General features: G+C 46.7%; 8 protein-coding genes across 11 annotated transcripts; 3 read left to right on the top strand and 5 right to left on the bottom strand.

The window, feature by feature from the left end:
* Window positions 1–67,188: 67,188 nt before the first annotated feature.
* CUEDC2 (CUE domain containing 2) lies at window positions 67,189–78,136 on the top strand. Of its 2 annotated transcripts, none has more exons than XM_058810928.1 (10): window positions 67,189–67,282; window positions 68,065–68,194; window positions 71,247–71,338; window positions 72,143–72,286; window positions 72,610–72,671; window positions 74,098–74,231; window positions 75,066–75,236; window positions 75,567–75,628; window positions 77,293–77,353; window positions 77,718–78,136. In XM_058810928.1, exons 3-10 carry the CDS (start codon window positions 71,265–71,267, stop codon window positions 77,862–77,864), a joined length of 855 nt encoding a protein of 284 aa, XP_058666911.1. In that variant the 5' UTR covers window positions 67,189–67,282; window positions 68,065–68,194; window positions 71,247–71,264; the 3' UTR covers window positions 77,865–78,136. The 2 variants fall into 2 exon arrangements, with proteins under 2 accessions (XP_058666911.1, XP_058666912.1); XM_058810929.1 differs by lacking the exon at window positions 67,189–67,282 and adding an exon at window positions 67,674–67,883.
* FBXL15 (F-box and leucine rich repeat protein 15) lies at window positions 76,594–82,174 on the bottom strand. Its single transcript, XM_058810926.1, has 4 exons — window positions 82,115–82,174; window positions 81,081–81,331; window positions 79,836–80,338; window positions 76,594–79,461 (listed from the first exon to the last, which is right to left on the bottom strand). The coding sequence occupies exons 2-4, from the start codon at window positions 81,261–81,263 to the stop codon at window positions 79,272–79,274; spliced, it is 876 nt and encodes a 291-aa protein (XP_058666909.1). The 5' UTR covers window positions 81,264–81,331; window positions 82,115–82,174; the 3' UTR covers window positions 76,594–79,271.
* Window positions 82,175–93,624: 11,450 nt separating this feature from the next.
* PSD (pleckstrin and Sec7 domain containing) lies at window positions 93,625–125,907 on the top strand. The gene is made up of 16 exons (XM_058810920.1): window positions 93,625–94,392; window positions 94,492–94,594; window positions 95,233–95,701; window positions 100,473–100,916; window positions 107,372–107,566; window positions 108,048–108,128; window positions 108,686–108,798; window positions 109,631–109,689; window positions 110,239–110,328; window positions 119,772–119,815; window positions 121,031–121,209; window positions 121,967–122,037; window positions 122,594–122,751; window positions 123,073–123,217; window positions 123,823–123,966; window positions 124,221–125,907. The coding sequence occupies exons 1-16, from the start codon at window positions 93,625–93,627 to the stop codon at window positions 124,458–124,460; spliced, it is 3,303 nt and encodes a 1,100-aa protein (XP_058666903.1). The 3' UTR covers window positions 124,461–125,907.
* A 378-nt stretch (window positions 125,908–126,285) lies between these two features.
* NFKB2 (nuclear factor kappa B subunit 2) lies at window positions 126,286–136,947 on the bottom strand. 2 transcript variants are annotated; one of them, XM_058810922.1, is made up of 24 exons: window positions 136,906–136,947; window positions 133,980–134,163; window positions 132,928–132,972; window positions 132,514–132,592; window positions 132,001–132,041; window positions 131,803–131,901; window positions 131,407–131,558; window positions 130,702–130,808; window positions 130,397–130,555; window positions 130,204–130,308; window positions 129,975–130,060; window positions 129,711–129,849; window positions 129,512–129,631; window positions 129,229–129,414; window positions 128,938–129,079; window positions 128,686–128,800; window positions 128,277–128,484; window positions 128,018–128,187; window positions 127,766–127,868; window positions 127,423–127,652; window positions 127,160–127,229; window positions 126,871–127,043; window positions 126,681–126,792; window positions 126,286–126,584 (listed from the first exon to the last, which is right to left on the bottom strand). In XM_058810922.1, the coding sequence occupies exons 2-24, from the start codon at window positions 134,022–134,024 to the stop codon at window positions 126,469–126,471; spliced, it is 2,802 nt and encodes a 933-aa protein (XP_058666905.1). In that variant the 5' UTR covers window positions 134,025–134,163; window positions 136,906–136,947; the 3' UTR covers window positions 126,286–126,468. The 2 variants fall into 2 exon arrangements, with proteins under 2 accessions (XP_058666905.1, XP_058666904.1); XM_058810921.1 differs by lacking the exons at window positions 133,980–134,163; window positions 136,906–136,947 and adding an exon at window positions 133,755–133,846.
* Window positions 136,948–137,325: 378 nt separating this feature from the next.
* On the bottom strand, window positions 137,326–146,281 carry TMEM150A (transmembrane protein 150A). Its single transcript, XM_058810930.1, has 7 exons — window positions 146,146–146,281; window positions 144,381–144,428; window positions 142,158–142,229; window positions 141,965–142,032; window positions 141,696–141,823; window positions 140,669–140,846; window positions 137,326–138,894 (listed from the first exon to the last, which is right to left on the bottom strand). The coding sequence occupies exons 1-7, from the start codon at window positions 146,223–146,225 to the stop codon at window positions 138,650–138,652; spliced, it is 819 nt and encodes a 272-aa protein (XP_058666913.1). The 5' UTR covers window positions 146,226–146,281; the 3' UTR covers window positions 137,326–138,649.
* Window positions 146,282–149,868: 3,587 nt separating this feature from the next.
* Window positions 149,869–248,750, bottom strand: GBF1 (golgi brefeldin A resistant guanine nucleotide exchange factor 1). The gene is made up of 41 exons (XM_058810919.1): window positions 248,528–248,750; window positions 243,004–243,109; window positions 241,647–241,713; window positions 193,163–193,294; window positions 188,006–188,124; window positions 187,278–187,386; window positions 186,856–186,916; window positions 185,086–185,140; window positions 183,557–183,655; window positions 178,362–178,497; window positions 176,909–177,138; window positions 176,229–176,397; window positions 175,840–176,051; window positions 175,071–175,169; window positions 174,479–174,673; window positions 173,977–174,163; window positions 173,355–173,495; window positions 172,722–172,810; window positions 169,623–169,825; window positions 169,090–169,213; window positions 168,696–168,821; window positions 168,023–168,105; window positions 165,543–165,779; window positions 164,538–164,631; window positions 161,132–161,308; window positions 160,599–160,663; window positions 160,374–160,497; window positions 159,725–159,796; window positions 158,771–158,865; window positions 158,173–158,326; window positions 157,811–158,033; window positions 156,395–156,558; window positions 155,838–156,084; window positions 155,258–155,445; window positions 154,165–154,315; window positions 153,686–153,816; window positions 153,232–153,333; window positions 152,541–152,654; window positions 152,126–152,303; window positions 151,790–151,927; window positions 149,869–151,475 (listed from the first exon to the last, which is right to left on the bottom strand). Exons 1-41 carry the CDS (start codon window positions 248,533–248,535, stop codon window positions 151,189–151,191), a joined length of 5,691 nt encoding a protein of 1,896 aa, XP_058666902.1. The 5' UTR covers window positions 248,536–248,750; the 3' UTR covers window positions 149,869–151,188.
* Window positions 248,751–255,171: 6,421 nt separating this feature from the next.
* PITX3 (paired like homeodomain 3) lies at window positions 255,172–277,053 on the top strand. 2 transcript variants are annotated; one of them, XM_058810924.1, is made up of 4 exons: window positions 255,172–255,252; window positions 269,598–269,739; window positions 274,301–274,506; window positions 275,534–277,053. In XM_058810924.1, exons 2-4 carry the CDS (start codon window positions 269,631–269,633, stop codon window positions 276,095–276,097), a joined length of 879 nt encoding a protein of 292 aa, XP_058666907.1. In that variant the 5' UTR covers window positions 255,172–255,252; window positions 269,598–269,630; the 3' UTR covers window positions 276,098–277,053. The 2 variants fall into 2 exon arrangements, with proteins under 2 accessions (XP_058666907.1, XP_058666908.1); XM_058810925.1 differs by lacking the exon at window positions 255,172–255,252 and having other exon boundaries at window positions 269,543–269,739.
* A 4,567-nt stretch (window positions 277,054–281,620) lies between these two features.
* Window positions 281,621–285,400, bottom strand: ELOVL3 (ELOVL fatty acid elongase 3). The gene is made up of 4 exons (XM_058810970.1): window positions 285,297–285,400; window positions 284,467–284,598; window positions 283,103–283,254; window positions 281,621–282,503 (listed from the first exon to the last, which is right to left on the bottom strand). The coding sequence occupies exons 1-4, from the start codon at window positions 285,398–285,400 to the stop codon at window positions 282,082–282,084; spliced, it is 810 nt and encodes a 269-aa protein (XP_058666953.1). The 3' UTR covers window positions 281,621–282,081.
* Between the last annotated feature and the right edge of the window lie 282 nt (window positions 285,401–285,682).

The following is a 285,682-nucleotide window of genomic DNA, read 5'->3' as shown; positions in this document are numbered from 1 at the left end:
GTGCTGGGGCTGGCTGTACTTACTGATAGGGAGGTAAAAGGGTACACTTCAGCTGAGAGGTATTTGAGGGAGATAGACTATTAAAGATGCAGCTCCACTATGGCCCGTGACTGTGGCCTGGCTAGAGAGAGCTCCACAGCTACAGAGTACATGCAATGCCAGCTTAGCAGACAACAGAAGATTGCCTTGGTGAAAGTGTCACTACTGCAGCTCCTGTGTGGCCACTGGCCTCATCACAGGCACAAGAAGCCTCATCAAGCTGGAAAGCATGGGAATAGGGCAGGGCCACCCTTGCCCCATAAAGCTAGCCAAACAATTTCCTGACTGCTGATTAGATCTCAAAATTTGTGTTTCTTCTGCTAAGTCATATTTTCATTTTGGTAAATTTTCCTTAGTCAGAAGGGACATGGGGCTCTTCATCTAAATCAGAGCCAGGGTGAAAACTGAACTGAAAGTGGCATATCACCGCAGAGTATTTCCACTTCATCTTACTTCAAGAAAATTACATTTCAAAAACACCTGGCAGAAGAAGCCAGGACAAAACTAGCAAAACACGGAGACTGCTTCAGGTGATTAATCCATGATTGGGGTGGTGCAACCAGAAAGGTTTACAGCCACCTTTACGCTTCCATCCCGACTTTCAGCTAAGGCAGCTTGGATGCAACCCAGGATAAACGCCTATTCTCTCTCCGTCTATCTCCCTCTTTCCCCTCCCTTTCTCTCTCAGTGAATCCCAGAGGGCACATTTCCGTGCCAGAATCCGCGTCTTTGTGAGGAGCGAAGGGAATGCACAGAGACGCTAATGAGAACAAAACTGGAAAGCAAAACCTCGGGCTGAGGAGAGCCTTCCTCCCTCCCTCCTCCTCGCCGCAGCACCCTCGGCGACTCAGCCGGGGGCGGAGGGCTCGGGGCTGGGTGCCCTGACCTCTCTGGCTCTCCTACCCGTCTGCTCCAACTTCCCTGCCTTTTTAAGGCAGGCTGCAGAAAAGGCAGCAGAACAGCCTTTATCATGCAAATAACAAGAGTAAATGGGCAAATTCCCCGGTGGGCACTTGAGTGAAATGCAGAGCTTCTGGCAGCGGGGAGGGGGGGAGGGTAGGGGAGGGGGTGCTTTATTTGCAGGTCTCTGTTCTAATTTAACTGCAATGGCAGCTAAAGGAGACACCAGGGACCTGCTCTCATCCTTGGCACTTCCCGTCGCCTGCCAGGGCCACAGGCAGGGAACGCGAAAGGGGGAAGGAGGGTGAGCGACGCCGCGGTGAGTGAGGCTCCGGCACGGCGGTCTGCGGCGCTCCGACCACCGAATGATGCCCGGCTGGGTACCCCCCCTCCCCAGGGAATCCTGGAAAAAGAGCAGGGAGGAGCGTGAGCGAGGGCTCCGGAGAGAGACGCCTTCGAATCGCTCTCTCCCGAGGCTCCAGGGAGTGCTAGCTTCATCCCGTCTCTGGAAGCTTGGGAGCAGGCTGTTCTCCAGACACCCCGAGAGCCCCTGCACCCTGTGGGGAGCGGCTGCAAGGCGTGCACGGACGGATCGGGGCCACCTCCTCATGGCAGCAAACCCGACACCACAGGGTCAGCGCCCGCTGCCGGCACCATCCCTCGGCAACGCAGGCCGGGGCTTGGGTCCGATCCAGTCGAGCAGCCAGCCCGAGCACAGAGAAAATGGGCCTGGCACTCAGGGACCAAACAGCTGATAACCCACCTGCCGGTGCTGGTAACACCGCAATGAGCTTGCAGGTTCACAGGAGTGAGAATTGTGTAGAGAGTCACCACTTCTGGGCTGAGACCAGAGCAGACGAATAGACTTAGGCCATTTTGTGCCATGCTTCCTTCTGTAAAATGAGAATAGTACTCCTTAAGTGAGCAGACACAGCTTCATGAGCTGGGTGGGTAGTGAAACCCGTGCCAGTTACACAAAAAGAAAAAAAAAAACCAAAACCACAACACTTGGGGAGAACACCAGAGTACTCAGAGAACAGTGAAGGAGGGACAGGGTGAATGTAAATGAAAAGCAGCTGATGTAGTCAGAGGCAAAGGGAAGATATGGTGTCAGGAAAAATCCACAATTCCAAAGTTTTCCTGCAGATTAAAAACAAGTCCTACCATGACTGGATTTAAACCCTCAATCATCCTCAATTGTTTTCAAAAGATATTTGGGAGCTGTCCAGTCCATCAGCTGCAAAGCCCAGTGCATGAGAAGCATCCCCACTTTTCCAAAAGCTATTGATGTCTTTTTCTATCCTGGTTTTCATTGCAGTCTGCTCTGCTCAAATCAAGGATCTCAAAACATTTTGCAACAGTTCTCAGTGTGAACCTCACAGCTGCATAGGGATGGGGGGGAAAATGCTCTTCTGTCCTTCAGATAATGTGAGAAACTGAAGCAGAAGCTAACTGGGCAGAAGCTAAGTGACTGAGCCAAGACAATGGGACATACCAGTGGCAGAGGCAAACTTCAAAGGCGTTCCCTGCATGAAGCCATCTCTTAGGATCCAAGCTACAAAACTCTTAAGCTCTGGGACCTAGCCTTCCCCCTTCTCTCCCTGTATCCAAAAAGTTGAAGCAGTGGAGTCACCTGTCCTGCACACAGCACCTCCCAGTTCCAGAGGTTCTCTCTCAGGAGCAGGCGAGGATGCCCAGCTGGCTGTCTCTGAGCAGCCCCAGCAAGGCGGAGGGTCCCTTCGCTGGCCTCGGGGGGCGCGGGGGACAAGGCGGCAGCCACGACTCATTTGGCATTCTGAGAGGCTGGTGCGCAGCATCCCCATGCCGGCAGGGGGTAAATGAGAGCTCAGACATGAGTTATTGGAGCACTTACGTTCCCAGATTCTCCAAAACGTTGGGAAAAGGACAAACTGTTTAGTTGTAAAGAGCCTGGGGGATGTGAACGGGGGAGGGTGGTGGGGGGAGTAAGGGAGAAGGAGGGAGCTGTGTCAGGCTAGTTTGCAGATACTTTGAAATTGAACACATAAAACAGGGAGGGAAAGGAGGGAAACCAACCTCCAACACCCAAACCTTACCCTGGAAGTCCATAATCCTTCAATGTGGATTCTGACAGCAAATTTGGGACTTACCTAGCACCTGTCACCACAAGATCCAGTAACGCTGGGAACAACCGAGTCCACAGCCAACTGCCACTACATGGCTGTCTGCTGGACTGCATTGTTTGGGAGGCAGTTTCTGTTGTTCAGGAGAAGAAAAAAGGAAAGCTGGGCAGAAGAGGAAGCCCTAATTTTCATCAGAAAGAGATGATTTGTAGGGTGACCACAAATATGAGTCACCCTAACCTTTTGATAGACATGAGCCACATCTAGACTTAACTACAGCAAGTCTCAATCAAACAAGAAGTCTTAAACTAATCAGTACTAATTGGTCACAAGCGAACTAGTTGAACAATGGGAAAGTCCCAGCCACAGCTGCATGAAGCAAAGATCCGGAGAAATAAGAGTGAAACTGAGGGCTCAGTACACCCAGATGTGCACAGGACATCTCAGAAGAAACTTGGACAGAATTTATTTTCTGTAGCTGAATCCCCCAGTAATTAAAGATATACAACAATAGGTTAGAAGGATACAATTTTGCCATGAAGGAGCTATAAACTCCCCAGCAGCTAGCCCTCTTCAGCATCCCAAGTAGGGTGCAAACCAAATTCTGATCAACTGCTGGACCAATCAACACAGTGCAATGAGCAGAACCAGCCTGGCATTTCTCTACTGAACAGGGCTCACAAACGAATACCAAAAAAGGGGAAGAGATATTAGAGAAAGCTTGCCTAAATGGTCATAAATTTCTTGTGGTCTTTGGACTTTTTATTTGTATTGTTACTCTGAGACCGTTATCTTGCCATTATGAAATTTCCCTGGCAACATACTTCTCAGAACCACAGGAAATACATTTCTCCAAGCCTTTATTGACCAATTATTTGGATTAAGTGAGGATTTTGGTGAATGCTTTTTTTTTCATTCTGCACTATAAGCAATGAAGTGCTGATGTGCTAGGAAAAATGTCTTATCAAAAGGCACATATTCAGCTTCATTTGTCTTCTAACTTCTCAGTCTTGCCAGATCATATCACTTCCATCCTACTGAGGACTATTTCCTAGTCACTGAAGCAGCATCTTTCAAAGGGTGTCTCTTCTGTTTTCTCCTTGGCACATGCAAAAGAAAATCCCCATCACAGAGTAAATACATGAAGGCACACTGGATGTGCCTGAGGGAACTGCCCTGCTCATTGACAGACAGGCAAACTTATAGTCCTCAACATTTTGCAAGACCACACCCTGGCTGAAAAAAACATTCAAAGATCCAGCCTTCTCAAAACTTAAGAAAAAGCTAAGTGGAAGAAAGCAATTATTCAGAATACTGTAATACAAGTAATCATGCCAGATATGACCAAAGTCTTAGTGACAAAGTCATCTGCCATAGGAACTCAGTCATCACTGTTGTGTTGCCCTTCTCGCGATCTCTCTTCTCAGGAGTACCACACTGATAACAGCACAGGAAAACTAAATCTCATCAGGTACATTTCCTATTAATTTGTTCCTACGTCTTTTGAAGAGTCCAGTCAATCAATCTGTTCTCTTGGTTTTGCACTCATTTCACTTATGTTTGTAGATCAGTTTTGAATATACTTCCTAAAAGTCTGCTATTATCCCTACCTTGTCTACTTCTCTCCTTTCTTCTTGGCATCATTCTCCTTATACTTTCATGTGGGGATTTTCTCTCCACAGGTTTTCTCTCAGATTCTCCCTGATAAATTCCTCGTTTCATCTTAGATGTTCTTAAAAATAGTACATCCTGATTTCCTTTGCCCCAGCCCTCCCTTTCCCATTTCACCACCACCCCCCAATTCCATCTCCCAAGAACACTCCCCTGGCTGCACCTTCAAAACCTCCTCTTCCCACACATGTACCCCACCCTGCTTGCTCATTCATTTTCCATCTGCATCTCTCTCCTCCTGGATTCTTCTCTAAGTCTCAGTGATAAAAGTGCCAGATTGGAGTTGCTGTGTAAAGAGGGTTCATTTGCCATTTGCCACCATATGGGCCCAAAAGCAAAATCGTCAGCTAAGCGATTAAATCAAGTATGTCGAACAAAATGTTATGAACTGACATTATGGGTATATAATTTTATGCCATTTGTTGCCATCTGTTTATCTAAACAGCCACCATTCCACACAAACACACAGAAGTCTCTGCCACGCTCACAAGGCTTCGGTGCAGGGGTCACAGTGCCTCCCTTTTCCTCCTTCCCACTTTCTCTTATTCTGTCCTTCCATCCTCCCTGTCTGCATTCACCACAGACTTGGAGTTTGGCCATAGACAAATCTTCCACTGCACTTCAGCACAGATCTAAAGGAAACAATCTCACAATAATCAAGGAATTTTTCTTAGAGGGTAAGGTGTGCTCTCTTGCCAAGTTCATTTCTATACAAGAAAATGAAGTATCTGACCAGAAAGGGGAAAGAAGAGAAGGAGAGAAGTGAAATAGTGGTGGTCAGCAAACAGGTGTTATTTGTTGGTACCCATCTGGGACAGAGAAGGAAAAAGATAAGAAGAATAGGCTCTACCAGCCTTCCTTGCTCAGCTGAGCTTTTCCTCTGTTTCATTTTACATTTTCCTGTGTCTTGAAGTAGATCACAGTCTACTTCAAGGTTAGCTGGTGGCTGTGACCGACTGCATACTGACCTGGTGACCCCATAGCCATCCTGTTTTCTGTAAGAATATGAAGGCACCTACAACTCAGAAAATACTTAAGTGTAGCACAGGATGAAACCATAAGCAGCTCCCTATGGGTTGAATTTATTCCTCAGTTTTAAGACTGTTCTGAGGAAACTAGAGATAGGTATGAAAGAGATTATGTTTACATAAAGATCAACTGTTTCTTTAGAAGCTATTTATTCCACCAAAAACAGCCAGAACAGACAGAAGATCCAGCATGATAGTTTATCTCAAGTCTTTAAAAACAGAATTCACACATTTGCACCACTTTTTGAACCCAAGTTTCCATCATCCACATTACTGGTTATGCAGATGATGAAGTGGACTTTCCTGATGACCACCAAGAAGACACAGCAGTAACTATGTCTGAGGCCAAGTACATCTCAATGTATCAAGTCTGTTCTCAAGGGCTACCTCTTGAATCTAAGAGAGTTGGCAACCAAGCAAGGAAATTATCATGAACCGATTACCAGTGTGTCTGGTTAATGGTTTTAAAGAACTTTATCGCTACCTTTTTTTTTTAATGAATTGTTGTGACAGGGTGTCCTTCCTTTTCAGATGTCCTTAGTCTTTGAGGAAAGCAGTGTGTCAGTAATTGTCCCTGTAGTTCTGAATGTGACAAGGTGGCTGGGAACATTTGACTTTCTTCCTAGCTGAACAAAACCCAACTCACCATACACCCTGTAAAGCGAGCCAGCTTCTCTCTGTGAGCCCCTCTTTCTCCTCCACATAATTTCAATCAATTTGAGGGTTCTTTGGGGGAGAGTGTTGAAGAGAAAAATGGAAATCTCTCACCATTGACATCTCCCATCCTCATTCAGGGGCTACTGAGCTGAGCATATGTATCTCAGCATGGTGTAAATGGGAAGGTATTATGACTCTGTTACTAATGAAAAACAGTGGCCAGACGTTTTTCAAGTGTCTGGAGCACAGGTTTTGCTCAGAAAGCCAGCACTTGGCCTCAAAAGCGCCTGTATTTCCCAGGCAGTGGGTAGGTTTAGCTACAAAATTATTTGGCCATGAAGCATCCCTTTATCTTGGTTTTCTTCACCACTGAGAGTTCTAAATTTAACACCTCTGGGCCATCTGATCACTGTATGCTGGAGCCACCCTGGCACATAGCACAGCTCAGATCTGCAGCTGCACACTGGAACCTGGAAAGCACTGCTGTTTCTCCCCAGGGAAACTTTGCAGGCACAGGGAAAACTAAATATCTACTTTTAAAAGCTGAAGAGATTCCTACAGTTCCAGTGGATTTCAGATAAGGCCCTAAATGCTGGCAGCACACAAACGATTACACATCAAGGCCGTACTAATAAACAGGAGCTCCTTCCTTTCCAAGGCCACTGCTGATCTTCAGCTGAGGAAGTACAAACACACAGCATTACCGAGGATGTTCTCAGCACTTGGCACAGCAAGTGCTCTGTGCCAAGCTGCCCTGCTGGAAGCACAGTGCACTGCTCAGTTCAGGACAGCCCTAGTCTGAAAGCAGGCAGCTGTCTGCCTAGCTGTTAATGTAGTTTACACTGTGTGTGCATGGCTTCTGTTTCCTTCTGCTAGAAACAGTGAAACACCTCAAAGACCCCTGGAGAGCCTCAGCTAGTCCAGAGACAGAAATCACCTGCTTAGACAAGCAACCTGGAATAAGCACAGCCCACCTGTCCTCTGGGTATTGTACCAGCTTCCCATCTGCTCCCAAGTGCATCTGAAGGTGGTCATTTTAATCTAATGAGCATTTGATTACTCCTATTCTAAAAGGCCACCTCTCTGCCAGCACATGCCCAACTACTGCCTTTATCAGATAGGCCCCTTCTTACAGCTTTTGTGTCTGCTGGGTATGGCTGTCACCAAAACTGTTGTAGGTAGCTGGTGCAGGCAGCCATATTGCTCTTTGCCCTAAAGTTTGATTTCCACCAAGGCTTAGAAGGAGAGAGAAGAGTGAACGGCAAAGTAGCTGGTCACTACTGCTTCCCAGTAAAAGAAGCAAGTGTTGCTGTGCTGTGTTAGACAGGCACAACCATTCTGCTGCTGCAATGAGCTCTATCACCCCCACCTTGCTGTGGGTGATGTCCAGCCTCCCACCCAAAGCCAGGTTTCAGGCTACCTCTTGTAGCACAGAACCATTGTGTGACTCTGGATTAGTCCTTGCAGCAGATAAAGAAGTCACCAGCAACAGGCAGGGACAGGAGGGTACCACCAGAGCCCTCCAAATTCCTCCAAGGTGGTATGGGCACAAGATGTTTAAGATGAATGCTTTACCAGCTTCAGAACAATTGAGATACTTGATAGTCTTCAGCTGGATATATGAGCTTCAGCCAATATATTATCAAAAATACTATAAATAAGTCATTTTAAAGGTCAAAATAAGAGGTGGGGGGAAAGTGAAGGCAGGATCATATAGAAAAATCACAAGTTGGGAAGAATACATCTTTCAATATTCATTGCAACAACACCAAGGGAAAAAGTACACGATGATATACAAAAATATACCATCTTGGATGTTACACAGCAAATATAGTAACTGGAGTGCCAGGAAGACAAACTATCAAAGAAGAGTCAAAGATCTATTACAAGGAGTCAGAATGAGGACAGGAAGTAATACAAGTGGAAAAGCTGTGCTGTCTCAGATTCTATTGTTGCTAAATCAAAAGCTAAAAAAAACTACAAATCATAATGTAACCAGAAGAAACATCAAAATGAGGACGCTCTTTGGCTTTTGTGGGACAAGGCTGAAGAATCTTTTACTACTGTAGAGACTAATTGGTAACTAACAATGCAAAAAGGAATAGATTTTCTTGTCTGCAAGAAGAAAAGTATTGGACAAAGAAAAAAATTTGACACTCTACAGTAGATATATCAGCAGTATTCAAAAAAAACGGTGCTCTCACTTGTGCAGACTGCACATCCTTTAGAGAAATGCTGTTTGCGCAGACTGCCATTTGGGTTGTTACTAGAACAACAAACTGTTGATGGTATGGATACAGATGGCATTTTAAGCTGGGGTAAAACAGCAGAAGAAAATCATCAAAGGCTTAAGGCAATTGTGAAGAGAGCAAAAGCTGCTGGGCTGAATGAGCATGAAATATGTAAATCCCATTTAAGAGAGACAACATACCCTCCAGCAAAAGCAGAAAAGCATGCAGGTAGATCATGACAAAGTTGAAATCACCATCAATATTCATCCCTCAGCATACAAAGGGGTGCCAACAAAGGGTAAACTGCAAGGAATACATGCCCAAATGAGCTGTATGAACCAGCACCCTAGAGCACCACTCTGCAGAACTGTCCAAAGAACATAAGATGAAAATCTCAATAAAATAGCATAAAAATGAAAGAGCTAAAGACAATGCCCCTGTAGGCATTAGGACAGTAAGCATGGAATTAATCTGTCAATGGCAATTTCAAAGAGGGTAGTGACATTGTCATTTTGCAGCATAACATTTAATATTGAAAAGAGCAGCATATGCCTCTTTGGCACAACAAAAATTAGATGGATGCAACAAGATGATGATGGGACAAGGTGCACTTTTTGGTTTTTCAACCTCTTTTTTTTCTAATAGGTATTCTCTGAAGTAACCAATAATTCCGTTTTGCCATTGCTCCAAAAATGCTTAAAATAAAGACATACTTTAAATGAAGCACTATAGCAGCATTGGCTCTGCTGGCCACCGAGCCAATCTCCAGGGCATTTAACAGAAGTCCAGAGCCTAACTGTGTGTATCTCAGCTTCATTTTAAAATTAATAGCTTTGTCTCAAATTTTAGACAATGATGTCCTTAAGGAAAGGCTACATTTTGACTTATGTTATTAACAGAGTTTGGGAATGCATGCTTCCAACCACAAGCACAGTTTAAGGTGAAGCACTTCTATCACTAGAGGGGATTTGCTAAAATTGGTGCCCAAGATACTGTGCTGTCTTTGTACTATCAGAATTGTATTGTTCATTTGGGAGCTGAGAGATCTTAAAGGAATCTCAAAGTTATTTTATCTAGGCCACAGGTGAGAAGAATTCCAGCAGGGGAAAAAAAGTGCTATGACAAGCAGTAATGTGGATGATATGGAATAACATAACTGTCTTGTAAAAAAACATCATATGTTTGAAGCCAAACATTTCCTTCCTCTTCCCACACTTAGTTTTATGAGAATGTACTAAAGCTAAAAACTCATGTCATAAGTAATTTTTCTAATCCTTGTGTACCTGATGTCGTAACATCTGACAGGTAGCTGGCACTCATTGACAAGGGATTACAAGAATTCAAGCACTATGAAGTAAAGTACCAGGCAAGTAGACAGTACATAGCTCTCCTCAAGTCCAGTCCCAGGATGCTGGTTAACATCAACCTAATTAACAACCTGAAAAGAAGCAAAGTGACAGATGACTGGTAAATACTCATTTTACCACCTGATATTTTTTGCAGAAAAAAGACTTAAGAAAAGGAATGATGAAACTGATAGTACAGGACCTCAGAGTCACAGATGTGTGAAATACATACATAATTAATCTGAAACCCAGTATAATTTCCATAGAGATGGTTTTCATTAAATTAAATTTTTTATAATTTCAAAGCAATTGCAATAATAATTTCAGTCAAAATGTGAACAACAGGTCCCGCTAAGATGCTCATAGTATTGGCAATGCATTGTGAAATGCATTGGGTTTAATCAGCAAGCAGTTGAAAAATCAATAAATGGGAAGTCTGACTGACACTATCAAATGTCTTCTTCAGACAAACAGCAGATAACAATGAATACCAGCTCACACCCAGTGGATTTTTGGGATTCTAGCCCAGGCCAACAAATAAGGACAAATATCAGCTATTTCAGATCTTTGGAGAAAGCCCAGTTAACAGTAAAGCACTGAACACATACTTCAAGGGAATTTTTCCCAGACAGAGCATTTTAGAAGATCTCTGGGACTAGGCTTTTATTTTTCTTCTACACACTACTGTGCTAGGAAATTCATGGCCATGGCCATGCAAATCAATTACCCTTTCATGGGAGTGCAGGTAGGAATTGGGAGAGCATCTTCTGAAGACTCACCAAAGCCTTCTCTTCTATATACAGCATCCAAATTATACCTGCTCACTTGTAGAAGCCAAAATTCCTTTCTCCAAATGTCTCCTCTCCTTTCTGACATGAGGTGGCTCATACACCTCCACTTTACTGGTCACAACCTAACTCAAAATGCCACAGTCATATTGTAAATACTTCAAGTGAGATGGAGGCAAACTGTCAGCCATTTCCTAGGACCAGAGTAAGATCTAAACAACTTGTGAGCTCTGGAACTCTACAGAGATGGATGGATGGATGGATGGATGGATGGATGGATGGATGGATGGATGGATAAGCACTCCCATTCTACAATATCGATCAGGTATCTGATAAAATCATCAGATGCAGTAAATATCCTATCTTGCTCAATACAGTCTAGGTGTTGTGGACATTTCATCTTTACCAGGAAATAAAGGCAGAATCTTTTGGCTTCAATATCATGAACCATTTGTGAATACATACATGGATACTCTGGGCTAAACTCTTACAAGCATTTCAAAACCAAGCAAATAGCTGGTAGCTCTAAAAGTCTTCCTTCAACTTCAATCCTAGTGATAATTGCAGGGACTAAAACTCAGACTGTAAATTATAAGTGAGCATCAAATTAGAATGAAATGAGATTAAGATAGGGGCTAAGCTTAGAAACAAGGGAACAAATCATTTGCCCCTCTGTGACAGGCAAACTGTTAGAAGCCTTCAAAAGACAAGTTTGAGAGATGTTTGCCCATTCCAGAGCTGAACAGAGCCCAGAAAAAATGAGAAAGAATTGAGTAGTGAATCTAGATATTTTTTACCCCCTGGCCTCTCTTGTGAAACAATACAGGGCACAAGACACACTACAACTGATGAGCGTATTATTTCACTGCAAATAGACCTCTCAGTCTGCTTCCTGCATATTAGACTACAGTTCTGCCACTCAAAACACTCCTGATTTCAGCAAGAATTGCTTACAGCCCTATTCTTCCTTCTGTGGCATTGGCTGACACAGGGAAAACGAACCATGCTGAAAAGGACTATACATTAACCCTCTCATCAATGCTGTAGAGGTAGAACAAAGAGCTTAGGCTGACATCTCAGGGAAAGCAGGGGTCCTCTGTTCACACAGCAGCAACTGAAAAACACTTGCTGCATGTAGAGACAACAAAATAACGGAAATAAAGTCAGTACCCAGATGGCACCTAGCAACTACTATGTACAGGAATAGGCCTTAACACAGCAAGGGTAAACCGATCTAGAATGGTCTCTAGAGATGAGAGCTGCAAGCAAGACATCTTGAGGTGCCTTTGAAAGATGAAGCCTTGCTGTCCAGTTCAGCAGAAGGAAGAGTCCTATTCTTTAAGCCTTCCTCCAGATAAGCAAGCATATCCATTTTTGCTTTACAGATGTCAAATGAATCTCATGTTTTTGTCCCTCTCTCTTTCCACTAGGAACAGAATTGCACCCTAATCTGATAGGAACCCTAAGTGGAAGGAGAAAGGGTCTAGTGGGACAGATGGATGAGCAGAGATGTAATTCCAGAGAAAAGCTGCTGTCATCCCATTAAAGATGAGGTTAAAGGTAGCTGCAATGAAAGAGTGGGAGATATTTCACTGGGGGAAATGGAGTGGCACTGAGCTTTGAAATTGCCCTGCGTGAGAATATTAATAAAAAAGTTAATGACGCAATGTGCTTTTTGCTCCACATTAATTACACTTTTACATTCCAGTTTTTAATGCATTTTACACAAGACTTTATTTTACATTCCAGGAAGGGGAAAATATAATTGCTGCTTTAATTTCTATAGCCAAACCCTGATAAGATCACAGCTGTGAAAATCTCATAAAGAGCTTTAAATTAAGTTAAAAAAACAACAGTTCCCTTCCCTCCTCCCCTTACTTCTCTTCCTGCATGAGGTGCTATCAGTAGAGATGGCAAAAGTGTTGGTTCAAGGCAGTGTTGTTCCCTGGCATGGAGACCTTTTCTGAAGGCAGCACCAGCTTATGAGGCCTCGACCATGCAACACCACGTATGCTGCTGGGGCTCACGTACCTCTCTCTGCTGCCCATGGGAATAAACCCTCTGCCAAGATCATTTGCGTGTGCAGGGCCCCAGCTGTAACCCACATAGCTCTGGGTACTACCAAAGGCACAGTCCCCATCTGGGGCTGCATGTGCACAGACAAGACTGAAGAGATCACACTGCTATGAACTGTGAACTGAGGCTCAGTAAAATAACTGGTTTACATGAGATAAATGAGAAAGTATATTTGAATGACAGGAATTGAAAATTATTGTTTGGATCTTGTCAGAGATGACTCCCATCACTGCAGAAGTAGATCAAAAAAGCTATCGTGAAAGTAAAGTAGCCTGATGCAGGTTCCTTCTTTCTTTGCAAGGGACAGGTTCTGGGTCTGTCCACAGTGTGTCTTTGCAGACAGCCACACCTCTATTGCTACAGATTGTGTCAAATCCTAAGGAATCACTCCAAATATGCCCCTGCCTTGGACTCTGACTTTTCTTTCATTCAGAAATCTCATAGATCTTAGGATCCATTACAGGCATTGCAAAAAAATCACAGCAAGACTACATTCCTATATCACAACCATCCATTTCCTTTAGGGATATGAATAGAGGCCAATTCATCACTGTGCCTACAGCCCCTAGTGCAGCTAAAGCAACACAGCCACACTATGAGTGCAAGGCACTCGTAGTGTGTTGGGACAGTGGCTGTATGACAGCATATGCAAGTCTGTATGTACTCAAAGCAGTCTGCTAATATTCCACCAGAAAACTGATTTGGCTGTGGAAATGAATTGAAATTTCACTTGCCATTGGAGAAAAGCAAAGGGGAGTTAGACCTTCATCTGTTAATAGCAGTCACCTACAATTTGAAATATTCATGCAGACCCTTCCATCCATTTCCTCTTTTTTATTCATCTCGTGATCCTGCCAAGCTACTTTGATTCTCCACATCCTTATCCCAGGAACTCCAGGATAAGCCAGTGACTTGGTCATATACAAAAAGCTATTTCTTCCAATGCAAGGTCAGTGTTCCTAAACTTATGGATCCTCATCTCAAGATCTTTAACATAACTTATCATAAAAGTGAGAGATCAGATAATCCGTCCTCCTGCCCTTCAAAGGATCACTTATACAAGAATCTTCCTTCGCACATATCCCTATATGGACCTGAGTCACTTCTGTTAGAAGCCTGTGACCTTGCTGAACCACTTCTCCTTGGACTGACTTCTTTCCCTCAGAATGCCCAAACTGGATATCCCTGTTTTTTCTCTCCTGAATTCAAACCCAGTCCTCCAGTTTGACTAGTCTCTGTATTCCTATCCACCCTTGCCACCCACATCTGTTCTTGTGAATTCCATTCCAAAACCCCATGCAGACTGGACAACAGAGCTAAAGGAAGATTCACCTCTCCATAAAGATTTTGCTGATCCTTTTGAGCTCCTTCTCCTCGCTAAGTTCCCAATTTGCACCTCTGTAAACAAAAGCAGAATCCAGCACTCACATGTGTATTATTTTCTTTGATTACTCCCTACATGCAAAAAGCAGAAGAATGTGTTTTCACATGTGAAAGAGAGAGGGAGTGAAGAAAAGAAGAGGGATTGAGAGAAAGGAAGAGAGAGAGGCTCTAAAACCTCATTTTCCCGGTAATTTACTCTTCTATTCAGTTGAGTCCTGCTGCTCGTAAGCCTATTCCTGTTACAATATTAGATATAAACAAGTAAACTGTGTAATGGATCACATTAAGCAGGCCCTGCATCTTGAGGCAGGATTTAATTTGCATGGCAGATTATCTTGTCTGCAGTAGGAGAGGCACCCTGGGGCACTGACTGCATTAATAGGATCTAGTTTCTTAAAATCCATTAAGTCAATTGAGTGGACCAGTCTATAATCTCATTTCAAATCCAGCGTGAAAATGCTTAAACACTGGCCCTATGACACCAACAGCAGAGAAGTGACTAAAGGGACACTGGAGACCACACTCTGCCATATTGCTTGCCCGCTGGGAGTAGGGAAGAGAAGAGAAAGGGGTAGGGCTCATTGTCTTCTAGCAAACTCTATTCAGAAAGATGCTGACAGCAGGAGTGAGGTGAGCTGAGTCAGGATCAGTGAGAGGGAAGCCTAGACTTTCTCCCAAGTAATGACAGTGAGTTGTTAAACAATGTCAATTGCCTGATGACATTTTGGATACCTTATTCCTCTAACACAGTCAGAAATACGAGCTGGTGAAGGGGGGGTGCAATTCCAGAAGTGTTCTACTATGAGTCACAGGAATCAAGATTTTCAAACTATCCAGAAAAATAGAATGAGTCTGAGAAATGTGGTGTTGCAGTTAAAATACAGGACTAGAATATGAGAACATCAAAGCTGTGGAATTGTAGGCTTGTGACCCCTTCCACTCTGGACTGCCACCAGCAGGCAATGCTCTTGAACTCAGAGACAGTTGCACAAGGTTATTCTTGGCCTAGCTGATCTGAGTAAACTTTTGCCATTTGCCCCATACCAGAAAATTAGATAAAGGCTCAATTTATCTTTACCCTGTCAACAAAGTCCCCTAGATAATAACTCTTGGTTTGGATAGATGTAAACTATTTAACATAAAGAGTCTCCAGTTTGAGATCTGGGTACCTTGACCACATTACATTAACACAGTCACCACAAATAGCAACAATAGTAGTAGGGGATGCACAAAATATTGAAAACTGACAGATAGAAACTCAAATGGAAGAAAAAAGACATAATAACATTACCTAAAAACCAAAAGAATAAGAAACATCCAAGACCAGATGGCATTTGTGCAAACACTCTAAAAAACTCAAAGTTCATGGAAGTTACTAACAAAATCATTCAGTTTATCATTAAAAATAGCCACTCTCCCATCAGGCTGGAGTGGAGCCAAAACTCTGCACTTCTTTTAAAAGAGGTGCTAAGGGCAATCATGGGAATTATAGACCTCAGTGAGCCTTACGCCAGTCCCAGAAAAAATAGCTGAGAAAATCATTAAAGACAGAGTTATAAAGCACCCGGCTGGGTGAGCGTAATGTGGTAAAGAAGCAGCTCAGCTTCTCCAAGCTGACTTTCTGACCTGCTAGTGTTCCTTGGAAATGTCAGCAGAAGAAGCAATGATAAGCAGGAGTCACCTAGCTATTAAGGATTTAACAAAACACACATTCAAAAATTTTAGGGCTCCACTCCTGCAAATACATGTAAGCCCTGAGGGTGCGATTTTACAGCACACCACTGATTAAAAAAAAAAAAAAACAACAAACAACAGAAGTTGTATTGGGTTCTTGTAAGAATTCTATTCTCTAATTCTGGCAATGCCTCTAGAAGGCATCAAACTTGGGTTTTAGGGCCTAAGACAGGCCTTTCTCACACAAGCTACAGATGAGCTGTGGCAATGGCTCCAGGAACTTGCTGCAGTGCCTGGTTCCTGGGCCATGTGCAGAACCATGTGTCCTGTATCTGCAGTGCATGTCAGACAACCATAGCAGGTAGGTCCTCAATGCTGGAGCATGCTGGGAACAGGCTACTGCTGAAAGGGCTGCAGAAGTACTGTTCAAGGGCCCACTGTCGAGGAACATTGCCCAAAGTCATCCAGGCTGCTGTGAGTGAGGCACCTCATGAGACTACAGGATACAGAAGGTCAGAGGGAAGTCGATCAGGTTCTTAAGCATTTAGGCAAAACAAAAATGGCATCTGTGAGGAATACCTGTTCCACAGCCAATAAATCACCCAATTTTCAGTCTCAATTTGTTTGGCTTTGCCCTGTTGAATTTATAGTTTTTTGGATCTAGTTGATTTACATGTTTTCCCTTCTTATTCCTTCCCAGCTGGAGTCTCCCAGGTTGGCATGCCTGGCAGCACTCACACTGTTACAGGTCTTAGCACTAGTTCCACCCCTATCAACACAGCTTCTCCTTCTTAGCTTTCAAATGCTGCCAGACTTGCTGCCCAAGACAATTGTGTCAGGGGAGCCCAACAGACTGATATTAGTCCAGAGGTGAATACCAGTCATTGAGTCCAAAATATTTTCCATTTCAAGAAATCTCTCAGCTCTGATTCCTAGACACTATATAGCAGAGTTCACTATATATCCATCCTTATATTATTCCCTTCCTTAAATACTCACTTTGTAGGGAGACAAGATCACATGGAAGTTAGATATTTGGTTAGTCAGGTGCACCAGATTTTTGTGTTCTAAGCACTGGACTGTTGCACATAATTTTTCACAAAATTGTAGAGGCACAAGCACAGCTTCACTCTTTTCCTTCAGAGCTGTGTACTCTGAGTGCCACCCTGCCCAGATGGACACAAACATTTACACAGCAGTTCCTGTTCAAACTCAACATTTTCTCAGCAGTCCTTACCCAAATTGCTGAACAAAACCTCCAGGGTCATGACAGAAAATGGCAGTCACACTCCTCTGAACTCTAAACTTGCAGTAGGCACTGCACAGGGCCCCTGCTGGGGTAGGTGCCTATGGACAAAAATCCCTTTTACAGACAAGTCAGTGTAAGAAGGGGCAGCCCTTTTACCTGGGGTGAACAACTGCTATTATGCCCTGGAGAGATGCAGAAGGAAATTTTCAGCTCATGGGGTTTTATTGCTGGTTTTGGGCCATTCCCTGCTGCCCCTACAGGAGGCTTGTGGCTTAAAGACACAACCAACACTGTCACCTTTTCTTAAAAATATACCATGACATTTGTGAACTGCAGCTTGCAGAGCAAACCACATCTTGCTGTGTGCTCCCAATTGGTCACTCGATGTCCTGCATCATCACACACCAACACTATTTTTTTCTTTGAAGGAAAGAGAGAACCATCAGCTGTTTGCAAACCACAGCATCATCTACCTCTCCCACACAAACCACAGATCAAAGGTCTCTATTTTCTAAACCACAGGGGGATCCCAGGGGGTCCAAGGAGCAGATGTCTAGCATTATACTTTCTGCTAGACACCAAGACTGTGCAGCTTCTGCAATACATGGTAGAAGGGAAAACATTTCCCATTAGATATCCTACATACATATCCAAAAGATACAAAAACACCCAATCACTAATATCTGCCTGTAGGAAGCACAGCAAAAACTGAGGAGAGCAGGTGAAGATTGTTACACAGCTCCAGTGTGGAGCACTGGCTCATAAATTTGGTCAAAAAACACCACAGCAAGGAGGAGAAATGTACCTCGATTTTACAGCAGGATACACCAGGATACTCAACTTGACACCCATCCTTCTGCTCCTCAGCTTTCATGTTACAATGAAGCAGCTCAGCTCTATCTTGAACATATATGAAAGACTGAATATGTACCCTTCCTGAAGCCATTGGTATCTGCTCAAGCCTGACAAGATATTGAAACAACAATTCCAAGAAGCACAAACTACCCCATTCATCTCCCTGAGTGGCTCACTTGCCTCCTGATGACAATCTGCTAAATATCTTCACTTAATTAGTCCGCTGTTCTTTGAAGCAAGTAAAAATGCAATGTGACGATTGTGCTAGGAGTATCTTTATATAAGCCACTCAAAAGAGACAGTTCATTTTGCTGAAAAGACCTGGCAGTTTTGTGGGATGCCTCAACTTATCTCTCCCTCATCAAGAATGACTCAGATTCAACAGGCTCAAAAAAAAAAAAAAAAACCACCAAAAGAGACAAACCAAAGGAAATTATAAGGTTCTTCAAGGTGCCCTCCAGAGCCCACATTGTGACTCAGTGGATGCTGTGGGCTGCTGGTGTGCTTCAGAAAATGGTGTGCCAGCATTTGGCTGGGAGAAAGATAATGAGTTGTATTTATGTGAGGATGCAGGGGAAACACACAGTTTTAGGAAACTAATATGAACATTAGCAAGGTCTCTGGTTTGAAGAATTGAGGAAGAGAAATTAAAGCAAGGCAGTCTCTCTTGTCAATTTAAGTGTGTATATATATATGTCTATATATAGATATAGCTAAACAGAAAGAAACACAAGAATTTGTCAAATATGTCAGCACAACAACTTTATCCAGGAGTGACAGTATGGTACAAGTGTGTGTGCAGTGAAGAATGTGAGAACAGACAGCAGGATTTGGCATCCATGGTGGGAGCTTTATTTAACGTGAAAAGAAAGATGGGTTTCCATGAACCTCACCAAGTCAGAGATGAAAGAAGAGCTTCCATCCCATAACACATTCATTAATTTTTCTTATCAAATATGCTGAGCCAAGTCATATTCCCCTACTGGGAAAAACTAGGACCTGCCATCTCCTGGAGTGTCACTGTACACTGGGTGAGCTGCAGACAAATCACTAAAGCCTGACAAGGGTATATCTGCTGAAGACTAATGACTGAATGATCAGAAACCAAATCCTCTCTTTGGCAGCCCACTGTACTGCCAAAAAACTGATAGGAAAGCTGAAGAGTATGGGCCAGGCTCATCCCTTGGTAGCTCCACAGAATTTAACTGCCTTATCAGTAATGGCTTTTGTCCAACACGTCTGTGACAGTCAGAAGTAGGCATGGTCCACAACAAACTTTGGCTTAAACACTGAATGAAGATCATCTAGAGTGCCTGCAACTAAAATTAAACAAGGAGACTATCAGCTTCAGTGAGTGCGAAAAAAAAATACCTCAGCCACAAGGAGAAAGGAAAAGTGTTAGGAAAAGTCACTTGCAAGTCATCCTTCAGGTTTTTAGTTTAACCACAGCATTGGTTCTTTCCAAATCTGTGCTACTGCAGTAGTAACAGAGTTGCTTGCTCCCATGTATACATTTCTTTGCATCCCATCACACAGAGTAAAGTCTCCATATTTTCCCAAGCATATGGAAAACTAGCTTTACATAGTGGATATTTTAAAGAGAAAGTTCTGCTTGAACCTTCTCCTTCTATGCAGTGTGGCCTAAAAAGATAGTATAAAAGCAACTTAGAGATTGGTTTTATTTGCTTTGTTATGCAGGCATTTTTGCATGTACTAACCTCTTTACATACTCCAAGCTCATGCAGTGGAGTCTAAGAGAACATCCTGCTGTAGACTGAGAGGTGCTCATCCAAGACTACCAGCTCTTCTGGGTCTGCATCTAGGAAAGGCAAAGGGCCTGTTTGCACTAAGGGATCCAGGCACCAGGCTATAAGCTGAGGAAAAAGAAAGCAAACATTTCTTAGCAGCTGGTGAGAAAACCCCACTTATTCCTTCCCCTCGGAGCTATGTTGACATATCCTATTCTATGTTTTCTGCAGCACATGCATGGAAGTCTGAAGTCTTCACTCTTCCCTGCCCACAGACTTATAGACCCTGGAGGTCACAGATTCAGAGGAATAAGGACTCTCAGTATGTGGCAAGGCAGCAGCTGAAGGTGGTTAAGCTTCTCAGTCTGCAGTAAGCTTCTCAGTGCTGCAGTAATTTCCCAACTGATTTCTGAACTCCAGAAGAAATGACAAGGATGGAGAGGAGGAGGGGAATTAGAGGGAACCACAACTTCATCATTCAACAAGAGTTTGTGAGAAAGCAGGTTATGTTGGGGGACCACCAAACGCGACGTCTTTCATTGCCCCACCTCCCACAATGCAAAGGTGCAGTGTTACCTCTTCTCCCACCCCCATCTCATCTACTCCCAGACAAAGTACTCCCGAGCTCACCATATAATGTAGTTTTTCATGGCATGCCTGCTTATCAGGACTCTGAAACTATGTGAGACATGCATGCAGACAATGGGCCTGTCTCTGAGCCACGGAGGGCTCTGAAGGGATCCCTTTCAGCGCTCACAGATTGCTCTGTGTTCCCTTAATTGACAGACCCGGCCAAGTCTGACAGCAGCGGCATGCAGCTGGTGCAGGCTGCTCTGTCTCAGGTAGGCCACCTTTCAGCAGGGAAATTGCTTTTGATTGGCTTTATTGGAAGTAGCTTCTCCTATTCTGCTGGCAAAATACTCTTGTATTTAATGGCTGACAATTTAGGACCAAATAATCCTTCCCAGAAGGTTGCTTCTTTTCCCCATAGGCCTAAATAAGCTATCTTGAACAGGACTGGACCTCAGCCATAAGGTACAACCTTATTTGATCAGAACTGCTAAGGCTCTGAGATTTTCTGGAGCTTAGTTTCTTTTATCTCTCAAATCTCCAAGATTTGGCTATGGCCTGAAAAAGTTAAGATCCCAAAGCAAGATCAGAAGAGCTGACAAATACTAAGAGGAAGTCCTTGACTTTAGTGCATGCTCTAGACCTCCTGAGTGTCTAGGCTGCCACTTTCAAGAAGGCTTGCAGAAGCTGGTCTCCACCTTTTCTAAGTAGTTGGTGAAGGATAGATATGAAGTTCCACTCAGACTATTTTCAGCCTTGAGTATCTGTGACATCAATTATTTACAAAAAGTCATTAGCGTACAAATGAGCATTTCTTGGGAGGGTGGGGGGGAAGGGGGGGAAAATAAATTTTAAAAAGAGAGTGATGAGACTGGTATGCTCTCCTGTAACTTGTTAGCCTGAATCTGGCTATCCTGTCCTTCACTCTCTGGTATGCTAGATGAGGCTGTACAGACTAAGCCAATACTTCATGGGCTGCCAAATGCAGCCCTAGTTCTTTTCTGCATTCAGAGAGAATTGAATTAGGCTTCAGCTTTATCAGAGGAAAGTGTAAAAATAATCTCCAGTGCCTTCCATTGCTTTTCTTTTCCAAAGATCTGTTTGCCTAAAGATTTTTTTATTATTGTTTCTATTTTTTTACACACTTGCACTCAGCTTTCCATTGCATTTTATGATAGCACTTCTGACAGGCTTTGCTTAACAACAGATAGAATCAGATTCAATCTTCAGGGATCATTAGTAAAGATCACTTTGAGAACCCACTCAGAAACCTGGAAAAATTAAAACTGAACTACTTTGGCACTCAATGAGCTATGCTTCTCCAGAAATTATTACTTCAATGACGTAACCAACCAGTTCTTCAATGAAAGGAAAAACGAAAAAGAAATTGAGAGAAAAAAAAATTACCAACTGCACCTTTCTCAAAGTATAGCAAGAAGAATTTAAACCTGTCCTCTCAGATTGCCTGCTGCAGAACAGCTGGGACAAGTGAGCAGCTTCCTACTCCCTGTGGTAACATACAATCCAGCATGTCTGTGCCAAGTCCATTCCTGTTCTTTTGGGCTCCATCCTTCCATCTCCTTCTAGGAAACATTTCTTCTCCTCCTCAGGTATCAAGCTACTAGAAATGGGATCTCTCAGTTCCTGCCTGTTCAAGAGGTGGAGGGGCTCCAGAGGAAGGTACTAATGCTGTTGCTGTAGACTCCTTGCTTAAGAGTAATTTCCCACTTTTGCCAGCTGTGCCTTAGCTGAAGCCTCTACAAGAAGTAAGCACAGGTGAGGAGTGAGGGACTGACACACACCAAAAAATACCATGACTGCAGGTTTATTGGCCTCACCCTGTCCAGTTCTTAGCCTAAACACCAAGCAAAAGGGAAGCTTCTTATGTGATAAAAGCGCTGAGCCAGATGTGGGGGAACCTGCATTCTCTTTTAATAGTGCCATAAGATGCTCTAATTTATGTTTTCAAGAATTCCAGACATTTCCCTGAGAAGTACAGACATTTCCTACACGACTTAAAGTTTCTGGTGCTGCTTCTCAGTTACGTAGGTTATTTCAAAACAGTGGTGTTTAATCCTTTATATATTATTGATACAAAGAGAACAGAAATCTCTAGCAGAAGGTCCAAAGATTAACTCTAAGAAATATCCCTGTGTTATGCAAATCATCATCACAAGTTGTTCCTATAAACATCACCTATCAACACCTCATATTATAGGATCTGGGCATTTTCTATGTGACACCAGTGAAATCCTTCTCTCTTTCTCTTCTGCATACATCTGTAGGAGATACTGCTTCCTATTGCTTGCTGATTTGTATTATGCTGGTCTGTACTTTCCCGTCTTTAATGTTATCTGAAGTGTTTGCTTGAACAGAAGGAGATATAAAGTCACAGAGAGGTATTTTTCACATAAGACTGTACCGTAGGATTTCCTAAAGATGCTCAGAACCTGAATTTGTTTGCTTCCTGAAATCTATTCACCTTCTCAAGGAAAGATCTGCTGCATTCCCACCTCTACCATGTTATGTTCCCAAAAGCTACAGTATGTAGATTGCCAGCTGAAATATCTGACCGTTAAAGTAGGTAAGTCTTCTACCTTAGGAACAAATCACTATGACTGAGACCCTCTTGTCTGAAGACAGTGTCAATTAGGCACTGGCAGGGCAGGCTACAGGCTCTACTGCACACTGTCGAAGCACAAGGCAAATGGTAGGGCTCCCACCCTCAGCTCCAGGGAATCCAGCTTGGTGTACACTACATGATACAGGAGGACACAGAGTTTCTGCTAGGCATAAACTGTTGAGTTTGATTTTCCATTTTTTCAAGTAGAGAAGAATTTAGACTTTTTGCTAGGTGGACTGACATGCAGTGGGCTAGGACAGACAACACAGACTCCTACGCTATCACAGACCTTATCCTGATACCTAACATCACCCCTTTGGCAAACATAGGCTTTTATTTTGATTTATAAACTAGTGATCTTTTCCACAGTTTATAACTCTTTCAGTACATGACAACACATGCAGTCCAACTAAAGCCCTTTCTCTAGGGCTTTTGGGACAAACTGAAAAAGAGAGGCCAGAAAAGCACTGAGAAAGACATAACAGTGGCACAAATTCCCATTGAAGACGGGTCAATCTGCAAGGCTTTTTTGCTCCATGTGAAAGCTCTTCTGGGGAAGTCTCCAAGCCAAAGGGGAGAGGCCCAGAGGGAGAGAAGAGTAAGAGACCCTGAAGGCAGCCAGCAAAAAAAGTTTCTGACACCTGGATAAATAGAAAACACTCTTGTTCCTAATGCTACCTGGGTTAGGGAGGTGACCAACCACTAAGCAACTGAAAGGCCTTCAAGTTTCTGTACTGGCAAGTCCAACATTGTCATCATGACCACTCCAGTGGGAGTCTGGAGTAACTATTCAAGCTACTGACATCTCAGGTACCTATGCTCATAGCCTGATGTAAGGTTTTGCTAAGCTCCCAGTGCTGGCTAGCCCAGACAGGGGCATGAGGTCCAGGGGACATGGCTCATGAGCAGAGGCTCCAGGCCTCTCCCAGTCACTGGAAGCAGAGAAAGGCTATGAAGGAACACAAGGGGTGGCAGGGAAGAAAGATGTTGCAGGGCTACATGTAATGACAGCCACGGGGACAAGCACATAGTCAGGGCTCCAAAGCAACCCTTACGAGGTAACGTCAGTCATTTTCACTGGTGGGGGAGGCGAGCAAGAGAAGCAGGGGAGTAGCTCAGCTGCAGCAAAGCCACACAAAGTTGGTCTGTTCGGCCGCCTTTGTGGCACTGTTGTATTTATTGAAGGCAGCAGCAGTTTGTTCTGTCCTTTCAGTTACTGTACGGGACCCGATCAGGGTGCAGATGGGACTACAAAGCAGCCCTTGTTGTCAGTAATGTGACTCACATGTCAGGCTCTTATTTGCTGTCAGTGGCTTTATTAAAGTCTACAGTTTCAGACCCTAGACCCTTGCCTATTGTATGCCCTGGCCCCAGAGATTCTCTTAGGGAGCGCTCACAATTACCAACTCTCTCACAAGAGCACACAAACACACTGAGCTGGCAGAGCAACTGCGCACTCAGGGCTGCTGCCAGGCTAAAGCCAAGCTGGGGCACTTTTTATCTTTGAAGCTAACACATGTACAGAAATAGAAGAGAGAAGAGGCCATGCCTGGCACAGGATCTCTCCATCTAAGATCATCTGGTAATATACACATTTCAGTTACATACATTTATTTATATGTTCTGCACTTAGAAATATACTAATACTTGCACCCATGCTCGTATATGCGTTCATGGCTTTGCTCTCCCTGCGTTCACATACACATTCACATCTGTGCTTCACTCACATGATTGTGCAATCACACTTGAGCACCAATATCAATACACAGATGGGCTGAACCTTTGCACAGTGCACACCACACATGGTCACATCATCAAGTCCCCCACAGGTACTCACAGCCTCAGTGTCACACAGACAGGTACACTTACTCTCACCATTGCAGTCTCACACTCAGAGTGTAGTTTCACACACACAACCCACAGATCATAGTCTCACCCTGATGTATACATTTTCACAGACTCAGCACTAGTGTGGCTGCACAGTCACTGCTACACACAGATGAGAATTCCCACAAAGGCACTCGCATCCCTTCACTTTGAGTAGAACAAAATTCCAATATCAGAAAATCAGCTGAAATTAAAGGCTTATTTCCTAGGCAAGGATTCCTGTGAAGACTCAAGCTCTTACCTCTATATAAATGTAGAACAACTTCTCTGACTTTATAATACACTAGTGTTGCTGAGCTTAGAATTCTCACTTCCTTCTGACACAAAGGTATCCTTCAATGTCATGGTTGTTCCTTACCACCAAAGAGCTCTCTTTCTCTAGAAAGCAGGATACTTGCCACCAGCCCTGCTGCAGTGCACAAAATCTGTCCCCCTGAATCAGCTAGCTACAGAAGAAATCAAGAAACAGACTATCAAGATTACTAAAAACTGTTAGAGTAAGAATGGAATAAAAAAAGGATATAAACAGCCAAGAAAAGATCTTTCATAAAGAGAAAAATACAGCAAACCAGAAATTTGTAACTAAAACCACACAAGTTTGAGAATGAGAATGCAAATGCTATGATAACAAAGGAGGACTGGCTTGAACACTCTGTGGTGTCAGCGAGAGTCCTTACACAGACTTCTCTAGGACACAGTGTCTCACTGTTTCTTTTCAAGAATCACTTCAACAGCAACAAATAATCATTACAGATAGACATACTATTCACTCCAAGTCAGAAAACTCATATAAACCCAAGCTTATTCTGATTTCTTTTAAAAAAGAGCTTATACCTATGCATAGCAGTAAGAGCAAGCTAACTTCAGTGAGAACCAATTCCACGATTCCCTGCATAAACCCCTATATTATAAAATGACCATGAGAGAAATACATTTTTCTCCAGGTCACAGAACAGTCCTACTGAGTCCTCTCTGAGTACTTAAGCATAAACACAGCCTCCATTCTACACAAGCTTCAATTTCACATAACCATGACAAAACTTGTGAGGTCTGATCTGCAATGGCAAACCTGACCATCTGTGGGCTTTACAGACCTTGGACACCACACAAGGATGGTGATGTTGGAGCATTGGATCCTTCACACTCCAGCACAAACCCCAATAGCCAGCCACTTAAGCAGCTCTGAATGATTCAGTAGGCTTTGGTACTTTTTAGTGCCTGCTGTTAAAATTCTCTGTTGTTTGTGTAGTGGTGCATGCTGATGCATATAGCTGTCCCAAAGAGAGGTGAAGCTGAATGATCAGGTGATGTCAGAAATGCTTTAGATTTGAACCACAGAATATGCTGAGTTGGAAGTGACCCACAAGGATCATCAAGTCCAAATATTAGGCCTTCACAGGACATCCTTGAGAGTCACACCACATTTCTGAAAGCATTGTCAAAATGCTTCTTGAACTCCATCTGACTGGTGTTGTCATCACTTCCCTGGGGAGCCTGTTCCAGTGCCTGACCACCCTCTGGGTAAAAAACCCTCTCCTGATATTCAGCCTAAATATCCCCTGATTCATCTTTGTGCTGTTTGCTTGAGTCCAGTCACTGGTCACGAGAGTGCAAAGATCAATATCTGCCCTCCACTTCCCCTCATGAGGACTACAATGAGGTGTCCCCTCAATCTCCTCTTCTCCAGGCTGATTCAGCCAAGTGGCCTCAACTGCTCCTCATACATCTTCCCTTACAGACCCTTCAGCATTCTCATGGCCCTCCTTTGGACACTCTAGAGGCTTAATGGCTTTTTTCTATTGTGGTGCCCAAAACTGCCCCCAGCATTCAAGGAGAGGAGGCCCCAGAGCAGAGCAGGACAATCCCCTCCCTTGCCCAGCTGCCCATGCTATGCCTGATGCCCCCCAGGACAGATTTGGCTCTCCTGGCTGCCAGGGCATGGCTGGCTCATGTTCAGCTTGCCATCACCCAGGACCCCCAGGTCAGATTTCAGAGTGCTGCTGTCCAGCCTGTCCTTCCCCAGCCTGTGCACACAACCAGGGGAATGCACTGATGTAGGTGCAGAATCTGGCACTTGCTCTTGTTACACTTCATTGATTGGTGATTGCCCCAGTTAGTGACTATCAAGGTGCCTCTGCAGGGCTTCTCTGCCCCCGAGTGAGTCAATGGTTCCTCTCAATTTAGTGTTGGCCAGCTTACTTAGTATTCCTTCAAGTTCCTGTGTCCAAGTTGTAGGTGAAGATGCTGAAGAGCACAGGGCCTGAGATGGAGCCATGTGGAACTCCACTAGTGACAGGTCACCAGCCTAATGTCACCCCATTAACTATAACTCTGTGCCCAACCTATCACATAAAATAATTTTTCAGCTGTATGCTGGACATTTTCTCCAGAAGGATACTTAAAATTCACCCATTAACACTGCAATTGTCATTATTGTTTCAACTTTCATCTCATAAAAGAAATCCCTTAACTGCAGAAGTCACATAGGGTATTTCAAACCAAAATACCTGTATTTACAACTCTGGAAATAGATATGAAGAAAACAAGTCCAGAAGAACAACATATATTGATTAGTAAGGCCTCTGGATCCACACAGATTTATTTCTGCAATTTATTTTATATGTCCAGGCAATTATTTTGAAATCAAACTAAACACATTAAAAAAAAAAATCTTTTTAGGATTGGAGGCAATAAATATATAGCAGGGACTTGATTTTTCAGAAAAGGTCTGCTTCCTAAAGAATCCAAGTCTGAGTTTCTAAACAATAAAAATCTTGTTCCAGAAATAAAAGCTGAAACAAGAAATACAGAGAAAACAAAACTGTACAAAAATACAAGATGATCAACTTTTGGGTGCTACAAGCCTATTTTTGCTATTTAATATCAGGCAGAGTGAACCATACATCACATTATTATAAAACACAAGGATACTTTAAATCATCTAAATAAAGAAATGCATCTATATAGCTGACTCATTTATTTGTACTTATTTGCTTTCGTTCTGACAATACAAAGGCTGGTATTTCTGTTTCTTTGTGGAATTCTGCATACTTCAGCCCCACTTGTCACAGGGAAAGCTGCATGGGAGCGAGTCTGGACTAGTAGGAATGCCTCTGTATGTGTGATGGCATTGAGGAAAGTGCTTGTACATGAAAAATGTTTATAACAGGAGACCAAGGCTGGCAATAAGTGCAAAATATCAATTAAAGTAATGCAGATGTACTGCAAACACAGTGCAATTACACTTTTTCTATCAGAGGGTTTCAATATGCTTTACAAATTATTATTGTTCTGTGTTTGTTGCATGCAATGGTAGCCCCAGTGGACTTGATCAGTATCTCCTCAAACTGGGCATAACAACAATGCTTCCCCTACCCTCTATGTCCTAGAGCCTATAATCTGATCATGCTGGAAAGCCACTTAAAAACTGTAGTTTATTTAAACATAGCAGATCCTGAGATGCTGCACGTTTGCTCCCTACCTGGCATGCTTTTATCCCCAGTTAAATAATTTGATTACATGCTTCTTTGGAAGGGCTTTCAGGATCACTTCAACCCTGCTTAGCTGACTTTCATTGTAGTTTGGTTGCAATTTCAAGCTCTTGACTATGCAGATCTCAGGTAATACTAAATTATAAGAGAAGCTAAAAACAGTGTGAAGGCAGAGTCTCTAGATGATCCAAGACATAGATATAAGTATGCAGTCCACATAACCACTAGGTTTCTCAACCATCATGTCTCTGACCTGGAAACTTGCTGCTCCTTTCTGCTATGCTACTGCACAGCCGACCTTCCCAGCCTACCTGTTAGTAGAGTTGCCCTCCTTCCTACCTCTCCACTGCTTTTTCTTTCTTTAAGGCAGCAATCAGAAGGTGCTTGTATTCCCTCTCAAGAACCTTCACTGGTACCTGTTCTCAATATCTCTTATTTTAGGCAAGAAAAGAGAGCCCCACATCTTAACCACCTCTATTCCCACACCCACTGTTAATTGCTGGATCTCCAAATCTGTGTCCTTGTGCCCCTCACAGGTTTTATGAAGGAATGGAGCTCCTTATAAATGTCCCTTGCTTGTTTCATTGGTCTTCATCACAAGCCCATCTGCAAAATCCCTTATAATGATATTTTCAAAAATAGCTTTATCCCATTTGTTTATGCTGCTACTGCTACTTCAGACAAATCTCCATACTTTCCCTAAGCCACCTCTAATTCTCATCCCCTGTTGCCTTTTATCTTGCAGTTCCTCTCGCAGTCTATAGAGCAAAGACTGCCTTTTCTTCTGTTTTCAGCAGCTATTCAAGCAAAACACCAAGAGCTTAGGAAATCACCTTAGAAATAAGGATCTTAGCATTGGTTTCTTACTCTATTCTTTTACTTGGTAACCTTTGCCTTTGCTTCCCTCTCTAGTAATTGGTCTGCTTACCTCCACAAGCATTTATCACACATGCAAAGTATTACAAACTAAAGATCAGGTCCCACAGGTCTGATCCAGTTTACACTCGAGCAAAATTCCTGCCACCATCAGAGAACACCCCGGTGTGTGATTGAGCCCCAACAATTACACACAGATTATTACTCTAGAAAATCAGGTTGCTTATTTGGATTCTCATACCTCCACTATCACCACACAGACAAACCAGACCAGCAGACTACAGATGCTGGTGTACTTCAAAGCCCCTTGGGGTAACTATCTGACCATCTCTGGTGGTAAATGAGCAAAACACTAAAGGTCATCAGCCAGTTACAACCTCTAGTAAAAAGCTCCCTCCATCTTCTAACTCAGGAATTAAAATTTCCAAGACTCAACACTGGCAGCTGACAAAACATCCTCAGCATAGCACTCTATCAGCCGCATTAAATTGTGTTTGTGGAAGTGCAGGAACTGCGGGATATTGAAGTGACTGGGAAAATGTAACAGCATTTCCCTTAATTCAGGCACATGGCCCAATCCTGTAGATATTTTGCCTTAAGGGTTTTTATCAACTGACATGGCTTAGAACTGTGCTGGCTCTCTCTTCAACTTTCTATCGGCTGGCCCTGCTTGCTAGATAAATAGCTATGCTCATATAGAAAAACCTGCACTAATAAAAATATAGACAGCCAGAAATCTGCTGCCAACAAGCGAAATATCCTATATTTCACTGCACTGCCATGGGAGAGTCATATCTCACTGAACAAATATTCATTCCTAAACACTGTGCTAATGCATAAAAGAGTCTCCAACATATCTTGGAAAATTTATGGAAAAACAAGGCAGACCAAGCTTCAGATTCTCTGGGCTTTGTTTTGCCTCTCTTCTTTCTTCCCCATACACTTGAAGAGAAGATAATTTTAGATTTTTCCATGTGCTTTTGTTCTTTAACTCTTCCCTCTCTATAAATAGGTCAAGTGGATCAGTGTTTTGGCCTGGGGTTTTTATTGTTGTCATTGGGGAATTTTGCTGCTTTTGTGTTGTTGGGGTTTTTTGTTTTGTTGGTTTGGGGTTTTTTTAGCCAAGTTGAAGCAGAAGCACTGGCTTCTCTGGTGTCAATTATAATGATTTGACCATGTCACGATCTTCTGTCTTAGATTGCTGGAGTTCTAAAGCATGAAATCATCTTTCATTTGTTCTGCATTCATATGATATCTAGCATAGGAATATCTTCATAGGTAATATGGATCCTTGGCATTCTAGCAGTACAAATATATAATAGCAAGTGAGGCTTGCAGCAGTAAATGTGTGGGTTCCCTGATTTAAATCAGCAAAATCAGAACTAAGTTATTTGTCTACAAGTCACACTTGGACTTAAAGCTCTCTGGGACCGTATTTTGTGACTGTCAGGCCCTTAAGCACAAGCACATCCCTCAGAATAAATGAAGACTTGGAAACAATTCAACTTGTGGATTGTCAAGAATCAAGAGGCTATCTCTATGAAATCAAGAAAGAAGCCATACCCTTACATAATTTTTATAGCTTTGGGCAAGCAAAAACTTTGTCTCTAGAATGATCATGTTGCAAGGCAACCTTCTTCCTAAATTCTTTCCTGATCTATACCAATGGGGTATTCTCCCCTCCTTGCTCACAAAAACGTTTGTGTAGTGCTATTGCAAACTGTAACGCAAGTTCCACCTTCTAGGCCAACAGAAGGTGGAAGCTTAATTTCTTAAGGAGAGTCTCACAGTATTTACTGACAACACAGGATTTTCATTTGCTCTCATAATTCGGATAACTGTGTGCTTTGAGATCCTTCAGAATGAGAGGCACAACTGGTAATGCAATTAGTTATATATGACAGCATTTTTGGAAAGATACTGATTCAAACATTGCTTGTTTTGGCTTCACTATCTGGAAAGCATAAGCAAAGAAAGCAAGTAAAGCTTTTCTTAAAAAGCAAGTATCACTGTTCTATCACTTTCAAAACTCAAGCTCCTGGCTGTGTAGAGCTTTGGTAGGTGTCATTATAATAAATAAAAAGTATGAACAGGATTGCCTGGTATCTAAGAGAAAAGAAGGAATAATACACTGCCAGGAGTGGAAAAGAACACACACTGCTTACCTGAACCTCACAGGGGCCCCACAGACCTCAAACTCTCAGCTGAACATGGCAGTTTGGGACAGCAGAGTAACACAGCTTCTCTGGAACACAACCTCAGCTCACCCCAGCCTCTGCATGCAGCTGACATTTATATACTTTGGCAACATTAAGAGGGTTGATTCTAGCTTCATTAGCCATGTGCATAATAAATAGGCTAGACATTGATCTTGGATACATTAAAAGTAATATCAAAAATCACTGGGAATGAATGAAAAAGTTTGTTTTCATTATTCAGGTTTCCTAGTTGGAGTTAAAGATGAAAATAAAGTTCTATTCCAGTCCCAAACACAATTCCACTAAGAAACACGTTTCACATCAACAAATGCTAATAGAAAATGTTCCCCACTGCTCACATGAAACTGTTATGCAGATGAAACATGTTTCCTGCCAGTAACAATGAGTTACCTGCAGTTAAAACAGCAGCTAATCAGCTTTACTCACCATTAATGTGAAATGAACATGATGCTAAGTCTACAAAATGTTGGCTCAAAGCAGCCATGGTGGTAAGCTGGCTACACCAAGTGAGAGGTCCTTACCACGTTCTCTCAGCTCTGCCTAAATACAAGGCTTTAAGATTGCTTTGTTACACACAGACATCACTGGTGGAAGATGCTTATTCATAGTATCAGAGAGGAAAAGAATTATCTGTGGTTTTCACTTGCTCTCCAACTTAATGTGCATATTATTTTATCAGCTGCTCACAGGGTTGCCCTATACAGAACATGCTGGTGACCAACAGCCTCTCCCACTTAATCCCGACTGCCTACTTGAAAACAAAGTGGAAAAGTTAACAAACAAATTAATGTCCAGTTCAGTTTCTCAACTCAGCATTGTGATCCAAAACTAATTTACATCAGGTGGCATTTTTCCAAGAAAGATGACATTTAATCACACAAATTCACATAAAAGGCATCCTCTGTAAAATCTAACTCCAGTGCCCCAAGTTCCTTCCTATGACCATTCATGTCACAAATGTAATCAGCAGTACTGGAACAGGTCAGGATCTAAAAAGCCAATAGCACTGTATTCAATACTGAATTAAAAACAGGGAGACTCGCAGCTGTTCCTCCCAGCACCATGACTCCCACCACGTTCTCCAGCTGTTATTCCCACGTCCTAGTTCACACCCTCTGGCCAGAATAAAGCACATACAAGAGAGGCACAGGATACAGCCAACAGCACTTACTGTTTAGATACCATTCTTGATTTTTACTCAGCAACACTCTATACACATTTTGTTATAAAAGCATAAGGATTCTTTAAGCACAAAGCAGCATCAGGTACTTTCTATTGCAAAGAACTCTATGTACCAGACCAGAACTATCAGCTAGCATAAATCAGCCTCATCTCCCTTTGAATACATAGAAATTAAATTATTTATTCACCACTCAAGGTGTGAAATCACTTATTTTTAGAAAACAGAATTTTCAGTTCTCTATAGCCAAATTACTGAATACACAGATTATCCATACCAGAGCACTCTAGTGCCAATAGATTCAAATGTCTTATTCCTGATCTTGAAGAAAGAACAAATGTTTGGTCTGTGGTAAAGACTGGTGGTTTATTTTTAGGAACAAAATTAAAGAGATATAGACAGAGAGCTGGATATTTGCTGAATTCTGCAAAATCAAATAAGGCTAGAACAAGTAGATTCAAGTCTGGTGACAATGAGAGGAGAGTGTATGATGCTGGTAGGTTGGGATTTGAGTTATGCTTAGGGACAGCAGGATCTGTAAAAAACCAAATTTAATACTGACCGCTGTCAGACCTGTAGAGAAAAGCCAAGGTCTGATACCACTAGATGAGAATGCCAAATTCTGGGTTTCTAAGCTGTCATCAAAAATAGGATTAGAGTTGGGGATAGAGTCTGGAAGAAGAGAGATTAGAAGGATAAATTAATTGTTGAAATCTTTAAGACTCACAAAACTGGATGAAAGTTAATGTTGCTATACTCAAATATTTATTCTTTATTTTTCACTGATAGCAAGTATCTGGGCAGAGGTCAAAGCAGGGTTAGGATTACAATCAGGCTCTAGCTTAGCATTCCAGAAACGAGGCTCTGCTAAATAATTTTTGTTGCTCAATTCTGCCAAACCTGCTCAGGGATAAGTAGATTAAAATGTATCATTTTTAATTGTCAGACAGAATGGGGTTACTGAGCCATGATCAACGCTGGAACCGGAATGGCATCATTGCTTGAGGTAAGATAAGTGGTAAAATCAGTATCAGCATATTTAAACATCTTCTGATTAACTTTTGGACATAGCTGGATTTCTAGGTCATCACTCGTGCCAGGAATAAAGTGAGGACTTAAACTAAGATTTAGTGCAGATTTACTGATGAGTTCTGTCCAGCCTGCAACAGGATTGCAGCCTGCCTCAGTGGATTTGAATTTTTCATAGCTAATGTTCACAAATCAACAGGTTCTTTAGCCATAAATGACACTGCAAGTAGCTCACATTTAGGGCAGGAAACAAGAGGCTCTGCAGCATCATATCTCCATTGCAGAACTCTCCCAGGTCCTCCTGGGTAAAATAAGAGGCTCATAGTTGCAAACACCTTTAATTTCTCAGCAATATTATGTCCTTATGTTACAATGATCAGTAATGTCAAGGCTTGGATTTGTTGCAGGATTCACAATGGGAGAATTTGGTGCTTATTTGTCTGGTCATTGAAGAAAAGTTCAGGGTAGCTGTCAGAATGTTTAAATATGTTACGCTGAATTATAAGGGAGCCATGGATACCTTAGCTCTGGACAACACTAGGGTTAGAGATAGCATTTGGGTTTGGATCTGGAGTTAAAGGCCATGCAGAAAAGTTTATTGCAACATTTTCCTAGATTTATAGGTAAAAAAGAAGAGCCAGTATCAGTAAATTCATACACTTCATCCCTAAATTTCAGATGCAACTGAATTCCCACACTAACACAGAATTATTTCAGTTGGAGAAGACCTTTGAAATCAAGTCCTTCCTACCCTATCAGTGTTTGGGAAAGCTTCCATAGAGGACTTTGGACAGACAGCTGTGCAAAACAAGCCTTGTGACAGGAGCATCAGTGGTCTACTGCTTCTGTATATTTAGCATAAGAAAGTGAGTGTTGATGTCATAAGATTTCATTATTTAAGCTTGATTCCAAGCTATGAAAACCACTTCAGCAGGTTTCACATGGATTGCTGTTTGGGATAGGGTGCTCAGCAGTGCACGGGAAAATGTCAAATCCTGCCCTGCCTGATGTAACAATTTCAACTGAAATACAGAAATCTGTCTTAAAAACATGAACAAAACAAATCCCTGTCTTTTCCTGCTCCCCATGCCAATCATTTTGTTGTATTTGCTGAAATTTCTGCCATTTTCTTTGGAGATGCATTTGTTTACCCATTTCATCTCCACCTTCGCAATCACTTCACAAAGCCACGGCTCTTTACAACATAAGCATATGCTCATGCCTCTGTATTCTCTTCTTCAGGGTACAGTTGTTGCACTTGACACTTTGTGAAGGTCTTGTGAAGGTTTCAGCATTTCACTCTGATGAGGATTAGGGGACAGATCTATGCAGGGATCTGTAAGAGTCCAGCTTACCGCTAGTGTAGACCTTGTGTCGGTGAGACACAGAACCCATTTTTACCTTGCATCCTAAGCTGTGCTGATTTTCAGCTTGGCTTTTCTTCCTGAGCAACTTGGAAGTGATGCAGTGTGCCATGGGATCGCGAGTTAGTGCGGGTTTCGGGTCTGGGCCGAGCACCGGCACTCCGCCGGCTGAGCCGCCCTGGGCACATCGCACCTGTGAGGGGGAACCCCCGATGGGCAGCGGCCGGGCTGCCTCCGAGCGGGCAGCGTGCCCGGCGGCCGCACCATCCTTCCATCCCGTCCGTCCGTCCGTCCCTGGCGCCGGGACCGCAGGCCGCTGCCGGGCCCGGCCGGAGCCCCCGCCTCAAAACGCGGCCTGCGGCGCCCCCTGGTGGCCGCGCGCGGCGCTGCCCGCCCGGCCCGAGAGGGGCGCGGAGCCCCCGGGCCGCACCGCCCCCGCCCCGCTAAAACAGCGAGTTGGTATGCAAACCCCAGCTGGCCCCATCGCACCAGATGCACATTCATTTCTATTCCTTTTCATTCTTCACAGAACATGTTATAATCTTTGATCATCATTTGTTTAAATTGTATAAGTAATCTGCCCGGTTTTAATAGGATTTTTCTATGAATCGGCAACAAACCATGAAATGTGATATTTTCACCATGACCGACCCAGGAAATTAGTCAACTTTGTCCTTGATTTGCATGGGACCTGGCCAACTCCTCACGCATCGCAGCAGCAGCCGCTCACTGCCTGCTCCCCCTACATTTCATATTGCAATTCTTTTCTCTTTTTCCTTCCTCTTCATAAGGGGTTCTATATACAACAGAGATCATCATCCATAAGCAGGGCCTGAATTTAGCAATGCCACCATGGCTGCCTAAGTAGCCCAGGTTAACAAGCAAGACCCCACAAAACAGAGACTGGAAAAAAGCACCCGAGACTTGTTATTATTAAATGCAATACATGTGGGAGATCTTGTTTTCAGCTTCTCATTCTGATCCTTTTGAGGGCAGTAACATCATTTCTTCAAGTTTTCCATAGCAAGTATAAGAGCAAGCTTCCTCAAAAGAAAGCTGAAATTGTCAGTTACAGGAATCCATCCTATGAGCTGGGGCTTACAGGAAAAAATAATTGCTGTAGAACTCAAAATAAAATGGCCAGACTTGGATATGTTGAGACATTCAAGGGGAAGACACAAAAATAGCTGTTTGAGCCAATCTTTCCATCCATTTCACTTTATTCTAAATCATGTGCAATTTCTAACCCAGCCCATATGAAAACCACTTTTATTTCATTATAATTTCAGGAGTTTGACTTGTTTTTCCATCCTATTGTTTGACAGTGTGCATACATGCAAGCTTTGGACAGAAAGTGAAGTTGCAAGCTAGTAATTTGGCACCAAGATTGCAATGAAAAACACCCAGCATGATTCTTGCATGGGTAACAAGTTCCTGTTCAGTCGTGCTCTGCTGGAGACTATGGCTGTATGGAGGAATGTGGTGTTCCAAAAGCTCAAGCCTCATGAGCTACTTTCCAGAGATTGCGAAGACACTGGAAGGCAGAGTGGACAAACACAGCACAGCCTGCAAGAGCCTGCTGCTAACTGTTTAACTAGGTGAGAGAAAGAGGACAGCAGTCCTTCAGCTGCGTCCCTGCAGCCACAGGACAGACAGCACAGCTGTATGGCGAAAACACAGGGACACATTGCTCCTTGGGCTCAGGGGTGCTCAGTCTCTGCAATCCCGCCCCAACAGGCATCCACTGTGAACAGGCAAATGCTGAGCATGTCAGCAGCTGCAACAGGTAAAGTTTGCCACCTTGCAGAACATACCACAGTTAAATTCAGTTTTATCCTGTCTCCCCACACAGGCAGAGTCTTTGAATGCATGTTTGCATACAGCATTTGTTCTGGATTCCCCAGTGCCATGTCTCTAAGCTATTATAGCAGCTACATCTGTGGTCTGGTAAGCAGCTCACGCAGCACTGAGGGAGTCACATTTCTGGACCACACTTTGTTCCAAAACCACCTTCTGATATCAAATGATCCATTTCCCTCTCTATTTCAGGTTAAAATCTCTCGCAGACAGGAGCTGTCTCTCACTGCATGCACATTTATTACACAGCAGGGTAAGGACTGGCCATCAGCTGGCTCTTGGGGTGCTTCTCTTGTCTCACCCAAAAAAGCCATCATATTCCTCATCGTCACACTAAACCAGGAGAGCTGCTGCCCCTTCCTTCCCTTGCTTGGCCTCAGCTCTTCAGGGCAGCTAGATTTTCTGTCCTGGAGCCATTTACACCCAACTTTCCAATCCAGGCCTCCCTGCCCCCACATCCCATGCCTCCCCAGTACGTCGCCCCTCTCAACTCCCCAGCCTCTGAACAGCCCCTAAGGTTAGGTTTTATATTTCTTACCCACTGGCCCCTCCACTCCCACCAAGTCAAACTTCAACCAAACAAAAAAGAAAACAGAGGGAGAGAAAGGAAGAAAGAAAGGCCCCAAGAGGCTCCCGGTCGTTCCAATCAGGTCACTGTTTCCATACCAATTAGGACAGATGCAAAGCACATTATTAAAAATAGGTCTGCAGACCCATCTATGTTGATTATTGTCCTCCATTTCCGTCCCCAGCCAACTCCGTTAATTAATAAAGAAACTGCCAGAGAAGGAGGGGGGGAATGGGTGGCAGGGATTCCCCTGACTGGAGCCTCCTGTTCAGAGAGTTCAAGAGAGAAATTGGACACTTGAGCCTCTCTGCCATTTTCCATTGTGTGTGTTTTTCCTAATGAACTGTTTAGTGATGCAGGGCTGGAAGTCAGCTTCACCCCACCCCCACTAACTACCATCCATCATTAAGTGACCCAGTAAGAGGTATTTAGTACTTAACCCTCTCTAGAAGAAGTCAGATTGTTGTGTGGCTGGTTTTTCCATCTCCAACCATCCCTTCACTTCACATCACTTTGCCTCTGAAAACATCTCTGCGATTTTTTGGAGAGGATTGCTCTTCCTTAGAGGAGCCCTAGAAAGAGACCCCATAGCCAGCCTTTGTGCAGAAGAGGAAGACTCATGGAGTGGAAAACCAGGGATGAGTTTGTTGACATTGTCGAGGCCAGGATTTCATTCCCACAACTGTAAAGCCATCTGCCTCTGAGAAGGCAAAGAATTTGATGGAGAGATGGCCCTGTAATCTGTGCAAGGAATACTGCTGATCAATATACACATTGGTGATTTGCAAGAGGAGAAAGAATGTAGTCAGTAAAAGTCAAGGAGGGCTGTGAGAAACATAAGTGATAGATAATACTTGCAACAGAGTGCATGCTTGTCTCCTTCCAATTCTGCTAGCCCTGCAGGACTCTTCTTCAGCCAAAACTAATTTATCTTCATAACCCTTCCTCAAAAAGCAGGACAGTGTTATTAGTGCCATTTTGACAGTGGGGAAACTGAGTCAAGGACAAACTAACCTGACCAAATCATTAAATGAGTCAGACAGAGCTAAAAATGGAACTGTGCAGTCCAAGGTTTCTCAGCCAGTGCACCTTTGCTTTAAAGCCAAAGTTAGGGGGAGGCAGAGAGGTTAAATGAACCATTATCATAATTAGACTTGATGAAAGCAAATCTGGGGTTTGGCCCAAGATGGCAGATCACGTTTACCTTAAATGAATGTATGTCAGTGCACCTCCTAAAGTTTCTCTATTAAAATGCCCTCGTGAGCTCTCAGCCTGTGAGGTGGAAGTCCCAGATATAATTTAGAGTGCAAAAGGCCCTGCATGATCTTGGTCACATCACTTATCTCTAATGACCTCTAAAGGCACTCTCCATCTCTAAAACAAGGGCTGTCACACCCATTTGTACTGTAAGGTATTTTTTGCAGGGTCTTTCTTACTAACACAGTTTTACAACACTTGTGATATTGGGAACTGCTGATACTTCTGGAAAAAGAGCAGCCACAAATTGCAGCCATGTCTGCACCTCTGAGCTGACAGGCAAAACACATTCACAAGCACAAGCAGGAAGGAGAACTGTAAAGCATAAGCAAAACACCCACCTGCAGATGCCAGCAAGGCTGTTTCATCTGCAGACTGACTGCAATTTCCAATTAAATGCCAAGTTACTTTCACACAGTCTGTTCATTCGTTAGACTGAAGGGTTTTGTTTTCTTTTTCCTGAGTCACTCTTTACTAGAGACTTTCCACATCACATGTTTTATTTTTCACAAGGGCTCTAATGCACCACATAATAAAAACTCATGTCACAAGTCCAGAAAATCCACTGCAGGCTTCAAAAATACACACAGGAGGGGAAAAAAAAAAAAAAAAAAAACAAAAGAGAAAAAAGACCCAAACAACAAGGCTTCGATAGAAAAGATGTTTAGATTTCTTTCAGCCCAATCATTTTTATGACATCCCCTACCCTGCAAATTGAATTGCTGGGAACATCAAATGATTGATCTAACACTGAGATTTGATAACACGCTTTCCTACACAACAGGACTGAACTCCTACTGTAGTAGCAGGTCTACTATCATGGAAGAAAGAGACCACAAACATAGAACCACTTAGTTTGCTATCCCCACTTCTGTAAGGATCACTAATAACTCAGGATGCCAATAATCAACAGCCAGCATAGATACATTTCAAGTTCACCAGAGCAAAAACATTATGGGAAATAAGGCAGTCCTAGAAATACAGAGAACCACCAAGATGCCTACAGAGGCAAAGGAGGTCTGGGAACTGACAGCTGCAATGGACTGTATACTGAAGTGAAATCCCCTTATGTATGATGAGACACTTCTGTATACAGAGACAAGAAATTAAACAAAAGCTACAGGAGGTGGGTATGTGGCAAGGAGTGGTCTTTTCTTCCTGCTGTACTAGAAATACTGTATTTTCAAAATTTTGGTTTCTGCAGAGTACATAATACATAAAATACATGTGAGGCTGGGTACTACATCTTCAATAAGTACATTGTAAACGTGCCAGCTTGGCCTGCACTCTTGTAACTGAACCAGAGATACCTAAAATTAAAAATAGGACCTATATTTTTCATAGGTCCAGTACAAAGAGTAAAAAAAAAAAACCTCTAACACAGCAAGGCTGGAGAAACATGGACTCAGAAACACTGTCCCACCTGAAGCATCCCAGCATTCAGCAAGGATGAATGCTGGGATGCTTCTCCAAGCCTTTGAATGTGGACATTGGGAACAAAGAATGTACCTGACCTCCTCCCATCCTCATGGCTTGCTTTATCAGGCCAGTGGAGAGAATATCCTTTTCCTCGCTCTCCTTCCCATGAGCAGAGCCCTTGCACTGTGATTACAAGGGACACACACACATTGACTTTTTGTTGGCTGTCTACAAGGAGCAGGACTATCAGAATCTTTTTTCCTTGGGAAAACTTTGTCTTTCATGTCATTTTTCCTGATGCTGAGGCTCTGAGTAACCAAAATATTTCCTCAAATGAGTCAATGGAACACCCCATCAGCTGGGGAAATGGCATCATCCTGTCTCACATTTACCTCGTGGAGCCAATTTCAGAGGCACTTCATTTCTGAAGCACTTTTAGGTCCTAGTAGAATTTACGTAGGGCACACTCTGCTCTCCAGCTAAGCAAACATTGCTTTGTTTTCTTTAGCCCTTGAGAGCTCTTGCCTCCAGCATCCCCCAAGGGGAAAGGAGCAGAGCCTCTTGTGTCGGATGAATGCTCTCATGAGAGGCTGGTAAAGCAAGTGGTCCCTCTTGGCTCATACACAGAGGAAACACAACCCATGGCTCAGGATCCAGTGCTGTACCCAGACCTGACCACTGTCTGCTTGCTCCCCTCCTCCTTTACCAATTTGTGAGCAAGTCCCTGACCCAATTGAACAAACCCTCCAGGAGAAGCTTCCCTGACTTCCTGAGAGGCATGTTGGTGGCTCCTTGCTGGAGAGCCCTTAGATCAGGCTGAGAGCATCCAAGTGAGTCTAAAGCATACAGGAGGGCCCTTCAACCACAGAGAGCCCAGTCATCCTCCCGCTGCTAAATAAATATAACCAGCAGTGACAAAATCAGCACTCCACAAAACTGTTTGTGGGATTTGCCAGAAAAAGTTAATATCAGCAAGAGCAATGTAGTACTGACTGGGAAGGAGACTTGATAAAGTACAAGGGAATGCTGGGAGTGAGCAATGGCATAACCAAGAGGAAAAACTGAAAAAAAGGACAAAACCTGGCATGAGCAGAGATTTGATAATATTGAATTTGCCTCTTCTGTGTCAGCAATTTGTACACCAGCCACTAAGAAATACTGATGATAGAAAATAGTGAGAGAGGCAAAACACAAATAAAATCAAAGCCAACACAGAGACCATTCTGACTTCACCTAAGATAGATCTGATTAGTGCAGCATTCCAGAGAAAGAAAACGCAGGAGTAAAACCAAGCTGGAGAACTAAGTCAGCATGTAAACCAGTAACTAGCATCACAACAACAAAAATAAACAGCTTCAGGTCCAGCTCTAAGAGGGTACATTCAGTGAGCCATAGACAGGAGCTGAACATGCCTTCATTCCAAAGATGCTCCTGGCTCAGCACATGGAAGAGATGAGACAGCCCATTGTATGCTCTATAGCATGTAAATAACTATACATTAGCAATTCCTGCTCTTCTGCAAGTTTGCCCTCCCTTCAGCCTTTGTGAAGTGCTAATCTACTGCTTTCTCATCAGAATATTTGATTATTTATAAATGGAACACCATCACCAGAAGTAATTTAGGAAGCCACACCATGGAAATATTCAAAGGCTGAGCATTTATGGCCAATATCCAGTTTTAAATCCTGCATCCATACAGCCAGAGCACACCTCAATAAGAACATATGCACAGCAATGAGCCAATTTAAAGACAGGTGTCTCTCTCCAGGCAAGAGAGAAGTGCCTACCTGCCAGACTAGATGTCCCATCCTGCTCTCCAGCACTTCTCACCCACCAGCTTACACAGCTCCCCAGTCCCATGTACTTACAGGGTGCCCATATTTAACACAGGGTGCCCATATTTAACACAGATACTTGGATTTCACTGCAAACAAGCTGCCTAGAAACCAAGTGTGCAAGGTCTAAACTCTTTTGTGGACTCCACTCCAAAGCTTTATGTTTTGCTTCCCAACCTTCAAAATGCAAACAGCAGCCAAGAAATGTGGTGAAGTCTTCAGGTACTGTTATAATGCAACAAAGCTGAGTAAATACAGGTACCAAATGTAAGGAGGGGGAAAAAATCAAAATCTTTATTGAAGCTGTTTGAGGAAAAATATTCCCTGATTATTCAGCCACACGACAGACTTTGCAGTTTACAGTCAAATCCCAGTTACATTCTCTCCAGCATTGCCTCTGCTGTATACAAAGAACCACATAGCTCTCTAAACTACTCTAGTGAAATTCCAATGATAGGACAAAATAGGTGGGAAGCCAGAAGCCTTAGTGAATTAAATACTATGTCATTGACTCATTACTCATTTCAGTACTCCAATCCATAGAAATCTCAAAAGGCAGCTGCTTTCCCAACATATTCATGTTTTCACAGAATCCAATGCTCCTAATAAGGAAACTGGTTGAGAAACCTGTGGCCCCAGCACATGATGTCCTGCATGTCAAGAATATTCATCTCTGATTTCCTATTATACTTGGAAAAATCCAGTCCCTTTCTCTTCATAGTATATACGAACAAAATTGACCTTGTAGTTATGTCCTGGACAGGATTTGACTTCAGAGCCCTGATTCAGACACCCTGTGTAATAGCAGGCAAATGATCAAGTTTCAAAGCTCCTCAGAATTAACAGAGATCCTACTATTGTTTCAGTGGTCTTTGAATAAGACTCTTAAGTGTTTTTTTCCACTCAATCTGCACTGTGTATTTACACTGTAAGCTCCCCAAGGCAGAGATTGTTTCTCATTTAACGGTGCCTTTTGTCACAACTAAGATTTAAGTGACACTCTAACAATTATGCCCTGGTCCTGCTCCAGCATACTGACTTAGGGATTGGAAGGGACCAAAAGGGAACCCTCATGGTCAGTGTATTTCCTGCCTTGAGGTGTAGAGCCTTTTGTTTTATTTTTTGGTAACAGATTAAACAGATCCACCAGAGAAGTAAGTTTCAGAGAGAGAAAAATCTAATGCTCTAAGATCCAATTCCTGTGCTCTGAGCATTAAATCCATAACTTCCAAAAAAGATCCAGGCTCGGCATTGCTGCTCAGAAACTTCAGGAAAGACCTTGAATTGTCTCATGTCAAAACTTGCAAAACACAGGAATACAGTGGCTCCCAATTACTGTTGATTACAATGCTGATTTGCTACTCAAACCACAGTCCAGCCCTTGGAGGAAAACAGATTTTGACCTGTATCTGCATCTTTCCTATATACTAATGCCAAAAGCATGTGCAATACCCAAGGAGAATTAGCTCCAGCACACACCAACACCAAGTTTATTTACAGTAAACAAGAGTGTTTCTTCCTGTCTCAGCATTATGCCTTTTCCTTCAGACTTTTCCCTTTATTTTTGTTGTTCTTCCCCTAAAGGTCCCCACAGGCACAGCTCCTAAGGTACTGCCAGGAGACAAGAGGCACAGCAAAGCCCCAGAATGACTCCTAGGCTTCATGCCACCAGCACCTGCCCCTGTGGCCCTAGCAAAGTTGGTGACATAAAAGCTGGAACATCCCCTAAATCTTCACTAATTATCCCTACAGACTTCAATGTCCTCCAGAACCATGTGAAGGATCTTCCTAATTACCAGCCAGACAATGGAGAGTGGAGTCAGGTCCCTGGGATCCTCAAGCCTGCCAGCCCCAGCCATGCATGTTCCTGTTGGGGCTGACTGCTCCATATGGAGACCTCCACCCCACACTTCCTCTCTTCCATTTCCACCCAGCTCCCTCCCTGCCCCCATCACCACCACCCCCAGCATGTGGATTTTATGAATGAAACTTTCTGACAGTTATGAGATTGGCAGAAGTCTATTCAGCAAGCTGGGGAATGTGTGAACATCAGGCTTCATTAGAGACTTCTCCCAGTCAGCTGATAGCTCATTAACTTAAAGTGGCCTCTTGTTTTAAAACCTCAGAGACCAGGAGGTGGGGTGTGGAGAAGGGGGGATGGTTCTTATTGTTCCTCTTGCCTCTCTCCCCCTCTGCCCCCTGTGAGATTAGGCGCCCTTGGAGGGGAGAGAGAGAGAGGCTAAAACAACTTTAATTAGTTATTTTCAAAGATTTTCTCCCCCTTTCTTCCTTTTTTTGTGTGTGTGTGGAGCCGGGGGGGTCTCTCAGCTGGGTTTTTCTGCATGGAGGAGCTCACGTCATTATGCTTAAATCCAGCTCCTCCATCCTTTGTTTCCTGGCCAACAATAGAAGAAGGCTTTTTAAAAGCTCCTTCCAAAACTCCTGGAGACTGTCTGAAAAGGAAGATGGGGTGAAGACTCCTCTCTTTCCTCCCTCGGTCACAAAAGTGACAGTCTGGTGCCTGTGCCAACAGCGTTCCTGTGTGAGTACTGGGGGTAAGTAGGGCAAACAGAGTGCTGATTCCTAAACTGCTGCTCTGGCAGATGAAAAGTGCAGCCCAGACTCACTTCACAAAGTGTCTGCTAACTGTTCTCTGTGTGGCTTTAAGGTCAGGCTGGAGCTCTGGACACCAAGGTCAGTCTTAGGACTTCATCCCAAGTCCTAATCCTTTTCTTTCTTTTAAAGAGATCATAAAATAAGCGCAGCAATAGGGCAAACTCCCCTGTCATGATTTCACTTCGTAAGAACCTGAAATAAACAACGAAATTGCCATTATTGTCACCCATATGGAAGCTGGTTGAGAGCAGCACATTCATTTCTTCCAGGCAACCAAACTACAAACCACAATGGCTTTCAGCAACTTGTGCTGGATGGAGTTTGCCAGAATAGAGAAGGTGTCATCCCCTCAGTTGTGGCACAAAGAGCAATAACAAGAACAAAACAAACAAAAAGGACAACCTAAACATAAAAAAAAAAAACCCCTAACAACTGCAAAGAAAAGCACCTTTGTTCCTTGCTATCACCAAAGCCCAGAGCAGTACCCTAGAGTAGCAGTTACTATAGAGCCAACCTCCAGCTCCGCTTATAATTCTTCTTTCAGTACTGCAAAGATATGTTTCTTTCCATAAATTCTCTTTGGGGCCATCCACAAAAGAGGTGTGTCTCTGAGGAAGATATAAGTTAATGTTTCAGTGACTAAATGAGTTCATGTATGAGGCAGAAAAGTTTACCATGAACTATGGTTTAAGCAGTACATTTGTAAATCACATTTAATAGCATCTCCTTTGCCTCTTCAAATCAGAAGTCCCCAAGAATTTGGACTAACAAACTGATAGCTCTCAAACTTTATTCCTGGATTGCAGCCCAGACACAAGACCTGAGGTGCTGGTGGATGTTGCAGTTGAAGGCTAGACCAAGGAGTAGGTGAATCAGATTCAAAAGCAACAGTTTGGACAACAGGCTTTCCGGGATAAGGATTTCTACCGCAGTTTAAGCATTTGGTATCCAATTTGGTAAGCTTTCTTTCATGAAACTAAGCAACTTCTGCAAGTTTTTAGAAACAAGGACCTTCACTCCCTTGTGCCTTCTTCAAAATCAGAACATAAACCTATTTCCTCTCAAGTCAATGGCATTCACCCATGGCCTGAGGAACCAGAAGACAGGATTTTGACCCTATTTAAACACTGACAGGCCAAGCAGAGTGGTTGGAAGTAATTTGTGCTGCTAAAGCCCTGCACTGCTGCTGCCAGGCAGGTGTCAGAGGCAGCCCCTGACAGGACTCCAACATTCCCCACAAAGGCTGTAAGCCAGAGTTTGTTACAGACATCACAAGAATGTTCTTTTTGGCAATGGTTTTAAGGAGGATGAGTCTTTCCCTCCATTGTGTACCTTCTTTTCTATTTTTCCTGCCTTAACCTTATGTCCATGGTTTGTGGAGATTTTTTAAAGTTAAACATCTCCAATATCCCTTCCTAGAAGTGACTGTATTTTCAAAGTGGTAAACATGATTCTTATGTACCAGTAAGAGGCAGAATCATGTTCTAATCCAGTTGCCTAATGAGCCTAGCATCTCTGAATTAAATAAACTCTGCAAGTATTACTTTTTATTGTGCTTTCATTAAAGCAAAGAAGTTTCTTCCCTTGCTGATTGCAAGGATTTTAAAACATTGATTCATTTGCATTTGTGTGAGTTTCAATTCTCTGCCCTCAGCATCAAAGAATGTACTACATTCTGTAATGAGTCACACCAACTTTCCCTTGCCATGAACTGGTAGGTCTCAATGATTCCAGGAAAGGTCACTCCTCAGATTTCATTACATCACTCTTGAATTAAAAAAAAAAAAAAATCAAAAGTCTTCAAGCTCTTTTCTACAGTTACCACCAGAAACAGCTGTATTCATCAAAATATTGGGGTTTCCCTCCAGGAAAGCTTAAAGATGACTCACAGGACACTCACCAAATGTTCCAGAAGAAGAAAATAAAGATATATAAAGGTATAGAAAAAGACATAGCTAAAGAAATATAAAGGTAAAGAAAAAGGAGAGAGTGCTATAATTCTGTTTTGTTTATCCCTCAGTGAAACAGAAGCATACCAACATCAGGACACACCAGGTACTACCCAACTGCAGGTAAAAGATAAGCTATAGAGATGCTTGAATATGGGTTGATTTCCATCCTTTGGATCCAAAGCCAGAAGCCCACAAAGCCTGCACAGAAAAACCCAAGAGAGAGAAGAGTGGCTCACTGACCAGAGACAGACACTGAGCCAGGCAAGTCTGGCTTAGACAAGACAGAAAAGAAGGCAAGAAAGAGTTGTTGTTTTCCTCACTTTACAAATGGATAATGCAAACACAGACTGTGCTATCCCAAGATAAAAATGCAAATTTTGAATAGAACCAGAAGTAAATACTGCATTGCCTGACTACCACTCACAGACTTCATTTTAATAAATAAAATCTTTTTACTGCACAAAGTAGGAAAAGAGCTTGGTTTTCAGACCAATGGATGTACTCTTATTATTTTAACTAACAATCTTTACCTACTCCAAATCTTTGGAGTGTCATGAGTGCAATGACATACTGTTTCACTGAAAAACTGCATTCACCACCTCTTTTTGAGCATTTTCTGTGGCAAAATAGAAGCTGGGCAGAATCTGCATAGCAGTATGACAGCTCCTATGAGTCCAGCAGTTAGAAAAGACTGAGCAAAAAATGGGTCAGAGCATACAATCAGTGAGCAGCAGCAGCTTTGTGCATAGCACTGGCATTCAAGTACAAATTTTCCAAAGACATACAGCACTGACATTTTAAACTTCTTTCCCAGCATGAAGGCTGCATCAAGACATGATCCAAATTTAACCTCCATGGGCTCTGTGCTGCCACAGCTGGGATGCTCCCTGTACCCAAGGCAGCTAACGCAGGCTTTACTGAATTTATTTCTTGGCACCAGTCAGAAGTCTAAAGCATCTTTTACTTCTCAGTCTAATGCACAATTCCTGCCATATGGAGGCATAGATTGTTATATTACTGTAGAGTGACTTCAGCCAAAATTTTGACCAACTCTCTAGCTGGATGCACCCATAGGAAGAAAATTCTTTCTCAAGAAGTTTGTGATAGGAACATTCTGAACAGGAAAAGTCTCGATACACAAAGAGATTGAACAACTTGCCAAGGTCACTGGGCAGGACAATGTTAGATCTTGCATAGGGCTTATCTTCCTGCCTCTCTATTAAGGTACCCTCTGGAAAGGAACAGCTTGATGTGCACAAATTACTTACCTGAAGATCCTTTTCATTTCTTCTTGTACGGGACAATGTGATGTGATCATTTTTTGCCCCAAGGTTTCCCTTTCAAATCCTCAATCACAGAATACAAGGAAGGGAAAGCAAACTTAATGTCTAAACCAAAGCGAGTGGTCTTGTGTGAGCTGTTGACTGTCCTGGCACTTATTAGGGCTACAGGTATTCGATTTTTAGTTCTCTGCTTTCACTGGAGCTCTGAAAGTGCTCCAGCAGATGCTGGCCTTAGATTTACAGATACTCCCCAACTCATCTAAACAGGAATTTTAGGGCACTGAGTATCCCAGCTGCTTTTTTTCTTTTGTACCAAGATATAACAATCTCTACCTGATTTTTCCCCTTCCCCCTTATTCAGTGATGCCCAAAAAATAAGCATGGTACAAACCAGCATGAATCTTTCTACATCAGATAGTGCAATGCATTAATATACCCTGAAGATAAGAAGTGTCTCCCCTCCCAGCACTGGCCAGAGGTAGAAGATGTTCTGTTCAGTGGAGCATCTCCTGGCTCATGGGAAATGACATGCATTCTCTGTACCCAAAACTACATAAGGATGAACTTTTGACTTCAACCCCTGCCAGGGCTGAAGAATTTAAAACTTCTTTGTCTTCTCCTTGGAAAACAATCCCTTTTACTGTGATGTCTGTGTGGAGGTGGCAAATAAGGCTCAGCCTTCTGTCATGGCCAATATCATTTCAGATTTAGCCTGACATCATCAAAGTTCATGCTGAACTGCCAACATCCCTCCTTGTTTTCATCAATTTAATGCCTTTTTTTTAGAAACATATCCATATGTCACAACTCCGACAGCATGCCTTTCCTAGCTGTCTTTTCCTTCTTCACTGTCACTATTTCATTTATGTATATAAAGATTCATAGATCAAATACAGATCACTCAACATCCTGACATTCTCAAGAGCTAGCTATGAACTCTGATTATCACAGAATTTTTTCCTAAAACAAGTATCACACAGAGTCTGTTTTCTCTTCTTGGTGAAACCTCAGCCAGCATAATCCTGACATGAGGAACTTCCACATGCTCAGCCACTAGACAATGCTATGAAATAAGGAGATGGTGAGTCATTGCTCAGAGCTTCAAGTTTCTGCAGGTGCGCTACACTGGCAAGGAAAGTTGAAGTCAGAGCTAAGAAAATGATACATCACCAAAAATGATAATCAATTGTGATAGAAGACAATGGCAAAGCATTACAAAACCTGGCCTGATAGTAAAACGCAAAGCACTGGTATGTTCTCACTCCTAAAAAGTGATTCAGGGAAGCTGAGAACATTTCAGAAGACAGGGCACCCAACAGCACAGTCTTTCAAGAACAGATCTAGTGGCAACTGCCACTAGAACAACAGTAACAGCAGCTGGATAATGAAAGACTTATACTCTGCCTGCTAATATTAAGGTAGAGTGGAACACTTTATTTTTATGGTCCAGCCCAGGCAGGTTCACATAACATTTGGATAGTTATGAAATTCTATTAGACAAGAGGAATAACAAGTCTGTCATCAAAAACAGCATAAGAACAAAAAGGCTACCATGAGGGGGCACTGAAAGAAGGCACTAGTCCTGCAACTAGGGAAAGGATTCTTGAAGAAATATCATTTTGAGGGATCGGGGAAAAAAAGGCCATCTAGTTGATGTCTGTTCTCAAGGATGCAAAGTCGCCAAAGGATAAAGCAGAAAAGGAAAGAAAGGAATAATCAATATGGAGTTCCTTCAGGAATGCAGTGAGCACGAGGGGTGCCTCTGTTTGGCAGCCCCAGGACGCTTGCAGCTCTGGCTCAGATTGCGTGGATATGTTTTTGACTTGTCCCAGTCAGCAGATTAATGGCATTAACGAAGTTTCCATTAGCATGGGAGATTGGGGAGGAGGGTGAAGAGACAGAGGCGTCCAAGCGGAAAGCCACATGACTGCAGAATTGATAAGGCTAAAGATGAAACGGAGCTTCATTGGCATAAGAGAGGCCAGGAAATGCCACTACAAATTAGCCCCAGGCCTCATTTCTTTTCCCTTCATTATCCAAACCCCTTCAGGAGAAGAATGGAGGAGGTTATGACCCTCTCCCAACACACACATACACAGATATTGAGTGAGTCTCTCTCAATGAACATAGACATGGGTATATCTGTGTGTGTCTAAGGGTCTGTGTGTGTGGCATATTTGTGTCTAGGCAAACCTCTATTAATACACTGAGTAAAAAAAATATGTGCCAGTATTCACATCAAAATAGATCTACCTATTCATATGTGTAAGGGCACGTGTTCTCATATCTATAAGCTTTGCAGTTAAACTGTGTAAATTTTTGCCATATAATTGAGCTTTTCCTAAAAGTAACAGTATTGAATGCAGAAATCTTGCACAATTCAGTGAGAGTTCCAGCACCTGAACATGCTGTCTGTGTCCACAGCAACTTTATATATAACTTTCAGAGTTAACTGGGCATCAGTTTGTACATACAGCTTTTCCTGCAGACTTATCCTTGTGCCTGCTTTTGAAGGTCTACATGCAAGGTGTGTTCTGAGGGCAGCTACACCCTTCCACATGGTTTGTTTTTTTCTTTTGTGTGTGCATATCCTGTGTGTCTCTGTATTCCACCAATTATGTGGAATTCCTTGTGTCTGTCCCAGCTGTCTCTTTTCTGTGCATGAGTGCCTTTTGTAGAAGTCTGCATACCTCAAATAAGTTCTGGACTGCATACACACTTCTGTGTATCTTTCTGTTTGTGTATCTTTGAATATATGTGCTGCAGAATACACATCAGTATTTGTGAAAATTTTTCTTCAAATGACACAAACTATTCTGTTTAACACTATGGACAAGTTTCAGTGTCTGTTGCTACATGTATCATGCTGGAGCATATATGAAAAATTCTACTTATTGCCCCTGAAACTTAATGAATACAGGTAAATGCAACAGTGAATAATAAGTATTTGTCATAAGAAACACAAATTCCATTATACATCTATGAGAACTAGTTAAGGAAAACGAACAGAAGATCTGTTTCAGCTAGTCAGATCCAGAAGACTATTTCTTACCTAGATTAAAAAAATAACATTTCTGCAAGTCTAATGACATCTGTGTGTTAGTAAGAAAGGTGGGTTCTCTTCAAAGAAACTGTTAGCCATAGGCTACTAACATGAGAGACAACTTTGCCTAGGGGTAAACAAGAAAACAACCTCCTTCTGCGTTTGGAAAACAAAAAGAGGAGAGGAAAAGAGCCGGGAAGGATGTGTAAATGGAGCTTTGTGCAATGGTGCTCTGTCATGTGAGCTGTATGTGACAATAGCCCTGAAACCCTATGCGAGCAAACTCATAAAAGAGGTCACTGTCTCTTTAATTAAAGCTCCCTGGTTTGAGGTTAAAAACAAACCCAGTGTTTTATGGCCAGGTGTGCGTGTGAAAGAGATGGGAACACGATCCCCAGCCCACTGGCACAGCAGCAGAGAGGAGATAAGGGAGGAAAGCTTTTTATTAAGGTGTTGCTTGAATGCTGCACCAGGCAAGGCAAACACTGGTGAGGCAGGACACACAAGCCCCCGGGGACCAAGGCTGCAGCAGGGCAGCACCAGGCGAGGGAAATGATGGAGAGGCATGATGAACTGCCAGGACCAAGCCTTCCAAAGGATCAGGAACAGGAGAGGGGCTTCCAGGAGTGTCAGCTGAAGAAAGACCAGAAAAAGCACCAAGAAAATAGGGAGAAAACAGCAACCACTACCAGTCCCTAAGGCCTAGAGAGGCAAAGACAACAGTGATTCTGTAGTAACATTCAGCTGGCAAATAACAGGCAAAGAGCAGCTACAGAGCCCTCCTTGGTAGGGCTTGAGAGGGGCCAACCCTTCCTAAAGCAGTCTGCAGACAAGAGCCTCATATTGTTTGTGAAAACAATAGGGACAAGACTGATCCTAGCATCTAATAAAATGCAAAACCAAGATAAGAAGCCAAGAAGTTGCACCCTCTTCCTCAGCCTTTCCTGTCAGTGATGTGTACATTGCTCAGGACATTCATGTCCCTGACACCATTACTAACAGCAAATCACACTTGTAAACGGGGGCTTCCTTTTGCCCTATAATCTAATCTCTGGATCTCGCTCCTAAGGTACCTGCCACTGTAATATTGAACTCCAATGAAGTGCCTGCATCCCGTGGGTCCATTTGGTTATGGATCCTTTCTTTACAAAGACTCCAGCTGTCAGTCCCTGCTCCTAAAACTTAGAAACAAGGAAAATATCAGTCATTTCTCTTTTATATTCACATGGAGAGACACAAGTGCTCAACTGGAATCAGGAGACAATCCAGTTGTCCTGGGATGCAGGACAGTTTCTGCTGGGCAGGAACATAACACAAGCACTAAACACCACTGTCTCTGGGCACTTGAAACCACGTGTTTTGAGACACAAGTTGGAATTCCAACCTCAGCATGGCACGAATACTCCAGAGGCTGGAATGACACAACTATGAGATACTCAGACAGATTTGCTACAGTAATTACTAAAAGAAAGCTGAAATGCAACACAAAACAAAAAATCCTCATGAAGCGCCCATCTTGTTACACAGCTATGTAAATAACAGCAACAGCACACACTCTTGAAGTGCTGTATTATGAACAAATGAAAAGCTAGCTTAGCATTTTGTGAGTTTGAATGCATGAGATTTTAGAGAAATTTGTCTTGATTTGTACTTCTCTTTAAGAAAACATAGATAAAACTTTAATAGGTAGTACTAAAGGCAGTAGAAGGTCAGCACATCATTTACCGCACTCAGTAAAAATATCACAGATCTGCAGATGAGAAAAGCAAAATGAGAAATGCAGAAGAACAAAAGGGATAGAGGAGAGAGCTGACCACAGTCACAGAGTGATGTTTTACTTACATTTATCAGTCTTCTGCTATGGAATTTAAATCTATTTCCAGATGAGATTAACTATCCTATCTTTCAGCTATAGGCACAGAAATTAGAGCACAGAGAGATAGTTTGACTGCCACAGAATTAGGAACAGAATCAAGGTCTCAGCCTTGTGTAAAAAAAAAAAAACCACACTTGATCATTCCAGCAATTTCCAACAGCATTTCCTTGAGATTTTTCCCTGCAGAAAGATACTTTTTTTTCAAAACATACCAGTTACAGGTTTGATGCTGAATAACAATATGAAATTCTGCAGCCTGTTCTGTGTGGCAGACCACAGTATGCAAGCTAATAGTCCTTCTGGGCTTGAAAACTAGCAAAACTGAAGATTAATTTAATCCCTTGTGTAAATCCACTGGAATCAACTAAATTATGCCAATAAAGGGTTGAAATCAGTTATGGTAACCTGTTTGCTAACAGAAAACAGTCAAGGCCCAGAACTACAATTCCATGATGTTTATTTCCCTGCAATGAACACAATTATCCCACGTAGTGTTTCCACAGTCATGACTGCCACTCTTCTTTTTACACCCACTACTAAGTCTGACTTCTAATTTCCAAAGTAATCGGGCAAAACCCTTGGAGGTGTAACTCTCTTACTCTCCATCAAGAGAGGCTACAACTGAATTTCCCCTTCCCAGTTTCACAATCTGGCTTTATTCAACAGTCTGTGCATACTCATCCACACAAGCATTCTGTGTATGTAACAGCTCAGAAATAAGAACATAGATGATGTAAAACAAAGATTTGTTTGTCTAAGGTGGAATGATTGAGCAAGCTTTTAAAATGCAGATTTACACTGACTGCACATTTCTTTCAGATTTGTTTAGCTATTCCAGCCTAGGCAAACTCTTTGAAAATCCAGATCATTCAGTTTGATATTCTGAATGTGAAATGTACACCCTTTAAACTCAAATCTGCAATACTTTCTTAAAATTCAGTTCCATTTTACTTTTTCTTTTAACAAAAAGAAAATCACACTAAATGAAAGTATTTCAGGCAGGCCCAAGGGAAAAAAAATCTGGTTTTAAACTAATAGAATTATCCTCCAATTTGCTCCATATGTCCCATCTTTTTGGTATTGCAAACAAAGCAGCATATCGGTTATTAGAAATATCCAACTTCAGCAGCCAATAATCTACTTCATTTTCCTTGGGCTGAGTTTTCCCAGTTTTGTTCACTCCTGCCCTGCTGCCCCGACACCGAAGCAAAGCAAACAGAGCAGCAATGAGTACCAGCTAACAGGGACAGTCCCCTCCACCTCCTCTGTGCTTGTGTCAATAGTCACAAACTGGGCACCTGGCACACATGTTTATAGTGGCCTGCTGAGCAGGTACATTGCCAGCATCTGCTTTGTGACTGATGCTGGGTCTCCGAAAACAAGATTTTAGTGGTAGGGCAAGTAACTTCTCAGTTGGGTTTCTTTTTCCATGTCTCTCAGCTTTGCTTCTTGTCTCTTCCACTGTGCTTCCCAGACTTGAGGAAAATACCATCTCCTGTCACTAAAGCACATTAGCTTACATATAATATCTGTGCTTTAATTTTTTTTCTGAAACACAATAAGAGTAGTTTTGTGGCACAGTTAGGAGCAGACTGACAGCCAGACCTCACTGCAGCTATCCTGATTTACACCAGCAGGTTATCAAACTCTTTGAAAAGCTATGGACAAGTCTTAACGTTTACCTCCTACACTAGCAAAACACCTATCTTCAAAAAAACCTGTGGCTTCCCTCTATTTTCTGTGCCAGGCACTATAGCTAGTTGGATTTTTTTACATGTTTTTCAGGATGAACATGTAGATTCATCAAACCAATACTTCCTTTCTCATAGATCAAGCACTTTTGACAAACTACATGAATTAAAACACTTGATAAATACATATTTTTAAATCTGTATGAAAAATTCAATTTTTCACATTCTACATTATTCCCAATACTAAACTGTCTTTTAAAAGAAGCTATTCATCTCCTTTTCACAGTAGGATCATCAAAATCTTAAATTCTCTCTGTAGACCCAAAGTAATGCTTGAGGTTTTCTCTCATTGTAATTCATAAAAAGCACTCACAATTTAATTTCTCATCCTTACACTACAAGGAAAAGTGTCTTAGAATTTAGGGTTTTTCCTTGAACAAGGCAGATATTTTTCCATCCAGAATTACCATAATTTTGTTGTACTACTCCCCAAATATCAGTCTTTTGTCTCAGTTCATTATCTGTACAACTGAAATAACACTGTCCCTCACCAAGGCCTCCATAACCATAAATGTTTTTTGAGATATTTGGGTATGGGAGGCTTGCAAGCACAAAACTACTGTAAAGATGTCTCCAAAGTCATAGTTAGCCAAGTTTGTATCAAGGGGTACAAAAATGTGTACAAATTCACTAACTGAATCATAGGGTCCCAGCACAGTAATAGAGTGAAGCTGAAGTTTGGAAACTACAGACTGCCTGCCGGAAACTTCAAAAACTTCTTGATTATCATAATCTTAACTTTTCATTATTCATTTCAGCATTAGCCTGAAATAGAGAGGTCTTACTCATTTTTTCCTTAGTCTCCAAGAAGGGAAGACATAGCCTTGGAATTAAAAGTATTTATATGAGACTATGCAATGAAAATTCACTTTCCATCTAAGCCACAGTTCTTTGGCAGTAAAGAAACCATTTGCTTAGTTCCTTAATTTCCCTTACTTATCTCAGTTTATCAGTCCTACTCAATCATTTTCAATTCTTATGAAGATCTTGTCATGTGCTTCTCAAATCCAGCAGTCTGTATTTGTATGGATCATTCTAGATACCTCCATAAAGTAACTAAGAACAATAATAGCAGTAATTTTTAGAAAGCCACACATACAGATCTTCCTGAACCAGAAATAGTCATAAAGTTATGTAGTGGGGGTGGGGGGAAAGAGGGGCAGCCCCCACACACTGGAAAGGTTTAAGAGGAAGAAAAGATAAAAGCTGCAAAGGAAACTAACAATCTCTCACATATAATTACACAGAAGTGGAGCTCTGCTGACTGACACTACGCACCAAAAGAGATGCAGTGAAAGAATTCCTGCAGGAACCCCACACTCTCTGGAGAGGAGAGCTAGAATGTGAGACTGGCTGCATTTCCTCAGAGCAAGGGGTCCCTGCTGCAGTGCCCCCCAGGCTCTGCCCTCCTGTCAGCCAGCTCCCTCACCACTGCAGAGAGGCTCAGGAGAGCTGCTGAGTCCTCAGGCCTGCCCCATGGGACAGGGATACAAATGAGACACTTGGAAGAGGGGGCATTCCTGGCTTCTCCAGAAATACTGAGCATATTCATAGCAGCCAAAAGTGAGCTGTAAGGAGTGGCTCAGAGGCAGTTCTGAGAGAAACTAGCAAAGAAACCAACTTATTCTTAAATGGTTCACAAAAAGATGCCTTTCAAAATACCATTATCCCTTTGTTCTAGGAAAGTGTCTGTCAACTTCAGCCAGAGACTACCAGCCCTGAACTCACCAAGTTCCCTTCTTCATTGTTTTTCCCTTACAAAACAAACTTAATATAGTCCCGCACAGACTCTGTTCCAAAAGCCAGACAGAACATCTTTCTTCCACAAACCTTTTACCCTAGAAATAGCATAGGAAAAAAGTTCCCCTCTACATTTTGTCCATAGAAGTTAAATAAGATTAATGTAAAAGCAGAGCAGTCTGAAGAGTTAGAGTGAATGCCTGTGAAATGTCACACTAGAGCTATGACAACACTGACACCCTGAAACTCTTCTGAACTAGATAATGACTTAGAGAAGTCACTGTAGAGATGATCTCATCCTGCCCACTAGGGAAAAATGGCTGATCTAGTACCCCCTTTTACATCTCTCATTCCCCACTCCTCGCTGCATTCCATTTTTCCTCTGTTCTTTCAATTATTTGATCTCACAAACTTTATGAAATAGGAAAAAAAAAATAGAAATTAAAGGTACGACTGCATGAAACTTCAAGAGAGCCAGGCTTTCATTCCCAGTGTCCACCACTGGATTTTTGACAGTACTTTGAAGAGAGTAGAGGCTGACAGTTCTTACCCATACTAGTACAAGTCCTAACGAGCCAGGATCTCTATATATCCAAGTCCCCTCTTACCCAACTCCTACAGATTTCAAAAAAGAGGAAGGAATGCTTTTATTCTCCACTCTGGCTTTTGCTAATTCCTCTGCTTCTGTTTCCCCTCTCCCCCATTTCCATTCCAAAAGTTTGCAGTTAAAAGCATTGCCTGAAGCAAGATCACATCTCCAATAAGAGAGGCAACTTCATTACAGTTTAACATAAAAAGATCAGCTGATATCGATCCATAATTTGAACAAGTGCCATGCTATTGACAGGAAGACAAAATAAGTTAGAATGGCCATGTTTCAAAAATTCTGTATGTACACTCAATCACTAGAGCAGAAATTGCAGTCAGGTATATAATAACACAGCTGTGTTCTCTATTTCCCCTGTAGATCAATGCTAACACGAGGAGGGTGCAGAAGATGGATGTTGCCAACAGAGAACCTTGAAATCCCACATTAGGACTTAGGGTGGCTTCATGGATAAAATGTGTGTGTGCAATGGTTGTGTAGTTCACGTGCAAAAGACCAAACTCCTTCCTCAATATCTGAGAATGCTCTACTTCAAAGTAGTCACTCCTACAATTAAATTCAAGTTAGAGAAAACAGAAACTGACCCAACATCCTGCTTTACCTAAGTATCCAGGCTTCAGTCTCACATCCAAGGGAGCCCAGATGAATTACTCAGCAGACTCAGACAACCACAGGACAATACACCTTCACACACTTACAGGTACACAGGACAAATACACATGGACTTTCTGTACATTACTGGACAGTCACTCTTCAGAAGATATTTTTTCCACAAGGTGGGTGGTGGCAGGAAAGACAGAATGTTTCTTTCTGATACTTTTTACAAGAAACTGGCTCCTGAAGTGCCGCTCAATTTCTAGGGCATGCTGGCTATGTTGCATAGTAGGATTTATGATCCCAATGAAACAGATGTTTAAACTGGACAGCAAAGAGCAAGTACAGGAACTCGAACACCAAATACACAATCTTCTACCATTTGAGCTCACATAAAACCTGTTAGAGTAAATATCTGTTTATTCTCTGTACAGACCAATTAGCGCAGAGAATTAAACAGCCAGACAATGCATTATACTTGCACTTTGCCAAGAGCAGTTATTTTTGAGTACTTAGCTCTGTAAAGGTCAAACTCGCACACATCTCTACCACAACAGGGTTGGATCCAATCACAGTTCACGTGGGAGGGGTGCACTAGAGTACAGGCCACAAGAGCAAGGCTAGTGTTCTTAGGAAGTTAGCGCTCCAAAAAAACTCAGCTGTGAGACACGTACCTCCACCATTTCTACCTAAAAAACTCTTGGAGCTAATAGCAGGGAAAATCTTATTTTCTCTATAAGCCTGCTATTTGAGACCAACATAACTCACTTAGCAATGCATAGCACACTATTCCTGATTATGTAGGAATACCAAGTAACTGAAGAGAAATAACATGCATCGGTGCCTAGGACTTTTACCAGGATTCATCCCTTCCTCCAGATTAACATGTATTCATCCTTAAGGCTGAGTACTACAAGCCACAGAGTTCACTCAAAACTATGATGTTGCTTTGGTAAATTCCTCCACATAAAAGGAAATAGATCTATGTTTCCCTGCTTTCACTGCCCTTTTAGTAGTTCACAGCTTCTTCAGTACTTTGAAGCAACATGTTTGTTTTACTAATATTACATTACATGAACAGGGAGTACTTTTTAGAAAATGTATAGTATGGGTCACTCACAGAAAGTGATCCATTCCAAGTTGTTCAGTAAAGCAGACTCACTTCCCAGAAAAGATGCTGCCCCATCAAAACTTCATTCCACATTCCAGCCTTGATCTGAATCCAAATTGCACAACTAGCCTTTATCCTGACAACAAGCCAAACCTTTCTTCAGATACCCCTGCATTTTTCTGAGCCACACAATACCCACACTGAGGTTTGTGACTCATGCCCATTATTAGTTTAGTCAGATTATACAGTTTTGAGGCCTGGTTCTCAGCACAATGCTGCAATGTTTAGGAGGTGTATGGGAATAGTGAAGGAGGGGCTTGTTAGCTATACTTCTATTGATCCCAAACTTTTAAAGACATACCTGTAGGGCAACTGTACCAGCAGAAACACAGTAAGAGCCACGGGTCTTCAGTTCATCCTTAAACTCTCCTGAAACCCCATCCAGCGAGCTATAACTGCCCTTTCACCCTGCTCTTCCACCCTCCTTTTGAGCCCATCTGGCTAATAGGTCAGAAGTGGGGACACCTGTGCACAAAGCCATTGAAGTCGGGAGATTATTTGCTAGCTCTGGATGGAGGTTTAGTTCCCATCCGAAGCACCTGCTGCTGGCCTGGCTCACGTGGGGCCCAAACGCAGCACCGGTGGCCCCTGATTCACCTTTTCGCTGTTTGTTCTCTGAGCGTCACCGGAGGGGCATGCGAGGAGCTCGGCCTGTCTCGCTCCCCGGGGAGTTTCCAAGCGCTCTCCTTCCCAGCTTTCTGTGCCGGGATGCTGCCGAGCGGCCAGGCTCCTTCTGCGGCCTCAGAGTGGCATCTAGTGCTCGGCTGTGGCACTGCTCCTGCCGGCACCCCGGGAGCCCTTCCCGGCCGCACTGCTCCTGCCGGCACCCCCGGCGCCTTTCCCGGCCGCACTGCTCCTGCCGGCACCCCCGGCGCCTTTCCCGGCCGCACTGCTCCTGCCGGCACCCCCGGAGCCTTTCCCTGCTCCTGCCGGCACCCCCGGGGCCTTTCCCTGCTCCTGCCGGCACCCCCGGGGCCTTTCCCGGCCGCACTGCTCCTGCCGGCACCCCCGGAGCCTTTCCGTGCTCCTGCCGGCACCCCCGGGGCCTTTCCCTGCTCCTGCCGGCACCCCCGGAGCCTTTCCCTGCTCCTGCCGGCACCCCCGGAGCCTTTCCCGGCCGCACTGCTCCTGCCGGCACCCCCGGAGCCTTTCTCGGCACCCCCGGAGCCTTTCCCGGCTCCTGCCGGCACCCCCGGCGCCTTTCCCGGCCGCACTGCTCCTGCCGGCACCCCCGGAGCCTTTCCCCGCTCCTGCCGGCACCCCCGGAGCCTTTCCCCGCTCCTGCCGGCACCCCCGGGGCCTTTCCCGGCCCTGCCTCGCCCTTCCCACACACCGGGACAAGGACTTGCTGCTCTGGGACAGCAGGCCAAGCCACCGGGCTGCCTCCAATGACATGAGTGCGCTTCTCTCACACCCTGCAGGGTGAGCTGATGGCACGGGAAGCAATGTATAGCACAGTAAAACAAGAAAGGGAGTAAATTTATCCTCCTGGTTATCCACACTGTGCTGTATGAAGCGGATAATTTCTACACGGCCCAACTAGAGTACGGCAAGTTCTATTTAACAGCATTCACCCTCCACTGCACACTTGGTACGGTGGTTTTACAGATACCTATGGAAATTTACAAATTACCTATGGAAATTTACAAATTACCTATGGAAATCCACTTGTAATTACTAAGCCTTTCTTCAAAGGCCATGCTTGTTCTCAGGTACTGACCGCACTGCTTGTTCATTGCTGCTCACAATAAATTTCTCTTATAACCCTAATTTTTCAAACTCATTTTTTCTTCTTCTTTTATGTGCCAGTCAAAACTGAAATACAGAACTCTCCAACAGCAGGACATCAAAAGGAGACAAGGAACTGAATGCACTTCCAGGGAGTATTTTCCATATATCTGAAATAACAGCTATCAGAATTTTAAAAACCACAAATTATCGGGAGCTCTTGAGGGAGCTCCTGAAGGCAGCATCCTATTTATTATTATTATTATTGTTATTATTATTCTTTTTACTATATGACCTGCTCAAGTATAATTTTATGTGTATAATTTAATCAGAATGCTCTGCAGGCAGGTACATTATCCCAGCTAAATATGTTTCCTATTTTCAGTTTGCCTGAGATGAAGTAGCTGGATATGTTAAAGAAAAGCTACATAACTGTATAAGAAGTGTGTAGCTTTTTCATATGTTTCTCAGTAGCAGATCTCCAAGTGCTTTAAGAAAAAAAAGTCACATGTTGCTTGCCTTACTTTGTCCATCTGTGAAGTGAGGATAATACCTAAAGACAGTGGAAGGTGAGGATCAAAGACCATGTCCTGAGCTTTTTCCAGTACTGAAATAGTTAGATTTTTTTTTCCCATTACATCTGAACAAAAGAAACACATCAGAATAAAAGAAATTAGAGATAGCAGTAAGACAGAGTGCTTAAATAGTGTTCTGATCCTCTCCATATTTTAGTTCTGCTAACTGCAAAAGTCAGGCATTTATTATGTAAATTCATAGACGTGTTCAAATATAGCTAGTTACGTAGCATAATTTTCCAGTTCTTAAAATTCCTCTAAATTAGGAAAAGCTTTCACACTTGAATTCTGGCTGAATTAGCTGCTACAAAAAATAGAAGACAAAAATTACTTTCACATATGAATGCAACAGAAGAACAGACCCTGTCAATACTTTTGTTGATAATATGCATGACAAACTAACAAGCTTCCAATAAATTAAATTTCAAACAGTTTGGCCTTAACCTGGCAAACTGTCCAATATCTACTTTGGCAGATGGCTGAGAAGTATTATGGGTGAGAAAGTTCATCTTGGCAGCAGGGCCTGCATTCACAGGCAAAATGCAAGAAATCACAGCAGTATCGATGCTGCAAATGTCAGTTTCTTCAGAACGACACAACATCCTTTGATCAGGGCTAGAGATAAGTACTGAGAAAGCCCTTTATCATACGTGCCAAGAAGAGAAGTGAGCATTGTGAGGGCTGTACACAATGACGAAGGCCCAGCCTACCATGGAGCCCTAATGGCAGCACCCACAGGAAGCTGGGAAGAGCTGCCCATCATGGAGCACATGGTGCTCAGGAGATCTGCACGGCACAGCATCTCCACATACTTGGTGGCCTAAAAGCTCCTCCCAGCCGTGAGACCATCTGACACTGTCAGCTGGAAAGTTACTTGCTACAATACCACCCACTTTAGAGTTACATCACCATCCTATGTTAGAGCCTTTTGCAGATGAAAAGCCTCTTCAGTGCTCCTCAATATCATCTTCTTACTGCTCCTTTAGAGTTGGCCAAACTGGAGCAGCTCCAGACATCCCAGCCTGTTACAGACTACCTTTGCTCAGTGTATTATAATATGAGACTGAAAAATACCTTTGTTTACTGATTATTTTATTATTTCACATCCTCAAAAATGCCCGTAAGTAACACACTTCCAACTGGGTGAGTCAGTGAACACAAATTCCTGGTTCCTTTTTCTGGTTCTCATGAAAGACTCGTACTGGGACTTTTGGAAATACATCTCATCACTCCGTGCTTCAGCCTTCTGTATATAAAACTGTGCAGAGCACAATGAGTTCCGTGACAGAAAGATGACAAATTATTCATTTACTTATTATTCACATACTTCACTGTTTATTTTTAGGCAGATTGCTCATTTCGCTGTCACAAAAAAATATTCTTCATACCTGCAAGTTAACCAATCACAATACAGGAACGAAACAGATTCATTTGTCATACACAACCACAGAATTGTCTCTTATTTGACTACAAGACCTTTGTAACTATGACAAGATGTACATGAGAGGAGGCAAAGTGACAAAAAAACCAAGGAAATATTCACTTAGAACTCCATGTTACCAAGAAAGTGTAAAGACTTATACGCTCTAATAAACCCAGCTGTAACCTAGAGGTGCCGATTACTCTACCTGCCAGACTCTCTGAAATTGCAACATGAGTTTTGCCAGGATCAAGGAAAGGAAACACCTCCTGGGGCGCCAAAAAAGGCGCGTTCGTAACGGGCCGAACGAGCGGAGCGCTCGGGAGCGCGGGAGCAGCGCTCGGGGTGAACGCCCGGCGTTCCGCGGCGCGCCCGCCAGAGGGCGCCAGGCCCCGCCGCCCCGGAGAGCCGCCTGCCCGAGCGCCGGGACACGGCGGCTGCCAAACCGGGATATCCCGCGGCTGAAAACCGGGATACCCCGCGGCTGAAAACCGGGACATCCCGCGGCTGAAAACTGGGATACCCCGCGGCTGAAAACCGGGACATCCCGCGGCTGCAAAACCGGGACATCCCGCGGCTGCAAAACCGGGATACCCCGCGGCTGCAAAACCGGGATACCCCGCGGCTGAAAACCGGGATACCCCGCGGCTGAAAACTGGGATACCCCGCGGCTGAAAACCGGGACATCCCGCGGCTGCAAAACCGGGATACCCCGCGGCTGCAAAACCGGGATACCCCGCGCCTGCAGCGGGAAATGCGGGAGCCGTGGGCGCCTTCAAAAGGGTGCTCACACGTTGTTTGAATTTTTGTAGAGCTCTGAATTTGAACACTCATTGCTACTTAAAAAAAAAAAAAAAATGGGACTTCTCAAAATACCCCTTCTCTAAATTGCAAAAATGGGAGTCTGTAGAGGACTGAAGATAAACCACAATTAAAATGCAGTTTGGGATAGTATAAATAAAAGCACTGGACAAAACTTAAAGCTGTGTACTGATATTCTAGGCTTAGCAGCAGGAAAGGATTTTAAGCAGTCTCGAGGACACATGAATGTATGACAAGATTAACTGAAAACAAAGGGAAATAAAGCCTAAATATCAGGAAACACATCCCAGTAAAGCGTGCTTTCCTTCAGATTAAGCCCCATCACCACAGCATTTCAAAGCTAGAGTATACAGAAACAGCATAATACCCACTGTAGGGAACACTGTCTGCACTAAGCAGGGGGTAAAACCAGGTTTTTTAAAAAGGGTTTTTTGTTCTCTAATTTCAAGTCAAATATAAAGAGAAGCACATGTAAAAGTAAAATTTCTCACATACAAGAATCATTCATCCACACATTATAATGTCACAGAATAAACCCATTTGGGGTGGTATCCCTGACCATAGTGGGGAGCTGATCTTTAAGGTCCCTTCTAACCCAAACTATTCTATGATTTCAAGTACATTATACAACAAGGAGTTAATAAAAGGCTGAGGAAGGAACAATTTTCCTCTGGCTTGATTCAACACACTTGGATTATTCATCACATTTGTGAAGGAATATGAATCCTATCAAATAATTAGATGGTGTGTTAACTTTTCTGGTTTGCAACAGCCTGTGACTGACAAGTAGAAGGGTTCTATGTGGGATCTCAGCACCTCAGGATGGAGGTGCAGAGTGGCCGAGACCACCCTTGGGGGGCTCGGGAGTCCTGGAATGTTGCCAGAAGTGTCTGGTGGCAGGGCTTTGATCCTACACAGGAGATGAGACCTGTATGAGGACTGGGAGGAATTCACTGGGTGAACGGTGAAGGGATAAGTTAGTTAAAGTGTAAAACACAGGGTTTAGGATTTTGGTACAGGGGGGTCTAAAGAAGTAAGATGGAGGAATTGGGGCGTGTCCTGTCCTTCTTCTTCTTCTTCTTGGCCTCCATCTTCTGTGGTGATGGTGGCACTTTGGGATTGGTTATTACTAGAAGTGCACCGGTTAATAAGGGTAGAAGGTATTGGGGAAAAATGATAAATATTGTACACGTAACTTCGGGTATAAAGATAAGTGACTGCCCAGGGGTTTGTGGAGTGTGCCCATGGCTGACTTGCTGTGCAGACCTCTGTCGGGCTGAAAGAAAATCTTTTAGATAAACAATTAATAAACACCAAGACCGAGACAAGATCAGAAGTCTCTCCTCGTCCTTTGAAGCGCCGGGCTCTTCAAGGCCATCCCTGGGCCTTTCCAGGCCACCTAAACAGCGCAGAAAACTTACAAGTGGCGTCCCTGAGCAATCTCCGGTCATAAATCAGCAAAGAGAAACACTGAAATCTACAGTTCTCCAAGAACAATTTCCTGTGCTGTTGTTTCTTTCTGCCTGGACTCTCAATGAAGGGTGTATTTTGTGTGCTTGTGTACAGAATCCCTGTGGAGGTTTTGTTGAGCTTTAGATTTAGATTTCTGTGAATTTAACTTAAAATTGGGGAGCTATTAGATGCCATATTTTTTCTGGTATCTATTACCAGTACTACAAGACCAGTCCTCTTCCATTACTGTAATTTAAAAAATCCCACTTTCAGTTTGGTTTAGAATGAGGTGGGAAGGTGAAATATCAAATTGCAAAAAAGTACACTAAATGAAGCCTCTGCTTCCTAGTACTCAATGTACACAACTAAGAAGATTAAATAGTTATAGGAGAATCTCAGTGGTATTGTAACTTAGATTTTCTAAGACCTCTGCTTTAAAGTCCAGGGTGGTTTTCTCCTCCCATCATCATCCCAGCTGATGGTCACCTTCAAAGTCTTGGCTGTAGAAAAAAACAACAAACAGCAGTCCAGTCTGTTGTTGTTCTGAAATCTGTGATACAAACATCATGGGATTTGTAAAATTTTTTAATTGTCCGAACTGACAGTATCTGAGAATTCTCAAATTTCTTATGGGCCTCAAGGTTTCCAAGCAAGCCAAGGAAACTACAAAGCAGATTGAGGCTAAATAAATCTAACACAAATCCTTACATTCTGCTGATGAATAGGATGCCATGAACTACCTGGAAAACACTGGTAAAACCTCTTAACATAACATAGTTTAGGAATGTCTGTTCTAATTCAGTTAAGAGTTGGTAAGGGAAGTTAGGCCAAACAGGGTAACTGCAATTGTTTGTCATAGATTTAAAAATTGTTAATTTCTAAGGGCTTTTCCTGGTTTAGGGTGAATTTGGGAAGAAACTTCTGAATGGGATCCCTCTAGAAAACAGATTCAAGCTGCCCCTCTTGGTCACCAGTACAGGAAAGATTTCCTTGGAGAAAAGTGGAAAAAATTGTTTATTTAACAAGCCAAGTACTTACAAACATAAAAATAATAATATTAAACAATGGAATTCCTTGTTGTCCTGAAGAGAGGCAAATTCAGAGAGAGCCCAGAGTTCTTTTCGTGGTATGTGGCTCAGCTCACTCAGTCTCTTTTCGGTCCCTCCTGCGTTGGAAAAGGCAGTCCTGGGCCCTGGTGGGGCACAGGCTGAGCTCCCGGTGCTTTTCTGTGTTTTTGGTCCAAAGCAAGGCTGATCAGTTCCAAGGAAAAGAAAAGCAACTGTCCGGGGAACTTCTCTGCCTCAGCTAGCTTTAAAAACGTTAACTAGAAACAAAGGAGAGCTCTCTCCTGCTGTCTGTGCTGCAGACAACACAGCCCGTGAGAAAGAATGCGGGGGAGAGAGTGCAGTTTCTGCAAACAAACTGCGCGCTTCTTCTCCTCCCCTTCGCTCTCTGAACCAGATTTAAAGGCACAAAACATATTTCTGGGCTAAACAGACAAATGGGGATTAAATTCAGCATCATAAAGTCACCCCAGGACTGGGCTTTACATGTGCTACTTCATTTTCTTCAAAAATTCTCCTTCCACTTCACTGTGAGGAAGCCTGTTCCAGAAGCAGCTTCACTCTCAGCATGTTCTTCACACAATGAGTCACACAATTTGAAACCTAGAAATAGTAGACTTGGTAGAAGATTTCAAACTGTTTACCAAACTAAGGCAAAAACACAGATGGAAGGAAAGATAATAGAGCGCAGTTCATTACTTCCCGTTAAAGTGTGGATAAGTGCAGCTAAAAAGTCAAAAGCAGCAGAAATTAAAAGCAGTGGTACTCTTACAATGAGGGGCATTCATACAGTGTCAGTGGATGAATTTTATTTCAAGAGAAATAAACAACGAAAACAAATAAACTCTGCTCATAGTAACACTGGAGTGAGTGTGATGTTCCCTACCCAGATGGCATTACTCTGGAATTTTTTTTTTAAATAATTGCCAAAGGCAGAATCAGGCTCATTCGCTGGATATTTGAAACACATGACTGAGGAGCATGAGTCGGAGAACAACTATGCCTTGCTGCTTTAGGGTTTTTCTGAAGAAGCACCTGGCATAACAGAGTTATTTCTCCAAAGGTGCTCTAGGGAGCACTGCGTTGTCAGACCAGGCAGAGCAGCGAGCAGCGAGCCTGACTGGGGACTGGAGGCAGCGAGCAGGGAAAGAGCCGCGCTCCTGTCCTGCATCCTGTTCTGCTCCTGTCCCCATCCCGCTGTGTCCCCATCCCGCTGTGTCCCCACTCCGCTCTGCTCCCGTCCCCACCCCGCTCGTCGAGCCTGGGTGTGCTGGGTGAGTCTTTAGCCAGGAGACTGCACTGGGCGGCAGCTTGGGGAGCATCCCCTGACGGAGCGCTGGCGGAACGAATGGCTGGGCAACCTGGCCCAAACACCCGTGGTTTCCTGCTACTCTCAGCAGGAAACGCGTCTCTGGCACTTGGCAGCGAGAAGAGCTGCTGGGAGCCTTTCCCGGGGTGGCTCCGCCAAGCGCCCCCATCCCGCCCGCCCGCCCGCGCCGCTGCCCACAGCAAAGATGGCGGCGCGGGGAGCGGCAGTGCGCAGCCGCCCTGCCCTGCCGGGCCGCGCGCGCCTGGGCGGCTGGCGCGGCCACGTGACGCGTTCAAGCGCGCCGCGCGGGCCCCGCGCGCAGGGAGGACGGCGCGGCGGGGGCGCGCGGGCGATCAGGTGACCGCTAACCCCCGGCGGCGGCGGCGCGCGCCCGTTACCGCCCCGCTCGCGGGGACTCGCGATGTGGGACACGGGACACGGGATACGGGACTGGGGACGCAGGACACAGCGCCGGGGAACCCGCAGTGGGGCTCTCCGGGGTCCGCAGCGCGGGAGGCGGTAGACGGGCCAGGGGGCCGGGCTGGGTAAGGCGCAGCCTCCGCGGTGCGGGGACCGACGCACGGTGCGGGCGGCGCGGCGGGGCACCCGGCCCGTGGCCCGCGTGTTCGGGACGCTCTGCGGCCTCGCTGTCAGCCCGCGGCAGGGAGTGTGGCCCGCCGGTGGCGGGGAGCAGCCCGAGCGCGCTGAAAGCCGCCCGGGCCGTGTCGCCGCTCCCGCCTGGGACTCCGGCCGCGGCCACCCGCGCTGCAGAACACCGGTGCTCGCTCTCCGGTGTCTCCTCGGAGCCTCGAGAGACAGCTCCTGCTCGGCCGTGGCGATGAGGCCGGCAGTGCCTTCGCAGTATGTTGGTGATGTGCGGGACCACTGCTGGCCTTGCTGCATGAACCGTGGATGTTGAAAAACATTGCGGCATCGCAGTGAATTTGAAGGGTGACAGGTACACCGTTCTCACAGCCACGTTATCCTTTCACAAAATACATTTTATCCCAAAGAATAAAGCTGCACCCTCTGTGTTAGGGGAAATGGTCACAAGTGATGTAAAGCATAAAGACACCAGTATACAGAATTATTCTCTTGTGCTCCTGCTTCAGCTAATTCAGCTTTCCTTTCCCATAAAGGGGTTCCCTCATTCATGGCTTGAGCCTGGCAGGCATAGGATGGACTGTCAACTCCTCTGCAGGCACTGAAGTGACTTCACAAACAGCGGCCGTGAGCCGAAGACCTCGCGCAGGTGACACGTCTGCTCCGGTAAGGGCCCTGTGCCAGCAGAGTATCCAAGTGCAGCTCTCCAGGGTAGATCTAGAGGGGAGGGCCGGGCCTGGCCACTGGCATTATTATCTTCTATCACTGTAGTTTACTGGGACTAAGCTATGAACAAAAGTCTTATGTTAATTTTAGAGCATTAAGCAGTTAATTGTGTTAACACTCACAGTGACCTCAGTCTGCTTTCCCATAGCAGCCACACTGTGTAAGCACTTTCCGGGACTTCTTTAGTGAGAAAAACAAAAAATATAGAAGCACTGAAATTGTCTGTAAACTGTCATTTAGCCTGGAAAGTTTTCTTTTAAGCCAGCAAAGTTTGAGTCTAATAGTTCAGTGGAGTATAGCCACAGCTCATTTTCTGTCCTGCACATGTGTTTTGAGAAGTTCCCTCTGGGCCTGTATGTCACAGGCTGCACTGAGGGGGCCTTATATCCCAGAGCAATGCACTTCCCCAAGCATAGACACACCAAACAGCATAAGACATGCTCTGTGCTTTTTCAGAAAAAAAATTCAGAGAGCTCAGTGAACCATCCCTGTCCCATTATTCACTCACTGACACTTGAGCTAAATGAACCTTCTCAGATCAGATTTACATAAACTTGCTCTAACTTGTTCTGAGAAACATCCAAGGATACAACACCCACCTCCTTCCACTTGCAGATACCTCTAGTCATCGGTAGGCAAATTTATGATCCCATTAAAGTTGATATACAGTTCCTTAGTTCAGAAACATTCTTCTAAATTGTTTGAGTCTGTCTTGTTAGTAAGAAGTCCAAGGCTCACAGTCATTCCCACTCCATCACACTGACCATTTAAGAATGATTACTGAACTTGGAGTTTAAAGAGCCTTCCAAAACAATCTAGCTGTATGCAAACAGTTCAGATTCTTGCCTTTTTTTTTTTTTGAGGAAGACAGATTCATACCAACTTTTCTTCAATATACCATAAGTACCTATTTCATACACCACAAGAGCAATGGTACTTTTAGAGGGATATTATTTCTACATTTGTTTTACAAAAAGCCCCACCAAGCCAACAAAATAAATTTGACATTAACATGTTGGGAAGGAGAATACAAGGGGATGGAGATTGTTGAGATTGCTAGGTTCTCAGGACTGACAATAGGGTGGGAAACTGGCCAAAGCATCTAATACAGAAAATGAATAATTTTCACATTCACTGTTTGAGAACTGATACCACTTTTCTCTGCCTGAGGTGAGGAAATATGTATGCCGTGCGATGTTATGTGATTCAAATAAGCACTGCTGGCATTTCAAACTAAGCCTGACTTAATGAGATGACATACAGTGCTCCACTGCTCACTCCTTGATAAAAAACCTCAGTGTTTAAAGACTGGAGTTTGTCAGAAAATGACAGGGATTTCCAGGAGCTGAAGCTCTCATGTTCTGACAGTGCAAAACTGTAAGGCTGTGAGCAGAGCAATAGGAGTATCATTTCATCATATGCTTTTAAAAATAGATTCTGTGCAACATGTTACACAGAAACCCATATTGCAACAAGAAATGCAGAAGGACTTTCACAAATTTATTTGAATCAGTGACAACTAGTGAAGTGATCTTAAAACTCACATTGCAATTATGACTGGAAGTTTAGAAGTATGGTAACATCTTTTCAGGAAAACTGAGCTCTCAGGAGAGTGATTTCTCTTGTCTTTGGGTTGTAGATAATTTTGTGCATTGTAAATCACTCACACAAAACTGAGCACATAGGAAAGCTCTCCTAGTGAATCTTCCCCTTAACTATTGCAGATCATCACTAGAAGAACTGTAGCATTTGAAAGTTTAATGCAGAAGGAGTTTTGATGTCCCGAGTTACGTAATTCTAAATTTGGCTGAGTGTCATGGGGTGGTTTTGTTTATAGGCTGCTAACTCTGGAACACTCCTCTAGTTCGGAAATGCCAAACCTTTCTGATTCCCATGGGACACCAGAATTGTCTGTTAGTAAGCTCTACGACTGTTCCATGAGTTCTGTGTCAAACAGGCCTGGCCAGGTCCTAGTGTGGTTGAAATGAGAGAGCTGCACTGATGGGAGCATGATGACCCTTGGAACCTCTCTGGCCAATGACCATACCAGTTTCTCTAAATGCAAGGCTGGTTTCCTTCCTGGGAAGAACTTGGAAGGAAATTCCAAGAAGGCTCACCAAGAATTTGTCCACTCAGAAGCTCTGTAGACCCCAAGGGGAAGGAATGGTTAAGAAACAGCTTTTTTCCACCCTGTTCAGTCCAGGCTCAGTACTGATAGCCAAAGCAGGGCTGTGGGCAGCCCCCTTCTGCCACTGCTTCTGTAGGAGCTCTGTGATTCTTAGAACTCCCCTGAGTTTTGGGTTATCAAGTGCCCCTTGTTGCAGCTGCATCAGCTCTAGAATGGTTCATTTACTGAGCACAACAACAGGCTCCTGTTTGGGCAGGATTCCATTGGCAGTCCATGCCTGACCTGGAGACCTTTGATATTTTGGCTGGCAGACTACTTGTCTGTGCCCTGCTTGGTATTTCCCTGTAAAATATACTCTAGGATGTCCTTTCTTTAGGAGACATTACCCTTCCTCCCACTCATTCCTGAGTCAAGTCCAAGCATCACTGCATATGCTCTTGGCTGGAAGGTCCACCCCTTTCTGCAGGGAGTGTACAAGCCCAGTCCCTGTTTCTTCCTCACTGGACAGCACAGTCTTCCAGCTCAGAAGGGGTCCCTGGTTCCTGCAGCTGGACACATCTGCACTTCCAGCTTTGCTTCCCAGAGGGGACTTGCTAAATGTAGGTACAGCTGCATACTGACAGCATCAACACAGTCAGGAGAGGCCCAAGATACTGGGCTCCTTTTTCCAGTAGATCCTCATACTGCAGTTTTTTATGGATATCTTTGCCTGCTGTTACCCAGAGATGACAAGACATTGGAGAAGTTTGTGCATTGTTCTCATGGGAAGAGCACACTTGCCTATACCATACCTGCATTTTAATCTTGATATTTTTATTTTATTAAAATTACATGGAATTTTTCCTTCTTTTTTTTTTTTTAAAGGAAAAGGCTTAGAGAGATATGGAGATTGAAAGAATCATTCAAGACACACTGACATGCTTCATCCAGTCCCACATCCCTGCAGCAGATCTCAGGTATGTTGAGATAGGCAGTTCCAGTATCATGCTCCTGCATTGTCACTCTGTGCATTATACTGAATTCTGTAGTTTTCCTGTACTTTGTGTTGCTCCCTCTCAAGTCAGATCCAGGATGTAGGTAATTTGTACAGGCTCTGATGGGAATGCTGGAATAACTATAGTTTAGCATTGCAATCTAGCAATGGCATTTCTTTGACGACCAAGATGATTAATTTCCTGTCCAGTAATACCCATTAGGATATGGGATTTCCTTCATTCCACAGTGCTCCCAAATGGCTTTCTGAGCAGGATCATCTCTTTCAGGCCTCTCTCTGTTTTGAGCTCTGCCTGCATGCAGAGATACAGCCACCTTGAGGCTGGAACACAGCAGTGAGTTTTGCAGCTGGTGGCAGCAGTGACACCAGCGTGGAGTGCAGCAAGCAGAGAACACTGTATCCCACAGAAAGGGTAACTCACCTGAAATACCAGTCCATATAGAACAGCCAAGGCCTTGAACACCTGGAATATTTTGGTTAGCTCCGCTGAAGCACCCGCAGGAGCACAGCCTCTGGAACACACACTGGGACTTTCATTCAGTGCTGCCCAGGAAGCAGGACCACATGCACTATTTATCTGTTAATGCTTCCCTCTCAACCACTGACCACCTGCTACTTGGCCTTAGGGGTGGTATCTCCTCGTAATGTACAGTCACATAGCTCCTGCTGCTGTATTAGAAAGACACAAGGTTAGGCAGAATGGGGATGGAGAGAAAGGAAAAAATGGGCCTGTTGACTTTGCTGTCTGTGTTGTCTTTGTCTCCAGTGGGATGGATGATGTTTTCTTCTCTTACATCACGGGTGTCCTGGAAGAGCTGGGCTCACCAGAGTCCTCTGAAGAGACTTTTGACATGGACACCTTTGTGGAAATGATGGAGGCATATATCCCTGGTTTTGCAGAAATCCACAGGTATGTGAATGTTACTGGTTTGTATGTGTATGCCATGCATCAAGAGCCTGGCCCCAAGACCCCCAATACTACAAATTCTTTTGTTATACCCAGATGAAAATGTATTAGTACTAAACCTGAGCCATCATGATAAGTCACTCTTTGCCTGAATACACAGATGCCAATCCTAATATAGTTTGCAACTAGGTCCTTTGTAATCTGAAATACCAGTTGATTTTACTGGGCTTCCCATCAAGCCTTGTCTTTCTATAAAATGGTAGCCAAGTAGGAGAGGCTAGTGCTTTTATTCCTCATGCTTATTATACAGCTTCTGTCTCTTGCAGTGGGGATGTTTGTGAAATGATGTTCTCCCTGTCAGAAAGGCTTTGTGAAGCTCGCAACAAAGGTGAGTTACACAAACAATGTCAGCACAAGATCTGTACATGTTTTTTAGCCTTAATATTTGGAGTTGAACAATGTCACAGAAAAAGTACAAACTTGTTTGCCACAGTTAGGAACTCATAAGGTAGCCCAAATTGATTGACAGGTTTGGGGTTTTTTTTTCCAGCAGTCAGGTTTTTCACATCAACAAATGGGAGATGGGAGGTTAGAGTCATAGGGAATACTATCCAAGACATACTGAAGTGAAAAACACTTGATTAATTCTCCAAATACCTTTACTGAGATCAAAGCCAGAGTAATAAGAAAGAAATAACTAGTTCAGGGCTGCTTGTTGAAATTCTGCTGTAAGTTAATTCTGAAAGAGGATTTCTGCCTGCCTCTGATAGCCATCTGCCTAAGTGGCACTACCACTGGGCAGCCTTTATCAGGTACATCATCAAATAGGGTATCCAGCTGAGTGCATGTATCACATCTAACTTTGAGCATCCTCAAAGCTCACTTCCTGTTCATCCATGAACCCTGGCACAGATGCAAAATCAGTGATGTGCTCTGACCTGCATTGTGCAGGACTGCTGAAGACTACGCTGTGACAATGGCCCTTTCTAACCTCAGCATTCACAGGCCAGCTGGATTGCTGTATCAATTAACTCTGTGGATACTTTCCACTAAAGAACAGACAGGTTGCAGTGCCTGGATATCAAATCTTTCAGGACATAACCAGTCTGAGTTTTGCTGGTCTAGCAACATCACTGCTGCCTTGCCAGAAGGCTATACAATGTAGAATAGACAGTCCTGTCTTTTATCTTTCTTGCTGCTTTCTTGAACTTGACAAAATCTTCTGCTCTGCTCCCCTGCATCCTACCCTTTGAGGATCCTGATGTAGCCAGAGTGTGGAAGGAAAGCACCATTCCAGTCTTAGGACAGAACAAAAGTGAAATGGTTCTTCCTACCGTGGGAGAAAGAGCCTGTAAAAAAAGAGACGCATCAGAGTAACCCGATCACAGGATGTGCTGGCCTGCATGCAGCCTGAGGACTACCACAGTGTATTCCCAAGTTTAAAAATCAAAACTACACCTTAGTTCAAAGAGCAAATACCAGGGAATTCTTAGAAGTATCCACAACCGAAGCACTAGTGGACTGAGAATTGAAAAGTATAATTGAATTTGCAAGCAGCCCATGCCCTTTACAGCCTGGAAGTGCAGAACTCAGGCACTCCAGCATGTGCTAGCACTGGCTTCCTGCAGATCAGTGGGAGCAGAGCTGCAGCTGTCCCTGCTGAGGGCAGGAGAAACAGTAGTCCTTCCAAGTATTGTCACTTAAGAAGAGATTTGCTTTGGCACACAATGCACTAGCAATCTAATGCCAACAGAAAGCACAGAGCTCTAGCCTTAGTGGGACTGTTCCTCAGGAGATATCACTGTGTCTTTAAGAAAAACTTGGCCAAAAGGCTGTGGAAAGCAGGAGTGAAGCATCCTCTGAAGATCTCACCAAGGGCCAGGAGGCTGGAGCTGGAGCCTGCAACGGGGAAAGACTGTGCACTGTAACAGACGGAGCCGGGGCCCAGGTATGAGTACCCGCAGAGGAGCAGGAGCACTGGGACAGGCACACAGCACTAGGCTACCAGCACCACCTGAGGGCATTTTCCAGCTCTGGACAGCATAGGCTGTGACACAGCATCACTTGTGTCCATGATCTTCTCCACTGTATGGCCTGAGCGAGACTGTCAGAAAATTATATCCTGACAGACTGTGAGCCAATGCTCTGGCTCATCCTTTTCAGTGGCTGGAAAGGGTAAGCAAGAGCAATGGCTGAGAGAGCCTGTCCCAGTGCCTTCAGAAATCCCACAGCAGCTACAGGTACTGCAGTACCTTCTACATCAACCCCAGCTTCCTCCCCCACACCCTGCTTGCTGTTGCTCCAGTACTGATCTATTCCTGCTCTGCAGTACAAGCATTCTGTGTCCACAGCGTTCTAGCAAATGCTGCTATGGTGATGCCTTCTGATGTAGCATCAGGTCAGTGTTTAGCAGCCCCTTTCCTTTCTAATCAAAGTACATATAACTTACAAGGTGGGCAGGAGTCAGGCATTCGCACCACAGGGTCCAGGAAACTCACTCACTCTTAAGCATGGCCACACAGATGAGTCAGGTTATGGGAGCCCTGCTTTAAAGCAAGGTGAAATACAGAGAGAGGAGATCAAAGGAGAGTGAGAGGAGTTGGTGCTTCCAAAGATACAGTCCCCTGTTAGCTTCAAGAATCAGATTTAGTAATGATGGTAAGGAGAGCTTTCAGCAAAAGGCAAGCTGAATTTCCTGACTCTGAAAAAACAGAGGCCCTTTTCAGTAGCCCTCTTCTCACTGCTGCATCCCCAACTTATCTCTGTCTCTTTCTCCAACTAGGAAGGTGCTGACTTGAAGGATGGGGTGGAGCTGCTCCTGGAGATGTTCCCAGCCTGTACTGTGAGCCAGGCAGAGAAGGCTCTTGCCATGACCTTGGGGAACTTGGAAGAGGCAGTGCAGTTAATTGTGGAGGAGAAGGTGGAAATTGGCCCAGCAGGTGCGAGTGTGAAGGTACTGTACTCTGACCAGGGTGGCAGTGGGCCAAGGAGCAGGGCAGAACTCAGGGACATACAGGTGCCACAGATCTCTGCTACAAGCAGAAATTTTGACTGCAGAAACTTAATGCACAGTAAGCCAGGAGGATCATGCAGAGTGACAGCTCCTCTCCTTCCCCTGGCTCTATTGGTATAGGCTGTGCCCACCAAGGCAGGCCCCCATGGAGCTGTGGCTGGCACCCCTTTCCCCCTGGAGTGCTCCACCAGCAGCTGGGTTCACTGAGCTAGCAGGTAAGCTGTATGCCCTGTTGTTGTGCTATTCACACACCAGCTTGTCTCCTCCCAGGAACTGGCACGGCCCCGCAGAGCACCCAACCACGAGGAGCTAAAACAGGTCATCCTACAGAAGTAAGTACCCAGCAGCAAAGACCCCTTGTTTTGCTCCAAATCAATGAAGAGGTAGCAGTTTGGGGAACAGTGTGGTCTGTAAAGAACTAGGGGTGGGTATTTGCTGAACACATCTAAGCACAAATACAATCATCAGCTGGGAAGAAGAAAAATAAAAATGAAAAAACCAACTAACCAAACACATACACGCAAAAAACCCAAACAACCCACAAAACCTAAACAACAGAACAGGTTTGGTTTCTTTTAGAGCTCTGGCACAGGAACACATGACCTGTACCAGCTGGGTCACAGCACTGGCTGCATGCAAGGTTTCAGCCTCCTACAGATGCAGTGTAAGTCACAGTGCTCTTAGCTGAGGTCCTGGTTAAAGGTTCAAGGCACAAACATCATGCTGCAGCTCAGGTAACAAACACATGGTGACCTGTAGAACTACAGTAACTCATTCATACCTCCATTCTTGGAGACAGTCCAAACAAGGTTAAAGATACCTTCAAGAGACTGCCTGTACAACAGCACTGGGAAGATTAAGTCTCAATTGCTGAAGGTGTGAATTCAATGCATTTAAAGAAACCTCTCTGAAGTCCTATGGACTTCTTGGGAATGAAAGTAGCTTAAGATTAGTTTACCTATATTCATTTCTAAAAGCATTCAAACAGAATTCTCAATGGGAGAACCCACACTGTGGTTTCATCTATCTGCTTTCAGATCACATCTTTCATGAGTATCCTCATGCAGGCATACAGCTTCCACACGTCCATCCAACCACATCTTTTCCACTTTACATTCTCCCCAGGGACAAAATAAACAGTCAATACGCTAGGAAAGATAAAGCAAGGCAGAACAGCATCCAGGCAGAAGTAGTAATCCTTGTCCTTGCCCATCTCCTGTGCAGGCTCATTTCAGAGGGACAGGCAAGGGAACAAAATCACCAGCTTCTTGTTAATGTTTCTGAGAACTTCACTTTAATGACATTTTGGCAACATCCTGTACTTTAAACATCACTCAAGCACAGGTACAGAAAGCAGATCGCCATAGCTGAAGATACACAAGAGTAACTATACTAACTACTGAGGGAGAAGTCATGGTCACCTGTGCTGAACCAGCACCAAAATCTCAGAGTAGCAACTCAGCAGTACAGCAAGCAAATGCTTGGACCCTGATGTTTCAGTTACATAGGAAATGAGGTGATGCTCTTATCAAGTTGCTTCCAGCACAGACCTGTTTCACAGTCAAGTAGTAGGAGGAGTGTGAAAGGAACACCATCATTCAGGGCAAAAGCAGACAGATTGGTCTTGTAATCTCACCTATTTCTCATTTGGCTGCCATCACTAGCACTGAGAAGGAACAAAGCTGCCCCAATGGCAGATCACAGCAGACCTCAGTACCTCTCTCAGTTCTGCAGTGGCTGTCAGCATTCTCAACCACCTGAGTTTTCAATACCCTTCACATACAGCTAAGGATGCCACTCCAGGAGAACTCCACTAGATTCTCACCAGAAGGGTGACATACTTCTTGCCCATTTCATCCAGAGGGGAACATCAAGTTTTCCTAGCTGCAATGTAGGCAAGTAGGACACAAACCAGCCAGGGGAGAAAGGACATAGGCTGGGAGTAGCCCCCAGCAATGTATGTTAGAGTGTTCACTGAATGCTTCTTGTGTTTCAGATACATGATGGTGGATAGTGCAGACGACCAGAAAACACATCGGCCAGCTCCACCCAAAGAGGTAAGCAGGCCCAGCTCACCAGCAGTTTAAATGTCGCAAAGGTTAAAATAAAACCAGACTGCAAGTTCAAAAAACACAACAGGGCAGGCCAAAGGCAGGTCTCTTCATAGAACCTGTCAGTCAAAGAGGGAAGATTAGCTCAGCTAAGGTGCTGCAGGAAATGTCAGTTCTTATCTTTGCTGACTACCATGGCTCTTGCTCCCTCCCATCAGATAGCACCCTTCCCAGTTTTGGCCAAGATTCCCAACACAGACAATGGTAAAGCAGCCCACCCACCTCCCATAGTGCAGCTCTGCTTTTGCTTGCCCCCTCCATTTCTCTAGCAGCGTGGCTGTCCATCCACTTGGTACTGATATTTTTCCAGGCTCCCAAGAAGTTGATCCGCTATATTGATAACCAGGTGGTGAGCACAAAAGGAGAGAGGTACAAAGACATCAAGAAGCCTGAGAGTGAGGAGATGAAGAGAACCTACATCAGCCTAAAACCAGCCAGGAAGTATAAGTTCCACTGACAGCCAGGTCCTCCAGCTCTTCAACCTTCCACCTCACTGCCAGGCATGGCAGGATGGATGTGTGGTGCTAGGAATGAGGTCGACTCCACCTGCCACTAACTTGAACTAACCTGGAAGCCAGGACACTGCTTTCAGCTTCCTCAACTAACCTGGCTGAGCAGACTTCTCTCCTTGTGTAGCTATCCCTCTGCCCCCAGGGGCACACTGCAGTTGCTCTCCAGGACCTGGGCATTCTCTGCTATTCCTTGCATGGGACATTTTTAGATCTGAGATGTGGCATGTGCTTTTGCAGCCTTTTTAACAAGTCTTTGTGCACTGTTGCTTTGAGTGCCAGTATTAATAAAGATGATGTGAGTTGGTGTGTAGTTCAGCCAGAGCGTGCACATGCTTTAAAACACTGCCTCCAAAGACAGGAGCAGGGTCATCCTCTCTTCCTCTAATTACTCTCTTCACGTTCTCAAGATGCAGCTGCTGTTTGATTAATTGCCTAGCAGATAAAAGGGCTTAGGCTCAACTCCAGCACTAGGCTCCCCCTGCCAACACAATCTGCAGCTCTTTCCATAAACTCCAGCTGATAGCAGAGTCAGTGCTCCTGCCATTTCTCACCACTGTTGAGAGCCAAAGCTCCAGCCACACAACAGGGAGCAAAATACAGTAGCAGGCCTGGGCACTACTAAAATAGTCAGATGCTGGAAGAAACAAATGACAATGACCAACTGCTTTCAGTGACAGCACAGCTAGGTTTGGCATTTTTCTGTCAGTCAAACTGCCATTTGGAGCACAATTCCCACCTTGTTCCAGCCTAAACCAGCACACTAGGCCTGGGCAGACACACTGCCTGTACTGGGGCCATGCTAGTCCTTTGGTGCCAGGCTAGCCAGTGGCTGTGGGCTGGAGCTTAGGCTCACTGCCCTCCTCCCAGAGCCCAGAGGGGCCTGCCCTCTCTCAAGAGGAGGGTTGGTAGCTATTTCTGCTCCAGCTGGTCTGTTTTGTTCCACAGCTCCACTGGCATGCCCTGCACACCCATCCCAGGGGACAGTCCCCATCAAACACTCCCCTGCTTTCTGGACAGCTGCCACTTAAAGATTTAAAATACAACAAATAACAAGTTCTATCTATCAGCTGGCCTGACCAAGCACCTGTTCAGCACCATGGTGTTCCTGCAAATCACTCGCTCTTTCCACACCACTGCAGAGGGAGTTACTTTCCCCAGAGGCACCAATGAAGTCCACTTATGAGCACTCAGGTGGCTGCTACACAGCTGCAGAGGAAAGAGTGAGCCCCACTCAGGCCAGCCTTGCCAATGGGACTGACCTCTCCCTCTGCACATCCCTACAGCAGCCAGTTCCGGCATCCTTCTGGGATCCCAGCATTGTGCCAGTCCCCCCCTCCCCAGCAGCAGCAGTTCTAGATCTGAAGGTTGATGAAAGGGGCAAAGCCAACCACATCCTGCAGCAGAACAAGAGCCCTCTGCAGCGGAGGCTCCACATCCAGCTCCACCCCACGGCTCCGGAGGATGCTCAGGCTGGATTCAGCCACGTTGTGGCAATGCTTGACCTTCAGCGAGCGCAGCTTGGGACAGTACTCAGCCAGGACCCTGCCAAGAAAGACAGCACAGGCAAGTTGCAAGTCAGGACTCCTAAGTTCACCACTCACACTCTTCTTTACTCCCAGCAGCCCAGTGCTTGTGACTGTGCCACACATGCACCAACCTCTGGGGACAGCACCACGGTGGTATGAGATAAAGTCAAGGGACATCCGGATCCCAGACCTATCCTCCATGATATGCTGAGAAATTTGCTGTCAATAGCACATAGTGCTTCCCCTGAAGGGCCTGCTAGTGGCTTCTCTCCCAGGCTAAGCTCTCACTGCTTTCAGCATGAAGAAACATGATTTTCCTCTCTGGTTCTGTCCCTCTCCCCATGCCAGACACCTGCCATCCCCACCCTGGCCCCCCATGTTGCTCAGTACCTGATGGAGTCATTCTTGACTCGTAGACACCCCGTGAGGTCCAAGTGCTCCAGCTCTGGGCAGCACTTGGCAGTCTCCTCAACTGCCACGTCGCCCACGTTGGCATTGACAGCCAGTGACAGAGACTTGAGCCTGCCACACTTCTGCACCAGGTAGCAGATGGCCTCGTCCTTCAGCTGGCGACAGGCCGTCAGGTCCACGGCCTCCAGGGCCTTGCAGTGGTCAGCCAGGCTGCGCAGGGACAGGCTGTCCACCCACTCACAGTGAGCCAGGGAGAGCTGGCGCAGCTGGGGGCAGCTCAGCGAGATGGCCACCAGCGCGTGGCGGCTGAGCTGGGCGCAGCCCTTCAGCTGGATCTGGTGCAGGTGGTGGTTCTGCCCAATGACTGGGAGCAGCTCCCGGTCCGTCAGCCACTCGGAGCAGTTCTGGAGTGCCAGCTGCTGCAGAACTTCGTTGTCCTTCAACAGGTTAACAAAAGCGGCCCGAGGGATGGCAGGTCCGATCTGCGTGGGGAACCCAGGAAGAATGAGGCATCCTCCCAGGGTTTGAGATAAGCCTGGTCCCCACCAAATACTCTCTCCCCTTCTCTCTTCTTCTGTGACAATAGTGACCAAAGCCATCCCCTGTCCTCATCCCAAGGCAAACTCTACCATCAGACTGCTCACCTCATGCCGATGCTACTGCCACAAGCTAGACGATACTCTGGCTTCTCCATCCCACATTATCACTCCTGCATTTATATCCTCGTGATGAGCTCCACACCTCCGCTCTGCAAATATCCCTTTGCTAGACCACTCTGTGTCCTCACAGAATAGCAGCTACTCCAGTCTGTCCCAGGCAGTGGCTCCCAGGAACAGCACAAACTTTCCAATAGCACAAACTTTCCCTAAAGACCAAGCAGAGTTATCTCCCATCAGACCCAACCTACTGCACAACTTTCGTGACAACATGCCACTCCAAAACTCCAAACTGCCAGCCACTGCCCCATAATGGCCTGGGTGGAGTTTCCAAGCTTACTCCTCCCAGGGCCTCTTACTCAAGACACTGGCATTGCTGGGCCCTGAATCACTGCCTCTCCTTCCTAAGCCCATCTGTCCAGTTTGACACCTGGACTATTAACCCAAGCTTCTGACCAGAAACTACCCTCCTTGCCTACCCTTTCTTCTCCCCACAGAGATGCTCCCCTGTTAGTTCCAGAGCAGTAGAACATCTGTGTCCTCCCCCAGCCTCAGAGCCATCCAATACCTGGCTTGAGTCAAAGCAGCGCATGTTGGCCAGGTACAGCTGGATGAGAGACTGGAATGACTTGCTGACCCTCTGCAAGCTCAGGAGTTGCTGCAATGGCAGATGACAGAGGATATGTGGAACCAAGATGTCTTCCCAGGGCAGGTCCAGGAGGCATCCCCTGGTCGGGGTCACACTCATCATCAGACACCAGAGAGCCAGGCTACTGCAGGAGCCAGGCAAGATCAGCTCACACCTACTGCCGGGTGCCTCTAGAACAGCCAAAAAGAAAGACTCAGACTCGGCAACGATTCCCTCAATCAGCCCACAGGGAACAGCCCCTTGGCTAGCCATCAGCAGGGCACGTGCCTGCCGCCTGCATCACCACCTCCCCAGCCTGGGACGTTCACTGCTCAGGCATCCGAGTCTACCTGCCCACAGTGCCCTCCAGGAGAGCTTGGGTGGGGCTTTCCACCAGCTGCTGAAGGAGGCCCTGTCCCTCAGCGAAGCAGCAAGAAGCTGCTGCAGCGTTACCGCGGCAGTCGCACAGTAGCTGTGCCCAGCATTCGTGTCCGAGCATCGCTCTACCTGTCAGCAATCCCCGCATCCAGTGCCGGGCCGCTCGGGCACCCTGCCAGGGGGAGAGACCAGGCGCTTGCTCCTTCCCGCGGGAGAAACAAGGCTCCGGGCTCCCCGCAGGGAATCTCCCTCCGAGGAGCGGCCGTTCAGCGAAGATGAGGCCTCGGGCCGCGAAGGGAAGGAGCAGAGGGGTCCCGGCAGCCCAAAGCCCACCGAGCTGCGGCAGGAGGCCGCGGTTACACTCGGCCCCAGCACAGTCCGCACTTGAGGGGGTCCTCACCCGAGGCCATTCCCGTCCCGCCGTCCCAAGGGGCCTCGCTCGGTCCCAGAGCCGCCCCCGGGCAGCCCCACCGCCGCAGCGGGGCGGCCACCGGGACCAGGACACCCTCCCGCTGCCCGCCGCAGCGCGCCCAGCCCAGCCTTGCTTTGCTTTGCCTTGTAATGCCCTGCCCTGCTTTTCCCCGGCTCCCCGGTACCTGCGGCCCCGGCGGGGCTCTCCCGGCCGCTCCATCCGGCGCCGCACCCGCCCTGGACACCGGCGGCCGGCCCGTGACGTCACGGCGGCGGGCGGAAGTGCGCGCGCCCCACCACCCCACCTTCGGCTCCGCCCCTGGCCGCGCCCCGGCGGCGGAGCGCGCTACCGGGAGCGGACTGAGGCACCGGACCGCGGCGGGGAGTGCCGGGCGGCACAGAGGGACACGGTGGTCACAGGTCCCACTGGTGTCGCAGCGACTCCCACAAGTTGCTCCCGGCGGCGCGGCGCGCACACCGGCTCTGGTGGCCCAGCTCACGGGGCGCAGCCGCTCCCCCGCGCACAGCGCCTGTCCCAGTTCCTTCAGTTATTCCAGATCGCCAGGGCACACCAGATTCCCATGGCCCCAGTTCCCCGGCGTACTCCGGTAGCTGCAGCCCCGCAGCTACCCCGGCTCCCCAGAGCACACCGCCTGTCCCAGTTCCTCGGCTGTCCCGTTTCCCCAGCGCACGCGAGATCCCACCGCACACCAGCCACTTCAGTTCCCCACGGCCTCAATTCCCCCGCGCACACCGGTTGCTCAGCCCCGCAGCTGCCCAGGTTCCCGGGCGCACACCGGCTGGCCCCATTCCCCACGGCCCCTGTTCCCGGCGCACACCAGCTGCTCCCATTCCCCACGGCTCCGGTTCCCGGGGCACACCGGCTGCCCCCATTCCCCACGGCTCCGGTTCCCGGCGCACCCCGGCTGCCCCCATTCCCCACGGCCCCGGTTCCCGGCGCACACCGGCTGCCCCCATTCCCCACGGCCCCGGTTCCCGGCGCACACCGGCTGCCCCCATTCCCCACGGCCCCGGTTCCCGGCGCACACCGGTTGCCCCCATTCCCGCTCCCAGCGCGCGCCCCAGCCCCGGCGGGAGGCCGCGCATGCGCAGCGCGGCGCCGCTGTCCGTTCAGCACTACGCGGAGCCGGGACCCGCTGCTGCCGGTGAGCGACGGCCCCGCCAGACCCCCCCGGCCACCGGCCCGGCTCCGCGGCTCTTCCAGCGGGCTGTGCCGCCCTTGTCCGCCCGCAGTAGCGGACGGATCCCTGGAGCTCACAGTTCTCATAACACTCTCGACCGGCAGCCACTGGGCCCCGCTCCTCCGCCGGTACCGGGCTGTCCCCGCCTCGGGGCTGCCCGCGGCCCGCCGCTCGCAGCCCGCATCCTCCCACGCTGCCAACCGGCTCCTCGCGCTCCGCTCCCCCGCCGGTGCCCCACCTGCCTCCGCAGCCCCGGGCACAGGGCGGGGTCCCTCCCTTTGCCCGCAGCCCCCGCGGAGAAGCGGCCCGCGCTCCTGCCCGCGCAGTTGCCATAACGACCCCGTAGGAACGGACGCGGCTCCTTCCTGCCCGCTGTCGGTTTGGAGCGGGCACCGGCGGGCACCCGGTCCGCGTCGGTGCGGCACTCGCACACCACACCTCCGAGCCGGCACAGGGCTGTGACTCCGTCTCTGTCTCGGGACTGAGACCTGCTGACTTGTGCAGCATCGAGCTGCTGATTACTGCGGGGATAGAAACTATAAATAAATCCACCTGGCAAAAGAGCAGGGCCCACAGACAGTAAACAAATCCCAAATCCCTGCTCCCAAGTTTCCTGGAAAGCAAGGATCTGTCTGTGCACCCTGCTCTGCTCATTTCCTCAAAACATAGAAGCTGGTTTGTGGAAAGGTCTTCTTTCCTCTGGGGGAAACTACCCACCCTGTCTGCCCTAGGACACGTAGCACCTGCTTCTCGAGGATTCCAGTGGCTCTGTGAGTTAGCACAGTGCATTTCTCATTTAAAGGACAAGTGATGCAGGGTTTTAAATTTTCTGTTGTAGTTAAGAATGCCCTTGGCCATGTCCTGGGATGGCTCTTTCTTTCCCTGTGGTGATAGCACTCTGTTCTTGGCTTCCCGCTGTGAAATGGAAAAGTGCCACCTGGCAGAGTCCCTTAATGTATGGAATCACTGGGCCTATGGGCAGGAGTGGTAGAGGCTGGACATGAGGCTGGTTAGGGCCACTAAGGTTTATAAGTGCCCCAGGGGCCTGAGAGCTCTTGGCCTGTGAGGGATTTGGCCAGTTGGCTGGCTGCAGCTATTGAGATGTATATGTGACATACTACGAATTACGGATACTTTCCAGCTGTGAAATGTTCATATTGTTCTGGTTTTTTGTCCACAGGTAGTTTGCAGATGCAGAAGGAGCATCAGAGACTGTTAATATGTTGTAGAGGTGTGTGCTGACACACAGCTTTACACCATCAGGATGTTCAGTGAACTCAGCAACCCAGGTCTACACCAATGGTAAGGATCCCAAACCAGTACTGGTTTTGTGCTCATGTCTATCAAGTTTTCCTGCATGCAGAGAAGTGGTGAAATGACTGTACAGCACTGCAGTACAGAGCTTGGGTGGTGTTATCCACTGTAGCTGTGCAGGGAAGGGACAGCTCTAAGCAGACAAGCTTGAAGAACCAGAGCTTTGCTCTGTTCAGTCAAGATTTGCAGCAAGCTTCTGGCTTTCTGTTGGAATATATTCTGCCAAATTTGGGTGTGCATTTCTCTTGAGAGGTATCTGTGAGTCTCCTTTTTAAGCTTCAGTTGGATGCCCATTTTTAGTTGATTCATAATACCTCAAACAGGTCTGCCAGAGCAGCTTTCTGCCTTGGCCCTGGTGAATGCTGGGCTATGGCACCTGCAGTTCTTGCAGGACAGCTGGGGGAGTGTATTGCACAGGTACCTTCAGCACGCAGGGGACGCTGCTCAGCCCCCTGGCACTCCTGTTATCCCAGTGGCCACCGATGTCCTGTGGGGGAAAGCAGGGCTACTGCGACAGACCATGAGCTGCCCTACAGTAATGAGTGACCAAGCTGAGCACCAGGGGGAGGAAGCAGATTAGCTCACAACAACTGCTGCAGCTTTCTGGTATATTCCTTGGTGCTGGCAGCTTGCAGAGCCAGGGCATGGCATCTTTAACCTTGTGAACATCCCCTGAAGTGAACAGAGACTTCAGCCAGCTCCACTGCTGCAAGGTGGTGCTGGTGCACAGCTATACTTCTGAAGAGTCTTGAGAAGCAGTTTGGTCATCACTTCACCCTTTAGGAAGTGGAGATGAGATTTAGGAAACTGGGCCCTGAAGGATGGGAAGTTTTGTCGTTAGAAGAGCTAGCCTCAAGCCCGGAACACAAGGGATTTTTTCCCAGAGATGCTCCTGATTTTCTAGCTATAATGGGCAAGTCTCCTCCACTTACGCCTTTTGACTTTTCCCTTGCATTGAAAATTCAGTTATTTCCATGTCAGAGGTGTATTCAGAGATTGGCTGGGTTTCTGAAAGCCTGCTGGGGTTTCCAGAAGCTAGTGCTGTCCAAGGGTAGAATTTATTTTTAGGAGATCAATATGATGCCAAGCCAACACTATCCCGATGTTCTAGGATCTGTCAGCCCGTATGATGGCTTGGCACCTTGCTGGCTAAACACTTTTAGCCTTGCAAAGACTTTGGGGCCATTTTCTTTGCAGTTTCCTACTAGTCTCAAGTGGGAGAAGAACCTTGTCAAGATCTTGCAAAGGACACCAGTAGTGCTGCAGTATTCATTCTTCTTAGATGTGAGAGCTAGGTGAATGCAGTACCACAAAAGTTCAGTAAAGCCCCTCAACACTGTTTTTTCTTGGACTCTCACCAGGTTCTTTCAAAGGATCTGGTTTCATCTTTTCTCTAGCTACAGGATAAGTCTGACAGCCCCCATCACTCTCAGGGTTGGAGTGGACCACAGCTGGACTTCTTGGTTGCATGGGAGAAGGTATTGAGCTCATAGGGTAAGCTCTGCTGTCAGCCAGTGCTGAGATTGCACAGTGTAACCAGACACCATTTCTAAGCTGGTGAAACAAGAACACATGGTGACTTCTGTTCAACTCTTCCCTGTACATGCCACCTTCCTACTTCTTATTCAGAAAATAATTTGACTATACAGTCAGGACTAAAAAAAAATAAATAAAAAGAAGTAAAAAGCAAGACCAAGTTCTACAAGTCGAGGTTGAGAGAGGATTATGCATGGGAAGCTCCCAGCTAAACAGAAATACAAGGCTGTTCTGCAGCATCCCACTCATGAATCCCCTGCATTCAAGCTTTGAATTTGTCTCAACACATTTTCACAACAGCCATTTTGCTCAGTTTTCTGGCTATATTTGTAATTACTCCTCTATAGCTGACCTTCATGGCCTTTTACACAATCCTGGATGTGACTGTGTTCTTCCTGTTCTGGGTCAGACTGTGTGCCTTGGGCTTACTGTCTCTTGTCTGCATAAAATACTCTGTTTTCATTGCTCTCATTTCCCTTTACACCCTTCCACGTTTCCCCATGTGAATCTTGAGTCTGAAGGTATGGGGAAGGGATCACATCTCATTGCTGCATACATTAGCTGGAGAGCAGTCTGGAGATCTGTGCTGCAGCACAAGCCTGTCCTGGGAGGCTACACCAGAGTTCAGGTGATTTGGGCTGTTTCAGACTAAATTTGTCTCTTTAGTGCAGTGACTCACCATGGTGAGGCAGGTCTGGTGAATGACCTGCTGGCACCCAGGAAGCTCTGTCTTCACTGGAGAGCTCACCCTGCCACTCAGAAATCCCTTGCTTTCCTTCAAGACCATCTTTGCCTGAGCATCTTTTTACCAAGAGATACTCCCACACAATTGTTCCCCTAACTGCTGTGTAGGGAGATTATTTATGGCTCAAGCTGTGCTGAGGCCCCACCTCCCACATCCCCAGGACAGGTTTTATCATGCTGTCATTTCTGCCTTCATCTTGACAGAGCAATGCTGGTGCAGGAGGAAGCCTGCTCCCGGTGCGGGTGCTGCCTAGGGCTGGGACAGAGTCTGAGAGGATTGCTGTGACAGCAGGTGTGCCTGGGGCATGACAGAAATATGTTGTTACAGCTCATTCTGAGGCCCAGCATACAGTGTTTGCTACAGCCTCTTTACAGCCTCTCTACTCTTCCGAGCCCGCGTTCCTCCTGCAAGAGGGAGCAGCACAAGGCAGGGAGCTGGGACACTGGATAGGGCACTGGCAGATGGGCAGGCAGCTGCCATCCCTCATGTAGAGTCTGCATGGACTCTTCTCTCTGGTAAGACATTTTGCAGTCTGTACCCTCTTCTAGAATGTCTTTCACCCTGAAAAATCCCACCACAGTCCCACATGAGTGTCCCGTGCAGGGGAGCTGCCAAGAGGTACAGGTTTGCTCTCCCCTGTTCCAGATCTGGGTGGGAGGGGCTTCAGGAAGGATCTCAGGTACTGTCTTTTTGCCCTGACAAAGCCACAGAACAGCGTTTGTACAGGACTATCCAAGGGAGGGTGTTTTCACCATTTACCTTTAACCACAAGTCTAATGCAATACAGATAAGTGCATCGACCCATTAGAGACTTGGCTTGTGCTGCAATGGCTTTTGTAATATATGGCTAGGTTGTGGTTGGGTGTTGGCACTGGAGGTAGAAGGCATTAATTAGAGACATATAGTTATGGCTAGGCCCTGAGGGAACACATGCAACTTAATTGGTTGCCCTGGAGCCCTCTGTGTGGAGGTGAGGGGAGTTCAGCTTCCCTTGCTTTCACTGGGACCCATCACCTGTGTGGCTGGAGTTGCTATTTCCACAATGCTTCCAGTCAGTTGGGTTGAGAAGAGCCCATCTGCTGATGGAGTGACTGTCCCCACTTGCAGGCCTACTCTGTGCCCTGAGGCTACTGTGCAGCCCCAGTGATTTTGACAGCCATGAGGCAGAATATGCCCTTGCACCGTTTGCAATGCCTTTAGCTCAAAGCACATCAGAGAGGAAATGGCTCTGAAAGCCCCCCTAGGCTCAGAGAAGCAGCCCTGGGGTGCAGCTGCAGCACCTTTCTAGAGACTGATCCATGTGCCTTAGGGCAAGCTGAGCATGAGCATCTCCTGGAGCCAGTTACAGGAAAGGGCTCTTGTCTAACCCCTCTTCACCCAGATTTCATCTATATCTGTACAATTGTTTGGACATTATGATATGTCAGGTTGATCTCTTCCAAGCTGGAAGTTCATTGTTGTGCTGCCCTGATGATATCCAGACCCTCCTGCCTTTGGGAGGGAAAACTCTATTGCTTATGAAGATGACCAAGGACAGTGCTGGCAATATTTATTTAGAAAACCCCTGGAAGCTCCCTTTTGCAGGACCTGGGAGCTGAAAGGGATGCCATGGAGTGGATTGTACTCTAATACAGGAAGGACGTGGTGCCTGCAGGCAAGGACTTCAGGAGGTCCTGAAGTACCCAAATGATAGTAAAGAGGGTTCCCAGTGCACTGCACTCCTATTTCTCTAGCTAAGCCCACTGGATTGGAGCTGGGAGCTGAGGTGTGGGGAACATCTTGTCCCCTTCTGTCATCTGCCAGAGGGGTTTTCTGCTCCTCCTGTCCTGCATCAGCTGTGGAGGGATTCACAGCAGGAGGGATCAGGAGAGCCAGGGCTAAATCCTGAAAAATCCTGATCCAAGTGAGGCTTATGTCAGTGCTAGCCAGACCCATGTATGTGGACACCTCTTTCATGAGTTTTAGGGCTGTGGGAAGGTGAGTGGGATATGGAGCAGGACACTGTGGGAAGAGCAACAGCTACTGCACCAGCAGGGAAAACACATGCTCTGGACAGAAATGTGTTTTCTGTGAATGATCTGGATCTCCAGTCACGGTGTCTGGAAAAGACCTCTCTTACCTTCTGCAGCTCTCAGCAGGGCTGCCTGCAGGTGCTGGGAAGGCACAGACATGCTTTGTCCTGGTATGGACACACTGGGGAAGCTCTGAGCTCTTCCACTTGGTTAAATTTGTCACTCTGGCTGTGGCTTAGAGAAAAGCCTTCCCCCTCCCCGCCCTTCTGCCATCAAGAAGCTGCTGAAGGAATCAGGTCGTTGATCCTTCAGCAGTGAGGCCCCTAATTAGCCCAGCTTCTTGGAGTCTGCCAGAAAAGCCGGCTGTGTCTAAGGCAGCTGAGTCCCACAGTCCTCAGTGGGGGCGAGAGGCCCCTCACAGGCAGAACCCTGGAGAGGGAAGGAGAAAATGGCAGCACTTTGATGCATTAAATATAAGGAAAGCCTACCCTGCCTGATGCTTTTCCTCCATGCCTGGGAGGGCAGAAGGAGACACACTTTCTGGGTGGCTGTGGGGGCAGGTGAGCTTGGAATTGGACTAGCTGCCAGCCTGGAAAGCAGCAAGGAGAGGCAGCTCTTCCCGAATTGTCTTGTAGATACGATGCGCACATGAAGCCCCAGCTCCCCTGGGCTTCTTGTCTCACATACATTTAATAATGGTTGTTGGGCTGGGTAATAAAGTGCTGTTTAATAGCAAATCGATCTGGCAACCTCTGAGGGCACAAAGTGCTGGCTGCCAGTCCAGGTGGCTGCCACAAGCAGACCCAGTGCACTGGCAGCATAGGGTCCTGCAGCCCTGCCACAGCCCCCCTCACCTTGGTACCCAGCTGTCCCATATGACCTCTGCTCACACGTGCCACTGGTGCCAGTGGAGTCCCTGTGCCAAGGCAGGAGACAAAGGATAGGTGACTTTCCCCCCTTGTATCTAGAAGTGGTTTCCTGAGATTCGTGCAGCATTTACCATCCTTGGGGTGCCTAGTGACACTGTGATATCAAGTTCCTGGTGGCCTGAGACACCTTGGCACCCCTGCTGTAGTGTGCTTCAGGTGATGACCTTTGGAGATATAAGTGCCTGGCACAGAACCTGTACTCTGGGGCAAGGACTCGCTGATGTTGGTTGGTAGCCTGGACCATATAGCAGCTTTTGTCTTCTCATCCTCCTGGTTCTTAAGCCATGGTGGGGCACGGGGGAGCCTGTACCCTTTGGCGTAGGGCACAAGGCACAGGCCGTGCATGCCACGTGCCAGTGGCAGGCCGTTCATCTTCATGTGCACGCTGCTGAACGGAGAAATGGACACCAGGACACGGGGACGTGAGTGGTGCGGCGTTGGAACAGGCACACCGGCATCCGGGGTCGCGCTGCCCGTGCATGAGACCCGGTTGGCACTGGCACGAGGGGTGTGCACACCGGAACCTGAGCGTGTGGAGGCTGCTGCACGGGCTGGGGACCCGCCGGCCTGCCCGCACACGGGGACAGGCGCCCCGGTGTGAATCCGGCCGCTCCTCGTGCGCGGTGCCACCGGGTGGGGCGGGGCTTGGCGCCCGGCGGGGGTTTCCCATTGGCTGCTGTGGCTGTCAGCGGGGTGGAGTGACAGCCCCGGGCCGGGATTAGCGCGGCAGGGAGCGGCGGGTTGCGGCCGGTGGCACCGTGCGGCACCGTATCGTACCGAACTGCACTGTACTGTCTCGTACTGTACCGCAGCGTGCCCGCCGGGCCGAGCCGTGCCGTGCCGTGTCGTGCCGTGCCGGCAGCAGCGCGGAGGAGCGGCGCGGAGGATGCGGTGGCGGCGGCGGCACTGCCGGTGAGACGTGGGGAGCGGAGCGGAGCGGAGCGGGGCGGGGCGCGGCGGGGACCGGAGGCCGAAACGGGGCGTCTGGGGAGCGGGGAAAGTTGCAGCAGTTGTTGCAGAGACCGGGGCGTCTCTGCGCCCTCCCGGCGGCGGTGACCGGCGGGCGGCGGCGCGGGGCTGCGGTGGCACCCGGCGGGGCCGAGACCCACTCCGGCCCCCGAGTGCCGGTGCGACGGGAAGGGCGCCGGACCGATGCCCAGGCATGGGGAGATCGCGGCGGGCAGCTCCGCCAGCCCCCCTGGCCGGGGGTGCTCCCTCTTCATCCGGATGGATGTCACATCCACTCAGGGCTGATCCCGCCAAACGGGAGGTGCCGGGCGAGGGAAGCCGGGCAGGGGGGGCCGGGGAGTGAAGAGCATGTTCAGCCTCAGCTCCAAGGCGGGGACACGTCTCCTGCCTGGACAACACAGCTGAAAGAGGTCACCTGTTTGCACCACAGCCTTAGGGCCTCCAGACATCCCGCTTCGGTCACCAGTTCCTCCCCTCAAACTGCTCTGTGTCCCTCCGGAGGGCAGACTCATCTCCCAGGGGCCCCAGCCCCTCAGGTAGCCCGGCAGCCACAGCCTGGTTTCCCCCATCCCCTGCCATGGCTTCCATGTCCAGCACGCAAATACGGCCCATCGTGTGAATTTAACCCCCAGCCCTGCACCTCTTGCCTCTCTCCCATCGCTGTGCCGTTCTCCACCCAATCTCTTCTCATCCTCCTCCAGTTCCTACGCCTTGTCCCCGCACTCCCGCGGCGTGGGTGTGTGCTTCCCCCGGAGTGTAAGCAGTGCCTGCTGCCTTCGCTCCGCATCGCCCCATTCCGCCAGGCAAGCGCTTGCATGGGGAGCAGCCGGCCCCTGTTGCACTGGGTATGGCTCAAAGCAATGGCCAGTAAGCATCCCTGGACATTCCTTTGTCCCTTAAGAAGGGACAGCCAGGAGGAACAAGTTTCTTGTGAGATGTTTTCTTGAACCAATTTAATCCCCCAATGATGTGCAGCCCCTGGCTATCACACTGCAGCTCCTGAGTTTTTCTCTTTGAATGTGTGCCCGGGGTTGCCCAGGCAGACACTCTGTGAGATTTTCTTTGCAGAACTTCTCCTGCCTTTAGGCAGCAGGACCAGCAACGCTTTCTCCAGCCCACCAGTGCTTAACAGCTCAACCCATTCATCACAGTGATTTAAGGAGCATCCTTTTGATTCACAATTGATATCAGCAACCAGGAAGTTGTAGCTCATTCATTCCATCATTGGTTTTTCATCTCAGTTGCATTTGTGCATTTTACCTTTCATTATTAAAGAAAAGCTCACTCCACTGCAGGGTGTAGCCATCCAGCTTTGGTGGGTCAAAGGTAGGCATGGCCTTTACTCTAAATTTGATAATTCTGTTTTGATAACCAGGAGGACATTCTGCTTATCCCTGTTATTCTAGTAATAACTCACATGTTTTGAGATAGCCTGGTTCTTGTAGATTTGTTATGGTACAGAGAAAACAAACTATTCCTAGAGATAAATTTTTTCCTTGGCATATGTGTTAGTCGTATTGAGATAAAAAGTAGGATTTCATTTGCAATATATAAACCCCACATCATTATTTAGCAGTTAACTTCAGCAACCTTGAATGTGAACACAACCATAACAGGAGAAAAATATTGTAAAAATAGTACATAATAAATTAATCAGGAGAATTAAATTTTCAGTGAGTGAATTAGAGATTGCTGTTGCTCAGCAGGACAGATTTTTTCATCAGTGTGATAGTGCAGATAAATGGGTGCCTACCCCACAGGTGTGGTTTGAGTTATTTCATTAATAGTTTTGTCTGTGCATCTCTGGAGCCTAAACACTTGAAAATTCAGCCCTACATCCTTTAGGAATTTAATTCTGTCTGGTTTGATCTCAGAAACAGGGAGAAGAAAATCATGCTTTCCTGTTTGCAGCTGGCATATGGTTTCTCACTTTCAAATGATGAAAGCAAGGGACTTAGTATCTTGGCATCTGTCAGAAGGCACAAGCAGCCAAGGCAGAATCTTCCCTGCAGGTTAGGAATTCGAAGAAACTCAGGGAAGAATAAGTACAAGTTTTAGCTCCACTGGGAGAAAGAAAAATGTCAGCAGTCCTGCCAGTGGGGTTGATGGGGGCTCCGGGTCCCGCCTTTCCCTGCAGCCACCCCCCTGCTGCTGTGGGGTGGCTGGTCTCATGTCTGGGTATATGGTCTCTGGGCAGAGACAGGCAGGCGAGTGAGCTGTGTGCAGGGCAGGCTTGCTGTGTTCCCCCAGGCTGGGATTGTCTGTTAGCACTGCTTTTTGAATTTACTGGTGTTGGCAGCTCTGTCTGCACCATCAGCAGTGGCTGTGACATGTGTTGGTGTGACACAGTTTAAACCCAGGCTGACCTCCAAAGACAGAGGCTCCTTGCCCTTGCTGCTCATATTAAACTCCTTGAGCAAGTATAATTGGAGGATGTCTCAGCAATGCAGTAGATACTTTTTCCCCCTTACTTTAGTAGGCTGTAGGCTGTGAGTAGTAAATATATTCAGCCTAAAGCAGAATGAATGAAATCCATTTTATAGTGCATTCTATCGCAGTGTCTGGGGTATGGGACTGTGGGGAAAGTGCCTGAGCATTCTGGCATCCTGGGGAGAATGCAAACACTCTGGGTGCCTGGCGACCAAACAAAGGGCTGCCAGCATCCCTGCAGTGGTGCTGCTGTGATACCCTTGATGAGCCTTGCCTGCCTCTTGCAGCAGGAGGGGATTTACTGGGGGCTGTCTCACCTGGCACATATCTTTCTCCTGCCACGAGGACAGGACACCTTTGGCCTGTCCTCCCCATGGCCCCAGACTCTTTTCCATTCCTTCCCTTCCCTAACCAGCCCCTTGCCCTTGTTTCAGAGCTGCCTGAGGATGCATCACCTCTTGTCTCAGACATCTCAGGGGTGCTGGGAACCTGCCTTGCTGTGCCTGTGCCACCCTGCTGGGCTCCGGACTTGACACCTCTGTGCCCTCTTCTGGCAGGATGGCCCAAGCAGGGGCACCTGTCCGCTTCCACCCCGAGGAGAGCTGCACTGCCTCCCCGCCGCCCTTAGCCCACAGGGTGAACCGGCGGCCCTGGCTGGCGGGGGGCAGCCCCGAGGCCGGGTGGTGCAGCCCCCCGCCCTGCCTCAGCCCCAGCCTCAACGCCGGCCGCCTCCACCTGCTGCGCAAGGGCCTGGCGCCCGATGCCCGCCGCTGCCCGCTCGGCCTCTACAACAGCACCGGCTCCTTGGCCCGCAGGCCGGCTGAGGCGGTGCCCTTTGGCGGCGGGAGCTGCCCGGGCACGGGCCGGCTGACTGCCCCCTGCACCCCGCGGTGGGGCCGGCCCAGCCTGGCTGCCGCCTCCCTGGGCAGCCGCAGTCCGCCAGCCCCAGAGGGACACAGCTCTGTGGTCACCTTCCGCTTCATTGAGAAGGCCAGTGTGCGGACGGTGGGCTGCCCGACAACCCCCCATCTCCGCTGGGAGAATGGCCCCTACAGCCTCAGCCGCAGCCTGGAGCTCAGTGGGGACGTGGGATCCCTCCAGCCCCAGCCCCTGCCTCAGGAGCGGCTCCTGCAGACACTGAAGCTGGAGGCCTCCGCGTCTGACCCGCTTCTGGCCGGGGGCAGGACTCCAGGGGGGACACGTCCCTGTGGGAAGGAGTTCTGTGCCCTTGACACCAGCTGCCTCTGCCGATCCCTGACCAATGGGCTGCCAGAGGAGTTCCCCACCTTCGCCAGGAGTCCCCTGAAGCCAGAGCCCCGACATCAGGTAGGTACCAGGGTCTCCACACTGGGCATGGCTCTGCCCTAGGGATGCATGGCTCTGCCCTAGGGATGCATTGTCCATTCATTGCTCTTCTCTCTGCAGGGCAGTGCCGGGCTGTATCCCCGACAGAGCTCTGCCCATGCCCAGCGCGTTGCCAAGGCCAAGTGGGAATTCTTCTATGGCTCCTCAGATACCCCAAAGAAAGGTAAGAAGTTGCCAGTGGATGCCATTGGGTGGGCTCACCCCTCCTTTTAAGTCTGTATTGTTGGCAGGACAGTGCCCAACAAAGAGCTGAGATTTCCCCCAAGATTGGCCAGCCTATGTCCTCCTGGGGTCAGATGATGTGTGTACCAACCTCCTTGCAAAATCCCCTGTGGCCATGCAAAAGAGGTGCCAAAGAGCCCCTGGCTCTGGCTGCCTCTGCAGAAGAGCTTTTGGGTTTAGATGGGGTCTCTGGGCTGGTGGAAGATGCACTAGCACTGACAGCCTGTCTCTGCCTCTCGCACTCTTTCTCCTTCTGCCACCTCTTCACTGTTTCCCTGTGTCCCTCAACACTCTAGAGTCACTGTTCCTGGAGGTGTTCAAGAAACAACTGGAATGGCACTTACTGCTATGGTTTTGTTGACATGGCAGTGTTTGGTCAAAGGTTGGATTTGATGATCTTGGAGGTCTTTTCCAAGCTTAACGATTCCATGACATGTGACCACACTCTCAGTGGGGTGGGTGTGTGTGTGTGGGGGTGTGTGTGTGTGGGTGTGTGTGTGAGTGATGCTGCAGGAGTTGCTCCTCAGAGCTCCCCATTGCAGCTCCCCATAGCTCTTAATGCTTGGGCCTTCCTTGCAGGCTCCTCTGCCCCCGACTCCACTCCCCTGGCTGAGCTCCCCCAGAAGTCTGTCTCCCCACTGCCAGCCAAGCCACCAGAGCTGGTACCTGAGCACAGCCTGAGCCATGTGGAGGTGGAGATAGAAGTGTCTCCTTTGAGCAGCCAGAAGCCTGGCTCCTGTGAAACTGGCATTATAAGGAGGACAGTGAAGTACTCTGAAACAGACCTGGACACTGTGCCACTGAGGTGCTATCGTGAAACCAACATCGATGATATCCTGGCTGAGAAGGAGGAGGTGGATTCAGCAATTGAGAGCCAGAAGGACAGTGAGAGCAACCCAAGTTTTGTGGGCACGCCAGGCAGGAGGAACAGCACACCAGAGGAGCCACCTGCTCCAGGTACCAGCTGCTCCAAGGATGGGCTGCAAGACAGGGACGTGGACGAGGACGATGAGGTCTTTGAGGCGATGAGGAAGGAAAACAGGGAAAGGTGAGGCTCTGTGTGCAAAGGCCAAAAGCTCCTGTCACCCTCGTTATTGTACCCTGCATGGCAAAACAAGCTCTGCTGAAGTGTCTGTGCCAAAATCCTAGTAGCAACATGCTGGCTGTGTGTGAGGGTGGGATGGGGTCCTGGATCACCCAGGGACTGGTGCTGCCCTCACTGCCCCGTGGAAGAGTAAGTCAGCACAGGGGATCCAGCTCTGGATGCTGTGCCATGGACCTCACTCACCCAGGGTGAGCCCTGCAGCTCAGGTTGCTCACCTGAGCCGAGGCTTCCCAGCATGAGTCCTGCCAGGTCAGTTACATCCTGCCATGGTGCTGCCAGGTGTTGGGGTGACAGTGTCAGGACACCAGAGGACAGGTTGTGTCCTAGAGCTACTCTGGACTGCCAGGTGCTGCTGGGATGTCCTCCCCACAGATGTGCTTCAGCAGCAGGAGCAGTTCCATTTGCTCAACCTCATTAAGTATTTGCCATTTTCAGAAAAGCGCAGGGGATACGTTGGGATCAAAAAAGCATTTTGTTGCCTTCTATGTCATTTTTCACATGTGTGGCAAAACACCCTGTGCTGGGAGGCTGATGAAGTGGGTGGCATGAAGGTTATCATTCAGCTGCCTACCCATGGGCAGCAAGTGTGCTCCCAGCTGCTGTCTGCCCCATCCAGACACTGGCAATGAGCACATATGGGAGATAGCATTCGTGCCACAAATGGTGGCATGAAACTCTGCCCATGGAGTTTCTGCTGGAGTGGTAGTTTGACCATGAGAAGTGATGGGCATCATCAGGTCCAGAGCACTGTGTGACAGCCATCTGAACGGGAAAGGCCCTGTGCAGGAATGTTCTGACATGTGCATTGTCAAGTGAATCAATTGAGTGAGGTGAGGAGGTTCAGCATCATCAGCAAGTGCTCCATAGGAGTAGGGACAAGTCTCATCTGGGAAGCAGAAAACTAGGGTGATGCCTGGAATGCCACATGGCAGCATGAGCTTACCTAGCTGTGCAGAAGGTAGGTGGGGAGCATTTAGGTGGAAGGAAGGGAAAAGGGAGGTTTTGATGTCAGCAGAAGTTAAAAATAATTAAATACATACATTAATAATACGTTAATACAGAAGTGCCCCTGCCCTGGGAAGAAAAAGAGTGAAAGTGCTGAGCTAACAAGGAGGGAAGGTGTGTATCTCAAGGGGAGCTGAACTGTCAGTTTGTCCAGCCCTTGCATCTCTATTGGAGGGGACAAATACATGCCAGCGACTCTGTCCTCAAAAATTTGGGTTCTAGAGAAAAGCTGAAAATAAGCCATTTTTAATGTGGGGTTTTTTTTCCAAATAGATGTTTTAGTGAGGTATAAAGTTATTGCAAGTTCTTCAATTTGCTGTAACAGTGTTATTTTGTTTCCAGATATCTTTGAGGCCACTGTGAGTTTTATGAGCTGTAAGCCTAGACCAGTTTTTTTGTCCTCTGAGACACCCTACTGTAGCTCCCCAGCCAGTGCTGAAATCTTGGATGTGTCCTTAACAACCACTGTTTCTCCTAAAAGATGGTGCTGCCAGTATAGTTACCAATGTGTGTATGGGGGTGTCATGTTCATTTGGCACAGCTTCTTTGTAGACCAGTTGTTTTTTTCCCCTGCAGTCCCCTGAATATTCCCCTGGTAAGTGCAGACCCTGTAGACAGTGTCTTGAAAATCACGAGGCCCAAATTGCAAGCTTGTTCAGTCCCTGCATCACAGCCCTGGGTTTTTGCTTACACACTGCTTTGAGCTCTGCAGCTGCAGTCCTTATCCCTGTTTACCAGTCGCCAGTATTGATGTTTTCTTCTTCAAGCTTTCTGCTTTGCCTGCTCACAGGAGGGGTGAAGTTGGGGGGATGAAGAAGCCACCCTGGCTTCCTGGACCTGCTGGCACCATTCTGCTGCTGCAGGAGCTGCTGAACCCCACGCCAGTCCTGGTTGCTGGGAAGGACCAGCCATACAAAACCACTGAAGTGCTTTTTGATGCTGATTTTCAGCTTTTAGACATGTACATCCCTTTTAAAATCTAGCTTTAAGGGTTAGGTACTACCCTTTGGCTTGGTACTACCTTGTTGTACTTTATGTTCTGGCCGAAGTTCAGAATCTTCTTTTGTGATTTAACTTCCCAAAATAAGAGAGCATGCTAACAGAAAAAAAAAAATCTACCCCAAACAAGACATGAAAAGTGACAGAAGAAATGTTGTCTTCTTCCAGCAAATCTGCTTCCTGAATGTATTCAGAGTTATGTCAACTGACTCTAATGACTAGTCTAAGCCTTTACTGTCTTTGTTCCTATTAGTTCAAGAGAGCCAAGACCTGTCAGTGAGAGCAGGCTCAATTCCCTTCCTCCCTGAGCATCAGCAGACATGCTGGCTAAGCTATAGGAAGAGCCTGCTTTGGCCCTCAGCATGGGTGCCTTGGGCTGATGAGAGAGAAGAGGCTTTGCTAGGGAATGCTCTGCTCCCCTGAGAGCACAGAGGGCTGATGGGAGGCAGTGATGCCTTTTCTCCCTGCAAGCCTTGCCTAGAAAAGCCCTAAGACATGCTGCTTGGGAAGCCTTTCCAGAGCCTTTGTGCTTGCTGCTTGTTGGCAAGAGAATAGCCAAGCCTTGTTGGGGATTAGAAAAATGGTTATGGTCTCAATTTCATCAAATTCTTAAGCATGTGCTTAACCTGCATCAAGCCTCTGATGTGTTGTCTAAGAGCCCAGAGTGGCCACAGAGGCACAACTCAGGTGATCCTCCTGGATGGAGCGCGGGGCTCAGGCTGCAGAGGGGATGCCCAGGGTGATCCTCCTGGATGGAGCACGGGGCTCAGGCTGCAGAGGGGATGCCCAGGGTGATCCTCCTGGATGGAGATTGGGGCTTGGGCTGCAGAGGGGATGCCCAGGGTGATGCTCCTGGATGGAGCACGGGGCTCAGGCTGCAGAGGGGATGCTCAGGGTGATGCTGGCAGGGGCCTGTCAATAAGCAGGGGAGGTGCCTGCAGCTCTTGTGGGTGAGCAGGGGACAGCATGATGGCGTGAGGTGGCAGGGGAGTGTGGACAGTCAGGGGAGACTGCAGTGCCTGTGGTCAGTAGCCTGTGCCTAAGCATGGGACAGAGCGAGGACACTGAGCCCTAGGAGCAGGGTGCTGCCACGCTGCAGGAGTAGTGCAAAGGAGCCTGGGGGGACTGCAAGGAGCTGCTGTGGCTTGGTGGCGATATGCTTGATCACAAAAGTGAGCCCACCTACCTCTCCTGGAAACAAGATACTTTCCAATCTGCTGGTATTGTCCTCCCTGGCGCAGTTTTCGCCCTGCTCATGCTGTTCAACAGCATTAACTTGGTTTAGTCGCATGGGGCTGGGCAGGAAGGATGGAGAATGCACATTTGCATCTGTAAAGCACATCTGCAGATATTAAAGAGGTCTCTTCTGCCTTGTCCTCACCAAAAACCACTTCAGAAGTGGCTGCTCCTGGGGCTTCTACAGGAATTATAAGTGTCCCTGGTGCTGCACAGCCAGGGAAACACTGGTGGATAGGTGAGATCAGCCTGCACCCTGCCTTCCTTACCTGAGTCTGGCTTCACTGCACTCCCCTTGAAGCCAGCTGGCACTCTGGCGGAGTCAAGCTGCCAGCTTTTGGTCTACTGAAGTAATTGGGGTGAGATTTTTGAGTGGCATGTGAAGGCTAATGAATGGAAATAATTTGGTGTGTGTTACAGCAACGCATCTTCTGATCCCTCTGTAGGAAGATGTTTTTTCATAACAAATGTTATGACAGGCTGGAGCAGTTCCTCTGCTTTAATCAGAGGAGAGACTGGCATAAGAAGTGCTTTTCTGATGCTTTAATAAAATGATAGCAGCTTATGAGTAAAGTAGGCTTTTAGGGCTGTGTTTGTGCCTGTACTGCTGAAGCACTGATGTTCCCTGGGCTGAAAACATCCATGTTGTCACGGGCTTAGGCAGGTGGGCAGGCTGTACTTCACCTCATTTACATGGCAAAACACTCAGGGCTCCAGGGTTTAGAAACTTCTGTGTTAGGCTGGACCTAGATCAGCACTGGAGACAGGCTGGACCTTTCTGTGGGGCTGATCCCTGACAAGATGATGAGCTAGGACCAGTCATGGTCTCCAGGGCCTGGGTGAGCTCAGATCCCCAAGCCCAGAGATGGGTGTGAGGCTCCCTGTGTGCTGCCTGGGGAAGCCTGGCGCTCACTGGGACTCAACATCACTTTATGGAAACAGCCAGCAGACCTTGCAGGTGAGTGTTGGTCATGCTCTGAACACAGTACTCTGTAACCACAGAGCAGTGTTCATGGAGGAAGATGTCATGCTGTCCTGAGCAGCTTCAGTAGGAGCCTTCTTGGTGATAAAAGGTTCATGAAAGCTCATGAAAAATTCATCCACTTCCAGATTTGGTTGGAAATGGAGCTGAACCACATCCTGCTTCTAGTACTTGAGCCCTTTATTGGATCTTAGCTCAAGTCAAGTGATTGGGAGCAGTAGCCATCTCATAAGCTTCTTATGAGGATGAGCCACTAAAGGAACAAAAGTCTGTGGTGCATTAAAGGAGAAGCATATGTCTGGAGGGAGGCCAGCACAGTCCTGCTTCCCATGGTGCTTGGGCAGGCAAGGCATTTCCTTGGTGGTCTACAGATGTCCAGAAGAGATTTCTACCCTTCTCAGTTTCCTTCTGAAGCAGTGTGTGGGCTTTTGTTTTGGGGTTTTGATCCCTTGCTCTTCAATGATCAGTTCTTCTCACTTTCTTTCCCTCTAGGATCATGGACCGAGACACACAGGGTATGCTCAAGTCTCCAGTGCCCTTCCTTCTAGGGCACAGCCTCTCCAAGGATGGCATGGACTCTTTCAGCAAACATTTTGAGACCATCATGGAGTCCCATCGAGCCAAGGGCACATCTTACACCAGTCTGGACTCCATTGACATCCTTTCCTCCCCAGCCCGTACCCATGGGACCTTTTTCACTTTTGACCTCCCAACCCTCACCCCAGAAATACAGGGAAAAATCCGAGACAGCGCCAAGGTGATTGAGGAGAGCTTTGCTCCTCTGGCTCACTTAGAGCCAGACTCTGGGACCAGTTCAGCCACAGATGCCCCCTGGACAGAGAGGGAGGAGGAACAGGGGAGACGAAGGAAGGGCACTCGGCACAGCCCTTGCCACTCGGAGGACAGCTTTGGCACTCCCTTGGCCTCCAACACGAGGTGAGTGACCAAAGTTGCTTGCTGTCCAGCTGGGCCACTAAGGCTTGATGTGGAATCTGATGCTGTGAGATCTGGTTTGCAGCCAGAGCCTAACTCATGTTGCTGGGGAAGGGTCAGGACTGCGTGTGCTAGATTTTCTAGGCAGTGGCTGATCAGGCCAGTGATCACATGGTATTGTGGTAGGTGTGTTGATGGGAGCACAACTCCTTTTTCCATCTTTACCAGCTTTGTAGGTACTGGAGGACTGTGAGATTTTCTTCAGCCAGTCAAGCAGGGAATGCCAGAACTTCAATCCTGTGGGTCTAGGCCTGTATGTGCTGCCCTGTGGCTGTCCTCCTTGTGGCCCCAAAAGCTTTGCTGCTAACTGTGGCAATAGTTGGGATTGGGATCTGGGTTGGAGACAGCCTTGCAGCCTGTGACTTCCCACCTCCCTCAGTGGCAGGAATGGCCAATCAGTGATGCCCTGCATTGCTGGGGAGATGTGGTGTCCCCCACAGCCAGCGGCCTTGGGTCATACAGCCTTGTTGCTTATGCCAAGGCTCTGGTATACCTCAGCACATAATAGCTGAGACCATGCTTTTATCTTGACCTTGTATGTGGGAAGTATGTCTAAGTGCAGACCTACAAAGACCTCCCCTGGGATGCCTGCACCTACTCCAGAAGGCTTAGTTGAAAGGGGTGGAGCAGAGACTGAACCCCCTCCCTGCCCTGCCCACAGTGGGGCACCCAGCAGTGACATCTCCAGCACAGGCTCTGTGAGTATTTTATCACCTGATTTGGGCAGGTGAAAGCGTGCAAGTCCCTTGCTCTCACTGGGCAGAGCTGCAGTTAAAGCAGGTTGTCCCTGTGGCTATGACAGTTCTCTGCAGAGCATGTGTGGAGGCAGAGCTCCCCGGGGCTAGGGAGTCCTTCAGACCCAGGGAGGCCAGCAGTGCTGGCAGGATGGTGGGGCAGGAGCTCGGGCAGCCCTGGGAGATTACAGGGACGTTACTTCAGTGGCAACAGCCAGAGTTCTGCAGCTGCAGGTCAAATTGCAGGACTTGGCCAAGCTGCTGGTGCAAGCAGGTGTCCAGAGGGTCACTTGGCTTGCCCAGTCCCTACCAGTACAGGTAGGCACTGTGGGCTGTGGGGCATCAGCCCCGGAGGAATGTAAATGGGCAGCCTGCATCTCTCCGGAGTTGCAAGACCCCTGAAATCCAGCTGCCCAGCTTCCCCGCAATCCTACTCTTCTGGAGCCAGCCTTGGCCTCGGGCACAGTCGTGCCGGTCCCTGAGGTTTGTCCGCGGAGGGAAGAGACGAGACTCGCCCCCCGAGCGAGGCAGGGTCTGCTGGGAGCTCATCGGGGCTTGCCTGCGGTGGGACAGAGAGAAGGGTAGGCGGGCGAGGCAACATCAAAGGTGAGGCTGCAAACCGAGGTGAAAATGGCCAGACAGCAGGGCGAGGGCAGCGCGCCGGGAGCCTCGCTAGAGGGAGAGCTCGGCCCTGGAGCCGCGGCGGTGTGGGAGGAGCGGGGAGCCCGCGGCGCTGGCAGCCGCCCCGGCGGAGGATGCGCCGGGAGTCTGAGCCGCGTCCCTGCCGAAACACGGGGCCCGCCAGCCAGCGCCGCTGCCTCTCTTTATAAGGCTCCTTTTGTTACTGCAGCGGTCGGGGAGCCGCTGCCCCTCCCCTCCCGGGGCCAGCGCAGGTAGCACTGGGCAAACTGGTGAGGATGCCGTGAAGGGCTGTGCCCAGTGTGGGGCCCCGTGGGGTGGGTTCGGGGTGTGATGCCGGAGATTGAGGCTGCGAGCTGAGCAGAGGAAGGTGGACCTTGAGGAAAGGATGAAGATAGGGTAAGAGAGGTATGGGGTGATAGCACAGTAGGGAGACGAGGCTGGAGTGCAGGATGAAGAGGTCTCCTCACAGGCATTGGCACAGCAAGAAATAAAGGACAAGCCTGGGGGGAATTATCCCCTTTGCAAGCTATGTCAGGCCATGAAGAGCAGCAGAAGCCAGGACACAGAACACATCACCCCACCACGGCATAAAAGACAGTGGATCCCAGGGATGGCAGGTCTGCCTGCAGAGGCATGAGCAGCAGCACATACCTGTGGGATACAGCCCTGTGTGTCAGGTATTAATTCCAGCTCTCAGATCTGACCCAGAGCCCCTAGGCTGGTCTTGGCCCGAGGGTCCAAGACACCCAGGTTTTCCTGTGCTGGCTCTATGGCATCTGTGTCTTTGAAGGACAAGACCACCCTCCATCCAGCAGGTGAGTAACTGGACATTTAAGGCTCTTGACTCACACCAGAAATTGTTTGGTGGGATTTTAGTGTCAGTGCCTGTCCTCCACAGGAGCAGTTGTGTTCCTCACAGGAAGAGCTGGTGGGATGGGGTGATGGAGGACAAATAGACGTCTCCAGAGAATGCTGGTGCTGCAGGGGAGGTTCTGGAAGTCTGCAGAGAAAAAAGACTGAGGAGGGGCACAGCTGCCCAAAGTTCAGTCCTATCTGGATCTGTCAGCAGTAACACTGGTGGGTGCTGCTGTGGCTGGGTGATTGTTGGACTCCAGAGCTGCCAGAAAGCACAACCAGCCGTGCCTGTGGTTGGAGGCTGGTCTAGCTGACCTTCAAGTGTCCTCCCAGCCCTAACTTCAATTCTGTGAGGAATGAACTGGCCCAGATTTTTGCTGTCATAAATCAAAGTCATTCCACTGAGACCGATGGAGGGAGCTGCGTTTATTTAGCTCAGCCAAAGATCCGGTCTGGTACATTCTTAGCAGCAACATTAGGCAGGCTTGGTTTGCTTGGCAGAGGCAATCTAGCTATGCACATGGCTTCCTCTTCCAGAACTGAGGGGAGTGCTGCTTTGCCCCATGCACCTGTCCCTTGTGGATCTGCACCAGGCTCCTTACCATGGTTTAGGATGAAACCAGCCTCATGTGGGGAGCAAGAGGTACTCAAATTGTGTCTAAAGGTCTGGAGTTTCCTGCAGCAGGTGTCTTGCCTGGAGCTGTGTCAGGACAGACCTGGACAGCCCAGAAGCTCAGCTGAGCACACCCCAGCTCCTGGGGAACAGGTTGTTGCTGCAGGAAGGGTCCCACCATGCAGATGTGTCTCTGCTGGCATCTGGGAGGTGGAGGTCAGCCCCTTGGGCTTTCTTGCTGCTCCACATTCCAGAGAGAAGATTTGCTCCTGGTTGCTGGAAAACCAAGTGGACATGGTGCCAAGTAAGCTTGGTTGATGGTGACAAGGTGGATACGATGTCAGGATTCCTGCAGTGACACACTGCATTGCAGCCAGGGATAGTGCTGTGGTCTCTGCTTCTGGGCTCCAGGCAGCCGGCTAGAGGAGGAATATTGGGGTGAGATGATGATCCAGCTACAGAAAATGAGTGTTTGGCCCTGAGAAAGAACATTTGGGCCCTGAAAGAAGCAGTGTGCTTGGTATGATGGCCCTGAGTAGGACCATGATTCTGCAGCAGCTTTCCAGGGCAGGGATCACAAGTCCTTCTGCTGAGCTGGGCTGGGAGGTGGTCAGTGAAGAGCCTGTGTGTCAGGGTGAGCCCTGAGCCCTGTGCTGGATGACATGTCTTCCTTGCAGAGACCCCCAGATGTGCCTCACTGCAGCACTCTGGGCTCCAGGAAACGCCTCTGAGGTGGCAGGGGGAACTGTGCTCCCAGTGACATGAGTGGTGCAGCAGGGAGAGGGATGAGCTAGCACTCTGTCTGCTCAGGAGTGAATTATTTCATGCACACTGAGGATACTTGCACAGTATCAAATTTGATCTTTATTCCTTAAGTGTGTATTTAATGTAAAAAATATTATCTTAGTGTTTCTTCAAGCCAAACTAAAATGTCACTTTACTAAACACACTAAAAAAACCTTTACCCAGAGACCTGCAATTAGCTCATCGGTGAGAAAATTAGCATAACCTCAATTACCTCAGACATGGACACGTCTCTTGCTCTGCTCTCCATTTGCTTGAGAATTGGGCTCTTGTTTTTCTGTCTTTAAGCTGCATGTTCTCCAAGCCAGTTGTGGCTTTGAGTGGTGGCAGACAGGTACCACAAAGGGGGCATACTGAGCCTACAGAGGCTGACTGTCCATATTTAACTGCATGAGAGTGGCTTGAGTGCTAGAATAAAACCCATTTCACTGCATGGTTGAATAGAGCCTCATCCTGAGAGCAAGGTTATGCTTTGCTGTAAAACACCAAATCAGTGCTGGAACTTGGTGAGGGAGGGAGCAGCAAATTTCACTGGTAGAGCTACTTTGAGACTCAAGGTTTGAGATCCCTGCATGCCCATTGCAAGAAGCAAGGCAGAAATTTTAGTCACAGGTTGGGACCCTGCAGGGAGATACAGGTATTGAAGGACAAGAGAAATTTTGTAAGTTGCCCCACACCTGGATGATCAGCACTAGGTAGGAAAGATGAGGACAATAGAATAGGAAGAGAGGTTATGGGGGGAGATTTGGAGCTCTAGGTTTTTCCCTGGATGCTGCAGGAACTGGCCCTGTGAGGGAGGACAACCTCTCATCTAGGCAGGATAGATGAGACCCAGAAGGATATCAGGAGTGTTAGGGATGGTGCAAAGATTTAAAATATATTGAGAGGGTGACTGAGCAGCAACTTGCTCTGGAGATGCTCTTGGACCATGGAGAGTGTTAGAAGGTGGCTTTGCATTTTGTAGCTTTGCATTTTGTACCTGGAAGAGCACCCTTGGAACTTCTGGGCAACAAAGGGGACAGTGTCTGTGCCCTTGTGATAACAGATAAAGATTTTAGCAAAAAAATGCAGTCACCACAACCCATGGCTGGCAGGTGCCAGCTGCTGGGATGGATTAATGTCCTCTGCCTCTGGGAATCAAAGAGCATGTGACCTCTGTCCTTGGTTGAAGCAGTGACTGCTGCCACAAGGAGCTGAAGTGGGGCCCAGGTGTGTGCCCAGCAGCACCCAGCCTGTTCTGCTGTCAGGCACCCCTCAGAGCAGCTTTGACCATGCCAAACAGTGAGGGCGCAGTCAGGCACCAGGGCACATGCCAGCAGCACCTTTGGATGTGGCTGTTTTGGGAGGAGAAGAGCTTTTAGGCAGGTAGGAGATTTGCCCACAGGATGGGGTGTACTCATGATGCAGACAGTGATGCTGGAAGCTGCCTGCCCAGCTCCCAGAGCTGGTGGATTCAGATCTGGTGAGCTCAGGGTGACCTTGTGACCACTCTTGTGGCTGCTTCCACCAGGGTGCACTGGAGTGATGGATAGTGTCCCTGGGGAGGACTGGAGCCAAGTGGGCACAAATCTGCCTTGAGCACCCATCCAGGTCTCACCACAATTACCCACTGGTACCACTGAGTTCAGCAGTGGTACAAGCAAAGCACATCTCTCCAAGGACTTGCACCAGGGAAGTGTCTGACCCACAGGTTTGAGTGCAGAGCAGCTTCTCCTGCTGCATGCTGGCTGGGGATGGCAGGAAGGTGGAGAGGATGGCCCCTGAGAGCCCCCCAAGGTGTGAGGCAGCCTGCCAGTGTTGTACAGGGCTCCCCTGGGACAGGCAGCGCTGAGCAGGAGGAGGCTGGTCCTTCTTGAAAAAAGCAGAGCCTCAAGGAGATTGGCCTGTGTAATAGGCTCAGGAGAGCAGGCCTCTTAAAACTCAATTAGAGACTTTTAAAAATAAATCAGACTGGAACATTGTAAGGGCTGCCAGAAAATTTGGGCAAGGTCAGAGTTGCTTAACATTTGTTGTTGATTAGATTCAACCAGCTTTTGGTCGGGATAACTTCTGCGCAGCTGAGTCAGATTGCTTTGGGGGCCAAGCCAAGAGTGTCTCCTAACATGGCCATTTAAGGCGTGGTGGGCTGAGAGCTGATGGGCAGCCTGGGGAAGCCTGCACTCCACTGTGAGCTGGGAGGGTTTTCCTTTGTTCTCTGCCTCATCTCTGCCATCTGGGTAATGCTTTGAAATCAGTGGGTGGGCAAAGGTGAAGGAAGGAATTGGAGTTGTCTTGTCTTGGATAGAAACTGCACTTGAGAGCAGCACGAGGAGTTTGTCCAGATTAAAAAACTGAGTACAGAGCTGTAGGACAGCATGTGATGTTGCACATGTTTCTGCTCCAAGTCTCTGCTACAGCTGAGCTTGGCAGAGCCTAAGCCCACACATACAGTTTCACAAGTTCAAAGTGGGGGACTTTGGAGTAGTTGTCCTTTCCTTCCACATCCAGTATGAATGTTGGTTTGAGTGCCTTGGTCCAGTCAGTCACTGGTGTTGTCCCATCACCCCACCCCTCCTCCCAAACCTGCATTCCTACACCTTCCCTAGCTCCCTTAGCTGACCTCAGAGTGTCTCTGACCAGGGCAGTCATCCTGGCTCCCAGCAGTGAGCAGCTAGTCTCCAAAGCAGGGTGAGGAGCATGCATTTCCTGGGAAGCTGAACAAGGGGGGGATCTGTAGGCAGGCTGACGTGGAGTGTCCCTTCCCATTGCAGCGAGCGCCCCCAGAGCCAGCTGGTTTCAGACTCGGAGTTGGAGATGGACAGCGTGGAGCAGCTGGCCCTGGGCAGCACGGACACCCTTTCCAATGGACACAAGGCTGATCTGGAGGCTGCCAAACGCCTGGCCAAGAGGCTCTACAACCTGGATGGCTTTAAAAAAGCAGATGTGGCTCGCCACCTGGGGAAGAAGTACGTGTGGGTGTTTGGAAGGAATGTTCCATTCTGCAAGGAGCTCACTTGCGCCCGCAGTGCACCTGCAGCTGCTGCCCTTGTGGGGCACCAGGCTGGCAGGACCACAAAACCCACTCCTCATGACTGGTACATTTGCACCAGGTGTTCCCTCTAAGGATCTTAAAACCTAGGAGACATCCAGATTTTCATACCTTCCTACCATGACTGAATCTTGGATGCTTCAGTAAGGTGTTGGGGTATGGGGATGGCTAGCTGACCTCTCGGGGGCCCTTCCCTCTATACCTGCCCAGTATTCCCAGTGAATTTGTGGGTGACTTCTCGGAGTTCCATGGGAGCATGGAATATCTCTGTCCCTGGCACACTTCATGCAACCCTGGGGAGCTCCCAGCCTCCTGGAACCCACCCAACCCCTGTGTGCCTTTAGCAGTCCCCACAGCTTGGTCAATTCCATTCTCATCCTCCCCCTTTTCTATTTCAGCAACGAGTTCAGCAGGATGGTGGCAGGGGAATATCTGAAGTTCTTCGTGTTCACAGGGATGAGTCTGGATCAGGCTCTCAGGTCAGAGCTGAGTGTGTGTACATGTGTGTGTGTGGTGGCCACCAGTGTGGGGTCCCAAAAGACTGTGCCCTCTGCAGCTCTGCAAACACACAGAGATCTGCACAGGAGCAAGCAGACCCCTTGACTGCCACCTGGAGATCCTCTTACCTCTTAAATATGAGAGGGTGATTTCCAAAATGGTCTCTCAGCCACGCAACCAAGAAAAAAGCATTCCTGGTCTTAACTCAATGGTCAGTGCAGTTAAATGACAGTCCGGTTCACCTAGAATTGACTTTCCAGGTCTTGAACTCAAATCCTTCTGTTGTTACACCTACCTCCTTTCCCAGTATAGCTCCTGGTTGTAGGTCTCTGTGATGTGCCAGCAGGATTTGGTGCTGTGGACTTGGAGGAGAGTCCCACAGTGGGTTTGGAGGGAGGGAAGGTTGTACAAAACAGGGCTTCATCCAGCATACGGGAAGGTCTCGAAACCAGAAAGCACAGCTCCATTCCTGCTCAGGGTGAGTTGAAGAAACTGCAGTGGGCTTCATGTGTGACCAACCCTGCTCCTGCTTTTTCAGGTCCTTTCTGAAAGAGCTTGCCTTGATGGGAGAGACACAAGAGCGAGAGCGAGTGCTGGCTCATTTTTCCCAGCGCTACTACGAGTGTAATCCCAATGCCATCTCTTCAGAAGGTAAGAATCTGCATGTCTGTGGGGAGTGTGTGTCTGTGTGTGCATGTGTGTGAGTTTCAGAGGAGCTTATGTGTTTGTCAGCTCAGTGAATGTGCTCAAACTGAAACTAGAGAGCAGGCAGAGAGCCTATACTGATGCCTTAGAGGACAGTCCCAGTATGTCATTTCCCTCAAATGACAGATGCTTCAGATTTATTTTTTTTAAGCCTGGTGTGGTTGGATGATGCATAATTAGGGCTCAACCCATTCTTAATTTTGACCTTGAGTGGATTAGCACAAGAGACACACTTAGCACACTCCTCACCAAATAGACCCCAGCTCTCAGACCCTCAGCTCAGGGAATATCTAAGTGAGGAACCTAGCCTAGCATTTCAGGAGCACAGACACCTGCTTTGTACTATTTCATGTCTTTGCACCACTTCTGTGTGGGTTCACACAGAATGGGCCTGCTCTGGGCTGGCTGTGGCACTGGTGAGGTTTGGGCTGCCTGGCTGGCAGAGACTGTGTGAGTCCTACCTTGCCATGCTAGGAGCTCTGCAGGATTAGCTACAGCATCACTGCCTGGCTACAGGGGCAGCAGGCTTGGAAGGGAATTTGTATGCTCAGGTTCGGAACCAGCAGCCTCTTACCTATTTACCTGCAGGCTGTGTGACTTACCTATTTACCTCAGCAGTGCAGTGACTGCTGTGTCTCCTTGTGTCCAGGGTGGGAGGAGGGGGCTCAGCACTGTCTTGGAGGCTCAGAGACCCCATAGCTTTCCTAGGATGCTGAGGCACTGGAGCACCAGCTGCAGGGCCGGGGGCTCTAATTCCTGTCCTGTGCTTGTGCTGCAGACGGAGCCCACACCCTCACGTGCGCCCTGATGCTGCTAAACACAGATCTGCATGGACATGTAAGTCACCACTGCCACTGTTCCAGTCTGTCCCCTGTCTGTCCTCTCCACTCTGAAACTGTAGGCGCTCAGGGAAGAGTGAGAACAGTGCCACACGAGCAGGAGGCATGGGACCTGGGCCCATAAGAGCTTGTCACCCTTAATGTGTTCGGTGAGGAGAGGTGAGAAAGGCTAAATTAGAGAAGGGGCTAATGAAGGAGAGAGCGGGGCTTTGAAGGAGACTGGCTGAGCTGAAAGATGTAGAGGTGGAACAAGGACAGAAAAGAAAACTGAACAGGAAAAGAAGGTGGGAACAAGACTCCAAAACCAGCTGCCTTTGGGAGCAGGGAGCACACAATTTTGAAAAAGGAGGGTATTTAAAACTCCTAGAGTCTCTGCAAAGCCAGCAGCTTCCCCGTACCTGCAAGCAGCCTTGCAGAGACCAGGCTGGTCCCTCACCCCTCTGCAGAGATTGGTGTGTTTGTTCCTGGGCTGTGGGACCTGCTTCAGCCAGCAGTGACCTCTGTCCCAAAGGAAATCCTGATGTTTCTCTCCCCCTGACTCCCTCAGAACATTGGGAAGAGAATGTCCTGCTCCGAATTCATTGGCAACTTGGAGGGACTCAATGGAGGCACTGATTTCCCCAAGGAGCTGCTCAAGGTAAATTTGGTTGTTCTCCATGGCTGGCCAAGCAGCAGGAGCAGAAGTGAGAGCTTTGAGCTGGATCACATGGAGGGCTACCTGAGATGCTATGAATGCAAGATGCATTTACATGCAAGAACAGTGGTGATCCCTGAGCCTGCAGTTGTGCTTCAGCCTTGCTTAGGGGAACATGGGCTGCTCCATTCCCCCTGCAGGACAGTGGAACTTTGCCTGGGGTTCTGATTCCCTCATTGCTCTTGCTGTGCCTGTATTGCAGGCAAGGGAGCACACATAGGGCAGCTTACTAGGGCTGGTTTGCTCAGCTGCAGCCAGAGGCTTCCTGCCATCAGTCCTGTAGTACTGAGCCCTTTCTGACTCCCTGAAGCACTGGAGCCCAAAACCTTGGCCAGGCCCTGGGACTGGAGCCACCTCTGGGGCAGAGGTGACATGGGCAAGGCATCGCAATGGGGAGAGTGGGTTGGAGGTTAAAAGCTCGGAGCTGGGAACTCACCACACTGGTGGGACTGGGGAACTTCTGCCTTCTCCCTGCCTGACCCAGCTCCTAGAGGGGAGGCAGTGTTCAGCAAGCTCCTCTGGCCTTGCACTGCTGCGCTTCTGTGGCACTGCCTGCATGCAGGAGGATTTTCTGAGCTGCTGTCTCCCTGTCTCAGACCCTGGGAATAGGCTTAGCTCCCATGGGCTCTGCCAGGCAGAAACTGCTGCTGTTGGTGAAGCGCTGCAGTTGGCAAATACTCATGATGTGGAAGATGGGTTCCCACAGGGTGCTGGAGCCACAACGGGGCGGGAGGTGGTTGATGAAAAAAGGCAACAGAGGATGAAAAGCTGAGCTCCCTTTTCAGCCTTTGTGGGTCTATTCCTGGTTGTGTCTCACCCCATCATTAAGGGGTTACCAGCAGTTCTCAATAGGGCTGTCCTCCCTCTCAGCCCACACTTCGCCAGTAAAAGGAGTTACTCAGGAAAAATTCTCCTCTAATTTTAAACCCAGCTCCAGAAAAGGCTTTAAGCACACAAAATGGATGGAAACCTATGAAATGTGAACTCTGGCCCTTCAGTGCTGCTACACCTTGGAGTATCTAAGCTCCAAAGACTTCTTGGTGTGCCCCCTTTGCATCCTTCACTACCCCATGGTTGGGTGCCCACCCTTGAGGCATTGCCCTATTAAACTCAGTCCCTCAGAACACCAGCAGTTCAAACACATGAGATGAAGTTACCACATGAGCTCCCAGACAGAGGGAAATAGGCCAGCGAGGTAGTGCCATGAAGCCACAGGCTTTTCCTCGCAGGCAGGGACCAAGACCTTGGCTGGGTGTAAGGAGATGGAGGAAGGCTGCAGTGCTGCAGCACAGCCCTGCACAGCTCAGCCCAGCAGCTGGGAGGCTGCTCTGCTAAAAATGGCCTGTTCCCTCTGCAGCTGCGGTGCTTCCCACCGCTGCGTTCCAGCCGCCTCTGTACAGGAGCCATGCTGGGGAGGGGGAGTGGAAGACACTGTGAGGAACTCAGGCAGGGCAGGCTGCAGCTCTTCTGAAGAACCTGAAGCACCGTTCTGCTTTGGAAACCCCCTGCCCATGCAAGGGGGAGTAGTTTTCTGGGGCAGGTGAGATGGAGAAAGTGCTGTTGGCTTGTGCTGGCAGAAGAACTGGCAAGGGGATCTTGGGCAGCCTCAGCCAGCTCATCCAGAGAAGACACTCTTTCCCTTCTGCCCACTGCTTTTGGCTGCTTATGCTTTGTGGTCCCTGCACAGGCTCAGGGGCAGACAAACGGGGAAAGGCTCTCCTGCTGCTGTGTCAGCCTGCATTGGCCCTGTTACCCCGAGCAGGATGCTGCCTCCTTGGCAGACCTGGCGGGCTGTGCCTGGGGACTGAGGCTCCTGTGCAAGTGTGCCGCACAGCTGGCTGGCTAATTTTAGCATTCCAGGAGCACATGCGTTTCCTAAGGGTAAGGGGAGGGGAAGGCAGGCTTCACAGGAGCTTCCCAAAGCTGTAGGGCAGGTCTTGGGCAGCTCCAGCACCACAGAAGAAAGGTCCTGGGGCTCTTCTGAGCCTGCCTGGGTAGATAGCACAGGCTGCTACCCCATGGACTTCAGAGCTGGAGGGCTGGAGGTGGCTCTCACCCAAAGCACTCACTGCCAGGGAACTGGGGCAGCAGGGCAGGACCTAGGTAGCTGCAGGGGCACAAGGCCACCATCCCCTGCGCCTCTGAGGACAGCATCAGGAATAGACCCACAGGGAGCCAGAGCACTCCCCTCATCTCTGGCTGCAGGGAGTCCCAAGATAAACGCAGCATGATGCCTGAGAGCATGTGGCAGCTTGAGTCAGACAAGAACTTTATCTGCTACTAGATAATACGTGTAAACAGTCCCATTTTTATGCAGAAGCAATGAAAACACTTGAAGAGCTTTCATAGCTGAGCATCACATCCCCCTCACTGCCAGTGCCTCACTATGCCCTGCACAGCACTGCTGCTGGAACTAAGGCAGTGCTGCCTTACCAGCAGTGCTGCTGGAAACCCTTTGTCTCTGAAAGCTCCCCTGGAGAACTATACTCTGCAGGCAGGGCTGCCCAGCTCTCCAGCTGAGATGTCCCCCTGATCAGGCATGGAGCCATGCCAGGGATATAAGAACCCATGTAATGCTGTGCCCAAAGATGCCCACACCTGCAGGCTTGGGCCTGAACTCCTGTGGCTATATGACAGCAGCTGCCCATGCAGCAAGGAAGGAGGTGGAAGCAGGACATCCTGGAGCTGGTGATATTTTGTTGAGATGTTGCTTTTCTCTTGACAGTGTGATTCCAGCCCAGGCCCCCTGGGATTTCGCTCACCATTGCTGATTGTCTGTTACATTTCAGATGTGGATTTGACCTTTATGTGATTGATCACTTTGTGGAGCCTTAGCTCATCCCCATCTTCTTTACTCATTTAATCTTGTGCTTCACTGGTTGGCAGAAACAACAGTAGGGCCAAATTGGGCCCCATTTCTCACCAGCACTGCTTAGCAATTGCAGGAGTGAGCCAAATCTGTGCTGCCTGCCAGCCTAGGAGCCCAGAGCACGTCACAGATGTTAATGAATTAAGCCTGACAATGCAGTCGGGTCCTCGGGGGAGGAAGGTAGGATGGGCCCCCACCTTCCAGCTTGGAGGCACAACAGCAGGGCTCAGACGCTCAGAGTGCTGGGTAAGTGATTAGCAATGTGGGAAGAAAGCCCTAGCTCCCACCTCTGAGCTATAATCACAGGAACGCTTGCTCAGTCTAATCCCCTGGGCTATTTTTTTTTTTGCCTGTTTCCCCTGGGAACAATGGGCTGCCCTGCCTCTGTCTCCCATGGCTCCCCCGGGCTTCAGGGGCAGCCCAGTACATCTGATGAGCCAGACATACATGCCCCTTCCCTCACAAGTTGTGTCAAATGATCACTATGCCAAACAGTTAGGGCAGAGTGGAAAATTTCCCCTCTCCACTGGCTGCATCTCCTGCTCAGTCAAGCCTAACTAAATTACGTATCGATCCTTGTGCTTTCTGCAAGGATGCCCAGCTCTTTGCTTCTTCACGGAAGCAACTGCCTGAAGCATCTTTGTCCTGCCCATAACCAGCTGGGTGACTGTAGATACTGCTGTTTCCTGCTGACCTGGGAGGGACAGGCAAAAGTCTTAAGTGTGGGGTGGGCACTGTAGATGGAAAGTGAGCACATCTCCGCTGGGCCCATCTCCTAAAGGTTTTTTAGGTCCCTGGTGTGGGCTAAGCTGCAGCAGCAGCTCTGAAGCCTGCCCAGCGGGAACCGGGTGGAGGTGCCACCTGGCCCCTGGAAGCCCGGAGTCGCCACGGCGGCCCCCGCAGGAAGGCACAGCCACCTGCTCCCACTCTCCGCGGAAAGGAGGCAGGGACGGCGAGGGGGTGCACGGGAGGCAGCTCGGGCAACTCGTGCGGCATCACCATGAGGGATGCAGTCCCGCGGGCGGGATGCCCACCGCCGGGCCGCCATTGGCTGCGGCGGGCGGGGCGGGGCGGCCCCGCCTCTGCCGGGAGCCGCCGCCGAGCCCGGCCCGGCCCGGCCCCGCTTCAACAGGCGGCGGCGGCGGCAGAGCGGCCGCGGCGGGCAGGGCAGGGCACGGCAGGGAGGGCAGGGCAGGGCGGCCGGGCTCCGCGCCGGGCACCCCGCCGCCCCCCCGCCGCCGGCGGCAGGATGATCGGCGTCAACAGCATCAACAGCAGCGCGGGGCGCATGCGGTCCCGCTCCATGTGCTCGGTGCGCTACGGGCGCAACTACCGCGGCGTGGAGACCTTCTGCTACGGCTGGCCCCAGCGCTCCCGCACGCTCAAGCCGGTGCTGTACACCGACCTGGTGGTCAGCCGCATCCAGAGCCGCCGTAAGAAGAAGCCGGTAAGCGGCGGGTCGGGGGAGCGGGGAGCGCCGCGGGGGGATGCTCAGCGCCCTGCGCCCCGGCGGCGACATGGGCGGGTGAACGTGCCCGGACAGCCGCTGTCCCGCCCGCTGCAAGAGCCTCAGCTCTGGTACGGATGTAGCGAACAGCAGCCCCATCTCCGTCTCCTGCCTGCTTTCTGCAGAGCCGGGTCTCCACCATGCCCCCTCCGCCCGAGGGTCCCCGTCCCCAAGCCTGGATTTCTCCCCACTGCCATCCCACCCCGATCACGGGAGTGGCGGGAGCGCGGCAAGACCTGGGTGACATTGCGCCGCTTACAGTGGTCTGGCAGCAGTGCCTGCTCGAAAACATCGCTGCGAGAGGAATCCAGGACAGAGCGGTTCCGCTGGGACCTGCCCTACGGCTTAGCATAAGTGACAGGCTCTGCGGGCTCCGTGCCAAGGGCTGCTCTGCACCGTGCCCTGGCCAGCCCAGCCAGGGCAGACTGGCACCCACCTGAGCGTCAGGGAGAGCCGCAAGGCAAGGCGGAGGGGTGACGCCGCAGCCCCGGCTCCCAGCCGAGCAGAGTTTGAGAGGAAGGAGTGGCTGGACAAAAAAGGGCTTTTTACTGCCAGGAGCTTGCTCGCTGGGAGCCGTCATCCGTTTGGAGGTGTTAGGCTGGTGCGCATCGGTCCTCGGTGGGAAGAAGCGAACAGGCTGTCTCTGGGCGGGTCGTGCCTCGGTCGGGTGCCTGCCTCGGGTGTAGTAGCTGGAGAAAAACGTTCAGCAGCCCCCTCCTCGCAGACAGGCTGGGGCAGAGCAGTCAGGGTTACCCCAGAGCTGCTTGGGCTGCCCCGGTGGCCAAAAGCAGCCCGGCGGGGCCATCGGGGCCGTGCCAAGCCGCGGTGCTGTCATAGCGCAGTACGGTCTGGGGGCAGCATTAAGTTGTGACGCACTCGGATGGAAACATGCAGTTGGGAGACGCTCGGTCGCTGCTTCCCGCGCTGTGGGGCTGCTCTGGCAAGGGTCTGCTGTCCTGAGGGTGATAGTTGCCTGGGCAAGGAGTGGCTTAAATATTTTGAAAGAGGCTGATGCAGCTTACAATGTTACTGAGTCAAAAGTGCGGGGCCGGGATGGGTAGCTGTCACCTGCTGCCACCCATGACTGCAGCAGGGTGGAAGGTGATGCACAGGACGTTGTCCCCGTGACAGCCCCTTCTACGGGAAAAAAAGTCTGTCCCCAAGTCAGTCTGCTCTGTGTGCACACAAGAACCCTTCTGCAGCAGAGGGGGGGAGGAAGGAACGTGATGGTGTATGCAGTAGGGCTGGTATGTGCCAGGTGATGAGTTGTTTTGAGCATGGGTTGTGCATGCTGTGGAGGTGTGGGGTGGGGTGGGGTGAGGGGGACCTGCCAAGATGAATTAGATACCCAGCATAGGTACAGTTCTGTCGGACATACAGCTCTGATCTGACCCTACTGTTTGGATCAGTGCAGCTGGGATATCTGCGTGCCTGGGGGACCTCACAGAGCTTTGTGGCTGGGTGTAGCAAAGATATTTTGCTAAGATAAAGTTGGGGACAGCCAGCAATTGAGCTTTCATATTTAAATGCTGTCAGTCAGAGAGAGAGGTAGAATGACTCTAGGGGTAGAATGACACAAGGAGGGTGCTTGGTGGCTGTGAAGTCTGTCTTGAATTTCCTGAATCCCTGGCTGGTCACAGGGCTGACAAAGAGGAGGGGGAGTCTTGATACGCACCTTGCTGCATGAAGAGCTGAGCTCTGTGTTTAGCAGAGGAACTAGCAGACTGGAAAGGGGATATATCCATAAGAGTTATGATGCAAAAAGAAGCACTCCAGAAAGGGTTAAAACCCTCATCTGGATGCTGAAATTCCTGCCTCAACCTTCATCTGTTACTTGAGTGCTGGGCTAAGCCCTCAGTGCAGCCCCATGCCAAAGCTGTGTTCAGGCCAGCTTGTTGCTCAGCTCCACAGACCATTGCTGGATCTTGCCTCTGGTCTGGTCTGATCTGAGCTGAGGAGCTGAAGGTGGGTGTCTTCTCCCTATCCTGCTTACATAGGCTGTCCCCAGCATGGCTGGGCTAGAACATCAGAGCCGCCTGCCTCTTGCCAGTGCAGCCCCTCAGCTGTCCTTGAGACATTCGGTAGAGGAGGACACACAGACAGCCTCTCAGCCTGCTTTTGGGAGGGAAAGCACCAAAGAAAGATGTTGATTCAGTTAGAAATCCCACTGGGACAGTACATTCCTGGTTTAGGGCAGAGCTGGCTGATTGGCCAGGCATGCTGCAACAGTGAGCTCATAACCCAGCGATGGCAAAAAACCCCAACCATGCTTGGGGTCATCATCCATAGTGGCATGTGGCCAGTGCCCAGCTTTCTCTTGGGGAGTACTTGCAAGCTCAGAGATGCCAAAGAGTTGCTGTACTTTCAGCCCAAGGGAAATGAACCCATGGAGCAAAGAGAGTCTGGAGAGAGGGACGTGCTGAGTGATGAATCTGGTGTCTGTGGTCTCTGCTGACGTGGTTGTGAGTTGGGCTTCAGGAACCTGCGTCACCTACGTTTCCCCAGCAGAAACAATCTATGCACCAGAGTTTTGTGGGCTGACAGGCAGTGGCTCTGCTGCAGGACCAGAGCAGCAGGGTGGGCTTTGTGGCTGGAATGCATCTCCTCAGCTAGGACTTGGACTGAGTCCACCAGCTTTGTACCTGAGATTGGTTTTGTTTGGGGCTGGTGTTTAGCCAAGCAGAATTTTGGCAGGTTTTAATTGTAGATGTAAACCTTCATGATGTCTTCTCAATTGCACAGTTTTCCTGTTTGCCTCTCACTGTCCCCTCACACAGGAGTGTTGAGCAGCCCCTGCTTCCCGTCTCTCAGGTGGTACTTGGCAGCTCCTGCTGGTAATGGGCTTGGGGGGATGCTCTCGGGGCTTGTAGCAGGGCAGCTGGAGCCTTTTGAAGCCATAAGGCAGTTCAGCCTTTGAAGTATTCAGCCAGAGTCCCAGGGCCCAGGTTTTTGTGACACAGTATTCTGCCAGGCTGTTATCCAGCACTGTGCCATCCCAAATTACTCCTCGAGCATCTTCTATTGGCTCATTCATTCATTCATCAGCAGCAATCCTTCTGCAAGCCCTGCACGGGGCTGGGGTCTTCTCCAGCCCTCCAAAATCCCTGCTCAGCTGGCTCACATCTCCCTTCCTTGGGGCAGGGAGCTGGCACTTCTATGTATCACCAATGAGCCAGATGGAAGCCAAGCCATGTGTGCCATTCTGCCTGCTCTTTCCGAGATGCTTTTCTGCTGTTTCCAGTGCCCACTACTCTGTGCCATTTCTTTAATCTCCTTTTTGTGCCTGTTGGTTCTCAGTATTTTTCAGCTGCATCCCTGGCAGTAAGATCCCTTCTGTTTCCCATAGTGACTCCTTATTATCTACATTGCTCTGAGATCCTGCTTATCCCCCTGCTCTGCTCCTAGATTATGTTCTGCAGGGCTTTGGATTGCTTTTTTCCTCCCAGATTCTTCTCTAAGTCTCTTTGCTCCTCTGGCTGCCTTGCTGCCAGCGCACTGTTTGGTACCTCCTGCTCACAAGTTAGCATCCTGCCCCTCTGGCACTGGGACTGCATGAATGGGTATGGGATCAAATCTTCTCTCAGGCTCTGGGGCTATTACCTCTTTATAGGTCTCCTGTCTTCCCAGGAGAGAACTGAACCCTACTTTCTGCCTGCTAGATTGAGACGATGCTTTCCTCCTCTGAGAAACAAGCTGGTGCCATGCCAGCATTTCCCAACGGGAAAGCGTGGAAGGAGCTGGGTTCCTGCTCCATCCTGGCTGCTGTGCCTCCGGGGAGTGATGGATGTCCCTACCCCAGACACCGCTGGGGCCTGTCTGCTGGCCAACATTCCCAGGCCCCTGCACGCCTCCAGCTGCACATTCTCAGCCACCAGCAAGATTTCTCAGCAGCAGTCTCTGGCCCAGTGATGGATGTTGACAGCTGCATGAACAGCCTGTGCGAGACTCGATTATTTTCCTTCAAGGATGATGCCTTCCAGATCTTGCTTTGAAGGCCTCTGTGAGCTCTGTATTGAAACCCTCTCTGGAGCCTCCCTGACTGCAGAGCTGTGCTGAGCACTGCTGGCTTGCACCCAGCTCAAACTGGACAAACACTTGGGAGTGGTGCCCTGGAGTATCCTGCTGCAGGCAGGCTTAGCTTGTTCCTGTGCAGCAATACAGGCAGCTGACCCTGCCTTGCTCAGATGGCTGTTGTTTGGGTCTCCGAGGAGGGAGAAGTGTTTGGAAGTGTTGGGGAGGGAGTAGAGGCAGGCCACAGCCACTCCAAGCTCCTGCCTTGACCAGCCAAGAGGACAAGGTCCTCTGAGGGCCTTGTGAAGGACAACATGCTAAGGTCTCTGCCAGTGCAGGGCCATCAGTGCTGAAGTCTCTCACAAAGTGTGCTCCTGTAGGAGCAGTGCATTGCCAGGGAGTGCTGGGTGCTTCCATGAGCTGGTCTCTGCCAGCCCAGGGTGGGTGCCTGACTGCAGTGTAGTTGTTGGCTGTGGTCTCTTGTGGCATGCAGCTTCTGGAGGCCCTGGAGCAGCCTGAGGTTCCACTGAGCGGGGTGAAGGCATGCACTAATGAAGTCTGTCCCAAAAGCTTGCTCTACTTGGGCTCAGGCCTCCTAAAGGATGTCATTTTTACCAGCCTGGAACACCTTGGAATAGGAAGAAACAGCTTTCTCAAACACTTGGGAATGTTGGGTATGTCTCACTATTATGCTGTGGCACTGTCACGGGCAGGTAGAGACAAAGGGTAGGAGAGGCCAAAATGCCAGGGCTATCCCCAGCATTTCTTTGGGATGGGGGGGTTTGCAGATCCCGTGGTGCCCAGGATGAGGTGTCTGTAACTTTAAATGGGGGTCAACTGGCTAGCCTAGCTGGGACAGATCTGCACTGGAACAAACTGACATGGGGTTATCTTAACCTCCAGAGTCCCTGAGCCAGTCTGGCGTGCCTCCTCTGTTCCCTGGAGCAGACCTCCAGCCTGGCACCGCTGACCTGCTGACCCCCACTCTTCTCTCTGCAGGCGCTGTACGGCTCCATCAAGAACGAGAAGCTGCAGTGGGCCATGTAAGTACCTCTGCAGGGGATGCTGCTGTGTGCCACTGGGTGGGCAGGGAGTCCACCTAGCCCCAGAGGCTGCACACACCATGATGCTGCAAGGCAGCTGCTCCTGTGAGGATGAGGGAAGAAGAGGGAGCTTAGGATGGGCTGGGGTGCAGGCAAGGTACCCCTAACTGCCCTCAGCACTGCCATGGGGCCCCTTCTCCAGCGTGCTGGGAGAAAGCCACCTGAGGTTTGCTTCTTGCAGCTTCGGCCTGGGCTTGTGCCTCGGTGGCTGTGCCAGAGTGGGAACAGACAGGCTCTGGAGGTGCTGTGGCTGTGCCGGGGCCCCACAGGGTGCCTGCACCCTCGCCCACAGCTGCCATCTCCAGCAGCAGGAGCAGCAGCGCCTGCGCTGCAGGGATTAATCAGCCCGGTGCTACCCAGCGCTGAGCGATGCACTCAACCGCTGCCATGGCGACGCCGGCAGATGCTGAGGGGTTTAATTAGCAGCGAGCGGCTGAGGGAGTGGGGAGGCAGCAGCTCCGGGATCCCACATCTTCCTGCGGACTGGGGAGCGGCACCAGTGCGGCCCGCCCATAGTGAGGGCCTGTGACCCGGGGGCACTGCCTACACCCTGCCCACACCTGATCCTGCCCTTGGATGGCACTGCCCAAGGCCTTCCTGCCAGTCTCGCTGCACCCCTTTGCCTCTGGCTCTGGGCCTTCTAGTCTGGCTGCCACCCTTAAAATGTGGGGAACAGAGCTTGGGTCTCTCCTTGTGGGGGCAGTCCATTCTATACCCTTCTTCCTACCAGCTGGAGACCTGTGAGCCTGTATGTCGTGGGCTGGAGGGCTGTGGTAGTGCCAAGCCTTGGGGTACTGCTCCTGCATCACTCCTGGCTCATCAGCCTGGCTGGCCTCTGTTGCACTCTTGCCCAAAAAAGGCTTCTCACTCGCTGGGGCCGGCAGGGGTCCCACCCTGAATCAGCAGCAAAAGCTCAATGCCTTGTCTTTCAAGGGACCAGGTAGTACCTCAGCTGTCTAGAGAGACAGGGGCACACAGGCATGGCTAGTTTGGGATGCTCACCAGTGCTGATGAACAGCTGCTCATCCTGGCCTGCTGCTGCTGGCTTCCCTTTCAGAAGCCAGGCCTAAAAGTGGCACTGACCAGGGGGGAACTTGGTATTTACTGTCCCCAGAAAGGTAACAAACTCTTTCCCCATCCAAATCTGATTGGCAGAGATGAAGAGGAGCTGAGAAAGTCCCTCTCAGAGCTGGCAGATCCTAACCCAAAGTCCATCAAGCGCATCAGCAGCTGCAGTAACCCCTTTCTGGACTTTTCCCAGGACACCAGCATTGCCACTTACAAGCACGGGCTGTTAGTCCGCAAGATCCACGCCGATCCTGACTGCAAGAAAAGTAGGTGCCTGGGGAGCCCATGGGGGGCCTTGGGGCAAGAGGGCACCAGTGAACTCCAGAACCAAATGGGAAGCAGGGTGGGAGTCACTATGTGATGTCCATCTGTAGCTTTATGCCAGCCTCCAGCATCAGTGCCCCGTCTGTCTGGCTGTGCCAGGCATAATTCAGCCCTCAGGCTGGGGAGCTGGAAAGCCTCTCCCTGCTCACAGCACTGGGAAGGGGGCAGGCAGGGTGGTGGAGTGGGGTTTCTGGGGGTTTGAACCCTGCGACAGGATTGTGTGAATGAAGGGATGTGTCCTGTGGTGTGATAGACAAGGCACACAGCAGGCTGCAGCTGGTTGGACACTGCCAGGCACGTTCACCGTATTCCCCACAAAATCCCTCCTAAGCCCTGGCCATCTAATGCTGCCTAGAAGTGATTAGATGCAGCTGCCCTTCAAAGCCAGCATTACCTGGCAGGCAGCACTGCCTTGTCCCCATGCCCGAGCATGGAGGCATTAGTGGAGCTGAGCACAAGCAGCGAGGCGGGAGCACAGCGCTGGCCCCGGGAGGCAGCGGGGCCCCCCTGCCAGCAGCACCATCTGCCAGCCACGTGCTGCACGGGCTCAGGTGCGCAGGGACAGCCCTGGCGTGCTGCCCGTCCCGGGGGTGGGTGACGTGCAGCGTGGCAGGGCTGGCTGGAGGAGGCTGGGGGGTGGCTTTTCCCCCCCGCTCCATTCTGACGCTGATGTCTGAGCTGCTCTCTCCTCCCTGGCAGCACCCCGAGGGAAGCGCGGCTGGAAGCCCTTCCACGCCATCCTGAAGGGAATGATTCTCTACCTGCAGAAGGTAGGCAGCATGCCACCCACACCAGGGACAGGGATTGTCCCCAGTCCAGAGAGACGGCAGTGAGAGAGGACCTGCTGCACACAGCATGGCAAAGCCTCGCCTAAGCAGACTCAGCATCCTCTATGCCTGAGCTGTTGCTTGGGGACCTCGTGGCACCCCCGTTTCCAGGGTGCTTGGGTACAGCTTGGGCAGTGAAAGGCGCTGCTAACTGAGAGTGCTGCGTGCAGGAGGCTTGGCTGGGAGGAGAAGGGCACCAGGGTCTTTCCCCTGAGTGGAGGGTTGGGCTGCACATGCAGTTCCCTGCAAGCACGCACATGGGGAACTGAGGGCAGTGAGGAACAGCCCCCTGTGCTGTTGCCAAGCCAGTGTGCCTGGGTTGTGTAGCTTCTCTCCAGGGGTGTAGCATGAGCTGGAAGTAGAATCTGAAGCTGCCTGGTAAAGGGTGATCTCCAAGCCCTGCCACAGCCAGCACTAGTCTGCAGTTCCTGAAACCTCAGAGCTGACTCATGGTGGGGCGCATCCCTGAGCTGGCTCTGAAACACCCCATGCTTTGCAGGAGGAGTATAAGCCAGGGAAGGCACTGGCAGAAGAGGAACTGAAGAATGCTATTAGCATCCACCATTCGCTTGCCACACGGGCATCTGACTACAGCAAGCGACCCAATGTCTTCTACCTCAGGACAGCTGACTGGAGGGTCTTCCTTTTCCAAGCACAGTGAGTCCTTCAGGATCCTGGGCTGGGCCCCGCGCTGGGGCACAGGAGCTCCCCTGACTTGAGTCTAGGGTGGGATAGGGCTTAGGGCCACCTTGTTCTCTCCTGTCCTGGCCCTTTCTGAGAGGAGAGGGACCTGGTGTCAGTGCTGAGCTTTGCCCAGCTCCTCTTTTTCCTACACTGCCGGGCTCAGGTCCGCTGTGGGTAGAGTCCCAGGTGCCATGGCTGGCCAGGAGCAGGCCTGGGGGACTCAGACCTTGTCTGTGGAGCAGATCCCTCTGTCTTTGACAGATAGCCCATGTGTATTTTGGCCTTTTTTCTCAGGAACCCCGAACAGATGCACTCTTGGATCACGCGCATCAATGTGGTGGCAGCCATGTTCTCTGCGCCCCCCTTCCCCGCAGCCATTGGCTCCCAGAAGAAGTTCAGCCGCCCGCTGCTGCCCAGCTCCTGCACCAGGCTGTCTCAGGTGGGCCACAGTGTGGGGCAATGCTGAGCCTGGGACAGAGCCCCGGATCTGCCAGTGGCACATTCCCCTGTGGGGGGATCTGTGTGGTGCCATGCACCCAGCTGCCTCCCCAGTGAGGTGACGGGCCAAGGGGGAGACAGAGAAGAGGGGTACCGAGACTGGGGGCAGACTGTGAGGTCTTGTTCCTTGCAGTGGGGCTGGAGTCAGGTGATGGTCAGACCATGGAGGAGAAAGTGGTCCCACATCACGGCTTGCAAGGTCCTGCCAGGGACCTTGAAAGGCAACTGACTGGGGGGATTAGCTGGCACTTGTGCATACCAGGGCAGTTATTCATAGAGCAGAAAGGATTATAAAAAAACACCAGCCTAGTTTCAGAGGGATTAAATTCTGCTTTAAGACTGCAGTCAGCCCCCCTATGAAGTGAGAGCAGATTGCCCCCAAGAGCCTGTGATTTTGCCTGTCATTAAAAAAAAAAACCAACCCAGCAGCAGCAACACCTGAGATCCTGGCTGCTTCTAGAAGGGGAAAAACCTGTTCTGTCCCTGGCCATCTCACACTACCAGGGGGACAGAGCAGGGCACTGACATGGTGCCACCCTTCCCCAGGAGGAGCAGGTGAAGAACCATGAGACCAAGTTCAAGACAATGTCAGCAGAGCTGCTGGAGCATCGTTCCTCACTGCCTGAGAAGAAGGTGAAAGGCAAGGAATATGAGGAGCTAAAGCAGAAGGAAGAGTACCTGGAATTTGAGGTAAGCTGGAAGATGTCCCCCTCTGCCCTCAGGCCCTCTGCCCCTATCTGTTTGGCCATCCTCAGTGATGGGACCAATCCATCCCATCGGCTGAATTACACTGCCACTGCCATGGTCTAGGACCATGAGCATTCCTCTGCCCCGGGATGCTGGCTGGGTTGGAGGGACCATGAGCATCCCTCCCTGCAGGGATGCTGGCCATAGGACAGTACCCAGCTTGCCAACCTCTGTCTCTGCTGCACTGTGCTCCTCAGAAATCCCGCTATGGCACCTATGCCATGCTGCTGCGGGCCAAGCTGAAGGCTGGCTCCGAGGACCTGGCAGCATTTGAGTCCACCCTCTTTGACACAGTGGGTGGGGAGGACGATGCCCTGAAAAAGTCCCGCTCCAGCCCCTCACTCAACGCAGAGCCCTCCAGCACGACCACCAAGGTGAAGCGCAACGTCTCAGAGCGCAGCGGCCGCCAGCCCCCTGGCCACCCCCACAAGTCCTAAGTGTGGGGTCTCAGCTGCCTGCACTGCAGCTCTGTTCCTGCTCCCCCGGCATGGGGGGCGGAGGCCGTGTGCCTGCCGAGACCCTGCATGTGTCCTTCTGTCTGCGGCACGAGCCGGAGGGGGCGACAGCCCTTCTGCAGCCGCCAGCACCAGCCATGCAGGGCCATGGCCCCTCCGCCGGAGACAGTGGCAGAGCAGGACGGTCCCCAGTCCTTGCCTGCAGGAGCTGCCTGGCCCCAAGTCCTGCCCCTCCTTGTCCTGCACTTGGCTGCAGGACCTACTCTTGCTGCCCTGGGGAGAGGGAGCAACTGAAACCTACCTGCTGGGCTCAATTCTTCAATGGCTTAAAAAAAAAAACTACAAACGCAGCAAAACAAAGCCAGCAGCTGCTTCTCCAGCTCCATTGTGCCATGGGGGTAGATGGGAGGGGGCCAGCCCTAGACTGTCCCCTCTCCTAGGGCTGGTGGCCAGGGAAGCCAGGCAACAGCACCTGGTTCCTTCCCTGCCACCTCAGTCACCTCTGCACCCTCCCCGCTTTCTTACAACTTTTGAACAGTTTTTGTGATACAGTTTTGCACTTTTTAGTACCAGATCAAGCTGACCACCAGGAAGGTTTTTTTTGGGGGGCTACTTTTGATGCTTTTTGGGAACTGTTTAAAAAAAAATCACAAACCCAGCCATATCTTGTAGGCAGTGCACTCTGAGGGAAAAGGGTTTTTAAAAGGACTCAGGGGGCGATCCAGCTCCCCACGCCCTTGCCCTACAGGAAGCTGAGTGTGGGCTACTGTGTGTACTGCTGCTGCCTGCTCCCCAGCTCCACTTCAGCACCAGCAACCCTTTGAGGAGACAGCCCTGTGGCTGCCAGTTCCAAGGAGGCAGCCTTGCAGCCTTGACATGGCAGCACCCATTGCTGCATGTGTGGCTGCGTGGGAGGCTGATGCACCGGTGCTTCATGACCCCCATTTTCCACCACCCACTGCTGGCAGCTTGGACTGGCCCTGTTTGCAGAAGCTGGGTGTGAGCATCGTACCCAGGGCGTGGTGGGCAGCAGTGTGTAAGTACTCGCTGTGGAGTGGTGACCCCTGGAGCCAGGGTTGATAGGGGAGGGTTCCTCTGCCGTATGGGTCCAGTACAGGCTGGAGCCAGCTTCTCTTGCCATCTCTTTTCCAATGCATGGTTGGGGCCTCAGAGGCTACCAGCAAAGCCTGGTCTGTAGTGCTGCAGTTCTCATGCTGCAGCAGCACTGGTGCAGCCCCGTCCTCAGAACCAGGTTCCCTCCTAGCCAAGGCAAGGGGCAGGCTGGGGCAGCCCTCACCACTCCAGAGTGGGCTGAAGGATGCTTGCTTGTCTAGAGCAAGGTGCAAGTGATGGAGCATGGCTGCAGGATTGTCCAAAAAGGGGTCCAGGCACAGTGAAGGGCTGTGACCAGGGGCTGGCACACACACAGTTCTCAGCCGCCTGGCACCTGGCTGGTTTCAGCACTGACTTTGCGAATGTGTCAAAACTTTTTATTCTGCTCTTTTGAGTCTATTGCAAAAAAAAAAAAAAAAAAAAAAAATCCACCCTTGCCCCAGGTGGCTTGGGGGGTGGTGGGGAAAAAAAACCTTTGTACAGCTTCTTCTCTCAGTTACTGAAGTAAAACTCGCTCTTCAATTCTTGGGTGCGCTGTGTTTCTTCTCCATGGCTGGGGGCAGCCCCAGCACCGAGGGATGCTGAGGTGGGGCTGGCAGCCGTCTCCTCACTGCCAGACTTCAGACCCAGGCAGGGTTCAGGGGGGTTAGCACCCAGCTCACTGCTGGGGCTGGAGAGAGGGAGGGCAAAGAACTCCAACGAACTTGTGTCCTTTTATTCAGTTTAAAAACCATTAAATAAGAGCAGAGACGGGCAGGAGCCAGCTGCATCCCATCCCCCTGAGTCCAGGCAGCTGGATCCCCTAGTCCAGGAGGCACTTGTGTGGGTAAGGCAGAGGGCAGTGCAGCTCCCTGTGTGATCACTGCTGGATGGCTCCTCAGTGCACCTGTGGCTGCTGGCTGGAGGGCAGCTCACCCCCTGGCTTCAGGGCTAGTGTGGGTGCCTGCTCCTCCTCCACCGACTCACTGCCGTAGGCACTGTCTTCCTTCAGCTCTGCAAAGCAATCCCCAGGTGCTTTTAGTGATGGGGCAACGGGAGGGGCAGCAGAGACAGCCCCTGCCCACCAGCCCTAGCCCTCACTCTCTGTACCTGTGCTTTGCAGCTTCTCCAGTGCCTCAGTTTTGTGAAGCATCCTCACGGCATTGTGGAGCCCCATGGAGTCCAGGGCCTCCAGCAGTCCCCCCAGGCTGCCACCTGCCAGCTGCAGAGAGAGAGAGCACTGAGTAGGGCTGATGGCCAGACAGGCAGGGGGACAGAGGCACCCCAGCCAGGCACTGACCTCGTAGCTGCGCAGGAGGCTGGCACTGGGCGAGGGCGTGTCCTTGTAGGTCTCCACGAGGCTGCACAGCCCCAGGCGCTTGGCCAGCTCGATCCAGTCTGACCCACTGCAGTCCTGGTTCAGCAGCTGCTCCAGCCCCTGCAGTGCCTCACTGTCCAGTGACAGGACCTTCCCTGTGTGAAAGAGGTGCCTCCATTACAGGCTGCCCATCCTTGCTGCTGGGAGGGTGTTACCTTGCCTAGGTGTGGTGCTTCTGAGTCGGGGGGTGGGGCACAGAGGGGCTGCTCACCTGGCTGGGGGGCAGTGGGCAGTTCTGCCTTGGGCCCCTGCTGGGAGGCCTGCAGCAGGATCTCCCGCACCTGCAGACAGACATGGATGTCAGCCTTCCAAAGCACTGCCCAGATCCTCCATTGCCCCCTCACACCTTGGATCTCTGCAGGACACGGAGGAGCACAGGCATCCTCACAGGAGCATCTCCTGGAACTCTGCTCCATCCATGCCGTGGCCTGCACAGAAGCTTTCCCAGAGAGTTTGTCCCGCTGTGCCACACACCTTCTGGCTCCGAGTCAGGTCCAGGGATGTGTGGCAGCGGCGCTGCCGGTGCCCTGCCTGCCAGTGCCCCTGCGTGGAGAGCTTGGAGCTGGTGCTGTGCTCTGCAGCCAGGGCTGGCTCCCCCAGATCCATGGCCAGCTCCTGCTCCTCAGGGTCAGTGTCTGTGTCACTACTGGCCTCTGATGAAGACAGGCTCATGGGCTCATCATTCTCACACAAAACATCTGCCCCTGTTGGGAAAGGTTGGCATGAGCCAAGCCCACAGGTCTGACCTTGTGCCTGGCACCACCCAGTACAGGCAGCCAGAGTTAAGGAGAGGGAAAGTGGAAGGGCAGTGCCTTACCAGCTTTAAGGAGCAGTTTAGTGAGGGTGGGAGAGCCCAGGCCAGCAGCCAAGTGCAGGGGGGTGTTCCCGGCGAAATCCCGGCTGTTGATGTCGGCTCCCAGCTAAGAGAGGTGTGAGACCGTGAGGATGGGCTGCCTGGGCACTGCTCCTCCTACACCCCAAGGCCACAGGGGAGCCCCCACTTCTGCCAGGAGCCTGTAGGAGACCCCATCCCTGTCCCACAGCCACCACTACATCAGCCACTCCATACCTTCTTCACCAGGTGGGTGGCCATGTTCAGGTTCTCCATCTCCACAGCCAGGTGCAGTGGGGTCCTCCCACTTTGCCTCTCCACTGCATTCACATCTGCTCCCGTCCTGACCAGCAGGTCCAGGCAAGCCAAACTCTTTTCCTTCACAGCCAAATGCACAGGCAGGAGGCCTGCAAGATGGGGATAGGCTCAGCAGCCTTCTGGCCAAGCCCATGATGGCGCACCGGGGTTCTGCCCATCACCCCTGAGCCACACTCACCACGGAAACTGGGCAGGCGGAGCAGATAAGGGGCAGCTGAGCCCAGGTGAGCCAGCAGCGTCCTCAGCATCTCTTCATTGCCAGTCTGGAGTGCCAGGTGCAGCAGGGAATTGCCATAGCGGTCCAGCAAGGTTGGGTCGGCGCGGGCTTGCAGCAGGAGCTGGACCACTTGGGGCTGCTTGGTGATGACTGCCAGATGCAGTGGCGTCTGCAGGACAGCAGCACATCCTCAGCAGCGCTCACAAGAGGAGCCAAATCCTGCACCACCATTCTTTCCAGTAGCTGCAACTTGTTCAGATCTGCAGCCTCCCCTTAGCAGGAGCAGCTACAGGAGCTCCCAGGGTTGGAAAATAGGAGTGAGGAACTACTCCCAGGTAGAGGAGAACTGGCTGCTTTGAAAAACACGTACCTGTTGCAGGTTATTGGAGATGTTGATGATCTGCTGGCTGGGGATGCTAACAATGATGTCGATCAGCTGCTTGATCACAGCTGTTTGTTCATGGATAATAGCGAGGTGCAAAGGCCTGAAGAGAGAGTGGGATGGCCCCTAGCTCAACGCCATGCTCCTTCAGATACTCCCTGCTGCCCTCAGAGCCCCCATAACAGCTCTGACAGACAACAAGACCACCATGCTCTCCCTTCCAACCCTTCGTGTGCTCACGTGTCTCCGTTCTCATCCTGTGACGCGGCCAGGTGCCTCTGGACCGCCAGCAGCATGCGGGGGTCGGCGGTGACCGAGTAGTCGAGCAGGGCACGAGCATTGCAACGGGCTAATGCCAGCATCCGCAGCTGGCACAGCTGGGCTGGGGGGCAAAGCAGGATGTCACCTCCAGGGCGGCAGCCCCATCCACCAGGGTATGGAGAGCAGCAAACAACCCCAAAAGGTCCCCCGTCCGTGCCTCCCCTCCCGTGCAATGTGCCCCAGCCCTTCCTCAAGCTCAGCTCCTCCTACCGTGCTTCTGCAGCTCCTTGCAGTACGTGCTCTCTTCTGCAGGTGCCTGCCTGTCACTCTCAGGCCCCTCTGCCTCAGGGCCCTTCATCTGCACACCCCCCTGGTAGCTCCCCACTGGGTGGGGGCCAGGCGAGTAGATGCTGTTGTAAGTCAGCCCAGAGGAGTATGGGAAGCTGAGGTTCCCACCTGTGGGGCAAGGCAGAGGATGGGTGAGCAGAAGGGAGCCCCCAGGGCCAGAGCTCAGCCATTTGAGAGAGGAGGATGAAGAGGCATCGCCACTCACCTCCTCCAGAGCCAAAGCCCCCGGCCCCTCCACCGGCCCCCCCCATGTGCGAGCCACCGCCAAAGTGCTGAGGAAACTGAGGCAGGACTTTCTTGCGCTTCCTCTCCACTTCTTCCTTGTCTGTGGGGAGAGAGGGGCAGCAGGGTCAGAGGCAGCCCTAGCAGCAGGGGACATGCCAGCCTGCCTGGGTGGTGCTCACCTTCCACCACTGGGTAGTAGGTGAACTGCTTGGAGTCACTCACGTCGCCTCCCCGCTTCCGCTTCAGCTGCAGGAAGACGGTGACAGGACGGTCGATCTTGGGCTTGTGGTAGGGGGGTGTGCGGAAGACAATGGCATACTGTGGGCAGGACATGATGGACATAAGGTTCTGCTCATCCCTGAAGCTGGGGACAGGGCTGCCTCACCCCACAAGGCAGTCATCTGCCTTGAAGCAGAGCAGGACACTCCCCACCTCCCCTGTACCTGCTTGTGCACATCTGTAGGAGAAAAGTCCCCGAAGGCCTGCCAGCCGTTCTCATCATCCTCGTAGAAACGCACCTCAATGTCATCTGGGGAGACAAGTGGCACTGGCACCGCCTGTCTCCTTGCCCCAAACAGGCTCCAAGGACAAAGACTCCTGACCACCCAGGGGCCCCGGATCTCTCCTGCTACAGCCCCTCCAGGTGGTTTCAAATGAAGAGAATGGCTTTACCTTTCTGAACTTTATCACACAGCAAGTAGACTTCGTCTCCTCCCCGCACGGAGCCTGCTGTCTTATCCATCCGTGAGATCTTCAGGTTGGAAGCTCCGGGGGACTCTGCAAATCAAGAGGGGTTGGGAGTCTCTGTGCAGAAGTCCTTACCCCCTCCTGCCCCATCCCCTTCCTGGACTGGCCCCACACTCACTGCTGTCATGGATGGGGTCTGAGATGACAGGCTGGAGAGCCAGCGTGAAGTTGCCACTGCTGTCACGGAGGTAGGCGGTGAAACGCAACCGCACAATGCTCAGGTCCATCACCTTCTTCAGCTCCTTTGCCTCCAGCTCGATCTCACGCAGCTCCACTTCTGCCAGGGCAGGGCGACAAACTGTCAGGCTGTTTGGGGGGACAGTGCTCCAGGTCCCCTTCCTACCCCCCAAGCCCCACGCTAAGCCCAGCCCCAGTTGTCAGCCCACGGTGCCAAGGCCCACTGAGTCCCCAGGCTGCCCTCACCTGTCAGCAGACGGCTCCTGTTACGCATCTTCTGCTGCTTCAGCTTTTCCTTCATGATCTCCATCATATTCTTCTTGGTGACATGGAGCACACCCAGGTTGCTGAACCTGGAGAAGAGGGAACCTGCTGGGATCTGGGAGCATCAGGAGCAGCAAGCCCAAAGGGGCACACATTCCTGCAGCTGGGAAGGTCCCGAGCACAGAGTGGTGCCACTCAGGCAGCAGGGAATCAGCGTGTGTGCAGCCAAAGAGAAGCAACTGCAGAGGAGAGAAAAGGAGCCCCAGAAAGTCTGGGCTCCCACAGGTGATGAGTCCAGAGGGCTGTCAAAGACAAGACCAGGAGAACTGAAGGCCAGAGGGATGCAAATGGTATGAGTTGACCCAGAGATGGAAATGTAAGAGCAACTGCAGCAGTGGCAGAATAACCCTGTGACTCAGGCTGGCTTCAAAAGTCATCTGCAAAGCTGGGGAGCTGCAACCTCAAGGACAGAAGCTCAAAATAAGCTCCATATGTCAAAACCCAGAGACAGGCAAAACGCTCAGGGGACAGAGTTGTAACAATGAACTACACCTGCCTGACCTCATCCAGCAAACCCAGCTCTAGAGTGCACTAACCCCTATCTTCTCCCCATCTCAAAAGCTGCAGGCAGCACCCACAGCCACCTCACACGGGCAAGAGGCCACCCTGGCTCCTCCTTGCACATACTGAGCAGTCATGTCCTTGGGTCCCACGATCGTGACACAGTTGCCAGCCTCGTTGCACTGCTTGCCCACCAGGCTGTGGGCATGGACACGGGGAGGGTCACTGTGCGTCACCAGGTCTACCTCAATCCGGGCCATCCCTGTGTAGTTACAGATCTGCAGGGAAGAAGGAGATGGAGGTCAGGTACAACAAGCCAGGAGTCTGAAGGATTCTTTACAAATCCCTGTTATACCTCCCCATGGCCACAGCCCTTCCTCTGTAGCTCTCCCATCTCTCCAGCACCAGGACACACACAAGAGCTTGTTATAAATTTCCTGTCCTTCCTTCATGGCTCCCTGGTGATGCTCAAGCACTACTGGCTGAGGACACTGCTCCATCCCCTCCCATGGCAGCGCTCACCTTGACAGTGGGATAGGTCTTGCGCCCCTTCTCGCTGGATGCTCCAGGCAGGCCCCCATGGGAAGGGCCCTCGCAGCCATACCGAAATCGGAAACCCCGCTGTGGAGGCAGAGAATGGGTCAGCCAAGGGTGGCCAAAGCCTGATGCCATGAGAGCACGAGACAGTTGCACCTGTCTTTAGCTGGGTGACATCCTTACCTGCTTTGGCTGCTCAATAATGACAAGGTAGGGACCTTCCGCTGGAGGAGAGAAAGGAGAGGTACCAATGAGAAACATGGGATAACCAAAGTGTATGTTCTCACTAAGGATGCTGGAGATACAGGGACAGCACTGAAGGTGATGTGACTCCTGTCTGTCCCATGGGGGTCCTCAGAGCCCCCAAACCCTGTGCTGTCACAGCCCAGCTGAGAACAGCAGTCAGAGTAGCAGCAAGAGGAGGGAAGGGCCAGAGGATGCTCTGCCACTTGGGAAACAGGGACCCCCAGAAGGTCACAGCCCAACGTGGCAGTCCCTGGTAGACTGAGCAGTAGGGACAGATGGAAGAAGCCCCATTCTGGTGTCACGAGTCAGGAATTTCCAGCCAGCCCACAGTGGGGCCAGTAAGGACAAAGCCTGCGGTGCTTCTGGAAACTTAAAGGTGTGAGTCAACCTGCTGGGAAACTCCACTGCAGCTGGGGACCCCTGGAAGGGTGCAACCAGAGGGGCCCTTACCTGTCTCCATCAGCGGCTCCTTCTGCTCCATCATGTGGGAGTCAAAACTGAAGTCATCATAGTCAATCCCATCCAGGCACTAGGTGACGGGAGGGAAGGGGAGCGTGATGAGTGTGTTGGGCCGGAATCCCCCAACTACCCTGGGCGGGTGACGGCAGCTTGGCACAGCACCCCGTTCGGGCAGGCACAGATCCCTGTCCCTCCTCGAGAAGAGAGGAGGGCAGGTGCAGACCCCTCAGTGCCCACCCCGGGAGGCTGACACAGACCCTCCCGCCTCCCAGCCCGGAAGCAGGCGCGGACCCCCACCTCCCACCCCCCCCGTGGGGTCGGGCACTGCCCCGTGCCCAGCTCCCGGGCCGGGAGCAGGCAGGACACCCGCCCGGCCCGCTCCGCTCCGATCCGTGCCGCACTCACGGGCTGGAACTGCTCGTCCATGTCGGCGCGGGGCCGGCCGCCGGCCTGCGGGGAGAGGGGGGGGTTGAGCGGGGAGCGGGGCTGCAGGAAGGCACCGCCGCTCCGGAAAGTCCCTAGAAACCCCGCCGAGCCGGGAAATGACGGGACCGCGCGTCACCGCCCCGCCCCGCCCGGGACACGGCCCGGGCCGGCCCGGGGCACGGCGCGGGGGCCGCGGGACGCCAGGGCCGGCCCGGCACGGCCCGGAGCGCGGCTCTGCTCGGCCCGGCCGCTCCCGCGCCCGCCGGCGGCCGCTCGGGGCAGCGGGACGGGCTGTCCCCTCCTCGCCTGGGAATTTCGGACTCGGAGCCCCGGGCGGGCTGGAAATCCCGGAGCACTCCCGCCCGCCTCCCCCGGGCGTTCTCGCCCGGGCACTGCCTGGCAGCTCCGGGGCGCCAGATGTGCCGTATTTTCCCCTCGGGAGTACGGAGGGATTTGCCCCACGCCGTCCCCAGCCGCCTGTCCCGCTACGGGTGCCAGTCCCGCCGCGCTGCCATGAGCCCTTGCCCGGCCAGACCTGCAGTGCAGCACGGCTGAAACCACCCGCAGAAACCCCCGGGTTCCCCAAGATCCCCACCCCACATCATCCATCCTGCACAGGGATGTGTCTCCCACACCGGGATGTCGTCTCCAAGCCCCTATGGACTCAAACAGGAGTCGCCCCGAAGTGCTGTCCCCAAGCCCACTGGCTCCCCCCTGGACATGGGAATCTCTCCAGGACTGCAGAGTCAGCAGCCCCTTGCCAGGCACCCAAAAGGGTGCTTTCCCTCTCCCCCGTTTCAACTTACACAGCAGCCCCGGCATCCTTCCCCCGGAGGTGGCCAGAGAGGGGCATTCGCTATCCGTGTTCCCATTGCCTCCTTCCCACTGGCTTCAGAGTGGAAGGGGCAGCCCCAGAGCTCCCTGTGGGAGCATCTCCCACCACCCCAGCACACAGCACTGGATGCTTCCCGCCGACCCCAGCAAGGCACTGCCAGCAGCAGGGCCCACAGCGCTCACACCCTCCTACTCACCGAGGAGGAAGAGGTTGGTCTCAGCAACCCGTTCAGCCCCAGCATGGCCAAAGGGACTGCCAGTACCACACACAGGAGTTCCGCTGGGGCCAAGGTCTGCCTGACCACACAAAACCACTGGCGACTTCTAGCAAAGGGGCAGGATCAGGGGAGAGCCTACGGGCACGCTCCGCATTTCTTCTCACTAACCAATGAAAAGAAAAAAAAAATCCCATATCTGACTCCATTTCTGAATCAGTGGTTGCTGCAGGTCTCACTCAGGGGATTTTGAGTGTGTGGGAGAAGAGGGGAAGGAAGGGGATTGTTCAATCCGTGCGTGACTCATATTCTTCAGAAGCTGAACAGAGCCTTTTCAAGGAGATTTTTCAGCCTCTCAAGTCTTCCAAAGGGACTGTCCTGTGACCTCAAGCCTGAGGTTTTTCCCGGTTGGCCTGCCACCTAAGCACAGAGATGCATCCCAGGCAACTGTGCAGCCTGGGACATGGGGTCAGTGGGACCTGCAAGTGCAGGGGAGGGTGCAAGGAGAAGGTAGACATCCAGCACTGAAAAATGAGGTGGGGACCTTCCTCCTATCATTCTGTAGGGGCTTCTGAAACCTAGGAACATGGACACAACCCCCTGGTGGTCTGTGGGAAGCAGCACAGACTTCCTGCTGTTCGGGTCCCATTGACCATCCCACCTGGACAGCTTCAGCCTGCCACCACCAGTCACCCGCCCCACCTGCTGGGCACAGATCTTGCAGAGAGGTGAACAAAGGGACAAGCAACCTTCCTCAGTGGGCTGGGAATAGCCACCTACCCTACCCACTGAGCCTGGTGGGAGAGCCCAGGCCTGAAGCTGCTGGATAAGAGCAGACTGTGCCCCTGGAATAGCACAACTCCCCTTCTCCAGGGGCATCAGCTCCATCTCCTGTTGAAGGGTTTTCACAGCTCACTCACTGCTGCCCAGGACACTTCCACTTGCTGCAGCAAACAGCATGACTAAAGAATGTCACGAACTTCTACCTGTGTATCCCCATCCCACACAGCTCTGGGTCTCTCTGGAGGTTGCCAGCCATATCCCTGCATCCTTGTGCAGTGTGTGCTGGAGGAAGCCCACCTTGCTTGCTGAGCAGAGATGGTGTCACCACCTGCTTCCTTGTTCCTGGAAAAGCAACCTCAGGCAACCTCAGAGCTGCTCTCCAGGTGAAGTCCTGCCTCCTGTGCCAAGCAGCATGCCTTTCTGGCCTCCAGGACTGGGGTTTCCCCTAGGAGTGCAGCATATGCAGCTTTTGTCCCCCACACATGCCGGAAAGGAATGCATCTCTCCTTTCTCCATCAGTAGCATTCCCTGCTCCCTCTTACCAACACATCTGCCCTGGATCATGGGCTTGAACTGCAGACCCCATTTACTTGGCTAATTCCTCCCCATCTTCACACACTCCTAGGGTTCAGGCAGTATTCTCTGGGCATTGCTGGGAATGGGGGAAAAGAGCAGCAATCCAGCTACAAGGCACTGCCCAGAGCAGCATCAGCTCTCTGCCCTGGAGTGCAGCACTGCCACAGCACCCTTGCTAGATGGCACAGCCTCCCTGTGCCAGCCAGAGCACTTCAGTTAAGGGCTAGGCTTCGGCAAACAGTGCAAGTTAAAGCCAATCTTCCATGCCTGCAGCTCCTTGAACGTGACCTAGTAATGCAGGTGCTATTTTCTTTCCTCCCATGACAGTCGGCTGACTTGCAGAGCTGATGCCCTGCAGGCAGGAGGGAAACACACGTCAGCCTATCAGAGGCAGGAGAGTTTAGTAGCCATGGGAAAGGCTGCTCCAGAAATGCAGGAGGCAGCAGCAGCACAGCCCTGCTCTGAACTGTGCTGCTGTACAGCTGACATGTTCCAGCCACTCAGCTGACTGCTCCCCTAACATACTCTTCCCTTTGCATTTTGATTTTCCTTGGGTCTGCTAACACCTGTGAACAACAGCCCTAAATACCTGGCCTTGCTTTCTGCAGGAATCCTGTGCTCTGCTCCATCCCTGGAGTCCCAGCAGCTACTGCTGAGTCTCTCTCATATTGCGTTCACAGTGACTTTGCTCTGAGACCCTTCCTGGAAACCAAGTCCTTGACCAGCAAGCATGGCAGAGAGAAATCCCCTCTTCCTGAAAGCTTTCTAAGCCTTCTTCTCCTGACAGCCTGCTTCTGACCACTGAAGCCATTTGTGTATCTCTGCATAAAATGCCTTTACTCCCATTGTGGCTATCAAGTTGGTTTTGGCAAACCCCAGCCACCCACTGATCTTCTGGTTTTCTCCTCTGAGGGCCTGTAAATCAGCTCTGCTGCTATGACCGATTAACCCAGCTGTATGCCCTTAGAGAAGCCCTGCCAGCGTCAGCCCGGCGCTCGCTGTCTGTCACTCTCTCCAGTTTGCACTCTGCCCGCAGTACCACCGCCGCGTTGGTGCTCGCAGCTCCATTGGGGCTATGGCTTGCCGAGCCTGCGAGCACGGATCTGACTCCCCTCGGAGCGGGGAGCAGGCCAGCCCTGCTCCAGCGCAGGAGGGCTCAGAACGCGAGAGGGAGAGCTGCAGGATGGGGCAGAACCCAATGGCAACACAGAAAATAGGGAACTTCCCACCGGCAGGGAAAAGGTGCCAGAGCTGGGACTGGCTGCCTCCTCTCCCCTCCAAGAGAGCAAATGTCTCTCCAACCTGGATCTTCCCAACACCCCCACCCCAGCCGGCCGCATGGCCGGCCAGAGGCGACCCGGGACCGGCTGCAGCGAGAGAGAGCCCAGGACCCTTCCGCTGGGACGGGCAGCCCGAGCACAGGAGTTTTAGCCTCGGGACCGCTCAGCTCCCTTTCCCTGGGAAGCGTTCTCCCTCTGGCGCGGGGAGCCCTGCCCGCCGCTGCTCGGGCGCGGCCCCCTGGCACCCCCAGGACCCGCACCCCGCTCACCTTCAGCCCCGCCGCAGGCTGGCCGCCGCGCCCCGGCCCGGCACCGGGAAAGTCCCGACCCGGCTCCGCCTCCCGGGGCTTCCCGGACCCGGCTCCGCCCGGCGGGAACAGCGGGAGGGCGGGCCCGGGGACCCCCGAAGGGACGGGCAACTCCGGGCTGCTGCGTCCCGGCGACATCGCCTGTCCGTCGCACTCGGGTGAGGGAACCGAGCCCCGGGCTCATGGCTGTCCCCCGAGGGGACAGTACTCTTCACCCCATTCCCAAGGCCATTCCCAAGGCCTGCTGCTACTCCAGCGGGGAAGGACCGTCTGCCTCGCCCATGGATGATTTTCACTTTTATTATTGTAAATTCACTGTTGTCCTTATATATACTTTTTAAAAATATATTAGATACAAAAGTCAGAAAGGCTCCTCTTTGAACTACATATACTGGTGGATTTACAGGCCGGTTTGGAAAAAGTGGGCAAATAGGAAAGCCCAACTTGATCAATGCGCGCAGCAGCAGCAGCAGCAGTAAATGCCCCTCTCCAGGGACAAGGGGACTATATATATATATATATATATATATATATATATATATATATATATATATATATTTGTAGATCTATGCATACACACACATGCACACACACACAGCACTCACAGCCCTCGACACCTCAGCCCCCTGCCCAGGACACACCAAGGATGCTGCGGCTGAGCGGGATGAGCTCCCACCAGGCAGGCATCGGCCACGCACCAGAGGACGGATTTGGGAGTCCCAGAAGAAAGGGGCACACGTTTCTTCTGTTCCTACAGAAGTGCTCCCCCTTTCCATGGCTGCATTCCCTGGGACAGCTTGGGCTGGCAGCAGCACAGAGCAGAAGTCCCCTGGCCAGCAGGCATGGTGCCTGCAGGACATCCCCTGTATGATGGTAAATTTGAAGACTCATTTCCCAAATTAGCTGGAAGCAGGGAAATGCTGTGACCAGGGAGGTGAAACCTGCCTCAGCAATTCTCAAAGCTGAAAAAATGCAGGAAAAGCCATTGACTGATGGCATAGAAGGCCTGAGCAGTGAGAGCCCAGGCATGGGGCACAGGGGTCAGCACAGTCCAGCTGGGGCTGCTGGTGCCATCCTGCAACAGAGTGAGACACCACCCCCACCTGGGAAGGCAGGAGGGAGAGAGCCCCTGCTGCCATCCTCACTGGGGTTCAAACAGACTGACAGTGCAGTCACTTCCCAAGGGAAAAGGCACTCTGTGTTTTTGGCTCCTCTGACAGTCACAGTAGCCAGATGGAAGACTTGCTTACCCCTATGGAGGTGGAAAGAACACAGATCTTGTCCCCTTCCAGCCCACCATGTCCCTTGCAGGAGGAAGCTTCAGTATGATTGCCTTCAGCAGCCTGACTCACACCAGGCTACCCCAGAGGCTCAGGGGCAGATCCTGGCTCGGCTGATACCAGGATGGCAGCCCCACAGCCCAGCAGTGACCCCAAACCCTGTGGGCAGGGAGGGGACAGCTCCTGCAGGGGCAGCAGCTGCCAGAGGAGCACTGGACACAGCTCCTGCTGAGAGTGGAGGGCACTGCAGGCCCACATGCACACACACAAAAAAACACATAAACACAAACACACACACAAACACATACACAAACACACACACACACACACACACAAAGCAGCAGGGTTTTCAGAAATATTCAAGGTGGGGAGTCACTGTCAGAGCCCAATTTGGGGTCTCCACTGTGGGCTGCCTCCTGTGGGGGTCAGGCCATAGCCAGGCCCTCCACGTGGTTGTGGATGTGGGCTGTACTGGACAGGCTGCTCTCGCCTTTGTAACTTTTGGGGGCCCGGCTGGCTTTCAGCAGGACCAGGAAGGTGTCTGTGGAGATGGCCCCAAACTCAAAGGTGAACGTGCCGTAGAAAACCAGGACATCAATGATGAATATCCACTCACACAAGGCAGCCACGTGCTGTAGCACAAAGCTCTCCTGGATGAAGAACACACCACCTGAGGGTATCCCAGTCAAGGATAATACAGTGAACCTCATCCACCCCAGAGAGCCATGTCCCACTGTTACTGCATGCTGGGATGGACATGAGTACCCATCCTCTGCAGGACAGCTACACCACCACCACTCCTAACACTGAGAAACCCCCACATGCTTCTCCCAGCACCAGAAAGGCCCTGGCACAGGTGAAGCGGTGGCATACATGCCCAAACCAGCCTTGATAAATCACTGATGCCAGGCTGGGATTATCTGAAGAGGCCAGGGCAGGATGAGCTCAGGCTGCAGGTCTCCGTGCAAGCCAGGTGCCCAGATCCTCAACTTCCCCACACTCCTTGTCTCTTCCTCAAGCCAGGCTGGTGTTCTCCATCCTGTCATAGGATGCAGTCAAAGATGATAAAACTCAACCTTTGAAACATGGTTTGGACTGTTGCATCCCAGTCCTGCAGCACCTCCTGTCCTCCTGTGCTGCAGGCTGGCCCACCCCAAAGACGGGGACTGCTCCCACTCCTCCAGATCCTACCACTACCAGAATTTTCTTATCCTTCTCTCATCCCCACCAAAAATCTGCAGGGAAACCTGCTGCAAGAGCTACTGTGGGTGAGGGGAGGAGGTACATTCCCCAGCCCTCCAGGCAAAGCCTCCAGCAGTACCATCTCTTCTGCAAGGGAGACCAAGATCTGGGAGAGCTGCAGAAGCAGGGACCTGACCTGTACAGTGCAGAGCCCTCTGCTCACTCCTCCCATGCCAGAAATATCCCAGCCCTCTCCCCACACTGTCCACACCACAGCTCGCTGCTTGCCCACTGCCAGTCCCAGAGCTTAGAGAGCAGAATGGCCACAGCAGATGGGCACCACTCCTGTCTTCCTTGTCCTTACATGCCCTTCCTGTCCCTCGCAGCTGGCATGGCCCTGCAGCAGTCCTGCCTCTCCCAGCTCCCAGCCTGCCTGCTCTGATGACAGAGCAGGACCCTCTGATATGTGACAGGCCTGCCAGCACCCCCAGGCTCCTCTTGTGCAGCTGATCTCAACCAGACCCCAGCCAGCCTCTTTGGGATCCATGGACACTGCATGCTTTTTCCCCTTCCTGCCCAATAACCACTACCTTGTTTCCCAATTTATCCTCAACCTCAGTCCCAAATAAAGTCCTCACTCCTCAGCCATGCACTTGGGACCATTCTTTGAGCTCCAGCCCACCTGATGCCATGACCTCTCTCCCTGGTAAAGTGTTCGCAGCCCCGTTACCTCACCAACCCCTTCCTTGTCCCATGGGCAGGTTGGCTAGCAAGTGCCCAGAAGTTCTGGCAGGCAGAGTGCCAGCCAGAAGTGCCACCTGGCACCTTCACACAGTACTTTTGTACTCAGCTTCGCTCAGAGAGGTAACCCTGCTGGACTTTGCATTGCCAAGGGTTCAAAATACCTTTGTCCCATTAAAAAAGCCCAACAATTAACCAGACCTGAGTGGTGTGTGACTGGAGCCTGCAGCAGTGGCTGGGCTGCAGCAGCCAGGGCACGGCTGGTTTGGGGCATGCCAGCACCCCAAGGACACCCACCAGCATCCCTTCCCCTCCTCAGCCCCTGCCCAGCCCTAGTACTGCTGCTCCTCTAGCCTACACCTGCAGGGAGCTGCCCACGCTCAGTGCCCTGCCCAGCTCCTCTCCTGGCACCATGCCTCATTACCAGACCAAAGGATAGAGAATTTGGGGCATATACCCCACTGTGAGGACCACCTTTCACCAGCCAGTTCCCAATGTTCTTCCCACACCCTTCAGGATACTGAAGACGAGGGTGAAGAAGGCCACGGTGGTGAGGATGCTCCGCAAGTGGCCGGTCCAGTACTGCCCTCGGGTTTTAGCCATGCGGTAGGTGAGGATGGACTGCAGGAGCAGGAACAGCATGCTGGTGGGAAAGGCCACCCCTGCCCCAATGTAGTGTAGCACCTTGGCGTGATCCACCTGTGGGGAAGAAGCCATCAGTGCCAACTCCCTGGGACACTGCCTATCACAGCGTGACTCTGCTCCAGTAGTTGCACTCCTGCCCAGGAAGGGGTGCAGACAGTGCTGGGAGCAGGTCCAGGCAGCTCACCCTGTGCCTGACTCCTGGCTGAAGAGCAGACTTGGATCCACCATCTACTGCTGGGATCTCAAAGAGCTCTGTTTCATTTATCCATGGGCCAGCAGCCCTGCTGTGCCCAGGGGCAGGGGCTGCCCTCTGCCCTGAGCAGCACCAGGGACTGCCTGCACTCCTCCCGAGGGTCACAGCTCAGCGCCGCTCACCACGGCAGGGCCGCAAGGGGGATCAGGGCCTGCAGAGCTCCTCCCGGGGCTGGTGTGGGCAGCAGCCTCCTGCCAAGGGGAGGGACTGGCTGCCGGGAGCCCGGGGCCTGGCAGAGCAGGCAGGGGCTGAGCACCGCCGTGCGCTGCCAAGCTGGGCCCGCTCCGCTCCCTGTGAGCACAGGCTCTGCCCCGACAGCTTCCTGGCATCACCCTCTGAGCAGGATCAGGAGCAGCCTGAACAGCATGTCCCTGCACAGGTCCATGGAGAGGACAGTGCAGAAGGGGCTCAGGTAAGGGTTTAATGAAACCCAGCAGCTTAATCTGCACTTGAACTATGAATACACAAAGAGGACACCCAGTACCCTGGGAAGCACGGCACTGACTCAGGGGAAGGGAAGGATTGCATGGATGGGACGCTGGACCAAACTGACAGCCTCAGACCCTTCCCTGCTGAGCACAGCCACTGCCCCCCCAGCCAAGGCCCTCTCCTGCCCCCCTACCCCAGGGGCTCCCAAGGAGATGCCTTACCTGAAAGTTGCCCACCATGGTGAGGCCAGCAGCGCAGACCCAGCCAGTGGCCAGCCCCAGGGTGTTGAGGAGGGACGGCCCCAGGCGCTCCAGGAGGTGGGCATAGCGCAGCAGCCCCACCAGGATGACTGCGGGAGGGAAACACAGCCCTGTCACAACACGCCACTGCCTGCAGCCCCCTCATCCACTGCTGCCCCATGCCCCATGCTGCTGGGGGGTGCAGGACAGCCTCTCCCAGCCCTGCTTCCCCAGCAGCAGAAGGCACTCACCCATGAAGGAGCCCAGGCTGCAGATGAGGCTGAAGAAGCAGCTCTCGGGAGGCAGGGTGCCACACTTGCTGTGGGGACAAACAAGACCCACAGAGCACTCAGACAGGGGGCACTGGGCTGTGTGCTTGGCTCCCTCCTGGGCTGCCCTGGAGGGGTCTCAGAGCAGCTCTGCCCCCACGCTGAGGCTGCTCACCTGACCAGGGGGATGTGATCCAGCGTGCAGCAGGAGCTGGGGCCGTCCATGTCACAGGACTGGTTGTAACTCCTGCCAGCAGCAAAGGAACAGGGTTAGGAGAGCCCAGATGCTGCCCAGGACCCTCCTGTCTCCTGCCCTGCAAGGGCAGCCAAGTTGCTGTGCAGTGAGTTCAGCCCAAACCCAGGGATGTGCCCACAACCTCCAGGGAGTGACCCACTGCCCAACAGGCAGAGTCGTGCCTGTGTTTCCACAGCTTGTTTGTTCCCTGCCTGCTGGCTCTGCTGCTCACCCAGAGCCCCCTTCTGTGAGGGAGAGGCCGTGGCAGGGCAGAGGCTGTGCGGGCTGGGTGTGGGCTCAGGGGCCTCTGGCAGCCCCACACCCAGACAGGAGCAGGAGCAGGGGCCTCTGGCAGCCCCACACCCAGCCAGCCCCCCCACATATTCCCGGCATGGAAGCGCCAGAGAAGCTGGGCACGCAGCCACTGACAGCTCCAGGTTTGCAGATGGGTTGGAATGCTGAGCTATGCAGGGAATGGCCCCCACAGCCACAGGCACCCCCGGGGCAGTGCCACTGCACCTGAGAGGGCGGGAGCTGGGAGGCACTGTCTGAGGGACAGCATGACCAGAGCCAGCCCCAGGCTGCCCTGGAGCCAGGCACACCAGCAGTGCACCCGGGCTGGGCAGGGCTCTCTCTGCTGCCTGCACCCACCACAGTGCGCTGGGAGCACCTCCTGCACCCACAGAGCCCGTGAGTCCAGCACCCCGAGCTCTTATCAGCCTTCCTGTACCACAGCTGCTGCCTGCAACCCTAACCAAATTCCACCACGCGGTTCGTGTGCCCTCAGCCTCACAGCTCTCCCAGGAGCTGGCACACACTGGACTGGAGTTTTGTGTCTCTTTGCTGCAGCATCACCCATGCATCCAGCACCTCTGCCTGGCATGGCTAGTGGAACCCCTGTTCACACCACAGGCAGTGAGTGCAAAGTTCTCTGCCCCAAAGGGCCTCTTCAGGCACCCCAAGTCCCACGTGGCAGTGGGACTGAGGGGGGACAGCGCTGTGGGGGGAGCTGTGGGGGGACAGTGCTGCCCTGTCCCTCACCCAGGCTGTCCATCCACCACTTCCAGCCATGCAGCAAGCACATGGTTAAAAAAACCTTTTTGGAAAGGGCTGGGCTGAGCTCTGATGTTTTTTCAGTCTCCTCAGTTTACTGGTGGCTTTGTTTTCCAACCACTAAACCGAGGCGTGGAGCCCCAGGCCTCCTCAAAGGCTGCTCTTGGGGCTGTGTTTGGTTTGGGAGGGTTTTTTTATTATTATTTTGTTTAAAGCAAGCAGCCCCAGGCCGGGAAGCATTATTCGTCATTAAGGGCTGGCTGTTCGGCAGAGACAACCCGACACACACATTCTTCCCAGGCAGAATCAGCCATCAGGCAGGAAATGGCAGCAGGATTTTTTTTTTTCACTTCTTCAAACACTCCAGCAAGAATTAAACTAACATGGATCTTCCTGGGCAGATTTTTAAGGCGACACTACAAGCCAAAAACCCTGCAGAAGGAGTTGCCAAGAGACCAAGCAGTGTTTCTTTTCCCAGCCCTTGTCTCTTCCACGCCTCATCCCCCATCTGGGGGTGTTGCAGGCAGTTCTGTCCATGGGGTGTCTGGGTGCTGCAGGACCATCCCATCCCCCTGGCACTGCCAGATTTAGCCTCAAGCAAGCAAGTCACAACCTTTTCCATGGAGACACACAGCCCTCTGTAATTCCCTGACCACTTATTTTCATACTTTCTCCATGCTGTGTTTTTTGAAAGGCCTCCTTCTCCCCTGCCTGGTTTGCAGCAAGGCTGGACTGTTCAGCAGAGTAGCTGTTACCACAGAGAGCCTGAGCAGGGGAGGGAGGGCAGCCCAGCCCTGACTGCAGCTTGACCCCAAGCTGTTCTGCTCCCAACAGCCACTGGGCTGGGCAGGAGGCATGTGCCCTGTGGCATTTGCACCCCATCACCACGAAGTCTGTTGGGGAAGAAGGCAGCTCTGTGCCCCTTTACTGCTCCCACCATCCCCAACCCCCCTTCAGCACAGTCAGGGTGCAGGGAGTGCCTCAGCTACCCAGTGGTCTAGCACAGCTTGGCATACTTTAAGTGGGACAGGTATGGAGGGACTTGGCATTATGAGGTCTTTAATCAAGCCAGGATGTGCCAAAATGCCCCTGCTTCCCTGCAGGCCTTACCAGTTGTGGACAGGGCAGATGTGGTTGTTGGACAGTGCCATGGCATATCTGGAGGAGAGACAACAACAGGGTTACCACAGCCAACCACCTCCCTGCACCCCCTTTCCCTGCCAGTATCCAGAGCAGCCCCAGGGACAAGCTGCCAGAGGAGAGGATACAGGCCCTCAGCGCCTGCCAGGGCCAGCACTCATCCTGTGGCACCTCCCAGCTTTACAAAGCAGGAAAAAGAAAAACAAGTGCATGAGCATGTACTCCACGGAACTGCCACTGCTGGGACCAGGTTCCCCTGCCTTGTACCCCTATCCCTGCTAGGAGCCACCTCCTGCTCCAGTTCAGTGCAGCTGCTTCTGTGGGGCCTCCTCCATCGTGCTGCTGTGCTCCACGGGCTCTGGGGGACTGCTCTGTCACAGAGCCTCCCTGGCATGCCCCTGCCATCGGGGCTCTACACCAGCCTGCAGCTGTGCCAGGTGATACCCAATGGTGCTGGCCCTGCTGTGCTTCCCCCAGCCCCTGGCTGGCCAGCAGTGAGCTAAAGGAAGTCTGGAAAAGCAGCCAGTGCACTGGGAGGGCATCGTGGGGACAGCAGCCCCATCAAGCATGTGGCTGTGGAGTCACCCTTGTGCCGTAGTCAGTGTAACAGGGGGTTCATGACATGCATCCTGCTCCACTGCAAGGGCTCTCAGCCCTATGGCCCCCACCTCAGCTATCGAGGAGCCCTCCTGCCCAGCAGCCACAGCAGTGGGCAGCACCTTGTTAGTTCAAATCACTGGCGGTTGTGAACAGCTCAGGTTAAAAATAGGCCCCAACACCAGTATGAAAACTCCTCTCCAGCTCAAGCTGGCCGTGTAACAGCTGGGCTGCAAAAGGATGATCCCAGAACAGAGGCAAAGAGCAAGACAGGTGGGGGAAACTAAGGAACAGCATTCCCAGCCACCAAGGAGCAGAGCCCTCACTGAGCCATCTCCCAGCACAGGTCTCCAAAAGAGCCACTCCCAGGGCAGCTCAGGCTGTGAGGATCGTGAGCAGCAACTCCCACCTGTGCTGCTTCGGTCTGGAGGCCATCTGCCCCCAGGGTCACTCACGGGAGACAGCCCCTGCTTTGCAAGGTGTCCGAGGGAAAAACTTGCAGCATAAGTCCCTAGCACCAGGAACAATCGGCTTTGTCGTGAAGACCTGCATGCATGTGGGGTGCATTTGCTCCATCCCATACCCCAGGAAGTCCCACCACCTATACTGAACCTCTTGATGCCTTTGAGAAAAGTTCTTCATCCACTGTTTACCTGTGTTAAGGCCCGAGAAATGGACTGCTGGAGTGGACTAGTACTGTTCACCCAAGTGACACAGCGTCTACTCCTAGCACAAGGCCCATCCATCCATCCATCCATCCATCCATCACATGGGATGGGTGCCCACACACGGACCGCATTCCTGGTGCTGCAGTACCTGGGCTAGTGGCGTGGCTCCCAGTGCCGTCCCCGGGCCACCTGAGCACTCAGGCCGGGACGGGGGTGCGCAATTCCGCAGGGTGTCAGGGATTTAAGGACAGGGAGGCACATGCCAGCGCTGCTGCAGGGACGCGGGGACCACGCAGGGAGGCTGTGGGAGCCCCTGAGTGTCCAGAAGTCTCCCCGCAATCTCCAGCCCGCTGCATCCCACCCTAAAGCATCCTCCAACCCCCGGCCCTCAGTCATCCCGCAGCACCCGGCCCGGGCCTCGGCCCCAACGCCCGTGGGTGGGGGGCTGGCGGCGACCCCGCGGCACTCACACGATCCACATGCCGGTGATGGTGAAGGCGGGCAGCGTGACGGGCAGGATCCCCCAGGCCGGCATCCTGGGGCCTGGCATGCCCCGCCGGGCTACGGGCGAGCGGGGCCGCCGGGCCGCCGCCGGGCCGCGCTCCCCATGGGCGACGGGGCCGGGCCGGGGCCGGGCTGGCGGGCGGAGCGGGTCCGGCCGTGCGGAGCGGCGCCGGGACAGCCCAGGCCGGCCCCGCCCCGGGGCAGCGCGGGTCCCGCTCGGCGGCAGGGCCGGGCCCGCCCCGTCCGGCGGCAGCAGGGAGCTGGACGGGCCGGCGCGGCCCCGGCGCCACGTGGCGGCCGCGCGGCCGGCTCGGGGAGCAGGTCGGTGCTGGGGAGGGCAGCCGGGAGCAGCACAGAGCGGAGCCGGGCTCCGCGGGGCGGGCGGCCCCACAGCGCGCTCGGCTGAGCCGCAGCGAGGGACAGGCTCCCCTAGAGCGCAGGGGAGGGCAGGCTCAGCTCAGCGGCGAACGCTCCTCCCGGGAGCTGGGGACCCGAACAGCTTTGGCCAAGGCTGACCCGGGCATCGACAGCCGGCTGCAGGGCTGGGGGCCTCAACCCCCTCAGCTCCAGGTGATGCTGTCTCTGCCCGAACGCTTTAGTTCACTCTTCTTCCATGGGGCTCAGCATTCTGTCCTGAGGACAAGGCTCTGTTTGCACGCCAGGAGTGACTGTCCTTGTGCTCTCACTAAATGGCTGCAGCCACACTGCCAGCCAGTGCCTGCACACTCTCCTGACCCGGTTACCCTGACCTCTCTCTTTCCAGACGCTTTCTACAACTCGGGATTAAGTTTAGCAGCCAGCCCTGCTGCCCAAAGAAATTTCCATTTTTCTCACACAGAAAACGTGAGGAAAGGAAGCACAACTTCCCCTGGCAGAGGAGCAGGGCTGTAGTAAGGCCACGGGCGCCCCATTTCCCTATTGGGAACTCAGCAGGAACTTGCCCTCTTGGCCCCTGGCTGCTTGTGGGGATGTGCTTTCAAGTCCCAACACATCCTCCATCGCCAAGCGGTGTGCACACCCCTTGAGAAGGGAGCATTTGTGCTCATAAAGGCTGCACTTTCTCTCTGCCTTCTGCAGAGAGGAGCTGCCCGGGGACAGCTCTGACCCTGGCCGGTGTGGGAGAGGAGCGCTGGCTGCCCACCACCTCTCCCGGGCCAGGGCGCTGGTTACACAACCGCGGGAGCAGTACTGCACACTGGGAATTGTAGTCGTGGGGGCATCGCATCGTCCCCTGCAGCCTCGTCACGGGCCCAGGGTCTCTCCTCACTGTTCAGCCCATCAGTTCGGGGCAAGAGCTGCACTCCAGAGCTTTGCTCCCGAGCCGGCTGTGCTCCCAAAGCTGCCCCGCGCATTGCTGTCCTCCCGCCGGGAGCAGGCCTGGCCCTCCCTCTCCCGGCAGCCTCCACAGCTCACGGACAGCGGAACCGTGCCCGCTGTGCCGGGCTGCCGCCTCCAGCAGCCTTGGCAGCGCTCGGATCACTCCGGGGCCACAGGCGAGAAGCACAAGCCCCGCCGGGCTGCCTTCTGCACGGCTGGGCCGAAAATGCCAGGCACAGTGGCTTCAGAACACATCACCCTCTGTAACAGGCACACATTTTTCCACAGGAGTTCAACAGCTGGCATTTATAGAGCTGAGAGTAACTTCTAAAAAAGCCAGTTCCCTGTTGATACGTCCTGGAAATCTTTCTTACAGACCTTTTGAGTATGCTCAGACCCAGTTTTTAAATTGAAATTGAAAGCAGCAGTGCTTCTGTTTCCCAAGTTTCAGTGCCAAATGTATGTTTTATAGTCAGGGCTTATCATTCCATAGGACTTCTCACACAAGTAACATCATACCAATGAGGAAGACACCACCTCCACAGTAAAGTGTTCTACAGACATCTGCTAAATCCCAGTACATATTTCTATTCTGTTTTAGCAGTGGAAGTCCTTGATATAAATGGGAACAGAAGAGGCAGGTAAATCCAACACACAGTGATGTCTGTTCAGCCTCCTCTGGAAAATACTTAGTCAGACCCTGAGTAAAAATGAGAAAAAAGTCCAAGACTAGAAGAAGTATATGCTAGGACAAATCTAAAGGGTACTGTTGTGAACACCACTCCTCACCAGCAGCCATTAGTAGTATGACTGACTTTTATGCAATTTAACTTACAAATAGAGTTCAAGAGATATAGTGGTTAACATATCAGGCAGCACATGCTATCTGACAGTTGATTCTGATTTCCTTTCAGTTCAGTACTTTCCCTGATTTTTTTCCCTGTAACATTAAACTTCACTCTTGCAAAATCCAAACAACATCCAAAAAGTTCTTTTTCTGGTTTTCCAGTCCACTCTTATTTACAGCCTAGTGAAAACTGTTTAAAGTGCAATTTTGTCTTTCCAGTCACCATTCCTTCCATTCTAGTCCCACTTCCTGCGGTTCTCTCAGGTGGCATTTGCTTTGCACCATAATTGTCTGAGTTGAGACGTAATGCTCTCAGTAGAAGCTGGGTTTGCAAACTCAGCATGTGTTAAAACACAGCATGTGCCCAAAACAGCTATCAGAAGGCAGCTGGCAAAATGGGGCTTTGCTGTCAGCTGACACCACCCCAAAAAGTCAGAGGACCACCTGGGCCTGGAGATCAAAGCCGCAGTCCTGACATCGAGGCACCTGACAAAGAGTTAATAATCTAAAGCTTTCAACAAGCAGAAAAACAGAGCTGCAAATAGAAGTGAAGGCTCAGAAAGACAAGACAGAGGGGGGGCTGGATACAGAAGCACTCCATGAGCAGCACAAGGACTCAAATGCATTAATGAAAACATCTGAGGGCTGGAAAGACATAATCTAGAGGCAGTGGAGGGTGAGGAAGAGGGCTGCAGCAGCAAAAATATTCCAGGAATGGTAAAAATGGGGTTAGGGAACCAGGATTTATAACCAGGATTTTTCTAGTATGCACATTACTCTTCCATTATGCAATATTCAGACCTTTTCTCATGCAATTTAAACGAACTCCTAAGTTTTTACCCACTTACCAAGTCTGTAAGAGTCTCTTGGAATAGAGAAGGCACTGGTGCTTCACACAGCTCTGAGGACACTGTGGCACTGCATGGATCTTGCCATGAAACAAAGTAGAAAATATCAGGAGAGAAGTGCAGTTGTTCAAATCCATGACAAGCACTACCCCTGGCAGAGGCCAGCATCTCTCACACCCTCTCCAACAAGTCCTGTCCATGGAAACAAGGATTTCTTCTTCATCAGAGAAAAACCAATGTCAGCTGAGCTGTCACCAAGGTCTGTGTTCTGGCACCATGACCAGATGAGTAGAGCACCTGCTCCTCAGTCCTCATCTCTGCTCCCAGTCCTGGTGGTGCATGAGCATACACCAATGTAACACTAGAAATTTTACAGCCCGTGTGAAACTATTGCCATCTGAAAGAGCCAATCTCACTATTACAGCTCTGCTTTGTCCATGATGGGAACCATTCCTGATTAGTCCCTTGATGGCTAACCTCCACGGCAGCCCCCCACCCCAAGCTGACAAGTCCCCCTGTGCTCCCTGCAGACAGAGCACTGGTATATGAAGCCAGGGCACAACACCTTCACAAGCAAAATCCCCCTTTCCCAAGGCTCTGAGCCAAAGTTGGATGACAGAAAAGGAGTCTAACACCAGAACAGTCATTTACAGGATGTATTTATTACACTGTAAAAAGTCCATTGGATTTTAGCCATTTACTCTGTATGTACACTGGTTGTATTCCCACACCAACTGCAGGTTCCTCTCCTTACAGGACACACTGGGTTGGAGTCCCATCCATGCCCCTCCCAGTCACCAGGGGGATTTCCAAGATTGAAATTACTGAGAATTTAGCCAACTAGTTGAGGGAGGAGGAGGAGGATGAGCGATGCAGCACTTGGCAGGCAGCCAGCTCTGCTCTGGACATGAGCGGGGAAAGAGTGGGATGTCCTTGCATCCAGATGGAAGCACAAGAATCACTGACAGGGCCTCAGCTGCAGAGGCCTTCGGGGGGTAGAAGGACATGGGATCCCAACAAGAAGATGCAGAAGGTGTGTTCTCTTCAGAGCCTTCAAGAGAAACCACTGCAGACCTGCTGAGCATCGGTCAGCAGGTGCCACAGATCTCCACATCTGTAGGTGAAGGGGATGTTCTCCTTTCTCCTAAGGAAGGGGCTGGTCAGCTAGAGACCAATGTGTAGCGAGTGGCACAAAACACATGATTGCCCCACAAGTGCTGTGTGAGGCACAGCCATTGTGCTCTGCTCTCAGCATTTCCTTCTCATCTACTCAGCTACGCAGAGCCTTCTGGATTTGCCTTCTCCAACCAGAAAGCCTGATTACATTTACAGGAACAGGGATGAAAGCCCCTATCAGACTTGCCTGCTACTTAATCTCTATTTGGCTTGGGGACTGCTGTCATCCATGTTGCAGGAAGGAAAGCATGTACCAGCAGGCAAGAAGTCCTATGCAGCAATCTGAGAGCTGCACTGTAAGCAATCCACATTTCTAATAAAATACTCTACCTGCTGAACCCAGGCGTGCTTACATCCCAAACAAAGCAGTACAACCAGAAGAGTCAGCAGGAAAGCTAGGGAATGGCTGGGGAATTGCCCAGGGATTAGACTGAGTAATCTTGAGAGGCAGTCCTGTACTGCAGCCCCTCTCTGGTGTGACATCAATAAGTTTTCCCTCTTTACCAGATGAACTGGTGGCAGCTTGGTCCCAGGCTGCTGGGCACAGGCATTGCCTGGCCCCTGAGATTGCACAGGCAGGAAGGAGACTGGTCAGTGGAACTGGGCACTCCTCCACGGAGACAGGGATTTTTGGGCAGATTTTTAGGTGATGCCACAAGAAGGGAGCAGGATGGGACATGCTCCAGAGGACTGTGGAAACAGCCCTTCTGCTCAGGTTAGCATCATCTTTTAAAACAAACATGCCCACTACCAGAGAACATTTGGCCAGCATCCTCCACCCACAGAGCCTCCTCAGCAGACAGTTCTCCAACACCCTCCAACTAATTGACTTCAGAGCTTGTCATAGGGTCAGTGGGCCGTGGAGTAGCTAAGAGGGGAACAGGAGAGGTGGCTTCAATTAGAGCTGGGTTGAGAATGATTGGAAGAGTCATAGGTGGCACCCCAACCTGCAGGGGAGAGGCAAGAGGCTGCAGGATGAGCGGTGGCTGTGCTGTCGTAGGAGGTATGTCTGTAACGGGGCTTGACTTTGCTGAAGCTGATGCTGGGAAGGAAGGAGAGGCAGAGGTGCTGATGGTGGGTGAGGCAGGTGCAGTGGCTCTCTCAGACTCTGGAAGAAGAAACAGACAAAATAGATCCTTACACAGCTCCTGACAAAGTCACCTATTAGCTCAAAACTAAGCAGGGCTAAAAATCAACTCAGGGGCCTTTTCAGACTTGCCCCTTCATACAAGGCCCTGAAGAGCAGGGGTCAATCACAGGCATTCTGCCCACCCCAACAGCCTCAGCAACAACTTATCCATATGGAAGCACGTTTCACAACACTACAGGCCTGGTCACCAGAGATCATGCTAAAGCAAGGAAAAGCAGATCTATGCCACCATGCTGGGAAAGTGATTCCAGAAAAAAGAAAACAGGACTCACCACTGACACCTGGTTCACATGGCTTCTCCAAAGGAGCCACATGGGTGGATGGTCTCACATCCCCTACAGGAGAAGAGGGCACTGCAGACACTATTGTTTTCTGATGCTGCTGCTCCACTGGTATGTTGGGGACAGGATCTAGGAAGATAAAACATGCAGTGAGATCACACACCAGTTTACTCACTCCTTTCACCCTCCCTCAATTTGCCCTTGTGCCAAGTTCCCACAGCCTCCTACAACTCATTTCATCAGCATCCAGGCATTCGGGCAGCTGGGTGCTGGACAAGGGGCAAGTACTGTCCAAAACCTGTGTTGAGGTTTCCCAGCCTCTGGTACCTTGGATGACTGTCTGTTTGAAGAGCTCATCCCGCAGCCGAGGTAAGAAACAGTCAATGCGCTCCCAGGTGATCTCCCAGAGATCTGAATATCCCGTCCGTGAGTCGGCACTGTGGAATATGCCAGCCGTATCCATGACGAGCAGCATATTCTTCAGAGACTCTGGAATGGCCTCCAGCTATGATCAGAGACAGGACAAAGAATGGACAGGTAGCAATGAACCAAAGCTCAAAACAGCCAATGGGCTGCCTTGGAAACTGTGGCCAGGCCAAGAAACCATGGAAGAAAATGGTTTGGAAAGGAATAAAAAGTTAAAAAAAAACCCCAAAACCCACACCAAATTGAAACACTTTCCAAGTTTAGAAGGTTAAAATGCGATAAATGGTTGTCCAAAGGACGGCATACAGCACCTTACCAGTAAGTCACTGGAGCCAGCATGCATGTACTTGTCCATAAAATCCAGGATTGTGAGCCACAGGGCAGCAAAGGTGGTCAGTGAGAGCAGTGGGGAGAGATGCTGTAGGAATACCTGGGAAAAAACACAACTACTGTCAACAAGTAGTATAGGGGCTGCCGCTCACCAACAAGCCAGTCTTACAAATCTGGATTCCCCCTCCTTGTGGCAGGCTGGTAACATGCACAGGACTGGCCTGAGGATGCCACAGGCCTCCACTCTTCTGAGCTGTGTAGTGAAGGAGTGGATCTTGTCTCCTTTGTGGAAGGCCACTGCAGTCTGCATCACCCTGTCTTCTAGCCCTTCCAGACCTCTGCCTCAGGTCACAACTATCAGCTTGTGATGTGCATCATTTCACCTCAAGAACAGACTGTCTTCAACTAATGTTGAGTGAAATCCTTCTCTCTATCATAAAGTCACAAACCTCTTCCTGACAACTTTTTCAAGGACTAGAATAATGGAGACAGTTCTGGAAAGAAGGCATGTCACAGCAGCTGAAGCTGGTGGAGAAGCCCAGCACCGAACAGTCAAACTAGCAACCCTGACACCTGTCTGGATCAGAGATGCTGAGAAGTGAACACAGCAAACAGTTTGGTTTTCTTGAGGAACACGGTTTCCCCTAAGTTTCCCTAGGCAGCAGAGGTGTGCTCACCTTAGAGAGTAGTGTTGAGGCTCTCATCCTAGTTTCTTCCATCCCACCAACATCAGCTGGGCTGATGTTCTCAAGTAGCTTGGTTAGCAGAGGAAACAGCACCTGTTGGATCCAACAGATGTATATTTCAGAGCTGAAAAATGACTGATGAGATTTTAACAGACAGCCTTACAGAAAGGCACTGGCTTTAGGGACTGGTGGCTTCTAGACAGAGGACATGATGGTGGCAACGAGATGTGCATGAGTGGATTCACTTCAATACTCCAAAAGGCCCTGTCAGAAGCCTAAGCAGGGAGGAACTTTTCACAGGACCAGAATAGGAAACATCTTGTCTGTTGCAGTGAACAAGCTTCTCAAGGAGACAGTGCTGAAGTAGGACAACTCTCCTGCACACAGCTTTGCTCTTCATGACAATGTTGCCCTGCTCACATGGCCATGCCAGGCAGGTGGTTACCTTGTTGAAGCAGGACTCCCATTCCAGAGCATCCAGGGCCTGCAGGTCATGTACCAGGAGGGCCCGCTGCAAGTAAGTGAGTGCTTGCATCCGGATCTGGCGTCGGGCATCACAGCACAGCCAGGCAATACCTGCAAGAGAGGGACTCAGGGCAAAGGCCACAGGGAGAGTGTCACACCCCTACTTCCCCAGTCTAGAGTAAAAAGTCTAGTGAAGATCAAAAACTCTCTGTGGAATAAAAAGGATCATACTTGTTCCAGGCCACAGACTGGCAATCTACTACCAGATGCAGAAACATGCTGGCAGCTAACTCATCATAAAGATGTTTTTCCAAATCTGATCCAAGTTCTTTTTCAATTAAAACAGACCCTAAAAACAACCTATGCCTGCTTTCTGCAGTTAGTTCTTGGCTCCTCAACTTTCCTGCCATTACTTTGGAAGAGTGTCTGCTCACTGTCATCACCAGGGGATGGCTTTACCCTGTAGCAAAGGACACCAGCAGTTGGACCACAGTGTTCGGGAATCCGCTGTGATTTTCCTGGCTGCTGTCTCCAGGTGTCGCTGCTCCTCTGCCCAGGAGCTATAGATGCCAGCAGCTCGCGTGTGCAGCGTGTGCATGAGGTCCAGGAGCTGCAAGTACACGGCACAGTAAGAAACACACAGGACTTTAAATCTTGAAGCAACTCTGATCTCTGCTGTTCTCCAAACAAGGCTAAAAGGCTCAAGCTACTAGAGCATGCTTTATGTATATACACAGCCACACACAGTTATAGAGATGGTGTCAGGCCCTGCTGTCTGTGCCCTCCCTAAGTGGTCAAGTGCCAGGTATCTTCAACAAGGTTGATGTCGGTTCAGCAGTCACGTCAATCCCATCTCTGAGGAACACCATTCAGTCCTGTCTAAAGGAAGAATGAGCTCTTTCCTGGCACAGAGCATTGACTCTGCCAGGCAGAGGGATAAACCCATTGATTCACCTGTGCAGTCCAGAACAACTCTGCAACTTTTTTCCTCAAAAAAAGGTATATGAAGCACATGCAAAGTTCCCTTGACTGTATGGGCATATGACAGCACTTTAGTCAGTTCACTACTGAACTGAGACCCAACATCCTGGCAGTCAGCAGGCCTATGCCTTCACACCTTTGAAGTACCAGCTGGGGAGAAATTACTCCCTTAGCCCAGTCCTCTGTGCTTGAAATTCCAGAGCCTCAGCCCCTTTCCTCAAGCTCAGATGCCTTGTCAGACTCCTTGCTAATCCTACAGGAACCTCATGTCTCCAAATGACCTTAATCCATCTTACCTACTACAGTGACTCACAGCTTCAGACCTCCTCCTTGCTTTTCAGAGGACCTCTCTCTCCATTGCTAGTCTGCTTTTGCCAGTACAAATTGCAACCTTCCTCTTTCACTGCAGAATCACATATTGCCCCCACAGACACCCTCTGCCATCCAGTGCCTACTTATCCAGGATGCAGCCCTCCCTTTCCCCACAAAGAATTCCAGTGATTACCTAGCCAGACCCTAAGAATGGGAAAGGAGAGGAGGAAATCCTTGCTATACTTACGTCCTGACTAACCTGTAAAGACACAGTGTGGTAGCTGGCAGGGATGCTCTCATCCTCATCCTCATCACTGTGTGTGTGTGCCTGGTGCTGGCTCAGGACCCGGGATCGCCGTGTGGAGCTGTCTTTGGGCTTTTTTTTTAACCGACTGGATTTACTGTCATACCTGTGGCTCTTCCCCCTCTTCTCCTGGGACTTGTAGCCTAGAACATAAAAGGCAACAACATTGCATATACAACAGTCCACTACAAAATGTTCTGCTTTTCAACACACAGGGCAGCCACCTTTTGATATCCCCAGCAAAGAGTCCTGTCATTTGAAATGACCACTACCTGCTTGAAGGGGAGCCAGTGCCCCATAGGAACAACTTCCTGCAAGAGCTGATACTGCTGCCTCCACATCAACTCCAGACCTCCCCTCCATCCCAGGGAGGGGGATAAGAACAAGGTCCCTGCTGCTTGCAGACAGGACACTTTTCTCCTGGTAGACCATTTTCTTTGGGTTGGGGGCTCATTTCATGACCGTATACTTCACACTGCTTGCCAACTGGCCACCCCAAGCTGAATCCTGGTTGACAAGTGCAGGGCCATCTTACCCCCATTCAAGCTGGCCTCCACGAAGATACGTATTGTTTTGACACAGAGTTCAAAGTTCTCAGGTGTAACATGGGCAGCATCTCGCACGATGAAGGACAGGGACTCCACACATTTCATGAGAGACTTTGTGTCATGTGGGCCCAAATCCAGCCCCACCGTCAGGCTGTACTGGTTGACGAGAGGTGATGGACCCAGCCTGCTGAGCCCAGCAGTGGATCTGGAGTTGTCGATGTCATCTTTCCCCACCTGTAGGTCACAGCGAGCAGGTAAGCAGGAGAGGGTAGCATAACGAGAAGCATCTTGTGCTTACACTGAAAAGGCCTTTCTTCAGAAGCCCACAGGTAATGTTTCTGTACGGTCCATTTCCCTTTCTTCCTCATTTGCCTCAAAGCTTTCTCTTTTCCATCTGTGTCTCTCCCTATCCTGCCTTTACATTATCAGCTCATCTTAACTCTCTTTTCTACAGTCTTATTCTTTCTCTCAATACCACACCCTCTGCTCACAACCATGGTAGGAGTAGTCCCCTTTGGTCACCAGAAGCCCACTGGCTACTCACCACTAGCCAGCCACTGTTCATGACGTCCACATCCGTGACGGAGCGATGCATCTTGCCTGGCTTCCCGTGGTCTGTGTACACCTCGGAGTCAGAGGTGTAGCCACGGTCCAGGCTCGTGTCACTTGGGTGATAGGAGGAGGACACCTCGCTGTCTGATTGAGCACCTTTAAGACAAAAGACATGGGGTTTAGATCAAAGCCAAATCAAGAACTTGCAAGGGTAGCTGTGGATAAGGGAGTAACAATCCAGATCAGCATCGATCAGGAATCACAAGTGGTTATTAGTATGTTCTACACTTGTCAGATCTACCTGCCCTGACATTTAGGATAACCTTAAATTTCACATGTCTCAAGAGAGAAGTCCTTGCAAGGGACAAAATTAAGTTACCGATATGTTATTAAAAGTAAAAACTTGTCCTCTCCATTGTTCAACACCATCTAGAAACTCATCAGCAGATAGACGGACTTTCTGTGAACAGAGGGCACTAAACATTTTCAGGAGGTAGAGAACTAATGTTTTGACTTGTAAGGTGCCAAGTCAAGCAGTTTGCTCTATCAGCAAAGACAGAAACGGTTAAAAAAAAAAAAGAAAAAAGAAAAAAATAAAGGAGAGAGAAGAGGAGACAGGTCTGTATTAATCCAGGGAGCAAAGTCCATAAGTATTTTTAAAATCATGCTTCTCCCATCTGTCTAGCACAAAGCATCAGGACCTATTAAAGAAGTTCTAGAAAAGCAAAGAGGAAAAAATAACCTTCTAGAAAATTCCTTTATTGCTCTTTGCTTTAGAAGTCTGAAGACATCACCTTCAAATATCCTGACAGCTGGCTAAAGCAAAACTGGTCAATTTGCTAAAAGGACCTCCTTTCTAACACAGTCAAGAGAACTGAGAAATACTGCATTGGTCTTGTGGGAATGGTTCTGGGGACTATTAATGCAAATGGATCTGGAAATATAATTTTAAAGAACAACTCATTTTATGAGAACCTTAAAAATGGACAGAAAAGAGTCAGTCCCACAAAAGAAGCAAATATGACAGGAACAGCAGCTGGGTTTACATTACATGCCCAGATAAGAGATTACGGTACCCAAGGCACCAAACCACAATCAGCAGAAAATGCTCCTTGGGTAGAGCAAAGACCTCCTACAGCTGCCAGAACTGATATCAGTTTTCCTCCCACCACCCCCCCAGGGACTAGCACCTGGATTGCTGCTCACTGAGTAGGAAGAGATGGCAGAATAGGGACAGGAACAGACCATGAGGAGTGAACAGCAGGTGCTGGTCTTTAATCTTGCTAATCTAGTTTAATATCAGCTTTGTTTTCTTGCAGTCCCCTTTGCTAATTGAAAAGCTTGAGGAAGCAGCTGCTTATCTGGCAGGCGGGCATCAGATTTCCTAGCAAAAGCTGGCCTGTCTTACCTGTGTCGTTATCTGCCCTTGCTGTAACCTGCAGGGCTGTGGGTGGCTTCACCCCAGACCCGATGCACTCCAGGAGGGTGAAGAGCGTGTACCAGTCATCCCCAGAGTGAATGTTGGCAGCATTGGTCTTCAGGAGCTCATGGAGGCCGTAGGCAACCTCATGGCTAACTCTGGACAGCACATTTGGCTTCATCATTAGTAAGATACGTAATGAGAGGAGAACCTGGCCACAGAAGGAGACAAGAATAACAGACCCTATTACTTACACTCCATTCTCTAACAATGTACTCCTTCAACTGGTTTCCTGTGTCACAGGGTATAGCCACAAAACCCCAGTAACTGCCTTTTGACAAATCCCTTACCTGTGCACTGATCTCATCTCGACGCAGCAGTCGAATGGCCAGCCTCAGCAGCCCCACCACTGCCCTCTCCACCAAGAAGCAGAACTCCATTGCATGGATACAGAGGTGATAAAGGTGGTCTCGGACAGTTTGCCAGACACAGGTAACACGGTCCCTAGCCACAACAAGGAGGAGGGAAAGGGTAGAACGAAAGGACATGAGACAAGCAGAACCCAGCAACCTCTCCCACAACTCCATACAATCCACCATTTCTTAACTTCAGTAAAAATTCCAGGTGGGAGGTACAAGAACAGACACACTGAAACAACAAAATGATCAAACTTCTTACTCATGACTTGCAAAGCAATCAGCTGGGAGAATTCTCCCTCTGGAGTTTAGTTTACATTCTCCAAATTTCAGGATATCAAGCACTAATTCATGAGCTAATAGCCTTTCTGTTTGCACATGCTACAGAGGAATTGTTAAGCCCTGAAATTACAGCCACATGCTGCTTCAGCTGGTGAATCACAGACATAAGGAATTCATTCCCTGGACCCAGGCAGCAGCTGCAGTAAATCAGGGACATTACAGTGAATGTGCATTTATTTCAAGGTCATACCTATTCTCTAGAACAATCCGCAGAAGCATCTCCAAGCAGAAGGCTGCATCTTCTTCATCATATGTCTCCTCATCAGGAGTCACAGAGATTAGAGCCTGGAATAGCCATGGTATTTTTATGAATCACAAGCTCCCAAAAATGGAGAACCAAGAGAATGCTTTGATTCTGGCCAAAACTGTACTCCACTGCCTAGTGAAGTCATGCATAGTCAAAGGCAGTGGATAAAGGTGAAGTTAAATATATGGGAAAATAATTTTTTTTTATTATGCAAAATGTAATATGAACTTAAAAGATGTTAAACTCTGACCAAGTGTCTCAGATTAAGAGGAACTGATATCCAGCAGTTTCTTGCTAATAAATATGTGAAGTACAGAAAAAGCAGGCATACCTAAGAATGGCTACAAATACTGGAGTTATGCTCTCAAGCCATCGGCCTGTATACGAAGGGAGAATTCCTGACAATCGGAGTAGCAGCACAATGTTCCCCCAGAACTGAGATGACACTCCCCCAGGGAGATGAGCTTCTCTAGCCCAAAGGCTAATGTGTCCAGCCTTATTTTATCTCCCACAGCAGGCAGGTACCATACTACTTAGGGACACACTGTCAAATATTTCTCTAGAGCTCTTGCCTTTTCAAATTCTCTTATTTGGTACACAGCACACCTGAAAATCTTTAAGCTTTGGCACAGAACTACAAATACTCACTAAGAGTTCTCAAGGCTTTTAGAATGCATTCTACAATTTAATGTTTTCTTCTACTGCCAGAGCAATTTGTGTCTGCCAGCACAGAAGTTACTTTTAACAGGTGAACTAAAAGCTAGTTTCACATCCCAAATAGTTCCAAGACCTCCTCTGAGGACAGAGGAGTTAAGTGAGTCCACAGCACATATCCACTATCATGCATGGCACATTTGTTCCACTGCCACCCAGTCCCTTGCCCAATATCTCTCTCACCTTCATGAGCTCCTGGAGGGATTCAAGTTGGAGGAATTTGCTTTCTGTGATCAACTTCTCAGGATCACATTGCTGCAAAATACAGAAAAGACAACTGTGTGTCTGGGGGTTGTGGAAGGCATACAAACAGATCTTCCAGAAACACATCATGTTCACAGGAAAGACACAGGTTGTTGTTATTATCTGGAGGAAAACTCCTTCCAACTAGTTTGCTCTTTAACATCAGTTGCTTTTAACAGACCTCATCTTTGCTAGACAGATTTTATCAGATGACTCCTCTGGCCACACAGTGGTCAAACCCCAGGTTCAGATTTTGTTGGCACCATATACCTTTACACTGTCTTGGAAAAGATCAGTTGTTTGAGAATTCATTAACTTCTCTTCAAATATAGGACTGTGACGCCCAGGGCAGATCCCAGCCTAAGGAATCATTCCTGTTCTGATGTGTTAGTACCTTTGTGCACAGCAGCACAAAAGACCATTTAGCTGTCAATCCAGATATGCTCCTTTGTAGATTCTTTCAGTTCTTAAGTGTCCTGTTACCGGCAATACTGCCAAGCAGCATGCATATTTATACTTCTGTTACCTGTTACCCACATAGTACTGTCACCAAGAAAAAAACCAGATTCTTCTACAGTCTATAGGTTACCTTTATGCATTCCAAAGCTGCTCGCTTTGCCTCCTGTGTTTCCGTAGACGGCCCTCTCATACCAGATTGCTCTGTCCCACTGAGGGTGAGCCAACTAACAAAACTCAGTACTGTTGATTCACCACTGCAATTCAGAAGACACTAGCATCAGTAAGTAAACAAGAAATCATGTTATTTTCCAACCTTGGTACAAGAAAGACTGCCTGGGACATCTATGCCACTCACCGGTTGGATGGTGTCTCCTCACGCTGAAGATAGATTTTGCCATTAGGATCCACAAAGTCTTCAACCTAGAACAGACCAGGACATGCATATGACCTCCCCAACCCCATTATATTTCTCTTAGTGATGAAACACAATACCAAACAGCCCCTACATGTGCAGTCAAACCCAGCTCTTCACCCCATTACCCTGTCAGTAAAGTGCTGCTCTCATCTGGTAACACCAATGGAGGGCTCTAGCACTTCATGCCCATAAGCATGTTCCCCTTCTGCACAACATTCAAAATCTGTTCAAGTAAAATAAATGCTGGCATTCCTCAAATCTAACAAGAAATAAAATGAGAAAAAAAGAAACAAACTTCAAAAGAAGCTGCACACAACTTGAACACCATACCCTTCACAGGCTGCCAAGTTCTGTACATTACCAAAGCCAGGCCTTCACAAGAGAGCTCTCCTACTTTTGGAACTGGCTCTATGAAAAGCCAGCTTCCCACTCTCCTAGTTCTTCAGTTATCCAGCCAGCCAGCTAATTATTACCTCCACCATGGCCTTGGGCAGCAGCTCTGCTCGGAAAAGCTGCAGCATGGCCTCCATGATGTTTTTCCAGCCCTCTCGCAGAATGTCACCATGGCGATGGGCCAAGTGAAACACTGTCTTTGCTGCAATATGGGCCTTGGGATTACTTCCAAAAACAGTGGGCAGGTTCTCAATAGACTGCAGGAAAGAAGAGGCGGTGGCAATCAGTCAGAAAGAGATGTTTTCTTTTCAACAGAAATTAGGGCAGATGCTTCAGAACTGGTTATGGGAAAGATAACAATTCAACAATTCTCTGTATGATGCTTGGATAACTCCTCAGCTCACATTCACTTTGCACATAAACAAGGACAAGGTAGCTTACCAGATACACGTTAAATCACTGAACAACCTAGTTATAAACTCCTCAAGAATGACAACTCAGAACATTTTGAAAGCGCTTGCTGAAAACCCACTAATTTATCCTGCTATAGGAACTCAGCTCAAGATCAAAGCCTGCTACTAAAAGTACCACATCTCCTCTGGAAGCAGCAATTACTCTGCTGTGCTGTTAGAGAAGAAAATTGTGGCCAAAACCATTACTGACTTGCAAAATTACTCCTACCACGACCTAACAGCAAGATTAAAAGTAATTCAATCCTAACGGGGAGTCTCTGCCAATGATTGCTGCATCTCAAATCCTCACAACTTGTTCAATGCACTCACAGCTTTTCACAACACAAAAAGCCTGCTAAGTCATTGAAACCAACCATACACTGCCAAAGCAAGGAACAAACCAGCTACCATGTCAGCTAATATCAAACAGTGTAATATGCTTCATGATTCTGCAGTTACTTAAAATCATTGCAATCTTCCTTTTCAGAAGAGATGGGCTTTACCATTCTCTTGTTTATGTGGACAAAAGCCAGTTATCTCCTCACCAAGAATGGAAGAGAAAACAAGGGACTGAAGGAGTCAGTGTATCTTATCTCAGATTTGAAGTTCAGAAAAACTCTCTTGCTTCATTCAAACTGATGGAAAAACTGTTATCAAAATAGGTCTTTGATTTAGAAGCAAACTCCATTAGAAGTGCCAATCTGAAATCTGGCAGAAATGTAACAACCAATTTGGATTTTTTCCATCGTTGCTAAGGGGAAACTACATGAATACAAGTATCTCTGCAGTGTCAGGGTGCAAACAGCAATACGCCTGATTTTGCTCTCTGGCAAGAAGCCACATCACTGAGAACCACACACACAGGTTTTGCTACTACTTACATACCGAGTCAGTATGAGTCTTAATTATGGATCATGAAGTGGGGCACTCATTCCTCCTAATCACTTAAAGACCTTCCATGTTCCTTTCCATTTCCTTTCTTTCAATCAAAGTGGCCATGCATAGCAACTGCAGTGCATGGAGAGGATGCCTGCTTTGACTCTTCAGTCCTCTGAAGATGGCTCCTCCTTCTCTCCTTCCTCCAGACTCTTAAATATTTATTCAGTTATCCTATTCCACTACTGTCCCCAAGCCTTACAGGTATTTGGGACAGCAGAAATAGTCTATGTAATTAGAATCTGGCCAAAGATAAGAACTCAGCCTTCTTCAAATCCAGAAGTTCCTGATTCTATGTCATCATCAAAAGACATGCTTACTTGATTAAGTCAGACCTCAGACTGCTCAAGATTCCAGTCTCTCAACTAGACAGGATGCAGCTGGCAATAGCTGGTGCATCTGAGGGCTCAGCCTAGTCTAGTTGCTTCTGCTGTGTAAATCTGTGTCAAACTGTTTCATGGCAGACATTCTTCTGCTTGTGTTACCTATTGGTAGTCTCAAGGTCTGGTGTGCCTGAGGATGATCAAATACTGCATCTTTACTGTTGTGAGCTGTGCAGGAAGAGGGAATCTAAAGCAAACCCTCAGCTTGGGATTTCTTTGTCTTTCAAAAAATTCACCTGTCTTGGCCTTTTTACTCCAATGTTTTCAGTCTTTAATTATCTTGTTTCCCTTTCCTATACGTGTGGCAATTCTGTTCTGCTCACTGAGGGTCTTGCACTGGTTCTGAGAGCAATACTCTAAGATCCTTTGGGAGTTCTGACCCTTTACAGGAATTGCTGTCAACTACTCCTTAGCAGACAGCATGGTTTTTCCCCACACTGTCTATTAAACACTCTGGGGAAAAACAGGTGGATACTGTAACACACAAATAAATTAGAGCAATAAAGCTTACACTAACCACAGCACCTTGAATTTATTCTCTTGGTACAGCCCAAAGGAAGAGTCTTCAGGGCTTGCCAAATGTGGGGCTAACAGCTAATCTGATTACCACAGTCCACACCCCAACTGACAATTCAAAGCATTTGTTTTCTAACCCCTTTATGGTTATGCTGTGCATCTACATAGCTCCTACACTTTGGAAGTACATCTCACAAAACAGTCCCCCCAGGGCACAGCATAAACCCTGTCATTGAATAGTCAATATCTGAAATGTATGAACTTGCTTGGGATCACAGGGAGACCTAAGTCTCTTCAGGTCAAATAGGTGAATACACAATTCTACATCTGTCCCGTTCTCGGCTGTTTTTGATGGCCTGGAAAGGCTCAGGATGGCCTTGGACAGCCCGCGCTCCAAAGGACGAAAAGAGTCTTCAGGCTTTTTCTCGGTCTTCAGTGTTTATTAGTTTTTATCTACAAGATTTTCTCTCGGCCCGACAGAGGTCTGCACAGCAGCCAGCCATGAGCACGCTGCGAGCCCTCGGGCCAGTCACTTATCTTTATACCCAAAACTACGTATAAGATATTTACCTATTTTCCCCAATACCTTTCACCCTTATTGACAAGTGCACTTTTAGTAAGAACCAATCCCAAAGTGCCACCACCACCACCACAGAAGATGGAGGCCAAGAAGAAGAAGAAGAAGGACAGGACACGCCCCAATTCCTCCATCTTACTTCTCTAGACCCCCCCTGCACTGAAATTCTAAAACTTGTGTTTGACACTATAATTAACCTATCCCTTCACCATTCATCCTCGTGAGATCCTCCCATCCTCATACAGGTGTCGTCTCCTGTGCAGGATCAAAGTCCAGCCACCAGACACTTCTGGCAACATTCCAGGACCTCCGAGCCCCCCAAGGGTTATCTCGGTGTCTCTGCACATCAGGACTGATGTGCTGAGATCCCACATACATCAAGGCATTCTGCTCTGCACAAACTGATACTTGTGAGTAAAAGAAAATTTGCATATTTGAACCTGGCCTATGGAAGTCCCACTTCACTACACATCTCCCTTTACTTCCTCCAGAAAACTCTGGGCAGGGGCTGACAGATACCTACAGATACAATAACTAAAAAAAGCAAATATTGCTGCTTAACAGAGGAAGAGAGCTCCAGTGTAGTAGAAGTCATGCTTTTTTCTCCTCTTTGCAAACTTACCTCACTGCTGAGAGCTGTAAACTTGCAGAGAGAAATTATGAGATTGTCAAACACATCACTAAGGCCATAATGAGCAGAAATCATTGCACATTTCCTGGGGAAAAAAGAAAATGATAAATAATGTACTAAGTCAGCACAGACAAGTCTGTCTACAAGACAGCAAATCTGAGACCCTCTCTGTTGACATTTTAGACCTTCCTCTCCACCCATTCATAATGAATGCTTACGTATAGAAGTCTACTATTATTGCTTAAATAAGCTCAATCCTTATCCATACATACTGATACTTGTCTATGCTGATGCAAGAATCAATTTAAACTGAGTCTAAACAGACAGCCCACTTGCACCTGAGCATTATATCCAACCTCTTGTCCTAATATAAGAGAGTGGCTGAAATTGGTGGTAGTGTTGAAGTCCAGTTTCCAAGATGTCATGACTACAGCAGTGTATTGACAAAGCATTACAATTATGCTTAAAGCATCCTTTGGTCTGATCTAAGCATGACCAAAGATCATTCCAATAGAGTTGCTCACAGATGACAAGTTTTTGAGTACTGGTCATCTTGGAAGGAAAAAAAGAATTCCCACATCCCATTCAGCCACAGCTATGGGATCATACAGTAGAAAGGTTTTGTTCCTATATGGAGATTTTGTCAGCATCACTGTGCCAGTTGAGTGACTTCTCCCTCTCACTTCTAAACAGCCTAGCTGTGTCAGTAGGTCCCTTAAATGTAACCAGGCTGGAGTTTAAAAAGATGTACCCGGGGTACTTTAATTTATTACAACACAGCAGTCAAGCTAAACAGTGACTGGCAAGCCAGAGAGGCCAAGATGTGATGAACTGACACAAATGACAGAACACTGGAGGATCACAGGTCATAAAAAGTGTTTTTCAATTGCTAGGAAAAGCAACATTTGATTTTCACTGTGATGTCTCTCCAGCAGATAAACAGGAGCCAATGGTCCCACTTTTACTCTTCTGGGTCTTTATGAAGGTAAGAGTCACCTGAAACCAGAGATAGCCTTCTGGATTATTGTTTCCTCTAAGCTCTTGTCAAAAACATAAGAAAGTGCTGCAATGGTGGGCCCCCATGTCATGGTGAACAGGTCATGGTCATAGCTTCCAGGAGGCACGTGGAGAAATATTCCCTCATCAGTGGCACCACGATGCAGCAGGACATTCCAGATATAGTTTTCCTTCACCAGACCCGTCTGCTCTTCTGGCATCACTATCTCATCATTTCTACAAGGGAGGAAAGCAGAAAGATTGAATTTTTCATTCTGAGCCAAACCTAACATTTACACAGTGTCTTTCATTACGTAGTCCCAGGGCTAAGCAATACCTGTTCTGGAATGATTTGCCAGCTCCTGAAATAGTCTGTTTTCCTATGCCTCCCTGCTTCTCCCGCCCTTCCTAGATATCCTGAATATAAAGTCTAATGGTTCTCAGAATCACACAGCAGCAACTGTGCAAGGTCAGTATTGAAGAAGCAGGTATCTACTGCTACAAGTGCAAAACACACCATAAACTGCCATTAAATGATGGGAAATTCTGGACAGCACAGTGGCAAAGCTTCAACCTCCATCCAACTCTCACTCTGTTAGAGTGTGTTCTTTCTATCATTATTCCCAGTTAAAATGAAATAGTTACATTGCTGCAGTCACCAGTAGGCAAGAGTATCTTTGCATAAGAATAATGGAAATATTCATATTATGCCAAAATCAAATATTAGAAAGGAAAGTAGTATAAAATTAAAAATTAAACAAGAAACAAAAAGTATGATGGGGGATTTATAACCAGGATACCACAGCTCCTTACTCTAACTAGAACGAAGCTATACAGTAATAAAACAATTATGATTAATGCCAAATACTGCTTGCAATCCTAGACTAAAAAACCTAAAGCCTAAATACATACTCTCTAGACTTGGTTATCAATGCACAAGAGAAAATCCTCTGCAAATGACCAACTAAGTGAACAAGAGTCTCAAAGCCACTAAGAATAGCAGATTACAGCCAATCTGAAGAGTTCTTTCTGCAACAACCAAAAAATAACATACTTCAATTGCCAAAGAGGCAATTTTCATGTGCTAACAACAACTATAAAACTGCTCCTGATTTACGCATAAGAAATAAGCTCTTCTCAGCTTCAGGTGCTGGCATATTTTGACAAGAGCTGTTATTACTGGGATAATATAGGGAAGAAGTTTGCAGTAAACAGTGCATTATTTCTAAAATTTCATATATGATTGAAATAACCAGAAACAAGTGAATGAGTTTACTTGGAAAATTTCAGGAAATGAAAATGTGGTCAAAAGTGAAATGGTAAGACCCTGAAGAGATCACACACTACTTCATACAGATGGCAGTGTTATTTTTTCCCCTAATAATACAAATAAATATTCCTCAGTCTCAACTATGACACTGAGGCAATCTGAGATGGAGCAATACTGAAATGATACATGAATTATTCCAATCATAGAACATACTGGAAAAGTTGAAATATCTGGTGAAGGGGGGATTAAAGGGAAACAGACTGGGATAGAGGCACTGGGTAACAAACGTATGTGTATATGCTCAGTTTACTATTCAAAACATTAAGAACATCCTCAGGGGAGAGAGGCCAATCAAAATTAGAGCACTGTTTGAAAGATAGAGCTTTGTCTTGAAGAACTTCCAGATATTCAGCAGAGGCATCACCCCACCTTCCTGGAGAAGGCTCAAAGGGAAGGGTCAGCGCAGGCACGCTGCCCTGCTCCCAGCACCAGCTACTGCCTGCCCCTGCAGATAGAAATCAGCTGAGACTCAATCACATCCCGTCTCCTCAAAGATGTAATCCTCTCAGCTTCAAATTGGCTGGGCTTGGATTTATCAATTTACTATTTTTTGAGCTATTATTAAAGCTTCCCAGCCACAGCCAGCTTGTGCACTAAAGGGCCTCACCCACCAGGAACTCTCCTCAAATACTGCTCTGTGTGCCAAGAGCTTCAGGGGTAGCAGAAGAGGCTGGTGCAGAGAGCAGCCTCATATGAAGAGCTCAAAAGCAGAATATGTTAAACAGAGACATGGACACATTGTGTCAGGGCACAAGTGCTGCCCTGGGGATGAGATTATCTCTTGAATAGCATAAAAAAGTTCTAAAAACCTCTAAAGGCCTGATCTAGAGAACAGAGCTTTCTTATATACAGCATTTCACATGTGCTGGTCTTGCTCAGCCATTATTTCCCATATTCACAGAAGTAACATATTTTTTTAATTTATTTTAAGATCTGGATTAAACTACTATGGCAAAAATCCAAGGTACAAATCCATGTGTAATTGCTGTGACAAGCTTGTTTACCACAACCCCACAAAGAGCTGGAATTTGGTCTGAGCCAAACAGGCACATGAGTGGTGAGTCTCTCTCCATACTCTCCAGGTGTCTCACTGACCCAACAACTCTGCTTTGCTCTCTGAATACATGGAGATGGGCAGGTTGAGTCTTACTTGATGGCATGATACATGTCTTCCAGGATGTCCTGTTCAAAGTCTTTGCCTCCATTCACACCTTTCAGGTTCTTCCGAAACTCCTGGAAAAAGTTACACCAGTATTAATTCCTGGTATCTCCAACTTTAACTGTTTGGCTAGGATCAGTACTCCACTTGTTTTTCACAGGGCCAGGAAATTTTCCTGCATTCTTCAATATACAGACTCAAAATTCAAAGGTCAATTGCTATTCTTAGTGGGAGTAGTGTGCAGCATCTCCTGTCTATGCTCACAAGGAAAGAGCAGAGACACAACATGTGCTTAGCTGAGGCTGGACATCAGAATGGCAGGCCTGTACCACTGCACTGGCACTCACATGACTTGAGCTCTGTAGAAGCCCACAGCAGTAGAACAATATTCTCTATGTTACTATGTCTGAGGATACAGATTGCTCCCAGAAACACAAGCCTCTTGAAGAATTTGTTAAGTTTTCTGGGAAGCTCCTATTTCTTCAGGCTCCCTCTTGCCTACAGCTGCTCTCTCATATTGTACTCAGCTGTGGCGCTGCACTCCAGCTTACTGTGTACATGAATGAAGGAGGCCAAAGAAAAGAGACAATGCCACTGAGATAAAAAGAGGTACTACACTGTTTTCAAACCAGAGAAGACAGATGCCTGCACTGGCAACACCCACCTCCAGAGTCATTGGGACATTCTGCTTGCGGACGTTGTGGTTGTGCTGATCAGTGTTCAGCATAATAACTGCATAGGCCAGGGCAAAGCAGGCATCACTATTGGCAAACGGAGACCCGTTTGATTTCTGAAAGGCAAGAGTGACAGCAGTGACTAAAACAGCCATTTTCCTAACCACAGTACTGAATCATCTCTGGGACAAACAAAAATCCCAGGTTCTGGCTCCAGCTTCTAAAAAGCAGCCCAGGAATCTATTTACCCCTGCCAGCTCCTACAAAACAACAGCTGCTGCTTGCAGAGCAGTTATATAGGCCATTTGATATGACATGTCCACCATGGCAAGCAGATGGACAAGAAAGCTCAAAACTGTGTTCTTTCTGCCACCAAGTACACACCCTCCAATGCTCTGTGAAGGCTTCTAACAGTCTCTGAATTACAGGTGCCTCTCCTGGTAATCTAAAGGCCTCTAGATAAAGTCGTAAAGCTTCATCCAGCCTTAAGCCTTGGAAGCTGAAAGTCCTGCAAAAACAATGAAATGCAATGAGAAGCTGAAACAGGATAGGAAAGGTAAGATAAACTTAATAACTACAATCTTGTTTGCTTAGACAGTAGAGAGGAGGGTGAGAAGAAAAGAAATGTACCATGAACAGCCAAAAACAATAAAGGAGAGTCAACAATCTTACAAGTGATTATGCAATTGTCTCTCCAGTCTTCATGGAAACTGGCCCAGCTGAAAGGCACTTGAATATCATACATATTTAGGGTGTTAACATATGCAAGAGACACACAGAATTAAGGCATGGCAATACAAAGAGAAGCAAGTGATAGAAATCCAATGCCTCCAGGAACTACCATTCTACTGCTTTTTTATTATTAAACTCTTAACTCTCACTGTTTCCTGGCTGAAGAGATTCAGAAGCACACTCACCCCACAAAGCTTTCCAGCAAGTCTATGTTCTTACGGTCACTCACAAATTCCCCAATCATCTTTTTGTCCAGGCGAGGATTTTCCCGTAACCACCTGGCCACTTCATTGTTGTCAATAGGGGTGGCAAGAAGGTTTTTCTCCTGCAGAAACTGTATCCCTTTCTTTGGTTTTTGGTTGAACTGCTCTGTGCCGGTTATCAGGAGCTGCAGGAAACATTCTGATAATTAGAGCTTGAAGTGCATTTCTTATTTTAGATCGTTCTTGGCATTTGAACCAAAAACAAAACAGAGGAAAAATCAGCCTTAGCATGATCAAGTTTACTGTACTGTGTAATCCAGGAAAAAGGCTAATGAAGGACAGAAAACCTGCATTCATCACAAAGTTTTACCATCAAATAGTACTGGACAGAGTAAGCATGAGCTGCCATCGTCGAAAACCTTTAACGTCTAACCGAGCAATAAGTTCTGCTGCTTCAAATGGCTCACCTGCTCTCATTTGTAAACACAGCAGATAAACCCCAGACGTGGCAAGATCAGCCCTACCCGGTTACAACAGCAGCACTGCTCTATTGTCCTCTCCTGTCCCTTTGGCTCCAGGTTCTCATAACTACCTCACCATTAGGAGTCAGGCAGCAAGAATCCTCAGCACTTATTCAATATGTGCCAGAGATGGTCCCAGGAACATCTGGTATTCCAGCCTGACAAGGTTATTTGTAGGCTGGGAAGAGCAGATACATTATTTGGTTCTGAAAGAAAGTCACCTCATCTGCCCTCCTAGGAAACTAGACTGTACCATAGTCACAATGTAATAAAACAACTAAGAAAGGGTTAACTGAATGTTCTTGGTGCTGTTCAGAAAAACCAAAAGCACAAACAATGGTATGAACTTTACTAAGGAACCAGAATAAATGTCAGTTCCCTGTTAGCTCCTATCATGATCAGACTGCTAGCAATGACCTAGTGAACTAAATTCGTGACCACCATGATTACTACCTCCCCTGGGTTTATCAGTACCTCAGAAGCCACCAACCCTCTGGTCTCTGCTTCCCCTGCCTGTGTGAGCATCCTCAAAACTGCAATGAAACACGGACCCTGAAATAGCATGCAGTGCACAAAGACCCAGTGAGGCCATAATGAAAGAATAACCATGCACTGCCCTAGTCTAACAGGCCTGAAGGGACTGTGTAACATAGGCAGCATTTCTATTCAGCTGTAAATCCTGAAATCCAAGACCAGAGATATTCTATGGACTGGTTGAGACTTCTTAAAACCACTTGAAAGGAGAATGGACTGCTGGCAATTTGCAGTGCATTTACAATTATGTTACTCTTGTGCTTCTGAGCTTCTGGTCACTACCTTTGGAAACATCAAAGAAAATTTTCTGTTTGATGCACAATTTATTTTCTGCTTTTATTTAGCTTTTTTCTTCCTTCCAACTGTGGTAATGTTTATTACTTCAGAGGTTAAAGGAGGTAGTAGAACATGCTGGTGCCAGGTCTAAAAACTAAAGCTGAGTGTTTGGTGTGCCCTGTGTATGTGCTTAGGATGAAACCACTTGGAGATTTAGAGTCAGAGAACAATTTTCCCTAGGCAAACTTGGAGATTTATGAACATCTTCCTGCCCCCCACTCTTGATTTCTTTTAAACTTGTTTTCCAGCAGAGCAAAGCCAGAGTATTACCGAAGGTTTTCAGTTAGAACAGAGGAAGCACTATGCAAGCTCCCTTCTCAAAAATGGACTTTCACAGAGTCCATCAAGCAGAGCTGCTATGAAAGCAAGATTTAAGGTAAAATTCGGTGGTTCCTTTGAATACTGTGCTGATGACCACTTCTCCCCACTGTCCTTGTGGCTGGGGAAACCAGTTACCATTACCCCACTGCAGCACTGTGCTACAGGTAAAAAAAAGATTTCCAAGTACTGCAGTAAATTTCCTAGAGAGAAACCAATGCTTTAAATTACACTCAGATCCAGAGACTGCCAGAGTGGATCACAAAGCACAGATTAATATGGCAGCAGAAGAAAGATGTATTGTATTTTCTTCTATTTCTGATTAAATAAGTTTAAACAAATATGACCATCAATCCCTTGTAAAAATGTAAAATAAAACCACCTATGCTGGAGAGAGAAGCCAGAAGCCTTTTAGTCAGATACAAATAAAAACCGTGTCTCTTTTACCACCAGTGAATACTTCAAAGACAATAATTTCTTTTCTATTATATCATCTCCTTACCCACAACTAGTATGGCCACTCATGTTTCATCCAGGACATGCATTATTTTCATATGCAAATTTCACACCTGAAATGAACCTATCTCATGCATATGTTGTGCAAAGAGAACAAAATATGTCCAAAGAACATAGGTGAATGAAAAAACCTCAAGAAATGCACAACAAAAAAACCTGAACAGTCCCATGTAATCCCTGGGGATTTAAGATATATTCATCCACTGTCTCTGGAGGTGAAAGAGCAGGCCAGTACCAGGTATTTGACACAGGACAGCAGATAAATACAAAGCCATTAGCATGGAGTACCTTTATCAACACTAGGCCTAGCCCAGACCCACTCAGGGAATGGAAAAGTTGTATAAGGTTTAGGCTATAACTTGGACTAATGAGGTTCAAGCAAACAGATTCTGAAAACAAAGAATGGTGCTACCACAATCAGAACAATATTTTTGGTCATCCTTATGACAAAGCAAACATAGGAATTACCAAACCAGAATGGCAGACCAGTTAATTTCCAGTACAGGCCCCTTGGCACGCTCCGCATTTACATCATTGATAAGAGTAGTGAAGCTGCCCTTTTTGATCAAAGTACCTGATTATCTCCATATAATAAAGACTAAATCCAGAGACTTTCCCACCCAGAAATCAGATGGATCTAGCTTACAAACTGTGCCACAAAATTTCCCAACAACTCCTGCAATCTTCAGCACAACTAAACCAGAACAGGTAATAATCACTGCTGTCTCTAGAGTGTAGCAGGATTTTCAGTGGCTGACTCTTTAATTCTGATCAGCAGAACTCAAAATTTCTGAGGTATGACCAGTCATGCAAAGCTCATATGGGATGGGAAATGAGAACACTCAAAGATCCATACCTTCTTTTTGTTCTTAATCTGCATAAGTTCCTGAGGACTTGGAAGGATACAAGAAAATCGAGTAGGTTTCCTGGGGATACTCTTCTCAGCTAGAATGACAAAGCATCATTACAGTCAAATCTATCCCCAGAGTAGCACCCAGGCATAAGAGTGTCCCATAATAACTTTCAGTCATGGAACCTTTGCTGCAATATTGCTGCTGTCCTGCAAAGGGCAGTCACACTTCAATTTAATTACTACATTCCTCCCACCCACATTTTATTCAGCATAATTGCATAGTAGCTCCTTGCCCCAGACAATTTCACACAGCCACGAGATTTAATTTTCTGGCTATTCTGGCTACCTACATTACTGATTCCCTGGAGAGCCCCTACCTTCCTTCAAAACTCTAAGCTCTGCTACGAATTCACACCCTTTTGACCCAAAGTGACCCATTAGATCTAATGCCTCCCAGAAGACATGCAACACCTAGCTGGCATAAACAGCACACATATAATAAACATACATTCACCATATACCTCCTTCCAATTCTGAGCACAATAGCTACAACGATCCACACTATAGCAGGACCTGTCAGCAAATGTCAGGACCATTCTAGGATACAAACCCCCAGGGTACTGCCAAGGCTATTACCTGCTTCACTTCCTCCTTCCAGCTCCATGCAGCTCTCCTTCATCTGGTCAGCCATAAGGCACCCACTGGTGGGAGGACATGCCCCAGCTGCCTCTGAGACTGCACTGGAAGATTTTCCCTCACTGAATACCCTCTCAATATCTGTAGAAGTTAAGACAAACAAATAAGCAAGCAAACAAACAAAACTCACAAAAAAATCCCAAACCAAACATACACACAGAAACAAACCCATAAGCCAAGGAAAAAAGCTATCAACAGAAAAATAATGAGCTGATCACTCTAAATTGAAAATGTACTTATTCAGAGGAAGGAACCTTCTAGTAACCATGACTTTGCAGTATCCTCAGTACTTTGTGTACATGAATTCCATGGCAAGCCCTCATTCTGGTGTGATTGCCAGTCTTGACATGGCCTTTATATAAAGCTTTGTGAAAGACAAATTTTAATAACTGCAAATTTTACAAACAGTAAGGTTATTAACATCAGTGTGTAGTTATAAAATGTGTGAAAGGAAGACTGAAGACGTATTTAAGGAGTTTACTATGTCAGCAAGCAAAATGAGATCTCCGAGTTTAGCACAAGACTAAGCTTAATATTAAAATATCAAAGAAAGGGTTCTTACTATTGCTTGTTTCTTTGGTGCTGTTGATGGTTTCTGGGCTGGGTTTGACAACTTCCTTCTCTTGTTGATGTATGTTACTCAGCACTTTGGCCTGGCAATGTGCCTCAGTGCTATCTATCACTGTCAGCAATGCTTCCAGAGACAGCAGATGGACAGTATACAGCTGTCCAGAAACTGGAAAGGCATTCTGGGAAATAACATGTAAGTATTAGTCAACTTTCACGTCTCTCTCACCATAACAGGGCAAGTAAGTTTTCCCCCACAACTTGGGGAAGGCAAAAAACTAGAACAGAACACCCTAAGCTGTCTAGCTTGTATTTAATAGTTTATTTGCTCCGATATTATTAAAGAATCATGACTGTTCTTTTTCTCTTTTGCTTCCCAATGCTCAATGCCCTTCCCCATCTCACACCCCCAGACCCTTGGAGCACTCCCACTGTTCAGCTGTGCCCATAGTCACCGGCTGCCCCTCCCTGCCCCTGCCCCTGCCCGGGTTCAGCACCTTGGAGAGCAGCTTGGTGAGCTCCTCGAACAGGTTGGCACAGTAGTAGTCGCAGTCATAGTTAATGTACAGCTCAGTCACAAAGCTGGGAATCCTCCACAGCTGAACAATGGCTTCCAAAGCCATCTCCTTCATTTCATAGGGCATCTTTGGGTTTTCCACAGCGATTATTTCCATCAGCTTCTTGATATACATCTGGCAGAAACACAGGGCAGCTCAGTTTAAGGGAAGAAAAAAAAGCAGGACAGTGAACAGCTTTGAGGACTGCAGAGGGAGATTTAAGCTTCACCTTCCCCCATAACATTCCATCTTTAATGATGGCTCATTCTGAAGGAGGCTGTAAAAAGGTTTCAAACAGTTCTACTGGATCTACAGTTCTAAAAATACAGTCTGAAGGCAGGCAGCATAGTACACCAGTCTCCAAGAGATTTGATTTTCCAACAGAAAAAGGCCTACACAGCCTACCCATAACACTGAGTAATTTATACAAACATAATTTGACACTTAGACTCTATTTTACTGTTCAGATGTATGCATTTAACTGAAGGCCAGCAAGCTATTATGAGGCACCCAGTGATATCAAAAAACTCACCTCCAGCTGGAATTTCAGATGTTCTCTCATGCTCTCAAAGAGAAGAAAGCACACCCTGAGGGAGGCTGCATACAGATTGAGCCGTTCAACACTCAGTAGCTGAAGAAGAAACAAAAAAGAATTACAAAGGCAAGTCATTATGTGCTGTAAGTAGCAGTACTAGGGCATGGCAGGCATCACCTTCAACCAGCCAAAGCTTCACACACTGCCCCCCATATCAATGACATTTTAAAAAACAATCCCTTGTTCAACCTCCTGGTCCCACTTTTTCTAGTGAGGATGAATATACTTAATTCTTATTTGTGTGTGGTAACATTTTACCTACTACAACTTAGTTCTTTTATCAAGTCCACAGAGACTCTTAGTGGTGAAGGAACTTGGGAGAAGACCTGCCTCTGAGATGATCCCACTGCAATTAATAGCTTGCTATCCCCTAAAAGTTCTGCCTACTACTAAGCTGGTAACTTGCATTCATAATTATCACAAAACCAATTATGTCAAAACACAGTGTTATCCCACAGTAACAGTTTATTCAAATTACACTCATCCTTCTTGGCCCTGGTCTGCAGAAAAAGAAAATAGCATGACAATCTTTCTGGCTCTGCAACAGCACCATTTGGTGCAATTCAGAACTCTCATTGCAGTGCAGGAGAGAGCTTGCTTGCAGACCTGCCAAAGTTCATCATACTGAATTTCAATACACTCTCTGATGGACATTCCTATCTGACTCCCCAGTGCCACGTTCCATGGGAGCACAAGCCAGACTCACTTGAAAGAGGTGCCGGCACAGCTCCTCCTTGACGAGCCCCAGCAGGGACTGGCAGTTTGCGATGGGTGCAGACTCCAGGGCCACGGTCAGCAGCTGCAGCCCCATGTGGATCATCACCTCCGAGTTGTGGCGGTCATGAGGGTTGGTGAGCGAGATGAGGAAGCGGAACAGTTCTCTGATACATGGCAACCCATATGGGACCAGAGCCGCTCCTGAAGAAAAAGGAGAGATTAGCAATCTAAATTTGCTTTTTGCAGGTGCCTAGCAAGTGTTAAAAATTTAATTGGTACAGACCCACTAAGGAACAGGAGCTTATCAGCCTCTTAGCAGGAAGTGAAATAGAACAGTGGAAATGAAGCAGGGCTTCAGCAGCACTGCCCACCTCTCACCTTCTTTTTGGGAAGACTGAGTAAAACGCACTCCCCGGGGGTTTACATAGTCCATGTCGTGAACTGAGGCAGAGTCAGAATGTTCTGCTACAGATGTGCACTCCTCTAGGACCTCAGGGATAGACTCGACAGAAGCTGACTGGACCTTCTCCTCCCTCAGACTTTCACTCTTCATTGAAATGTCATTTGAGAATGAAAGAAGCAAAAGAAGAGTTAAGCACTAGACAAGTGAAAAAAAGGTCTCATTTGTTTGCAGGTAATCTGTAACTATTAAAATAACACAGGCCACTAATGGAAGAGTACCATAAAAACAAAATTTAAGAGAAAAGAGAGCCTCTACTTAAGCTGCAATCCTCTTTACCCTTCCACTTACATCAAGTTCTTATCTGCTTTATATAACTCTGGGTTGTGAGACTATGGACTTTACCTCAAAAATACTTCCATAACCTATCAGTTTTTACTCCCTCTGAGGTGAAAAATTTTGCTCATTTTTTTAAAATGCTACACAACTTCATCACACTACTTTTGTTTAAGTCTTCCTAGCATTTTTACCATTCAAAACATCTGCAGCTCTGAAAGGTCCTCTGTGGCTCTATGATCCTCTCAATATCATTACTGTTGTGGGGAGAAGTGATCATGCTGGTAGTTGGAACTTTTCTTTGCAAATTATATTAATGTACCTGGAGTTCAGGCTGGTTTTGACTTTCAGTGACTTTGGCCTCATTTGAAGGTGTTCCTGCATTAAGTCCCAAAGAAGCGACTTGGTCCAAATCTGTCAGGTCTTCCTTGGATGTTGTCTGTGAGGACAATTCCAGCCCACTGTCTGTAACAGGGCTGACCGCTGATGAAACATTTTCTGAGCTCCCAGAGGAGCTGGGAGAAGGCCCATCTATGAAAGCAACTCCGCTTGCTGATGAGAAACAGAAGCAAAATGGTTATTGCTCTGTCCCTCAACACAAATTCATACATTAAAAACATAGCAACAACAAATTCTCTCATTGCTACTTCATACTACAAATAATCTCAGCAACACACTAATGTGAGAACATAGATAAACTAAGACATCTCTTGCTAGGTATTAATGAATTAAATAGATGAACATTGGAGGTACGAGCAGCTCTCCAAATTTAACACAATAGTTGGGGTGTAACCGACTCAGCAAATTAGCTAACTTAGATACTTAGATAAAGGGTGCAAAGCATTTACATAAGAAGGAATCTGGAAAGTCTAAAAGGTGTACTTTACTCTTTAATACAATGACACAACCACTTTAAACACTTGCATCAAGGATTAATCATTCCTTCAGAACGAGAATTTTGACTTGATTCTAAAGCAGGACCAATATCTTTAATTCTTCCTAAACAAATGAAGTTGCATTACAATTCAAATGGATCTGAAATACGAGCAGTGAAGAATTTCTACCAAATTCTGTCTCTAAATATGAGACAGTGCTCCAAGAATCTAAGTGTTCCTTATGGAATCACAGAATCAATTAGGTAAGAAAAGACCTCTGAGATCATCGATTCCAACCTATGACCCACCACCACCATGTCAGCTAAACCATGGCACTGAGTGCCACATCCAGTCTTTCCTTAAACACCTCTAGGTGACTGCATCACCTCCCTGGGCAATCCATTTCAATGTTTAATCACCCTTTCTGTGAAGAAATTCTTCCTAATGTCCAAGCTAGGCCTCCCCTGGAGCAGCTTAGGACTATGCCCCCTTGTGCTGTCACTAGTTGCCCTTGGCTCTCCTCTTGTCAGTGTTCCTGTTCTCAGTCTCTTCTATCTGCTGCATCCTTCAACTCCTCTGCACCACACGGCTGTCCTTAACCTCAGCCACTTCTCCAGGTGTCCATTCTCTTTTGTCCAAACTACCCCTACGAGGCATGCTGAAGGCACAGAAATGCTGTTATGTGCAGGGCCATGCCTTTCTCATCAATATGTATTCCATTTCCTGAAAACTTTCTCCTGGACCTGAAAAGCTATGATATGTCTTACTGCTACAGTAACTGAGAATTATTTTTAAAAGAATTAATGCAAAATAATATATTAGGAGAAATTAAATAAAGATACATTCAAAAAAGCTCTAGCATAGATGCTGTCTGGTCTCTTGAAAAAAATTTCAACTTACCTGTAGTATTAGTAGCATTGCCTGCTGATGGCTCTGTCCCAGGAGAGACCTTAGTTACATGTCGAGGAGGCCTAGGTGATCTCTTCTGCTTTTTCCATTTTGATGATTCACTCATTCCTCCAGCTCTCATTTTCAACTGAAAACCAATAATCGTTAGTATCAGTGCTGCAAAAACCACATAGCATAATGGATTACACAAGCCAACTCACAAAGGCTACCTCAAAAACTTTAAAGTCTGGCAGTAGCACTTAAATATATCACACAAATTAATCAGCACCTCAAAATCATGCAAACTACCCCTTGACTCCCCACATATTAGCCAACACTCCACACCTAAATCAACGGACAATTAACTCAGTGACTCTGCTATAATATATACTTAACAGTTCAATTATCACAACACTCCCTATTCCCTATCAATACCTCCAAACTTTAAATTAGAAAAAAGAATTCTCTTGGACCTACACATTTCAAAGCTCCTAGACTTCTAAAGGGCATCGATTAAAGTATCTAAGAAAGCATTAGTCAAGTTTGACATGAAGCTAAAATGTCACCACGTATATATCAAGCTGGAAATGCAGCATGAGCATGCTGCAGCTCTGTCACTGACCTCTTGCCTTGATTCACTCTTCATCTTTGTAGCAATGCCATGCTCACATTCCTCCGTGCTCACTATTAAAAGTATTTCTAACACTTCACTTGCTACTGGTGCATGTTACATTTCAAATGCTACCTTAGCAATTTAGAAACAAACCTCATTCTCCTTTCACCTGCCTTCTGTCATTACTTCTCTTCTAAACCTAACCTTAACTCTTGATATCTTTGTTGACCAAGATTATTCTTCTAGTTTGTACACAGAACTTTGATTGGGAAAAGAAGAACAAAACCAGGAGTAGGGCAGACTGTGTGGCACTTGCTGCACAGCACTGCTATTTCAGGCATGCAGAAATGCTCTAGAACTCCAGAAAAACAGTATGATACTTAGTCACATGGCCAATGGCCCTGGCCAGCATGAAAACCAGTTCCTTACGACACAAGTTCCTCCAAGTGCAGGACTGCATGTACTCTTGCATTTAGTAGCTGCAGGCAGCTTTTCTGATGCTGCCACCCCCTCAGTCTGAGTGCAAATTAAGCACTGAACAGGTATCTTGCATGTTGTGGAAACCATTCAGCAAGTTTCAGTACCAGGCCCTATTCAGTATTCCTCTTTGTAAATTAATGACAATTAAATTTTATTTTGGGCTAAAATATTCCTTATTTCTTATATCTCTAGCATCGGATTTAGCTTATGTAGAAGACAGCTATATTCTTTAGTCTCTTCCATTTTCTGCAACTTAACTCCATCTAGCTACTACTACTCTTAAAAGCCAATAAATCTTCTAGGTTCTACTACTGTTCTTCCTTCTCTTTCCATTTTCCAGGTAGAATTCTAACTCCCTGTATATGGCCTCAGCCTGTATTTCTTCCCATTTAAACAAAGCTTGTCAAAATGTTATATCCCACTGCAGTAAACCATTTGTCTAACTTTTCTTCACACCACAAGTTTTATTTGTTTGATGACTAATCCCCAGGTTTTAGCTATGCTACAGTTTCCTTGAGTGTGCTGATTAATAGGTTCAGAATTATTTTGCTCCTTGTTATTTCTTTCAAAGATTGCAGCAACAATCTTCTAAATCACAGCTTCTGGCAAATACTTACATGACAAGCACACAGCTAAAACCAAATTTTGCAGATGTCAAAACGTTTTACAATGCTTATGGATCACAAACCTTTCATATCAAAACTATCAGATTTCTCACCTTTCCTATTTATTCCTGCTTCATAGGGCTATATAAAATAGGTGTTATTTTTGATTCTGGCCAATTTCTAAAATCTGAGCCTTAAACACTACCAATAGCTGCAATTATTAAAGGCTTAAGCTACAAATTAGACCATATATTTTTACCTACCAACTATTATAGAAACAGCTGTATTTTTTTCTCATTTTTCAGTAACTTATACTGTAAGATCTGAAGACTAGTGGTTCACTGTACCAAACTACTTTCATTAGTTAGGAAATCTGGAAGCATTATGTGTTAAACCAAAAAAAGTCTGTTTCACACAATTTCAAACAGACATTGTTTCTAGCCACTAAAGCCAGTTATCATTATTTGCCAGGTTAAAGTTACTTGCAGCAGGATGCAAAATTGAATCAGCAAAACAGAGCTGAGATACTGATACAGGCTAAGCATGTACCACTCCTGAGAAACACCTAACATTTTAAACATTCTATCAGACAATGCAACCTCACAACTTAATTACTGCTTCTAATCTCCCCTTTCATACAACACCAAATACCACCTCAATTCAACACTAGCCCTTTCAAAAAGCATTTTTCCCCAGACACAAAATCTGCCCTCTGTGATTGTCCTATGTTCTGTTCTAACTTCCAAGGTTGCATCTTGAGGGCCGTAAGATACAGGCCCATCTGTAATCATTTCCATGAGCCTGTGCCATCCTTCAGAGACTGAGTCACAACAGCTTCACACGGATGGGAAACAGTGTAGTCAGGCAAGCAAGAAGACTTACTTGATTTTTAAAGATTCCAAAACATTTAATCAGACTATAAATCATTTAGACCAGAATCTAAGTTTATTTTATCGTTTTAGGTGGGGTTTTTTTGTTATGGTGTTTTTTTGGGATTTTGGTTGGTGTGGTTTTTTGTGGGTTTCATTTTTTTGTGGTTTTTGTTTCGTTTTTTTTTAAGTTTTTTTTTTTGTTTTTTTGGGTTTTTTTTTCAGGGAATGGAGAGATGGGTGGGGTGAGATGAGACTACCCAGCAGGTCTTTTTCATCTCATACTATCTAATCTCCACATTCTACAAAAACAGGTATCCTTTTATTAGAATTACCTAGAAAGACTACATAGGACTATTTCCAATGTAATTTTGCCCTCTCTCCTTTATATTTTGCTATCTCCTTTTGTTTCAATGCAGTGAATTATTGCACAGCTTTAAAAATTTGCAGAAGCAAACAGAAAAGCTTAATAAAAACATTTCACCAGTGTCAGGAGGCTAAATGCTGTTTTAACAAACAAACACTGACTTTGGGAATTCTAAAACAATACATGTATCAAAGGACAGCAAGTAACATCATTCCTTCTGGATTTTCTTTGAATTAAAGGTAACAATCTCACATCTCTTTGCTTTTAATGTTAGTATAAAAAATGTAAAAACACTGGTACAGTTTGCCTTTAACTAAAGGAACTATTTCTAAATTTTGTTTTTACCTTCAATTTCAAGACATTTGCCAGTTTCTCTAGAAAGCTTCATGGTATGTTAACACACTAATATTTTAAACCTAACATTGCCTTTTTGATTAAATGCAGCAGTTAAATGGCATTTAATAGATCATTAACATATCCTGAATCTTACAAATTATCTAAAACTCTCATTCCCTCTTCCATGCTCAGTGATATTAGAGTTACATTAGTTTTCTAATCATCAACATCCTTGAGATCACATTAAGCTTGTATTTTTTGACAGTAAAAACCATTTGGTGTTGGTATTTAAAAAATACTCTTTAGAAATGAGAGAGGGAGCTCAGAGGTACTGTTTGTTCATCTTGAAATTCTGTACAGATTCAATTACATTTTTCTGAGTTACCTTTGAATAAAGAAATGTCCACAAAATTACAGAAGAAAAAAAATACAAGACTCCAAATGCTTCCTTTGATAGATGAGGTTTTAGAAATAAAACCCTAACTAAGGTTCAGGAAGGTGAAGAAAAATGTAAGACTACAAGATTCTTTTTAAAGGGTCCACAAGATCTCATTTTTCTACAAGCCACCTTACCTGTACTCGTTTGTTTTTCCATAAGATACTGTAAGCCTCAAGAGAAAAGGGCAGGGGCCAATGATTAGTAATTAAAGTGATTACACTGAAACATGAGCTCATTCTAATGCAGCATGGAACTGGTCAGCACACCAAGTAGCGTTCAAGACACAGAAGCATGCAGAGAGAACGCAGTCCACGGTCTGAGTCCTGGAGACACCAAGGCAATCCAGTCAGCTCATTTTCATACCTGCCTGTACTGCAACAGCTAATGAAGGTTAATGCATTTGGTGAATGCATTTATGCATCTTAGGCAACTATGAACAAAAGCCACGCCAAAAATCTGTGAAGATTAAGATTTATGTTCCTCCTCGCTCCCACAACAGAACCCTGTTTACCTAGAATGCTTTCTACTGCAAAGGGAAACATTTCTTAGTCTTTTTTTTTTCTGTGTAACTCTGCACAAATCTGCAAGTCTTGAGCCTCAGACTATCCTGTTCATATAACTATTTTTGTCTTAGACACAGGGCAAGAGTGGCATTTCTAAATGTTCTGTTCAGCTCTGTCTGGACTAAGTAACATCAAGAGAAAACAAAAATTAAAGCTACGTTAAGTTTATGAACCAACATGGAAAACTGAGAACTGCCCTAAGTTAGTTTTTCAGGGTTACTATGATTGATCCAAACCAAATAATCTGCATGCCTACAGTATTTCTTTAGAAGTATTATCTAGGGGAATTAGCAGGGACGAACACATTTTGTAAATCTGTTTGGCCCTACTGATCCCCCATTAGCATATACTGTGCTGGGACACATATTTTCAGTAGAAACATGAACAAAAGATGTTGAAAATACACAGCAATCTCCTTCAAAAAATCTTCAGAAAGCATTGAACTCTGTGGCCCTGTACCAAGTACCAAAGCTCAGAGATTCACCTTGACTAAAAAAATATTATGGCGTGCTGGGTCAAAAGACTCCTCAGGTATATGGAGGAGCTATGTCTATAATAAAGATCAACAGGCAAGACACACAACACTTCAGAGACAAATCTACACTTTTTAAGTTTCCTTTTTTCAAGTTTTCACAGTGAAGTCTTAGCCAGGCCCTCCCACTCCCTTCCCCCAGAGGATGCTGTGATGGTGTCTGAGGTGGCACTCACCAAGACAGTGAATGCTGCAGTAAAACAAGGGTCTCTGCCTCCCAAGCCTGCCCCATCTGCAGCCACAACACTGCAAAGCAACCATGGCATGCACTGTCTCCAAAAGCCATGCTGTGTCAAATGAGTGGAGGGAGATTTGCTGCACACACCGTAACTATTCTCTCAGGTGGTGTTTACAAGAGAAGGAAGAGGGGAGTAAGGTAAGAAGGGAGAAGGGAGAGAGCAACCTTCAGGTTCTTAAAGATCAATACCCTCTCTAACTGGTTCAGGGCTTTGGGCTGTTCCCCACTACTTAGCTCCAGTTTGTTGAGGAGACCTGAAGAAATCTGTGAAAGATAGGCAAATGCATGGTTTAAACAAAGCAAAATAAACCCAAAGAGAAGAATAACCTGGCAGAGTGCAAGGCTGCAGGGCACACTCCTGGCATGCACAGCAAAGAGACAGTACAGGGTAACTGCACAGAGCAGACACAAGACAGAGCATCACTTAACCGAGCTGAGAGCAACCATCACTTGGGAAGGGCAGCCTTCCTCAATTCAGTCACCCTCCCTTCACACCTGTACACAGACCAACAAAGCCTGGCTCCTGCAGGACGTGAGCCTGATCTCTTTTAGCTTTCTGTGCACCAGCCTACCATCATCACAAATCCTGTTACTTCTCCACAGCAAGGGAAACAAGCACTCATTGGTTTACCATACAAGAAGTAAAGCCCTAAGTTTTACTAGGTTTCAGACTCCTACAAACAAGCATTCAGTCTCTCAAAACACTTCTATAATGGCTCTGAAATGTATGCTTACACTATGCTGCCCCTTTTCTCAACTTACTGAAATACAGAGTGGAAGCTATAAGCTGAATATTCAGTGTTAAGTTGAAAGGTGGTTATTTCTTCTCTAGCACTTTTCCCCATCCTGTTGCTCTCAACAGCAGAATCAAACAACCTTTATTGACATTCTTCATATGGAATATAAAGAATATAGAAGTATATATGGAGTTCCTCAATAGGCCCTCTCCTCAATAAGAAATTACTACATTAATCATCATATAAGTTCACATAATGTTATTTGAAATACAGATTCCAGCTACTAAAAACTTCACTATATTTATCAAGATGGTGGTGTTGAACAAATCCAGAACTTCTACCCTCAGAAAACTGTACATTTAGGAAAAGGGAGATAAAGAAAATTCTACTGTGTTTTGACTGCTAATAAAGATGGCACTGATCACGTGAACTAAGGTGCTCACCACAGAATGCTGTCCCTTCTATAAGTCACCAAAGTTTTTTCTACAAAAGCCCATTTCATGCTTTCATGCTGTTTCACCAGCCTCAAAAAGTTTCCCTTCCACACAGGAGGAACTGGACAAAAATATATCCCAAGAGCTCAGTATTGGACCTGTAGTGAATGAAGAATGATTAAAAGAAGCTGGAGAGAGAGCAGAAGACAGCAGATAACCAGACAATGACACCATCAGGTCCCAGAACTTGCTGGGGTTTTCTAGCCCACAGCACTGATGGCTGTTCCCAGAATCCAGACTGTCTCACTTGGGCAGCAGTATCATTAAAAAGACTTGTCACTGGGCTATCTGGACTTAATCCCATAGAATTAACGAACCTATGTCCATTTATGTGGTTAAACATGCTCTTTCAGTGAACTGGGACTTGTGGAAACGAAGAAATACAAGTGTGAAAACAAACAAAATAGAAATGAGCGCAAGCCAAAGACAGGAGCAGAACAGTCAACACAGAGCTGGGTCTTACCTTCTTCATGTTCGTTCCCATGTAGCTTTTAGGCTCTTCTTTAAACTGAGGCAACCTGAAATACAAAGAGCAAGCCAAAATACATAAGCTTATACGGATTAACAAGAAGGGGAAAGAAACAGGCTGGTCTTTCCAGTTATGCTGCAGATACTAACTCTCACAGGTTTACCACAGCTATATGAGCCTCTTTGTGAAGAAACCCAAATTAGGTTTTTTTCACAAAGAGAGACTACTAACTTCTTTTCCTGCCAAATTCTGCCAAGGGAAAGAACTCACACAAGTATAGATAAGAGGTGCTTTGCACACTATTACTGCTAATGGCTGTTTTTCTATATTGATTTTCCGGCCATGTAAAGACCATTTATTTTCCTTCAGTGTATGCTTTCAGCAGTGGACTATTTACATTTGTTCAAAACAGGTTTCTGTGATGCTGCTAGAAACAGCTGCTGAATCAGTGTCATCCACACCACAACTCTAGCAGTGTACATTTTATTTATTACTAGTCATGGCAATTTGAATTTGTAGAAACCCCAGCAGTTATCCTGTGTTCAGCATCATATAAACACAACTGTGGAGGGCAGCAGATGTACATTAAGCTGAATCTTTGGAGATAAGCAGTTCTCATCTCAGAACGAGAAAGGCTGCTCTCACCTGTGCTACCAAACGACAGCATGTACAGCTCCACAATTCCACACACCCTGCTCTCTCTTGTTTACTGCTTCTTTACTACAGTTCTGTCTTTATGTGATGAGAATGTAAAAGCCTTAGAGCACAGCTTTGCCTGTTTCGTTTTTGGGAAAGCAAGACGGCCAAATCACGCCTGCAGTTGCTGCCTCTGCTTTGCATCTCTATCCCAATGCCCACAGGCACAGATGGTGATGGTGTCTCTGAGCCTTACCAAGAAGGACAGAGGAGACGATTACAGAGTAAGTAATGAAAAAGCACCAAATAAAATTCACATATGCATTTGGAGAAAAAGTAATGTGGTTTCTCCTCTTTGAGGAGACTGATTCTGCCTTTGCCCAACATTTATCTAGTGCATGATGCAGGACAAACAGAGGAGAAGAAAACTGAGATCTCATTGGAACTGTGTGACAATGGGAAAAAAAATATGATGCAACTGTGTTTCATAAGCTGTCAGTTTCACCAAAATATTTTTCTACTAAAAGTATATATGTACCTGTAAAAGTTTCCTTTTTACAATACCCAGGGAAAGTCTATGATTACATCACTATTTGAAGAAACAGTTTTTAAGTTAATTAACTTACTTGAGTTTTAAAGAAGTCATCTTAATTACCTGAAGGGTGCTGAAAAGGGCAGAATGTTTGTGCAAGACACACGATTTCAAGTGTTATAAATGTTCTTTGATGTGTGAGGTCAAAGCTCTCAGCTAGAAATCAGTGTGTGGGTATTCAACACCATTTCTATTCTCTCTGCTAAAGAGAGCTATATTTTTTTAGAGCACATTTTTTCCAGTGAAGTTTGCATTCTCTGTCCTGAAACTGGTTCTCTATCCTAAAGCTCTTCATTACTTGGCTGTCCATCTCTCCTCAAAGGACACCCTAAACCAGGCAACCTTCCCTACCTCTGTCTCCCTGCAGTCTGACAGGGTCAGCCCTAGAGAAAAGTGCCAAATCCTTCATCCCCTTCCACCTCTAAATAATGACCATTTTGGATGATTTTTCTGAGGGCCCTTAAGTGGAAGTGTGGAATCTTTCTGTCCTTAGAGGGCCATCTCGGCAATGCTGAGGCAAACACAAGCAGGTTTACCTTGTGAAGAGCAGCTGCACCATGTCGACCAGAGTGTGCTCTGCAGATTTTCTCAATAACTCTGCGAAGACAAAAACAAATAACACAGGTGTCATTACTCAGTGTGATATTATCAAGAGGCTTCTTCAAGCAGACTCCCCTCCGAGTCTTGTTTACAGAGATTACGGCAAATTTATTAAAACCAGCTCCAACCCCACATTACTGCAAATGGTCACGGCATCACACGGTGGCGCTACACAGCTGGGGAACAGAGCAGTCCAAACTCGTACAGCGAACACCCAGCAAATCTTCCATGAAGTTGTAGAAAGACACAATAATATAAAGCTCAGCAGCTTTCCATGGATGCATGCTCTACAACAGCACTAGTTAATGCTGAGGAAACCTGATCAGTTTCTTGGCGGCAGAAGGATGAGCAAACCTACCACTGAGCCTCATTTCGAAGCATATGCGGAAACAGGATTGCATGATCTCACACACCGACTCATTGGTGAGGTGGGCTCCCACTGGGGTGAGCAGCAACGTCCTCAACACCTGCGAAGAACAGCACCCACATGTACCACTCTGCAATGATACTTGCATGCATTCCCAAGAGGAGGCTGGTCTCCTCAAGAAAGACTGCCATGAGCAGAAAACCTAAGAAGGCTTCTCCTGGAGTAATTTCAAACTGAATACTGTGCTCAAGAAGCCAGTCAGGAGACAAGAATGATCTGACCCACTTCTAAAAGGGGTCTGATACACTGCATGCTACCCAATACTTAAATTCAGGAACCAGATATCTACTCAGAAGTACACAGACCAAAGAGGTATACAGTCCATAGTTTTGACTCCACAAAAAACTTTTCTCAAAAATAAGTCTGAGAGCTCCATATTCTTAATTAACTCCCCCAACACAGACCATGCAGAAGGTAGGATTACCAACACTACCACATTATCAAGTCCATAATTTTAAAATAATTTAATTTAAGCTTTTAACTATTTTCATTTGGAAAGCTTTTACCACAGGTATATGAGCCATTTGTTTAAAAATAAAGTCTGTCACTAAGCTCCTGCAGAGTCAAAACATTGCTTCCTCCTCTTCATTTCTATGTAACAGGATATGTTCCACAACAGGCAGCAACTATTATGGTAATTACCATTTCTCTCATCTTACCTGTAGGATTTTCATCAAGACAACCTCATCGCTTGCATGATCTGTGCCCACAAATCGAGCATGGGTGACAGCATCTGCCATGTTCTCCATCCCCTCTGCTGTGCCCTCATGGCTGGGATCTGAGTAACAGAATAAGAGACGTGTCACAGAACAGCCATCTACAGTCTACCACCTCTGTGGGGAGACATCTACACAGAGATATTGTGTATTCAGCTTTCTCAATTTATGTGACTTGCACTGAGTTGACCTGACAAGTACATAACTCACCTCCCACTAATAGAAAGGCTTTATAACTGGGAGCTTTCAGAAAGATGTATCAAGAATACACTTACATTTGAAAAAAAAAAAAATATAACTTAACAAAGAAAATAATTACAATTCCGTTGTTACCGGTTCTCTGTGTTTTACAAGTTAACTTCTAAGACTGTGTCTTGTTCCCTACAATACAGCACAATCAGCTATTAAATGCATTCAGATTCTCCTTGGGAATAAAGAAAAAAAAGCTCTTAAACATAGGGGACCTAAAATTTACTCTCATGAGAAGAAAATGCCAAACAGGTTCCACTAAATTGAGGAAGGAAAATTGTCTCTTGTTCTACATCCTTCTCAAGGAACGAGAGCTGGGAAGGAACAGACCAGCAGCTTTCCCCAGAGAAAACAGCAGACAGACACAATCACAGTTTAGATATCAGAGTTGCAGGCCTCCCACTCCAATCATTCATCAAGGCTCCTTCTCTCCATTTCAGTCTTTTGCAGCTACAAACAATGGTGCAGTTGAGAGAATGTTTAGGATGAGATTGTTGCCAGTAACTGTATCTCATGCTACATTACAGTGGCTTCAGAAAAGCTGCCTCTGGCTTTGATTTCATTCTCACTTAGACAATATGGCACTGGCAAGAATCTTGATACCCTTCTACCTAAACAGTCATTAGGAAAGAAAGGAGACAACCTAAACATTGCTTAATACCTCATTAATTGGCAATGGGGCCTCTTGAACTCCAGCAACAATGATGCTGACAGAGCAACCAAGCAAGACCTTGTAAGCTTTGCAGAGAAGCTTTGCCGATTCCCTCTCTGACTCCAGTAACGTTCACATCTAGGAAGGGCTATAAGCCCTTGGCATTAAAGAAAGCTGCCCTTATTGTGGTCCAGAGACGACAGCCCTCTACCACACTCCTATCCTGAGTGGCTGCAGGGTAAGAAATTTCTCATAGTTGCATAAAACTGAAATGGCACCAGTGTACTTTAGAAGCACATAAATCAGCATAGGAGCAGCACTTTGCCATTGCCGTCTCTTACACATAGCTTTTAAGAACAGAGCTGGCTTACTTTTGACATTGTTCACACACACAGACAGAAATCTTGCACAGTTTAGAGCGAGTTCCTCTCCTGGTTTGCCAAACAAAGTTCACTGAGCTTTTAAGAAGCCTGTTCTAAAATCAATCGGTGACTTTTCACTCAGTTTAGCAGCAGCACACAACAGGATACAAAACTGGAAGCATTAGGTAAGAAAGAGGTCTGGCTGTCAAAAGCAGTCCTCTGCATACCTCCAATAATGGCTTATAACCCAATGAGAAGCTACTACTCTTCCACCAGAGGCAATAAAATCAGTCACAGGTTGGTCAGTCATGCACTCTTATTCATGGAGGTAATAGCATAGATCACCAAAGGTGATGTAGGCTCATTCTGAATTGTCTTAATTAAATTAGGCAAAGACCAGTCGTGTTACAATGCCAGCACCTACATGAGCATTACTGTTAACCAACCTCAACAACCACAGTGGAAAGCAGCCCAGTGGGAATCAAGACAAAAAAGCAACTTGCAGCAGAAAAGTCTCCCACAAGCAGCACACGGAGATTCACTTCATTGTCACCTTTTCCAGGAGATGTGAGTTACTCTGGTCTTAGTGATCTATTTAATCACAGTTATGGATAAACAGTCTGTGTGAAAAGGAAATGCAAGCAAGTTGTGCACATGCTTCTTTAACAGATCTGTGAGTACTGCTTCGCTGTTCTAGCCCCTACCTTCAACACCTCTCTCCCAACACACATCACGCCTGACTACTTCAGTTTTGGCTCCCTGGAACAGCACTACAAATTCAGGTCAATTTATAAAGCCTCTTGAGTTCAATTAAAAGCACAGATACTTCTACTTTGCAGAAACAAGATACAGACAAAAATCTTTGTTCCCTTGTGAGAAAACAGTACAGAAAGATGTATCGATGCCTGCTCAGAATCACTAACAAGAAGTTTGAGTGAGCACAATAACAGTTTGAAAATTGCCATCTACAATGCAAAGATCTAGACACCCCATCTAGATACACACATTTCATACCAGGTGCAGTCTTACAACAGGTGGGCAAAAGAACAAAGAGAAATCAGAAAATCCAGGCTCTGAACCAGAGGGAATTCAGGAAAGCCAGAAGCCTGCTCAGTAACACCTTTAATGGAACTAAAATAAATCACCAAGGAGACAGAAAAAGTGGAGAGGAGAACAAGCCTTAAACTACTTAAACAGCAAATCCTCTCACTGGAAGCTGAGCAACAGCTACTTTCTTACAGATATGTAGTTTCCAGGAACATCAGGGAAAACTAACTTTAGAAATGGAGTCAAAAGCTGCTGTGGACAATAAAAAGAGCACATACTTTTTCTGAGGGAAATACAGAAAAACCTAATTCTGAAATTTAGCCACTAGTCTTCCTATAGCTAAGGTTTAAGCTCATCCAGCAGGCTGACAGCTCACTAGCTACTGCAAAACTGCTGAGCAAGGAAAAAACTAATCTGAGGGATACAAATCAATAGGAGTTTAGTATTACCACACAGTTTTCTAGTACTTCAAAAGTTATTGTGTAATTTATCAACTAAAACTCTTGTAGAAGAAGTACTTAGAGCAGAAGATAATCACTGTAATGCTAACTATTCCTGCTAAAACACACACATGGTGAATATCGAGTAATTTTATCTAACTGAGCTGTGATTGCACACTATATCATTAATGAATTTGCAATTCAAACTACCAGAGATCAGAAGTCTTAAACTCTACTCAGGAATTATTCTTTTCTAACTGGTTTTAAAATGTAGCCCTGAGAAACACTGGCCTAGAAAGGAGACAGGTAACCACCTGACACATGAAAGAATAAAAAACCAATAAAGACTGCACAAAGATTAGCAATGAAATACTTTGAAAATGGGAAGAGAAAGCCATTTTAAACAAAGATATTTATCAGAGGAATTTGGCCCTTTCACTGCACCCTGGTTTTCAACCCAGTGTGAACAGCAAAAACCAGCCACTCAGAGAACAGACATAGCTAATGTCACTTTTTAAAAAGTGCTGGCTTCACCTGTCATTATGCAGCCCCAAAACACACTATATTATCTGCCACACCGCAATTTGCCTACCATGGTTATGCTAGCTTTCTTCACTCTTGCTCTGTATAGTTTGAGACAGATTTGTACATCAAGAACAGTTTTAAGCATTTCCTATGTTTAGGCAAGCAGTCTTTAGACTACTTTTAGTCTCATATTACAAAAAGAAATTATAATACCAAAAAGCTTTCATTTAACAACACAACCTAGCCAGATGTTCAGCCAGCACCACTAATCCCAGCCTAACTGGTATCTGGAGCAGCACAAAGGACAAGGCTGCTCTGAATGTCACCTGAAGCAACAACGAAGGTCTTGAATTACAGGTTCTGCCCCAGAAAAAAAGCCAGGCAGAGAGTCTTCCACTGCCTACTACAAAGACACACAATCACCAACAGCTACAGGGATGCACTCTTGTTGGAGTGACCCAATTAATATTCTAAACAACAGGCAGCTAGAGAAAGGCTATAAATTCTAAACTCCATTTTTTTCCTGTTTCTGTCTCAAATCAAGGATTTGTAGCCAGTTGCCTGCGCAGACATTGCCTGGACATGTGATATAGATCATAAAAGCCCAGAAGAAGAGTCCATCCCTAACTGTAATGCTGAAAGTCATATATTTTGCATTATTGTTTAATTCTTCAGGGGGACATGTTTTACAGGCTTATTTTTTAAAATTTTTTATTGTCCTAAAAACTTCTGTCATTATTGCATCATTCTAGTTATATTATTGTACTTAATTCTATCAAACACTACCCACTAACTGAAGTCTTCATACACTAGATTTTCATCCAACACCTCAATCTTTTTTCCTGCAAGTCTCTATTTTTGCTCATTTTAGTTTTGTATCTTTCCTGCAAAAGTGATTTGCATGGACATTTGCATGCCCCTTTCTTTCCCTAACTGCCTTCAGACCATCTCTAAAGAACTAAATATTTAAAACAACCAAAAATTCAAAGTGCTCCTTTACAATGTAAAGGAGAAAAAGAACTGAGAAATCTGAACTGAGGGGGAAGGAAGACTAATAAAATTGTTTTCCTTAAGTGAGAGTATATATAAACAAACATGGATAACAGGTTTTGCAATTCACAGAGGTATGATCACAAAGTACTAGCAGAACTTACAGAGAAAAATCGAGTACCACTAACAACAGGGTGACACATTGATGGCAGACAGAAAGCCAGCTAGTGAGATACAAGCCAACTGAGCCACGGGAACTGACCACATGCACATTATTAGTCTTTCACAGCTACAAAGAAAAATGTGCAAATTTGAAAGTTTGATCAGCAGCAAAATACAGTCTCTGCAATGACAATTGTGGAAAGTGAAGAGTACTGGCACACCACTGGACAAGGTCTGGGACTGGGCAAAAAATCATCCTCACTCTAGAGCAGAAATATTAGTCCACAAAACTAAATAAATCCTACTGTGTTTCTACATGTTACAACATTGTAATCTAAGCTGGTATTCTTCCCTCCCTAGCCCTTTTGCCTGGAGAGCATTAAAGAGCAGCTGGTGACCAGCACAGTCCTGCAGCAGGCCCTAAGCACACACAGCAGTCAGGGCAGAGCAGAGGCTTTGGCTCTGTCTCCAGACACAGCTGTAGGACCATGAAAGATCAGCCAGTAAGATATTAAGAAACTGCAGATGCTGATTTCCCCAGTGTTAATGACAATTTTCTTATTTCCCTAATCTCCATATTAAGACTGCAAGCATGTATCCTGGCCAAAGACACAGCTCACAGAGATGCATTTGGCTGGCATTTTGGTAAATCCCACCAAGTCACATAACATACCTATTAGTGCATATGAGAGGAACTTATTCACAGAGGTGAGTGCCAATCCAGTTATGGGGCCTGTAGTGTCTTCAGAACGGATTACTTCCAGAAAAGGCCGAAGAAAGACATTCGGTTCAATTTCAGATAGCTCTGTAAAATAAAAATAATTTTTAAAAGACAATTAGACTTGATTTATTAGGATTCATTTTCTCTTTAAGAATACACATTTTTCATCTCAGAGGGAAAGAAGCCTGCTCTAGGTTAGTTTCAGAAGGCTGGCAGGAAGGTCAGGGTTGCTTTTACATGTACACACACACAAACACACACGTAGGTGTATGTGTATATTTTAAATGCAATGCTTTGTAAAGTTCATTTTCTTGCAATCTTCAAAACAGCTTTCTGGAGCCTTCTAAAATCTGATTGTAGGAACACTCTGTAAACACCACAGAGGCCACTGCTGCCTAAATTTATGCTTTAACTCATTGGCAGATGTAGCTTAATTTCCCTATTACCCTTGGAACTGTGTGAACCCTTGAACTCTATAGACTCTGTCCCACCTTCTGCCGCCCCTGTAACATCCTACTACAGATAAAACTCCACACTAATCACATGCAAAGTACAAATGTACAGCCAGGTTCACTGGACCTCTTGCAGCTCCTTGCCTGAATACAAACTGCATTTCTACAACACTAAATGTTTGCTTGGCAAAGACAGGAAAACCTCACAAGATACCCTAACTTAAAAACTCTTCTGTCTTGCTCTCAAAATAACTGTATAAGCCTCTCAACCAAACAATTGAAAAGGGCACTCCTCTCCTTGCTGTTTCGGCCAGCAAGGACCCACTCTAAAGCTACAGTACAAGAAGGCACTGAGCTATTGAGCTGGAGAAAAAACAACTAACAAGCTTCCTGAACTTTCCAAGATGATCAAGAGATGCTTTGGGAATGGAAAAGAAATGCAGAAGAAAATAACCAGAACTAGGGAAATTGACCAAGAAAAACAAACAAAAAACCAAACCAATACAAAAACCAAGCCCAACCAAATAAAGCAGAAGGAATCAAGATAAGAGGAGCCCTGAGGGGGATTTAGGAGAAAAAGCATTGAAAACAGGTGAAGGTAACCACAAGACAGCTAGTACATAGGCACAGAGGAATGTATTAAAAGTAACTTGAATAATTTTGAGACTAGAAATATTTGAGTACAACACTTGGCTCAATTTGCTGAAACATACTTTTTATTCCTAATAAAAGATACAAGTCTAATGGCTAATCGTGTCACAGGATCACTGGCATTTATACCCTTAATAAAATAATCAAATATTGAACTTATCTGTCATATGAGCTTCTTTGAGACAGGGAGAAAAAAAGACTGCAATTCCTGAATCCTTCGACAAGCTGCTGATTTCCTCTCTACCAATTTTCTAGCAAGAGACATTTCTCAGTGTTTTAACTAGAAAATACAGGATGGTTCTCTACTTAAGTAAGCAGTTTCAGCTCTGGGGGGAAAAAACAACCAAACAAAAAACCCATCTGAAAACCCACCAAATCTGCAAGCATGACTTCAGCCAAGGGTATTACAAGAGGAAACACTGAATAACTATCCACAAAGAGAAAAAAATTTCACAAGGGACTCCTTAAAGCAGGCTTCCTTTGAAATCTACTCAAAGCCAGGAAAAAATTATATTAAAACCTTACTTAGACTTAAATGAAGAGCCTGGTCTGCTTTGGGGAACCAGCTGGAAAGCACTTCCCATTCTTTTCACACAGGTCCTTTCAACAAAATTTCAGAGAAGCAAGTGGAGACCAGCATCAGCACAACACTCGGTAATGCTCAGCTAGCTTAAAGCAGTGCATGGAAATGGAGAAGACAGGAAAGAGTATCTTAAGTAATGTATCAAAAAGCCAACTCTTCAGGCTGGCAATTTTAATGAGGACACAATTCCTTTGAGACCACAGTGCTTTCCTTCATTCTTCCCATGGATTATTTGCACTTAGACACACATGTCTATAATGATATTTAATCAACTAATTCATGTTTAAGCACCCAACTCCCATTTCAGCAATCCCATCCAGCCATTCTGGCACTTCAGCAAACAAACTGCATCAGACCTCTGGCGTCCATTTTCTCCTGAAGTGCAGGAGCAGGTCCCTCTCGGACGAGTTTTCTTATTGTTAGCAAACTGTTGGCACATTCCTGATCTAAAACGCTCACATAAGCTGCTTTCTCTGGCAGTTCAACTCTTCACTCCTGAATGACTCTTATCAGGATCGGCTATGCGTTCCGAATCAGAGTAAATGAACAAGAAAAAATTGTTTATGACAAGTTATTTCAACATCATTTGTCCCGAGGACAGGCAACTGCAACCCAAACCACATGACCTGGACTCCTCTTATGCAGCAGCTGTTGGCCTTTGACGCCCAGCCTTCAGAAAGGCTGTCTGAGCTCTATCCCACGCACTCTGCAGCGAGGCGAGCCCAGACAACAGCAATGCTTTGAGCATGCAGCACTGTGTTCCCTGCTTGCAAACTGAGCTGCACAATGAACAGACATTCTCTTTTCTTAAGGTGAGAGAAAGACAAAGATAACAGTGTAACAGAGCAGAATTCCAGCTTTCCGGACTCTTGCCTTGGGGCTCAATCAGTTCACGCCACAGAAAACTGAAGTATCAGCAAGTGCTTCCTGGGTCATCCTCAAAACCACTTTCTGCAAACACTGCCATTCTGGCCTACATGACATGTACTTTATTCTCAGTTCACTCAACAAACACCAAAAACATTTTGTCTTTTCACTCAAAGGATGAGAAGCCCCTGCAATCTGGACCAGCAAGTCAGATTGAATATGTCCCAAGAAAAAAGGACAAAAAGGTACTTGCCTTTTAAAACAATCATAAAGCATGGAGTGGTCACACTTTCTGGATTTTCATAAACATTTTAACTGCTGAAATAAGTACTGGCTTAATTTCAGCTAGGTCAAAATGCAGGATTGCAGGGAAATGAGAAGTTATTTTGAGTTAGTCCTGTGATTATCAGCTGTTTAATTTAAAAGTTAACAAATCTAGCAAACAGAATTATAGTAACTTTTTCCTCTAAAAATCTTCAGAGCTTGAATTTGCTTTACATAGAGTCCCTAGGTAACAGGCACAGAACAGTATATACATACTGGTTCTAGGTGCCCTGGCAAAAGTGCAACCACAGCAGCTCTACAGCTGATAAACAGAGGAGCACGTTTTTTACCACTCCAAAAACAAATTCTCCAGACTGACTGGAACACATGCCACTCTGCACCTGAGCTAAAAGACATCCTGACTTCCAGCTAGCAAATTTACTCCAACTCTGACATTTAACCCCAAACAATAACAGCCAATTAATGTTGGATGACAAGTGCAAAAAAGCTACATTATAAATGAACCACACTCATTTGTTCCTGAGTTTATGTTCTGCTCCACACAGCCCTGGTACAGGCAGTGTTTCAAGTGAAAAGAATCCTCTGCCACCTCTCCCCCACAAGGGGGTCTTAGTTGCTCTCATTTTGTTTTTCTTGCAATACCTAGACCAGCCCTTGCAACATAGTGCAGTTGGTAGCACATTTGTACATATTTTCTGATCTGAAAGGAGAACAGATTGCCACCTATACAGTCTGTATAGTGCAGCTAGTGTTATGAGAGAAAGCTTTAGTTTTCCTTCCTGAAAATAATGCCAATGTCCACTAAACTTCATAAACAAGAGGTCATCAAAAGACACCAAATATTCTCTCCAGGTTCCCCACAGTATCATTGTCTTATCCTATTCTAAGCTCTTAATAGATAAAGAAAACAAGATTCTGCCAGCTAAGGAGCCAGAAGCTTACATCCTAGTTTCTAAACACATAAATACTGTGGGGATTGTGCAACACAGTATACATACCCTAGGGATGTGTGGAAGCAAGCTTTGTGCATCTCTGAAATCAATACTTCATTATAATAAATGGTAACAAAAGCTTTGCAAACAATAAACATAAACACAGTCTGAAAATCAAGGATATTCCAGCCAATGAAAGAGAAGTATGAATTAACTACAATCCTTTTCTAAGGATGTCTGTAAAATATACTCTTCAAAGCTAATGCCCTGTGAATTAAAGTGGTCATTCAGGGGCCCCAACCCACCAAACCAAGAGAGAAACAGTGCCATTCACAGCCACACATGAATGCAAAGCTGGAATTACAAATGCAGTTTGACAAGGGGAACCCAGAGATGTCAAGCCTGTTCTGTTTGCCTAATTTCATTACAATGGCACAAATGCTTTCATTTGTCACACTCCAGCTTCGTGTGTTTATCTCCCTTTCATTAAACATGACTTTAACAAATGATTGTTCCACAGTGCCAAGATCTCAAGCACCCCTCAGAACTGAGATTTTTATTTTGGGGAAGCATGACATAATGCATACTGAGCATTTGACTCTTCACATCTTTTAGTTAGGGCAACATAAACTCAACTAAAATACTGTCTTTGATGGAATTACTTATTATATTTCCCTACCAGTGAAGCAGAAGCACTGACAATGCCACCAGTGTGTGCCATTAGTTATAAGGAGTTTCAACTGATGCTGTGCTTCAAATTCAGCTGCTCTGACTGATCATTAAAATTTCCTGGGCATTTTTTCATAAGCAGGAACTTGCTAAAGTATCTTCAGCCAAAACTTCACTGTAAACTCCAGCTGTGTCTCCACTGTTCCCAAAGTGCTTTTCACCCAGCTGTAGTATTCTGTTCTAGAGTGGTATTACAAGCAGAAGCTACTCATTTCAATCACAAGGAAAGCAAATGCCATCATTAGAAGTATGGAACTACACAGGAGGCAAAGTCCCACGGTTTCTATTTGGATGGACTTAAAAGTACAGACATGAGTACTTGCTCCACCTTGAATTTCTAACACCAGTCATGAAGACTGCTGAGTGTCTGGATATGACGTTATTTCAAAGGCTGAAGTTGTTTAATTCTGTTTTTATTCCTTAGCACTGAGGAGATAGCAGAGACAAACATCTTGACAAACTTTTTTCTGAGCTATGGTTGACACATACTGGTCAGAGGTTGCAATCAAAAGACTGCTTCAAAATAAGAACAGCTCTTAAAAGTGAGCTGAGGGGTAATTTAGCACAGTAAGGTTGAAGGTCATCAGGAGCAGACCTTGCTTCAAATCCTAGACTATTTCCTCCCATCCCATGACCTGAACAACTCTAAGACATGACTAATTCTGATGAAAGGCAAAATATCAAGTAACTATATAGCAAAATCCTCCCATCTCCAAACTGCTCTCTCATGAGTGAATCTTTTGCCCGTGTGAAGAGTAATAAGGGTAATTTCAATGTTAATCCATCCTTGTTTTCATGAAAACCTTTCTCCTACTTCACAGTAGAGGATAAACATTAGAGCACCACTTGATTTTGCCAGCACATTTCACAGTAAGATTATTTACATATGCTAGAAATAAGCAAATTCAGAACTGCTTGAATACTTTTTTATCTCCCTTACAGGAAGGCTGATTGCTCTGAGGGAAAGGAGATAGGGTAATACAGCTGATCGAAGTCTCTGATAGGTTTTGGAATATACCACTGGTTTTGTGGCTTTTACAAACAGACAAAAGCTCTAAACTGTTAATGATAATTGGAATGGCATTAATTCTACTCCAGAAAACTGAACTCTCCAATGACTCTACAAAAACTGACTTGAGATTTTACCCATTCTTGAAGCATTTTTCTCCCATGGGTGGAAGTTACTTAGCCTGAAGCTCAGTAAGCTAAACTGCTTAAAAGTTTCACAGGTAACTGAAACTTAACATCCACTTAAAAACTCCAACAAAACAAAACTATCCCATTAAAAAAAGGCAAATAAAATGGAGGCAAGCTTCACTTTTTGTCTGTTCAGAACCAGATGAAGCTGTTTCAAAAGATTCTTGCAGAAAATCACCATGCCTATGACAACAGCCAGTTTTTGTGACAGACCTGCACCAGGTCTGAAGTTCAGAACCCACAGGCATTCCTCCAAGCCAATGACACTCAACTCTAAATGAAATTACTAAACCAAAATAAACCAAATCAAAAAGCAGCCATCCCATGACAAACTCATCTGCCCTTGACCAAATGCTGATAGTTATTGATCTTGCTGCATTGTGAATTAGAGCCAGGTTTCCCAAGGTTCCCTCCTAATACGGGAAAGAGAGCGTGGCCAGTCTAACAAGACAGACCAGGCTAAATGAAACCTGTGGGGAATTGCACACTGCCAAGTCCAAAGGATGGACTTAGCTGCTCATCTTACTGACAGTACAAGTTTGATGTATGTCAAGTTTAAGCACTCTTTCTCCTCTCTAAAAGAAATTGGTATATGTTGAAGAAAGAGCAATTAGATTGTGACACTCTACAGAACCCAATTCAGTCACTGGACTTGCTTCACTCTGATATTTTACACATCTTGCACAGTACCAGGCCCAAGCTAAGTAGGCAATTTAAAAGCCCAGGAGAAATTAAAACTCCTTCCCTGGTATTTTAAAGCACAGTAATTCTTCACAGCTTTGTGTGTCTACCACGCTATGAATAGAGCTCTCATTGCAAATTCACCGTGTTGTGAAAAGGAAACCTTCACTATTTCTAGGAGGCTGGAGAAAAAGATTACAGTTTTATCATCAATTAGCTGTCTGGATGTTACTCCATTCTGTTTACCCTTTCCTCAAGGGAGGCCAATGAGTGTCAAGGGGAAAAATTAAAAGGAAATTGAAGAACAACAAATCCCAAACAAGCCAAGACATTTCTTGTGTTGCCAGAGAATCAAAAATGCATCAGTGAGACAGACAAAATCCAAAGAATGAAATGAAGAAAAGCCTGATGACCTAAGAGGAAAGAATCTTTTAATGACAAAAATCTCTCTCAAAGATTCAATGTACCTTGCTGTTATGATTTACACAAATTCTTCTATTCGACCTGAACTAATCTAGGAGACATTGTGCTTTGCCATATTAACCAAAAACGCCCAGGTGCTACTGGCAAAATATGATGGCCCAGAGCTCAAGAGCCCACATACCAGGTGACCACAGAACAAAATGGGAGACTTGAGGAAAGCAGAATGCAAAACATCACAGGGATATCAGTTTTCAACCTAGAGGAGTGGAACAGAAGCAAAAGGAAGAAGAGCCCAGTGTGCTGGCAGTCAACACAACCACTACCTTAAGACATACAAACAGTAAAAATAAAAACATTAAGCAACCTTCCCCCCCCTCACCCCTACCCCACCAATAACTGAAGCAATCAGTAATCCTTGCATACACACATGTGCCAAAATTTTGATGCTACCTGCATTAAACAGCAGCTTGATTCCTATAATAATGACAACAAGTGAGCATTATGTTCCTCCAAATGGACTAGGGAAAGAAATTAATTTCTGCATACTGTAATGTGCTTGAGCAAACCACTGATACAAGGTCCTGATGATACATGAAAAGAAATAAAATCCTGAGTTTCCACACTTTTGACTTTTTTTTGTTAGTTTTTGCATGTAAAGAGATCTGTGAATGGTATTCAACTTCAATGATCACCAAGTAGGATGTATCTTAAGACAGGCATCATGGAAACAATGTTATATCAATCCCCAACTCCATTAAATTCATTTTTTTCCATGCTCTGGAATCATTTATCTGCTCTAAAACAATAAAATGTCTATGAAGAATCAAAATGGCCTAAAATCCATGTAAAGAAACAGAATACAGGTTACAGGTTACAGTCTCTAAGAAAGTGTCAAATTGATCTACTTTAGTCTACTACTAATGTTTTTGATCTAGCACATGCCCATGACACAAGAAACCACTTCTGAGTGGCTCAGAAGTTCAGCTGAGTGATCCTGCTACAGGCCATCACTGACTCCATGCTGCCCAGCAGGACCGAGGTAAAAGCGACAGCGCAGCGCAAACTTCAACCCCTTCAGACAAACAGGGCTGCTGGCTCAAGCCAGCCCCCAGCTCCTCACTCCCTCTGTTCTTCCCCTAGGCACAACACAGCCTGGCTCTCCAACTGGAATACACAACACACACTGAACGGGTCACCACACACAACCCTGCTTTAACCACTCACCCTTGCATTTCTGCTGCCATGACCTCTGGGATGGAACCATTATACTCCAACAGCACTTATTCCCAAAACTCAGTAAAAAGCCAAAGACAGAAGAATTTCCTTTTGATTTTCAATCCTAGACCTAGACCTACAGAATTTGCTCTGACAGGATGTAAGCACATATACAAATAAACTGACCATGAAGGGGCAGCAAGGCCCTTGATCATAGACAGGCAAATCAGCCTCCCCAGCCTCTCCCACTCATCTCCCCTTCATGCCCTTGGGCAAGTCACTTCATCTCTGCTTCAACTCCTCATATAAAAAGGGAACATATTTGGCCTTAAGTGCTGTGCCATAGGATTACCTGGAAATATTGTCAAAAAAATCAGCAACACCAATCCAATAAAAGCTTCCCACTCTATCCCCCCAAAATCAAAAGTTAACTAAGACTCTTAGTTAAAACAGCTATTTTCCGACTTATTATTTAAGTTAGGGAAATATGATATGCACTGTATAACACAAGTTGAAGTCAAAATTATATTTACGGTTTATCACACAGAAGAACAGCAGCTGAGCTTATGAAATATCAAGGAGATTCACAGTGACAAACTGGACAAAAAACTCTGCAGCGTTTAGCCACTCACTTTTGGGTGTCAAAGAAGTTGATTTTTAAAAAAGCTACCTAATTTTCAGAAGAGCTAAGGAATGAGGGGAAGAAAATATATCTCTTTTTCAAAAGAGCAGCAGCTAAACTTGCTAGTAAATTCTCACGGCCTTGTCAGAATGAAATCACTTGACACACACCAGCATTTTCAGCTTTGAGAGCACTGCTCAAAACCAAAAAGTGACTCTAGGTAACAGTAGGAGTTTAAGGGCCCTTCCAAACACTTGGGATGAAATCCCAAAGCCCTGGGAGAGCAAGGCGAGCACCTGTTTTCCTGAACAGTCGATTTTTTTATGCTGCATACTTTACACAGAAGCTGCATTATTCTGGAGAAGCTGCATTCCAGCCAAAAGTGCACAGTTAATGTTTTTTGCAGCCCCCAGCTTCCAGTGATGGATGACCATTTTATAATGAAATACTTTATGCTCAATCAACTTACAAATAACGGATGTTTTATCACACTGAATTAAAAAGAATGTTTTTAACAAAAAAAAAAGATAAAAAAAAGAAACAAAAAAGAAACAAAAAAGAAAGAAAGCAGCAGGACTGGATCAGTCATAAGCAGAGGGAAAAGTTATTCCTCTTAAGGGTGGGTAAAACCATCCAGATAATGGTTCACTTTAACATTTTCATGGCTCTCCAATAACATGTGGAAATGATGCACAAGATAGTATTTACCCTGAAAACACCTACACATAAGCTCTGCTCCAGACCATTGAGACATCAGACTTTTCGGCTTCTACAAAAATTATTTGATTGCAAAATGCCTCAATTAGGTTTCCAAAAACCTAAGGCTAATTAATAAGCACTGTTTAAAGAGAAACCTTTTACAATACTCTAATCTCTCATGCTCAGTCAGCATTACCAAACTCATTTCTTGTGGGAACACCGGGCTTTCCCCTCCTGCACTCCCACCTGTCAATGCTCAGCAATAACCAGAGAAGTCAATGCCCTTTACTCAAAAGACTATGGCAATTCCTAAATCAAGTTTTGGAATCAAACATCCAAACTCAACTGATAATAATGAGTCAGTGTTATACTGTTGTACCACAACTGTTACTGTTTTTACACACTACAAGTCAGGAAACCCCAGACCTGCAGGGCCATATGTGAATCAACACAAGTTCTTTAAAATGCCAGCAGCAGAAGCATTCCTTGTCCCTTTTCTCCCAAATAGCATATGAAAAAGTCTCTAAGCTAGTCCAAACATGCCAAATCACATGAGAACGGAAAGACAACCTTATAGTATTAAGAAAAAAAATCTCTTCTAATAGGAATAAACTAATGCAAGAGTGCAGAATAATATGAGCTGCAGTGACAGAAGCTACATGGGGAACACCAATTAGGTATTGGAAAGATTTTTTCTAAAGAAGGGTGGTCAAACACCACAACGGTTTGCTCAGAGAAGGTGTAGAAGCTCTATCCCTTCAAACAGTGAGAATTCAGCAGGTTTTAACCCTGCACACAATCTCACAAGTTGGTCCTGCATTCAGCAGGGTATCAGAGCAGATGAATTCCAGAGGTCTCTTCCTACTTAAACTATTTAAATTCTGACTTGTGCTTACCAGGAACAAAAAGTCCCCTCTGTAATTGTACATGTAGGCTCCCTAATATCCACTGAGTGAAGAGAGTTTCCCTCCCCAGATCTTCTATTGGTTAGCAGCAGCAATCAATAAATACCAAGCAGAAGCTCACTCCAGAACTATGCCTAGAAAACATTCTTGATTTTCTAAATCAGTTTTTCAAGTAGAAGCTGCAAACTCAGGCCTGTAGCTGAACTGGAAAAAGGAAACCAAACCAAAACACAAACAGAAAACCACCAAAACCACCAAACCAAACCCTCCATAGTTTACCAAATTTGGAAACTTTAGGAAAACTAGCAGAAATAGAGCATGTTCTTCCTGTGGTCTCTTAAAAAACCATCACATCTGCTGCAGATATTAATGTTAACAAAAAACCAAAAAAACAGCACCTTAGCCCACAGTCATAACTTCAGATCTAAAACAAGTATCATTGCAACCACCTGAAGCTCCACTAAACTCAGATTTAATTTATGGCATTTTCACATACAATTTGAAGAAATGCAAATATTAATCAGGCAGAGATTTTAATCACAAAATCAATTCTCCTCCCTTTCCCATTCCTCAGCTGAAGGCTGGCACTCAATGAACCAGACTAAAGGGAGAATAGTTCCAGCACCTGCTTCAGCTTTTAAGTTTCCAATTTAAACTGCTCTGATCTGGCAGCAGGCAGTCTGGAGATGTCATTTTGCTGCTCTGTGAACGACTGAATCTCAGTACAAAAAGAATCCAAATAGAGAAATGAGTGAAGAGAGCAGCAGCGGGCAAAGGAAGGCACAACATAACTTATTCTGGCCAGGGAGAAAGAGCAGCTGAATGCAGCGTGCTACAAACACCGTGTCCTCTTCGTGCTCCCCTGTCTGCCTCCTGACAGGCACTGCTGAGCAGGCAGCGCCTCCACACCTGGGACAACGCTCCTTCAAACAGTGGTGTCAAATATGACTCAGCACTGATGTATGATTTGGGAATCACTTCATTACTAGACATTACAGACTATGGTTGTTTACCACAGTAACATTCTAAAATTTACTGTAAATTTAAGTTTACTGGGGTTGTTTACCACAGTAACATTTTTAAATTTCTAGATTTAAACTCTAGAAATACATATATATATTCCTGCTGAAAGAAAGTTTCCCTTCTTTTACAGAAGGACACACATAGATAACTCAAAATATAAATCCAAATATGCTTTTCTAGTGTATAGAAAGAATGTCAAACACATTTCTTCCTCACTATAATAGGCTTCAGGAAGTGGTAACAATATACCTGCAAGCAGATTCCTTCCACAAAGAGGAAATGCTCTCACTCTTAGCATGTCTGCTTGAAAAAAAAAAAAGAAAAAAAAAAAAAGAAGAAGAAAAAAAAAAGGCACTCCCTCTAGTCCTGGTCAACACAGCATCTGTACCACCTACTTTAAAAATCCAATTTAAGCCTATGAGTTAGAATAGCAAAACTCCTAAAATGAATGCAGTTTACTGGGGTCAGAACCTTTACAACAGCATGGCAGCACTCTAGTGCTTAAGCAGCACCTTAAGACTGATGGCAGCAATGTAACTTCAATTTAGTTTTGTCATAGCATAGGACAAAAACTGAGGGGTGCAATAATACAGTTGTTTCAATTGTTTTAAAGAAACTAAAAAAAAACCCAAATCAAATCTCCTACACACATTCAATGAACACCCAGTTTTAATCTTATTCCTTTCTCCAACAGAAGCACTGAGAACTAATTCTTTTTCCAGCTCTCAAGGCTTCCTTGATCACAGAAACTGCTCACTGAAATTTCCCAAAAGTTGGAGAAGCAGAAAGAAGAGTGGAAAAAGGGTTAACCCACAGCTGGGAGAAAGTTTCTCTGGAAAATCAGAACACATGCTGTGGCTGTGACTAAATTTCACACTGGTTCTGTTGAGTACAAACATCCACAACTGTGTGCATTTGAGAGAGTAGGAGAAAATGAAATGCTCCTTATATATCAGCTTCACCTGCTAGGTTCCTTCAAATGGATAATGACATACTCAAGGGACCAGCAGAATCCTTCACTCACTTCACATTTCAAGCAGAGAAGAGGCACTGGGGGAAATGGAAGGAAATAGTCCTTCCCTATCCTGCTCCCACATATTTTGGAACATACTGGAGAGCCAAGCCCATAATCTGGCAGAGATAATTCTGCTGTTTAAGACTAGATGTTTCAGCATGGAAATCACCTGAGTTGACACTTAAGACATCTGTGCCATCCAAGTGCACAAAAAGAGGAACTGTACAGAGTGAACAGGGAAAAGTATGTGCACTTTAAAGATCATCTGATTATGTTTTAAACAAACAGGCAGCACTTGTCTGATCAGACAAAGTGGAGATTAAGAATTACTAAAACAACCAGCACAGAACCACAGGTTTGGATTGGAAGAGTCTCTGGAGGTCACCTACTTCAACCAGCATTCAATGACTGCTCTGGAGCTTGGGTTGCCTCAAGGCCTTGTTCAGTCAAACTGTAAAAATCTCCATGGATGAAGAGTCCACTCTCTCTTCCCATGTCCCAGTATTGAACTCTCTCTCAACATTTTCCTCCCAAGTACAACTGGAATAATCCATTTCATGGCAATGGATCTCTGGCCCATGTAAGTGGCTCTGCCTTTTTTGTTATCCTCCTTTAGGTAGAAGAAGACCACTATTAGGTCCCACTCATCAATGACTGCTTTATAACAGAATGGCAGTAAATGAAAAAAAAATTAAATTAAAAAATGAAATGAAAAAGGGGAAAAAAAGTATCTTCACTGAGTTTAGAGATCTCAAGAGGGGTTATCAATACAAAAAGGCACAGAGCTAGCACTTATACCTATTATGCCTAGATAATTAATAAATAGCAATAGATTAAATATAGAAAAACACTTCCTTCTCCTCAAAACATTTTTTCACCAAACTACACAGAAAACTGGCAGACAAAGTATCTAGAAAGGGAAGGAGACATGATTACTCCAAGATACTCAACACTCTGTAGGGACAGAAAACTTTGCTCTGCCACTTTCTATAATGCATTCATATTTAAAAAGGTGGAAAGTAGGGAAGACTTGGATGAACTATACTTGTCTTTATCTGGTTTAGTGCCTTTATTTTCTAAATGCCTGCAAAGTTCTGTTCAAATATATAAGGACTGTTTTGTAGCCATCGCTCCTTGACAGGAACTAGCAAATGCAGCAAATTTACTGTAGATTACAGTAAATCACTCACTATCCATTTCACGGCATAAACTAACTTAAAAGGTTAGAAGACTCTCAAAGCAAGGTATTCATCACTTGCTCTCACCATGACTTTGTAAAAAAATGTCCCATCTGACTATTAAAAGAAAACAAAAATTTGTATTTTTAGATTTCTTTTTAATTCTAAATACTTCTATTCAAAACAACTACACATCATTTATTAACTGAATTTAGAGGCATTTATTTGCTTTAGAAAGTCATTGGTGAGGAACACTTACAAAATATCAGACCCTTTACATTTTACTTGTTACTATACAAATTAATGTATGACTGCATTCTAACAGGATTCAGCTGAGTTACACCTGCTGTAACTGTACTAACAGTCACTAAGCCATGCTGTTACTCCTTGCATAGTCAATGCTCCTTTTCACACACAAAACAACCCCAACTCTTCTTCCTTGCTGCATTCTAAATAATTCTTGCAGCCACTGAACAAACATCACTATATACAAATGTGAACTATTTCAATAGTAAGTAGTGAGGATAAAGTAAACTACTTTTCACAGACAAACAGAAATAACAACTGCAGCCTATTCAAATTGGAAATCTCTGAGTTAAGCAACTAGCTCAGAAATAATCTGGCTAGTGTATGAACAGCCAGGATGTAAACTAACAGAAAAACCTCCCTGCCTCCCCATTAGGCTTTTTAGAAGCAAGAACTATATCTTGTTCTGCTCTACATTGAAATTTTAATTTCTAGTAAGTCCTAGTAATTTCTTAGCTTTCTAGTATGTTTTCGGAGTAACAAATCAACTCAGCAACGCAGAACACATGGGAGGATCCACACATCCTCTGACAGCCTGGAATTTCACCATCTTTAAAACAAATCTTATCTGTCCTTTTACAGCCACTGAAGAACTGTAGCAGTGCTAGGGAGGTGTCTTGAGATGAGGGTACCTCATAGGCAGAGAGGAAAAAAAAAAAGAATCAATCTTACTATAACTCAGTAAAATCCAAAATCTAGATAAAATAACATTTATTTGATAAATCATTAACAGGACAACAATTATTTTGACAATTTTATCATTTTGTATCAGACAATGTTATTTCAGAACCAATGACAACCTATAACTAAAACCCCCAAATGTAAAAGATCAAAACACACATTTCAGCCAGATTCATATTTAGCATACTTTGAATTTCCTTAGCTACAACCAGATTTATTCCATCAGAAATTGTATATGGTCTCTGAAGAGTTAGTGCATGACCTTGCATCCCTTATGAGAAGTCACAGCTGTATTCCCACATTGACTGATAAAGACAACTGAACAGGCAAGCAGAGTCCCGTCCCCTCTTTGAAACAAGCCAGACATTTAAACTCATCTCACTAAAAAATTATTTGCTACTATCAGAATTAAACATTTCTGCCTTTCTATTACATGGTTCAAAACAAAACGAATCACACTTAAAGCATCAGACAACCTCATACTCGGATCCCAAGTTCCAAAAGGTAAGAAAAAAGCTATGAGGTGCCCTATGTCCCCTTTTAAAGGCTAACAACTGAGCAACACAGATCTCAGTCTGGTCTGGTTACATCTCAATGAAAATTCAATTCAAAAGCAGAAGTCTTCCAAATAGAGCAGAAATGACAAGTATAGACTTTAAAAAAAAAAAAAAGGTAAGAGTATGTAAGAGTTGTGGAAGCAGCACAGCTGGTTTAAAAAGGTTTGGTTAATAAAGCTCAGGAGGAGGAAGAAGCAATCTTAAAAAAATTACAATTAACATGAGCAATGTATCAGACTTGTACTTGGAACAACAGGCTGGCTCACACTTGGTCAATAGTATCTATCCTCTTGCACAGAACAACTCATCTCTCCAACACTAGTGTGATCCTAAATAGGATCGTCCAAATCTCTGCCTAGGTAAGCATTTCAACTTGAAATGCAACATTCTGTTCTTACTAATATTGAGGAAGTTGGTAGGACAAACTGCAAGTCCTCCTTCCACAGAGATAATTTTTCTCCGGTTCAAGTAGCCTTCAAACATAAAACTTTGTTTCTTTTTCTGAAAATTTAAATGAAAAATAAAATATACTAATAAATAATTTCTGAATTTGTGTCAGGTACAGCTCAGCAAGCTCTGCCTCTCACACTTGTCTCTACCTCTCCTGCCTGCAGCTCTGGTTTAAAAAAAATCTGCCCTTCAGCACCACATTCTGGAAAGGATAATCTGGCCACAACCAAGTTTACTTCCCAAGCTGTTCAGAGCTACTGGTTCAGTCATACTGAATCTGTGTTTTAATCCTTTCTCCATGAGTGAGCTAGTAAAAGCATCTCAAAAGAAGCAATCTCAAGAAAAGCTCCCTATTTTGTGGCTTTAACTAAAAAGATTTGAAGTGCAAAGAGCAAATGATAGGCATAAAGAGCTTAAAATCTTTGCATACAGATTTTAATCTTTCCTTGCCAGCTCTTACATGGCTAATTCAGCTCACACAAAGGTTTCTTAGACGATATGCAAAGAAACTTGTGCTGCTCACAGTGCAGTGTTTTGTAGCCTGTCAGCTTTAATAGTCACTGTTTGGACTGAACTTAAATAATTTCCTAAACTCTCACAATCTTCTACCTCCAGCATCTAGAAATGGATCAACTTTAGCTTTGATCTCTCCTCCCTACCATGTCAAACTGGGTATGTCACCAGGGCTGAGGTCAGGAAGTCATCCCTTCAGAGCTATATACACAGACACTACTTACCCAGACCACTGTTTTCTGCTCAGTTGCTTTAAACAATCCTTTCTTAATCAAAACCAGTAAATAGCCCATCAAAAACAATTCCACTGAGACCTCTATCATGCCCATAAGGAAAAAAAACAGCTATTTTTCCAAACTGTTGCAAGAGAAGCCTCTGTTATTTTGAAATAGCAGGTTAATGCTCATTAGCTTAGTACTAATTAACTGTCTTCCTATTCTATACCTCGAATATTTGCAGAGGGAATGTTAACTGGAGCCCTGCATTGAGAGGATCAGGCAGACAATGAAGACAATCTGCTGTCTCCTCAGAGGACAGGAAGGAAAGTGAGCAATTTCTGCTGCTGAGTGCAGCATATAAATGTATTCGTGCTTCCTCCATTCTATTAATTCTATTTTTTAAGCCTCATTTCGGCTGAGGTTACCTCTTGGCACATGCTGTGTCCAGCCAGAAAAATCATTACTACTAATCAAAAAAAGGTAAACTCCACTGAACCGTGTGATAAGTATCCCTTGCACTCCTGTTTCTTCCTAGGCTGTCCTGCAATTGTGTCCCAATCTGCCAGCATTAACACAGATACACAGCGGTATTTATTTGATGCCTATTCCACCACGCTGTATTCACACTAAATCCTCCATGTGTATTTAATAAATCACACTAGTTAGGTGGGCAGGATTAGTTCCAAGTCACCTAATGACTATATCATGAGCTGCAGTATTAAAGGGATTAATATTAATCTTAGCCATTTCAATTCACTGTGAGAGGCCAGTGCCCGCTCCAACAGAAGCCGCAGCAGGCAGCACAAGAAATTCTAAACAAGAGCATGAAGATTAATGAGGGCTTCCTCATTCTGCCTGTGAGTCTTCTCTACCAGGATACAGGGCAGCGAATCCCCAGCAAAGACAGGCTCATAAATAAACACACAACACCACAAATACTTTGAGCAGCTGAGCCCAGCATAGAGTTGTTTTCACTTGCTATCTGCTTCTCCTGTAACCCACATCTCCAAGCACACTCAGGAATTTGAAAGGCTTGCACAGCAGCCAATTTGTTTTCTTTCACTTAAAAGCACACACCTCATTACTCATAATAAATTACTCGTTTTAAACGAGCTTGTGGAACTAACAGCTAAAATGAGCTGTGTTCAGAGAGGATGAGAGCAGCAGGGGAATTTGAAAGGATAACTCACTGCACCGAGGTTAAAAAGGATGTCAGACTCCAACAGATTTGACTGCTTTATTCTTGGCAAGAATAATCATTACAAGCAGAAAGAGTTGTTAAAAATGGAGAGAAAGCCCTTCTCTAAAGCATTCATGTTAAACTAAAGCATAAAAATGGACTGATACAAACTGATTTTCTAACAAAGTGCTGCACTCCATAGCATCAGCAAAAACCCCATGTAAGGGTCCTGGCCTTGACTTCTCTGATATTAAAGAATATAAACCCCAATCCTTGGCATAAAATTCCAGAAGTTCAGTTTTAGTCTACTGCAGATTTAGATGCAGTTAAGTGTTGAAAAAGGATCAGCCTTTTACAGCTTACAGTTAATTCAGAGCACCACAGAACAAGTAAGAGTCAGTGAAACAGCTGCAGTCTGGAGACTAGTTGGTAAAAACGTCAGATGAAAAAGGGGAGTTGAGTCAGCAGTATTTTCTGCCTTCACTGAAAAACTCTAGACCCTCAAAAAAAAAGACAGATCAGTTTAAACTGGAGCACAGGCCTGTCACAATCTATTAACAGCTCAGCAGGTCCTCCAGGCGCAACAGCAGCCTCAAACTCAGGGCAGATACAGCGCAGAACTGAATACAGTACAACCACTCAGAAGCACATGGCTCTCAAGCCATGGAAACGAAAAGGATCACTATATTAAACATGACAGAGAAAAAGCCTTGAATTTGTGTTACATTAATGCATAAGTGATGCAAGGGACTGATGCCAGTTTATATCCAAGTTTATAAACTAAACACAAGGAAACAGACAAAGTGGAGTTGCATCACATGCGGCTGAGCAGACGAGAAGGGCTCCATTAAATGCACTGTCCAACCTTTCCAGAGGCAGAATGGACCAGGGATGGAGTTAACATTCTCTGTATTTGTAAACAATCTGCTGCTTGTTCATGTGAGAAATATATGGCAGCACAGAAGTGCTCAGTTCACACTCTTAGACCTGCTTTTCTTGTTTGGTTTGGGGAGTTGTTTGTTTTTAAGAAAAGGACAAAGAAAATTCAAGACTTAACAAGATGCAATGTTCACAGGTTTTATACTCCACTAGCCCTCAGCAGTCAAAGAGATGAAGTCCCAAAGCATGTTTTAAAATGTCAAGGAATGCTACAGGCCATGCAACTAAAACCATTTCAGATGCTCAAGGAAGGGTTTTGTGTGGTGGGCCAGCTGTTTTGGAATGGATGAAACATTTTACATTCCAAATGCTCATTCAGATATAGGCAGAGCACTGAATGTATTTTTTTTGACAAGTAACCAGACAGACAATACAGCCACATAAACGTTTAGCTGTTTTCAGCTCTAAACATTTAGCTGAATTAAAAACTGACATATATTACGTTTGGTACTTAAAATTCCGCATAACTGTACTCTAAATCTCACAATTCAAAATTATTATTAAAAACCGCAAAAGAAAAAAGCCTGAAGATTTTAAGCTATTTACAAACACCATCATGGTTTGTCCAACAACAAAGTAATATCTGCCAAACTTTTAACACTGCAAGAGGCTAGAGCACTTGACACGTTTTAATCTATGGACACCCTAAATACTGAATGTGCAACCTCAAGTATCAGCCAAAAGAAACAAAGTAGCAAACCTTACAGTCTTGTGACCAAGTGGAAGTCATTAGTCATCTTTTAAAATTCACTCTACTCCAATCTGAAATAGGTACTCAAAATCTGTAGTAGCTAGCTCACTTACAAATTTTATTTCTGATTCTCTTAACCAAGGTAGTCTTCATCAAATTTACTTTTAGCAGGCAGGTTTCAGTGGAGGTCAGCCATCCAGCCTGCAGCTTGCTGTTTGACCTGTGAAAGTTCTAACTGGTAACTTAGCTGACACAATGTTGTGAGAAAAAAATCTACTCTTTTTCTACCTCACAAGTTTCCTTTCCAGGAGTGTTTGGTCTATCATAAACAAAAAACAACTGAATATTATTAAGCATGAAACACCTTTTCAGTTTATTTGTTTTCTGAGTTTCTGGGGTTTGGGGTAGAGGTACCTTCTAAACACAGAAAGGCAGACATGGAAAATACAGCTTTCTATACCCAAGCTCCACTTATTGCTGTTGAGAACATCATTTGTTACTTCTGCAATATTTTACAAAACCAATAAAAGTAAACTCTGCTTACAGCTTCAGAGAGGGGATAGATGGAAGGGTATTTTTAGTGCTTTGGCAGGGACAAAGACAGTCCCAGTACCAGACATTCTTGTAGTGCTAACAGGCTGCAAAACCCTCACACGAAAGATGCTATTCAGACCTGTGGACACTGTATAAATATAAGCGTATGTGAGAACTATTTCTGTGCACGATAGCAAATTTTTCCTCCCCATGAAGTCCTCTATAGATGAAGCCATTCTGCCTGCTGCTGTGTCCACAGTCCATTCTGCACACAAGGTCAGGCCCATCCAGTGGAGCTGCATCAGTCTCCTGGAATGCTGAAGTCCACATATTTGCCATTCAACATGAAAACTGCTTTTCAAGTTCAATCAGCTATAAATGTTGCTTTGTTTTAATTTTCCACTGAACTTCCTGGAACCCATTATCAGACTGTCAGGGATGTATATTTAGCAATGGCAACACGGCCTCTTTGCCGCTGCCCCACTGCTCATGTCACCTCCAATAAACAGAAAAACAATCCACCAGCAAATGACATTTTTTGCAGACTATTTACCGCCAGCATGAGGTAGTGGGTGAAACTGGAAGTGCATGGGGAAGCCTTTAGCCATTTAATAATAATAAAAAAAAGTTTAAAAAAATCATCAAGGGATCTGTAAGTAGAGAGACAAAAGGGAACATTTAATTTATCATTTACACATTAATTCTCATCTACTGCCCCAAGGTAGTACTCACAAGGCTTAGTCTAAGTGAAAAATGTTTGCAGAGAAAACCTTACTCAGTGGAAATATTTGCCTCCAATACCTCTAATAGTTTAAGTTTCAGAGCACTTTTAAATAGTCATGTACTAAATGATTGCATTTGTATACATGACTATTTTTATACAGTATGGCTCAAGTACTACAGCTTGAAAAAAAGAAATTCATAGAATAATTCAGGTTGGAAGAGACTGAAAGATCGTCTAGTTCCAATCCCTCTGCCATGGGTAGGAACCCTGTCAACTAGACCAGGTTGCTCAAAGCCCCATCCAACCTGACCTTGAACACTTCCAGGGACTGGGCATCTGCAAGTTCTCTGGGCAACTTGTACCAGTGCCTTACCATCCTAAGATTGAAGAATTTCTTCCTTTTATCTAATCTAAACCTTTCCTCTTCTGGTTAAATGCCATTCCCCCTTGTCCTACAGCTACACATCTTTGTCAAAAGCCCCTCTGCAGCTCTCTTGCAGCCCCTTTAGGTAGTGGAAGGAGCTGTAAGGTCTCCCCAGAGTTTTCTCTTGTCCAGGCTGAACAACTCCAACTCTCCCAGCCTGTCTTCACAGGAGAGCCCTGTGCTCATGTGCTCCAGCCCTCTGACCATCTTTATGGCCTCCCCTTTAAATTGCTCCAAGAGGTCCATGTGCATCCTATGCTGGGGACTGCAGAGCTGCATGCAGCACTCCAGGTGGGGTCTCACAGAGCAGTGGGACAGAATCCTCTCCCTCAACCTGATGGCCACACTGCCTTTGGTACAGCCCAGGACAGGCCTTCTGGGCTGCAGGTGCACATTCTCCAGGTCATGTCGAGCTTCCCATCAACCAATACCCCAAGACCTTCTCCTCAAGGCTGCTCTCTATCCACTCTCCTCCCAGCCTGTATTTGTGTTTGGATTGCCCTAATCCAGGTGCAGGACCTTGACCCTAGCTTTGTTGAACTTCATGAGCCTCACATCAGCCCACACCTGAAGGCCTGTCAAGGTCCCTTTGGATGGCATTCCTTCCCTTCAGTGTGTTGACTACATCACAGAGTTTGGTGTCATCAATAAACTCGATCCCACCATCCACGCTGACAAAAAAATGTTAAACAGCACTAGTCCCAGTATCAACCCCTGAGGGATTTGTACTGACAGCTGAGTCACCTGTCACCAGGCTCCACTGGACAGCGAGCTGTTGACCACAACTCCTTGAGTGCAACCATTCAGCCAATTCCTTATCCACTGAGTGGTCCATCCACCAAATCCATGTTTTTTCAGATGAGAGACAAGGAGGTCATGTGGGACAGTGTCAAACACTTTGCACAAATACAGGCAGATGACATCAGTTGCTCTTTCCTTATCCTTAACACTGTAAATCCCTTGTAGAAGCACACTAAATTTGTCAAGCATGATTTGCCCTTAGTACAGCCATACTGTAACCAATCACATCCTTTTTTTTTCCATGAGCCTCAGTTTAGGTTCCAGGAGGATCTGCTCCATGATCTTGCTGGGCACAGAGGTAGGACTGACTGGCTTGTAGCTCTCTGGGTCTTCCTTTTTTAACTTTTTTTAAATGGAGTGAGTTCAAGACCATCTAAGGAAGATGGTACAGTCCAGTTCACCTCACTGTTGAGACATGGCCTTAGAGAGAAGGGTTCTCACTCCTGTTTCGCAAAATAAATTTAACAACATCAACTTCTCTCAAAAAAAAAATGAAGACATAATCAACTGAGAAAGAAACATAGATAAAAATCTCAAGCAGCTAATGGGCTACAGTACACCTTTAGCATCCTTTATGATAGATGTCAATTTACATGAGTAAAAAAGAAAAATAACAGCAATTCAAAGAACTTCATATGAAAAAGAAGTATTCTTCAAGAACTCAAAATCACCCAGATAAAGTATTGAAAACCCTTGATACAACTAACAGCTGCTTATAGCCAGCTCTAGAGCATGAATCATTATCTGAGCCTTCCATTCTTCTATTTATGGCAATTTTTGCATGAGACTTGAAAGCAAATACTGCTTTAAGCCTGTAGAGATGCATAATGCCAAGCTCTGAGATTTTACCTGTCTGTAGATCTAACCATCAGGTTCTGCACTGAAATAATATATAGGGCATACACATGCTGGTCATTTCTAACTTCTGCTCTGTCTAAACAACTAAAGGTTTGGATAACAAATAACTGAAAAGCACCAAATGAAAACTTTTAATGTTTTTCAAAAATGTGGAGTACTTTGAATACCATTTTAGTCAGAAATGTATCAAAAATCTCTCTAAAATTTGGTACATCAGCACCAGAATTACAACTGTTGCATGCTGAAACATGCCAATTTTTAAACTGGTTTATTAGAAGACTATTCACCAGTACTGTGAGCACAGATAAATCAAATACATAGAGCAAGGAAGTGAGGAAGTGCCACCTGTCTACTGTAAGCACAGGCAGCCTCTTCTCCTTTCCCTCCTATTCAGTTGCTCCATCAGACTTCTCAAGCATCCTCATTCAAACTAATGGGCATCCTTCAAAATGCACACATGAAATTAAAACTATATGAAATATGGTATGAAAAAGGGCAAGAAAGAGTTGCAACAAAAGAGAGATATGTAAAAGAAAAACAACTTTCCAGCCACCCCAAAGTGAGTGAGTGACAGTGAGACAGTGACCATCAAAACCTGTTTTTTTCAGCCACAAAACCTTTGTAACATAAAAGGCCAGCCAAAGTTTGCAGAGCAGTACACTAAATTCCTTCTCCTAAGGACAACTTTAAACAGGAATTGTGGCTGCACAATTACTGAACAATTGAGCCATATTACAAACAAAGCAGCCATATACAACAGCTTAAAGCAAAATTTGCATAACATTTTAATACAACATACTAAGCTTCCTGCCACAAACAGCAATAGGTAGAAATCAACTAAGAAAACACATTTTTATTAAAGCTAATAAAAAGTTATCTTATATTTACTCCCCATTCCTCAGAGATTACAGTATTTCTCCATTATCTTCTATCAGATCTAATCACAGACAAATCAACAGAACTAAAAATTTTATTATTTGAGGTCATTAAAAAAAAACTTATTAGACAAGGAAAAAAACCCCTAAACTTGTGAATTGCATAAAGGTGGACTAAGAGGCAAAAGTCTACTTATAACTGGACAAAGAAAGTTGCAGTCCTCTAGGGATTGTGACAAATATCTCCCTGAAAGCAAGTTCTTGTGACACCTAGATATTAGCTCTGCTATACTTGCTTTACATACTTCATCCAAGAAGAATAAGTAGTGACTGACTTCTGCTAAGAAAGGAGGCTGAGTATTAGGAATAAAACTCCCCATGACTCAAACTGAGGTCTCAGAGCCTGGTAATTTCATTAACAGGTAACGAATGGCTCAGTGCTTAAAAGAAGTTTTTACAAGCAGGTATCAGACACTGGAGAGGTGTACACAGCACCAATGGCTATCTATCTTCCCTTCAGAGAGCTGAGCATGGCAGACTGTTTTCCACCTCTGAAAAACTACCAAAGAATGACTCTAATAATTGCGTGGCTGCAAATACTTTAAAGACAGAAAAATTAGATAAAACAGCCGTTAAACATCAAAGTATTAATAAAAAACTCCACAACCCTAGACAAGAATACCTAACAACCTAATTTTAAGCAAATACTTGGCTGCTCTCAGAACAAAGGTAATATAACGTAAGCTTCTCAGAACTTATATTTATTACTTTACACAGCACCTGATGTGCCCAGGTCTGATTTTTAACTGGGCTCTTTGAATATTGTAACAAATTAAGTACTGAGAACATCCATCAAAAACATATACAACATGGTAAAGAATGACCCTTATAAATATTCAGACTCAGTGCAGCCAGATTAGTAAATGGAAATTCTACATGAACTCTGAGTGGAATTTCTTTCCACCTTTCAGATAATTTATAGCTTAATGTCAGCTAAACATAGTAACTAATCCCATTTGTCCACTGAAAGTAAATTCTTGGCTGCTCTTCCAACGTCATTGCAGACATTGCTGTCAATCCCCAAACTGTGGCCTGACCAATCAAAGTGTCAGCACTTACCTGCTGCTCAACACTTCAGACACGTGGGCTGTCATATCAGTCAGTGACTGATCAGGCGCAGAAATCAGAGAGCTTTCCCTTGACAAGCAGATATGACCAGAGCCCGAGTTCCCCATCAGCCTCCCAAGCCTAACCAACACGAACCCGGGTCAGCAGGAGGCAGCTCTACTGTTCATGACAGAGCTGCCATCATCTCTGCAAATCCTTAGGGAGAACAGGCCAGGGAGAACAGCAATAGGTGCAGAACAACAACCCCCTCCTCCTTTTCTGTGTGTAAGTGATTAAACTTAAAAAAGCCAAACAACTAGTCCAAGGAGCAAAAGTCCTCTCTAGACACATAGAAGCAGCAAAAAAACTCCAAGAAACAATGACCACCTTGAGCCTGAATTCCCACTACCAAGTCTAAACCCAGCAGTGAAGAAAGGAGGCATTCTTGAAATAAGACTGGTCTCTCTCCAAACACACTTTGATTTTTTAATTGTGCAATATATCATTTGAAAAGTGATAGCAGAAACAAAATTATATAATTAAGGCTACGGAGTAGCTGAGAAAGAATTTTAGTTTATACCTGTGCTTCTAGATGTTCAGAAGTTAGGCCTGAAATTTAAATCCTGCATGTGCATCTTTTTTTCAGCCACTTCTTTCTCTGACCATGGCTGCACACGAATCGATGAATGAAAAGTATTTTAGAATTTATATTTACAATTTTAGATGCTTCCAGCTTTCTGTCTTTGTGAGGTAGGACTCCATACAAGTCATCTGGCACATTCATCTATCAGGAAGAAGGCACAGTCATCTCACCAAGACGCCATTCCCTCAGTGAATGCACAGCCCCAAGGCAGCAGACAGCAAATGCTGGTGAGGTGTGACACTGTGCTATTTGTAGCTCACACCAATCACTTCAACACAAGCAACCCAGCCCCAGAAAAACAGGTCCAGCCGTTCCACTATTAAGTTTATCAGTAATAATGTCGAAATGCCACAAAACTTTTCTTCCCATCACAAGTGCAAAAAGCCTATGCCAGGATGACCTTAGATTGTTTTTAGCTCATGAGTCAAGTTTGCCCAGTGCTGTCATCTTCTAATACAGAGCATGAGCCAGACAGCAGGAAATTACTGCAGAAGCCACAGCTGTTGCAGAGTCCAGTCTTCATCTTCCAGCCATGAGAACTGCTCTATTTCCTTCTTTGATCAACATGCCCAATGACTAAAGACAAATGGTGCCCCAAACCTGCTACTAGGAAACAAATTTCCACCATTCACATCTCTACTTTGCTCAAAGGCTAAGAAGGTCTGTGAAAAAACTCTTACTTCTCCACCATCTGCTCAGGAGCTCAAGTACTTAAGAGACTTGCTTCTCTAGCACTGTGCATTCACAGCACTACACAAACAGACCATGTTCAAAAGGCTCAGAAAAACTCAGTACAGGCTAACAGAATATCATACAGAATAACAACTGTCCATTAGAAACACTTCAGAATAGACATGACTGACTGCAAATCCACACTGCCACAAAGACTTGACACCTTTAAGAATAATAATATTGTTAAAGGCTCTCTAGAGAATATTCCAAAACAAAAAAAAAGGTACTAAATTCCTCTGCCCAGAACTCGGTTCCAGTTTCTTCCTAAATACAAAGAATCTTAGAGTCTCAGAGAACGAGGGGAGTGGAGAAGCACAGGTGTCTGAATTTAATTTTCACCTCCTATTTTTAGTCCTCTATTTGGCAAAGTTAAAACACTGAAAAGTAAAAACTGTCAGTAAGGAAATCTTTCATTTCAATGTACTTCAACAAGCCACATAGAAAAAGCCAGCTTTGCACATTAGCTCTAAAAGAAACACAGATATAAATCTTCAAGGTATGTACAACAGAGTTCCTAAGAAACCCTGGAAAATTAATTCTGTGCTTCAGTACCCCTACCTGTAAAGTAGCAGCAATGTTCCCTCTCTCTGCTCTGTGTCACTTTAAACTAAAACACTTATGCATGCTCAGTGCTTCAAAACCACTGGCATAACCATACGTGGAGCTTCTGAGAGCCATCAAAGTATGGATAATATTATTAACATGATTTAATAAGTAGAGTACAACTACTCACCAGATTCCTATGAACTATTTTCATTGAAATCACTATTGAATACAGTTCTGCATTTATTACAAAGCTGAAACTGTTGCTTTTGAAATTCCCAATGTACTATAACCAAAAATTTGAGAATAAATGGACTCCACTATATTGGAGCTGATTGTAACTCCATAACTTGAATAGCCTAAGGGAGGACTTTTGCCCAACAGATGAACTCCTTTTCTGTATAGTTCCTTTCTTCAAATGCATAAATGGAGGAATCACTGTTTTGATAAGGAAAACAACTGCCTCACAGTTTAAGTAATTACTTTAAAAGGCTAGGGAAAAAAATCCCCTGCCCACTCCACATGCATTATTTTTATCCAAGTATACTTCACTGTAACAGGAAATAGGGACTGTCAAAATTCTTCCTAATTATTCTGCTCCCATTAGCCTATAAAAATCTGCAGCTGAACCATGGTATGAGTGATAATTACTCCTGAAAATCAAAACAATACTACTTCATGATTCAGAAGCAGAATTGCTTGGATGTACGCTGAAGAAGTAGAATATCTGTTTCCCAGTTCCAGTTAAATCCCTCTAGTATTCAAGAGGAGGAGGCATTCAGTCCTCTTTGCAAACACAAAGGACATCAGAGGAAAGCATTAATGTACAATTTGATGACCCACCAGTACCTACTCAATCGCCCCTTTTCTAAGCCAGAGGAAGGGATACAACCTAATGAATAAGAATGAGACATTCATTAGGGTTTTGTTTACACATTACTATTCAATACTAACTTTCAAAATGAACTATGATAAACAGAAGAAAGATAATCTATACATGGTATTATGCAGAAAAGCTGCTGTGCTTTAAAATCACCTTCTCCCTTAAAACAAATTAACATTTAAAGGATGGATAAATTTTTAGTGGGGAGTAAAGTGATTGCTTACAGAAGGGGCTCAGGGTGGGGGGAATTACTTGCACACAATACAACAATAGTGCAAAGATAACAGAAAACTGGGTATTTTCATGCATAAATAAACATATTATTGTAGAACCCTCTGCATGACTTGCATTTGAACATCTAATTTAACAATCATCTTTAGAAACTCTAGGAAGAGTGGAAAAAACACCACCTGTAGAATTCTAATTTGAGGGCAAAAGTACATAGTCATCTTTACTTTTACACATTGTCCTTCATCTCACACTTTTCCTTTCATTACTTAGTCTGCCTACCAATACATGCCCAGTGCTACAAAACACCTTACTGACACTCAGGACTAGAATGAAAACTGATTTCTATTGCCTGCAGGCTGTACACACACAAACCACTGATTCTGTCAAGAAAAAAAAAATGAAATTAGGAAGGTACCCTTAATCAGTACCAGGACTGCTGGCCTCAGTCTCTCTTCTCTCTCCTCCACTTGATAATGCCTATTATCTAACTGAAAAGGAAAACTTTGATCCTAATGGTTTCCGACACCTGCTGAGAATAAAGCAACACAAAGGGACCTGGTGATGTGTTATTTAACGCATGACTGTTTTAATAGAGCTGTCTAATTTTTAGAGGCACAGGGCCCATATCCAATGCCCCTCACAGCAACCCATCAGCTATTTGCCACATTCCATTCACCACATCACATGATGGCGTTATTGGCAGTTCCTGAAGGTTAGTTTAATCAACTTTCATATACTATGATAATTTCCTGGGTTAGAAAAGGTTAATGAGAGGCAGAGCTAAGAGCAGAACAATTTTTTGTATTTCAACATGGTGAAATTTTTACTGTTCAGAAAAATCTAAGCTATGTACAAATTACAACCAATTACACAGTATTACTGTATTTTTCAACCTTGTACCTCTCAATGTGTTACACACTGCTGTCCTTAGCTTTATATTCTCAAATGTGACATTTAAGACACACACTGACAAGGTGATTTTTCCAGCTTCCATTTCTTTAAAGATGAATTTACCTAAATATCCTGTGGGTATATCCAGGTCCTTCAAAAGAACATGAAATTTCTGCATAGAAGTTGGCTGCTCAGGCAGAGCAACTGTTACATCCTGTAACAGGTTACCTCCAGGTATCTATCTACAGCTCGCTCTGCAGAAGCTTCAGGTCACTAAAGACAACTTCTTTTTTAAAGTCTTTATGTCTATGCTAGTTAGATTTCCTATTACCAAGTTTGAAAAAGTAATCTTCCATTAAAACCCAATTCAGCTCAAGACAAAACCCCTACATCTCCATTTTTAATCAACTCCAGTGTAAAGAAGCTTACTGATAAATTCTTAGAAATCTATTCTATACTTGTGACCCCACATATTCACAGAGAACATGTGACAAGTGAATCACTTGTCACTAAGGAAAACAATTAAATCCTAGTCTTCATTTTTTAAATTTAGCCTTAAGGAAGAAATGGCAGTTAGTATTTGTCCTGACAAAGCTGGCATGCTACATTTTTTTGGGGTTGAAGAGGAAAGAAGCACTACTAGATCAGACATTTTTTTTACTTGTAATGGGAAGGTAGTAAAGTAAGTTCTCTTCTGACACAAACTGATCCCATATTTCAGTCTTTAGACAGAATTTTTCTATGAAGAAAAAGTTCCTCACATCACTTCTCCCTCCTCAAGGTAGTTCTTATACAATATTCAAAATTTTAAATGCCAGACTGCAAACAAGAAACTCCCTGTTGTGTAAAAGAACAGGCAGCCAGTAGAGTACTTCTGCTTACCACCAAGTCTAACTCCATCATATCATGATAAAAATCAAAATCTATCACCAAGCAATTTCCCTGATAAATTCCATGCCTGCTATTTCAAATATTGACTGTTCAGATACCACCAACCACTCTAAACACAAGTAATGAAACTAAAAATTGTGACAAAAGACCCTCAGCATGAACAAAGAATGCGGAAGCCAGATTTGGTTATTGTAGAAATTATTAGGCTCCACGAATGCTAGAATTTGTTTACTATAACTAAGAGCAGATGAAATACAAGTGCCATCCAGAACCAGGGGACACACAGCACAGCAAAGAATCACATCTCCTTTCTGATGGAGGAAAGTAGCCAGCTAAGGTTAGAACGTGTTACAGAAGAACCAAGTTCCTGTTTCACCACTGCTCCACCCACCACAATCAGAATTACTACCACTCTGATTGATGCTACCACCAAAGGCAGTACCCATCATTTCAAAGCCCCACACTGCAGTCCAGCTGCCAACCAATTGCATTCAGCCTCCTGCAAGCCCTACAGGTCGGAGTTAATCCAGCTCTCCAGCGGCTGCAGTTCAGAAGCTGGTTTTGTATCCTACACAATGCTTCTGTCAACACTCCAGAGACCCCAAACCTGATTAATTACATTTGCCTGGGACCCTCCATCCACCCAGCATATTGTTGAAAGCTATTGAAGCAGGGCAACAGTTGCAACCTTCTTCACACCAGGCATAAGCCAAACTTGTCATTCCCTGTTTAAAGTGCCATTAACTGGCCAGATTTACAGCTCCTAACCAGCAGCTCAGAAGCACAGCATTGCAATGACTTCTACTAATCATTACTACTTGCCTCAAGTCTCCTGGAAACTTGGGAATCGTTTGCTCCTTCCAGTCTGGGTTACGCAGATAAAAACATTTCATCCCAAAAGACTACCTCTTTGCTTCCAGACACAAGTACTTCAAAGCCCACAGACATATCAGAATTGTACATTTGTCTCTGATCCAGGTAATGTGAGCTACAGCAAAATTATGCTATCATTTCAATAGTTTGATTTATCTACAGAAATCAAATGCTCATTTATTAAAAAGCATAATCCAAAAAAAAAAAAAAAAAACAGAAAAACAAAACAAACAAACCCACCAACAGGCCCCCAAAACAAACAAAAAAACCCCACCACAATAAATCCCAAACCTTTAAAATTTAAACCTTCAGTGTTATCTGATTGGCTGAAAGAAAATTTACTACTATCCTTTCTAAAGCTGGTCATTTATGAGTCCATGAATCCTGAAACAACATCCTTTAAAAAACACACCACATTTTTTTTTTACAGACATCTATTACTAACAATTGAAGGGATTCATTAATGTGATTCAACATTCAAAAAAGAAGAGAAAATTACAAGATGTTCTTTAAATGCCTTCATGAGATGCAAGACATTGCCAAACAGGTAAGATGGTATCAGAAGAAAGGTAGTAAGTCACATCAGGCAGCCTCTGAATTTTACTTAAACACCAAGGAAACCTTCCCCTCCATTTCAGAGAGCAGTGGATGGGGAGTGTCATCCCAAACATCTTTCAAGAAAGGAAACAGGAAAAAGTTGCTCAAGGGAGGTAAATTTTGTATCTCATTGAAATGAATTGCATCTTCCTTTCTAACACATCAACAGATTAATCTTTTATGCTTCCAGACAGCTCATTATCCATGTAGAAATCAGCTTCTCTCCCATGGCTTGTTTCAAGTCACATCTGGCCTATATTATCAGCATAATCCAGTCTCTGCAGGCCAGGTTATCTATACAAAAGACAATTACCTCTTGTTTTGTTTTAATTTTATTCATGCCATTTTAGTCAGCTTTTACCTTAATGCCTGCCAAATGGACTTCCCCATCATTTTTCTGAGGCTCCAGAAAGTTGGGTGTACTGCATTCACATTGATCATTGAAAAGAAAAAAGGAAAAGTCTCTGAGATACCAAAGGATCTTAATGCAATCACCAAGGACGACAGACTTTATGCACTTTCCTTCCCTTCCCTCTCATTCTGACTGATTAACCGTGACCTTATGTTTAAAATTGCTACCCAGGTCAAACCCTTCTGAAGGCCTGGCTCGCCTATAAAGCACCAAGGTTAATCTGCAACAGATTCCATTACAGACCCTTCAGCTATTCTAGCAATGTTGTTTGAACATGCTTCCTCCACAGACCAGGTCTTTTTCCAAGGTGGTGTTAGCTGTCTTGTTATTTTGAGAAAGCAGACTATGTCCTTTTCTTCACCCCCCATACACAACCCTTCTCATCCTGGACAGTGTGGAACGCCACGCAGGCCTTGCCCACTCTAAGAACGAGGGCACAAACACAGCCCTGCAGTCACTAAGCACAGGGACAAGCAGGCTTGGCCTGGTGTCCATCTTCAGTCATCCTTGCCTCCTGCATCTTTCCACTTAGCAGCTAAATGCCATCTGCACAGGAGAGGTGATAACACATTATTTAAGTAGTTGCCAAAATGCTTCTTCCTTAGCCAGCCTTGAAGCATTCTCACTTGGCTAGCAGACAGCATAATAAAATACTTTTGACCATCACCCTTCAACTTCAGAACACCAAGCTCAAGGATGAAATAGAATTCTAGCATTGAGGTCAGTCAGCATCAAGACCTTTTTTCTAAACAGTAGCAACAGGCACAGGCTCAGAGATCAATCCCTAGGGCTCCAAAACAACTGTTTGCCACACTCATCATGAAACTGAGAACTTTGCAAGAAGCAAGCAGGTAAGTCTGCATCTAGTAGACAATTTATATTTAACCCAGTGCGGAAACTCTAGGCTAGCTGCAGAAGATATCCAGAGAAAAAATTTTACTGTAGCTTAAAAAATAGACATTAATATTAAAGCAAGTTGACTGTGGTCTGTGCTAAAATATTTTATGCTTTTCTTTATTCCTCCCCAGAACCAGATCCCAGCCTAACTATTTCTGCTGTCTCAGGCATGTTAAATCCAGTAAACATGCCAAGTCATGAAAACATCTCCGTAAACTCTCCTCCCCATCCTAGACTTTTGCATCTATACACAAAAAGCACAAAGGAAAACCATCCTTGAAGTAATCTAGACTGTGTCACTAGCTGTGAGAGATACAGATTGTGAAGACAGTGCATGTCTGCACCGTGTGCAGCTGGATATTGTATCGGCACATTTCAGCATGAGCGGAGCCAACAAAACCACTTTGTGCATAACTCTACACAAAATGTGCCATGGGAGCTGAACGACTGCTGGGCACCCAGCAACAGATACATACATGTACATAAATCCAGGGACAGTAGTTAGGGTCACAGCTCCTATTCCCCACTAGCACAGATGTGCTGACAGATGTAAAACGCACAGGTAAAACTCAGGAGCAGATGGATTCACTCTGGAGAATCCTGCTGTGATGAAACAAGCACTAAAATTCTGCCCAGTCTAGACTTTGCAGCTGTCTGTTCCATCTTCCTCAAAAATCATCAACTGCTACTAGACACTTAAAGCAAACATACAGCCACACCCCAGCCACCTCAGTCTGAAATTCAACAGATGATAAAAAGGTACAACTCCTGACTATTGTCCCAGTGTTGAGAGATTTTTTTTAATGGGTGATTTAAACACAATAACTCCACCCTGCCATCTTAACAATTTGCTTATTGGAATGATTTCCAATATTGTATGAAACACCACTCTATGATCTAACATATCTCATCTGTCAACTGCTTTAGTCTACATTACCTGGGTAAGAAAAGGAACTTCCCACTCCTAAACCTCTTCTTTTCATCCACACTGAAGAAAGGTAAGGGTTGGGACTTCAGAGCTACTGATGACACTATGACTAGCTCTCCAAGAAGCAAACCACTGTCAGTCATCCTTATACAAAGGGGATACAATACCTAGTCCTCATTCACATCCCAAAGATCAACAGCCCATCATATAGCTTTTTCAAAGCTGAGTTGCATGTAAAATCAATAAACAGCTTCAAGAGGATTTCACACTGGGGACTCAGTTACTTCATTGACTGGATCAGAACAAAGGCTCAAAAATTTTGCTGTTTCACCAGAAAGGACTAGTGCTAGATGAGCATGACCAGAGACACAGCTCCTCAGCCCTGAGCCCCACGCCTAGGAGCACCCAGGACAAGATGCAGGACACTGCCCTGCAGCTCAGGGGACACCTGTGAAGCCTGCCCACTAAGTGACACAAAGAGATGAAATTTCCACCATGCATTCCCTGTGCAGTGCCAAGGGTTAATATTCAGATGGCAAATTCAGTTTCAAGAGATGCATCTCTGAATTGAATTTAGGTTCAGAAGGCTTGTACTGAGCTTTATGTGCTTCTGAATTCTGGGGTAACTCTTGCTCACCAAACACTGGTATTTGTATGAATAAAAATGAAGGGATTTAACAAATCTTGTTCCTGCACACAGTTGTCAAAAAAATCTGACCTTTAGAACAGGAAAAATATGGGGGATTTAAAGGTTTAAAGAGGAGGCAGTGGCTGCCTGATGTATAACAAACCTCTGAAAAATTATGAACCAGTGAAAATCCCCTACAGGTCCCAACAAAATGTGTCCAATTTGCATTCCTGCAAGTCCTCCATACGGACCACTCTTTGCCTGTGTGTACACAGGCAAATAAATCCCTAGGAATAATACAACTGGGACCCGAATCTGATCTCGGATATATTATTGCTCCAGAGCTCCATTCCAACCTTCACAAATGGCTTTTTTTGTTCCAGATAACTAAATCAAAGCAGTCCTGATAAGCTTTCAAAGCAGGGAATGTGAGGAATGGTTTAATGAATGTTACAACTCAACCTATTACAGACTACAGAGCATTACAGAAGACAGGGGAGAAAAAAAAGCACATATGACACTCATGTCTGGAAGTCTCATAAATTCAAATCCATAAGCACCTGCCTTTCTAAGTCCCTTTATATTAAGCCCAGCAAAAACTGAAAGCTGACTGTCCAAAGGAACATAAAGAATGGGAAGTGAGAAGAACTGTGTCAGACAAATGCAGAGGGCTTCTTATTGTAAAGTTACATTAGTTATAAGTTTGAAACAGAAAACTCTTACACAGGAACAGACAGGAAAAAAAATGCCTGAACAGAAAGTAAAAGCACAAGAGAAAAAGGGATCAGGAGTCATGGAAGACAAAGCTAAAAAAATTTTGGAAAATTTTGTTTTTGCAAAGCAGCTTCTGTGGCATTTACATGGGCCCTAATGCTGTTTGCTCCCTACAAGAACCTCCGGCAATTTCTTCACATATCAAACTTCAACTATGCATACATAAGATACACGTGAAAGGTCTGTATGCTGGTCCCAAGTTCTGCCTTGTTTTCACTGCTTTTTCTATTTCTAAGCATTAAATGATTCTTTTGAACCAAAAATAAGGTTGCAGCGTAAGTATTTCACAACAGTCTGTTGTAGCTAATAAGGTTCCATGCAGCTAAAGGTCATGGGCTCGGACTGGAAGAGTAAGCTAAGCTAATACTTCAGGTGGTTTTCATGAAGAGAAATTTCTGCTCAGAACACACCAGACAGGTTATCACATGAAAGAAATTATCAACTCCCTTCCTACAAACTTGCCACCTAAAAGGTGTTCTTGAGGACATCAAGAACAAAGTAACTACACTCCTATTTAGCTTCTATATACCTTCATTTTCCTGTTTACTCCTTTCTCCATGTAATGACGTGCATTCTTGTCCCAGAAGTAGTAGATGCAACAGTAAAACGGTTTAAAGGTGTCAAATGAAAAAACTATCTTCTTCATACAGTTAAACAGCTGAGATTATGAGAACAGGTTAGCAATTCAGTATTTACTACCACAAAAAAGTCTTAAATACCATATGCTTTAGTATTACCTAGACAGTTGCAAATTAACTGTAGAATGCAGAACAGTTACCCTTACAGGGATTAAATGCTTCCTGTTTACATGACAACACCTAACAAAACAGACAGATCACAGTTAAAAGTAATTTTACAGCCACCCTGCAGACATGCAGGATATATCCAGAGCACAGGCATTCTTATCGTGGAACAATGGTCCCAGAAGAAATCCCTGCAGAAAAAGCTCCAAGGGAAGAGTTTTAAGTATTCTACTCACTTTCCTCAAAATAGCAGGTCCAAAACTTTCTCTCATATATCTCCCAATACTACTCCAATAGTTCTTGCACACTTCAAAGCCCTTTACAAATAATTAACTCGTGCTTTGGTTCTTCTAGATTTCTTTCAGATTTAAGTAACTGCAGTTCTTTTTAATACCGCGGTCTGATTCTTTGAAAACACTTACACTGTAGACTATTTCAGCTTCTTGCCTTCAGTTCAGGAAAGAATTCTACTATTTTAAAACAAGATGCAAATGTCGAGGGAAGGAACAACAGATAATATATTCTGAACATAAGTTATGCTTGATTTAATTCCTGCTGCTAGATACCTGATTAAAAGGTCTTTGGCTGTCATACAAATTGACAGCTGAGGCAGTAAAACAAACAACAGTGTACTGGTACCCAATGATCACAGAACACAGGTGTCTTTTGATGTGAAATTTCACCTGAAATATTAAGTTTAGCCCTTTCACTTTTATTCCAGGGTGAGACTGGCAAAGGAAAAATAAAATGGAATAAAGAACTAGATTTAAAGGGCATTGAAGAACAGCACTGAAGAGAAACAGAGAAACAGTTCTACAGAGTAGACTTCAAATCTCAATTGCTGGAAGCTGGAACACCTGGAATAAGAGGCATGCAGGCAGATAATAGTGTAGCAATAAATTAAACACTGATGATTTGTTTTTTCATAATGAACTGTTCCTGCTGCTGAAGTTTACAGAGCAAAAGGCCTAGGCAAGCCAGGGATGCTATGTAGCACAGCTAGTAAATTGTAACAAGTCTTGAGTGGCACTATGAATGAGAAATGGCAAGGTTTTATTCCTGCCTATATCATGACATGCAGTATTTGGATCAGGTGCAATCAGAAGAAATAACAAATTAATCCTGGGGACTTACAAATATTTTTGAAGAACACTGTATACTGACAAAATTGTTAACTTAAGCAGGTTTTACTCAAAAAATATCAAATTCCATCTGTTATCCTACTGCTTGTAATTACAGAAAGCTTTTGGACAACCTCTAGTCTGATTCAGTTGCATCCTTCAGCAAAATAACCATTTCTTCCTAAAAGCCAAAGAAAATTCAACACCAATTAAGGTCTTCAAACTTCTGAGCATAGGAATTGAAGCTTATTATATGGAAGTTTGTGAGCCAGTTTTCGGAACAGACTTACTGTTCAGTGAAAATGTTAGCATTCATGTAATACTTTTTACAACTACAGTTATTTACCCCCAATGCCCTTGGACACAAATTCCCTGCCTCCACATTTGCGTGGTATGCTGCGCACCTGTTGGCTGCTCACCCCACCCCAGACACAGCCACATCACAGGGCACCAGACTGAGCTCACTACGGTGGGAAGCAGCATGCAACCTCTCAGGAAAGGCAACAGAATCAGCAACCAACTACAGACAACTACTGCACACAAAATTGTCAGGGCTCCTATCTTCGATATGTTCTTGAGCAAGCTGATGAAAAAAACAGCCTACTACGCTAGGAAAGTGCCACAAATGGTACCAACTCTAACCTGTAGTCATCTCCAACTTCCCTTGATAAACTGCAGAAAGTCTGTAATTTACTGTTACATTTGATACTGCCTGCATCTGTTACAATTGTAATTGTCATTGCTCATGTTTATGCCTTTCTGTGCAAAATACAGTCTATACTGATATGCCTGCATAGACTTCTGTAGACCACCCTCTAACACAGTTGGTTCTATTTTCTCACCAGACAGTATGATTTGTGTTGAGACTTTAACTAATACCACAATACTTCAGGAAGTTTCAATCAGCTTTTGCTGGAGAAAAGCCTTATGATTGGCTTTTTCTATCCCTGCTCATTACCTATGTGTCAACTGCCAATAAAGACAGGTATTTAGAATACTGGCCCTCAGCCCATTATCAAGGAAGAGATTGTGGGGGTTTTTTTTCATTGCTCCCTTGCTTACCATGTGGCCTAGAAACAATTTTGCATCCAAGCAGAAGTCAGGTTTCTTCAATATAATCACGTCCTGAAACCCTGGGTGTTACTTTTCACATTTTATGTCCTTGCCTCTTTGCAAAGGGAATTTAAACTAGAAGAAAGTGGGTGGTGCTACTATTTAAACACCATAGAAAATATTGGTATCAGTTCTCTACACATGTTCCTACCAATTTTACCATTTCTGATAGCACTTCCACCATAAGAACATACAACAGCAGAACACAGCAAGTATGTCAGAGCCTGCTGTTACCTTAGTTACACTGAAAGAAACAGGTATGTCTCAGAAATATAGGAAATTGTTACTAGACAACAGACAGACAGCACTTCCTTTCCCAGAACAATCTGTCTCCTGCCCTGACAACCCATTCCTGCTATATTTACCCGACCAAATTTCGCCAGTGATATATTTCCAGATGCACTTGAGCCACATGTGCCTGTCAGTCAGACCAAGCACAGAGGAATCTGAGCTCCTAGAAATCACTAGATGTTAATCCATGCTTCCTCTCTTGCTTGCCTGTAGAGTTAAAGGAGACAAAATGTGTAAAGCATTATTCCCAGTTTATTTTGGAAGCAGGGACAAGAGGTACTTCATTTGATACTGCTATTTACTTCAACTGCTGTCTTTATAGCTTGCAGAGACACCTGTACAGTTAAAAAAAATTTCATATGTGAAACATGAAATTAAATATAACTGGCTGTTTCAACCAATTAATACTGGGTGTACAGCAAGAAACTGTAAGACTCTCTTAAAAATTCTTGATGCTTAACAAAGAGCTTACTGTCTAATCTGCCATGGGAGAGCCAATTCCTCATCCTGTGCCATCTTTGCTGGAGAAAAGCAACACACATCGGTTCTAGATTGTGGATAGTTCAATTTAAGAATGCTGACCAGGTAAAATTAGTTGAGTTTTGGAGCAATAAGAACAAGGTCTAATGAATTATCTGAGCTAAGTCACTTCACTATATTAGCACTTATATTCTTCCTATATTCTACCATACACTTCTGATCCCATGCTATCTTCTTCCAACTCAGCTAGTTTCTCTTCTTTGCATAATTTTATAAAACACTAACACCCAAATTCTGATCCTTATCTTTACTCTTGCTGAATTTCTTCCAGAGATCCTCTGAGCAAAAAGGACCAAAAATACTCTCTTCCCACCTCCACACTGCTTAAATATGATCTTCACAGCTCCTACATCAATACTACTTTCATTCCAAAGTGCATTTTTTGAGGTTACAGCCATGGGAGGAAAACAAACCAACCCATCCCATCTCATCCCAAAAATCTAACCAACAAAAAAAACACCTCAAAAAAACTTCAAAAAACCCACCTCAAACCCACAAACCGAACTCCACAACAAAATCAAGGGAGAAAGAAACCCACTAAAAAATTCACTTTAAAAATCACCACAAAACAACAAAGTCACCTCTCAGAATCTCATTGGCAAGAAGAGATTGGTAGCCACTCAGTGGAACCAAGGTATTTTTCAGTTCTAGGTACCATGACTCCTCCAGAGAGGGTAATGGGAGGCTAAAACACTGATGCAAGAGTAATAAGTGAAGAAAAGAGCTGAGAGGGCTTAAAATGGTAAATATCTTTCCTTTGGCTCCCTCCACCCCTGGAAAATCTGGAAAGCACAGACAGGCAGTTTCAACTTTTTCACCCTTTATTTAATAGGCTTAACAGAGGGTCCTAACAAACAAGCTTTTTTACATAAAAAGCACAAGTTGAAATTAATTGTGGCTATATTAAAACTCACTGCCAGGCCAATTTTATTACTCAAAGTGGAATTAAAAACCCCTGTAGCCTTCTTTTAATAGCAGATTTACATACAAGACCTCTTCAACTAGCTGCATGCAGGTAGATTCTTCAGAACAAAAGTACTTTTGATCCATTCTTCTCAAGCAAACAAACACACACACCTAAGTTTGTACCCAAAAGTATTCTGTTTAAGGACAAGAACATCCTTTAGAACAGTCTAGATTATTTTTATTACAGCATTAAGCCTTTAAAGTTTTAAAATGCTTTAATTGTTCCTACTTCCTTAAATTGCGTACAGTTTGCATGTTTTCAGGTACCCTTTCCTTTTCAAATCTGCAGCACTGGAACCCTCTTCAAACATCTGACTAACACATAATACAAGAGGAAACAAGCACAAGGAAGAAAAGGACCACCTTATAGGTGGAATTGAAAGTTGTTAAAAAAGGTACTGGCCAGGGCTGAGTACAATCAAGCGAAATGTGGGCAAGATATGAGCTGTACTACATGTAAGAGTTTATTAGCAGCCTCATACAGCTGCTCAAATTCAGGCATCTAATACAAGGATGTGAACAGCTGGTACCATCAGCTGCTGCTGCTGCAGAATGAAAGGGAGTGTGTGATCTTCTGCTGCAGCACCCGGGCCTCGTGCATGTGAACAAGCACCGGTACGCGCTGCCAAAGTCTAGAGCGTTCAGAAACTACAGGAAGGAAAAACTACAATTTAAAGGCAGCTGAACAAGAATGAACTGCCCTTTTAGATTTTTAATGTATTGTTCATAAAAGTGAAGGGAGAAACTGTGTGCAAAATTTAACCTGATGTTGTCTGTGACACATGCTTAAATAGTCAATAGTCAGTTACCAAACAACCATTTAGGTAAGCATTTCAGGATGCCTATGGTGGTCTTCCTCCTCCTCATTAATGAATGAAACATTTCTTCAGTAATTTATTTTCTCTGAAATTTCTTAATTTTTTCCAAATCTTGTACTACAACTCAGCTGCAGATAAGAGTCCTATTGCTTTTTATAATGTCTGAGTATTTTTATTTCTCCTTCTCCTATGTTTCCAACCTGCATTTTCTTTCACAACACACTGAATACAACAGTGGTTTGAACTGACAAGTTTTAACTTCACAACTGCACCATGCAAAAAGCACAGACATATTAACTTCAGAAAGCCTAACAGACGAGGATTCTATGTCTATCTATGTCCTTCAACTAAAGAAGAAATATCTACCAATTAGGAGTTTAAAGCAAGAGTAGGTTGCTTTAACACTTGCAGTGACATTTCCAAGTCACACAGATACAGTACATCACACAATACCAGTGTATATCTATCCATTTTCTACAATCACCACTTGATGTGGTGATTGTAGAAAATGGATAAATGTAAATGTTCCTTCTCAAAAAACATTTTTTTATCTCCTATAATTTTGTGATGACATGTACTGATTCACCGTCCCTAAAATATTAACATATATTTAATTGCTCATTCTTTTAATAAAACAACAGATTTTCATTCACTCACAAAGTTCTTCCCCAGAAAGTATCTGTTGATATCAACAAAAGCTCACCCATGACACTTCCATCCCTCACCTCAGAATCCATCACATCACAAAACCTCACAGCCTATCTTCAAGCCACTGTATTGCAGACTTTATACATATAATTTTGTCTTTTTTTGTAGCTTTGAAAAGTGATGAAAAGCAAGTTAAAATTCTGCTGTCTATGAGACGACCAGAATTTCCCTAGGACTGTATGCATCAGTTTTATGTCTTTCCTGGACATATCTGCTGTCTTGTATCATTTTCTAAAGACAAATTACAAAAGCAAGATGGCAGATCACAGAATATTCTGAATTGAAAGGGATCCACAAGAAGCATCAAGTCCAGCTCTTGAGTGAATGGCCCTGTGGGCCCACAACCTTGGTGTTATAGCACCGTGCTCTGACCAACTGAGCTAATACCATATTGACTGTCCATCCAACATTTTTAAGAACTTACCATGACAAGATCCATAACATATTGGAAGATTAATATTTTTTCTGATTGCAAAGAAAACCTCCCAAACCAAGCACAAACAAAAAAAACCCTTCAGCAATAGTCTATTCTGTAACACTCAGCTAAAAAGCTAGATAGTTATCTTAAACAGAAAAAGCTCCTGCAAGTTTACTTCAAATGGGCAAGCCACCAAGTACACATCCCTCACTATCAACGTTCCTTAACCAATCAATCTGCTATTTTAATAACAATGTTCTCCATTAGTCTGCTACTTTTACACTTACCTTTTAATCCCTGCCATTCTACTTCTTCTCATCCTGACTTTTTTATTCCACACTAATCATTGAGAGAAGCAGCACTTTTTCACAGATCCCTGCACTACTCCTGAAGAAAAGGACACTTTGCCCAATTGTATCTGCTTTCAAACCTCTCCTTCCAACTCAAATCTTGGTATAAACCATATTAGAGACCAGCCAACAACAGCCTGTTTGAAGGACAAATTGAGGTAATGATTAGGAAAAACCCTCAAGCGTTTAACAACTTTGTATACTTAATGATTCCTCTCTGTTGCTACCCTCTTAAGCTACACACTCTTTGAGATGAGGAATACTTCAGTATGCTTCTTGGGTATGCATAATCAACACTTCTTGGCAGTCCTGTTACATACTATGCAACTATATAAATATGCACCTGCACTTTCTGACACAAGTTATTGCTTCTTGGAAGTTAATCACTTTTGGGACAATATTTTTAACAGGTTAGATGGCAACCATTAAGTGAGGAAAGAAGACAGGTAAAAGAAGGAAGGAAGAAGAGCTATATGCTTAGTAAACTACTAGTAGAATTAAGCAACTTCATGTATACTCCTACTTCCAGAGGGTTTTTACTATAATGCAAATGGGCACAATTCCTTTTCACTAATCTTGACCACCAAACAAAAACATCATCAAAAAAACTTGATATAAAACCTAAATGGCTGACTTAAGAGGAACCTTAGCTTCTATGCAGCATCTGGTACTGCCTGTCCACCAAATCAAACTGCAATTTATTGCCCCCTAATGTACATCCATTAAGCCATTTCCTTCATGGCTCCACTTCACACAGAAGCAGTAACTGAAGGAAATAATGGAGTGCCCAACAAGTGGGGAAGTAATTGCTCAACAAGCGTGGAACAAGAGAGAGTCAGTTGCACACCATGCACATGTGGCAGCTCTTCAGAGCCCAGCCCTGCAGTGGTAACAGAAGGCTGGTGTTACAGAACAAACCCACTGTGGGAACTCTTCCAAGCAACAGCCAGGAGTGCTTGTCCATCTAAATCCTTGGGTCCTTAAGGATTAGAGGTCAGGAAACAATTCCTCCCAACAGCACCACCTCCTGCCTGTACCTGCCAGTCATTAGCCATCCATAGAAGGAAGACTTCAGCTCCAAGTTCTAGTCTTAAACTGTACTCAGACAACTGTGTTGAAAGGATGCTTAAGTGGTATCACAAAGGTTGTGGGGCTGAACTGCATAAGGGACTCCAGGAGACATGCAGAAATACCCAGTGTGAAGACCACCTTACTGGGTTTGTTAGGTTTTTTTGCTCTAAATACTCTGAGATTCACTCCACTTCTTTCAATTTCTTTCATTAAATTTCTTACTACACAGAAACACAAAACAGAAGATAATCACAACATCTAAAACGTTATCAAATTAAAGATTCTACACAGAGTTTCTCCCTTTCTGTATGTCAGTATTAGTTACAAAAATATCTCAATTATAAGTTTCTCCTCAGGAATTTTAATTTCATTCATTAACCCATGTTGAAGGGCTCAATGTACAATCCAACAGAATCAATTAGAGCTCAGAGTGATACCATCCATACCTGACTCCTCACTCATTCTGCATAAATGCTGTCCTGCACACAACAAAAAAAGCCATGAAAAAGGTCATGGTGCTTGTCTTGGTGTATCTTAAATCATTCTTCATCAAGGACATTCTTCCTCCTTCTTTCATACAGAAAGTAAACAAAATCTTAAGTGAAATTTTGACAATTCTTGTGCTCACTTTGGGCTGGAGAAGCTCCCATCCCAGTTGTAGTGCAGCTACCATTCTTAGAGCACATCAGTGCTTAGAGCACATCACTGTGGGAAAATCACTTAGAAAATAAAGCACAAGGTTAGCAAGCACCTGGGAAAAGTCCATTGCCAAAATACCAATATCTATGCTAAAAATATCCTCGAGGAAGATTAAAAGACCTCAGCCATAAGACAGTAATTTGATTAATTTGAGGCTAAAATGACATTAAAAAGATTAATCTCACTCAGAGTATTTGGAACTATCTGCAGCTTCAAAACAAAAATACTGCACTGAAATATATTCTCTGTGTAGTTGGGAGGATGTCTGCATTCATTTAGACTAGAAACTTGCTTTTAAAATTACAATTTTTACTGTATTGTCTGAACACAGTTAGCAAAACTCAATCTGGATTCAACCTGCAAGCAAAGCATCAAATTTAAGTTGGCACCTTAATATTCTTATTTCTTATAATAAGAAAATATGAAGAGACATAAATTATCACTTTTGTACACAGTGTCAGGTCATCCAATAATTAGAGTGAGGCCAAGTTAAAGCTATAGAGGAAGCCTTATTCCATGAGCTTCCAAACCTTCCTTATACCCTCTCCATTCTTCTTTAAAAATTCATAGAGAATGCCACAAAGCTAAATGTTAGCCTGAATTGCTTGGTATTCAAAAATACCAAATTAACACATATGAATACCTGTTACTAAAAAAAAAAATCCTTTTATTTTTTTGAGTTATCACAAGAACAGACACGATCTGTAAGATCAGTGAGTGTTCTAGATCTTTGATAGGAAGCTGACATGCCACAGGAAAAAAAAGATTGGGTTTTTTTTTTTCAATGGCTGATCTAGATAACATTTCTATCCTTCAATGCAAGCAATGGGAGAAATATCACAGTATGCAGGTCATCATACTTGTTATTTGCCAGTAAATTCAGGCACTTCCAGCAGAAACCCAAGATCTAAATAATAAATAAAATATAGTATTCCTGTTACCTGCAAAGCAATAAGCATCACAGCACTTTACATATCACACATTCATACAGTCTAATTCCTACACTTCTTGATAAAAAAACCACAAACACTACTTTTTTCTAATTTCTTAACTTGAATGAACATCTCATATTCTAACCATTAGCACTTCAATAGCATTGAGAAGAGGCCACATATTTATATTTACTACCAATTTACCACTTTTTAACTAGATCTTTCAGAAAAAGTTCAGACATTAATACAGAATCAGGATAAAATTCCTGTATTGTTTTATACAACTGACAGGTTTTCCATAAAAACTGAGTTTCCAGACCTCAGACATAAGAAAACGAGTGTGCAATCAAGTCTACATTCCAGAAAACTGATGGCTACAGTAACAACTATATTAAGTCAGACACTGGGCAAAGGTTCTCCTACAGTTACAGTCATTTGACCTTTAGCCAGCTCTTAATGCCCCAGCCAACCCTCTAAAGATGGAGATTTGCAGCAGCTTCTTGTCTGAAATAAGCCATGAAAAGATTCTTCTGAACCCACTGTACAAGCATTCATTTAAAATGTCATGAATGTGCATGAAATCAGAGTGCTTCTAACAGCTTACTTTGCAGCTTCTGTTTAAATGCACTAACTCTGAACCACCAGAGGATAAAAGGACTCAAACCTTGCAGTCTGGCACTCATGGACCTAGAATATACACAAGCACCTCTTCACAGGTGTGTTTACCTAGTTTAAACCTTATTTAAATAGACTCTCACACTTTCCACAAACACCTGCTTCTCCCATGCAGCCATGACTTGCACAAGGCAGCTGCAGTCAGTCATTCCTGTCCCAAAGCCATCCCACACAGCAGCAGGCAGCAAGGCAGCACCTCAGGCACTGACTCAGCTCCCTGGTCAGAGCAAAGCACAAACTCTGTAATGAGGAGAATGACAACAGAAGTGTCTGCTCTTACCTCTACATCCTACCGGAATGGTCTGAAGACTTCAACAGCCAGAGAAGCATTTAAAGAAACCCAATCCTCATGAAATCATGGAAAAGCAGGCTTATAATTAATTCATATTTCCAATTATTTGCAGTTATAAAACCTAAGTTGGAACCATTCATGAAAGAAACAGTCTTAGTTATCACTGGACATTAAAAAGAAGCTGTCTTTTGGTGACTTAAATCCATAACAAAACTGATAAAATGAACAAATGTTTCAACATCCAGACATATTTTTCAGGGTACTCAGCCCACTTTAAAGAGCAGTCAAGTGGAAGCTGTGGTGACAGTGGCCCTTGATCCAAACTTGTATCAATACAGGTTTTCATCAGTTTTAAAATAACCTTTGAAAATGTAGCTATATTTCAATTTTGCATGTATGGACAAAGCTTGATAGTCATTGCTTCCATATGGTCATAATTCAGGACACTGACTTCTGCTTTTTCTAAGCACTAGAAATATGACACACAACATCAAATTTAAGCTTACTGTGGTCATCTTAGCATTGCAAGCATTCAATTATTAAATTTATCTTGGATTAACTTATGCATCACCCAAGACAACAGAACCTCTATTTCCTTTCTGTTTTTCAGGCAACTACTATCAATAGTCAAACACATGAAAATGTAGTCCATGAAAATGTAAAAATGGCATCCAATAAATCAGCTGCCAGTGGATCAGAGGTGGACATGCTGCTCATTTTCAAATTATTAAATTCTTTTTATAAATCGACAAAAAATTCCCACAGAAATTAGGTTTATCAGAATTTTAAAGAGAAACTTGAAAATATTCAGGTTCAAGGCCCTTAGCTAGATATGCTGAACTGCAGAAGTGAAGTTTCTCTTACCATAATCATGGGACTGTTTGTGCAACACAGCTTCTCTACATGCTTCCTCCAAGAGCACAGGTAGAGGTTACAACAGGATGGGATACCACACTTAGCTGCAGCACGTAATTTAGTTACTCTTGAGGAGCAATACTTTGAAACAGGAATCTTTAGCTGCTGGGGGCATACAGTGCATCTTTATACCCTTGACCAGGGTATTTCAGCATCACAGGCATGACAGAGTTAATACCCACTAGCTCAGAGGAGAACAAAAGGTACTCCACTGCAACATGCCTAACATTTACATTGCCTCTCTTTGCTCATTAAACAGGTTTTGGTTAAATAATGAACAAACTGTATTACAGACTCCGATGAGAATTCCAAAATTATAAATCAACTGGTAAAGCCCAGAGGAGAATGAAGGGAGTGGGAGGGAAGGAAGGATAATATTGACTAATATAAAGGGCGCAGCTTGACAGTGGATATTCCTGCCACACCTGATCAAACATGCTCCATGGGGGAGGGGAAGGGAGGGAGAGAGCAAGAGGGGAGATGGGACAAGGCAGCCTGAAATTTGCATCCGGAACAGATTAAAATGGGTTCTTGGGGGATTGAGAAAATACATAATATATATTACTATAAATGCAAAATTGTACTAAAAGCTAACTCAAATGTCAAAGATTACAGCTTGAATAAATTTAAATATAAAAGCAATGCGTTTCCATGAGCTAATGAAAGAGACATGAAAGGAAGGTCTAGGGGAAAAAAAAAAAATCGCCAAAAACCCCCTATGCTGGGACTGGACTTTTGATTGCCTGGAAGGTGATTCAGGACACTCTGCACCATTCAAAGTATTGCTTGGGAACAAGTCCATGTCTAAAATGGAAAAAAGATAGAGCACAGCAATGATGTCCTATCTCAAGACACTAGTCAGTAAATAGCAGTCACTGCAGCTGAAATTACCTGTAAAAAGAATCCCATGTAGTCAAACCAACATGCTGTCATCCCCATATACGAGCAATTATTATCTCAGCAGGAACAACACTTACCTGATAACTAATACAAAAGGAGTCTCTGAATCTCTCAGGACATTAAACTTTGCTTTCTCTAACATCAGTAGATAGTGAACTTGGATTTTTTCCCCAACAAGTCAACAGCACATTGTACCTAGCTGCTCTAGATAAATGGCCAGTCCCTGACATTTACTTATACTGCATTTATTTGAGCATCCTGACAGTCCCTGCTCTTGTTGATGAGAAGAGGTATTTGCAATAATGGCAAAGAACTTCAGGAAGCTTATTAAAAAAAAAAAAACATTCATCTCATAGAAGGAAGAAATGTAAAATTTCCTCCCAATACACTTTTGATGACTGCACATATATCTTACAGAAAGTGAGTGAGCTTACAGAAAACCCCCATAAATCCAGACTGTCATGTAGTCCAGGTACAAGCATAATATCCAGAACAAAGACACTATCCAGAAATGGAAGCTCTTCAGGAGTTCCCTAAGATGTCATGATCTAAGAGAAAAATCCTGCTCACAACCACAGAAAGTTAACCTGGCAGAGAAAAGCAAAGCATTACACTTACAGGCAGACATGTAAGAGGAAGGAATAAAAGCTTAGAACTGGCACGTGTCCTCAGCACCTCTTGTCACCATCCCCTGGAAGCAGCACTACGGTGCTTCCAAAGAACACACTTCTTATGGGATTCCAGACTCAGCACTGATGCAAGAATAAGCATGCTTCACAGCTAGAAATGCAAAAGGTCCATCTCAAACTAAGGTTGAGTGCAGTTCTGAGCAGTCACTGTAATAAGGGGACCAGAAATGAAGTTTACTTTCAAATACTACAATCAGTAAGAAAAATCCTGGGAAGAACATGCAGAATGCCATATGGAGTTTAGGATTAGCTTCACCTCCAGACTCTCAACATATACTTGGGTTACACTTAAACAATCACTCCTGAAACTACAAAACCAGAAAATGTTGGGGGAAGGGAGAAAGATGGGTTGTGAGAAAAACAATGCTCAGAATACACACCACAGCCTTGTGTACTACTTCTCTAATCAATACAGATTTCCAGTGCAGATGATCACAATTTCTTTCAGTGCAGGTGATCACAAAGTCTTTCACTTGAAATCCAAGAGAGAGAAACAGAGGTCTGTGGTTTACTTATTACATGATGAAAGCTAACAAACCAAAGAATGTGAGGAAAAAACAAAAAGAAACCACTTTCTAAGCAGATTTTTTCCATCACTCACAGATCAGAAGGCATAAACAAACCACAAAAAAGCTATGCATGATAATACACCACATTTCATATACTACTACAAGCTTCAGTATATCAAAAAAACATGCATCTTTATAAAATTGTGTGTGCATACACACACACACAAAATTTATATATATCCCTATACACAGTGGCAGCAGTGGTATTTCTGTGGTATTTCTAGTTTACATTGATATTATTTGCCCAAAAGTATGTGCATGTTTCCTCTTTTCTTGTTCTTCAATAAATGACTTCTGGATAGTAAATAAGACAAATAAATACACCTGTACATTTACTTACATATACCCTAGCAGGTGCACATACCTGCTGATTTCTGTAGAAGCTTACCTGTTATATTATTCAGCACTTCTTTTAGGTGGCTAAAGCTATGCAGCAGGGGATCCCTTTCTTCATCCTATAGGTTATACATAGGAAGCAAGTAATTAAGGAGGCAAACATATTCCTGAAGACAAATCTTAATAATGGGTCTGTTAAAGACCTCAACACCACATTCACAGAAGTGCTGTGGTTTGAGTTTATCACTGTCAGCATGTTTACACCATCAAATCCAAAAGCAGCATTTTTATTTTCCTGCCAGTGCTCCCCAATATCACACAGCTGAAATGTCAAAGCATGGGTCCAACACTGAGCATTCTGCTTTGGTTTTATTGTCCTTACAAGTATTTCTGATCAGCCTTGTGCTATTCAATAAATTTCACTGCAAATCTAACTCATATCATATTGAAATGGCTCATCTGGATTTGCTATAATGTTAATCTATGCAGATTGTAATGGGAGCAGAAATACAATGACATTTCATGCCATTAAAATAATTTGAAGAAAGAATAACAGTGCAATATTTATATGAATTAGCTGCATCCTTTAGCCTTAGTCTATCTTTATGACATTAAACTAAGGAGGAGCAGCAGTTTCTCCAAGCTGAGTGCAGCCGCACCCACACCTCGAGGAGAGGCCGTGAGCTCTGATGAAGAAATGCCTGTTAGAAAGAAAAAGGGCCCTGCCCTTGGACAAAGTGAAACCACTTGTGCTGGATGACAGCCATCTGCACTCATGAGACATTCCGAAGTGCATCACATCCACACATTTACATTGTGGCAGCCAAAAACCCACCAAAGCAGGGTTACATTTGGAAACACTTTGTTTAGGATTTTTACCAAAGCAGGTTTGAAACTATTGATAGGTTTCAGTCAGGAACATAAACAGCAGGAACAAAACAGAGCTGAAAACAGATACTATGCCATATGAAAAATTTAAAAATACTCTATATATAATTACTTCCCCAATTTTTATTTCATGGCTTTTGTGATGAAGACTGTCTTCCCCAAGAAGGTACAAAGGACACATAAAAACACTGTGCTAAATAAAATAACACCATATATGGAAATTCCCTGACATCCCCGGTGATAAAAGTCTAAATGAGATGACTCCCACATGGAATACAATGTGGGCTTTTTGCATTTACAGGATAAGAAGGTAGAAGACTCCTAGTTTTGTAGCTTTGGCAATCACTGGCACGAGATGCCCAAAACAATGTTAACAATGCAGAAAGTTATTCCAACTTTACTTAAAAAAGGTACTTTAACAAGTGCTACAAAAAACTGAGGTACTTTTCCAAAGCCAGCTGGTTTCTGTGATAGGTGTTTCCACCTGCTGCTACAGATGGCAACAATTCAAGGTAACTTACCAGATGTGTGTGAGTGCTCCATCGGGCATTACGCTTTATGGCTCCCACCACTGCGTTGATTTCACCTTGTACAATGTAAATGTTCTTATCCACCATCCTGACAATTCTGAAAATAAAGGTAATTCAAATTAATCTCTAGCCTCTTAGAGTAATTGTCTTCCTCAGATTAAACAAAGTTGACTCCAACCAAGAAAAGGCCTGCAGTGATGAAAGAAACTCTTTCAAATTTGTTTTGTACAAGCGCAAAATACAAGTTAGTACATGTAATAATACAAGTACTTCATCAAAATAAAACACTTTTCCATAGCATATTTTCAAAACCATGACAGCATACAGTTAGTTCTAACAGCATCTTTGTAATGCAAGAGATCACTCTGCCAAGGCACATTCCTAATTTTTTTTCCAGTCTATGTAAGTTGACAGAAAGATAAAGTGTTGGGGTATCAGGACAAACATCCATGGCATAACACATGCATCTCCAGCACTTATGCAAATTCCTGCAGCCCTACACAGAACACAAAGCTAACCTTGTACTCTCTTAGAAAAGCATCAGTGGGATGAATGAGCTGGCCAGAGCAAACCTCTTTGGGACTTAAAACGTTGACAAAATAAAGTAATTTGTAACAGATGTTGATTTCACACTTGCTTCACAAAACAAAGCTTTCAAGAAAGCAGGAAAGTAAAAAAGATGTGACTAAAACCCCACAAAGAAATGAGCAAAACTGGATGGAACATGGAGGAAAAATGAGAAAGCTGAAGGCAGACACTTACTCTCCTGTAGTCTGAGGTCTTTCAGGGAAAAAACTTAAAATTATGCATCCAGAAAGAGGCAGAAGGGGGGAAAAAATTAAAAGCAAGAAAGATTTCTGACAGTCTGAGAAAAAGAAGAGTGAACTTCTGTGGGACTGCTCTCTTTATACTAGCTGTAGCTCAGATACAGTCAAGCATCAAGAAGTAAGAATGAAGGGGAATGAACAGACACAAATGTTTATAAATAAAAACAGGATTTATAAAGAGGCCAAAGAGTCAGATGATATCATGTCTGTAAATGAGAAGGATTTAGTGATATGGTAGCCAAACAATGAGACTTTTTCAGGAAAAAGAATGAAAGGAAAATGAGGACTCCAGCTTGAAATCACAACAGGTCATCCACAGGAAAGCAAAAGATTGGAAACAGGTGAAAGACTGATTGTAACACTTCAAACCTGACAGGCTCATGTGAAGGACTCAGCTGGGAAGGGGAGGCAGGGGCTAATAAAGCACAGAGAATATGAGAAGGACTTCTGTCCATGAAACAAAAGCAAAGATGGAAAGAAATGGTTTTGGTGGATTACACAGGACCTCAGAAAGATCACCACAGAAATTTCAGAATATTCATCCTGGATCTGTCAGGCTTCATGTCAACTAGCATGTCTGAATTATCAACAATGCTTCAAATACACAAACATCCTCTGAATGAAAGAGACTAATTTGCTTCAAGACTCCATAAATAATGGAAAGAAAGCAAAGTTTTATAAAAAGATATCTCATCAAAGGACAGCATCAGATTTGTTGCTTCATTTTTTCAGGTGTTTGCAATAGAATGCTCTTATGGCAAAACTGTTTATTTCATTAAATGAATTATACATAATGGTACTCCCAGGTGTAAGACAATAATTTAAACAAAGACAAAAGTATTTTGTAAGAACAGTCATGACAGACAAATAGGGTTTCCAAGTAATTTGCTTGTGCCCTGAAGAACAAAGGTTTATATCCTTCCTCCACAATATATAACAGAACCACCAATACACTTCCTACTCATGTGGCTAATGCTTGAGAGATGTTCCCATCCTCAACAGTAAATTATTTCATACATTATTCAGATGATTGCATTGAAATACCATTGATCACAATGTTTCTATTTCACTTTATTGTCCTTGTTTTAGTACAAGGCATGAATGGGAGATTTCTCCTTCATGTAAAATTCCTTGCTTATTTATTTTTTCTTTCAGTAATTCCATTATTTTCTGTATTTCTACATCGGGAGTTTCAGGACTCAAAATTCTAGTCCAGGGAAATACTTCTGATGAAATACTCTATACACTCTTCTTTGTCAGACCTAAGTTTTTCCTGTTCACTGTTTAAAAACAGTATTGAACATGTAAAGTGTGTAGCACCATTCCAGGCATTTAGCAAACTGACATGGAAACATTATTTCAGAAAGCATGTAAATGCCAGACAGACATATTAGAAACCTTGCACACATATAGGGACTTAATAGTTCTGACAGTATTTAAAATGAAGCCAAAGCTTAAATGCAGTTCTGCCTGAATCTGTTTGTAAGAATTCTATTTCTTCTCCTCTGTTTTTAACATGAAATAATTAAATAAAAAGTTGGTTAAAACTCCATCTCTCCTGAATGTAGAAGACTTAAAATTCCCAGCTAACTGTAAGTGGCAAAATATGAAGAAAATAGACAAAAACCTCCAATACACACCTTTTCCTTTTCACCTGATCCTTGCAAAAACTCTATGTTACTTGGCAGGGCTCTCCTGACATAAGAAAACCCTGCAAAACTTAGGGCAGTATTTCATTGCTAACTGTCTGAGAAGATTCAATGAAAATGCACTCCTTTCCTCATTGCAGATTCTATTAAATACAACTTTATTCAAAAGTACAAAAATTCACTTTATGCATGCCAACAAACTCATTTCACCAGTGCAACTGAAACAACCTATCATGCCGTAGATGCAGTTCCCACTCAGGCTCTGAACATCAAACACTGAGCTCACTTCCACCAGCACTGGGTGGAGATGGAGGGAAATACTGCTTTATATTTAAGCTTGCAGCTAACCAAGCAATAGCATTCCAAAGTAAACCATAAAGCCAATGGAGCTTTGCAACTTCATATTGGAGAAGGAAACTGAAGAGAACTACAGAGTGAGCATGAAAGACAGACATCTATTTTCAGAGAGATGCACATTGTAAGATAAACCCACCAAAAGAATCATTCATCCATGTAAAAATTTAAATTTGAAATTTTATTTCAAGAAATGGATACAGCTTCACTAAACTCCAAACCTCCCAAAGGCTACCCCTTTTAAATTATTAGATAATTTCTGTATGTGTTCCTTCAACTGCAGCATCACCACAAGGAACAAGTGATCACACTTTAGAGCTCAGCATAGATGTCCTGAATCAAAAGAAGTTTTAAGATTGAAATGAATGCTGTGAAGCAGCAGAGGAAAAAGTTACACAATTTACCAGACCAGCACTGAATGATCAGCTGGGTTTACAGAAGCATGGTGGGAGTCAAGCAAAACCACCAGACATTCGTTCAACTTAGAGAAGAAAAAATGTTAACATGAATTCAGGCTTAATGTTACAAAGCTATGGTCTGAAGAATGGGGTATTGTAAAAGTGTTGAACAGGTTAACAGAACTAATACTGAAGATCATCAACAAATCAACAAATTTGAAACAACTTCCCTAGCAAAGGTATGTTTCAATACCTCCTGATCTCAAACCAAGAATAAATGCCTTTCTTTCAAGCAATCAAGCACAAAAATGTAGTGGATTCAATACAGAAACAAATGGGTTCAGTTCTGTGGTCTTAAGTTAGGGAAAAGGAAAAACAAAACAAAGAAAGGTACCTACTATATTTCAAATGCTTTTTAGCTCCTTAGTCCTTCAGCTAGTAAAACTGAAGGGTTATATAAACTCCTGTTTCTTAGTCAAGACAGATTCACATAGCTGCTTAAAACTGCAGATTAGTCCTCAGATATGCTCCTGCACAGAAATTCAACAGACAGCACAGTGAAAATGACAGCTCCAAATCAAGGCAACCAGGTGCCCAGGCCACCACAAGAAGAAGAAGGGAGGCTGCTACCTTTCACAGCCTCACTGACAACAGCATTGGGAACACTAAGTGGGAAAAGGTTGATGCCTAATCATGTCATAAAAGAACAAAGGCTCATATTCATAACATTGTCAAAACCTTCAACAGTGCTCTATGGATAACAATTATCACTACTCTGAGACTTCTGAAATAGCATCACATGTAGAATCTTCATATAAAAACATTGACAAGATTTACACCTGCTAATGTTATTTCACACATGCACTGAACATTCCGTTTCTCAACCTCGGAATGTCTTACCCCTACACATCCCAATAGACAGGAAGCCAATATATTCCTAATATTACCACTCTCTCTTCTGCAGCAAAACGCCTGCAATTCTTCTGCAAACAAGCAAGAATTAGCATCAGAAGCAACAAGGTCTGGCAGCCTTTCATCAAGTCATTTCTTCCTATCATTAACTTTAGCCTTCAGCCATGGCACCTGATTTAAACGCAGTGGCACTACTCCAATAAACAGCAGTAGTGAAAAACAATATAACCACAACACAGAAAGGTAGTATTTCAAAGTAAGCTTCTGTTGACCCAAATTTTTACTGTTTATGACAATGCAGGAATAATCTAGATAGCTTCTGACCTAGATTTGCCCACCAGAGTCCTGATACAATACACTGCGACTAAAACAGAACACGCAACCTTGAATCACAAACAACTCCTGGCAATCTCACAGCCAGCTAGGTTTCCCAGAAGCCCAAGTGGCAATCAGAAAGCTCCTTTTCTTCCTACTAAACCTCACATGGAAGGTACATGAATGTCGACTAAGAAATTTAACTTGCTTGGGTTTTTCAAGTAGTAACTGTTCTGCAAAAAGCATCAGAGGCAGCAAAAGTTCAAAGAAGTCAGGATGTTTCTCCAAAGGCTAGCTCCTAATGCCTGGACAAAAGTGAGATAAAGCAATAATTTTTAACTGTGGAAAGGAACTGTGCAGTCCTGGGCATTTTAAGAACGCCCTTTAAAAGATAAGTAGCAGCAGCATGGGAGCAGTGGCACATCAGAAAGAAAGACAGGGACAAACTTCTCTACAAGCTTCCACATACAGCTGCAACAGTGAGACTGGGCCTGGGAATCAAGTAGAGAAAGGCAAGTCGCATTTACCTGTCAAAACCGCATAGTAAAAATGAAACCTAAGGTTATTATGGTGAAAGAGATTTTCTTTTTTCCAATTATTTCATACTGTTGAAACTATGAAACATGCCCCCGGATGAACTCCTAACACGGACGCTAAGGGGGCTCTGAGCTTTCCCCCGCCACAGCCACGAGCTGACCATACGCCAGGAAGAGCCTGCCGACACCGACTGCAGGCAGCAAGCCCCGTGGGCACGGGGAGCGGGGGTGTGCAGGTGCAGCGCCCACCCGCAGCTCGCTCCGGCCCGGCCCCGCTGTTCCCGCGGCCCGGGGGTCGCTGCCAGGCGGCTCCGTGCGCCCCTCGCCCGCGGGCACCGCCACGCGTGTCAGCCCGGCCGGCCGGAGGGGCGCCCGCCGCCCCCACCCGCGCCCGGCCCCCGCGGCTGCCGCGGTCCCGTCCCCGCCCCTCGCCGGTCCCGCAAGGTTCCCCCGCCGCCGCTTCCCTCCCGCCCGCCCCCACGTCGCGACAGTATCGCGACAGGCGGTCGCTGCCCGGCACTGACCCCCGCATCCAAAATGGCGGCGCCTGCTCCCCGCGGCGGCGGCCGCTTCACATAACCGGGCGGGCGGCACCGCGGGCGGGAGGGCTCGGCCCGCCCCCTGTCCGCCCCTCCCTGCCGGCGGCGGCAGAGGCGAGGCCGCGGAGCGCGGGGTCCGCGGGGCACGGGCAGGGACACCGGCCCCGCTCCCTCGCACTGACGTGGAAACCGGCGCACCGTGACCCGCTGCCTGGTTACTGCGCAGACGGACAGCCCGGACAGCCAACCCGCGCACGATGCGCCGCGCAGCTCCCCGCGACACCCAATGGAAACACGGCTTGCGACCGGAGGAGGCGGGCCCTACGGTGACAGCGGCGGGCAGCCAATGAGAGGCGAGAGGGTAGAACCAGCAGACCCGCTGGCCAATCGCGGCGCGGTGCGGCGCCGCAGCCGCGCCTGAGCGGGCGCAGCCCGGGCTGCCGGGCGGAAGCCGGCGGGAGCGCTGCCCTCGCAAAGCATTGTGGGCCGGGCCGGGCGCGGCGTGTGGGAGCCGGGGCCGCCCCGAGCGGGGGACGTGAGGGTGTGAGGGTGTGAGGGAGTGGGTGACAGCCCCGGGGCTGCACGGCCCGCCGAGGGCGGCAGCGCCCTTCCGCCGTGCTTCGCCAGTATTCCCAACTTGTTCCACAGCCTCTTGCAGCTGGTACCAGGCACGGCAGCGCCCATAGGAGCTCACGCCGCCTCTCCCTTCTCCTCAGCCCTGCTCCCCAGTAACTCCCCTCAGAGCTGAGCACAGCTGATCGCTTGGGCTACAAGCCACGGGCTGCAGCCTTAGTTCATCCAGCACAGCGATCTTGGCAGACAGAAACCACCACGGAGTTTAACAGCTATGCGAGGCTGCTTTATTAGCCTGCCCTTTGCAGCAAGAACAATCACGGCGTTGTAGCTATACGGCACTTGGCAAAAGGAGTTCTTGGTGCTGCTCCCTCCCTCTCAGGTGCTTTTTATGTCTATGCTCCAGTAGCAATGCTGTGTGCCTTAAAGGCAGTAATTTGCAGAGGTCACTACTTGTTTAAGCCTCTGCCCGTTGAACTCGGGACAGAGGGCAGAAGGTTCTTGCAGCTGTGTTACAGTTTTACAGCTCTCGGATCTTCAATCAGGTCAGCCTGGGCATCGGTTGTGACAGATGTTAGAATTGTCAAAGCAACAGCTACCCCAAAACCCTACACTCTTTAGGGAAAACACAAATCACTGGAACCAAGAGAAAGGTGAAAGGGTCAAAAAGTATTCATTCGCTTTTAATCACAACTTCATCTACCACAGTGTGACTGAGGAAAGTTCTCAGACAAAGGCTCAATGGAATATCCAACAGCACTGTTCCGTGGCCAGCCAAATATAAATCTGAGGCTGATTTCAATGCTGCCCTAAAAAATGGCCAGGTATCATCACGTATCAGTAGCTGTCAGACTATCGCCTGATCGAGATTCAATGTGCCTTACATTGAAACTGCTGTTACCTTCCAGCTCTGACACCGCCAGGGGACCTTCTTCAACCTGGCTTTACCTGGCAGCATGTAGGAAGTTTTTGGATTTGGAAGTTTAAGCTGTAATTGCATTAAGCAGCCCCATTACCTAGAGGTGAAGCAAGAAAGAGCATGCCCCAGTGGTCCAGCCATAGGCTCAGAAGCTAAGATGCATTCCTCCAGCCTCTGCTGCAGCCATGTACTTGCAGTTTATCTCGAGTTCCTCAGCATGAAACAGACAAATACTCAATGAGCCCAGATTTCATATGCCACTAGGCAATGAGTGAAGGTTTGCAGAACAAGCAAATTAGTTGCTAATGCTTTCTCCTTCCCTTTTGCCCCACTCCAGCAGATGCTAACTAACAGCTTGGTGGTATTTGCCAGACATTTTGAAATCCACAGGAGTTCATCTGCCACTCCATCCATCTGCTCCCTGCTCTGGAAAGGGGATTTCAGGTGCTGGCTTAGCCACTGTACACCTTGCAGCTCAGTTCAGGTTTGTCGTGGCTGCCAGGAAAGGGTCTAGACCCCATTCCATGCCTTCTTGCCCCTTCCAGTGTCCACTGTGTAGCTCAGGCTCCCACCCAGTCACATCTGGTGAACTGGACCCTGCTAAGGTGTTATTTATGGAAGCCTGTCACGGAGTCGGAAACCAAGCCAGGCAGGAGCCTTCTGCTTCACCCAAGTGCATCTTAGTGCATTAATAAAGAGCAAACATTGCAATGTGCTTTGCATTTTTACTTACAATGCAGCACTGCATTGTCTGGAGAGAAAAACAATGTGGTTTGGCCCCACAGTGCCTGGGGAGGAGAGCTCCCTCTCACGCACTACAGCACTGCGTTAGTCAGCCCTCAGACAGCCCAGCACCACCCTGGCTGCACAGCAAGTCCTGCTGATGGGACAGTGTGGCACCAACATCTCCAACCTGGCAGCAGTGAGGAAACCTGGCATGCCTGGACTGCCTGATCCAGCAGTGTTTGAAGTGAGTGGTGCATAGCTATGGGCACGTGTGGGCAAATGGGAGCACCCTGCACCAAAAGATCCAGGTGTAGGACTAGGACATAGGATAATCCTTTGTCCCTTTATTGCCAAGATAATGCACTAGTTCTTACACACAACATCATGGTACAATGAAACCAAAGACCAGACAAGCAGTCTGTGCACATCCCCCTGCTATCTGGTCAGGAAAGCTTAGCTTTATCTTCACTGCAAAGATGCAGCTTTTCAGCAGCTTCTGTTTTGAGTATTCCTCCTTAGCCCACAAGGAGCATATGGAAGGGATGCAAACTCACCAAACTCACTGACAATCATCCCCTCAGGCCTTTCCCAGCTACCTGGTCAGCTCACCTGCTTTCATGAGGCACCTGAGCAGCCAGCCCCTTGCAAAGAGCACAGTCTCCATATCACACCAGCTGCTTGCCTTTGGTGAGAATGTCAGAAATCCATGCTGCCAACCAGCTGCATCTCTGCAATCTGCACCAGCCTTGTACAGACCATAACTCCTGCTCAGGCACCACCACTTCATGGTTATCCTCAGAGCCCAGATATCAGACCCATGGGCACTTATAATACCGAAATTTTCCAGCAGATTGGGTAGTCTGAGATCTTCCCCTCCTCTTGGAGGCTTTTGCTGTTTCTCAGAGGCTTAGTAAGGTCTCTAGAAAAGAAAGCAGAAAGATGGAGTTTCTCAGAAGGCAAAAGCAGTTGTCATGGCTAGAAACTATGTGCAGCCATTCTTCCCAGAGCTAAGCATCCCCAAACCACTACTGATTGTGTGCAGAACACAGTGTTTCTAAGCAGCTGCTCCTTTCCAGAGCAAGCTCAGGTAGAGATTAGCCCAAAGCCAGCTGAAGGATCTCCAAAGGAAAACTGATGTGTGGCATCTGACACAATCTGGAATCCAAGTCAGGACCTACAACTGAAACAGCAGAGCTGCTGTTGCAGAAACAATTAAAAGGATTAAATCACTTCTCTGGAAACTACACGAACTATTAAAAACTGTACAAACTGTACCAAGTACAGTACTAAACCTGCAGAGCAGACTCCCAAATCTAAAATACCTTGCCAGCTGTTCCACTTAGCTTGTGTCTCCAGAACACTGCTGCACTTCCCAGTGACATCAAGCTCCCCCATGAACTTCCCAGTGTGATGTTTTTGTTATCTCTTCTTGGCCAAGCAAGCCATGCCTTTTTGGCAGGAGCAAGCTGGGCTCAGTTAGTCATATCTTTGTCACTTCTTGGCTAGACTACAGCTATGTGATACACCTGGGCATGAAGCCCATAGTGATTGTCAAATGCCAACTAGAAGAGCATGCTGGAGTGGCAGCCCTGGCTGCCACGATTGCATCAAACCTACCTCTGCTCTCTAGGCCACCTTCTGGCATGAAAGCCAAGCCAAATTCAAGCTGGAGTCCTGATCTTTAAAGGCATTTGATGGCATGGACCCAGCATGGCTAAAAGATCAGTTAAGACACAGAGATGGAAACCATAATCACCAACAACTCCACCACTCCCCAAGAGCAATGAGCCCATCCAGCATGAGGACCATGTTTGTCTGTGGCAGAGACAGATCTTGTGTGAGAACAAACTCTTCCAGCTGGAGAAAAAGGAGGGGTGTCTAAGATGCTGAGTAATTCCCTTCTTTTTCATATCCCATCTCTCTGCCAAGATATGAATCAGGGTCGCTCTTGGTTTAGTTTGCTTTTACATTTTTTTGTTTTCTATTTTATTTTATTTAAAATAGTAACATCAATCTCCTGAACCCATGTGAAGCTCTTGTTCTCTTCCCCAGAAATGAAGTCTCCTGCTGGCAGGACAAGATGCACTGCAGCTAAGAGGTCTTGGCACTAACCAACAAGATCTACATTTCAACAACAAGCACTAGAGCCTCCCTCTCAAAGACATCCTTCAGGGGTCAGTCCAGCAGTTGAATTGAGGATGCCTTGATGACAAACTCCTTCTGCAGGTCCCTGGATGGTCTAATACAACAGTCTTTGCACTGTGCTCTGCAGGAAACCAACTTGGGACATGGTGTCCAACAGAAATAGCTAAAAATACATTTGTTTCATTATCACTTGTAAGTGTAAGCACAAACTGTGTTTGCTGCAGGTTACTGTAGGTGAAAAGTTTGGAGAGAGAGGGAGGCAGCTGAAGATAAGGTCCCTTCATTGCTGCAGACCCTATGCTCAGTGTTCCACTTCCCTGTGACATGTGGTGATGGAGACAGAGTGCCCTGTGGAAAGTGCTAGTGCTGTTACACTAGCTTCTCTCCTTCTACACGTGCTTCTCCTAATGGAGACAAACCTATGCCGGGGTGGATTAAAATCTGAGCTAGAAACAGATGTGGTCCAGCTTTCTGTCATTTTTGGCAGGCAAAAGAGTAGTGAGGCAAACACACGCCCCAGATTACTACCATTAAAAAACCACAGTAATTTCTCACAAGTATGTCAACATTGCGATTCCTTTTAAACTCTCTGTATTTCTACTGAATTAACGTGTCAGAGAATGTTTTTGAGCAATAATCCATAATGCTTGGGTCTGCTTAACCTCTTTTAACATCATGTGTTGCTCCATGTGCATTTGTCTTTCCATGCGTATCTTTATGTCTTGTTATGCATTTATTAGACTCCTTAAATTTGGCTGGTAAATCATTCAGGGTTAAAATTCCCTACTATTCTCACAACATTATTTCCTAATCTTTAAAATATGTCAGTGGAAGAGCTTGAAGGTGACCTTTGACATAAATTGGAGAGCAGGTTGACATGAGACTGACCTCAAGAAAATCAGACCGTGGAATCTCACATCGCACTCCAGAAGAGCCTGACAGGGACAAACTTCTCCCCTGGGCTCCCGGAGCAGGACAGAGAGGCTAAGCCCGGCTTCTACAAACTTCTCCCTGTAAGCATTGGGAGAAAAGGGACCTGTTTAGTTGGAGTAAAATGTGTGCGCCAACACGTTCAAGGCTTGCTGTAGCAGATACAAGGATTTGGGGACATTTCAGGGGGTGATCGCACCCTACACTCCTGCACTGGGATTTTGCCGTGAACTTCAGTGGAAGCCAGGCTGGAATCTAAACTACGAGCAGCATTTAGGCTCCAAAAGACCCATCAGTGGCTGGAGCGCGGTGTTTGTCACACAGCCGGTAGCCTCCGTGTCCCGGTAGGAGCGGCACAGTATTGACAGCGAAGCGCTTCCCGGTACCGCCTAGAGCCGCAACAGTGCGTGCGGTAACTAGCCTGGGATTAGGCATGCCCTGCAACTGCTGCTCCATCGCGCAGCGCAACGCTTCCGACTGCTTCCAGCTGACTACGGACTTGGTCCCCCCGAAAAACCTCTGTCTGGCTGACAGCTCGAACTGCAAAACCCGAATTGGCTCGCCGTAGCAGTACTGAGAGGAGCGGATGCTCAGCACGGGCTCCAGGGTGCGGGATGGCCAAGCACTGAACAAGGCAGGCAGTTTGCGCGGTGACAAGGGCAGTGTATCGGTGTGCACGCACCGGGGCTGGCTTTGCGCCGTGACAAGGGCAGTGTATCGGTCTGCACGCTCAGGAGCACGGTGTCCCCACGCACCGGGGCTGGCTTTGCGCGGTGACAAGGGCAGTGTATCGGTGTCCATGCACCGGGGCTGGCTTTGCGGGATGACAAGAGCAGTGTATCGGTGTGCACGCTCAGGAGCACGGTGTCCCCACGCACCGGGGCTGCCGGAGCGCGAAGCTCCGCTCCCGGAACGTGGCCCCGCACCCTGTGCGGCGCGCGGGACGGGGCTGAGCCAGCGCGGGACGGGGCGGGGCCAGCGCGGGACGGCGCGGCCTGCCGCCCTCCTCATCCAATCGAAGAGCAGGACTGCCGCCGTATGTAAATGAGCCGCGATACGATTGGGCGGTGCGGGCGGCGGGCGGTGCTGGGGTGGACGGCGCTGGACGGGGCGGGCGGCGGCGGGCGCGCAGCTGGAATGGGGCGGGCGGGAGCGGGGCGCCCGGTGCAGCTGGCGGGGGGCGCCGGCCGCCCGCCATAAAGTGAATGGCCAGGGTGAATGGGAGGCAGTCGGCCGGCGCCCTCCGCCTCCGCCCTCCCCGTGAGCCGCGGGCCGGCAGCGACGCGCAGAGTGGCTGGGGAGCCGGGGGGATTTACTTTCTGACAGCGGCAGAGCAGCCCGGGGCGCGGGGCGGCGGTCAGCTTCGCTCCTCTCGCAGGATTAAGTCCGCTCAGCCGAACCCGCATCTGGAGCCACTGTAAGTGCCTTTCCGTCCCCGGCCTTCCGGGCGACCTTCTCCACTTCTTTCACTCTGAGCCCCTTCATCCTAGCCCGGCCGGCCGTAGCCTTTCCGATGCTGGCACAGGGTAAGAGCATCCCCGGCGGGGTGTCTAGGTGTGCTATGCTCGGCAGCGCGGGGTCAGCGCCAGTTCAGCGCGAGATCGGCTTCCCGTCGCCTCCAATGGGTCAAGGGACGGCAACCAGGTGAGAGCGGGCTGGTAGAGCCCTGCCCTGCCGTCCAGAAGAGGTCCCGGGGCTGTGCGCGGCCGAATTGTCCCCTATCGCTGCCGGGAGCGCTGCCCGCCTGGCAGCGGGGCGCGGTGCTTCCCCTGCTCTGCCCTTGTAGGGCCCGGCGACCCCCTACTCGGGGGTGCCGCAGCCCCGACCGTCCCCTCGGGGCCGACGCGGGCCCCTCTCCGACAAGCGCTGCTGTAGTCTCTCGCCGTTGCTAAACTTAGTCATTTTCCACTGGGACGAGCGGGGCAGGGGGCTGTTTAAATTAGCCGGGATTTGCTGTAAATAACGGCGTTGCGGGCTGCGACTCAGCTGTCTGCAGGGTCCGGGGCAGAAAGGCGCAGGGAGCAGAGGCGGGGAGATGTCGCCGGGGAAAAGGAAGGCAGCCCGACGGCTTTTGGACAGCTGGATAAATGATATTTATGTAAGGGCTGGCTCCTGTTTACAGCAGAGCCGACCTCCCTGCAGCGCCGGGGAGAAGCGAGCCGGCCCCGGCGGACAGAGCGAATCCGCCCCGGGACGCCGCTGGCTGCGGCGCGCCGGCGGAGGGGATTCCAGGGACCCGACCGGGAATAATAGACCTGGTCGGGCTGCGGGGAGGGAGCGCCGACCCCGCGGCAACTCTGCCGGGAGCATCGAGCCTCCCTGCCGGAGCGCGGCTGGCCGGCGCTGGGACGCTGCGGGCAGAAGCGGCTGTCGGGCCTCCGGGCGCTTGCACGGGCTTTCCCGCTTCCCCGGCGCCGGGGGCACGGTGCAGAGCGGCGTCCCTCCGTCCCGTTGAGCGCCCGGGAAGGCCGGCCAATTGCAGCGGGCTCCCGGCGGAGCCCGGTACTGCCCGCTGCCCCGTCTATTCCGCGCTCAACGAGTGCGGCTCCGGGGGAAGAGCCAGCCCGCCAGTGCGGCACCCCCTTGTCCTTTTCCCCGACCTCTTCCTCGGAGCGGGAGTAAAGAACGGCTGCGTCCCGGCTGGCCGCGGCTCCGGCGGGGGAGGGCGACCGAGGCGGGGGCCGATGCCGGCGCTTCGCCGCAGCTGCTGGAGCGGGCTCAGGGAGGGGGGCGGCGGGCCCGGTGCCGCCGAGCAGGGCACACCTGTCGGCAGTTCACCCGGCGCCCCCGCGGCTGGACAGCTGAGGGGACGGGCGGGGAGGGGACTGGATTCCACCCCCGGCAGAGCCAGGGCCCTGCAGAGGCGCTGGCGGGGGTTGCCGCAGCCCCCACCCCTCCCCTCCCCGCTGGGGTTAGGCAGCTCGGGGCAGCAGTCCCTTGGCCGAAGCTGCCGGGGCTCCGCACCCCTTCCCCGCCCGGCCCGCCGGGTTACCGGGTGCAGAGGTCGGCTCCGCACGGAGCCGCAGAGGAACGCTGCCTCAGGACGCCGGTGCCCCGCAGAGCCTGGAGGTGAGCCCCCGGCCGCCGCACCCCTCTGATGCTTCGAGCTGGCAGTGCAGAAATCAAAACTTATCCCTCGTGTCCTTCCCGTTCCTTCACCTGGGAGGGAAGCAGACTTCCAACTCATGGGAGCACGACCCGTCCACTCTCTGAGTGGAGCCCAGTGCTGAAAGCAAAGAGAGAAATTTGGCGTCCCCCAGACAAACTTGTGGGTCTTCCACACATGGCCCGTGGCCTGGAAGACAGGATGCTAGGGATGAAATGGCTCTCTCCCATCTGCAATTTCGGGAGATGCTAGAAGCAACTGCTCAGGAAGGTGTCTTTCAGAGTCTCACCTCTGTTCCTGTCCCATCTTCCAAAGACATGGACAGGAGCACCTTTTCAATGAGGGGATCAGTGTCTCCCTGGCTCCCTGCACCACGTCCAAGCCCCTCAGCCTGCCGATGAGCTGAAGTGGATAGGTGTTTGTGCAGGCTTTGATGGTGCCTCGCTGTGAGGGACAAAAGGCTGCCTTCTGGCTCTGGAGGGAATGTCCAGTCATGGTAGCTGCTTTCAGTTTTCACAAATGTCTGCTGAAGAAGAGCAGAGTTTTATTTTAATTTTTTTAAATTATTATTTTTCATTAGCAAATTGTCACACCATGCCCAGTACTCCTCATAAGGAACCTCACAGAGAGATGTCTTTCCATACCAGTCTGGAGAGGGGTCTGGGCAAGGGCGGTGGTTTTCCTGCTGTTATTGTAGTTCCTGGATTTGCCTGACCTGCAGCCCAGATTCTGCCCATGTAAGCCAACCTATATTCCTGTCCAAGGCACTGGTTTAAAAACCAATATTAATCTTTGTCAGAGAAACTGTTGCAAGCCTCAATTAATATTTATTATGTTTCTATAAGGGCTTAATTCAGACAATTATTAGATAGGCAAATTGTGACTGGATTGCAAAAGTATTGGTTAATGTTCCCTATGGAGAGCTGGCAAAGAAACTCCTTGTATCTTCTCTCTGTCAGATGCTACCCAAAACCTTGAGATTGAGAGGTGAGGCTGACTTTGGAGACTGCCAAAAAGAAAAAGCCAGAAACCTGATCTAGGAGACCGCTCCAAAAGGAAGATGAGATGAGCAGGGGACATGAGGTCTGTCTCGTGACCTGGCACATGTGCCCTGGCCTTGGGGACAGGGGAGGTACCTGGATCTGGGAACAAAGTCCCAGATGGAGAGAACTGCTGGTTTCAAGCTGTGTGCTTTGCATCAGGAAGGCAATGGGATGAGACTGTGGTGCCATGGAGGGAGGAGGGTCAGAAGCAGGAGGCTGTGGTGTCTCTGAGCAGGCTCAGCTATTTATCTGGCTGTTTAAAAATGGGAGATTGCTATTTACTTAGGGCCTGATGGCAGAGGGGGCAAAGCTCCCCCTCTTGCTGTGGGGCCACTGGGGCTGGTGGGTGTTAGGCTGTGCCAAGGCTGGGCATTTGCTGTTGGCTGGGGAACAGTCTCTACCAGCTGGTATTAAAGTTCGTGCTGAGGCTGTTGGAAAAGCCCTCTATTGTCAACACCCGGCTGAAATAGGCTGGGCTTTCGGACCCCTGGAGAAGGAATATTTCTGAGGCCAGTCTGCCACACTTCCCTTCCTCTTCTTTGTGTGCTGCTCCCCCTCACCAGCACCCCTGCCCTCCTCCCGCCTCACCTCTGAATATTAATGCCTCTGGCAGATTGGATAATAATGTGACTGGGAATTGAATGAAGCTGGTTATTAGCTCTGGGCTTCCTTGGGGCATTTAAGGGAGTCCACAGGCTGATTCTGGAAGCTTGGCAGCACAAGGGACCGGGCCAGACTCAGTAAAGAGGGGGGGTCACTTCTGTGGGAAAGGATGTGCTTGAATCCTCATTTCCCTCTGACCCCAGAAGAGGACAGGTATGACAGCCTAGCCAGAGCAATTCCTGTGGGATGGTTAGCAATAGATCTGTTGAGTTTCGGCAAAAAAAAATTAAATATTAGAATTTTTTTTTTCAGGAAAGACCTAGGAGATCTAGCTGGGCAGAAGCTAAGAAACATTTCTGTTACTAGGCTTTAAAAAGAGGTGGGGAGTGAGCAAGGGAGGTCCCTCTCTGTTCTTTCCATCAGTGTCAGAGTATTACCAAGCAGATTCAGGAAGAGAGACAATCCTCTACCCCTAAACAGGAAATTTTCCACTGATTTGCAGGGTGTAGGTTCATCTTTGGAACACTCATTTCTGAAGGGCTGAACCTTATGATCTCTCTCCTCAGGAGACTCCTAGCTTTTCTATATGTAGGTCTCTGGATGCTTTAGCATGAAGGGAAATATCCCTGTTGAGCAGAGGAGAGCTCTGGCAGAATTTCCTGATCTGAGTCAGAAATACAGCCTCTGTCCCTTGACCCTCAATCTGATGCTCTTTGCTATCTCCTAAATCACAGCTCCACCAGAAAATAAACATTTACAGCCTTTTGAATAGTGCAAAAGAGAAGGGAAACCTGAGCTGGATTTGCAGAAACTGATATTAATTTTGTCCCTCTGATTTTTCAACTATTCAAAATCTTCTGAGATGCATTAATGGGGCTGCAGTTACCAGGCATCTTAGCAGATCCCCAGCTTGGAGGAGCTGGGTCCTGCATGCACTAAATTAACCCTTAAAAATCACCATCAGAGATCACAGATCACTGTGATCGAGACACCTGTTTATAAACCCCTATCAAACAAGTTCACAATCCCAAATCTGAGAGCCTAAGAAATACTTCTGTTGGGAGGATATAGCACATATGCCACTCCGAATCACACAGCACTGATCCTATAGGCTATTCTTTTCAAATACCTACATTAAATTGCTACTTGGGGAGCTTCAGTGGTGTGGTACAGGCTGGAATGCTCAGCACCTGCCGAGCTCTCTGCAAAAACTGAAAAAGTACAAAGATGGAATGAAACAAATGACTAGAAGTTTGCAGTTACTTCCACCTCTCTCTTTCCATTCTGTCTTTCCCTCAATCTTATTTAAAACAGAAACAGCCTTCCCACCCCCCCCATTGCCTTTTCTCTCCTTTGCAATGCTGCCATTTATATGAGTCTAATTTTCTTTTTAAAAAGCTGATTATAAATGACCATTGTGAAACATGAGGAATTAACGGTAAATCAAGTTGACCTGTCTGTGTGTGGACGTTTTTATTTACTCCTTTTTTTGAAAAGCAAATAAACATAGAATCCCTCCCACATAAAGCAGCTCCCCACTTAGATTTGAACACAGTTTAAAAGAAATCTCTTTTGTTTTAGCCATTTTTATTTCCTGTTTGTTTCTGAGCTTAGACTTGACAATGAAAACCACATGAAATTCCCTATTTGTTCCATCAGTTTTATTTTTGGTGCCACAATATCCCAACTTCCAGTTCTGTGAGTTGAGTTTGGTTTTTTTTTTTTTTGTTTGCATTTATTTCAAGGCTGTTGTTTTAAAAAATAAATGCATGGAGGTTTTCTTCCAAAATAAAATAAATAGGACTTTTTAGAGGACTGGATGTACTATGATAATTTTAAAAAATTAAATCGTTAAGGTAAATTAATTGAGCCATAAAGCTCAGCCTCTGTATGAATCCATACCCAAGCAGACAAAAAATACCAAAGCGATGAAAAATATGGACTTTCTTATCCCATTTAAAAGGGTTTCAGAGCTTACTTTGCATTGAGTGGGTTTTAACAGCCTGAACTCAGATATGCCCGAGTCGCAGGCCAGGATGGGAAAAAAGCTGGAAAGCTGTTCCCTGGCCCTGGAGCTGCAGCAGAGGTTGCCCTCAGGGTGACAGGGTCTGGGCAGGCATGGGCATTTTTGGCTGTACAGCCCCGTTCCCGGAGCAGGCTCGTCCGTGGACGGGACGTGGTGTGACCGGCAGCAGCGTTGTGAGATGGCTCACATCCTTCTGCCCCATCCTTTTCTCTCCGAGCCGCTTTGATGGGATCGCCCGAGGGCCAGACTGGCTGAGCAATTCGGGCTCTGCAGCTTCCTCTCCTACCCACCCAAACTGCCTACCTCCCAGGGCTCCGCATGGGATGCGGCCTCGAGCAGATGGAAAAACTGAGGATTTGGCGGGGGAAAGGGGGGGGGGGGTGTGGAAGGAGGAGTAGGGGTGGAGGGAAAAAAAAAAAAAAAAGAAGCAGACTTCGTATATACAGTCCTTAGGCAGCGCACTCCCACATTTCAGGATTCCCAAAGTGAAACCTCTTGGTTTTACTTTATCAGCGACTATTGTGCTCTGGATTTAGGGACGTGAGACATTTTGCCACGGCCTCGAGTGGGGTCTCTGGGCGAGAGGCTCCGGGAGAAGGGCTGCTAGCCCTCCCTGTTCACGCGCCCGCCCTTCCTCCTCCTCGGCCCCGAGACGCGTTCGCGGCCGGCGCACGGCAGGGAAGCCGGGCGGACCGCGGGCCCGATCCCGCCGGCACGGTGCGAGGCACTGCGGGATCGGCCCCGGCAGTGTTTGCTAACTGCCCCCCTCGGCCCCTTCAAACAGTGTCTGGGTAAACAGGCTGACCTTCAGGGCATGTTGCAAGGTCCATAAAGATGGAGTGTGGAGAGGGAGCAAGCTCCAGCATCCCTCCCGGAGCACCCTTCTCCTGCCCCAGCCCTACCAGCTGCAGTATCGCAAGGAAGAGGGGAGGGGTACTGTGAGCTGAGATCATCCACTTGTTTTATTCACGGCATTCTTCATTCTACAGGGCTCTTCTTGCCAGAGAGCTTTAAACAAAATTTAAATACAAATTACTTGGGGGTAAAAAAAAGAAAAATCATCAGGAAACTACAGCCAAGCGCAGCAGACATTGACTCCCTCCAGCACTGCCGGTTTGCACCAAGACAACACATCCCTTGGAGCAAGCCAGCAATTTCTGGCCTCTTGTTTCCTTAACCAACAGAGCTGCTCATTGGCCATGGTGGTTGGTGGAGCCATCACAGAATTTCTGGCAGTTACCCCTTTTCCCTTTGCAGCTCTGCAACCTGCTGAGCTCTGACAGGTCATTTTAAAACAACGATCTAGTACCACCCCTCCTCCCAAAAAAGCTTCTTTCTAGCTGCTGGTTTTGCTGAGTTCTGTCATAGAACAAATGTTTATGATCAAGTTGAAGTTCTCCAGAAAGGACTTCTAGAAGTGGTGATGGATGGCAGACACTGGCAGCCCTACAGTGCATGGAGGTCCGACAGCTGTAGTGGTGTGACACGCTGGTGGCAGGGCATCCATTCCAACCTTCAACCCCCTCATTACCCACTTGATGACGAACTTTCTTGAGCGTGTTTACTAATTGTGAGAATCATTTACATCTTCGATAACATCTGATTTAGCCTTTCATCTGCATACAAATCTCCTAACAGCAGCTGGAGCCACAGAGCTATCTGGGCCTCTGTAAAATGAGCCAACTTTACAGCCACAGAGATACAGAAATGACCCAGCCCCGCTTCTGCAAGCACAGCCCCCGTAGGAATCAGGCCAGTTTCCTTTGACTGCCAGAATAATTAGTCAAATTTATACAATTGCCCAACTAAATACAGCAACACATACCAATCTGCTGATGCCAGGCCCTGGTGGCCTTTGCTGCTGCATGAGCAGCGTGTGTTCGGCTGAGCTGCAGACAGGCTGCCTGCACCTCTCGTTCCTGCCCGGGATCCTGGCTTGCAACTGTCTCTTCTTGCTCCTGGCTCCACAAAAGCAGATCCCAATCCCTTGTACACTGTGCCTGTGCAGCTCTTTCTCTCATGCAGATGCAGGCAGATCCCTCAGTAGTGGCACGAGTTGCTTTGCAGCCAGCTTGACAGGGCTGCAGGAATGGGCAAGGGCAGGTGGGGATGAACAGAGTCAGTATGTTCCAGCCAGGCCAGTGCTGGCACTCCACTTTAGCAGATCCTTTATTTCAGTTGCAAGATTTTCCCAGGCAGAATTTCTTACTGAAATCAGCTTTTTTCTCTCTTCCCCAAAACAAAGAGATTAATTTCCCTAAAGGACTTTTCTTCTCCTATAACTGCAGACCATGCTCTCAGTCCTAGCAGTCCTGCATGGTGGATCCACACCATGCCAGCAACTTTTTGCCATTGAAAGTTGTTTGGGCAAAACTGAGTTTTTGCTGATTTATTTTGTTCCAGATGCCTAACAAACAAAGTAAGCCATAACAAAGTGTAGCCTTATTAATATAACTGCACAGTCTGTCAGAATGAAAATCCCAGTCCTGGTTGATAGATCCAAGGTGCCAAACACCCCACTGAGGCATCGTGTCCAAGGGACACTGGAAACTGGGCTGGACATAGTGAGACCTGAAGCACAATGCTCACAAGAATGCAAGAACTATGAATGTTTAGTTTAGAGGTAAAAAACCCCCAACTTTGCAGAAAGTCTGGCAGAGCTTTTCTTTTGTGCTAAGATTAGCAATTTGTTTCCAAATTTTATGTGCCATTTCAGAAACCATCCAGGTATGCTAAGGGTAGCACTGAGGTCTAAAGATTTTAGACCTTTACTTTACCTTTCTTTACTATTGTAAAGAACTTGCTTTGAGCCAAGCCCAAGCACATTACCCTGCCTGTGCAGAAGCCAATGCTTCAGCTTGGCAGGGCCTGCAGCAGTCTGGGGGATTGCAGACACACCTGTTGTGGGGAACGATGCACTGTGTGTGGGGCATGGTGACATCAGGGCGCTTCCACAGCACAGGGGCACAGTGCAGCCCATCAAATAAGCGAACAGGACACATTCCATTGTGGGCTTTTTTTGCTGTGGACATGGGTATGGAGCTGTCAATCCTTGGGACATTTCCATTGTGATAATCCTCTGGAATACAGGCAGTTTATTAACCCTCTGCCACCCAGAGCAGAGGTTTTCAGCCATCATCCTCCGCTGCAGCTGGAGGTTCATGTCAATGTGAGGGAAGCAAGTGGTCTGATCCCATCTTGCAGGCTGCCTCCAGCCCCCAGGAAATGCATTAGGCAGGGTCCAGCATGGTTGGGCATTTTCCTAGCACCTCTTATCTGAGGATCTGAAAGCATTTAAAAGAATTTTGCTTCATTACCTCCACCAGCTCAGATATGCTTATTTTTGTGATTTCTGAGATGAAGGATACAACCCCAGAACAGTCAAATAGTTTTACCTACATCATAAGACAAGTCAGTGGCAGCACCTTACCTCCTCACTCTCTTCCCACCTCACATTATTGGGAACTTCTCCTTAGAGCCCCGCACAAAAAGAGAAATAACCTGGACCCCCTCATCAGAGGGCTGCCAGCTCTCAGGTCCTTGCTGCCAGTTGTGGCCAGGAAGCCTGGCAGCAAGAGCCTGGGCTACTGCAGTTCCATGGCACCATGCACACCTCTCAGTGCTCTGTGGCCCAATCCGTGTGTGGGGCAGTGCCAGACAACTTGCTCTGACAACAAAGCCACTAAGTGCCTCAGGGAGCTTTGGCAATTCCTACTGATGAGAGGAATAAAACCCCTACACCGTGTTCTTCAAAGCAGCACACACCACTGCCAAGCCACCCCTCAGGAGCTCAGAGGTTAGTGCCCAGCTGTAGGGACTAAAACGAGAAATAAAGTTTATTATAACCTGTGACTCAGCCCTTGCTGGAGGTCAATGATCCACTTGTGAGTGTGCACCCGAAACCCCTGCTCAGGCAGCCTGAGGCTGTGCACAGCCTGATGTTTTTGGAGGCAGGCAGCTTGCTCTCCTGTCCCATAATGGCCCTGCGCTCCGGGTCACCAGTTGGCTGCTGCTGTTTATCTTCCAGTGATTAATGGTTGCTCTTGGTTCCTGCTGCAATTCCATTAAGATTAGATTTAAAGCTACACTGAGGTGTTTAGCAGTGGGTGACCTTGGTCTCCCCATAGTTATATTTCTATAGTCTCAAGGAAACAAATATTAACTCATTTTGCACCCCATCCTTCTTGCTTTCTAGCAGTGGGGAAAGCCCCTCACAGGCAGCGCTTGTGTTGGTCAGCAAAGAGAATCTGACTCTTGGTTGCTGCACGATTCATGTGCTGTGCTCATGTGGTACTTTTAATTGCAGCCCACAGGCATTCTGATAGCACCATTGCCTGAACAAAATGTATGCAGAGAACAAAATGCTCTTCCTCGAGAGAACAGGCACACTCTCAATCACTTCCTCTTTGACAATGAGGAGAGGGAGAGGCAGGGCGTGTTCCACCTTGTCTCAGCCCCTCACAGGGACCAAAGTACAGAGGCAGATCATCTTTCTGAAAATGTACATTTAAATAGAAGCCCAAATGTTTATCTCTCCTAAAAGTAAGCCAGCACAGAGGGAACATGAGCATGGGAGGAGTGAAGCAATCAGCAGTAGTTTGACTTCTGCGATTGATGGAGCAGGAAGAGACAGCTCTGACCCTAAGAATCTAGTGTAACATCCTATCTTCACCTCAGGGGATGCAAGAATGAAAGGACACTTCCCCCCAAATGATTGCAGAGCACCTTTCAGCCTGAGGGGCAACCCTGAACTCTTTGTGGAGATCAGCAATTCCAAGCAGAAGATTCAGCTACTCTGGCCCTGGCTGGAGGCAGGAAACTCACAGATCCACAGGGCTGTGCGGATCTGCTTGAGAGAGGCCAGCTTAGGGCTTCCCTCCTATCCTTGGGTCATCAGTGGTCATTGTGCTGCTATCTTGCAACCTGAAGCATCAGCCCTTGCTGAAGCATCCCTGCATGCCCATGGGATGTCAAATAACATCAAAACAATGCAAGAGACAGCTTTTCACCTCCAGATCAACTTGCCAAAAGCCTGTCCAGCAGGAAGCCTGCAGGCAGTGCAGAGAGTTGAGTAGCACAAACTAGTCAGTCTCTGGCAGCTCTCAATGGGCAAGACCCACATCGCAAAAGCCACTCCTATAATTAGCCTTACTTTGCTTGAAGTCAGCCTCTATGTTTCCTTCCCAGCCCTTCAAAGAAAAAGACCCCCAAGCAAAATCCTCTTTGCTCCCAGGTGATGGAGCAGTGTGTTACAGAGAACCAGGAGATGGCTCACAGGAACAATCCTTGTTCCTGTTTTCAGGTAAACAAGGTTGCCCTCCTCATGAAGGAGTGTCCTCCTTCTACTGCCTAAATGTCCCTGGCTTGAGTAGTTGGGAGCTGACACAGAAATAGAAAGGGGGTACATTTGATAAGAGAAAAGGCCCAGAGCCAGGATTGCTCTTCCCCTGCCCTCCACCACACCCATGGAGAAGGGATGGCAATTCCCTGGCTGGCTGGAGGGTCTTGTACAGGTGGCCACAGCATGTTCACATGGGCAGTGACTGGAAGAAGAGATGTGTTTGTTACAGGTTGAGGAACCTTTATCTCAGGGGCAATAACACATCAATGGAAGGAGTTACAGGTGGTGGAGCAGACTGGGAGCCATGACTAGTTTCACAAAATTGAAGCCTCTGAGAAGCCTGGCTGCATGTTGCTAGTACAGAGCTGTCCCTAAAGAAACTGTTCTTTTATGTTAAAAGAAAGTGAGATGAAGAGTCAGATGAAGATGGTAAATTTGATTTTATTTAAAAATACTTTTGAGTTGCCAATTTCATTGGTTCCTTGAGACTGGGCAAACAACTTAGTAGAAATGCCATGAAGGTTTATCATTGACTTTTTTAATATCTCTGCCTACAGCAAGATCTACCCAATGTGGATGAAAGCATCTTTTTTTTAAATCCAAAAGGGCTGTATAATCTAGAAGAATACCTTACAGCCTTTTGTGTCAGTAGCATGGGGTTGCTTTTGGGTAAATACATTGGTACAGAGCTCACGTGCTGTCACCATTGCAGACTTTTCCTGCTTTTATAATCATGCTGAGTAGATCCCTCTCCCCTCTTGCTTTTGCTTCTCCATGACCTGCTCAGAGCAAATTGAGAAGGCATTCCTTGATGTTACCACATATGGCACATGCAGTAGTTTGTGCAATTACATATATACATACATCATCTTCTCTCTGAAATCCTCCTGCTTTTAAATTCAGTTCATAAAGCAAACTTGTGCTCAGCCACAAGTCCCAGTACTGGCCACCCTTCATAACCAGTTTCAATCTAAGTGCCCACTGTACCTCAGAGGCAGGCTAAGCATGCTATGTTTTGTCCAGCAGTTTGGATGAACTTTGCAACCACTGCATTGGCGCAGCCCAGGATGGGGCATAAATTTTCAATACCAGAACTAGGTTCTCCTGAGCCTTGTGCCTTGTGTTGTCACTTAAACCTGTGGAACCTTGTCTCTGTAAGATACTCCTCCCTGGTTTTCCTGTCTTCATTCTAGTTTGTACAGATGAAAGCAATGCAAGATGTGGAAAAAAGAGCAAACAGGACCCAGCACAGGAGGACACTGTCCTTGAGTTACAGCAAGGCAAGGATCTGAATTCCTCCTTAAATCGTCCAGTACAGTGTCAAGCTCTAGAAGAGAGGAAATTGTGCTTGACAGATGCAATCATATGCAAATGGCTGTAGAAGAGGGGAAATTATCATCTACAAACATTGGGCAGAAATTCCATCTGCTGCAGACTCAAGAAGGGCTCTTAATAAATTCTGAGACAGCAAAGTGACACACATCTTAATCAAGACTTAATCCGTGGAATTAATTCACTGCGCGTTTCTGCATAATTCTGAGAGTAATGCTAAAAGCCATGGCAATATCAGCAGCAGATGGACTCCCCTACTCCATGCAAAGGTATTAAAGAAAACACAGCCCCTGTCACATCACTTCATGTATGTACACACTGCAGAATGCAACAGGGCTGTGCCTGGCTGCTGGCAGGAGCTTAACACAGCCAGCAGACATCAAAGGTCAGGCTTGCCACGAAGTGGAAATGGAAACCAGCCTCATGGCAAAGACAGAGTCCTGCCACTTCTCTCCCACAGGAGACGAGAAGCCCAGAGCAAGCCAAAGGTCTGGGAAAGCAGAACCAGGTCCTGGTTTGTTATGTGCTGCTTCCAGAGAGCACTGACTGAGGTTGGTGTTGAGACTGTCCCAGCAGTACCTGGGAGAGGCGGTGGACCTCTCAGGCAGTGAACGGAGGTCAAGCCAAGTGAAGAGCAAGGAAAACTGCAGGGGTTTTGTGAACGAGATCTGCTGCAGAAGCCAGCCAGATAACCATTAGAAATGGCTCCTTTCTCTCTCACTGCAGCCTGGAAAGCACACTGTAGATATGGGGATCAGCCCTGGGCCCTGGCAGCAGCCTTGTGCAAATTGACTAAAGGAGGCTTTAGACAGCTCTGAAAATACATTCTTAGTCACTGTCATCCACGTCCAAATGAGGTGCAACAGCTATGTGATTAATCTCTTGTTTACATGTCTAAAAACTAACACAGTCCAGACTGTCTTCAGCACGTTCCCTCCCTGACACACATGGATTTGAGGGGCTGGGCAATCTTCACCACCCAGGAACCCTTTACAACTGATCTCCACCTAAAGTTTGAAAGTTCCAAACCCCTGGTCCAAACTTCCCTAAACCCAGGGGTCCCAGATCCTGGAACAATGTATCAGTTGTTGTGTCGTAGAGAAAAAGGATCCCTAGCTGGGAAGGTGAGGTATCAGCTGGGAGTGGCTAAAGTTTCAGAAACTGCTGTGGTCCCCTCAAATCGATCCAGCCTTCATAAACTGTGCACTGGTGCAGTGAAACATCCTGTGTTTTGCTGGGTTATGATCCAAAATTCAGTTAGGGGCTAACAGAGGGCCAGCTCACCTTTCCAAGGAGAGGTAGCCAGACTTGGAACACTTACTGCCTCATGCCTGCCTCTTCATGAGCATCCAGTGTGGTCCAGAATAAGTGGTGCCCTCAGCTGAGCTCCTTTAGGAAATACAGGTGGAGGGTGCAGGGTCCATAAGGAAGTGAATGATGAAAAGAATTGATCTTGGGACAGAGAGGTGTGGAAAGAGGTGGAAGAAGAGTCACAGTGGTTCCTGCAGTTGTAGGGAGCAGCACTGACAGCTTCCCATTTGGGATGCTTTCAGCCAGGGAAGATGGCTCACCAGCACAGGCCAGTCTCTTGAGGGGACATGGGGAGCCTCCAGTCAGGATGATCTTGGGCTGGAAGCAAGCTCCTGCTACGGCCAGGACCACTCATTCCCAGGCACCTAAGCATGTGAAATGTGATTGCCATGTTAGTTCAGGTTTCAGAATGTACCCCAAAGGAGTCCGCTTGCACTGTCTGGATCTCTGATTGTAGAAATGGTTCTGATGTGTAGAAATGGCAGGCTGATGTGCCTTCCTATCAGTGCCAGGCACAAGAATGCTTTTCATTTGGGATGTGTGCATGTAGTGCTCTCTGAACAGCTTTACTTGGGCTTGGCCAGCTTGTGGAGAAACAAGGGAGAAAGAGGAGGGAAGCTGGGCAGGGAGGATGGGAGAGGTGGGATGACTGGGGAAGGTGCTAACAGCCCTTGGCTGGCCCAGAACCACTTCCTCAGATCTCCATTACACAGCATGCTCCCGGCGTTGCTATTTCAGTCTGAATGTCACCTATAAATTGGAGGCTCTCTGAAGGCTGCAAATAGAAGTGTCACTAGATGATCTTTGATTGATAGGGAGGCTCAGCTGAAAGCCCAGTATGTCCATTTTCCAGCCAAGAAACTCAAAGGTGTCCAAGGATCACACAGGGATCCTTTCCTTTTCCTAGACCTTTCCTCAAGGCAAGTCCCTGCTGGAGATGGTGAGGAGAGGTCACACACACATTGATCTCTCTGATCACCCTGTGACTACTGTTTTTCAGATTCCTCCTTCTCCACCCACCCATCCCTGCCCCATGGATTTCAACCTGCTGGCAGACGCGGAGGCTCGCAGCCCAGCCTTGTCTCTCTCGGACTCTGGAACTCCTCAACATGAGCACAGCTGCAAAGGGCAGGACCACAGCGGTGAGTGCAAGGCCCAAGATACAAGAAAAACCCTGTCCCAACCTTGCTCGTGGATCTGGGTGGCCAGTGGCTTGCAGAGGGACAGTTTCCCTTTGTACTGGGAGCCAGAAAAATGCCATAGCAGCATGGATGTGCCAACAAGCAGGGGAAAGGCATAAGGGTCCATATTGCAATGACAGCTGTTGGGAGGGTGAGAACATCATCCCAGTGGTGGGGTCATGTGGCCCTGGCTGTAGGAGGCTGCTGCTCACAAGGGCACAGCCCATGGCAGACCAGAGCCAGGCAAGTCAGGTTACAGCCCAATCAAGATTTTATTGTATTTGCCTAAACAGGATCCAAGGTGCAGAAGCCTACACCTTATTTTAAACTGTTCTCTTTTTTTAACCTCTGTTTAAATTATTTGGGTTTAAACTTTCTATGGAAAAGGTAAGCCTTAGGCTGAACATTCCAGGTTCATGCATTAAGATGAAAAGGAAGCACTGTCTTGCTCCTGCTTTAACTGAAAAAGTCTCCTCACCTATGCCTTGCTGCTCTCCTACAGAGGTGCCTCTGACCATTCCCAAAGGCTGAACCAACCCCAAGCCTGCTGAATTCTTTATCAGGCTCTGAATAAGGAACATCACCATACACACCTGTTCAGAAATCAGCTACCAAATGCTGTGGTTTCCTCTGGATTTTACATCTGTCCGATTACCACTCCATCCCTTGTTGTTCTGGATCTGTCAGGATGCAAAGCTGTTTCTGCCAGTGCCAGCAGGAGGGAGTGAGGGCTGGGGACAGCCCGCTGCTCTCCGTGTAAAGCCTCCAGGCTCACCCGCATGCAAAAGCTAATAAGGATAATGATGCAGATTAAAATTCCCCAGAGAAAGTATCATGAAGGGAGTTACACTGGGATAACTAGAGTCAGAGAATCTGCCTGACAAATTCCCCACTGCACACGTACCTTAGTTGGGCACATCCCCAAGCTCAGTGGCTCCTCGTCAGCTGCTTTGGATGCATGGCAGTGTCTCCATTCAAGTGGCCTTCCCTATTGAGCCCACCCTGGCATGCTGTAGAAGTGCCAATTTAGGCACTGACTTTTCTTTCCATTAGGCATGAGCAGATAATTCCAGCTATGGCCACAGTCGTTTCACCGAGTGGGCGAACATGTACAGGATATATTCCATGACCTATTTTGGGGTGACAATAAGTGTTGGATGCCTGGCTACATCACTCCCCACTGTCTTAAGCAGTCTAGAAATAAAATGGTTCTGGGAGGTGACTTGCCAGCATTACCTGTGTGCAGCTTGTAACTTTGCAGCAGAGGCTGATGGCAGCCATGCATCAGCAGTGTCAGGCAGAATAGAGCTGCCTACCAAGGTCTGCCTGGAACAGGGGCAGAGCTACACTTCTGACACTTCTTGACTCCCCTCAAGAGAGCTGCCTCCCTACTTTTCCTGGGCCCTGCTTCATTCATCCACACAAATAAGAGATCTTGAAGAAGTGAACACAAACCTTGCTTGTCTAGGCTCAGCATTCAGGGATCTCAAGTGTCCTCCAGTTGTATGGCATGGTTAGTGACACCCCCTTCTGTTGGGTTTCATCAGGCAGCACTGGTCAGGGGAGAGCAAGGATGAAGAGTGAGGGAGGTAGAGAACTGCCCCACATCTCCCCATATTGTGCTTCTTGGCATGGATTCAAGGCACCCACATCCTTTCTCTGGGCTCATTTCTTTCCCTGCATTGCCATGGTTTGGGTCCCCACTGCAATCTGTCAAAACTCTGCACCTTTTACAGAGGACACTTATTCCCTGCTTATAGAAGAAGCAGAAAAGAGATGACAGACAGAAAAAAACCACAGCTAGCAGGTATGGAAACAAAGAGAACACCAGGTTGAACTGCAGAGATTTTTCAAGGCTCAGAGCTGGGATTCCTACTTCTCCTTAGACTTAAGATTTATGGAAAGTAGGTATACCAGAGGGTGTTGAGAAGACAAATACCAAACAAGATACACTGTGATCTCTTTCACCCAGATGTAGCCCATAAAGCAGTGGTACCTTCATTCCATTTTCTTTCCCTCTTGGTATAATTTCTTCCTGAGTGAAGAAGGACAGTCCTGGGCAGGAGTTCCCAATAAAGACACAGCCTCCTACTTCACAGCAACCCCTTCAGAAATGAATATTTGTCAGGGACTTTGGTGAGAGCACATCCCCTGTATGCATCAGGCTCCAATTAACCCAGGCTCAGCAGATGAACAAACAAACCAAATGTTGCCTGTTCATCTGTATTGAGCCATTCCTAATAACTAGCTCAGATGGGTGGCATCACTCCCTGTTCAATCTCCTTTGGAGATAAATAGTGCAGGAATCTCCTGCATCCAATACTGGTTTAGAGCACTGAGCTAGAGAAATCAGATTAATCTTCTTGGCAAGAACCACTATAAAAATCCACATTAAGAGCATGCTTCCAAGAGTTCTGCTGAATATGGGATCCACAAAGATGCTCATGAAAATGAGAAGAGTACCACAAGACCACAACCAGGCTCTTTCATTCCACTTTTCAATTTTCAAGAGTGTGCTGGGAAAGTTCTTGTACAGGTACACCCTGGATGGAAACACAAACTGGTCCTGACACTGAGAACCGGACATAGCACCTTCCTGCTCAGAAGAATCAATTTATAACCTGCTGCTGTGAGCAATGGCCATCTCACTGTCCTTGCATTCACATTCCTGCTGATGGATAGCATCAGATGTGCTACAGAAGCAGAGGTGGCTGGTGGGGAGCAAGCCACTGACCACACCCAGGGTTTCCTCCCTGGAGAGCAAGCACTTCTCCTGGAAATGTTCTCTGCAATTCCATCATTGCTCCCTTTGAAGAAAGGCAAGTACTAGGAGAGCTTTCCAGAAAATATTTCTGAATTAACAGACTGTCATAGGAAGAGGGTAGTGGCACTGGGTTCCTGAGACAGGAGCATCTTCCAGGTCTGGGGCCCGCTGAAGCACCTACTGTTGGCACAGCACTGCCCTGCAGCAGTCTCTGTGGGGGCTCAGATTCCTTTAGGCCTCTCACATGCCCTATAAAAACTAAATGAAAAAGACAGAGCCTATTATTTCAGAGTACTTCCATTTGAAATGGATGGAATCCCTTTTTTCCCTGACTCAACTGTATTCCAGGCTGCTGTCTCCTTGCCTCCCTACTCATTAAGGGGCTGTACCAGACATCTTCACACTGAGATTTTCCTGGACTTTGAAGCCTTTTGAACTAGCTTTTACTCAGAGAACTGGACCAAACAAAAATTTCAATTTTATCAGAGTGATGCCAGGATGTTTTTTAAAGGTTCTTCTTCTAAGTGGAACAGTTTGGGAACTATTTGCAAAAATTTCTATTTAGTTTAGTGGACTATTTCCCATTGTAAAAGAACACTTCTCTCCTTGCTGAAGACCTGATTTTCATTTGGAAATGATTCACCCGGCTTCTAGATCAGAGGAAGGAGTTGAACATCAGAAATTATTTATTTTCATTTGAATAATTTTCCTCTACGGTGACTTGTCTTGATTCCCAGCAGAATTAAACACAAGCCAAAGCTTTCTTCCATAATAAAAGAAAGTCCCACATTTGAGCAGTTGGGCACTCTATGGAGGACAACTGAAGGGAAGATATTTGTATTTGCATTCTGCCCCTATTTGCATTTTGCCTGCTTGTATTTGCACAGCCCCCAAAAAGGGCTGTGGCACAAGGAAACAGCTGCCCACCTCTACTCACAGCAGCCGAAAGCTCAGCACGCAGACATGGACTTGATGCCCAGAAGGAGGCTGAGCTGTACATTTCAGTGAGATATCAGTGTGAACACTGGAGAGTTTTGAGACTTTAATGGGCAGTGAAACAAAAGACACTGCCCCCAGAAGAGGGATCTGTGGATCAGAAGGAGGGCAGGAGCAGAAAGAGAGGGAGATGTTGGAATACTTCATGGTAAGGTCTAAGAGAAGTCTTTCCCTATTTTTAAAAATCAAAACATATGCAGCTAAGTAAGAATGTAAAGGAGCAAGAAGGGGAATGAAAATTTGTGCTTCTCAGGTTTAATTAATTGAAGAGCCTCAGCTTGCTATCAATTTGCAATTTGTCTTTTCCCATCCCTTGTCCATGAGGGATATGACTGGATCTTTTGCTGTGTCCTAAGTGTCAATTTCTGTTCAGTTTTTCTAAAGGACACCTTAGGCAGAGAGTTTTAAGCAGAGTAAGAACCTTCTGATCTGGATAAGTTCTGCCACTATCTCCCAGGTGAACTGTAAATGAAACCCAAATATTGGAAGTTTGGAAAATCCAAATCCAGTCACTTGGAAGCTAACATCTGTTATGGCAGTTAAACAAAGGCAAGCTGTGCTACATGAGAGGGGCATTGGTTTTGGTGCTGGCTGGATGCCTGCTTGCAAGGACAAGGGAGGGAGATGGGACCACTCCTGGTGGCTGCAGTGGAAGGGGACCTCACTGAGCATGCACTGGTTGCCCCAAGGATAGGCTCCCCAAGTGCATCCAAGCCCTCAAGTTAACTCAGGGATCTCCCCATCTTTCTGTTTCTTGCACAGACACTGAGAAGTCCCAGCAGAACCAGACGGACGACTCCAACCCTGAAGACGGCTCGCTCAAGAAGAAGCAGCGGAGGCAGAGGACGCACTTCACCAGCCAGCAGCTGCAGGAGCTGGAAGCCACTTTCCAGAGAAACCGTTATCCAGACATGAGCACCAGGGAGGAGATTGCAGTCTGGACCAACTTGACAGAGGCACGAGTCCGGGTAGGATTGCAGCCCTTCCACCTTCCTGGGCCTGAGCTTGTGGGGAAGAAGCCTGCTGTGATACATGACCAAGGTGTCCCCAAACCAAGCAAGGAAATTAGGAGCACTGAAAAATTTCCCTGTCTTGGAAACACCTCACTAGGGTCTGCCCTTGAGATCTGATACATCCTGCCACACACAAACCCTATGCTGGTGGTGCCTTCCCCATCCAGGGCCACCTTGCAATTATACAGGTAGATTGAAAGCCCAGGCTCTGCCCCACAGAGCCCCACCAGCTGGCTACCTCGACCCAGCAGACCCTTTCCTTGCAGTACCATCACTCCCCAGCCTTACCCTTGCTGGAGGGCACTCTTTTGGCTTTTGGGTTCCCAAATCAATGTGCAGTCACAGGCATGGTGTGGCAGGGCTCCAGCTGGAGTGAGAGCTTCTCTCTGCTACTAGAAATATGAGTTAGCAGCATCATGAATAGCCTTCCAGCAGCTTCCATGCTCCAGGAAGTTATATTGTTTGAACCCCTCTAACACTAACAGATTTTCCTTTTAGAAGACAGACCTATAACATCCCACTCCAAGCCAGTCCTGAGGCAAAGTCAAAAGAAGATAAATTATTTCCTTTGTTCAGCAGTTTTCAAGCCACATCCCTCAAATACTTTGCTCCCAAGTCACACAACCCCAATCCCTCCTTCTAGCTGTGGTCACTTGGAAATACAGCAAGTATTTTCCTCTCTTTTTTCTGTATAAAGGGCATCTGTTTGTTGATTGAAGTGGGTCATTCTGTATGCTGTTAAATGGCAGTTGTTTGGGTTTCTGTTGGTTGACTGAGGACCACCTGGTGATTCCTGCTGGGAGATGACCCTGAAGCCCAGACATCTTGCTGCAGCTCTTTCCTGATGCTCAGCCTCCCATCTCCTTGGGAGCATCGCCAGCTCTTCAACAGCTCTTGTCTTGCTGGGCAAAGAAACCAGGGCAAGGCCCCTTTCAAGGCCAGCCAGAGCAGTTCCCATGCCCTCCCTCTCTCTCTCTTGCAGGTCTGGTTCAAAAACCGCAGAGCTAAGTGGAGGAAACGAGAGAGAAACCAACAGGCCGAATTGTGCAAGAACAGCTTCGGAGCCCAGTTCAATGGACTGATGCAGCCTTACGATGACATGTATTCCAGCTATTCCTACAACAACTGGGCCACCAAGGGGCTTGCCAGCAGTCCGCTCTCGGCCAAGAGCTTTCCATTCTTCAACTCCATGAACGTCAGTCCCCTCTCCTCCCAGCCCATGTTCTCGCCACCCAGCTCCATCACCTCAATGACCATGCCTTCATCCATGGTCCCTACTGCTGTGACCGGGGTACCGGCCCCAAGCCTCAACAACCTGGGAAACATCAATAATCTGAACAGCCCGAGCCTCAACTCTGCTGTCTCCTCCAGTGCCTGTCCTTACGCCTCCACAGCCAGCCCCTACATGTACAGGGACACGTGCAACTCCAGCCTGGCCAGCCTGCGGCTGAAGGCCAAGCAGCACGCCAACTTCACCTACCCGGCGGTGCAGACGACAGCCTCCAACCTGAGCCCTTGCCAGTATGCCGTGGACAGGCCCGTATGAAGGGCTGCCCGCTGCCAACCAGGGACTTGACCTTAGCCTGACAAAAGGAGACCTTTAGCCCTACAACAGCGTACATCCTGCACAGAGTGAGAGTGAACGTGACAGCATAAGAGGGAGACAGGGAGAGAAAGAGCGAAAAGAACGAGCAGGCAGACGAACCTTTATGAAGATTTGTCTATTGTATGGTGAATTTTGACTGTCTTTCCCCTTCAAAACCCCTTCCCTTCTTGCCCACCAAACCTTCTCCTCCATGGTAAAATAAACCAAAAGAGTCTACTGGAAGCCCCATGGAGAAATAGGAGCCCCAACATGCAGGGTGCCTGACCCATGGGAAGCACAACCAAGTATGTTTCAATCCGCCCCTCCAAGCCCCACAGGGGTGAGCCCCACAAATTCCTGGGACAGCATAGGCAGCCTCACAGCACCCCTGCAGGAAATAGCCAGAGACAGGACAGCTTGAGGGGGGTTGCCAGTTGGTGCTTGGCTAAACCATATTCTCTGCACACGTGCCAGATTTCAATGAAAGATATCTTGCCCATTTATTTATCATACAGCCAGTAAGGAAGCCTTGTCTCAGTCAATTATCATCTCTTTATAATGCATATATACACATGGCCCTTCAGACTTGAAACCTTCAGGAGCTGGGGGTTGTAAGAGTATAAAATATGTGTGTGTATATATATATATATATATCTATCTTATATATATATATATATATATACAAATACATATAGAGACATTAAAATATGCTTTCTTGTTTTGGATGTGAAATAATCTACCAAGTAGACCTTAAAACCAAAACCCTGTAAAGGAAGCACATCCACTGAGGCAGTGTCCTGGCTGTCATGCTTTACTGCTTCAGTCATTTTGGTCAGACACACTGCTGCCAGCATACATCCCAAACATTCCCATCTGCAACAATCAGCTCCTCCTTGCACATCTCCTTCCCTTTCCCAAATCCCATTTCCAAAAAAGATAATAAAAGTTGGCACAAACCCTTTAAGCTTCTGCTTGTGTGGTTATTGAAAGCACAAACCTGCTTGATTCTGAAGATTCTAAAATCAAGTGCCAGCAGCCCAGGTAAAGGTAAGCATCCTTAGAAGCACCAGCACAAGGCAGTCCGAGTTAGAACAGGGGCTGAAGTTTGGAAGAGTAGTTCATGTTCCTCACTTAAATATCAAACACCTGGCTTCTCAGAACAACAAAAGGCCACACACACAGTAGGAAGAGGAAAACAAGTCCGCTCTGTGTTCCCTGTCTGCATGCACCCAGTGCAGCAGGAAGGTTGAGCCCCTTCTGGCTCAGGCTTCCCCACTGTGCTGGACGGGGCCAGTGCCTTTGGGCTCCCACAGCCCAGGGCAGGAGAATTCCCCCCCAGGCTCTCTGGCTCCAAGCAGTGGTCCCCAGGGCAGCTGCCAGGTGCAGCAACTTGCCCTGCTCAGCTTCTGTTGGGAAGGCTGTAAAACAGAGATGGCCCTCCTGAGCTCTACAGGCACCTGGAAAAGCTGCTGCTTCAGCCAATGCAGAGAGAGGCAGCAGATCCCTCCGAGGGCCCAAGGAAGCTCCACATACAGCAGGGGAGCAGGACATCTCTACCCAGTGCAATCACCTTTCCCTTTATCAAGCACAAGCTCCAAGGAAAAGCACAACTTCAATACTTTATTTTCCTCTTTAGATAGAAAAAAACAGCCCTAAAATTCCTTCACAACAAACTGTCCTACCAGGAAGAATAGGACAGGCAAATCTGACATAATCCATGTTCTGCAATGTCGTCAGCATGCAGAGAGAAAGCAAGTTCTTTGCTAAGAATGGATCCTCACTAGGACACTGTAAGAGGTCTCACAAACCAAGCTCCTAAATGGCTCAGCTTTTGCCAAAGCCTCTTCCACAGTTCAGTTGCTTCTGAAGGTATTTGTGAGCAGATGCTGAAAGCAGTCACAAGTGTCAGCTCACCCTCACTGTAACAGAGTATTCTTTGCTCTGAGCTAATCCAAAATCTGGGGGCCAAGATATCCTGCACTGAAACGGCTACCAGTGGAAAGGGTTCAAAGATCAAGTGTAAACATATAAAAAATAAACACAGTACATGTGGCCAGTGGCTCTGCAGCCTGGCTAGTTGGCTCAGGTTTTTCCTTCCCATGACAATTTGCTGTATGGAGAAGATGGTGGGGTCTGTTTCTGCAGTCAGAGGTATTGCACCATGTAGGATCCAGACCAGATGGCAAACCACACACCAGCTCTGAGCTGAGAGCACTTTGTTCAATGGTACCTAACAACTGACACAACCTTAAGGTTTTCCCATGGGAAAACCTTAAAAACTACAGAAAACAGCAAATAACTAAGTGAGCAAAGTGGCAGCAGAGCGCTCTGGGAGATGTCTCCTATCTGACAAATGCCACCTGCCTTCCTGGTTCAGCTAAGCCAGTTCAGCCTCTCACATTCAGCTTCCTCCCCATGGGGCCAGAACTCAGACATCATGCTCTCTGGTCCAGCACAAACACAGCAGGTGCTCTACAGACTTCTCTCTCCCCAGTACCTCCCCAGATGTATCCTGTTGATACTGCAACCCCAAGCACACGATCTTTAGCAGGTTCCCACTTATTCTGGAGACCTGTTAGGCAAATAACTCTATCGTTGGATACTTCCCAATCTGCAAATTTAGCAAGTGCACATTCTCCTCCATCACCCAGATCATTAAAGGAAGTGCTGAGCAAAAAAAGACCCGCAACAGATGTTCCTGAATTTCACTCAACAGACCCCTTCCTTTTCAACAGTGAACTGTAGATAACTCTCTGGGTATGATTACCCAGTGGGTTTGGTACCTACCCAAATCCCATCTAGATCATCCTTAAAAGCCACTTGACTGGCAGCTAAAGCTCTCCGTCACTATGCCCTTACCCTGTCAGAGAGGAAAACTGAATTATTTTTACCAGATTCTGTTCTTGATGTGCCCACAAAACTCCTGTCCGCATCTCCACTGTTTACACATAGTGACATTATTTGATCCAGCTTTTTGCTCATTTGTTTAGGTTTTTGTTTTTTGTTTTGGTTTGTTTGTTTGTTTGTTTGGGTTGTTTTCATTTGCTTTGGTTTTGTGGTTTTGTTGTTGTTGTGGGTGTTTGTTTGTTTGGTTTGGTTTTTTGTGGGGTTTTTTAATGTTTTTTGAGGGGGGATTTAACGGCGAGCAGTTCCTGGCTTTTGGCCCCAGTCCCCATTTTGAAGAGGGGGAAATTCCGTGGGAATTCTCACAGACAACAATGACTAATTCTGGGATAGCTTTGTGCGAGATTCACCACACCGAGAGGGTCTGAAAAAATCCCGTTTGCCTAAATACCGTCTTCCTTGCACTTCTCTTACTCAAGGCCAGATTTTAGCGCCCATCACCAGCACGGCCCGTGCTCCCCGCTCCGCTGCTGCTGTCTGAGGGCTCACACAGCGCGCACCGACGCCGGGTGTCCTCAGCAGCTGCCGCCGGTTCTTCCTCTCAGCCCAGGAGCAGCGCGGCACCGTCCGCGGTTCGCGTCCCGCTCGCGCAGCGGAGGATGTTCCCACTCCTCCCGCTTGGTGCGTGCTGCCAACAGAGCCCCGGAGCGCGGGGCGGCCGCGCACCTCCGACCGCTGCTGTGCGTGTGAGCCTAGGCTCCGATCGCTCCACAGCCGTGAGGGGCGGCTCTAATCTCGGTCCCAGCCTCGTTCGGGGCCCGCTGCCGTCGCGGTGCGGGCCCGGCCCGACCCGGCCGGCAGCGCCCTCAGCGCGGACGGCGGCGCCGCCTAGCGGCGGGTTGCAGGGCGGGCTGCGCTCCCGCCCTCGGGACCGAGAGAGGCCCCGGGGAACCGCCTCAGCGCCGTGACACCGAGAGAGGCCCCGGGGAATCGCCTCAGCACCGTGACACCGAGAGAGGCCCCGGGGAACCTCCTCAGCGCCGTGACACCGACACAGCCTTCAGGGAACCTCCTCAGCGCCGTGACACCGACACAGCCTCCGGGGTAAAGCCGCGCGCTCGCTCCCGCCCACTCCCCAGCCCGGCTTCGGCTCCAGGGCGACCTCATCACTCTCTTCAACTGCCTGAAGGGAGGTTACAGTGAAGACTGGGGGCTGGTCTCTTCTGCTCTGCCTACAGAGAGGACAAGAGAAAATGGCCTAGAGCTGGGACAGGGGAGAGTCAGATTAGATAGTAGAAGGGTTTTCACTGTTAAGGTGGTCAGGCATTGGAATAAGTTGCCCAGGAATGTGGTGGAGTCACCAACCCAGAGGTGTTTAAGAGGCATCAGGATCTGGTGATATGATATAGTGGTTTAGGGGTTACAGTGGTAGTGCTGGGTGGATGGTTGGACTTGAAGTTCTTAAAGGTCTCTTCCAACCTTGATGATTCTGTCATTCTTTGCGTTGGCACAGATGCTGGACAGAGCTGAGGGAGCATGCCTTGGGCAGCTGTAGAAGTTAGGAGAGCTGGCAGTTTCCTCACCAGGACCACAGCAGTTACCTAAAGTGCCCCAAACAGCACTCTGCAGGAGAGAGACCACCCCATTACTCCCATATGTTCACCATCCCCTCCCTAAACTGCAGAAGCCAGTTTATTCCTATTCCCCAACCCTTTAGCTGACTGCTCCTGCCTTTCCCACAGCGGGGGAAGGTGCTGTTACACCACTACCCAACATGCTGCCAAATCCAGAGAAGGAGCCCTTGTCAGGGAAGGCTGGACAGGGCTGTTGCCACCTCCCAGCATTGAAAGTGCAGCCCACTGCCATGTAGCAACTTTCCAGTCCACTGCCTTGAGAGGCCAAAACTCACTCACCAGTAGGAGCCAACACCCACCCAGAGGCTCGGACCCTTGGACTCAGGCTCTGAGGCACATCTTGGCTTTATGAAGCACAGTGACATGCTCATTTCAGATGGTAAAACAACAGCCTGATTTTTTTATCATCTCTCTCTCATTTCTAGCTCCCTGGTGGTGAGCAAAGGCGCTCAGGCAGCATGACCAGCTGATGACTCCAGAAGGGGTAAGCACAGAGGGACAGCCTGCTGGACACATCACTAACCCTCAGGAAGACGCAGTATCAAGATAGAGAAGGCAGCATTCCTCTCACAGTTCTGTATGAAGGTCAGGTATGAAAAAGGCATCAAAGAAATCAATCAATCCATACATGACAGTATTTATTAGTTGTTTCAACACATCACCAAGTGGCAGATGCACCCAGAGATGAATTGACCCTTCTGTTCCCAGCCCATGAGACTGGCCATGGGCTGGGACCATGGGCAATGCTTGACTACTGCAGGACTGACCTGGACCCTGCTCATCTTTTAGGGTTTGAGGCAGTAGCTAGTCAAGTCAAATTTATGGGTTAATATTGTACAAGAGGCACACCACAGGTAACAGCCATTAAAGTTCATGGGATTCAGTTCCTTGCATCACAGAGGAGAAGAGAGAGCCCAGATAGATCCTTTCTCTACATAACCGTAAAAAATCAGCAGTTTTCCATTTCACCAGCAATCTATTCGAGCTTCCCTGCAGAGTAGCAGCAAGTTTGGGCTCTGTTCTTCCCCAAAACTGGAGACCACAGAGAGGGCAGTGCTGCTTTGAGAGGAGTTTCCCTACCTTTTTTCCAAGGAGTGTCTTGGTGCATGCAGGATTCTATCAGTTCCCCAGAAAGGAAGTGAGGCACAAGGCAAACCCAAGTGATGCAAAGAAGGAAAAGCAGAACCTCAACCCTGAGATTTCCAGACCCCAGCCTCTTCCCCTTTCTCCTGTTACCAGCCTGCCACGACCTGCACCTCACTCTGGCATGCCACCCACTGCAAGGCAGATACACCAAAGGCCAATGTGCAAGTTACTCTGAAGGCTGTTACCCACGGTGATCTCTTCCTAAACCCCATCACACCCATCCCATCAGGCACCTAGGCTCCAGACAGAAGCAAAACGTTTCCCCTTTTTCTCTCCCTCTCTCTCCACTTCCATCCCGATCTCTTCTTCCATCCCTTGGTTTCAATTCCGCTTTGATTTCTGGGTGTTACTCAGGTAAGTTTTCACAAAGAAGTTGGAGAAGAGGACCAATAAACTGGTATAGAAGCCCGATGAAATGAGAAGCAGTGGCCAGGTATACTGACAGAGCTTATCATCCTTCCAGAAAAAGATAAAGATGTTCATTATTACATATCCAGTAATCTGCACAATCTGTGAAGTGGTAATTAGCATGGTGATGGAGCTAGGTACCCGGATGCCCATGGCTGCCACACTGTAGTACAAATACATCACAACATGGATACTGAGGTTTAGGGCTGTGCTCCATCCTGCCCCAGCTACCATCATCTTATAGCCATACCAGGATAAGATCATTGTGGCAATGTGGTGGTACCAGTGCAGGAAGATGAGCTTCTTTTTCCGGAGAACAATGAACAGGGTGTCACCTGGGGTTGGGGAACAGGTATATCATTAGTCAGGTGAAAGCACAGCAGTTGCACAAGTTTTCACATGAAACAGACCAAGCAAGCTTCAATGCTGAAGCCATTATGTGGTTTGATCCCACCAAAGCCTAGGTTCCCATTGATATAATCTGTATTGAAGAGGACCATTTAGGCATTCTATCTTCTGGCATGTTTGGAATATAAGAACCCCTTGCCCCAGGCTTGCTTTCCCAGATCTACCTGCACTTCATTTCCAACTGGCTCTTCTTTACTTCTTTTTATGAAAGCTGTGTGGAAAGCCCAGCCCTCCCTGCCTGTCTGCTGCCCCCTTGCCATGGCTGTTCCAGTGCAGAATTGCCTAGTCCAGGCACTGGCCTGGGGATCAGACTCAAACAGTAACATCAGGCTGCAGCCCCCTGGAGAGCAAGCATATCATCCCAGTCGAACAATAGGGAGCAAGAACACGAGTGACACATGCAAGGCTAAGCAACAAGCAACCCTTTTCTCCACGTAACATTTGGACAGAGACCTGTAAAAGAAAATCTGCTTGTAAAAGCAAAGCAATTATAAAAACACAGGATAAGGAGAAGTTTCAAACTCACCCATTTCAACAAATTTGCTCAGACCAAATAGATATATCCAAAGCTTGGAAACAGGATGGACATAAAAAGATTGACTACACACTGATTGCTTAAATCCCTTGGTAAGGACAAGGAAGGCCAACTGCTTCCAGACGCGACAGGCTGCAACGAGACTGCAAGAAAACCAGAGGAGAGCTGAACACTGTGCCCAGGGCCTCAACATAGCCTCTGACAGCTCTGCACCCCTGAATATTTAGTTGACTCCATCTTGATGCTCAGGGCAATCTCAGAGACATTTAAACAAACCTTTGCCTTCTTAGACTTCCTAACAAGTTTTAGCCAGGATTTAAAACCTATTCCTGCAAGACAAAGCAGCACGATAGAGTGCTCCCCTCAGGGAAACACCCCCTACTTCCACCGCTTGAAGAGGCACTTGAGCAAAAGTTGCCCCACTGATGAGAAATGGAGGGCAATTTTCCTGATGTCCTGCCTTTTGACATGGGCCCAGAGGACAGGGAGCATTTATAACCTCCTGTGGCAGGCAACTCCTACAGCTTATGAGAAGAAATACCACTTTTTCCTTGTTATCAGCCTGTTTCATTAGCACAAGTTTGTCTCTGAACAGAGCATGAACAGCTATCCCCTGACCTCCCCTCTTCCACAACTTGTGCTTTTACATACCACTGCTAAACTATGCCCTGACAGAGGACAACCAATGTCCTTTTGACCTTGTCAAAGCCAATTGGAGTTACAGAGGCAGTAGTCGAGTTTTTCTCTGTCCCACCAAACAGAGAGAAAAAGTTGTGCAGATGAGAGGAATTTTCTAAGAATGACATATGCTAGTTTGAATACAGGGCACAGGCTGAAACATTTTCATGGCTACTGCAGGAAACCTATTCAATAAGACAGGACAGTTTGAAAACACATTTTAGTTTAATCTTTTGTGCTTCTGTGAGTGCAGCAGAATTTTCTCCACCTCTTACACAACAGTATTAAAGAAATGGGGTAGTGGGGGGGGGTGGTGGGTAGGGGAAGAGAAAGAAATCTAAATTTTAAAGAGAAATAGACCTCAAATCAAACTTGCAATTGGCAAGCACCCTTTGAATGAGGGAAGATGTCTGCTCTTGCAGGCTTCACATTCAAATCTACCCACTAATGATTTTCAAGTACTCTTCCCAGAGATCCTTTTGCAACTCATTCTTGCTGGAGTATTTCTGGTGAGAAATAAATGACTTGTATAAGCAGGTCACTCCCCTAGTTAGAAAGTGCCTTCAAGAGGAAAAATTTTATGTAGCCTAGTGTTGTAGTGGATAACCAGAACTTTCCATCAATCCAGTTCTGAGGAAGGGTCTACAGCTGTCTCCAGATTTAACAAAGGCTCTTACCTGAACAAAGCCAGACTGAAGGACCACAGGATCAGTGGTCCACGCAGTTTGAAGGGCCTCCGCTCCTTCATGAAATGTTGGATTCCAAAGATCAGGATCAAATAAATAACAGAAATAGTTAAAGACTTTTGCCTGCAAGTAGAGAAGAGGGAACAGTCAGGAAAAGACCCAAACTGACCTATTTTTAGCCAGACTTCTGTAGCCCTGGTAAAGTACTCGCACACTCACAAGAAACAAAAGATCTCCCATTCTCATGTTAAAGTTGGGTTTGGTTACAAGAAAGCCTGCCCTGACAGTGAGCAAGCAAGAGCCCTAGGGACTGCACAAAATAAAGTGAACTGCTACACCATGGAGATTTCCACAGGACCTTGGTGGGATGAGGCAGGTTCCGGTAGCCTGTGAGCAGGATGCAAAGCAAACACATCAATGCATCTTATCCCTTTACACGTGAGACTGTACAGGCAGTTTCATGTAAGCTGGAGCCTCAAGTGCCTTGTGTTATATCCCACACATTCCAAGGCTTTAGTGCAGCATGGCAGGGCTGAGTACCCTGTTTGCCAGCGCAAGGGCTGCAGTGGCCATCCGTGGGTGCTTTTTGCCCTCTTGCACATCACCATCTCCCTACAAGCTGCAGCCCCACCTGCACCACTATTTGCTCTGCCACATCAACTGCTGCACCCCATCCTCCACAGCCTCAGGTAAGCAACCAGAGATCCCCCATCTTCTCCTCCTCGGAAATGAAGATCCTCACACTTGCTCTGCTAAAAGCAGCAGGAGCCGATTGGGCTACCCAGGGTCTGGAATGCACCAGGTCAGCAACCTCCTCTCACCAGTTCTCCTCCATCCATTTCCTGGCTGCCCGGTGATTAAAGTTCTTCTCGAAGTCATACTCCCCCAGCGGCTGCAGCTCCGACGGGTCAACGTTCGCTTCCATAGTCAGCATCCCCGGGAGCGACCCGAAACGAGGCACTCCCGCACGCCTCACGGTGGATATAGTCCCGGGAACGCGCTCCGCCCCAACATCACACCGCGGCGGGAGGCGGGACCGGCAGCCTCCCGCTCCTTGTGGTGGGTAAGGAGGAGGAGGCTCTGGTCACCCAGTCAGGCTGAGCGGGAGGTCCTGCCGTTCCCCATCCAGCCCAGCTCATCCCTCAGCAGATGGGCAAGGTGATTCCAACATTGTCACCAGCAGCCGGCAGAAATTCCATTACCCGGA

Source organism: Ammospiza caudacuta, chromosome 9 (assembly GCF_027887145.1).
Source record: "Ammospiza caudacuta isolate bAmmCau1 chromosome 9, bAmmCau1.pri, whole genome shotgun sequence".
Classification (NCBI taxonomy): domain Eukaryota; kingdom Metazoa; phylum Chordata; class Aves; order Passeriformes; family Passerellidae; genus Ammospiza; species Ammospiza caudacuta.
Note: the sequence above shows the minus strand (reverse complement) of the source record. Positions and strands in the feature narration are given on the sequence as shown.

Coding starts and splice junctions, on each gene's coding strand:
- ELOVL3 (XM_058810970.1), bottom strand. CDS start 285,400: ATGGAAGCGAACGTTGACCCGTCGGAGCTGCAGCCGCTGGGGGAGTAT. Junction 284,599..285,296: donor AAATGGATGGAGGAGAACTG/GTGAGAGGAGGT, acceptor CTCTACTTGCAG/GCAAAAGTCTTTAACTATTT. Junction 283,255..284,466: donor TTCAGTCTGGCTTTGTTCAG/GTAAGAGCCTTT, acceptor GTTTTCTTGCAG/TCTCGTTGCAGCCTGTCGCG.
- GBF1 (XM_058810919.1), bottom strand. Junction 178,498..183,556: donor TGATCTTTAAGAACCTGAAG/GTTGCTCTCTCC, acceptor ATTGGTTTTCAG/TTGAAAATGAGAGCTGGAGG. Junction 161,309..164,537: donor TTACAGCTCTCAGCAGTGAG/GTAAGTTTGCAA, acceptor TCTTTCCTGCAG/TCTATTGAGAACCTGCCCAC.
- FBXL15 (XM_058810926.1), bottom strand. CDS start 81,263: ATGATGAGTGTGACCCCGACCAGGGGATGCCTCCTGGACCTGCCCTGG. Junction 80,339..81,080: donor GCTGCTTTGACTCAAGCCAG/GTATTGGATGGC, acceptor TTCCCCACGCAG/ATCGGACCTGCCATCCCTCG. Junction 79,462..79,835: donor GTCAAGAATGACTCCATCAG/GTACTGAGCAAC, acceptor CTTTCTTGGCAG/GGTCCTGGCTGAGTACTGTC.
- CUEDC2 (XM_058810928.1), top strand. CDS start 71,265: ATGGAGATTGAAAGAATCATTCAAGACACACTGACATGCTTCATCCAG. Junction 75,237..75,566: donor CAGCAGGTGCGAGTGTGAAG/GTACTGTACTCT, acceptor GTCTCCTCCCAG/GAACTGGCACGGCCCCGCAG. Junction 75,629..77,292: donor AAACAGGTCATCCTACAGAA/GTAAGTACCCAG, acceptor CTTGTGTTTCAG/ATACATGATGGTGGATAGTG.
- TMEM150A (XM_058810930.1), bottom strand. CDS start 146,225: ATGCCAGGCCCCAGGATGCCGGCCTGGGGGATCCTGCCCGTCACGCTG. Junction 144,429..146,145: donor ATCACCGGCATGTGGATCGT/GTGAGTGCCGCG, acceptor TCTCTCCTCCAG/ATATGCCATGGCACTGTCCA. Junction 140,847..141,695: donor CCATGGTGGGCAACTTTCAG/GTAAGGCATCTC, acceptor TCTTCCCCACAG/GTGGATCACGCCAAGGTGCT.
- NFKB2 (XM_058810921.1), bottom strand. CDS start 133,820: ATGGGAACACGGATAGCGAATGCCCCTCTCTGGCCACCTCCGGGGGAA. Junction 132,593..132,927: donor TGGACGAGCAGTTCCAGCCC/GTGAGTGCGGCA, acceptor CCCGTCACCTAG/TGCCTGGATGGGATTGACTA. Junction 127,869..128,017: donor CCACCCACCTGGTGAAGAAG/GTATGGAGTGGC, acceptor CACCTCTCTTAG/CTGGGAGCCGACATCAACAG.
- PITX3 (XM_058810924.1), top strand. CDS start 269,631: ATGGATTTCAACCTGCTGGCAGACGCGGAGGCTCGCAGCCCAGCCTTG. Junction 269,740..274,300: donor CAAAGGGCAGGACCACAGCG/GTGAGTGCAAGG, acceptor TTTCTTGCACAG/ACACTGAGAAGTCCCAGCAG. Junction 274,507..275,533: donor TGACAGAGGCACGAGTCCGG/GTAGGATTGCAG, acceptor TCTCTCTTGCAG/GTCTGGTTCAAAAACCGCAG.
- PSD (XM_058810920.1), top strand. CDS start 93,625: ATGGCCCAAGCAGGGGCACCTGTCCGCTTCCACCCCGAGGAGAGCTGC. Junction 94,595..95,232: donor CTCAGATACCCCAAAGAAAG/GTAAGAAGTTGC, acceptor CCTTCCTTGCAG/GCTCCTCTGCCCCCGACTCC. Junction 95,702..100,472: donor AGGAAGGAAAACAGGGAAAG/GTGAGGCTCTGT, acceptor CTTTCCCTCTAG/GATCATGGACCGAGACACAC.